Raw genomic sequence first — 288,358 nt, forward strand, 5'->3', positions numbered from 1 at the left:
CAACTTGGCCATTCTTCTTCCTCATCTCCCACATGGGATCTACGGCCATTTACCAGAGTGATTGTGTATTGTGGGAAGGAAAATACCCAGAATTTTCAAGGATTACTGGATGGGCTGAAGTAGTTCACTTCATAAGCCCCAGAATGGAACCTGTGAATAGATGACTTCGCAGATGTCCTTAAAGATCTTAAGATGGGAAATTATCCTGAATTATCCAGATGGGGCCAATGGCATCTTAAGGGTCCTTATAAGACAGAGTCAGGAGGGTCAGAGAGAGAGGAGATGTGATGAGAAAAGTGGAGGTCAGAGTGTGCTGAGCCATGATCCAAGCAAAGTCGGAGGCCTCTAGGGGCTAAGAAAGGCAGAGAAACTGATTCTTCCTTAGAGCCCACAGAAGGAATGCAGCCCTGCTGACCCACCTTAAATTTTGACCCTTAAAACTGTAATACTTTTCATTTTACTAGTCAAATGGGTGACTTACGGAGTCATATGGTACATGGAGTTTTCGTCCAAGTCTGTCTCACAGTAGGTCTAGTGGTCAGTGAACTCATTCTGTATATTTTTCTCTATACACACTAATTGGTAAAACCCCACAGTGGCTCTCCGACTCATAGAATGAAGGCTGCTATCATGGTAGGAAGGGCCAAGTGGAAGCCCAGGAATTAACCCACACATCACAAAAGAAATATAACATTCCCTGGGAAATTTCAGAGATCAACATCACCAGTAAAGAAAACAAAGACGTAGGGATTCCCCATTTATCCTGCCTATTAGTTTTGTGCAAAAGACTGATTTCAGAGAACAAAGGATTATCATAAATTTAATCTCAGTTGCATCTGATTTCATGTCTCTTTAGAGCAAGTCGACCTTCCTGGTAACTGGTTTGCAGCAATCAGATCAACTGGTAATTGATCTGGACATTTTTTTTTCTCTAAATACCAATTAAAAAAAAACCTACCAGAATTTGTTTTCCCCTGGCAACAATAGCAGTAGTATACCTTCATCATCTTTCCTCAAAGATGTTGAATCTTTGGCTCTATGTCATAATCCGGTCTACAGGAAACAGTCTTTCATCAGGTCATCATCCTGGTCTATTACACTGACGCTGTTTGGATCTGATAATGAAGATGTTTCAAATACCCTAGATTTCTTTTTAATACACGTGCATGACTGAGAATGGGAGATAAACCTCATAAAAATCCAAACGTTTGTCGCTTAGTTGATGCTCCTAGAGGTTCTTTGGTCTGGGGTATTTTGAGATGCCCCCTCCCGAATGAAATGAGTTACTGCAGCTTGTGCCCCTACCACTAATAAAGAGGCATAGCGTTTGGTGGGTCACTTTGGATTCTGGAGGCAACGTATACATTTGACACACTTACTGAGTAATTCGTAATGTTTCAGTTTTGAGTGAAAGCCTGAGCAAGAGAAGGTGCTGCAGTAGATTCAATGGTTCCAAAGCATCTCTAATATTTTGATGGCTATGATGGGACTTCTGGAAAACCCCAATAGAGAATCTCAGCTCAGACTTCTAGGATTTTGGAGCAAAGTAATGCCATTTTCTGAAGACAGATATTCCCTTTTTGAGAAACAGCTCCTGATTTACTCCTCAGTGCTAGCAGACACCAAAGGGAAACTAAGTTATTATTTGACCTCTGTTGGTTATCATGATCTAGGTGTTTGTCATTGGATCTATGAAGCTATAAAGTTGGTCGTGCATACCAGTAATTCTACATCAAGCAGAAACAGTACGTATAAGATTGTGCATGAACTTGTCCTGAAAACACAAGTGATTTGTGTGAGCAAATGGCTTAGATCCCATGGTAGTCCTTCCTGCTGCACTGACTCTGTTCTCTCACACCATGGCCTCGTGGGGAGTTCCCTATCCACTGAGAAAGACGAGTTTTTCCCTCAGGCTTGGTTTATAGATGGTTCTGCATGATATGCTAGTACTGACCTTATTTGTTTATATTAACCTTATAATTTAGACTTCAGATTACAATGTATCAAAACTGGACTGTAATTGATCTAGAAAAGGAATGAACATCTGCTAGAGAGAGACTTTTAGGTCTCAGGGTCTCACCTTCTTGGGGAGAGCACAAGAGCATCTTTGATGATGTGAGGGCCAGTATCAGGATGCTAGGCAGAACCGGGATGATGGAATTATTGTCATTTGTTGGCATTTTACATATGAGTAGGAGATTATGTATGCATGCCAAGTTTTTTGTTTTGAAAAATGTAGACTCAGAAATTTGTGAAAATAGTATAAAGAGTTCACATGTTCCTCACCCAACTTCCCCTAGTATTAACAACTTGTAGGATCATATAAGTGTATGATTATCAAAATCAGGAAAAGAATAATGGTGCAATACTATTAACTAAACCACAAACTGTCTTGAAATTTCACCAGTTTTTCTCTAATGTCCTTTTTTTTAAAAAAAAGTTTTTTATTGAAGTAAAGTTGATTTACCATATTGTATAAGTTTTAGGCATAGAGCACAGCGATTCAGTTATATATGTATGTATATATATATATATATTCTTTTTCAGTTTCTTTTCCCTCATAGGTTATTACATAATATTAAGTATAGTTCCGTGTGCTATAGAGTACATCCTTGTTGGTTATCTATTTTATTCTAATGTCCTTTTAATGTTCTAGGAACCAATCCAGAATCATACACTACATGTAGTTTTTGTACATCCTTGTCTCCTCCAACTTGTGTTTCCTTATTCTACTCCAGTTCATTTCCTTGCCTTTCATGACCTGGACATTTTTGATGAGTATCGGTGAGGTATTTTGTGGAATATCTCTTAGTGTGAGTTTGATATTTTCTCATGATTAGACTGAAGCTATGCATGGGATGCTGTGTACTTTGTGCATCATATCAGAAGGTGAATCTTGATCACTTGGCTAAGATGTTATTTGCTGGGTTTCTCCAATGTAAAATTACTAATTTTTCCCCTTTGTAATTTATAAATATCTTACATTTACTCTGAGATTATGCTAATATCCTATTTTGCCCACTGATTTTAGCATCCCTTGGTGAATCTTGCCTCCAACAGTTGTTGCTATGGTGTTTGCCTGGTGGTTATTTTACATTTCTCGTATTCCTTCTGTAAGATGTTATGGAAACATGAACAAACGTTTTTGGCCAACCCAAATACTTATTTATTTAATTTATTTAATTTAGTTGCACCGGGTCTTAGTTGTGGCTCGTGGGCTCCTTAGTTGCAACTTGCGGGCTCCTTAGTTGTGGCATGTGAACTCTTAGTTGCGGCATGCATGTGGGATCTAGTTCCCTGACCAGGGATCAAACCAGGGACCCCTGCATTGGGAGTGCAGATTCTTAATCACTGTGCCACCAGGAAGTCCCCCAAATACTTTTGTAGCTAGTTTTCTTCCATAAGGAAGGGTTGTCCCTTCTCTCCAATTAATTAATTAATTTATATCAGCAAGGAATCATGGATATTTATTTTATTCTATGAATTATTGTCCATTACTATTATTATTTAGCTTATTTCCCAAATTACTTGAGCTTTGGCCATTGAGAACTTCTGGTTGGCTCTGTGTCCTTTCAACATTCCCCCATATTTATTAAAGCACTTCCTTATTTTATGGCATCCAAGATATTCCAGACTCATATTTTCCTTTGCACAAGATTTTCTAAAAATATTTATTATTTATTTATTTGGCTGCGTCGGGTCTTAGTTGTGGCACCCGGGATTTTCTCTGGGGCTTGTGGGATCTTCGCTGTGGTGCACAGGTTTCTCTAATTGTGGCGCATGGGCTTTTTTCTAGTTGTGGCACAGGGGCTCTAGAGCATGTGGGCTCAGTAGTTGCGGTGCCTAGTTGCCCCACGTCATGTGGGATCTTAGTTCCCCCACCAGGAATCGAACTCGTGTCCCCTGCATTGGAAGGTGGATTCTTAACCACTGGACTTAACCACTAGTCCCCTTGCTCAAGATTTTGAAGGCAGAAGAGAATCTATGGTGGCAATTTCAGATGCAGGGTAGAAGTTAATTTCTTTGCCATGTGCTGTAGACAGCTGAGACAGCAACAGCCTCCAGTCATTCCTTGAGCCTTCCAATAGTTATTGCATAAGCTATCTATTACTACAAAACAAATTACCACAAACTCACAGCTTAAAACATATCACATGTATTATTTAGTTTCTTTGAGCCAGGAGTCTGCTCATGGCCTAGCTGGGTCCTCTGCTTCAGAGTTTCTCACAAGGCTGAAATCAAGGTGTTGGTCAGGGCAGGAGCTTCATCTGAAAGCTTGAGTGGGAAAAGATCCATTTCCAGGTTCAAGTGATTGTTGGCAGAATTCAGCTCCTTGTGGTCTGTTGTTGTGAAGGTTCCCAGCTGGATGCTGCCTGAAGGCCACCCTCAGTTCTGTGCCATGTGAACCTTTCCAACAAGGCTGATTGTGTCATCAACGCAAATAGAAAAGGCAGCAGAAAGAGTCCACTAGCGAGATGATGTCACAATCTCTTGTACCCTACTCACCAAGGTGACTTCCTTTGATGCCCTTAGAGTACAATGTCTTTGTTGCATTCTGCTGGTTAGGAGCAAGTTGCTAGGTCATCCACACTTATGGGAATGGGATTACATGAGTGTGTGCACAGCCAGCAGGAGAGAGGAATCACTGTGGCCATCTTAGTGTCTTCCCAGCACAGTTGGGTAAACCTCTAATTTTTTCTGGACTGTCTAGAGTGGCTTCTGTTTTTGTGATGAAATCATGATCGACCCAGCCATCCTCTCGGGATTGCACCTGCATCCCTTCTGTGACTTAGGTGACTGCTCTCTGGTCGAATCAAAACCACGGAGGCTGTAAAATCCTGTGGCTCCCATCTTTATGCACCCAAATAATCTTCGCCAACAGACCAGGCTGTTTGGACATGCTCTCCACTCTGATATTATTCAACTCTAAGTGGTGCTAGAAGATTAGACTCAGGCGTTTGCTGAAGCCAGTTTCAATACGAGACACTACGAGCAGAGTGCAGATTAAAGGAACTCTTCGGCTATATCTTCATGTATAAGAATTTGTGAGAGATTGGTTAAATAGTGAAAAATGCTTAATTGCTTGAAAATGGTTAGCATGGTAAATTTTATGTTATGTGTATTTTACCACAATAAAAAAATTGGAAAGGAAAAGTAGTGACTGCAAAGGAAGGGACAAAGTTTTTTTTTTTTTTTTGCGGTACGCGGGCCTCTCACTGTCGTGGCCTCTCCTGTTGCGGAGCACAGGCTCCGGACGCGCAGGCTCAGCGGCCATGGCTCACCCGCCCAGCCGCTCCACAGCAGGTGGGATCTTCCTGGACCCGGGCACAAATCCGTGTCCCCTGCATCGGCAGGCGGACTCTCAACCACTGAACCACCAGGGAAGCCCACAAAGATTTTTAAAAATTAATTTATTGAAGTATATTTGTTGTGTTAATTTCTGCCATATAGCAAAGGGATTCAGTTATACATATATATACATTCTTTTTCATATTCTTTTCCATTATGATTTATCACAGTATATTGAATATAGCTCCCTGTGCTCTACAGTAGGACTTTGCTGTTTATCCATTCTCTATATACTAGTTTGCATCTGCTAATCCCAAACTCCTAATCCATCCCTCCCCCACCCCTTACACCTTGGCAGCCACAAGTCTGTTGCCTATGTCTGTGAGTCTGTTTCTGTTTTGTAGATAAGTTCATTTGTGTCATATTTTAGATTCCACATATAAATGACATCATACGGTATTTGTCTTTGTCTTTCTGACCTACTTCACTTAGTATGATAATCTCTTGTTGCATCCATGTTGCTGCAAATGGCATTATTTCATTCTTTTTTATGGCTGAGTAATATGTAAATATTTATTATTTTAGACTTTTTAATGATGGCCATTCTGACTGGTGTGAGGTGGTAGCTCATTGTGGTTTTGATTTGCATTTCTCTAATAATTAGAGATGCTGAGCATCTTTTTATGTGCCATTTGGCTGTCTGTAACGAAGGGACAAAGATATTTTTATTCCTGGTGAAGCCTACAAGTGTTTTGCATGGGAGATTGGGGTCGCAGAGCTATGAGATGCCAGCACACATCTGGTTAACAATTTACACAGCTGCCTGTGGGTGCCCCAGGACCTGTGGGACATGCACACGAGTGCGGGCCAGCTGCTGAGGTCTGGCTGGTACCTTTATGGGGGCACTCCCACAGTTTCAGCTTTTGCTCTGGAAGAAGTGCAGTAGAGAGATGGGCTGCTCAGAGACAGAGTCTGACAACTACATACAATGACCGCTGAATTAAAAATTAAGAGTCTACAGCCCATGCAGCTCTATGTAAAAAACAAAAAAAACCCAAAACAAAACAACAAAAAAACCACAAACAGCCCAATCAAAAAATGGGCATAAGATGTAAACAGACACTTCCCAAAAGAATACAGATGGCCAAAAAAACACATAAAAAGATGCTCAACATCACTGATTATCAGAGAAATGCTATTCAAAACTACAATGAGGTATCACCTCACACCTGTCAGAATGGTCATCATCAAAAAGCCTGCAAACAATAGACGCTAGAGAGGATGTGGAGAAAATAGACTCCTCCTACACTGTTGGTGGGAATGTAAATTGGTGAAGCCACTATAGAAAACAGTATGGAGGTTCCTTAAAAAACTAAAAATAGAGCTACCATGTGATCCAGCAATCCCACTCCTGAGGATATATCCAGAGAAAACCGTACTTCGAAAAGATACATGCACCTCAATATTCACTGCAGCATTATCTACGATAGCAAGGACATGGAAGCAACCTAAATGTCCATCGACAGCAGAATGGATAAAGAAGATGTGGTACATATATATACTATGGAATATTACTCACCATAAAAAGAACAAAATAATGCCATTGGCAGCAACATGGATGGACCTAGAGATTATCATACTAAGTGAAGTAAATCAGACAGAGAAAGACAAATACCACATGATATCACTCATATGTGGAATCTAATTTTAAACAATGATACAAATGAACTTATTTACAGAACAGAAACAAACTCACAGATTTTGAAAACAAACTTATTACCAAAGGGGAAACATGGGGGGAGGGATAAATTAGGAGTTTGGGATTAACCTACACACTTTACTGTATATAATGTAGATAACCAACAAGTACCTACTGTATAGCACAGGGAACTCTACTCAATACACTGTAATAGCCTACATGGTTAAAATCTAAAAAAGAATGAATATATGTATTTATATATCTGAATCATTTTGCTGTACACCTGGAACTAACACAACATTGTAAATCAATGATACTCCAGTAAAATTTTAAAAATACTTACCACCCTCCTATATTCTATTTATTTACATCTTTACTGATTTATTATCAGTTTTTACACTCCAGGAGGGTAAATACATTACCTGTTTCATTCACTGCTGTGTCCCAAGTATCTAGCCCAGGGCCTTCAAATAGTAGGTGCTCAATAAATGCCTTTGGAATTCAAAAAATAAAAAGTTAATAGAGTCTAATGTTAATGAAATTTATTCATATTAAAAATACCGTGTATTTGCCTTCTATTGGGCAAATCTTGGGAAACCCTCACCAGGCCTGATAATTCTTTTCTTTTTTTAATGTTCAAATAAAATTTTTATAGGTAAGGATTCTTATTTACATTGAAGTACAATAAAATATACTGTGACCACAAAACATTCAAGGAGAGGGAAATAAAAGTCAGGGAAATTCATTTGAACTAAACAATCATCACTTTGAAAGGCAAAAAGACAAAGATTCAGTTGGCAAGTTACTCTCATAAGAAAAGAACAGAGGGGAAAAAAAAGACTAAGTAAATGAAGACATTACATTTTTCAAATCGGAAAGAAAAATGAGGACTCTCAACATGAATACCAGAGGAATGATAAGAAGAACCATATCATGCCTTTAAATGAAGAAATCTTTCTAGTAAAGTATATTTAAGCTGGATGTTCATTCAATAAAAATTTTATATCTGCTTCAGGCCAAACAGTTTTCTGGGCACAGGGAATATAGCTATAAAAAAAAACAACAAAATCCTTGTGCTCAGGGAATTTAAATTCTTAGAGAGAGCAGGTGGAGACAAATATATGCTGTCTAGAGGAAACCCAATTACTTTATTTATAGCATTACATTTCCAGGACTTATTTTATTTATTTATTTATTTAAATTAATTTTTATTGGAGTACAGTTACTTTACAATGTCATGTTGGTTTCTACTGTATAGCAAAATGAATCCCCTCTTTTTAAAAAATTTATTTATTTAGGCTGCACCGGGTCTTAGTTGTGGCATGTGGGATCTTTTAGTTGTGGCATGCAAAGTCTTAGTTGTGGCATGCATGTGGGATCTAGTTCCCCGACCAGGGATCGAACAAGGCCCCCTGCATTGGGGGCATGGAGTCCTACCCGCTGGACCACCAGGGAAGTGTCAGCCCCTCTTTTTTGTATTTCCTTCCCATTTAGGTCACCACAGTGCATTAAGTAGAGTTCCCTGTGCTATGCAGTATGTTCTCATTAGTTGTCTATTTTATACATAGTATCAATAGTGTTTATGTGTCAGTCCCGGTCTCCCAATTCCTCCCACTCCACCCCTCCTTTTCCCCTCGGTATACATGTATTTGTTCTCTAGGACTTATTTATTTTATAACTGGAAGTTTGTACCTTTTGACCACCTTCCCCCATTTTGCCCATCCCTTACCCCTGCCTCTGGCATCCACCAATCTGTTCTCTTGTACCTATCAGTTAGTTTTTTGTTTTTTGTTTTTTTAATTTATATCCATATATAAGTGAGATCACATGGTAATTTTTTGCTTTGTCTACCTTATTTCACTTAGCATAATGCCCTCAAGGTCCATCCATGTTGTTGCATGTGTCAGGATTTCGCTCTTTCCTTTTTTTTTTTTGGCAGAATACTAGTCCTTGAAATATATCTCTACCTCTATCTCCATCACATTTTCTTTATCCATTCATCCATTGATGGACACTTAGGTTGTTCCCATGTCTTGGCTATTGTAAATAATGCTGCAATGAACATGAGGGTGCAGATATCTACCTGAGTTAGTGTTTTCATTTCCTTCAGATGAATACCTGGAAGTGGATTGCTAGATCATAGGGTAGTTCTATTAGTTTTTTGAGGAATGTCCATATCATTTTCTATAGAAGCTGCACCAATTTACATTCCCACCAACCATTCCCTTTATTCTACATCTTTCTTTTACATCTTTTACCATGTCCTGTCTTTTTCATAATAGCCATTCTAATAGGTGTGAGGTCATATGTCATTGTGGGTTGATTTGCATTTCCCTGATAGTGATACTGAGTACTTTTTCACGTACCTGTTGGCCATCTATATATCATCTTTGGAAAAATGTCTATTCAGATCCTCTGCCTGTTATTTTTTTTAAATTGAAGTATAGTTGATTTACAATGTTGTGTTAGTTTCTGGTGTACAGCAAAGTGATTCATATACATATATATACATATGCATACATATACATATATGTACACACATATGTGTATTCTTTTTCATGTTCTATTCCATTATAGATTATTACAAGATATTGAATAGTCCCCTGTGCTATAGAGTAGGACCTTGTTGTTTATCTATTTTACCTATAGTAGTTTGTATCTGCTAATCGCAAACTCCTAATTTAACCCTCCTCCACCCCTTCCCCTTTGGTAAGCATATATTTGTTTTCTATGTCTGTGAGTCTGCTTCTGTTTTGTAAATAAGTTCATTTGTATCATATTTTAGATTACACATGTAAGTGTAAATATCATATAATATCATATGATATTTCTCTTTCTCTGTCTGACTTACTTCACTTATGATAATCTCTAGGTCCATCCATGTTGCTGCAAATGTCATTATTTCATTGTTTTTTAGTTTTTTGAGGAACCTCCATGCTGTTTTCCATAGTGGCTGCATCAATTCACATTCCCACCAAAGTGTAGGAGGTTTCCCTTTTCTCCACACCCTCTCCATCATTTATTGTGCGTAGATTTTTTAATGATTGCCATTCTGACCGCCTTGAGGTGGTACCTCACTGTAGTTTTGATCTGCATTTCTCTAAAAATTAGCGATGATGAGCATCTTTTCATATGCCTATTGACCATCTGTATGTCTTCTTTGGAGAAATATCTGTTTAGATCTTCTGCCCATTTTTTGATTGGGTTGTTCATTTTTTTGATATTGAATTATATGAACTGTTTGTATATTTTGGAAATTAAGCCCTTGTTGGTTGCATCACTTGCAAATATCTTCTCCCATTCTATAGGTTGTCTTTTCGTTTTTGTTTTTTTTTAATGCTTTCTTTTACTGTGCAAAAGCTTATACGTTTGATTAGGTCCCATTTGTTTATTTTTGCTTTTATTTCTATTGCCTTGGGAGTCTGACCTAAGAAAACATTGCCACGATTTATGCCAGAGAATGCTTTGCCTATGTTCTCTTCTAGGAGTTTTACGGTGTGTTATATTTAAGTCTTTATGCCATTTTGAATTTATTTATGTCTATGGTGTGAGGAATGTTCTAACTTCATTGATTTACATGTGGCTGTCCAGATTTCCCAGCACCACTTGCTGAAGAGACTGCCTTTTCTCCATTGTATATTCTTGCCTCTTTTGTCAAAAGTTAGTTGACCATAGGTGTGTGGGTTTACTTCTGGGTTCTCTATTCTGCTGCATTGATCCATATGTCTGGTTTTGTGCCAGTACCACATTATTTTGTTTATTGTAGCTTTGCAGTTTTGTCTGGAAGGGTTATGCCTCCAGCTTTGTTTTTTTTCCTCAGGATTGTTTTGGCAATGCTGGGTCTTTTATGGTTCCACATAAATTTTAGCATTATTTGTTCTAGTTCTGTGAAAAATGTCACGGGTAATTAGATAGGGATCACATTAAATCTGTAGATTTCTTTGGGTAGTATGGCTATTTTTTAAAATTTAATTTAATTAATTTTTTTATACAGCAGGTTCTTATTGGTTATCCATTTAATACATATTAGTGTATATATGTCAATCCCAATCTCCCAATTCATCACACACACCCCCGTCCCTTTCCCCCCTTGGTGTCCATACATTTGATATCTACATCTGTGTCTCTATTTCTGCCCTGCAAACTGGTGCATCTGTTCCATTTTTCTAGGTTCCACATATATGCATTAATATACGATATTTGTTTTTCTCTTTCTAACTTATTTCACTCTGTATGACAGTCTCTAGATCCATCCACATCACTACAAATGACCCAATTTGTTCCTTTTTATGGCTGAGTAATATTCCATTGTATATATGTACCACATCTTCTTTATCCATTTGTCTGTTGATGGGCATTTAGGCTGCTTCCATGACCTGGCTATTGTAAGTAGTGCTGCAATGAACATTGGGGTGCATGTGTCTTTTTGAATTATGGTTTTCTCTGGGTATATGGCTAGTACTGGGATTGCTGGGTCATATGGTAATTCTATTTTCAGTTTTTTAAGGAACCTCCATACTGTTCTCCATAGTGGCTGTATCAATTTACATTCACACCAACAGTGCAAGAGGGTTCCCTTCTCTCCACACCCTCTCCAGCATTTGTTGTTTGTAGATTTTCTGATGATGCCCATTCTAACTGGTGTGAGGTGATACCTCACTGTAGTTTTGATTTGCATTTCTCTAATAATTAGTGACGTTGAGCAGCTTTTCATGTGCCTCGTGGCCATCCGTATGTCTTCTTTGAAGAAATGTCTATTTAGGTCTTCTGCCCATTTTTGGATTGGGTTGTTTGTTTTTTTAATATTGAGCTGCCTGAGCTGTTTATATATTTTGGAGATTAATCCTTTGTCTGTTGATTTGTTTGCAAATATTTTCTCCCATCCTGAGGGTTGTCTTTTTGTCTTGTTTATGGTTCCTTTGCTTTACAAAAGCTTTTAAGTTTCATTAGGTCCCATTTGTTTATTTTTGTTTTTATTTCCATTATTCTAGGAGGTGGATCAAAAAAGATCTTGCTGTGATTTATGTCAAAGAGTGTTCTTCCTATGTTTTCCTCTAAATGTTTTATAGTGTCCAGTCTTACATTTAGGTCTGTAATCCATTTTGAGTTTATTTTTGTGTATGGTGTTAAGGAATGTTCTAATATCATTCTTTTACATGTAGCTGTCCAGTTTTCCCAGCACCACTTATTGAAGAGGCTGTCTTTTCTCCATTGTATATCCTTGCCTCCTTTGTCATAGATTAGTTGACCACAGGCGTGTGGGTTTATCTCTGGGCTTTCTCTCCTGTTCCATTGATCTATATATATTTTTTGTGCCAGTACCATATTGTCTTGATTACTGTAGCTTTGAAGTATAGTCTGAAGTCAGGGAGTCTGATTCCTCCAGCTCCGTTTTTTTCCCTCAAGACTGCTTTGGCTATTTGCGGTCTTTTGTGTCTCCAGTATGGCCATTTTAACAAATACTAATTATTCCAATCCAAGAGTGTGGTATATCTCTCCATTTCTTTAAATCATCTTTGTAAATAAGATTTTTTTTGCTATTATATTGTATGAGTTGTTTATATATTTTAGATATTAACCCCTTATCAGATTTATGGTTTGCAAATATTTTCTCCCATTCCATAGATTGCCTTTTTTGAAATCTTTCTTTCTTTCTTTTTCCTTTTTTGTTGAGGTATAATTGATTTACAATATTACGTAAATTTCAGGTATACAACATAATGATTCACAGTTTTTAAAGATTATACTTCATTTATAGTTATTATAAAATATTCACTATATTTTGTGTGCTGTACACTATATCCTTGTAGCTTATTTATTTTATACATAGTAATTTGTACCTCTTTATCCCTTACTCCTATCTTGCCCCTCCCTACTTGTAACCACTAGTTTGTTTTCTGTATCTGTGAGTCTGTCTCTGTTTTGTTATATTCATTAGGTTGTTTTATTTTTTAGATTCCACATATAAGTGATAACATAGAGTATTTGTATTTCTCTGTCTGACTTATTTCAGTAAGGGTAATAGCCTCCAGGTCCATCCACATTGTTTCAAATGGCAAAATTTCATTCTTTTTATGGCTGAGTAATGTTCCATTGTATGTACACATCATATCTTCTTTATCCATTCAGCTATCGATAGTCACTTAGGTTGCTTCCATATCTTGGCAACTGTAAATAATGCTGCCATGAACATTGGGGTGCATGCATCTTTTCAAATTAGTGTTTTTGTGTTTTTTTCAGATGTATACCCAGGAGTTAAATTGCTGGATCATACTGTAGTTCTATTTTTAGTTTTTTGAGGAACCTCCATACTGGTTTTCCACAGTGTGGCTGCACCCATTTAGGTTCCCACCAACAGTATTCAAAGGTTCCCTTTTCTCCACACCCCCACCAACATTTGTTATCTGTGGTCTTTTTGATGATAGTTAGTTATTCTGACAGATGTGAGGTGATATCTCATTGTGGTTTTGATTTGCATTTCTCTGATGATTAGCAATGTTAAGCACATTTTTTCATGTGCTTGTTGGCCATTTATATGTTTTCTTTGGAAAAATGTCTATTCAGGTCTTCTGCCCATTTTTTAACCAGGTTGTTTGTTTCTTTGATATTGAATTGTATGAGCTGTTTATATATTTTGGATATTAACCTGATATCAGTCATTTCATTTGCAAATATTTTCTCTCATTTGGTAGGTTGTCTGTTCGTTTTGTCCATGGTTTCCTTTGCTGTGCAAAATCTTTTAAGTTTAATTAGGTCTCATTTATTTATTTTTGCTTTTGTTTCCTTTGCCTTAGGAGACAGAGCCAAAAAAATACTGCTACGTTTATCTCAAAGAGTGTTACACTTATGTTCTCTTCTAGGAATTTTATGGTTTTTGGTCTTGTATTTAGGTCTCTAAACTATTCTGAGTTTATTTTTTTTGTATATGGTGTTAGAAAATGTTCTAATTTCATTTTTTTACATGTAGCTGTCCAGCTTTCCCAGAGCCACTTGCTGAAGAGACTGTCTTTTTTCTATTGTATATTCTTGCCTCCTTTGTCATAGATTAATTGACCATAAATATGTGAATTTATTTCTGGGCTTTCTATCCTGTTCCATTGATTTATATGTCTGTTTTTGTGCCAATACCATACTGTTTTGATTTTTGTAGATTTGTGGTATAGTTTGAAAGCAGGAAGTGTGATACCTCCTGCTTTGAACTTCTTTCTGAAGACCATTTTGGCTATTTGGGGTCTTTTGTGGTTCCATACAAATTTTAGGATTGCTTGTTCTATTTCTGTAAAAAATGCCATTGGAATTTTGATAGACATTCAAATGAATCTGCAGATTGTTTTGGATAGTATGGACGTTTTAACAATATTAATTTTAATCCATGAGCACAGAATATCTTTCCATTTATTTGTGTCTTCAATTTCTTTCATGAATGTAGTATAGTTTTCAGATATGTCTTTCACCTCTTTGGCTAAATTTATTCCTAGTTATTTTATTCTTTTTGATGCAATTGTAAACGGTATTCTTTTCTTAATTTCTCTTTTTAGTAGTTTATTGTTAGTGTACAGAAATGCAACTGGTTTTTGTATATTGATCTCATACCCTGCAACTTTACTGATTTCATTTATTCTAACAGTTTTTTGGTGGAGTCTTCACAGTTTCCTATATATAATATTATGTCATCTGTAAATACTTTTTATTTCTTCCTTTCTGATTTGAATGATGTTTATTTCTTTATCTTGCCTAATTGCTCATGCTACAACTTCAGATATTACCTTGAATAAAAGTGACAAGAGTGGTCATTCTCATCTTTTTCCTGATCTTAGGAGAAAAGAGAAACTTTCAGATGTTCATTGTGAGTATGATGTAGGTTGTGGGTTTGTCACATATAGCCTTTATGTTTAGGTACATTCCCTCTATGCCCACTTTCTGGAGAGCTTTTTTTTTTTATGATAAATGGATGTTGAATTTTGTCAAATGCTTTTTCTGTATTTATTGGGATTATTATATATTTTTTATCCTTCATTTTGTTAATGTGGTGTATCACATTGATTTGCAGATGTTGACATCTGCAAATCCTTACATTTGAGGGATAAATCCCATTTGGTCATGGTCTATGTTCCTTTTAATGTATTGTCAAATTCGATTTGCTAATATTTTGTTGAGGATTTTTTTCATCTATGTTCACCAGGGATATTGACCTGTAGTTTTCTTTTCTTGTAGTGTTTTTGTCTGCTTTTGGTATCAGAGTAATGCTGGCCTTGTAAGATGAATTTGGAAGTGTTCCTCCCTCTTCTATTTTTTGGAAGAGCTGTAGGAGGATTGGTATTTACTCTTCTTTAAATGTTTGGTGGAATTTACCAATGAAGCCATCTGGTCCTGGACTTTTGTTTATTCAAGGTATGGTTACTCTTTCAATCTTCTTATTAGAAATTTGTCTGTTCAGATTTTCTATTTCTTCATGATTCATTCTTGGTAGGTTTTATATTTCTAGGAATTTATCCTTTTCTTCTAGGTTGTCCAGTTTGTTGATGTATATTTGTTCATAACAGTTTCTTATGATCCTTTGTAAGTGGTTTTTTTCCCCCCCAGCTTGCAGGATCTTAGTTCCCCAACCAGGGACTGAACCCAGGACCCCAGCAGTGAAAGCGCCAAGTCCTAACCACTGGACCACCAGGGAATTCCCCTCTTTTATTTCTAATTTTATTTATTTCAGTCCTCTCCTTTTCCTCTTGGTGAGTCTAACTAAAGTTTTGTCTATTTTGCTTACATTTTTAAGAACCAGGTCTTGGTTTCATTGATCTTTTCTATTGTCTTTTTAGCCTCTATCATATTTATTTCCACCCTGATCTTTGTTATTTCCTTCCTTCAACTAGTTTTGTGCTTTGCTTGTTCTTTTCTTCTAGTTCTTTGAGGTATAAAGTTAGGTTGCTTATTTGAGATCTTTCTTGTTTCTTAATGTAGGCATTTATTGCTATGAACCTTCCTCTTAGAAGGGCTTTTGCTGCATCCTATAAGTTTTGGTATGTTGTATTTTCATTTTTATTTGTCTCAAGTTTAAAAAAAATTATGTTTTGGTTTCTTCTTTGACTTATTGGTTGCTCAGTAGCATGTTGCTTAATCTCCACATATTTATGAATCTCCATTTTTCTTCTTGTAATTTGTTTCTAGTTTTATACCACTGTGGTTAGAAAAATGGTTGATATTATTTCAAACTTCTTAAATTTCTTAAGACTTATTTTTTGGCCACTTTAAAGAGGGAAACCCACCTTAAAGATAAAGGCAAAGTAGATAGGTTAAAAGTAAAAGATATAAGTGCAAATATTAAGAACTAAAAATACCCAGCTGTATTGGGCATATTACAGTCAAAAAATATACTCCAGGGCAAAGAATATTAACAAAGATAGAGCCATTCCATTATGATAAAGTGGTCAATTCACCAAGAAGACATAACAATGGTAAATATATATTGCCATAAAGGGCTTTAAAAGACATGTATTAAATAGTGAAAAAACTAAAAACAGGGAATAGGCAAAAACACAATTATAATTGGAAACTTCAACACTTCTGTTTCAGTCATTGCTAGAAAAAGTAGACAGAAAATCAGTAAGAATATAGAAGACTTGAATGACACCACAAACCAAGCTGAGCTAATTGACATGTATAGAATACTCCATCCAACAAGAGCCGAACACACATTCTTTTCAATTGCACATCGAACATTCACCACACTAGATCAAATTCTGCACCATAATGCAAAATTTAGCAAATTTGAAATAACTGAAATTATATAAATCATGTTTGCAAACCACAATTAGAGAGAAACAGAAAGAGTTTTGGAAAATCCCTAAAATTTTAGGGATTAAACAACACATTTATAAATAATCCATGAGTCAAAGAGGAAGCAGGGAATATAGAAAACATTTTGAATCTAGTGAAAATAAAAATACAAAATAAAAATTTGTGGAGCACAGCTAAGTAGTTAGAGGGAAATTTACAGCTTTAAGAAGAAAGTCTCACATCAATGATCTAGGTTTTCTCCTTAATAAACTAGAAAAAGAGAAGGAAATTAAACCCAAGTCATGCAGAAAGAAGGAAATAAAAAGCAAATTTCATTGAAAATGAAAAGAGAAAATAAATGAAAAAAGGCCAAAGAAAGCAACACTGGTTCTTTGAGAAGAGCAATTAAAATAAATAAATCTCTAATTAGACTGATTAAGAAAAAGACTACACAAATTACCAATGCCAGAAATAAGAAAGGAAATATCTTTACAGATTCTACAGTTATTAAAAGGAGAAACAAATGGGGAGGTCCCTGGTGGTCCAGTGGTTAGGACTTGGTGTTTTCACTGCCATGGCCCGGGTTCAATCCCTGGTCCAAGAATTAAGATCCCACAAGCCATATGGCATGACCAAAAAAAAAAAAAAAAAGGAGAAGCAAGGATATTATGAATTTTATGCCCCTAAATTTGATAACTTAGGCCAGGAGCAGATTATGGCTCTTGGGTCCAATGAGCTCATGAGCCTAGAATGGTTTTTATACTTTTAAAAGCTTGCAAAAGAAAAAAAAAAAGGAGGAGGAGAAGGAGAAAGAGAAAAGATGTGACAAAGAATATATGTGACCTACAAAGCCTATGAATACTTACTATCTGGTCACTTATAGAAAAAGTTTCCTAATTCCTTAGATGAAATAGACAAATTCTTTGAAAGACACAAGTTACCAATGTTCACACAAGAAGAAACAGATAACCTGAATAGTCCTATATGTATTAGAGGCAGGGCTGGGGCTAGGTGAGGCAAGTGAGGCAAAGTGAGGGTGCCAAACATAAAGAGGTACTTACTTTCAGGATCTTCCTAATTATAGAAAGTGAATGCTTTTAAATCTTGTGTCACTCTGGAAAACAGCTTGTCAATTTTTTATAGAGTTAATTTTACATTTGCATTATTATCCAGCAAGTGTTACTCTGCCTTACACAAAAGAAATGAAAAAAGTGCTCACATTAAATGCATATATGAATGCTTATAGTAGCTCTATTCATAATTACCAAGCAACACAAATGTTCAAAGACTGGTGAATGGCTAAAAAATTGTGGTACAGCCATTCAATGGAATACTACCTAGTAACAAAAAAGAATGAACTACTGTTTCTTTCTTTCTTTCTTTTTTAAAAAATTTATTTATTTAGGCTGTGCCATGTCTTAGTTGCAGCATGTGGGATCTTTTTTTTTTTTCCAGTTGCGACATGCAGACTTCTTAGTTGCAGCGTGCATGCGGGATCTATTTCCCCGACCAGGGATCGAACGCGGGCCCCCTGCATTGGGAGTGCAGAGTCTTGCCCACTGGACCACCAGGGAAGTCCCTGAACTATTGTTTCATTCAACATATATGAATCTTACACAGATTATGCTAAGTGAAAGAAGCCAGATTGGAAAGGCTACACAGTGATTTCATTTCTATGATATTCTGGAAATGGCAAAATTACAGGGATAGAGACAGACAAGTAGTTGCCAGGGCCTGGGATCGTGGGAGAAGTTTGATTACAAAGGGGCATGGGAGAATTTTGGGAGGTGATGGAATTTTTGTACATCATGATTGTAGTCGTCATTACACAACTGAATGTATTTGTTAAAACACAAACAACTGTTCATTAAACTGTTCATATTTAAATTATAACAATATAAAGAAAAAAATTGGGGCTTCCCTGGTGGCACAGTGGTTGAGAGTCCGCCTGCCGATGCAGGGGACACGGGTTCGCGCCCCGGTCCGGGAAGATCCCACGTGCTGCGGAGCGGCTGGGCCCGTGAGCCATGGCCGCTGAGCCTGCGTGTCCCGAGCCTGTGCTCTGCAATGGGAGAGGCCACAACAGTGAGAGGCCCGCGTACCGCCAAAAAAAAAAAGAAAAAAATTTGAGAGGATGTTTTCCATGAACATGTAGATAATTTCCAGGGTATAAGTTGAAAAAGGTAAAGTGCAAAAGAATATCTAAAATATGTTACCTTTTGGATAACAAAGAAAGGAAAATAAGCCAGAAGATAAGTGAGATTAAAGAAGACTTGAATAACACTATCAACCAAATTGACTTAATTGATACTTTAGAGCATTTCATCCAACATGAGCAAATTATTCTTTTCAAGTACACACAGAACATTCACTGTGATGGACCATATTCTTATCTGTCACACATTATAATTAATTTTAATAATTTGAAATTATAGAAAGCGTGTTTTCTGACCATAACAGAATTAAATTACCAAGTAATAACAGAAAAATATGTGGAAAATCCCCAAATATTTGAAAATTAAATTACACCAGGAATTTGTGTGAAATAGTAATGTCAAGTGGATTTTCAAATCTATGTGATAGTGATCAGCTAAATTTTCTTTCTTTCCTTGTTTTTTTTTTTTTTTGGCCGCGTTGTGCAGCATGCGGGGTCTTAGTTCCCCAGCCAGGGATTGAACCCGCATCCTCTGCAGTGGAAGTGCGGAGTCTTAATCACTGGACCCCCAGGGATGTCCCTAAATTTTCAAAGTTTAGAAAATGCTGCTTGCATGTGAAAGTTTATATATTAAAATAAAATCTCCCAAATCTCTCTCTCTCTCTCTATTTCTACGAATAGAAAAAATAGTAGAAGGAAATAGATGGAAATTTTAAAATGAAGACATGTTTGGAAGATAGAGGTATAGGTTAATTTTTCTACATGTGGGTTTCCCAAATTTTCTTTGTCCAATGGGTTATATTTTTTTAATAATGAAAAGCATTATCATATAAAAGAGAGAAGTAATCAAACTTGTTAACAGCTTACAGGCAGCCTTCCCTGATTCTCTTTGCTGGCTTAGTGCCCTTCCTCTGCACACAACCATAGCCTAAAATGGCCTTTGTCTTTGCCTTTCCCCTGTTTTAGAATCATCTGTGTCTTTGTCTCTCTCCCCATAGCCTGGGCTCCTTGAGGGCCAAGGATTGTTTCTGGTACAGAGTGAGTATTAATTAACTGAATGAATGAAAGAACGTTTGCTAGATATACCATCCCTCTTACGTCAAGGAAACGTGCGGGGCATTCTGTGACACGAGGGCTTTGGAATAGGGACCAGAGGTATGGCTGCTGGAAGTCAGTGGTGGTCACAGAGACCAGAGACTATGTGAATGCCCAACTTAATCTACCTCACAACAACTGGCCAATGACAAGTTTGATCTCAAGATTCTGGAGTCTTGAGCCATGGACACTAGAAAGTATATAGTAGGTACCACCACAGCTGACACAAGATGGTTTGCAGCCTAAAGGAAGATTCTTTGGATACTGGGTAAAGAACCAACTGTCCCATTCAGGATACTTTAAGGGAAACCTGAAAAATTCAGGTTTTCCTTTTCACATCTAACAAATTACAAGTAAAGACTGGCTGAGATTTGCCTCTTTTTTATCTTTAGTATTCCTCTGAGTTTACACCTAAACGTGACTTCTGTGTGCTATTGTGTGTACCCAGATTTATGTATAAATGTTAAAACACCATCTGGAAAAGCAAATGGCACTTTGAAGTCTACAGAGAAAGCACCAGATGGAAGCTTACAAAGCTCCCCAAAACACTGCGTCTTCAACATACTCGAGTATGATAAAGAAATAATTTCATTTGACAATCCTAAGCTTTGTTATCAATAAAATGTACGTATGTAAGCATGCACCTATGTGTTAGCATGGTTGGCAGAATAAGAGTCCCAAGGTTTTCTATGTTCTAATCCCTGGAATCTATAAATGGTACCTGACATGGCAAAAGCAACTTCACTGATGTGACTAAGGATATGGAGGTTGAGATGGGGAGATTACCTAAGTGGGCACAATCTAATCACACGAGTCTTTAGAAGCGGAGAACCTTTCTGACTTGCAGTGGGAGAGATGCAAGAACAGAAGAGAAGTGTTCAGCGTCCTGTTACTGGCTCTGAGCTGCAGGGAGCTATGTTCATGGACCAGAGAGAGGCCTCTAGGAGCTAAAGGTAGCCCCAGATGACAGTCAGCAAGGAACTGGGGACCTCAGTCAAACAACCCCAGGGAACTGAATTCTGTGAGAGCCTGAATGAGCAAGGAAGTGGGTCCTTCCCTAGAGACTCCAGAGGGCAATGCAGCCCGGCGAGATCCATGTCATATTCCTGACCTATAGAACTGTAAGAAAATACAAGTGTGTAGCTATAAGTCATTAATTTTGTTATAGTTTGTAAGAGCAGCAATAGAAAGCTAATACAGGCAGGGAACCATATACTGTATCTATTTAAAAGGTTAAAGCTTCTAAGCCAGTGTTTTCAAGTCTGTGGACCAGCTACCCAAAAATCTGTGGGCTATGACAAGTAAAAAAAAAAAAAAAAAAAAGAACAGAAAATGTCACACTGCATTTCACAGTTTCTTACTCTGAAACTACACCCATTGTGACAGATGCTAATGCCAGTTTTGACAAGTTTGTGAGTGAGATGGTACAAGGGATGTGCATTTGCTACTATTGGTGTCTCAAGCTTTTGTCTATAGTTGACATTTGATTCACTGGTAAATGATCAGTTTGACCATTACCAAGAGGCAGGGGGTGGATTTATAGCATTTAATTAAAACTTTAAAAAAATTTATTTTTGGCTGCATTGGGTCTTCGTTGCTGTGCGTGGGCTTTCTCTAGTTGCAGCAAGTGGGGACTACTCTTCGTTGCGGTGTGCGGGCTTCCCACTGTGGTGTCTTCTCTTGTCGCAGAGCACGGGCTCAAGGTACGTGGGATTCAGTAGTTGTGGCACTTGGGCCCTAGAACGTGCAGGCTTCAGTAGTTGTGGTGCCTGCGCTCAGTAGTTGTGGCTCACGGGCTCTAGAACGCAGGCTCAGAAGTCGGGGTGCACAGGCTTAGTTGCTCCGCAGCATGTGGGATCTTCCCAGAGCAGGGCTTGAACCCATGTCCCCTGCATTGGCAGGCGGATTCTTAACCATTGCACCACCAGGGAAGCCCCTAATTTTTAAATATGTTATTTTATTTAATTTATTAAAGTATAGTTGATTTACAATGTTGTGTTAGTTTCTGGTGTACAGCAAAGTGATTCAGTTATACTGATGCATATATATATTCTATTTCATATTCTTTTCTATTATGGTTTATTACAAGATATTGAATATAGTTCCCTGAGCTATACAGTAGGACCTTGTTGTTTATCTATTTTATATAAACTAGTTTGTATCTGCTAATCCCAAACTTTCCTTATCCCTCCCCCGCCTTCCTCTTTGGTAACCATGTTTGTTTTCTACGTCCCTGAGTCTGTTTCTGTTTTGTGAATAAGTTCATTTATATCTATTTTTAAATTCCACATGTAAGTGATATCATATGATACTTGCCTTTCTCTGTCTGACTTACTTTACTTAGTATGATAAAATCTAGGTCCATCCATGTTGCCGCAAATGGCAGTATTTCCTTCTTTTTTATGGCTTGAGTAATATTCCATTGTATATATGTATATACCACATCTTCTTTATCCATTCATCTGTCACTGGACATTTAGGTTGCTTCCATGTCTTGGCTATTGTAAATAGTGCTACTATGAATGTAGGGGTGCATGTATCTTTTTGAATTACAGATTTGTCTGGATATATGACCCAGAGTGGGATTGCTGGATCATATGGCAGTTCTATTTTTAGTTTTTTGAGGAACCTCCATACTGTTTTCCATAGTGGCTGCACCAGTTTACATTCCCACCAACAGTGTAGGAAGGTCCCCTTTTCTCCACACTCTCTCCAGCATTTATTATTTGTAGACTTTTTAAATGATGGCCATTCTGACTGGATTGTGGTGATACATCATTGTAGTTTTGATTTGCATTTCTCTAATAATTAGCAATGTTGTGCATCTTTTCATGTGCCTATTGTCTGTATGTCTTCTTTGGAGAAATACCTATTTAGGTCTTCTGCTCATTTTTTGATTGGGTCGTTTGTTTTTTTGTTGCTGAGTTGTATGTGTAGTTTGTTTAATTTGGAAAATAGGCCTTGTTTGTCACATCATTTGCAAATATTTCCTCCCAGTCTTAGGTTGTCTTTTTGTTTTGTTTATGGTTTCCTTTGCTGTGCAAAAGCTTATAAGTTTGATTACATCCCATTTGTTTATTTTTGCTTTTCTTTCTATTGCCTTGGGAAACCTAAGAAAACATTGCTATGATTTATGTCAGAGAATGTTCTGCTTATGTTCTCTTTTAGAAGTTTTATGGTGTCATGTCTTATATTTAAGTATTTATGCCATTTTGAGTTTATTTTTGCATATGGTATGAGGGTGTATTCTAACTTCATCAATTTACATGTGCATGTCCAGCTTTCCCAACACCACTTTCTGAGGAAACTGCCTTTTCTCCATTGTATATTCTTGCCTCCTTTGTTGAAAGTTAATTGACCAAAAGTATATGGGTTTATTTCTGGGCTCTCTGTTCTGTTCCATTGATCCATATGTCTGTTTTTGTGCCAATAACATACTGTTTTGATCACTGTAGCTTTGTAGTATTGTATGCAGTCTAGGAGGGTTATGCCTCCAGCTTTGTTTTTTTTCCTCAGGATTGATTTGGTACTTCTGCTTGTTTATGGTTTCATATACATTTTAGCATTATATGTTCTAATTCTGTGAAAAATCTCATGGGCAATTTGATAGGGATCACATTAAATTTGTAGATTGTTTTGGGTCGTATGGTCATTTTAACAATATTAATTCTTCCAATCCAAGAGCATGGGATATCTCTCCATTGCTTTGAATCATCTTCAATTTCCTTTATCAATGTTTTACAGTTCTCAGCATATAAGTCTTTCATCTCCTTGGTGAGCTTTATTCCTAAGTACATTTTTTGGATGTGATTTTATAAGGGATTTTTAAAAAAACTTTACCTTTCTGATATTTTTTTGCCAGTGTGAAGGAATGCAACAGATTTCTGTATGTTAACCTTGTATTCTGCTACCTTACTGAATTCATTTATAAGTTCTAGTAGCTTTTGTGTGGAGTCTTCAGGGATTTCTATACATAGTATCATGTCATCTGCCTATAATGACAATTTTACCTCTTTCCTTCCAATCTGGATACTTTTTATTTCTTTTTCTTGTCTGATTGCTGTGGCTAGGATTTCCAATACTATGTTGAATAGGTGTGGTGAGGATGGGCATCCCTCCAGATTTTAGCAGGAAGGCTTTCAGCTTTTTACCATTGAGTATTATGTTGTCTGTGGGCTTTTCATAAATAGATTTTATTATATAGAGACATGTTCTCTCTATGCCCATTTTGGAAAGAGTTTTTAATCATGAATGAATTTTATCAATGTTTTTTCTGCATCTATCAAGGTGATCATGTGGTTTTTGTCTTTTCTTTTGTTGATGTGGTATATCACATTAATTGACTTGCATGTGTTAAACCATCCTTGTGACCCTGGGATGAATCCAACTTGATCGTGGTGTATGATCTTTTTTTTTCTTTTTTTGCCATGCCATGTGTCTTGTGAGATCTTAGTTCCCTGACTGGGGTTGAACCTGGGCCCTCCAGAGTGAAAGCGTGGAGTCCTAACCACTGGACCACCAGGGAATTCCCTGTATGATCATTTTTATGTGCTGTTGGATTTGGTTTGCTAATATTTTTTTCAGAATTTTTGCATGTGTATTCATCAATGATATTAGCCTGTAATTTGCTTTTTTGGTAGTGTCTTTGTCTGGTTTTGCTATTAGGGTGATGGTAGCTTCATAGAATGTCTTTGGTTAATTTATTCTTTAAAAAAATTTATTTATTTGTTTGGCTGCACCAGGTCTTAGTTGCAGCAAGCGGGATCTTTTAGTTGTGGCATGTGGGCTCTCAGTTGCAGCATGCAGGATCTAGTTCTTTGACCAGGGATTGAACCTGGGTCCCCTGCATTGGGAGTACTAAGTCTTAACCACTGGTCCACCAGGGAAGTCCCATAGAATGTCTTTGGAACTGTTCTCTTCCCTTCAGTCTTTTGGAAGAGTTTGAGAAGGGTCAGGATAAGTTCTTTGTATGTTTGGTAGAATTCCCAAGTGAAGGTATCTGGTCCTGAACTTTTGTTTGCAGGGAGTTTTTTTGTTTTCTGGTTGTTTTTTTTTTTTTTTTTGCAGTACGCGGGCCTCTCACTGTTGTGGCTTCTCCCGTTGCAGAGCACAGGCTCCAGACGCACAGGCTTAGCGGCCATGGCTCATGGGCCCAGCCGCTCCGCGGCGTGTGGGATCCTCCTGGACCATGGCATGAGCCCATGTCCCCTGCATCAGCAGGCGGACTCCCAACCACTGTGCCACCAGGGAAGCCCTTCTGTTTTTTGTTTTTTTTTTTTATAAATTTATTTATTTATTTATCCATGGCTGCATTGGGTCTTCGTTGCTGTGTGTGGGCTTTCTCCAGTTGTGGCCTTATGGGCTTAGTTGCTCCACGGCATGCGGGATCCTCCCCGACCAGGGCTCGAACCCGTGTCCCCTGCACTGGCAGGCAGACTCCCAACCACTGTGCCACCAGGGAAGCCCCCTTCTGTTGTTTTTTAATTAAAGATTCTATTTCACTTCTAGTGATTGGTTTGTTCAAATTATCTATTTCTTCTTGACTTATCTATTTCTTCTTGGCGGGCTGTATGTTTCTAGAAAGTTGTGCATTTCCTTTAGATTGTCCAATTTGTTGGCATATAATTGTTCATAGTATTCTCTTATGGATTTTTGTATTTCTGCAGTATCCATTGTTATCTCTCTTCTATCATATCTTACTTTGTTTACTTGGGTCCACTCCCTTTTCTTCCTGGTGAGCCTGGCCAGAAATCTGTTGACTTTGTTTATTGTTTCAAAAAACCCAGCTCTTGATTTTATTGATTTTTTCTATCGTTTTTATCTCTATTTTACTTATTTCCTCTCTGACATTTATTATTTCCTTCCTTCTGCTGACTTTAGGTTTTGTTTGTTCTTCTTTTCTAATTTTTAAAGTGGTAGGTTAGGTTGTTTGAGATTTTTCTTGTTTTTTTGAGGAAGGCCTGTATTGCTATGAACTTCCCTCTAAGGACTGCTTTTGTTGCATCCCATAGATTTTGTATGGTTGTGTTTTCATTGTCACTTGTCTCAACGTAGTTTTAATTATTCTCTTTGATTCAATCATTAATCCATTGGTTTTTTAGTACCATGTTGTTTAATCTCCATGTAATCATTTTTTTCTCATTTCTCTTTCTGTGGCTGATTTCTAGTTTCATGCTGTTGTGGTCAGAAGAGATGCTTGAAATAATTTCTATCCTCTTAAATTTGTTGAGGCTTCTCTTGTGTCCTAGAGTGTGGTCTATCCTAGAGAATGTTCCATGTGCACTTGAAAAGAATGTGTATTCTGTTTCTTGGGGTTTTTTTTTGTTTTTTGGATGTAATGTCCTGAAAATATCAATGAAGTCTAACTCTTCTATTGTGTCATCTAGGATCTCTCTTGCCTTATTGAATTTCTATCTGGAAGATCTATCTATTGATGTCAGTGGGGTGTTACAATCTCCTACTATTATTGTATTCCCATCAAGTTCTCCCTTTATATCTGTTAGTATTTGTTTTATGTATTAAGGTGTTCCTATACTGGGTACATATATTTTAATGAGTGTAGTATCCACTTCTTGTATTGATCCTTTTATCATTATATAGTATCCTTCTTTATCTTTCTTTATGGGCTTTGTTTTAAAGTCTCTTTTGTCTGATGTGAGTATTACCACCCTGCTTTCTTGTTACCTGTTTGCGCAAAATATCTTTTTTCATTCCCTCACTTTCAATATACGTGTGTCCTTTGCCCTGAAGTGGGTCTCTTATCAGCAGCATATTGTAGGCTCTTTTATTATCCAGTTTGCCACTCTATTTCTCTTGATCAGAGCATTTAGTCTATTGACATTTAAGGTAATTATTGATAGATATGTATTCATTGCCATTTTTAAAAATAAATTTATTTATTTATTTATTTTTGGCTGCATTGGTTCTTCGTTGCTGCATGTGGGCTTTCTCTAGTTGCTGTGAGTGGGGCCTACTCTTTGTTGTGGTACATAGGCTTCTCATTGTGGTGGCTTCTCTTGTTGTGGAACAGGGGCTCTAGGCACACGGGCTTCAGTAGTTGCAGGACACGGGCTCAGTAGTTGTGGCTCGTGGGCTTAGTTGCTCCACGGCATGTAGGATCTTCCCAGACCAGGGATTGAACCCATGTCCCCTGCATTGGCAAGCAGATTCTTAACCACTGCACCACCAGGGAAGTCCTTTCATTGCCATTTTAAATCATGTTTTCCAGTTGACTTTGTATTTCTTTCCTTTCTTTTTTTTCTTTTTCACTTTGATTGTTTTCTTTTGTATTATGTCGCATTTAATTTTAACATAACATAATTCACATCTGTGAAATGTAGGAGAATTTTATCTATAGTTAGCAAGTATGAGACTTACCACTGAGTTTTTATTATGAACGTTCACATAAGTCTCAACCAGATATGTGCATAATAGCTTTGTCCTTGAGTGTTCTGGGTTGAAATACACTCAAGAACAGTCATTGAACAAAGTCCTTCCCATTTTTTTGTTTTTGTATTATTTTTTCCTGCGTTATATATACATATGAATAGAGTAATATTTGATATCAGCTTTGTAATGTTTTTACATGATCAAATGTATAAAGTATAGTCTCATAAAATATTTTTCAGTTTTATAGATATGTTTATGAGCATTACGTCACAATATGAAATATGTTACTGTTTGTTGCAGTCTAAACACTGTTCTAGATTTATCATTAACATGCAGCTGCTATGGATAAACCTCATCTCAAATTCAAACAATCTGGGGTGTTGGACTTTTTTTTTCCTTCAAGACTGTTTACAAAGACACAATATTGAGAAAAAAATGATTCCCAGTGAATACAGGGTTTCTTTTCGAGGCATCATTGAGCTACATGCCTCAGGATACGACGTGGAGCAGGGATTCCTCAGAAACTGCATGAAACAAGCATGGACTACTCCCTAGCAAAACTCTATATCTGGTCAGAGTAATGAGGATACAATTTACAGCTGCTGCCTTTGCTCCCAGCATGGGTACCCCTTGCCCATCCAACTTCAGTTCTGCCTGGGCTGATGTGCCCCCAGGCCATTCTGTGTGCACTGGCACAGGGCCACACTGCTTTGTGGCTTTGAGATATGTAACAAATTATACCAAAACATAGTGGCATTAACAAACAAGAACCATTATCTCACATAGTTCCTGTGAGTTGGGGCCAGCGATTGGCTTAACTGAGTGGTTCTGCCTTGGTGCCTTTCACTAGGTGCAATTAAGATTATGGGCAGAGGTTGCAGCCACAGTGGGAACATCCAACTCCAAGACAACTCACATACACGGCCAGAAAGTTGATGCCGGCAGTTAGCTGGGGGCTTATCTCCTGCTCACGTAGACCTCTCCCTGTGGCTGCCTGAGTCTCAACACCAACACGGCAGTTGGCTTATTCCAGAGCGAGTGATGCGAGAGAGAGCAAGAGGGAAGTACCAATGTCTTTTATGACTTAATCTCGTAAGACATACTCCATAATTTCCACAATAATCTGTTGGTTACCTAGGTCATCCATGTTCACTGTGGGAGGGGACGTAAAATTGTCCAGATCCCAATTCCAGTTCGTGGTGGGGAGTGATTTGCTACACAACAGCAAGCAATTCTCGGATAGTAGCTGGGTGTCCTAGAATTCAACTCAGTTCTACATGGAGATAGTGTCAGATCCTACAGGTTAAAGGTTCAGTCCTACAAGACTGACTCCCCACCCCCTCTTCAAACACTAATCACACAACCAGGTTGTTACCAGTGGTACTGACAGATGGACTACAGATTGGAGGTTCCCATAACCCCTACCCTGGACTTCAGATGCCAGTTGCAAGACTATTGGCTATATATCAAAAGTTCCCCCGACCTCCTATTTGGGTTCAATTAATTTGCTAGAACAGCTCATAGAATTCAGAGAAACATTTTATTTACTAGATTACCTTTTTATTATAAAAGGATATAACTCATGAAGGGCCAGATGGAAGAGATGCATAGGGCAAGGTATTTGGGAAGGGACACAGAGCTTCCATGCCCTCTCAGAGAGCGCCATTTCCCCCAAATCTCCATGTATTCACCAACATGGAAACTCTCCAAACCCCCCCCCTTTTGGGTTTTTTGTAGGCTTCATTATATAGGCATAATTGATTAAATCATTAGCCACTGGTAATTGATTCAACCTCCAGCCTCTCTCACCTCCTTGGAGGTGTGTGTGGGGGGACTGAAAGTTCCAACCTTCTAATCATACGGTTGGTTCTGGCAACTAGCCCTCACCTTTAGGTGGTTTTCAAAAGTCATCTCATTAATGTAACCTAAGAGACATCTTTAAGCTCTCATCACTCAGGAAATCCGAAGCATTTTGGAGCTGTGAGCCAGGAACTGTAGATGATGACCAAATATATATGAGAGATATATCTTGGTCATCTGAATGACCAAATACATATATTTCTTTTCTTTCTTTTTTTAAAAAAATATTTATCTATTTATTTAGGCTGCACCAGTTCTTAGTTGCAGCATGCAATGTGGGATCTAGTTCCCTGACCAGGGATTGAACCCAGGCCCCCTGCACTGAGAGCACGGAGTCTTACCCATTGGGCCACCAGGGAAGTCCCTATATATTTATCATAAATTACAATATTGCAGGACCATGCAAGGTTGTGAATACCAGGAGGCAAGAGTCTTTGGAGGCCATCTTCAAACATCCCCACAATCTCCTGAAGCAATCTTAAAAAAATAGCCTAAAAAAGGTATGTTTTACTTTATTTTAGCAGAATTACTATCTAAATTATAGTCACCAAGAGGTGATTATTCAAGTTTCTTTAAGAATATAATTGAAAGCAGCCCAGGAATGAGAGGATGCACCCATATTAAACAGGATCTACATTAAAAGAACAGTAAGAAAGTACTGTGATGCGAACACCTTACTAAACAAAGAATCCTGGGGTATAGAAGTGCTTAGAGAAAATCAGGACTTGGAAACCACCCCTCCATTCCAAACGAGAAAGTCTTAGGGGGTGACAGTTGGGAATTATGTCTCCAGTTGCCACCTGATACAACATCAAGTGACGACCTCTGAGTCTAACTCTTGTACGTGTGTCCACATGAAAGAGGTGGTTTGGCCAAGATGGACCAAGGGCAGGCAGTCTCCTGGGGAATCAGTAGTGTCTCCTCAGTTTGGGTAGCATTCAACTGAGATAGGAAGGAAGAGGGCAGGGCACAACCTATAGAAGAATGACACAGCCGTTGAGGATAGAACAAAAACTGGTTAGAACCAAGTAGGTCCAAGATGGCAGAAGATTCGACTTCCAGTAGAACTTGAGCCTCATTATACACTCATTGTAATACATTAGCTAACCTCCATGTAGAGACGCCTGAGAAATGGTAGAGCTGGCCCATCCCCGAGCCATGAGTAGCCTAAAGGTCAGGCTTATAAGGCCTAAGGGGTCCATGGCTAGTTGGTCTGTGGAATTAGGGCTTCTTGTTCAGGGGAGAAAGTATTACTTGTGGAATACGTGAAACTCATTGCTCTCACATCACTGACTCGCAAACCAGTCAAGCCAGTGCTCCTGTCCACAGCGGGGGAGAGGTTTTAGGTGTTGCCTGCTCTTTCCCTTGGAACCTCCATCTGTGTATTCTTTCCACCTCTTCCCCTTTCCCTCTATTTTATTTGGCTGCATGTTTCTTTTTTTTTTTTTTTTTTTTGGCGGTACGCGGGCCTCTCACCGTTGTGGCCTCTCCCGTTGCGGAGCACAGGCTCCGGACGCGCAGGCTCAGCGGCCATGGCTCACGGGCCCAGCCGCTCCGCGGCATGTGGGATCCTCCCAGACCAGGGCACGAACCCGTGTCCCCCGCATTGGCAGGCGGACTCTCAACAACTGCGCCACCAGGGAAGCCCCTTTGTACTTTTTAAATGTGGTTACTAGAAAATTTTAAACCACATATGTGGTTCACATTTTATTTCTATCAGACAGCACTGATCTAGAGACCTGGGTTCTGTCACCAACTCCTTGCAAGTGGTCTGTCTGGGACTTCTGGTTTCTGCTCTATGAGTAGTGTTTGGGAGTCATCTTTCCTGTCCTCCCAACAAGAAAAAACTGAATGAGCTGAAAATCAAGAGAGAATTAAGTCAGAGACAAACTGCCACCCCCCAAACTGGAGAGATGGACAAACACAGAGAATACAGAGCAGCTTACCTGCAGTAGGAGCGGCTGCAACTAGTAACTGGTAGGAACACTGAACAGGCAATTTGGGTGAATTTCTAGAGGCTGCGTCTAGACTAATTTGAGAGTTAAATATTCCTGAGGACCCAGAATAAGGTGAGAGGGCTCCCACACTTTTGTGGGGTTTGCCTCAGGAGACTTACCAGGTTCTCACAGTGGGTACCCTAGAAAAATCCCTTCATGCTTGGTCTGGGGGAGGGGAAAAGTAATCATTTTGAAACAAGCCCAGAGAATTCTCCAGAAAAACGTCCTACCCAGCAAGGAAAAAGCCATTACCATAGCTTTTTCTGACTTGGAGGGGAAGAAATTACCCAACTCCAGCCCCCTCTGGCTACCCTATCTCATACAAACGGGAATAGCACTTATGAAGGTCACAGCCCAGGGGCACAGGCCTCCTAAACGCTGAGAGCTAATCACAGGGTTGCAGAGCTTTCCCTCTCATCAACCTCACCATCATATCAACAGGGCTCCTGTATAATAAGGTGGATTACAGCTGAAAGGACTACAATGTCCAGACTCTACTTAAGAAGCAGCTTCTAGGGAAACCCAATACAAAAGAGGAGAGAAAAACAAGGACAGTGGAAGAAATTTAGGTCTCTGACATATACAGCTACAGCAAACTGTAAACACAGCCTAACTCCTAGCCAAAAAACCATAAAACTTCATACTATGGTCTATTTACCTCAGTTCCTTTTACCCAGTACATCATGTCTGGGTTTCAAGCAAAAATTAGAGCCATCCTGAAATTCAAGAAAAAATATAATCTGAAGAGATAAAGCATCAGATCAGACTCAAATATGGCTGAGATTTTGGAAATATCAGACTAGAATTTTAAAGTAACTTTGTGTAATATGCTAAAGACTTTAATGGACAAAGTGGACCACAGGCAAGAACTTCCGTTTGTGTCCTCAGATGGGAGAAAGGCAAGGGAGCTCTCTGGGGTCTTTTCTATAAGGGCACTAACCCCATTCATGAGGGCTCCACCGTCATGATCTAGCACCTTCCAAAGGCTCCACCTCCAAATATTATCACATTGGGGGATTCAACATATGAATTTAGGGATGTGACAGAAACATTCAGTCTATAGCAGATGGTGATAAGATCAGTGGTTGCCAGGATTTCAGGGGAGAGGTGAATAGGTGAAGCACAGGGGATTATTAGAGGGGTGAAACTATCCTGCATGAAGCTGTAATGATAATTATGTATGCATTTGTGAAAACCCATAAAACTGTACAATGCTAAGAGTGAACTGTGATGTAAAATATAGACCTTAGTTAATAATAATGTATCAGTATTATTTCCACAATATTGAGTTTTGAGAGTCCTCTGTATATTTTAGATTCAAGTCCTTTTTCAGATATGTGGCTTGGAAATTATTCCGTTTGAAAATTATTCCATATATTCCATTACATATACGTAACCCTAATGTACCACACTAGTGCAAGATGTTAATATTAGGGGAAACTGGTATTGGGTGTTTGTTAGGTGTTGGGGTGGGATGGTTATATGGAACTGTATGTACCATCTGCTCAATTATTCTGTAAAATTAAAACTGTGCTAAAGGAGCTTGGGATGAACATACACCCACTACTATATATAAGATAGATAACCAACAGGGACCTACTGTATAACACAGGGAACTCTGATCAATATTCTGTGATAACCTATATGAGAAAAGAATCTAAAAAGGAATAAATATACGTATACGTATAACTGAATCACTGTGTTGTACACCTGAAACTAACACAACATTGTAAATCAACTATACTCCTATAAAATTAATATATATATATAAAACTACTAAAAATATAAAGTCTATCAATTATTTTTGAAAGTTTGAGTCTTACTTTTACTTATTTTTTCAATGAGAAAAGAGGATTAGTTTATTTCTTATATTCCTTCCACCTTTAACATTTATGATTTTCACTTTTAAAAAGACTTCATTTTTTGGACTTTGGAGCAGTTTTAGAGCCATAGCAAAATGAGCAGAAAGTGCAGAGAGTTCTCATATACCCCCAACGCCACACATGCCCAGCCGCTTCTGCTATTAACATCCACAGTGGTACATTTGCTACAATTGATGAACCTACATTGGCACGTCCTTACCACTCAAAGTCCATAGTTTACATTAGGGTTCCTGGTGTACATTCTGTGGGTTTGACAAGTGTATAACTACATGTATCCATTACTAGAATATCATAAAGAATAGTTTCACAGCCCTAAAAATTCTCTGTGCTCCACCTAATTGTCCTTCCTTCCCCCTAACCCACTGGAAATATTTGTGGTGCTGGAATAGTTCTTGATTTTGGTGGTGGTTCCACAGATCTACACAAGTGATAAAATGACAAAACTATACAAACACATTGTACCAATGTCAATTTTCTGGTTTTGAGACTGTAATATACTTATTTGAGATGTAACTATTGGGAGAACCAGGTACATGGGACCTCACTGTACTATGTTTGCAACTTCCTGTGATTGTGTAATTATTTCAAAATAAAAAATTAAAACAATAAAAAAAATCTGCGTTTAAGTCAAACAAAATAGCACTGAATTTTCTGAGAAAATTTTAGAAAAAGAGAAACCCAACTTTCCTAGAAGTTCTGCACTGTCACTTGATTGTATGCTATAACTAAGCAAATATTGGTGTTATTCATGCATCAATAGTAGAAGACCAAGTTAAAACAGAGAGCAAAAAACTAACTCTGTAATTCAGTGAATTAAACAATTCCTTTTTTATGGAAGCATCACCTGAAGTGATTTTAAAAACACACAACAGAAATCTACTAACACAAAATCTCCCTCAAGAAATAAATTTTAAAACAGTCATTTCCATTCCTTAAAATTATTTGAAATCCTTTTAGTCCAGCAAGGAACAGAAAGCCCAGTAGTCAGCTACAGAAGTTCTTAAGCACAGTAGAGACATATAGCTATCAGATTAAGGCAAGTGTTTTTAGTCCTTGCTCTGCCATTCTCAAGCGAAGGGCTGTTTGTGTCATATAATCAAAAGTCAGTTAAAATTTTACACTTTCTATGTAAAAGAAGCTTCTGGGTCTCAGCTGTCCCCCTTTACGAGACCCCACGACCTCGAAGATCGACGCCTCCCTACCCACACTGAACTGCAGAGAGCAAGGAGACAGGCGGGGCCTCATCGGATGTAAGATGGCGGCCGAGTGACGCTCTGGGCGGCTCCGGCCGCGACTCGGTAGCCGGAAGTCCTCCGTCTCTAGCCAGTAGGAAGCGGAAGTAAAGGGCGGTCGGCGGCAGGGCTCTGTCTTTCCAAGGCCGGCTTGCGAGCGGAGCCACGGGAGAGGCGCGTGTAGGCCGCTCACTGGCGCAGCTGCTGCCGCCCCGCCGCTGCGCCGCCCCGCCCCGGCGTTGTCGCAGGGGCAGTCGTGGACGAAGCGCGGCCCCGGCATGGACTGGAAAGGGTCTGCGGGCGGCGCGTGTGCTGCCGCTGCGCGGCCGGTGACAGGTACCCCTGGGGGGGTGGCGTGGGGAGTTCTCGCGGGGGGAGAGAGGGTCTGGGGAGCGAGGCCACCTTGTGTCCCGGTCACCTTGAGCTTCCGTTTCTTCCCTGACTCAGTTTCCCCTCCTGTATCCCAGCCCTCCCCTTCTTTGCGAGTCCCCCGAGTTGTCCCTCGGTGTCCTCTGGGCACATACCGTCTCTGCGAGGGTGGTCGCGGGCTCTGTTTAGTCGTTTTGAACCTTCATTGAAGAGGTTCGAGACCCGTGTGCCCAAGTGCAGACGGAGGTGGGGGAAGTGCCCTAACGTGAATTTCGTCCAAGCCTGACCCCAAGTAGGCTGAGAACCAGCAGTTTGCAGGACTCCGGTTGGAGAACGAATGGATCTTTTTATAGATTTCTTTTTTCCCTAAAATGAATTCGGGTGATGAATATTGGTTCCGTTTTCATTTAATACGAGGATCTGGTGGCTGAAAATTGGATGATCCGGTTTCACTTTTAGTGTGGGACCTGCCAGAAGAGAAGGATCTGCGTACATCGCCAATAAGTTATGGGTGGGAGCTCTTCGTGTTCCTTGGCCAGAATCTCTGGATCGTTTTGCATTTCTTGCCCGATTTGAGAACTAGCATATTTTGTTCATTCAAAGTCCTGGGGTCTTATGCCTTACTGTGTTACACTGTATTGGAAACATTCATTCATCGTGTACTTGGCCAGCCAACTTTACTGTGTGATGTTTGAAGACATTTTAAATAGCTATATGACAACACAAAATTTGGGTTGATTGTAGCCTTTCCATTTGACTTGATTTTGTTAAACTTAGCTGAAACTCATTTTTATTGAAGGAAATAAACGTTGCTTTGTACAGTAGTAGGGCATCTTCACAGTGCATATTTAACTTGAGAATAAATTGAACTATGGAGAAAATACCATTAGACTTTTTCTCCAGTTACTTGCGATCATTTTCATATTACATGTATAGTATCTAATTTTAACCTGAAATTGCATGTATGTGGTTCACAGCAAATGGGTTTTGCTAACAGGTATAAGTGTATATTAAGTTTAAATTTTTCAGAAGTAAATTTATTTCTCAAGAAGAGTACTTCCTGTTATTTTTCCTTGCTGTTATCATATATGTTGAAACTCGGATGGCTACTTATTAACTTGCACCCTGCAAGGTTTTTTTGAGTTTGTAAGCTATTTTCTTCAGTTTAAAAACGGAAAAAGAAAAAGTTGATGATGATTTATAATTTTATGCCTCTTCTGTTTTCCAAAAGTGAAAAACATTTGCCATAATATAATTTTGATTAATATTTTTGATAAGTGAGCAAGAGATAGTGTCTTTAAACTAAAGAAACCGGGCCACACACTAGATCTTACTAGATGAATCTTTTGGGCGTAGAACCTATTAAAGACTGTTTTTAATTTATCCATCATGCTGGAAGCGTGATGCCTATAATCATGCAGTGCCACGCTGCAGATTCTGACAGCTGTTATTTCACAGCTTTTAAGGGTTCCTTTTAAGGTCAGAGGGTCAGAGTGATAAGGGATCTCGTAGAATGAAGCCATCCTCAAACAAAAGGCCACTCAGTGACGTTCTTATTTCTACTTCTCTGGACAACCTTTTCCTCTGGTGTCACCTGTGGTATCAAGGATGTGGGGTCTGGGGGTGGGAAAGCTCTTCTTTAATGTGTAGCTTTCCTCTCTTTCCCATCTCTACTGATGCTGTACTGTGCCCCAGAAACTCTCTGTCTCTTTAAAACAGGGCAGGGGGATCTCTGGGTGAGTCATGGTACATAGACTTTTCATTTTCACCCTTCTTAAGTCTTAGGCTTTTTGTAGCGCCTTTACTCTTGTTGCCACATCCCTTTCTTCCAGGGGCTCTCATTCATCCCTTAATGAACAAAGTCTGTGTTTATTTTATTTTGAGTGCCTCCTGTGTTCCAGGCATTATGCTAGGCATGTGACTGTGACCGACAAAGCTCCCTGTGCTTGAGGAGCTCACATTCAGTCCCCAGAGCCAGCCCAAGTATGGATCTGTTCAGGCTGGTTGCTTGGTTTGGTTTGCTCCCAGCTTCAGGCTCACACCCTTGGTTTCAAGTTGAAGCTCTACCTCTCTCAGCCACCTGGGTCCCAAGGACTCTGCCCCTAGAGAATCTCTGGACTTGCCTTGGGTCTTGTAATAAAGTCCTTTGCTCGTTCTGGGTCTACACAGTATGAATTCTTATCGCTTCTTAAAGCCAGAGGACCAGGGCAGAGAGCATGGTATTGTGGAACTTTTGAAAACAGGCAGATGTGGGTTCCAAACATTGCTATTTGTTAGTCCGGCAAGTTACTTAGCCTCTCCAAGCTGCCATTTTCTTATTTTTCAAGTAGGGATGATAGTGTTTCACGCATCATGCAGCGTATTTATGGACTACCTGCTGTTTGCCAGGCCCTGCGCTGTTGGCTGTGGTGGACAAAGTGGACGAGGCTGCCCCCCCTCGGGAGCTGCAGTCTCCTGGGGCCTTGTGTGGAAGGGCTGGGTAACGAGTTTGCAGAGCGCTTGGCAGTGGCGCTGTCCAGGGTGATTCGCCCGGAGTAATTGCTCTGTAAGTGCGGGTGTTTCCTAGGGCCTTCGGTCCCTCCCTGTCCCCTCCCCACTCTGTGCATGCCCTCGGCCTGGGAGTACTGTGCAGAGGCATCTAATTTCTCATCTGGAATCACCACTGTTGGGGGATTACACGTCTAGGTCCCTTCAGGAAAAATGGTGAACATAGCTGTAGCATTAATACTGCTTGAACATAGTTCATATGCGCTGTCTCCGCTTTAGAAACTTAGTGACTTTGGGGGAGGATTTTGTTGATTTTTTTCCCTAGCCACAGAGGATATATTTCCAAAGCATATTTTTGAGGCCTTGTAATAACGATGAGTTATTATTCTGTAATTTAGAAGACAGTTTCTAGTTTCTCTTCCTTACATATTTTAACTGGAGCAGTTAGTTCTGGTGTAGTACTTGACGCTTTACAAAGTGACTTTCACGTTGCCTTCTCAATTCGCTCGTGGCGCATGTTGCGGCAGATACTGTCATTCCTGTTTGAGAGAGTGGGAGACTAAGGGCGAGGGAGTTATCAGGTAAGGTGCCTGTGGTTAAACTGCCAGTGAGTAGCAAACTCCGGGATTGATCACAGGTGCCTGACTCCAAAGGCTTTCTCTTCTTGCTAACCCGTGTTTGTTCTATCATGAGGAGCAGGTTTCTGAGGCTAGAGTGCCGGAGAGAGTTGAGTGGGCTGAAATTGTATGTAAAAGTTTGGGTCCTTCCTCTGCGGGAAACGTCAGTAACTTTTGCTACATTCTGAGAGGGGCCTGCATCGACTTCGACCTCTCCTCCCCCGCCCCCCCCCCGCCCCCACATTGTTCTTTAGAGATATTGTGTGTTATATGAAGCAAGATGTTGGCACAAATGATAAAGCTTTTTGTAAAAGGAAGATACTGACTGGTTGCTCCAGTATGTGGGCTGTCTTTCCCCAACAGTGTATATTATAACTGGCGTCGAGGAATTGGGGTGAGCTTTACCAGACCTTAACATTCAGAAGCACAAGTTTGGTTTAGTGTTTCCCACATATTCATGTCCCCTTTGGGTTCCCATTCAAATGGGTGGAACTTGGATGCTGACTTTTTATATCACAGTGGAAGTCTGATTAGGTTGTGTTAGGCAGACTTCCAGGGATGAAAACACAGATCAAAGAAGCCTGAAGCCGGAGACCTTTTGTGAAATGATGTGGACACCAAGGATCTCGGCATGCTTGCTGAGGCTGCTGCTGGGGATTTAGGAGGCCTGCATTCCGTGGCCCTGCTGATTCACCAGTGACCCCAACTTTCTTATTTTATAGATGGGGATCTATTGAGTTCTTACATTTCCTCATTCCAGAACCTGTATTTGATTTTACATTCGCGACCCGCCCTATTAGCTTCCTAAGGCTGCCATAACAAAGTACCACAAACTGGGTGGCTTAGAACAGCACTTTATTGTCTCACGAATTTTGGGAGGCTAGAAGTTCTAAATTAAGGTGTCACAGGACCATGTTCCTTCTGAAATCTGTAGAGGAGGATCTTTCTTTGCCTCTTCCAGAGTCTGGTAGCCCTGGGTGTTCGTGGCTTGCAGTGTAATTCCAGTGTCTGCCCCCGTTTTTACCAGGCATTCTCCCTGTGTCTCTTCATGTAGTCTTCCCTCTGCATGCCTGTCTCTCTGCCCACATTCCCCCCCCCCCGCCCCTTTCTTTTAATAACACCAGTCATTGGACCAGGGCCTACCCTGATGACCTCACTTTAACATGATTACCTCTGTAAAGACCATATTTCCAAACAAGTTCACATTCTGAGGTACTGGGGTGGGGTAGGACTTCACTCTATCTTTTTGGGGGAATACAGTTCAATCTGTAACACCTTTCATTTGTGTTTTCACCTGTCTAAGCTTTATTTACTCTCCTGCTTCATAAAGTATGATTGTGTGCAACCTGCTGGGCCACCAGCTGACTTTTATATCTCCGTATGGTATAGACAAACAGGAGATGAAGTGCAGCCTTTGTAGAAGAGAGTGTAATGAACGACACACCTTTAGTTGTGTGTCAGTCATCAGCAAACATCTGCTGAATTATCTAGATAGTAGGTGCGGTTATATTTTGGAAGCATTTTTATTTCTGTGATAGTCATGTTCTTTTTTATCTCTAATTATTAAGATTCAGGTTTAAACATTGCCTTGTAGCGAAACTTTTTTTTTTTCCCTTTTTAGGGGTTTGCCATAAAATGGGCCTTCTGACTGTACTCACTGGACTATGGCTGTTTTCCTCAGTAAAGGCAGATTCAAAAGCCATTACAACCTCTCTTACAACAAAATGGTTTTCCACTCCGTTGTTGTTAGAAACCAGGTAAGAAGACATTTTTTTTCTTTCACGTGTTTGAGTGAAAATGTAGGCTCTGCTAGTGAATATTCAGGAGCTTTTTAGGGAGTGAGATTCTCATCATATATGCATTTAGTAAGACCTTCTTTCAGTGTGCACTGTGCTTGTGTGCTGTTCACAGGCTGTTAGGACACAGACTCTATCTGTCAGCAGGCTAGGACTGAAATGATTATAGAGATCTTTAGGGATTTCTTTAGACAAATATATTGAATTGGTTAAATTATTATGTTATCTTCCAGGAAAAGTGTAAATGTGGTAATAATGGAAGAGAGAGTTGTACTTAAAAGAAATTTTCTATTTATTTGAAGAAGGTGTTAAGAGGTGTTTAATAAAGGGAAGAGAAGAGAGCTTGGCAAGGTGGGGGAAGAGGACGTGCCCCTCCCAAGAACTTGGAAGGAGACCCCAACATAAGAGAGTGCAGGGCCAAGCTAAGAAAGTGGCCACATTTTATCCGATTGTAGCATCTCCAAAATCAGGATGCATTTAATCAAATCAATATGTTATCTTCAAATTGGTGGCATCTTTCACTCAATGTTTCATAAAACAATGATATGTCTTAAAATTGACAGTGTCTTTGGGCAGCATTTCATCCTGCTATTCCTGAAACATACTGGACCCCAGTCTCCTACCCCATCTCTACCTTAGTGCTCCTCTGCTGAGACTGTACCATCTGGGGCTACAGGAAACTCTAGAAGATGATTCGTGCCTGTCTGCCTGATCCCCTACATAGCCATTTCTATCCTGCTTTGTTCCTAGGGTCTTGGTGCAGAAAATGAGTTTCAAAGGCCTAGGCCTTGAAGGGACTTAGAGCATAGCAAATATGCAGTAAATCACATCAAGCTTCCCACTGTTATCTCTCAAGCTAGAAGAGATTCCCTGGTCTGGGGAGTACAGAAGAAAATAAAAGTGGAAGGAAACTTAGTAACAGCTCAAGTGAACCCTAAGAAGGAGTTAGTAGATGGATCGTAGAAACCACACATATGTTTTTAGGAAAAAAGAAAACATACATCTCAGCTTCTCAATAAAGAAGATCTCCCAGGGACTTCCCTGGCAATCCAGTGGTTAAGACTCTGTGCCTTCGACGCAGGGGGTGCTGGTTTGATCTCTGGTCAGGGAACTAAGATCCCGCATGCCATGTAGTGCGGCCAAAAAAAAAAAGATCTCCCAAACTTGGAAAAAAGAATTGACAGTGTCTTAAAATTGATAAAATGCAATATAGTCAATGATTTCTTGGGAGATTTTAACCCAAGTGTACGTTTTATTTAGTGTTTGTAATATAAATATAGCCAGATACCTCTCTTTTAGTCAGTTTTTTGTTTATAGAGGGAAACTTATTTTTATTGTATCTCAAATAACATATAGCTAGGACCTGTAGAGAATCTTTCCAAAGCATACATTTAGGTAGGTGAGCCATGAGCATTTGGTAACTTTCAGAATTTGATATAGCTGGAAATTTGAACTGTTGTGTTATATCAGTTAACTTTGTGGTCTAATTTTATCTTCTGACATCTTCCCCTTGATCCCTAGGAAGATGTGAATGAAGAGTCTGTTGTGTTGGTAGTGTATACGGATAGTTGTGCCTTCTAAGGCAAAGCCTCCTTTGGTACAGGATTGAGGAGAGGCCAGTGGGAACATGGGACGTGTAGGAGCCCGTCTTGACTCGCTGAGGAGCCTCCCCGACTTTCTGCTGAACAGACTTTCTCCCATCCCTCCTCTGTGCCTCCCTTTCCTCAGCAAAAAAATGGCAACCCCCCTCCCCCCACAAAACTCCAACAACCCCGTCTCACCCCCAGAAACCCCCAGACTCCACTGCATGTATTTCATAGTGATGTCACAATAACTAATTTGATAAATAGGTCGAGCCCCTCAAATGTCCGCGCTTTGTTAGATCTTGGTGGTTGTAACAGTGAAGTGTCTGAAGGTCGTGTGAGGTCCTGGACTGCCTGAGCCAGGACTCTTGTAGCTGAACATTTTTTCTCCCTTTCTGCTAATCTTATTTGGGATGATTTATCTGGTGTCAACCTAAGTCATTGAGATTTACTATCACTTCCTAAATAATTTTGTGCAACTAACCGTAGCGGATGTTTTACGATATTCTGCTTAACATTCTTCACTGGATTACATCCCACTACTCTCACTTACACTAACAAATTTCTTGGTGTTTGTATATTGTCTTAGAAGAGTCTTATGGCATATACTTATGGACTTTTGAGAAAGTATGCTAAAATTGTCAGCCTTAGTTGATCAGTTTTTTTTCAGTTTCTTTGATCTCTGTTGAAGTGAGTATTGTAAACTGTTTCCTTCACTGCAACTTACCCATAACAAACATAGCGCCTTTTCATGATATCCTGGCCATTTGCCATTTTGGTTCATTATTTTTACTTCTCTTCTGTGGCTATTTGCGAACAGTTTGCCAAGGAAATGGGACGTGTAGGCAACTCAAAAACACTGCTGTGCTTTTTTGAAACTACTCTATATTCACCTCCAGAGCTAGCTGAGGCCACTCTCCTTCCCTCCTGGGTCCATGGCAGACATTGATGGTGGGTCACAGCGCTGTCCATTGGGGGGAGGGTGAAGGGACAGAATCTTTTTCCACACATCGAGGCATGTAGCTAATACAGACATTTTGTCTTCCTTGCTTCTGGCCCTTAGGGACTAAAACTATTCTTGTGTGTATTTTTATTTTTAAAAATTTTAATAAATTTATTTATTTTATTTATTTGACTTTTGGCTGTGTTGGGTCTTTGTTGCTGCACGTGGGCTTTCTCTAGTTGTGGCGAGCGGGGGCTACTCTTCATTGCGGTGCGCGGGCTTCTCATTGTGGTGGCTTCTCTTGTTGCGGAGCACGGGCTCTAGGCGCACGGGCTTCAGTAGTTGTGGCTCGTGGGCTCAGTAGTTGTGGCTCGTGGGCTCAGTAGTTGTGGCTTGTGGGCTCTAGAGCACAGGCTCATTAGTTGTGGCACATGGGCTTAGTTGCTCCGCGGCATGTGGGATCTTCCTGGACTAGGGATCGAACCCTTGTCCCCTGCATCGGCAGGTAGATTCTTAACCACTGCGCCACCAGGGAAGTCCCTTGTGTGTATTTTTAGGTTGGACCTGATGCTAATGAAGGGTTTGTAGCTTTCTGGTTGTCCATAAAGTGATATATATTTAATTGAAGTAGAGCTCTGAGTATGTTTTGAGCAGCTGTACTTACTAACAGAAATATTGTGTAAATAAAGTTCTGTTATTAAAGTTGAAACAATCATCTATTGAGTGCTTATACAATCATTTTTTGAGATATTATAATGGCCTGAGAATGCAGTATGATAGATTTGAGTGATTGAGATTGGAATGTAAATTCCAGATTTTTGATTTACTAACTCTGTGCCCTTAAGAAAGTTAACAAGTTTGTAAGTGGAGAGAATGGTATATATATATAATGTGCTCTCCCTCTACCTGTCACCCGGTTTTAGTGATTGTCAATTCAAGTCCAATAACCGTCACCACCGCCACCCTCCTACCTTCTCCCGCTAAAATATTTTAAAGCAAATCCCAGACATCGTATAATGTCATCTGTAAAACTATCAATATTTTACTCAGTGGAAGTTTTATCGATATTTTACTCAGGTATCAGAAGCTAAAAAACAACTTAAAACAAAAAGCAAACAGACTTAAGCATACTATAAACAAATGGCAGCGTTCCTTTTAATAATACCTTGTATTGTTCCTGTCTTCCATGGATTACTGCAGTGGATCTGGTAATTAATTTTCTTAAGGCTGTTTGACACTTAGACGTTTTAAGACTTATTTATGCAGTGGGGTGAAAAAGAATGTACGTTTAAGAAGTTTTCTTGTAATTATATGAAAAGTATATATTTATGTGCATATGGCCTCTGTAGGAATCTAAGCTAAGATTCACTTTGTATTCTTACAAAGAATACAAAGCATTTACTTGCATATCATAATCTATCTGTTTTACTACCTGTTTTCTTAGACTATAAGCTGTTATAAGGTTGGTATGATGTCTATGTCAGTTACTTGAAAGCCTAGAAAATGCCACACTCAAGGAGGCACTAAATAATTTAATACATTATGATGATGGGTATTTTCAGAAACCTATTTTTAGAGAAGCTGTGCATTACCAGGAAATGTTTCTTACGTTGCCATATTTCCGTGTCTAGCTGTGGAGTAGAGTGAGAGTTGTAGAGCCCAGTGTTGACAAGTAATGGGAAAGTCTTCCTTTGGCTAGGTAAGCTGAGATCCAGATCTGTAGTTTGCTTTCAGACAGGGAAAGACCACCACTACATTGGTATGCCTTGGAGGAGAAGATTACCGGTTTACATGAATCATTCAATTAGTACATGCATTTTCTTTTAAGGGATTTTAGGCTCTTGAATGCAGGGAAATGTAGAATAGCCATTTTATTTTAGGTCAGTACAGTAGTGTAAAGTCAAGGAAAAAGTTAAGATGGCATTAAGTTCTAAGACCTGATTTTATTAAATCAGTGCTAACTTTAAACTAATATTTGGTGATTTTGAAAATTTGGATTTGTGGATGTAAAAAGATTACGACGTGCTGCCTTTAGTCTCCTAGAAATTTTTCTAGGGTTCATGTTTTCCTTGGGAGAAACTTAGGCGAAAACATATTTTTTTGTTCTTTGCAAGGTATTTCAGAAAATGAGTGAGCAGAACTAGTACTAGAATTATCAATTTCCTAATTCTGCTTCTACTACTGACAGCATTTTCACAAATGAGATTTCATAACCTTTCTTTATATTGGGACTTGCCTGTTGTTACAACATTTCTATTATTCTAGGTTTCTTTAGGGATACTTATTAAGCTATTAAGTGAATAAACTACTAAGCTAATTATTAATAGCTAATAAGCTAGTAAGACTTGCTTATCATTAGAAAATATATGTTATACATGTTGGTGTATAATATATATTATCAAATAAAAGCCAAGCTTTGGACATTTGGTAACTTAAAAATCTATTTTTACTCTCCGTAGTAATATAGCTTATATTAGAAGATTTCATTAAGTTGTTTTATTTCTGATATTTCCCCCTTTTCTCTCAGTGAGTTTTTAGCAGAAGACAGTCAAGAGAAATTTTGGAATTTTGTAGAAGCCAGTCAAAATATTGGATCATCAGATCATCACGGTAAAATTGAAGCAAATGCTTCTTTGACTTCGGTGTCTGGGAATATATTAGAAAAATTGATCTCTTTCAGAGTATGTGTGGCATGGCAGTTAATGGAATACATTTTTATCTTTAATGACTAGAGTTGTGATGGTAGCCAGCAGAGTCAACACAAACTAGTAATTATTTTTGAAAAAGTTTATAACTTTGGTCATAAGAGCTACCTTTGATTTTTTTTTTTGTTTGTTTCTCCCCTTGTTTTTGTTCTTTTGTGTTCTTTTATTGAAAGTGCTACATGAATATTTTGTGGGAGTCAAATTCTTTTAAAATCATTTAGCATTTACTTAATAACCATCAGATTTGATTCACTTTCTTTTGTTATGAACTAATTATACAACTGATCTATTATCTGTTAAGTTTGTTATCATTAAGTTAGTGCCATCCAGAATGTTTTCCATTATGCATGCCAGCCACACACAACTGGAGTGTCAAGGTGTCAAATTAATGACAAGGTAAACTGTATCACTTGTTTACAGTTTCTGATGAGCTTTCACAAACATTTTCCAATTCAATATAAGCTACATAGAGTATGAACATTAATAGTCAAAGATGCTGATACATGAGTAGTTAAAACCTTGAGTATTACATTGACAGGCGTAAGTCCTTGTTGAAGAGAAAATGTGTAAAAATTATGTGACTGCTGTTAATATTTGACTAATTGATTTTTAACTTTATGATATTTAAAAATTAATACATCTTTAAAAAGTCAAGTCTGAATCTTTTTTCGTGATTCAAGTGCATAAAAGTTTTGAACAAGCTTTGGTTACATAATTTGTAAGCTTTAGTTACATAATTTGTAAGCTTTAGTTACATAATTTGTAAGCTTTAATTACATAATTTGGAGTCAGCTAGAGTTGTTTGAGTTATCAAAAAAATCATTTTAGTTTATGACTTCATAAAACAAATTTATCAAAGTGAGTTTTGTAATGAATTTTGAATTCTGACGTTTAAAATGAAATTTCTTCAATATAAATGCTGATGTGTTCCTGGTTAAAATTAGGGGAGTATGAATTCTTGGAAGTGACCATAAAAGTACATTAAACATTTTATTTGAAATACTAGTCATAGTCCCGCCACCCAAAGATAGTCACCATTAACATTCTGGCAACATTTTAAGATATTTCTTTCTGATCTCTTTTTCTACTTAGAAGGTGCCATATAGAACCTTTTACATTTTGCTTTTTTTTTTTGCTGTACGCGGGCCTCTCACCGCTGTGGCCTCTCCCGTTGTGGAGCACAGGCTCCGGACACGCAGGCTCAGCGGCCATGGCTCACAGGCCCAGCCGCTCCGCGGCATGTGGGATCCTCCTGGACCGGGGCACGAACCCATGTCCCCTGCATCGGCAGGTGAACTCCCAACCACTGCGCCACCAGGGAAGCCCCATTTTGCTTTTTAAAATGTGAAATATTTTTCTTAAATTTCTTTTTGGAATAGATAATAGTGGTTTAAAAGTCAAAGCTATACAAAAGGCTATACACAGAAAAATCTTGTTCCTCCTGTTTCTCTTGGCTTTTTATAACCATTTAAATTAATTTGTTTAGTCTTCAGTGTTTTTTCTTTTTTACAATAAATACATAAGTATGTATTCCTATTTCTTATTCTTTCTAAGAGTAAGAAAAAATTGCATACTATATACATTGTTTTGTACCTTGTGCTTTTCGTTTAATATATCCTGGGGATTTTTTCATACTGGTACATGCGTTTTTTTTCCCCTCAGATAATGTGTTCCAATTGTTTTAATGCTTCTCCCCAAACTACAGTTTCATTAGTATTCTTTAATACCTTGTACTTCCTCATCACACTGCTCCGTCTTGTTGCGTTATTTGAATAGATAACATATGCAGACACTGTGGTTACAAAGACAAGTCATAGTTTCGGGCTTTGGGGCCCCAAAGGCTCTTTGGGAGGGGCAGTTAGTAAGTAGGTAAATGAGTAAATGATGTGGTAAGTGAAAGAGGTAAGCGAAGAAATATTATGGGAGCAAAGAAGAGATGAACTTGGTCCACTGAGGCATGGGGTAGGGATAGGCGGTGCCTCCCTGGAATAGGTGCTCTCACAGCTGAATTCTTCCTGAGGAAGAAAGTAGGAGTTAGTCATCCAGGTAAGTGGGAGAATTGCAGTCTAGGGAGAGGGAGTAGTCTGAACAAAGGGAAGAAAAGTCCAATTGCATGGTGTACTTCAAGGAATTCTAAGCATTTGACAGCAGTTCAGGACAGTATAGTGGTAACATTTTGCAATCAGTCTGCTTTTGTAACACATAGCTTTATACTTTATGAACTATCTTATTTGGATACCTCTAGTCATATAGAATTATTTTGGTTAATGTTCTTCCTGACAGGTACTGATTATTCCTACTATCATGCAATACTGGAAGTTGCATTTCAGTTTCTGTCACGACTACAGCAGAATCTGTTGAAATTTTGTCTGTCTCTTCACTCCTACTCAGCGACAATTCAAGCCTTCCAGCAGGTGAGTTCAGTGCTTACACGTGACAGTATTCTTTAGTGGTTACATATCTTGATCGGCTGTATTGCAGTTGTCCTGGCATTGTATTACAGAACTATACCTTTTCTACCTGAAATTGTCTAGGATTTACAATTTGTTTATAAATAATAAGCAAAATTGATGATGTTAAATCTTCAAATAACATATTATAAAAAATATAATTTGCACTTATTTTCATTTAAGGAAAAATAAAATATCTACACAAAAAACTGCCTACCAGACTTTATTTATACAGCACAGGTGAAGAGAGAGGCGATATAGTTTTTGCTAAACCAGTTAACCCTGAGTGTGATCATAGCCTGTAGATCTAAAAGTGGTTCACGGGAAATACAGCAGATAGGAAATGTGAAACAATATCACAGGAATACAGTCAGGAAAAGCTAGGATGAGGAAAGCTTTTTAGTAAAATAATCTGATTTTGTCAACAAGTAAGTTAAAAGGAAAAGAAAAGAGGGAAGGAGGAGCTTCAAGAGAGACTTTAAAAAGGTGTCAACTGGGGCTTCCCTGGTGGCCCAGAGGTTGAGAATCTGCCTGCCAATGCAGGGGACACGGGGTTGAGCTCTGGTCTGGGAAGATCCCACACGCTCCAGAGCAACTGGGCCCGTGAGCCACAACTGCTGAGCCTGCGCGTCTGGAGCCTGTGCTCCGCAACAAGAGAGGCCGCGACAGTGAGAGGCCCACACACTGCGATGAAGAGTGGCCCCCGCTTGCCGCAACTAGAGAAAGCCCTCGCACAGAAACGAAGACCCAACACAGCCAGAAATAAATAAATAAATAAATTTAAAAAGGTGTCAACTTAATTCGACGTGTGGATCTTGTTGGATTTTTTTAAAAAATTTATTTTTATTTTTGGCTGTGTTGGGTCTTTGTTGCTGCGCGCGGGTTCTTCCCCAGTTGTGGTGAGCAGGGGCTACTCTTCGTTGCGGTGCGCGGGCCTCTCGTTGGGTGGCTTCTCTTGTTGCAGAGCACGGGCTCTAGGTGCGTGGGCCTCAGCAGCTGTGGCACTTGGGCTCAGCAGTTGTGGTTTGCAGGCTCTAGAGCATAGGCTCAGCAGTTGCGGTGCGCAGGCCCAGTTGCTCCGCGGCATGTGGGATCCTCCTGGACCAGGGCTCGAACCCGTGTCCCCTGCATTGGCAGGCGGATCCTTAACCACTGCGCCACCAGGGAAGCCCCTTATTGGATTTTGAGTTGAACAAACTCGTAAAAAATAGCAAGAGAATCAAAGGTGTGTATGCTGATTGTATGTTTGGTATAAAAGAATTGTTAATTTTAAAACCTTTTTTTTTGTTCTGAAATAAAACCAGCATAGAAAATGACTCACAAGAAATATATAGTATAAAGAATTATAACAAAGTGAACACTCTTGTAATTTTCACCCCGTCAGGAAATTGAATTTAGCCAGGCACCATGGAAGCCCTTGATGTGCTGTGTCCCCATCACAGCGGACTTTTGCCCTTCAAAAGGAATCACTTTCTTGTGTTGGAATCATTTGCTGTTTTGTTTTTTTTTAAAAAACATTTCATTGCCCAAGAGTTCATCACCAAACAATAGAGTTTAATCTTGCCCAGTTTTAAAAAAATTATTAATTTTTTTGGGGGGTGAGTGGTCTCTTAATTTATAGGTTCTCCCTCTATCCCTTTCTTTTCTGTTGAATAACTTATACTGTTTGCCCTATACATTTTTTTTTTTTCCTTTGGCCCCAGCAAGGCCCTTGCTGGATCTTAGTTCCCCAACCAGGGATTGAACCCAGGGCCCCGGCAGTGAAAGCGCTGAGTCCTAACCACTGGACCACCAGGGAATTCCCAATAGATTGCTATCATTGCAGAAATTTCTCTTGTACAGTACTCGTCTATAAGAATAAGGGTGTTACTCTGTTTTTCCCCTCTCCCCTTTTCTTACAATAGCTTTGTATGGGATTTGACACTGAGACTTTTTCTGCTCAATTTGATGTGAAATTAGTTTTCCTTAACTTTTGGAGGTCGGCATGGTTCCCTATTCTGTTGATTTTATGTTGTGTTAAAATAGGGTGGCTTTAAAAAAAAGGTAGCTTTTGCTTTTTGAAATTTCCTGACTCTGTTCCCCTCTTTCACTTCTATTTTTGGACTTTTTCTTTTATTGGCTTTTATCTCTGTCCTGCTTGAGTTTTATTCTGCCCTCAACAGTTTCTCCTTAGAGGTGGGGCTCTTTCCTAGAAGGGAGTCCTAGCCTGTGAGTTATGAGTTCACAGTGGTCAGACTGCCTTGTGCTTACCTGTACTAGGTGAAGCAAAACCCGTCGGCCCACCATACTTTCCAGTGAAAACCTTTTGGCTGTTTTGGGGTTTTCTTGTTTTCAGGATCATCAGAATCTCTGCAGTTTCCCTCTACTTCTATGGCCTCTGATATCCGCAGGTCATTTTTGTGTTTTGTATCATGGGGATTTCCTTCCACCTAGTTTTGTCATAAATGTGGTCCACTGGTTTTTGTTTTCATTTTTGCTTTGTTTTTATGGGAGAACTTGGGAAGATTGAAAAACTATGCTGCCGGTGGCCATCAATACAGAATTGTATTACTTTTTTTTTTTTGCGGTACGTGGGCCTCTCACTGCTGTGGCCTCTCCCGTTGCGGAGCACAGGCTCAGCGGCCATGTCTCACAGGTCCAGCCGCTCCTTGGCATGTAGGATCTTCCTGAACCGGGGCATGAACCCGTGTCCCCTGCATCGGCAGGCGGACTCTCAACCACTGCGCCACCAGGGAAGCCCTGTATTACTTTTTTTAAAAGTGTGATGATGGTAGTATGTTTTTTAAAAAAAATCTCTGTGTTTTGGGAGTTCCCAGGTGGCCTAGTGGTTAGGATTCTGGACTTTCACTGCCATGGCCTGGATTCAAACCCTGGTCGGGGAACTGAGATCCTGCAAGCCGTGCGGCCGGCCAGAAAAAAAAAAAAACCAACAAAACACTTCTGTGTTTTATTGAGACATAGTGAAACATTATAAATGAAATGCTATTTGGAGCTTGTGTCCAAATGATCCAGTGGAGTGTGGTAGGAAGGTGGAAGAAATGAGATTGGCCATGAATTGATAATTACTGAAGCTGGGTCATGGGTACATAGGGGTTTATTGTACTGTTCTTTCTTCTTACAAACACAAGTTTGTAAGTTTTGTAATAATTTACAAAAAAGAAGAAAAATGTAATGGAAAGTTTTAATATTAATTTTTCATAGCAAGCTTTCCATTTCTCCCCATCTGTTCTTAATTATTTGTATTCCAGCAGTAGAAAAGGACATTCAGTAGGAATGTGTTACATAAATGACATTAGTGTGTACCCAGACCTTGTCAGTATGTCCTTTCCTTTCCCCATCTCTATACACTCATGCTTTTCAGTGTGCCTCTCGTTTAAGTTGCAGGTGGACTTATCTCATTGTGCCTGGGCGTGCATTTCACTCTAAACATACCCCACGTCTCATTCAGCCTTTCCTTTGAATATGTTAGTGTGCTCCTTGGATAATTTTACCTTTCCATCTTTACTTTTTTTAGGCCCCGTTGGTTTTTTAGATTCAGTGTCATTCTTCCTGTTTCAGGGAGGGGCTTCACATTAATCTGCGTATTATACTTAATTAGGACTGCATTGTTATACTTTGACACTTACAATTGACATTTGTAGGCTTAGTTTTCTACAAGGTACATACTGTGTTCCCTGGATATCTTTTTTTTTTTGTAACATTTAAAAAGAAATAATTATTTATTTTTGGCTGCATTGGGTCTTCGTTGCTGCGTGCGCACAGGTTTTTCTCTAGTTGCAGCGAGCGGGGGCTACCCTTCGTTGTGGTGCACGGGCTTCTCATTGCGGTGGCTTCTCTTGTGGCGGAGCACGGGCTCTAGGTGCACGGGCTCAGTAGTTGTGGCGCAGGGGCTTAGTTGCTCCGCGGCATGTGGGATCTTCCTGGACCAGGGCTCAGACCCGTGTCCCCTGCATTGGCAGGCGGATGCTTAACCACTGCGCCACCAGGGAAGTCCCCCCCCCCGGATATCTTTTGATATCTTCTGAGATAGAATTTTAAAGTTCTGTTTTGGGGATAATAATAACACCTACCTCATGGAATGATATTGGGAGGAACTAGATGAAATAATACAAAGAAAGCAGTGAAACGTAAAGCTCTTTCTGTCACATAATGGGTGTTCGGTAGATGTTAATTTCTGCTTTTACTGATGTTGTTTTATTATTATTTTATTACCTATTTAGAATATTCATGTTTTTATCTTGTTTTTGGTTAGAGATTATTTTTAAAAATGTCTGTGTCTTAAATGACAGATAGCAGCCGATGAACCTCCACCAGAAGGATGTAGTTCATTTTTTTCAGTGCATGGAAAGAGGACTTGTGATTTTGATACCCTTGAGACTCTTCTACTAACAGCTTCTGAAAGGTAGATTGTGTGTTTCTTTATTTAAATGTCATGCATTCATTGTGCTTTCTTCTGTATCAGGTCCACCGTCTGATTTTTCTTACGGGTTTTTTAGTCCGTAGGTATAGTGGTTTAGAATGTGAATTCTGGAACCAGAACCAGCTAGATTTAAATCCCAGCTCCATCACTTAAAATAGTTTTGTGAATTTAGGCAAATTACATAACCTTTCTTTCCTCATCTTGTTTCGAAATAGAGATAATAAGAGTACTTACTGTTATTGTTACTTAGTAACTAATGACTGTATCGGAGAGATTACCTAGGCTTTGTCATCAGCTTAGTAAAGAATATTCTGTGTGTTAAAGCCAGCGCCTGGAGTAATGATACTAATGATAATGATCTCTCAGGATAGTATTAGTTTCAGACAAAGGAGACTATTTAAGATAATTGCAAGCTTAATTTGAATATTAAATTGGTAATCAGTGGGCTGATTTTTTTGCTTAAAGGTAGGTTTCCTGTGGTGGACAAATAACAATAGGTACCTCCTGCTGTCTGCCTAGGGCAGTAAGCCCTCTGTACATCCTCCAATGCTGTTAGAAATTGTATAACAGTGATCTCTCTCTGATATTGCCCTGCTCTACGGGAAGTGCCGGGCGGTGTTTTAGGTGGGGAAACTCTTTAGTGAGATTATCTGCTCAGCGCCTGTCCTCTGCCCACCAGATGGTATGAGTGCTTTTTCCTCGGGGTGATAACCAGAAACTCAGTGCGCACTCAGCTGTCTGGGGTGAGGTATGGACATTCGAAATTGGCTGCATAGTGAAGTGCTGTTTCCTTGGGGAACACAAAATTGGCTGACTTGAAAAAGTCTTTCTTTAATTTGTTACAATAATGCAGACCTTTATAAAGAAAAGAGTGATAATGTCTCCTCTTCTGAGAGGTGGTAACTATTTTTAATGGATTGGCATATATTCTTTTATGCTTTTTTCTGTGGTTATAAATTTATACAGGTAGGTAGGTTTATTTTTATAAGGGGCATTTTCCACTTAGTACGCGTAGGTATACCTCCTTAAGAAGGATTGGTAGGTCATAAAGTCTGTGCATTAAGATCTGCTGATATCTTGATGTCATTCTTAGAGAAGTTTTCTTGAGGGGGGAGTTTTAAAATTTATGAGGATAACCTAAATTTTAGATGCAGTAGTAGGATGATCATAATAGTAAAAATGATAGAGGAGGGAGATGCTGTAATTGGGAAGTTGTACGCTTAGATTTATCCTCTGCTTTTTTGCATTATTTGCACTTAGGTCTTCAAATAAAAAGGTAATTACATTCTATTTATATGGTAGAATAATTTACTAAAGTTTTAGTACTATGAGGGCTGGATGTGTATCCTTTTTCTGGCTTTTTTACCCCCTGCTCTAGAAATTGGTAACAATTATTAGTCAAAGTCTACATTTTAAGGTTAGTATTTATATAATGTACATTCGTTAATTTTAATTATGAACAAATAAGACTCATACCTGTTTTGTTTTCAGTATTCTTACTAACTGAAAACTAAGATGCTTATAATGTTTGCTTAAATTATCATTGCTGTAGCTTTATTTTGTACTGTTTTTAATGTTTAAAAGCTTTTTTAAGTTAACAATTTTAAGCTTTTAATATTTGTTTTCAGACCAAAACCTTTATTGTTCAAAGGAGATCACAGATATCCCTCATCTAATCCTGAAAGCTCAGTGGTTATTTTCTACTCTGAGATTGGCTCTGAGGAGTTTTATAAGTTTCACCGACAACTTGTATCAAAAAGCAGTGCAGGCGAAATCAATTACGTATTCAGACATTATATATCTGTAAGTATTGACTTATTTTATAACTGTTTTAAATATTAGTTTGCTCACCACAACCTTAGCACTTCAGCTAATAATTTCCCCCTTTATAAAATGATTTGAACTACTTTTTTGGGAAGTGTAGTACTTTCATCAAATCTGTTATTTGCACATAGGAGGTACTTTGCTTGCCTTTCTGAAGAAATGTAAAGCAATGTGCCTAAAAAATGGCTGTATAAAATTGACATTCTGTTTCAGCTTTGATTTTTTTTTTTTTTTCCTGGCCATGCCATGCGGCTCCTGGGATCCTAGTTCCCCGACCAGGGATTGAACCCGGGGCCCTGGGCAGTGAAAGCACAGAGTCCTAACTACTGGACCGCCAGGGAATTCCCTACGTTCTATTTCAAAATGAACCATGTAAATTATATTTAATTTGGTCCAGATTTAATATGGTCATCATACTATGGAACTGATTCTTGAATTCACTTCCTTTCCAAACCCTTTTTTTTTCTTTTTGGCATCTTTTTATTTGATAGAAAAAGGATTTCGAAAGAGGTAAACTCAGGCAGAATTGATTTAAAATTAAGCTTTCGAAACCTTGTGTGGCATTTAGCATTTAAAATATTTATATGTAAAGATCGTTGGCCTTTAAAGTTTCTGTGTCATATTAAGCTCAGTAAATATCGGATGTTAAGTCCATGGGAAAGTAAAATAAAAATTTTAAATGAAAATTTATGTGAGCAGAAACAGATGTATCAATATCGAGTTTTGGACACCCCCCCCCACCTTGCTTGTATTGCTGGTTTTTTTAAAAATATTTATTTATTTATTTGGCTGTGTCAGGTTTTAGTTGCGGCACGCAGGATCTTTTGTTGCAGCACGCGGGCTCTTCGTTGGGGCATGTGGGCTTCTCTCTAGTTGTGGCGTGTGGGCTCTAGAGTGCGCGGGCTCAGTTGCCTCGGCCGCACAGTTGCCCAACCACAGATCAAACCTGCGTCCCCTGCATTGGAAGGTGGATTCTTAACCACTGGACCACCAGGGAAGTCCCTATTGCTGGTATTTAAAGGGCCATCCTTATTCAGGATGATGGTAAGCCTGTGACATTAGGTCAGCCCAAACCCTGCCTGAAGACATTTAAAGTCAGTAAAAAAATGTACACACACACACACACATTTACACACACAGTCTCAACAAAGCACTTCTAGGTTTGAAACCTCACCAGTTTTCAACCCTGCGTAGGTTCCGGAACTGCTTTTTTGTTTTCTCCATTTCTTCACATGGTTTGGTGACCTTTGCCCTTTCCGCTATCCCTTCATCTGTTTTTTGTTTTTTTAAAAAATTTTTTTTTAAATTTACTTTTGGCTGCCTTGGGTCTTTGTTGCTGCGGGCGGGCTTTCTCTAGTTGTGACGAGTGGGGGCTACTCTTCGTTGCGGTGTGCGGGCTTCTCATTTTGATGGCTTGTCTTGTTGTGGAGCGCCGGCCCTAGGGCACGTGGGCTTCAGTAGTTGTGGCTTGCAGGCTCTAGAGCGCAGGCTCAGTAGTTGTGGCGCACGGGCTTAGCTGCTCTGCGGCATGTGGTATCTTCCCAGACCAGAGATCGAACCCGTGTCCCCTGCATTGACAGGCGGATTCTTAACCACTGCGCCACCAGGGAAGCCCCCTTCATCTGGTTTTGTTTCTACCTTGGAATTCCTGTTCTCACACTTGTGGCAGGATCCACGATCTAAGGATTCCCATGGAAGTTCAAGCATGTTTTGAGTGTGTAATCCTAGGTGATGGCTATGTGACATTAACATGGTCAGGCTCTGTATGCTGTGATGCATAAAGAGCTAGGTGGGAATGCGTGGAGAGCTGAGTGGTGATGGTGGAATACTTGCTCTGCTTGCAGAATCCCAGGAAGGAGCCTGTTTACCTCTCTGGCTATGGTGTGGAGTTGGCCATTAAGAGCACTGAGTACAAGGCCAAGGATGATACTCAGGTGAAAGGTGAATTTGTAAATTAAGACCAATGTGTTTTCTTTTCTTTAAATATGAGTTAAAGGGGAATTTGTTTCTTTAATGAAAAAGAATAGATTTAGGAGTATTATGAACCTGTGTTTGAATCTTGGTTCTGCTATATCTGAGTTGGGTGACAAATTCTTTAGGTCCTAATTTTTTCCTCTGTAGAGTTCAGATAATGATATATGCCTCTTGAAGTATTTTTGAGGAGAAAATAAGATGTAGAGGTAAAGAATTTAACGAAGTTTTTTTCACAAAAGAGTTCAGTAAGTAGTAGCTATTGTTATTGATGATAGGTAGTTCACAAATAGTAATTAATTTGTGACCCAATGTGAAATCTTCAGCTATCATATAATTAACAAACAGTTTGTTTTTATATTATTTTCTGCACTTGGAACAGTTTATTGTGGATACTTCCTGTTGTAATATTCTAGGGTTTTGAATTCATTATTTCAACAAGTTTTATGCGTAATCTTTTTATGTCTTTTGAGCTTGTTACCTTTAGGTAAAAATGATTGGTTTTGGTACATGGAAGATAGCCTAGTACTTAATCATCCTGTCCTCAATCATTATATTTAGGATTAAGTTGCCTAGTTGCAAATTCCTCAGAATTTTGATATTGAAAAATCCGTTATTCATAATTTTAAAGGTATTAATTTTGAAATATTTAACATGTAAAAATTTCCACAGTTTAAGGAAAAACACATTCTTTCTTTATCCAGGAACACAGGATATATCAAAAACTCATTTATTGTGTGTGTTTGTTAACCACTATGTTAGTTGAGGTATTCAACATTTTAAATCTATTGTAGTTTCAGGTGTTTCAAAATTTTTTCAAATTCTGTGAAGTTAATATTTTTCTTTCTAATCTGAGTGATTAGACATGTATTTGCTGTGCTTTTGTAGGAACTGAAGTTAACACCACAGTGATTGGTGAAAATGATCCTATTGATGAAGTTCAAGGATTTCTCTTTGGAAGATTAAGGTATGTTTATTCTTTTGGGAAAGGGTCTTATTCTGTTTAAACCTCCAGCCTTCTTCACATTGTAAGCATCATCTTTCTCTTTACTGCCTGAGTTACGGATCTCTCAACAATACTTTATGTATGTAATCTGATATGAGGAGATGACCAGTTAGTTTGTAGTACAGTTTATGATTTCTGGTAATTCTGAAGCACATTATTCTTACATGATACTATGGCTGCCTGCTTACGGCTTAAATTGATTTATTTTCTGGACCTTGCAGTTGATAGCATAAAGTCACATGCCATTTTTTGATTCACATAATAGGAGAAATGTAATTGTTTTATGCATTCTTTTCCTGAGGGAAATCAAATGTATTTTACATTAGAGAGGGCATAGCTATTATTTATTTATTTTTTTGCTTGTTTGTTTCTTATCTCTTTTTAAAAAAAATTTATTTTATTGAATTATAGTTGATTTACAATGTTGTATTTATAGCTATTTACTTATACTAAACATAGTTTGAAAAATTGCAAAAGAGTTGTAGTAGGAGGTGTGGTAGATTTTATATATGTTCAGTTAAAATACATTTTATTACAATTTGCTTTATATGAAAGAGGATAGGAAGTGGCTTTCTGAAGAAAATTCCATAACTATTTTATGAAAGCATAATAGAATTTTATAGCTGAAAAATGTTCTTAGCTGTTATTTTAAATGTTGCAGTTATTTCTGTTATGATTTGATCATTGTTCAGAGCCCTGAATCCTGCTTTATCTGGAAATCTTAACTAGGACATCTATGGTGTGCTTTTTTTTTTTTTTTTTAATAGAAATAGTATGTGTAGGTGCAGTTTCATATATTTTAGCTTTAACATTTGACCCAGTGAAATGACAGCTAGACTAACAGTTTAGTAGAGATGACTTTGTCGATGTGGAGTGACTGTGCATATGTTGAGTTCATCCTGTGCACATGCACATTTCTTTGTATTGAACATCAGTTATGGCCTTATTACTATGCAGTCAGGTTCCGTTTTTACTGCATCCAGGTTTCCAGAATCCCTTTTCATATTCATGTTTTATATGTTTGTTTTTTGGATAGCATTATGATTTCATGTGTTTATAGCACAAAGGTAATATGTAGAATATTGGAGACAATTTCCTTTTTGGACACTCAGAATAGTTATTTAACTACCTGAAGTAAGTGACCCATTTTAAGGTATTTTTATCATGAAGAAAAGTGTAGTAACTGGAATGGATTGGTGGGATGGTGAAGGATCTGAGTAAATATTTTACTTTCGGCAGGTTGCATTTAAGAAATTTTGAGTTTTTAGTGTTAAAAAGAGGATTACTCTGTTCCACCTGTCTGTCTGTCTGATCTAAATGATCTATCTCTGCCTCTGAAAACTTCTGTTTTACTAACTTTAAATAGAATGCACTGTATTTCAAGATAAAACTAAGCAAAACGCAATAATCTTGGTTAGCTTGAATTATATTCATGTGACTAAAGGATTTATGAGCATGTAGCTGAAAGAAACTCACTTTGGGATTGGAAGCAAGGTATTTCCAATTTTATTTTGAGAAATTAAAAAGGTTCTGGAAAGGATGGAGAATAATATAACATACCCCTGTACTCACCACCCAGAACTGACTGTTTCTATCGTACTTGCTTTTCTGTACCAAAGAATTGTTTATCAAGGTTTTTTTTTCCTGCAACATAACACCTTCTTTTACTTGAAGAAAGAAAGAACCAAGGTGGAAGGATTGGTTCCACCACACAGCAGGTAGAGTTGAGGTCCCCTCTGTTCCCTACTCTCAGTCCCACTCCTCTCCCTCCCCCAACATAGAGAGTTGCTGTTGTAGTGATTCATTTTTTAATCTGTAAATTTTATGGTTTTTAAATTAACTTATACTTTTCTATATTAACTTGTTTCTTAAGAAAAATTTAATATTTTTCCTATATTGTAGGAATTTTCCTGTTACTAAGTGGGGAGAGTTGTGAAGATAAATTTGGGGTCAACTTCTAAATGTGCTTTGGGAAAGAAAAGACACCTGAAAAGGATTGATTTTATGTTTCTTTCAGAGACCTGCACCCTGACCTGAAGGGACAGTTGAAAGAACTCAGAAAGCATCTCGTTGAGAGCACCAATGAAATGGCACCTTTAAAAGTTTGGCAATTGCAAGGTAATAAAAACGTAGAGGAATCATTCTAAATTTCACGGTATTTAAAAGAAACAGAATTTGAATTTGATTGTATTTATTCACAAATTTTAAGGATCATGTGATTAATCCTGATATATTAGAAAAGAAAGGAAGAAAGTCCTTTTGTAGACAAATAACACTCTGCAGAGTAATATATATTTGTAGATGAGCTACCAGATCTTTCTTTGTGTGACCAGGTGCATAAGCTTGTAACAGGTTTGTTTTAATCTTCGTGTTTCTGTGTGTATACATTTATTACACAGTTGGATGTTAAAGGCATGTCAGTATGGCAGGATGTATGTGTGCTTTTCTGGTCCAGAGAAGTATGTGTCAAGGTTTTCTTTCCCAGCATAGTTTACTAAAGCCTTTTGCTGTACTTGGTGTTATGTTGTAAATCCAGAAGAAGGAGAAGAATTTGGGGTGGATTAATCCTGTGCTAATAAATGTGTTGGTGTATGCCTTAGTGTTTATGCAGGCAGATCAAGGAACGGCTACAGTAAGCACCCTAGGGGCCTATGAAGTGAGTAAAACCTTCAATTCAACCATGGGCATGCTTTGAAATGGCATTCTAGGGCATTCTTAGTTACCAAGAAAATAGTGGGAAATAAATGTGCTTTTTTCCTGTTTCTTTCTCATTGCTGTAGATGAATACACTTTAACTTGCGTTTGATGTTGTTGCAGATCTAAGTTTTCAGACTGCTGCCCGAATCTTGGCTGCTCCTACTGAGTTAGCTCTGGTGATTATGAAGGATCTTAGTCAAAATTTTCCTACCAAAGCCAGGTAACATAGAGTAATAAGGCTTTGAGACATTCTTCTTTTTAACATATGCCTAATTATCTTCATGTTTATGCATAAAATGAAGCCATTAAAATATGAAAATGCTTAGGAAATTAAAGTTGTCTTACTACCAGCACTGTACTGTTAATGGCCCATCTTCCCGAGAAGGCGACAAGCCCCTGTGTTGTGTGGTTGAAGAGAGCAGTCTAGGTTGTGTTCCTGGCGCTGCCTCTTGCTAGTTGTGTGAACTTTGTAAATAATCACGTTCCTCAGCAGGAAAACAGAAATAACAACACCTGCCTTTCAGGATTAGATGAGTTAACAAAATTTAATGTATGTAGATGTAACTAACTTAGGGTCTGGCATGGACTCTGGGGTTTTTCTTCCTGAAGAGTTTCTTATATATCATCTTCCTCATTCTTTTTTTTTGTTTTAAATTAATTAATTAATTAATTTATGGCTGTGTTGGGTCTTCGTTTCTGCGCCAGGGCTTTCTCTAGTTGTGGCAAGCGGGGGCCACCCTTCATCGCGGTGCGCGGGCTTCTCACTATCGCGGCCTCCCTTGTTGCGGAGCACAGGCCCCAGACACGCAGGCTCAGCAATTGTGGCTCACGGGCCCAGCTGCTCCGCGGCATGTGGGATCTTCCCAGACCAGGGCTCAAACCCGTGTCCCCTGCGTTGGCAGGCAGACTCTCAACCACTGCGCCACCAGGGAAGCAATCATCTTACTCATTCTTGACGAAGGAAAGGAATCATAGAGACTGACTTGTTCATAGTGACAGATTAAGATTTTGAATGCTGCTTTTCTGCTATTGCTTTCAATTGTATAATGGTCCTCCACATCTCATAAATACAAGGCAAACCTGTTTTAAAAGCCACATTTTCAGAAACTTAAATAATTGTCAGTCTTTTTCTTGAGTCACTGAATGAGGTGTTTTGACTTCTGATATGAGATGTTTTGTAAATTTGTTTATTTGATTAGTCTTGGGAGAATACTTCTTAGACAGGACTTAAGAATCATATAGTACATTATCATTTAATCAAGCATGCTATTGAAGATATACATGTGCTTAAATAGCTTGAACAGTCTGCTGCCTTAACTTATTGAACAATATCCTTAGCCTGTGAGCTGTAGAGATCATATACAGGAATAGAGTTACATATATTTAACTAAGGTCTTGGAAATAATTGCACTCGCATCAAAGTGCAATTATTACTGTTACTTTTCCTTGGTTTTATATCTTGTGATAATAAGCAGATACATAATAAACAAATACAGACATCTGAGAGGAGGAATATATTTATCAATTGTAAAGGTTTAAGGTTTTTTCCATTTAGTTTTTTGTAATTTATGGAGCAATGTGTTATTTCGTATAGGGAAAGTGAAGCCTTTTATATCAAATACTAAACTAAGCACTGATAATGTTTTTATTTCCTTAGAGCAATAACAAAAACAGCCGTGAGTTCAGAACTTAGAACCGAAGTGGAAGAGAATCAGAAGGTATTAACCAATGGAAAATAGTGGCCTTTCTGTTTTGTATTATATCTTTAAAGATGCGGAAATGTGAGTTAAATCAGTGACATTTAATAGTTTTACTCTTCTTTTATTAAAGACGATGGTATTTTGATTCATTTCTGTAATCTTTTTTATACTTTCAGTAGTTAATCAAAGTTGAATATGAATATATAATTCAAAGCATCAAATGGTGCTACCTGTTTCTTTAGAAAAAAGCACCCCCGCCAACATGTCTCACTCCCTGTGTGACCCCCTTCCCAGAAGCATCTGCTTTTAACTCCTAGTTGATTCTTTGGATATTTATCTCCAGATTCCAGCAAACTTAAATTGGTACTTTCTCAGTTTCCAATCTTGTGTATTGGCCTTCTGTTACAAGGATGAGGTCTGACTTTCTTTCACTGCTCTCCCCACTTCTCCCACTGTCTACCAGTACTCCATATTGGCACTTTCCCCATCTTTCTACCATCCCTGTGTTTTTGTCATGGTTTTATCAATTTTTGATCTGCTTCACTGTGGACTGGTTTTTCTTTATGTCTAGTACATACCAGTTATCCTGAGACCTTCCTTTAACCTCTTTTTTTTGGATCTCCTATTTCTTGGATTCCATGTCTTCTTTGTTTTTGGTTTACTCCCTTATTTTGGTGCAGCAAATCATTCTTCATGGGAAAGGTTGCATGTGAGGTAAATTTCAGACTCTTGAGAAATCAGTTTTCCATTTTGTTTTTTTGTTTGTTTTTGGCTGCGCTGAGCGGCAAGAAGGATCTTAATTCCCCAACTGGGGATCGAACCCACGCCCCCTGCAATGGAAGCGTGGAGTCTTAACCACTGGACTGCCAGGGAAGTCCCTTCCATTTCTGTTTTTATTGATAGCTTGGCTGGGTATAGAATTCTAGGTTGGAAGTCATTTAGAAGTTTGAAGTTATCGCTCCTTGGAAGTTTGGTTTCCATTATGGCTTTTGAGAAGTCTGAAGCCTTTGTATGAGATCTGGCTTTTCTTTCTGGAATCATGTAGGGTCTTTTCTTTGACCCTAGTAATCTGAAATTCCGTAGTGATAATGCCTTTTTAAAAAGTCTTTGTACTCTTGGGTGGTTGGTACTTTGTACTCTTGGGCCCTTTAAATCTGGAAAATCCTTTCCTTTAGTATTGGGAAATTTTCTGGACATATTTCCTTGCATTTCTTCTTCTTTTTGGTTTCTCTTTTCTGTTTTCCTAGAATTCCTGTTTATTCTTAAGATGTTATATCTCCCTGACTAGTTTGGCCTAATTAAAAATCTCTTATTTCCTGTTTTCCAGTTCTTCTGTCTTTTATTTTTAAACTTTCTGGGAAGGATTTTCAGACCACTTGTTGAGATTTCTTTCTTTAGTTGTCAAATTTTTAATTTACAAGGGTTATTTTTGAATTCTTCTTTTTATGGTGTTGTCTTATCCTTCTGAAGATATCGATGGTTCATGTATGTGTTTTCTTTTCTCTGCATGGTCTGTTGTTCCCTCTTAAGTTGCCTTTCTTTTTGTCTTGTTCTCTTGTCTTTAATGTTAGAGGCTTTCCTTAGATGTCTGGTGATCTCTCACTAACGGCTCATATTAGACAGTGAGGCAATAAAAAACTGATTGAAAGCCTGAAGGATGCGTCTTTGTGACTGTAGGCTGTGGTGGTATGGTCGTTTCCCAGGGAACTCCAGTGACAGAATCTTTAAACCTTTCCTCTTGAGCTGTTTAGTCTCCCGAAAAGGATCTTCTGATCTTCTGCCGGGAGGGTGAGGTCTGGCTGCTGGAGTTGTAGAAGCCCAGTAGGACAGAGCATTTGGTAACTTCCGTGCAGTCCCCTGTTTTCAGAATGGGATCCCCATCCTCTGTTGTGTTTCATTTCACATAGTTCCCAGTCAGTCTTTCCCACAGTCACAGGGTGCTGTATTCGCAGCCTGGGAATGAGTGGACGTGGAGTTTTTCTTTCCCTTGTAAGAAATCCTGATTCTTGTTGATGCAAATTTCTGTTATCCCCTAATCTTCCTTGCCATTTTATCCTGGCAGGGCAGAGAAGCAAAAGCCGTGGCTTCTGCGTTGTTTTGTGTTTTTCCCATGCAGTCCTAGATCTTAGAGTTCATTTCTCTCTGTCCACTGAGTGAGGGGGAGTGAAGGGAGCTCAGCGATCCCTGCCCCTCTCCCCCAGCCCTGGGAGAGCTAAGGGATCCATGTTCTGTCCCTAGTATCTGATACGTTTCTTCCCTTCTCTACTGTGTGGTGTTGAATATGTGATCAACCGTTGCAGTTTCCTTGCAGAGAAAGAGGAATTGATTGGAAAGGATATAAGCCAACAGAAGCTGTGTATGATATGGCATCAAAGCACTGTTTCCAGTGGGTCAGGCGGGTCTGAGGGCTGCAGGGGCTGCATGGTCACATGCATTCCACCGCGTCAGAGAGCAGCAGTTGAAGGGCCCCGTGGAGGTGGTCTTGGAGAGCTCGGGTGTATGTACGTGCTGTCCTTAGCTCAGCAACTCAAAGTTTCTTGGTGTGCCTTAGTTTGAAAGTTTAAGGGAGGTGTGGGGTTTTGAAACCCTTTTAGATCGGATGCCTGGACTTCATCCAGGAGGCCCAGCTGTCAGTGACTGCTAGCACAACCTTGGCTGGCATCACAGACAGGGAAGGGCAGCCAAAAAGTAACTCTCCGTGCTTGGCTTATTTAACACCCTCCCTATCCCCAGTATTGTAGGAAACAGTTGTATTAATCATTGTCAACATTTGTACGTATAATAAAACCAGAAACATGGAAATTTTTATTAAGTATTCTCTTCCTGCTCCTTAATAAGTTTTTAATATTTCAGTATTTCAAGGGAACTTTAGGGTTACAGCCTGGAGATTCAGCACTGTTCATCAATGGGCTTCATATTGACTTAGAGACGCAGGATATATTCAGGTATGGATAATATTTTTCACCCTGAAAAGTTTTTATAACGTGTGGCTCCTTATGACATGTCCAGACTGTTGTTGCTCCTTGATGTGACAGGTTGCAAAGCCTGATGACTTAGCAGGCCCAGTGTGTGCATTTAGGTAGGCCCATGTTCTGGCTGGGATGGGCAGGATGATACTTGGCCATTTTTTATCCTAATGTACGTCTGATGCCTTGGACATTTAAGGCCCAGGTGTCTTTTGAGGGTGCCTTTTCAGAGCCTTAGTTTTCCTGTTAACCATAGAAACAGAAGAGAGCAGGTTCTTTTGTTTCTGAGAACAGTATGAAGTAGGTTTATGCAAAATGCGGCCTCTGGTGTCTCAGAAGGTGATCTGTCTTACATATATTATTTGATACCTTTTTGTTTTGTTAAAATGTGGTTTAGGACTAAGTTGCTCTAAATTTTCCTTATGAATTTTGGGGGTTGGGTGCAGAAGACAGGTAGAATTCTGATTTTATCTTTGATATTAAAATTGACACAGTTGATACTGCGGCTTCATAATAGTGAAAACAAAAGCTGTGGTTGGTTAATGCTTTAAAAGAAGCAGTTTCCACAGTAAGATAGTTTTCACATTATGTTAATTGAGCTTTTATGTCCATATACTGCTTTCAGAGCTAGTAAAAAATTAGTAAAGGACACATTAAAAGATTGCCCATGTTTTTATTTTTTATTAGAAAAATCTCTTTAATTTTCCAGAGTATTGCAAACTGTGTACTTGCTTATTGTAAACAGTTTTAAATAATGCAGAGATAAAGGAACAGTCTTCTTATTTCTTCTTCCTTACCCAGCAAACCTCTTAAGTTGGGTGTGAATTCCTCCAGACCATTTTCTGTGATCATCTCTGTGTGTGCCTGTGGGAATTGATGCTGATATTGAAACATATATTAAACATACATTATTTAGTATATTTTTTGGTGTTTTTTTAGTAAGCTTTTCACATAATTTTAGATTCATGTGCAGTTGTAAGAAATATCACAGGGAGATTACTTCAGTGTTTTTAAAAACATGCAATGTAAAATCCACGTTTAGGATTATTTCATCCTCAAATTGTGTGTTTATACTTAGAGATAATTTCTATACACAGTGTATACGTAGACAAGTATAAATAAACATCAGCCAAGAAGCAACTCCTGCCTACTTGGTTCCAAATATTTGGACAAAAGGAAGCAAGGGAAGAGCTCCCTCTTTTGATTTCTCAACTTGTTTGGTAGGGCATTGAGTTTGAACTGATATATTTTTCTCATGGTGAGAATTTTTTTTTTTAAGCCCTTTCTCCTAAATACCTATTTGTTTTTTTTCAGTCTGTTTGATATATTGAGGAATGAAGCTCGGGTGATGGAGGGTCTGCACAGATTGGGAATAGAAGGCGTTTCTCTGCATAATGTTTTGAAACTGAACATCCAGCCCTCTGAGGCCGACTATGCTGTAGACATCAGGAGCCCTGCTATTTCGGTAGGTATTCTGTGAGCGTGTCCAGGGAGTGGTCTGGCCAAGTATTTTATTATGGTTTTCGCATTTGTCTTTTAGGAGAGGTAAGTTATTCCTCTTATCTCTCTTGTCGGCATCAAAGTTTTACAACAACTGCATATATGCGGCTATGTGTATATAGTAAAGTAGGCTCTTAAATGCTCCAGAAAGTTGAGCTATTAGGCTTACTGTGGCTAAGACCGTGATTTTTCCACTTTTGTATCTCTTTAGGAATTTGGCTGAGCATCTCTTGGGAAAGTGTTTAGTTTGTATATTCTCAGTTGCACGCAAGTCTTGTGTGATTTTGTTTAAAAATACCAGTTTTTAGCTACCAACCTCCTTTAACAGGCCTTTGATATTTTATGTTGAAGGATTTATGTAGATTAATATCGCTCTGTGATGTCTCTGGGCCTTTGTCTCCTTGTCTGTAAAGAGACCAGAGGGAGCAGAGCTGTCTCGGGCAGTCGTGGTGGAAGTGAGGTCGGTGATGGAGACATGCCTGGCACCCTCAGCTCTCCAGTCCCCTTTTCTTGGTGTCTGTCCTGCACTGATTTTAGGGAAAGTGTTTGGAAAGGGGAATAATATAGAATGTAGATGTTCACTACTTGACTTCTCACTTGGTGGTGTAACTGTTATTTTGATGAATACTGTGATGTCATTTTTTTCCTGTTAAAAATTTTTTCATTACGAAGAGTAAAGAGACTAACATAATTAGCAACTGTAGGACCCATCGCCATACTTACTAAATGCTACCATTTAATCATTTCATGTTTTCTTGGAAGGAAAAAATGTTTCAGTCAAAGCCCTCTTTATATCTCTTCCCAGTTCCACCCCTCTCCTCCTTGCAGGTAATTCCTCTTCTGAAGTGGGCGTGTATCCCTCCTGTACCTTACTTGATCATTTTCTTCCCTATTGTATGTTGTAAAATTTTGAAAAATGCCGTATCAGTATCCTTCAACAATTTTTATTACTCAGTAATTTTTTGAAGGCTTATGTGGTTTGATACATATAGATCTAGTTTATCACATGTTTTATATTTTACTTATTTTTAAAAATATCTTTTATAAATTCACAGTTTAGAATTTAAGACATACAAAAGAGTGTGTATTGAAAAAACTCTTCACCCAGCTGTCCAGTTTTTCTCCCTGGAAGCAACAGGCATTGTCAATTCGTTGTATATCCTTCCAGAAATACTCTGTTTACATAAGCAAGGTAATATACACATACTTTCCCACCCTGCTCTTTTTTTTTTTTTTTTTTGTGGTACGCGGGCGTCTCGCTGTTGCGGCCTGTCCCATTGCGGAGCACAGGCTCCGGACGCGCAGGCTCAGCCGCTGTGGCTCACGGGCCCAGCCGCTCCGCAGCATGTGGGATCTTCCCGGACTGGGGCATGAAACCGTGTCCCCTGCATCAGCAGGCGGACTCTCAGCCACTGTGCCACCAGGGAAGCCCCACCCTGCTCTTTTTGTACAAATATTGTATACTATTTATCCGTTCCTTTTTTATGGCTATTTAGTTGTTTCTAATGTTTTGCTGTTAATAAGCAGTACTGTTAACGGCTCTTTTTGTACCTCTCTCTTCGTGCATACATGTGAGAATATATTTGGGGTAGACACCTAGAGCTGTAGTACTTAGTGGTAGGGTAGTAATAAAGGCTTAGTGGTAGGGTAGTAATAAAGGCTTCAACTTCATTAGGTCATCTTCTCTAAAGTGACTTCCAGATGCCAGAATTGGGTGAGAATTCCCATTGTTCTATATTTTTGCCTATTCATGGATATTGACAAACTTAAAATTTTTTTTTTTCAGTTTAATCAGTGTGAAATTTCATTGTGCTTTTAGTTTATATTTCTTGGATTGCTAGTAAAGGTGTACATTTTTCCTTGTGTTAATTGCCCATTTAAATTTCCTCTGTAAATTTCTTATTTATATTCTTGACTCATTTCCATTTCTCATGTTGCTTGCCTTTTTTTAATTGATATATTAGATTTCTATAGACATTCTTGACACTAGTCCTTTATTGATTTAGTAGGTCGCAAATACCTTCTCCTATTCTGTGGCTTGTGTTTTAGTCATTCGTTTTTCTACTTGGTCTTTATATTTTCAAAAATGGTCTTTCCCATGTGATTCTTCTTGAAATAATTTAAAGTCTAACTGTTATTTCTGCAAATTTCACTAATGGTGACTAAAGTGTATGCACAATGTTGTGTTCTTTTTTTTTTTTGTAGTGGATCAACAACCTGGAGGTTGATAGCAGATATAATTCATGGCCTTCTAGTCTACAGGAGTTGCTTCGCCCCACTTTTCCTGGTGTTATCCGACAGATCAGGAAGAACTTGCACAACATGGTAAGTAAAACTCCTTATTGCTGGGCTGTGATCTCTATTTCTTCCTTGCCTTCTCCCCTGCTTTCTGTCATATCTGGAACGTTCACTTCTCTCCTTTACTAGCTGCTTCTCCCCACCACCACCCCTAGATATGCTCTTTTTCTAGCTCCATATTCAAAGTGGAAGGGTTGGGAAGTGTACTGATTGTTTGTAGGGCTGTGCAGTGTCAGTGTATGAGGAAACGCTCCTCATCCTTATCTCACGGTTCAGACTGTGTTAAGTTTTAAGACAGTTGTTCTTTTTTACTCAGAAGATGAATATGTTACTACCATTTTTCTTGAATATCTTAATCCCTAAAATTCAGTAGTTCAATTTATTCCCTTAAATAAATCTTCGTCAGCTCCTGCTTTTTAATCCTTATTCCACTGCTTTAGAGAGATAGAGGAAAAGGGGTTTTAGTTGACGCTCTTTTCCCCTCTCATGTCTTTCTTTTACCTCATGCAGTTCCTAAAGAGACGGGGCAGGTTATGGCCAAGGTTGGCTTCCTCAGAAGTTTCAGGGGAAATGATCCTCTATACTTGCCTCACCCTTGAAACCACTTTTTTCCTTCCCAGTCAAAACTTCAATCTCTTTTACTCTTACCAGATGAGATAATTTATTAAACTTTATTAAATGAGAACTTTATTTGATTAAATGAGATTAAATGGGGTAATTACTATTTTTTAAAGTACATCATGAGAACTTAATACATGATAGCTACTGTTGTCTAAAAATTGGGTTCTAAGTGAATTCTTAATTCAGAGATCCTTCGAAATGAATACACAGGAAGCTAATCTCCATTTTCTAAGGTGGCAGAGTTAATAAAATTTGGGTTTTGTTAGGTGTAGTTTGTATAACTTCTTTTATGTGGTTCGAAAGTAGCTGGAAAAAGGTGGCCTTCAAGTGTAAAGACTAAGGCATTTTTATTGGCCCAGCGACATTTGAATAAATGTCGTTTCATGTTTTCCTTTCCCTTCCCTACAGGTTTTCATAGTTGATCCTGCTCATGAGAGCACTGCAGAGTTGATTAACACAGCTGAGATGTTCCTCAGTAATCATATACCACTAAGGTAACACCGTTATCAATTTGATGGTATATCTCGTTTAGCTGAGGTTTTGTTTGTCATTCTTAACAAGTCTGGTGTTACTGAATTGTAGGATAATTAATCGTGGGGGTCGTTAAGGGCAGTTTTATCTTTTGCTCAGTATGAAGCCGGTATCTTTTGGGGGAGAGAATTTGATTCTCAATGAATAGAATCTTACCGTCATTGAGTTATTAATAAATAGCCTGTGTAAAAATAGCATGTGATCTCAGCTTGCTCAGGAATTTTCCAAATCACAAAGCCTACCTTCAGCAGAGGTAAGGAGCTTTGCCAAGAACTTTTGTCAGACTGTCAAGGACTAAATGTATACACAGCTTTTTATAGATGCAAACAGGCACATTTATTTCACTTGTGTTACTAAATCTGCCCACGGGGTACTTAAATGGCTGGGGTTTCCACTGTACCTCCTCAGAACAATGTTCGAAGGTTTTACATATAAGGATTAAGATATTCCCGCATTCTGAATAGAATGTGGTAATTTTACATGTTGATAAAATTTGAATTCTTAGAAAACATGAAAATAAAGAAGAAAAGAGCTCTTTAGCTAATTAACACTATTGTGTGTTCCATACTCAGCACTGAGCTAAATGCTGTGAGTGGAACATAAGCCACATTTCTACCCTCTTGGAAAAAATACTGTGCCTACTTCCAGTAAGATACTCAGTCAAGTGCTAGGTTATGTCCTTGCTAGTTCTAAGTGCCTTAGAATTGCAGGGAAAAAAAAGATTATAGACAGATATTTGGGAAGGACAAAGGTTTCATGGCAAAGTTGGATTTAAGATAGACTTTGAAGAAAATAGCGAGTTTTCATTGATGGAAAAGCAGAGATTTTGAGTTTAATGAAATATTTAATGTAAACCTGAATACCACATGGTTAGGTGGAGGATTACAGCCAGAGCTATGTTTTGATGAAAAGGGAATATAAGAACACAAAAGAACTTGGCTCATGGTACACAGTGGGCATTAATTAAAGATTTACTGAATGGCATTGAGGGACAGGAAGAGGGCATGGGCTCTTCAGATGGCAAAGGTAGGTGAGAAGAAGACACTTAACTCACAGGCATGTTGTGAACAGTTGGTGGAAAGACCAAGGCAGACCAGCGGTTGTTTTCCTTTGTATGAGTTGCTGTGGTACACGGAGTTGTTGGCAGGGACTGAGGAGAGGAGGGGACAAATCTGAGAGCCTCCCTACTGGTACTTGATGAGGGACTGGTCCTGGGAGAAACAGTAGTCTGGATTTGGGGACTTAGCTAACAGAACAACTCTGATGCCCTTTTTAAAAGTTGAATACTTGGGAAAGGGAAGTACTTTGTGAGGAGATAACTAGGTTCTAGCCCTTATTTTTATTTTCATAAGAATAATATTAAGGTCATTTCTGCCTGGCGCTTACTCATTTGATTTCTGTCATAAGAGGGGTTTTGAAAAGACAAAAACAATTTATAATCTAAAAACAAGCCCTCTCAACTACCTCATCCATGCAACTACCTCATCCATGCATACGCAAATTCTACACATACCTCCTGAGAGCATGATGTTTGATATATGTTTATCATATATTTTTAGGCTGTACTTTTAAAAAAAAATTAATAGACTTTGTATTTTTTTAGAGCGATGTTGGTTAATTAACTGGTATTGCTACATTATTATTAACTAAGTCCATAGTTTACATTAGGGTTCATTGTTTGTGCTGTACATTTTGTGGATTTTGACAGATGTATAATGACATGTTTCCACCATTATAGTATCATATAGCTTAGTTTCACTGCCCTAAAAATGCCCTGTGCTCTACCTGTTTGTCCCTCCCTCCCTCCCTCTCTCCCAGCTCCTGGCAACAACTGATCTTGTTACTGTCTCCATAGTTTTTGTCTTTTCCGCAATCATGGTGTATGTAACATTTTCAGATTGGCTTCTTTCACTTAGCAGTACAGTATGCTTTTAAGCTCTTTGTCCATGTCTTTTTGTGGCTTAATACCTCATTTCTTTTTTTATCACTGAATAATATTCCATTATATGGATGTCCTATAGTTTTTTTAATTCATTCACCTGTTAACAACATCTTGGTTGCTTCCAGATTAGGGCAGTTATGAGTAAAGCTGCTACAAACATTTGTATGCAGGTTTTTGTATGGATATAAGTTTTCAGCACATTTGAGTAAATACTGCTAAGTGTGATTACTTTATCTTATGGTAAAAGTGTGTTTAGTTTTTTGAGAAGGTGCCACACTGTGTTCCAAGTGGTTGTACTGTTTTACATTCTCACCAGCAACGAATGAGGGTGCCTATGGCTCCCCATCCTCTCCAGAGTTTGATGTTATCAGTACTTTTTGGATTTTAGCCATTCTCATAGGTGTATGGTGGTATCTCATTATGGTTTTAATTTGAATTTCCCTAATGACATACGATTTTGAGCATCTTTTAATGTGCTTATTTGCCAGCTGTATGCCTTGTTCAGTGAGGTGCCTGTTTAGATCTTTGGCCCATTTTTAACTGTTTTTTTTTTTTTTTTGCGGTACGTGGGCCTCTCACTGTTGTGGCCTCTCCTGTTGCGGAGCACAGGCTCCGGACGTGCAGGCTCAGCGGCCATGGCTCACGGGCCCAGCCGCTCCGCGGCATGTGGGATCTTCCCGGACCGGGGCACGAACCTGTGTCCCCTGCATCGGCAGGCGGACTCTCAACCACGGCGCCACCAGGGAAGCCCTGTTTTTTTTTTAATTGTTAGTTTTAAGAGTTCTTAGCGTATTTTGCATATCAGTCCTTTATCAGATATGTGTTTTGCACAGATTTTTTTGCTCATCTTGGCTTGTCTTCCTTCTGTTAACAGTTTCTTTTGCAGAATAGAAGTTCTTAATTTAAATAAAGTCCAGCTTATCAGTTCTTTTTGTTGTGGGTTGTGCTTTTGGTGTTAGGTCTAAGAAGTTATTGCCAAACCCAGGATCACCTAATTTTATCCTGTGTTATTTTCTAGGAATTTTACAATTTTGTGTTTTACATTTATGTCTGTGATCCATTTGAGTTAAAGACTCTCCTTTTTTCATTGCTTTTGCTCTAAGATAGAGGCTAGTGGCCTCTATAATGGCCAGTGCAAGTTTTTTTGGCCAGTCTGTAGATGTGTAATGGTAGCTCTTTGTGGTTTATTCCTTTAAGTTTTAAAATGTAATAAACTTTAACTTTGGGTGTAGCTTTGTTTGTTTTTTTGTTTTTATATTGCAGGTTATTATTAGTCATCAATTTTATACACATCAGTGTATACATGTCAGTCCCAGTCGCCCAATTCAGCATGGGTGTAGCTTTTTGCCTAAGGACAGTAGTAAATATTTTTATGCTTTCCATTTACCTATGATGCCCATATTGCTGGTATGAAATCTCAAAATCTACCCCCCCCTTCTATATGTTTTCACATTCTGAGAATTTTCACTTCCCCTAATGTTTATTTAAAAACAGAACAAAATCTCCATCTAAAACTATGGCAATACCTTAAACGTCAGTAATGGCCTCATTTCATGATATTGAAACAGCTTGCTTTAATAGTTAAAAAGTCTAAGCCACCTTTGGGAACCTGCTTTTTTATTCTGCAAGTGATGAATGCCTTTGCCAACCATGTTAGAGTATGATGTGAACTGTGTTTTTCAAGAGAGGATGCCTTTCCTTATTTAACTGGTTGCATTCTTCGAGATGTTTCTTTTTCTTCTTTTTGCCCTTCCCTTTCTCCCCCAGACTTGGTTTAATCTTTGTGGTTAATGACGCTGAAGATGTTGATGGGATGCAGGATGCTGGAGTGGCTATTCTGAGAGCGTATAATTATGTTGCCCAAGAAGTGGATGATTATCATGCCTTCCAAACTCTGACACACGTATGTTTTCGTTCAAAATGACGAATAATTTTTAAAAATCTAACTTACTGTAAGAAACAGTATGTGGTAAGGAGATTCTATATTTCTGGAAAGAGAAAAAGGTAAATTATTCACACAAACTTCATGCATTTTGTATTTCCAGAGTTGCCTTTATTGATACACTAATGTTAAAAATAGATTGTTGTGATTTCAGCTAAGGTTCCTTAGATACTAACACATTAATGTATCTTAGTTTTCTGCCTTTTGGCGATTTGAAATCACTGCTTAATGCCTTTCGGTGAATGTGATGTTCTCTACCTGTTTAAAAAAAAAAAACTTCCCTTTTAAGACAATCATGATATTTTCTTCCCTTTTAAGACAATCATGATATTTTCTCTAGGAATCAGCTTAGTATTCAAGTCATAAAATTCTTATTAATTGTTTTCTCCATTTTAATTGGAAACTGTGAAATATCCTGATTTATATATATATATTTTAAGATACTTGCTCAAGTTCAGAGAACTCTCCTTGTTTTTTTCCTATTTTTGAGTATAAAAAGTTTACTAGTAATAGTTCTTCTGCTTACAGATTAGTGTTAATTATTGAAAAACTTATCTTTAAAGCAGTTATTTTCATGACTTTTATTTTACCCATAAACATGATTTCAGCCTGCTGTTTATTATGTTTGTTATGTTTACTGTTTAGAGATTCAGTCGGGGCATTTTTTATTAATTGAAATATTCATTTATTTATTTGGCCAACTTTTATTAAAGATGCACCCTTTGCCAGGCCCGTACCAGCTGCTAGGGATACAAAGAAGAGTAAGATTTTCCCCCGTCCTCAAACACCTTACAATCTAGTGGGGGACGCCTCCACACAGATGATTTGGTACAGTGTGGGAAACACTGCTGGCTACAGCAGCACTAGGACCTCACTCCACTAGGGATGGCCACGGACATTTTTGTGGAATGGGAAGTTGTCCCAGCTGAGTGTAGGAGGGAAAACAGGAGTCAGTTGAACAGTGGCTGCAAATCAGAAGTGGTGACTCCAGGTTGTTAGTATGACTTGAGCAGAATATTGTGAGAGCAGAGTGGAGAGGGGAACCTCATTGGTCATTGAGGCCATTAGGCTTGGGTAATAGGTGTCCAGATCACAGAGTTAAACTCCAATTAAAACCTCATTCTGATGCATGTATGGAGATGGATCTGGTGAAGGGTAAAGAAAGTGGCAGGGATACTAGTTGGTGAGCTGTTGCTGTGATCTCTGTGAGAAATGGTGGTGGACCTTAGTTAGCAGTAGGCTCTGAAGAATGAAATAAGTTCCAATGAAGTTGCTGAGGATAATAAGGGTTTTAAAGTCTGTTTTTTAAAGTTTTTTCCCCTCACAGCTGTGTGTATAAAGGAAAGGATAAAGAGTTTTCATTTCTTTTTCTTTATTTTTAGTTGCAAAAGTAAAAAAAAATTATGTTCATTATTAAAACTTAAAAAAAATAACATTAAAGTGTTTTGATTAAAAAATCTGTCTCTGCCCTCCTTAATCCTGCTTCTTAAAGGCAGCCACTGTTAAAAGCTTGCATCCATCCTTCTAGACGCTTAACTGTACATGTACAGACACAGTTTTGTTGTTGTCTTACGTCTGCCTTTTAAATATAAGGACTATGCCATACGTATTTTGAAACTTTTTTTCCCCTTAAACTTCATGGACATGAGTTCTTATTTCAAGGATTACTTATAAGTATTCAGAGTTTTACAAAATTAACACATTTTTGCGTTTGGGACTTTATGTGAATATGAACTGATTGAGTCATTTTAAGAATATGTAGTTTCTGACATAAGAAGGCATAAGGAAGTATGTGGAAAAGGGAGAATTGCTAATGTGGCCCATTTGCTCTTTTTAAGAGAACTAGCTATTGTTTTCATTTTTCCTCTACATTCTGAAATCTTTTGTAATAAATACTCTGAAATTTACATGTGAAAGTGTAGTTGGTTACCTGGTTTTTCTTTCTTCAGATATATAACAAAGTAAGGACTGGAGAAAAAGTTAAAGTTGAACATGTGGTCAGTGTCCTGGAGAAGAAATATCCATATGTGGAAGTGAATAGCATTTTGGGGATTGACTCTGCTTATGATCAGAATCGGAAGGTAAACATTCTCTGGCATTTCTCATTTGACTGCAACACTATACTTTCCTTACGTATCCTTATTATCGGGGGTTACTGTTAATAAAGGTGGTGATGGTGAAATATTTAGGTACTTAGCATTTAAAAATTTAGAAACCTGGTCACTTTTCTGTCTCTGCAAATGTAGGTTATATTTCAATTTTGTGAAGCTATCGTTGATTTTTAGCTGGCCTATCAACTATACAATTGAAAAATAATTTCTCTTTATAATGCACTGGTAGTACCTGAGTGATATATGTTCTGGATAAAAGCTGTTGGAAGTATATGATGTATGCTGGTCAGGTATGATGTGTGTGCCTAATGTGTGTCATGTATTTAATTGTTTAGGCTAAAGATGGAAATACAGTAGGAAATGTAATAAATAGAATGGCAAAGTCTCATAATAAGGATATAGGGAAATATTTTAAAATCTTTATTTAAAGATAATAGTGAGACATTAAATATAGTGAAGGACCTTTATTGTAAGCAGGAACAAGGTGGTCAGTTTTTTGAAAACAAATGTTAAGGCAAGGAATCAAAATACATTTCTGAAACAATTTAAAACAATAAAAAAGTGTATTTATTTACCAGCTTTTTTTCATGTTTTTGAATGAAGGACAAGGCCTTTGGTTCATCTGTTTGAGATCTGTTTGAGAAACCATACTGATAATGCATTGTTTATACATTCTCTTTTATCTGAGTACAGAATCCTAGATTTTATAATCTCCCTCTCAAGTCTTACCCACACCCAATTCAACACCAGCTGTTTTTTAGCGTTTCACTTTTTTTTTCTAGTCATTCAGTTTGTTTTTGTTTCCTTCCTTCCTTGCACTTATTTTAACTTAATATAATTTTATTATGGTAACATTGATTTGTAACATTATATAAGTTTCACGTGTACAACATTATATTTCTACTTCTGTATCCCCTACAGCTTGCCCACCACCAAAAATTTAGTTTCCATTCATCACTGTACAGTTGATCCTGTTTACTCATTTCCCCGCCCCCAGTATCCACTACTTTGTTACATGTTTGTTTTTGTTTGGTTTGGTTTGTTCGTTTATTTTGTTTGTTTATTACTTTTTTATATTCCACGTGTAAGTGAAATCGTATGGTATTTGTCCTTCTCCGTCTGACTTATTTCACTAGCATAATACCCTCAAGGTCCATCCGTGTTGTCACAGGTGGCAAGATTTCGTCTTCTTCTTATGGCTGAGAAGTGTTGTATTGTGTGTATGTGTGTTTGTGTGTGTGTATGTATATCTCACATCTTCTTTATCCATTCATCTGTTGATGGACACTTGGGTTGTTTCTGTATCTTGCCTATTGTAAACAATGCCATGATGAACATAGGAGTGCATATAATTTTTTGGATTAGTGTTTTCACGTTCTTTGGATAAATAATCAGAAGTGGAATTACTGGATCATATTCTATTCTTAATTTTTTTTGAGGAATCTCCATACTGTTTTCCATAGTGGCTGTACCAATTTACATTCCAACAGTGCAAGGGGATTCTCTTTTCTCCACATACTTACCAACATTTGTTGTTGCCTGTGTTTTTGATAATAGTCATTTTGGCAAGTGTGAGGTGATATCTCACGTGGTTTGATTTGCATTTCCAAGATGAGTAGTGATGTTGAACCCCTTTCATGTGCCTGTTGGCCAGCTGTATGTCTTCTTTGGAAAAATGTCTATTCAGGTCCTCTGCCCATTTTTTAATCAGGTTGTTTTTTTTGTTGTTGTTCTTGAGCTGTATGAGATCTTTATATATTTTGCACATTAACCTCTTATTGGATATGTTATTTGCAGATATATTCTCTCATTGGGTAGGTTGTCTTTTCATTTTACTGATGGTTTTCTTTGCTGTGCAGAAGCTTTTTTCATTTGATATAATTACATTTGTTTATTTATGCTTTTGTTTTCCTTGCCTGAGGAGACATATCTAGAAAGATATTGCTAAGATGGATGTCACAGAGGATACTGCCTTTTTTTCCCTTAGACTTCTGTGGTTTCAGGTCTTACATTAAAGTTTTTAATTCATTTTCAGTTAATTTTTGTGTATGGTGTGAGCTAGTGGTCTAGTTTCATTTTTTTTTTTTGCATGTGGCTGTCCGGTTTTCCCAACTCCATTTATTGAAGAGATATCATTTCTCCATTGTATGTTCTTTGCTCCTTTGTCATAAATTGTCCATATATGTTTGGTTTTATTTCTAGGCTCTCATTCTGTTCCATTGATCTATGTATCTGTTTTCCTGCCAATACCATGCTGTTTGTATTAGTATGGCTTTGTAATATAGTTTGAAGTCAGGAAATGTGATGCCTCCAGCTTTGTTCTTTTTCTCAGGATTGTTTTGGTTATTCAGGATCTTTTCTGTTTCTGTATAAATTTCAGAATTTTTGTTCTATTTCTGTGAAAAATGTCCTTGGGATTTTGATAGGGCTTACATTGAATCTGTAATATAAATTGTCTTAGGTAATATGGACATTTTATTTATTTATTTTTGGCTGCGCCATGCAGGATGTGGGATCCCTGACCAGGGATTGAATCCGCACCCCTTGCAGTGGGAGTGTGGAGTCTTAGCCACTGGACCGCCAGGGAAATACCTTTTTTGTTGTTGTGTGTGTGTGTGGTTTTTTTTTTAATTGGCTTTATTTATTTTTTTCTTGGCCGTGAGGCATGGCTTGCAGGATCTTTGTTCCCCAACCAGTGATTGAACCAGGGCCCACAGCAATGAAAGTGCAGAGTGCTAACCAGTGGACTGCCAGGGAAGTCCCTTAATATGGACATTTTAACAATGTTAAATTTCCCAATCCATGAGCATGAAATATCTTTCCATTTATTTGTGTCTTCTTTGGTTTCTTTCAACTGTCTTACGGGTTTCAGGGTACATCTTTCACCTCCCTGGTTAAATTTATTGTGATTATAAATGGGATTGTTTTCTTAATTTCTCTTTCTGCCTAGCGTATAGAAATGCAACAGATTTTTGTATGTTGATTTTATATCTTGCAACTTTATTTGTTTATTACTTCCAATAATTTTTTGGTGGAGTCTTAGGGTTTTCTGCACATAAAATCATGTCATCTGCAAATAGTAACAGTTTTACTTCTTCTTTCCAATTTGGGCATGTTTTATTTCTTTTTCTTACCTCATTGCTCTGGCTAGGACTTTCAATATTGTGTTGAAAATGAGTGGCGAGAGTGGGCATCCTTGTCTTGTTCCTGATCTTAGAGTGATAGCTTTCAGTTTTTCACCACTGAGTATGATGTTAGCTGTGGATTTGTTGTATGTGGACTTCATTACGCTGAGGTATGTCCCTTCTATACCCACTTCACTGAGAGTTTATATCATAAATGGGTGTTGAATCTTCTCAGATGGTTTTTCTGCATCTATTGAGATGATCATGTGGTTTATATCATTCATTTTGTTAATGTGGTGTATCACATTGATTGATGTGGGGATGTTGAATCATCCTTTCATCCCTAGAATACATTTCACAAAATTTTATTTATTTTTGGCTGTGTTGGGTCGTCGTTGCTGTGTGCGGGCTTTCTCTAGTTGTGGCGAGCAGGGGCTACTCTTCATTGCGGTGCGTGGGCTTCTCATTGCGGTGGCTTCTCTTGTTGTGGAGCATGGGCTCCAGGCGCGCAGGCTTCAGTAGTTGTGGCATGCAGGCTTAGTAGTTGTGGTTCATGGGCTCTAGAGCGTGGGCTCAATAGTTGTGGTGAACAGGCTTAGTTGCTCCGCAGCATGTGGGATCTTCCCGGACCAGGGCTCCAACTCGTGTCCCCTACAATGGCAGGCGAATTCTTTCTTTTTTTTTTTTTTTTTTTTGATGTGGACCATTTTTAAAGTCTTTATTGAATTTGTTACAGTATTGCTTCTGTTTTGGTTTTTTGGCTGCGGGGCATGTGGAATCTTAGCTCCCCGACCAGGGATCGAACCCACACCCCCTGTATTGGAAGGCGAAGTCTTAACCACTGGACTGCCAGGGCAGTCCTGGCAGGCGGATTCTTAACCACTGTGCCACCAGGGAAGTCCCTGTATGATCCTTTTGATGTATTGTTGAATTCAGTTTGCTAATATTTGGTTGCGGATTTTTGCATCTGTGTTCATCAGAGATATTGGCCTGTAATTTTCTTCTTTGTGTGTTGTCTTTGTTTGATTTTGTTATTAGGGTAACTCTGGCCGCATAAAATATGTTTTGTTTGCTTCAGTTTTTTGGAAGAGTTTGAGAAGGACTGGTGTTACTTCCTCTTTAAATGTTTTGTAGCACTCACTAAGGAAACCATGTGGTCCTAGGCTTTTCTTTGTTGGGAGGATATTCATTACTGATTCAGACTCCTTACTTATTATTGGTCTGTCCAGATTTTCTATTTCTTCATGATTCAGTCTTGGTAGGTTTTATGTTTCTAGGAATTTATCCATTTCTTCTAGGTTATCCTGGAAGATATGTATTATGTATATATAATATACATCTTTAAAAAAATTTATTAGAGTTTTTTTTAAAAATAAATTCATTTATTTATTTATTTTTGGCTGCATTGGGTCTTTGTTGCTGCCCACGGGCTTCCTCTAGTTGCGGTGAGCAGGGGCTATTCTTCTTCGCAGTGTGCGGGCTTCTCATTGTGGTGGCTTCTCTTGTTGCAGAGCAAAGGCTCTACGCATGCGGACTTCAGTAGTTGTGGCACACGGGTTCAGTAGTTGTGGCTCGCGGGCTCTAGAGCGCAGGCTCAGTAGTCGTGCACACGGGCTTAGTTGCTCCGCCGCATGTGGGATCCTCCTCGACCAGGGCTTGAGCCCATGTCCCCTGCATCGGCAGGCGGATTCTTAACCACTGCGCCACCAGGCAAGTCCCCGTAATATACATCTTAATCCTCTATCTGTATCTTGTCCCTCCCCCCTTCACTCTCCCCACTGGTAACCACTAATTTGTTCTCTATATCTGTGAGTCTGTTTTTTGTTGTTGTTGTTATATTCACTAGTTTGCTGTATTTTATAGATTCCACATGTAAGTGAGATCATAAAGGATTTGTCTTTCTCTGTCTGACTTATTTCACTTGGCATAATGCCCTCCAAGTCCATCCATGTTGTTGCAAATGGCAAAATTTCATTCTTTTTTATGGCTGAGTAGGAGTCCGTTGTGCATGTAAACTGCATATTCTTTATCCATTCGTCTCTTGATGGACACTTACGTTGCTTCCATATCTTTGTTTTTTATTTTTTTTAACATCTTTATTGGAGTATAATTGCTTTGCAGTGTTGTGTTAATTTCTGCTATACATATACATATATCCCCATATACCCTCCCTCTTGCGCCTCCCTCCCACCATCCCTGTCCCACCCCTCTAGGTGGTCACAAAGCACCGAGCTGATCTCCCGGTGCTATGCAGCTGCTTCCCACTAGCTATCTGTTTTACATTTGGTAGTGTATATATGTCAGTGTTACTCTTTCACTTCGTCCCAGCTTACCCTTCCCCCTCCCCATGTCCTCAAGTCCATTCTCTACCTCTGTGTCTTTATTCCTGTCCTAGATTCCATATATATGTGTTAGCATACGGTATTTGTTTTTCTCTTTCTGATGTACTTCACTCTGTATGACAGACTCTGGGTCCATCCACCTCACTACAAATAACTCAATTTCATTTCTTTTTATGACTGACTGATATTCCATTGTATATATGTGCCACATCTTCTTTATCCATTCATCTGTTGATGGACACTTAGGTTGCTTCCATGTCCTGGCTGTTGTAAATAGTGCTGCAGTGAACATTGTGGTACATGTCTCTTTTTGAATTATGGTTTTCTGCTTCCATATCTTTAATTCCCCTGTTAACATTGTATAGTTGTCTTTTTCTCCCTAGAGATCTGTTAGTATTCGTTTCATATATTTAGGTGTTCTGATGTTGGGTGCATATATATTTAGAACTGTTAAATCTTCTCAATGAATTGACCCCATTGTCATTATATAATGACCTTTTTATCTCTTGTTACAGTTTTTGGCTTAAACTCTGTTTTGTCTGATAGAAATATAGCTACCCCTGCTCTCTTCTGGTTTCCACTTACGTAAGTGTATCTTTTTCTATCCCTTCACTTTGAGTCTGTGTCCTTAAAGCTGCAAGGAATTGTAGGCTCATATAGTTGGGTCTTATTTTTTAATCCATCCAGCCGTTCTATGCCTTTTGGTTGGAGAATTTAATACAGGAACATTTAGAGTAGTTATTGATAGATAAGGGACATAGTAATGCCATTTTATTAGTTATCTGAGGCTGATTTATATTTCCCTTGTTCCTTTTTTCCTCTCTTGCTGCCTCCCTTTGTGAACTGATGATTTTCCATAATGGTATGCTTTGGTTCCCTTCTCTTCATCTTTTGTGAATCTACTGTAGATTTTTGTTTTGTGGTTACTATGAGTCTTACGTAAAATATTTTATAGATAAAACAATCTCTTTTATGTTGATGACTTAACTTTGATCAAATATAAAGACTACCCTTTTATTCCCACCCCTTTTTTGTTTTGGACATCACAGCTTAACTCTTTATATTGTGTATTCAATAACAAATTATATCTGTAGTTACTTTTAGTACTCTTGTCTTTTTTTTTTTGCTTTTCATCAGCATGTTCTTTATATTGAAAAACAGCAAGATGGAGTTTTCTGCATGAACAGCACCATCATTAGAGGGGAACTCAGGCAACTGTCATCCATCCCGCATTCCCTTTGCGCATGGAGGGCATTGCTACAAAATTCATAGTTGAGGGCCCTCTCTTGCTTCATTGAATACTCTTGTCTTTTAACCTTTATAGAGTCAAGTGGTTAATACACCATCATATTTACAGTGTTAGGGTATATTCTGAATTTGACTATATACTTACCTTTGCTAGTGTGTTGTATGTTTTCATGTTACTAATTAACGTCCTTTCATTTCGGCTTGAAGGACTCCTTTCAGCATTTCTTGTAAGGCAGGTTTGGTGATGATGAACTCTCTTAGCTTTTGTTTGTCTGGGAATGTCTTTATTTCTCCTCCATTTCTAAACGATAACTTTGCCAGGTAGAGTAGCTGGCAGTTTCTGCTTTTAGCAGTTAGAATGTATCATCCCACTCACTCCTTGCCTGCAACTTTTTTACTGAGACGTCCACTGTTAGCCTTCCCTGGTGAGTTACAAGCTTCTTCTTCTCTTGCTGCTCTTAAGAGTGTCTGTTTTTGACTTTTGATAGTTTTATTATAATGTGTCTTGGAGAGGTTCTCTTTAAATTTATTTTCTTTGGTGACCTATGATCTTCAGGAACTTGGATATCCAAATCTCTCTCCAGATTTGGGAAGTTCTTATCCATTATTTCTTTAAATAAGCTTTCTGCCCCCTTCTCTATCTCATCTTCTGTGGAACTCCAGTAATTTGAAAATTATCCATATACCATTTCTTTAATTCTTCGGCTGCTGTTGTTGTTATTGTTGTCCCCTGACTGGATAATTGCAAAGTTCCTGTCTTCTAACTTGTAGATTATTTTCTTTTGCTTGATTTCACTCTGATGTTAATGCTATACCATTTTTAAAATTTCATTCATTATATTCTTCAGCTCCAGAATTTCTGTTTGGTTCTTTTTTATGCCCTCTCTCTTTGTTAAAATTCTGATTTCTTGTTAAAAAAAAGAAAAATTCTGATTTTGTTTGTGTATTGTTTTCTTGATTTTGTTGAATTGTCCTTCTGTGTCTTCTTGTAGCTCACCGAGTCTCCCAAAAACAGCTATTTTGAATTCTTCATTGGGTAAATTGCAGATCTCCATGTCTTCGGGATTGGTTACCGGAAGATTATTGCGATCCTTAGGTGATGTTATGCTTTCTTGATTTTTCATGTTCCTTGCAATTTTAAGTTGCTACCAGAAGTGACTGGTAGCAGTCACTTCCACCAGTCTTTACTCTCTGCTTTGGGAGAGAAATACCTTCCATTTCAGGAAGGTTGGAATTTTGAGGCTTTCTCAGAATGTCTGTGGGTACACCTGCTCCATGCTGTTGTTCCCTCTTGTGCAGAATTCTGAACTTGTTTATTTAACTCCTCTTGATTCTACATTGCCTCCAGGCTGGGTGCTGACAGGCCACCTCCTTTTTGTTTTCCCCAAAGTGGCACTAAAGCTCAAGTCTTTTGTCTCTTTCTGGCTTGCTGATGTGGATTGGCTTTCTGTACGTCCTCACTATCCATCTGGCAAAGCTCACTCTTGCTGCCCTTGTCAGGATTGTGCACTGGGAGCCAGCCACAGGGTGTGGGTATATGGTGGTAAGGTGTGTGCAGAGCACTGCGGGGTGCCCATGAGCCATCTGGGGGCATCTGTGGATGAGGTGTCCTGGGTGTCTCATAGGTGGGCTTGTTGATGCCGTAAGCAGGACCTGCCTTCCTTAAATGCCTTATGAGTGCACTGTCTGATGCTCTCCCAGCCTCTTCCCCCATGGTGATGCCACTCACAAATCAGTATTCTGGATGGAGCGGGAGAGAAATGAGCCTCTTTGGCAGCATCCCACATAGCTGGGGAGGTTGAGTGCTCAGCCATTGCTCTTATGTCCCTTGTAGGAGAAATCGTAGGCTCAGAAGATCTCTTGTGGCCCTAAGCTGTACTGCCTTGGGAGAGGGGTGATGTGAGTAAAGTCAGACTGTTCTCTTACCCTCTCCAGTGTGTCCAAATTCATATTTTTTTGCTCCAGTGGTGTCCTGGAACTTCTTGCTGGAAACCTGGACTTCACAGAGGCTGTCTTGTCTGTGGGTGATTGATTAAGATAGTTTTTCCCAGGGGTTCCCTGGAGCCAGCTCATGCGTCAGTGCAGAGCCCACAGCCAGGGTCAAAGTTCGTCTGCATGTTACCTGCTGCAACACTTCTCCCGGGCCACTTGGCATATGGTGCTGAATTCCAAAGCTCCCACAAAGACCGTTTTGTCTGTGGATAGATGCCAAGTTGTTGTTTCTCTGTGGGGGAGACACTAATGAGGGAAGTCTTATTCAGCCATGATACTGACATCACTCCTGCCTCAGTGTTAAATCTCCTTGTTTTAAGGTTTGGAGTTGAAGCTGGTCATGAGAGCTACTCAGTTTAGACTGAACATGTTTCCATTATTGTATTACAACCTTCTGTTCAGTCACTTACCTTTTTTAGTTGTTAAAATAATATTGATATGGGCACGTAGTGATTTTTCACATTTCCACAAACAGCCTGAGTAGTACTCTGTAGAAAAAGAAAAGGTGAAATAAAAGGAAAGAAGGGCCACTTCGGGAATCTTTGAGAAAATTAATGGAATTTTCTTATATTTCACTTTTGGAAGATGTTTAACTCAGGTTTTCTATCATCCTATTGAAGAAGAAGTACATGTTGCCTTTTTTATTGTGGATGATTGCTATATCAAAAGGATTTGCTTGAAAAACATTGACTGTAGTGGACGAATTGGGGAAAAGCGTATTTTTACACGTTGTCTTTTATGCATTGAAATCTTGATTTTGCTGAAGAATCAAGTGGGAGTATCACAGACCTAACTCCTCAATAGTTTCCCAGATTTGGCCATTTTCCTCATCTCTACTGGTTAGAGGCCCTTCCCATATAAACAGATCGTAATTACCTAGCTATTTAAGTAGGCATATACTCTCAAGAGAAGGATGTTGTGAGATTCTCAGAGGTCCTAAGAATCTAATGATCAATAAGATTTTTTAAGTTGCAGGAGCTGTACCCCTCATATGAAAAAGCCCAAGAAAAATAGATTTTTTTGAAAAGGAGGAATGACTGCATTTTTTAAAAAAATTTATTTTTGGCTGCGTTTGGTCTTCGTTGCCGCGCACAGGCTTTTTCTAGTTGCAGTGAGCGGGGGCTACTCTTCGTTGCCGTGCGCGGGCTTCTCATTGCGGTGGCTTCTCTTGTTCTGGAGCACGGGCTCTAGGCACATGGACTTCAGTAGTTGTGGCACACGGGCTCAGTAGTTGTGGCTCGCGGGTTCTAGAGTGCAGGCTCAGTAGTTGTGGCGCATGGGCTTAGTTGCTCCGCGACATGTGGGATCTTCCCGGACCAGGGATCGAACCCGTGTCCCCTGCATTGGCAGGCAGATTCTTATCCACTGCGCCACCAGGGAAGCCCGAGTGCAGTTTTTTTTTTTAAAGGAGGAATGAGTGCAGTTAGCAAATGTTATTACACTTAGGAATATCTGTACCTTTTGTGTAGATCTGAAGCTGTGTTATCTTGTATGCCTCGTATTTGAAAGAAGTAATCATTTCTAAAACTACGTAGTACAATTAAAGTAGATCTTTTGCACTGAAGAGAACCTAGTCTGATAGGTGCATATTTATATGTTTCAAAGCCAAAGTAAGAAAAGTTCTAACTTATTCATGCAAGCATTTTACATTTGGCATATTAACTCTGAGTCTTTATTAATCTCAGTTATCAGTTGTGAATGGCTCATTCGTGACTTTGTAGTCAGTGTTTCAAAATTATGTGTAATTAACATTTTTAGTGATCAGTTGGTAGAAATTCTCACGTGTAATTTTTAAGCGTGACTCTGATAATTGGCCTGCATTCTGTTAATTTTTAGTCTGATAATCTATTTGCAAGTTGCAAAAATGGAAAGTTTATCATCAAAACATCTCCCTCCCACTCTTGCCTTTTACTCAGTTGCCACGTTCAGAGAAAACCAGTGTTACTTCTTATAGTCACTGAGAGTTATAATGTGGATTTTGTTTTGTTTTCCTGGGAGATTGATCTTCAGAGCTCAAAATATATTTAAATTGAGTTTTCATAAACTTCTTTGAGATAGGTGAGATGTCAAAGAACAGAATTAATGTAACAGTTTTGGGAGTGTACATTTTAAAAGTTTTAACCATGATATACAGAGATGGCAGAAATCAACCTGAAGGCCTTTCTCATTGTGCCATGTTAGTCCATCAGATAAGTCTGTACTATCAGTTATCACTGTGGCTAGATCTGAAACTAAGCTGATGACTGGTATTAGTTACCGAATTGAGGTACTTTTCTATTTGTGCTATCTAAAATGGTTATATATTTTAAAATTCTGCTATTTTCAGAAGATAGCAGTTACGAGATGTTTAACAAGAATGCTTTAAGGAGCTTTTTTTATATCTTGGGTAATAATATAGTTTTTACTCTAAAATCTTAGTCTTGGGTCTGTGGTTGATATCTGGGAGAATGTACCTATGTCGATTGTTGGAAAAGTCTCAGATGTGTTTGTTCGCCTGGTACTTCCCTGCCAAATTTGTCCTGGAGAAGCCAAAAGATTGAGCTTAGTACATTATAGAACAATTTTTGAGCACTGTTTTCCCACCACCCTTGTTTTGTTTTCTGTAGGTGTAACTTCTTGTTTAGTGATATGGACCCTTTTAAATTTAGAATTGGGTGTAAATATTTCATCTCAAGTTATCTGCCCAGGAGCACTAATAATTTATGACAGTCTATAGTTGTGCTGCCCATTATAGTAGCCTCTGGCCACATGAGCTTTTAAAGTGGACGTTAATTAATTTCATGTGCTCAATAGCTACACGAGGTTAGTGGTTACTGCATTGGACAGTGAAGATAGAATATCTCCATCATTGCACAAAAGTCTGTTGTGTAGTTTGGGCTGTAGTATATGTAATTCAGGTCTGGTACCCTGGGCTGCTTAAAATTACCCTCATCCCCATCTTCAACCACTTCCTGATTTATAAGGTTTTGTGGTTTTATTAAAACTCAGTAATTTTTTTTCTTTTTTTTTTTTTTGCGGTACGCGGGCCTCTCACTGCTGTGGCCTCTCCTGTTGCGGAGCACAGGCTCTGGACGCACAGGCTCAGCGGCCATGGCTCACGGGCCCAGCCGCTCCGCGGCATGTGGGATCTTCCCGGACCGGGGCACGAACCCGTGTCCCCTGCATCGGCAGGCGGACTCTCAACCACTGCGCCACCAGGGAAGCCCCAGTTCTTTATATATTTTTAAAAGAATTTTTCTTTAGTTGTTTCTTGGTTTCCATATTTCTGTTGTTGTTTCTTGTTAGAACATGTATGTGTGAAAAATATGCTTTGTTCCATTTGTCTCAGGAAGGAGAAAAATACGCTGTTTGTGGTCCCATGTGTTTCAGGAAGCAAGAGGCTACTATGAGCAGACTGGAGTTGGTCCACTGCCTGTTGTCCTGTTCAATGGAATGCCCTTTGAAAAGGAGCAGCTGGACCCTGATGAGTTGGAAACCATCACAATGCACAAAATCCTGGAGACTACAACCTTCTTTCAAAGAGCAGTGTACTTGGTAAGTACTGTTTCAAGGCTGATTTAGAAAGAGAATGGTTTGCTTACATTTTTGTAGTCCTGTAGTAGGCAATAAAGTTTTCTATACACCACTCATAATTGATTTGCAGACTCCCAGCAGGTTCTGCCATAGTGAAAATATCCCTGAGACTTTCTGTACGTTTTTTTTTTTTTTTTTGCGGTACATGGGCCTCTCACTGTTGTGGCCTCTCCCGTTGCGGAGCACGGGCTCCGGACGCGCAGGCTCAGCGGCCATGGTTCACGGGCCCAGCCGCTCCGCGGCACGTGGGATCTTCCCGGACCAGGGCACAAACCCGTGTCCCCTGCATCGGCAGGTGGACTCTCAACCGCAGCGACACCAGGGAAGCCCCCTGTACATTGTTTTTGAAATAACTAATTTTATTGGCTTCAAGCTTAAATTTTATTTTAAAAATTCTTAAGAATTTAGCCATTCTAAGAGATATTTGTTCTACTTGTAAGGAATTTTGACTCAGAAAAATTCAGATATTTTATATATATATAGTTATCATTGAGATATAACTTAAATGCCGTAAAACTCAGCCTTTTAAGGTGGACTATGCAGTGGGTTTTAGTATTTACACAGAATTATGCAACTGTCACCATTGTCTAATTTCAGAGCATTATCCTCACCCCTAAAATAAACCTGACACCCAGCAGCAATCACTCCCCATTTTCCCCTACCCCACCCCCTGGCACCCATGAATCTGTTTTCAGTCTCTATGGATTTGCCTGTTTGGGACATTTTATAAAAAGGGATTCATATAATATATGGTCTTTTGTGACTGATTTCTCTGACTTAGCATAATGTTTTCAAGGTTTATCCTTGTTGGAGCATGTGTCAGTACTTCATTCCTTTTTTATGGCCAAATAATAGTTCCTCCAGTGGATATACCACAGTTTGTTTATCCATTCATATTTAGGTTATTGCCACTTTTTTGGCTACTATGAATAATGCTGCTGCTATAAGCAATCATGTAAAAGTTTTAATGTAGACATATGTTCTCAGTTGTCTTGGGTATACACTTAGGAGTGGAATTGCCTTCTAATGTAGTTATTCTGTTTTTAATAGTAACTCAATTTTTAACAGAACTGCCAGACTGTTTTCCAAAGCACCTGCACCTTTATACATTTCTCTTAGCAATGTATGCAGGTTCCATTTTCTCTAAATTCTAGCCAGTTGTTGGTATTGTCTGTCTCTTCGATTATAGCCTAGTGGGTGTGAAGTGGTATCTCATTGTGGTTTTGATTTGCATTACTCAACCATGAATGATGTTGAGCATTGTTTCCTATGCTTATTGACCGTTTATTTCTCTTTGGAGAAGTGTCTGTTCAAATTATTTGCCTGTGTTTAATTGGGTTATTTGTTTTATTACTGTTGAGTTATAAGAGTTCTTTGTATATTCTGGACATGAATTCCATATTATTTATGATTTTCAAATATTTTCTCTCATTTTCTGGTTTCTCTTTTTACTTTCTTGGTAGTGTCTTTTAAAGCACAAATGTTTTCAATTTTGATTAAGTTCAATTTACTTGTTGTTGTTGCTTGTATTATTTGTACCATATGTAAGAAACTCTTGCTTAATCATGAAGATTTCTGTGTTTTCTTCTGAGTATTTTATAGTTTTTTCTCTTAACGTTTAGTTCTTTGATCCATCTTCAGTTCTTTGATCCATCTTCAGTTCTTTGATCCATCTTCAGTTAATTTTTGTATATGGAGTGAGGTAGGATTCCAGCTCTTTTTCCCTGTTCAATTTGAGACGTGCACCTTGGGTATCTTTTTGAATACTCAGTTGCCCCAGCACCATTTATTGAAAAGAGTAGTCTTTCCCCATTAAATTGTCATGGTACCGTTGTCAAAAATAAATTGCCCACTAATGTATAGGTTTATTTTTGGACTGTCTCTTGTTTTCCATTAACCTGTATACCTTTTTCTACGTAAGTACCTCACAGTCTTGATTATTGTCATAATCAAGTGTGAGTTTTCCAACTTTGAGCTTTTCTTTTTTAAGAATGTTTGGCTCTTCTGTGAATATTAAATACATAAACATATATGAATATGAAATATATAAATGTACAGTGAAGCAGTCATTATGATAGCAAAGAATTAGAAATAATTTAAATATCCAACAGTATGATGGGGCACAATGTAGCTATTAAAAATATGTTAACTAAGAATATCTAAAGATATGTTTATATAACATGTCACCAAGTTCTGGCAAGTGGATTATAAAGTAGTGTGGCCAGGCTGATCCTGTTACTGTGTATATATGAATGTGTCTGGGTAGGTGTGTTCATATGTAAGTATGTCTGTATGTGTATATGTGTATGTCTTTGTGTGTGTTAGGCTGGAAATAAATACCTCAAATGAGAAGCTTTTTCATGAACAGCATGGCGAGATTATGGATGATTGTTTTTCTTTGGGCTCTTCTGTATTATATTTTTATCAGTGAATATGTATTATATTGCTAATATGAAATAAAAAATTTTTTAAAAAGCACTAGCCTGTTTACCACCTCACAGATGGGAAACTGCGCAAGCACGGAGAAAAACAAGTGATTTAAAGTTTGAAGATTAAAATGAATATTTTTAAAAAGTCAGATTTGAGTTCAAAGAGTGAGCTACAGACAAGATAATTACATGCCCTTGCGGTTTCAAAACTCATTGTGTAGTTTTAAATAAACATCACAAATTTTAGCTCACTATTTGCTAAGATGAATGTTTTTAGAAAGGAACTCTTCTGATTCCAAATCACGTTGATTTAAATGAACACCTCCGCTTTTTAGTCTGCTCTTTATACCGGGCTCTTCTCTGTGGTCAGACAGCCCCATCTGCCATTTTGCATCAGCTCAGCTTACAGACAGTTGTCTATAAAATTTGTGAAATCCCTAGTGAAATTTGACTAACTGAAACCTTAATTAATCAGACATGTGGGGCTTTGTTCTTTAGGAGAAAGATCAAGGAAAAAGAAAATAAAATATTAGGGGCTTAAAACCAACAAAAAGCCCCTAAAGCTCAGCTTTGCATGTGTGCTATGTGCTTGTTCCACTTTCAGACAAATCGTAAAAATACAAGCAAAAAGAAACCCAAAAAAGCAAATAAAATTAACATAGCCCACAATCTCTTAGATTTAGCCACCATTTGTGATTCTGTACATGTTACCAGTCTTCAATGCATACACAAAACGCATGCACATGCACACAAGCATGTACGTACATACTCATACATCTGGTAATAAGGTGATGGCTGGGGATGCTTCCTTCCTCGTGGAAGTTTGTAACTGGAATATTAATATTTGCAATGTGTTGACAACCTTTAGTTTGTGGAGGTGGAGACATCATTTCTCCTTTGGAGCAGACTTCTAATGTTTTTAGAAAAAGTCCTAGTCTGGGCTCTTTAGTTACAAAAATATAAAGGACTTAGCTAGGATACTGAGAGAAAATGTCAAGCTCACCATAAATATGACCGTGGCTGTGTAGTGTGACATGGCTACTAATGAAAACAAGGCTATTCTTTAGCCTGACTATGCCCTTAATGTAATGGAGAAATGATTTTTATCTAAATGAAAGTTTGGGTTGGACTGTTGGTGTTCCTTTAAAAAAAAAAAAGGTTTGGCTCTTCTGTGTCCCTTTCAATTCCATAAGAATCTTAAGATCAGCTTGTCAGTTTCTGCAAAAAAGGGGCCATTGGGATTTTGATAGGAATTGTGTTGAATCTGTTGATCAATTTGGGGAATATTGACATCTTAATAATATTGAACCTTCTAACCCATGAACACAGGATGTTTTTCCATTTATTTAGGTCTTGTTACTTTCTTTTAATGATGTTTTATCGTTTTCAGTGAAGAAGTCTTACACTTCTTTTGTTAAATTTATTCCTTAGTATTTTACATTTTACTCTTTTTGATGCTGTTGTAAATGTAGTTGTTTCCTTAATTTAGTTTTTGGATAGTTCATTGATAGTGAATAGAAATGCAGTTGATTTTTATATATTGATCTTATATGCTGTAACCATGTTGACATTGTTTATTAGCTCTAAGAGTTTTTTTGTGGATTCTTTAACATTTTCTGTATAGAAAATACTGTCATCTTTCAGATGACAAGGGCATGTCTAGGTGTGGAACTCGTGAGTTTTTCTTACTTATAGTACTTTACATTTCTTTCTTATTTGTTTTTTACAAGAAACTACAGTATTTCCACTCCCTTAGTTTTCCACTTTTCAAGACATCAAAACATGACTCACTATACAGATGTTTCAGGAGCCCAAACCAATGTATAGGCAAAGAAAATCTCAGGACACTTGAGGATTCTCAGTAGCTTGAGAGGGAGATCAAGGTCTGGCACCCTTATAAGTGATGATTATTAAGACAGAGCTAAATGGAAAGACTGAAATGATTTGTCAGTTTTGATCAGTGTATTTAATTATTAAAAAATTCCCATGATTATTAAATCATCATAAAAAATATTAAAAATCTCCCTCTGTATATAGCCATTCATCTACCCACCTTCCAATAATAGGTAATTGCTGTTTTAAGTTTCCTCTGAATTCTTCCAAAGCATTTTTGTATCTGTATGCTAACAATGAATATTTACTCCTTCCCAACCTTTATTTAAAAGTGGTAGCAAATTACATAACTGTTCTATACCTTGGCTTTTTTCACTTAACAAAATGCATGTATGAGTCTTTCTAATTCAGTGCATAGAGTATTCTCAGTTTTTGAAGACAGCTGTGTAGTATTCCATCACACAAGTGGGTCTCAATAAGAAGGAACAATTTTACCCCGCTTGGCGGCACATTTGTCAACGTCTGGAGACATTTTTGGTTGTCAGAATTGGGGGAAGGGAGGGGTGCTACTGGCATCTAGTGGGCAGGAAAAAGAGGCTAAACCTCTTTTTTTTTTTTTTTGCTGCTAAACCTCTTAAATGCTCAGGTCAGTCCCTCCCCCTTCCAAAGAAGCAGGACAGCACCTCCCTTTCCAAAGAGTTATCTAGTCCAAAATGTCAATAGTGCTGAGATTGAAAAACATACATTATATGGATATACCCTCATTACATTTCTTAGATATGTAAATTAACATTTTCCATCAAATCTGGGAATACCTTTTATTTCTTCTGACAGTCTTTTGGCCTATAATGACTTCTGATACCACACTACTCAGAGTTAGGCCACAGCCCTAACAGATTAAGGACATAGTTCTCCTCAAGGCTGTCTTCACTTCAGACACCAGCCCCAAGTTCAGAGATCCTCAGGCCACTGTTACTTACGATCGACTGGCTACAAATGCAGGCATTCCCTCAGTTTTGATAATTTGCTAGAATGGCTTGCAGAGCTCAGGACAGTGCTATCTTTACAATTAGCATTGTTATAGTCATAGAATATGTATCAGAACCAGCCAAAGAGTAAGGTGCACACAGCAAAGCTTGGGAAGGTTCCAGATGTAAGAATTCTGTGTCTTTTCCCTATGAAGTCAGGATATATTATCCTCCCAGCTCACTGATGTGTGATAACATGTGGCGTGTCGCCAACCAGGGAACTTCAGCCAAGCTTTGGTGTCCAGAGTTTTTATTGGGGCTTCATTTCATAGGCACTATATATATGTACATATATATATATGTATATTTTTAAAGTTTTTGGCTGCGTTGGGTGTTCGTTGCTGTGCGCGTGCTTTCTCTAGTTGCAGTGAGCAGGGGCTACTCTTTGTTGCGTTGCGCGGGCTTCTCATTGCGGTGGCTTCTCTCGTTGCGGAGCATAGGCTCTAGGTGCGCAGGCTTCAGTAGTTGCAGCATGTGGGCTCAGTAGTTGTGGCTTGCAGGCTCTAGAGCGCAGGCTCAGTAGTTGTGGCGCACGGGCTTAGTTGTTCCGCAGCACTTGGGATCTTCCTGGGCCAGGGCTCAAACCCATGTCCCCTGAATTGGCAGGTGGATTCTTTTTTTTTTTCTTGGCTGTGTTGGGTCTTTGTTGCTGCACACAGGCTTTCTCTAGTTGTGGCGAGCGGGGGCTACTCTTTGTTGCGGTGCATGGTCTTCTCATTTCAGTGGCTTCTCTTGTTGCGGAACACGGGCTCTAGGCGAGTGGGCTTCAGTAGTTGTGGCACACGAGCTCAGTAGTTGTGGTTCACAGGCTCTAGAGCCCAGGCTCAGTAGTTGTGGCGCACGGGCTTAGTTGCTCCCCGGCATGTGGGATCTTCCCGGACCAGGGATCTAACCCATGTCCCCTGCATTGGCAGGTGGATTCTTAACCACTGTACCACCAGGGAAGTCCCTGGCAGGCAGATTCTTAACCACTGAGCCACCAGGGACATCCCTGCATAGCCACGATTGATTGAATCATTGGCCATGTGACTAAACTCAGTCTCTAGCCCCCCCTCCTGTTTCTGGAGGTCTTGCTGCTCAAAACACCAATCCTCTAAACACATGATTTGTCTTTCTGGCCTAGGCAGCCTGCATTCTGAGTCATCTTGTTAGCATAAACTACCTGAGGGCCCACCACCACAAATCACCTCTTTAGTATGAACTGTCAGGTGTGGTCTGAGGGGCCCTGCATAAATAACAAAGACACCACGCCTATCATTCAGGAAATTTCAGGATTAAGAGGTTACCTCCCTGGAACCAGGGAGCTAGCCAAATTCTTTATTACACACTGTCCTTTCTTTCCCTCTCCTCCTTCTTTTTTTTTTTTTTTTTTTTTTTTTTTGCGGTACGCAGGCCTCTCACTGCTGTGGCCTCTCCCCTTGTGGAGCACAGGCTCCGGACGCGCAGGCTCAGCGGCCATGGCTCACGGGCCCAGCCGCTCCGCGGCATGTGGGGATGTTCCCGGACCGGGGCACGAACCCGTGTGCCCTGCATTGGCAGGCGGACTCTCAACCACTGCACCACCAGGGAAGCCCCCTCTCCTCCTTCTTGATGTATACATATATTGATACTGTTTACTGTCCCACAGGTTTCTTTTTTTCTGTTCCTTACACTGTATAATCTCATTTGTTGTATCTTAAAGTTCACTGATTCTTTTTACTGTCAGCTGAAATATTCTGCCGAGTCCTTCTAGTGAATATTTCATTTCAGTTATTATATTTTTTAACTCCAGCTTTTCTATTTGGTTCTTTTCCATAACTTTTCTTTTTATTGATATTGTCTATTTGGTGAGACACGAGTCTCAAACTTACCTTTAGTTTGCTAGATAGAATTTCCTTTAGTTCTTTGAATATATTTAAATAGCTGATTTTAAAACTTTCTGTATTAATGCTTGGACTCTCTCGGTAACAGTATGTACTAACTGCTGCTTTTCCTGATTATGGGTCACACTTTTGTTTCTTTGCATGTCTTTAAAATTTGTTGATAACTGGACGTTTTAATTAATGTAATGTGACACCTTCATAAATCAGTCTTTGCCCTACCAAGGTTTGTTGTTGCAACTGCTGTTTGTTTAGTGAGTTTACTGTATTGATTCTTTAAAGTCTGTATTCTTTATCGCATGTAGCCTCTTAAGTCTCTGTTTGTTAGCTTATTGGTCGACTAATGAATAAACAGAGATTTTCTCAAATGCCTGAATCCAAGAAAGTCTCCCAGTTTTTCCCAAGTGTGCCTGTGTACATGCTGGAGTGTGACTTCGGTTCTCAGCCAGGCGGTTTACAACTCTGCCTTAGCCTCTTCAACTCTTGCTCGCTCGAGTGTCAAGGTTAGTTAGGGCCAAGAGTTTAGGGCCTTCAAAGATTTTTCCTGGGCGTGTACACACCCCTGGCCACCATGCACGTGGCCTTTTAGATTCCAAGGAATGTGAGGACTTTTCAAAATCCCTCATAGACATCTCATTCCCTAGCTTTTTCTTCTGTTCCTTTTAGCCAGCTTTATGTTAACCCAACTGCTGTCACCACTCAAACAACAGAGACATTAAACAGTTACTCCTGATTGTTATTGACAAACACCTCCAGGAAAAAGGCACTTGGCACCAAGTAAGGTCTGATTCCGCTCAAATAAAGAGAATGCTAGACTTTCCTAGTCTGCTGGTTTTCACCTTTATTGCAGGGCTGTTGGTTTTCAAGGCTCCTGCATAGCTGGGGACAAGTAGATAGTAATAGGGCAAGTTAAATGTCATAAAGGTAACTTTTCCTACTGCGATTCCAATATTCTACTTTCTGTGTCTATGCGTTTGCCTATTCCAGGTATTTCATGTAAGTGGCATCATGCAGTGTTTGTCACTTTTGTGTTTTGCTTATTTTAAGGTTCATACATGTTGCAGCATGTATCACAATTTCCTTCCTGTTAAGATTAAATGATGTATATACCACATTTGGTTTATTCATTCAAATGCTGATGGACATTTGGGTTGTTTCCCCCTTTTGGCTATTGTGAACAATGCTGCTGTGAACATTTAGTTCAATTATACAATTGTACAATTATCTGCAAGTCCTTGCTTTCAATTCTTTTTGATATATACCTGGAAGTGGAATTGCTGGATCATACAGTAATTTTGTGTTTAACATTTTGAGGAACCACCAAACTGTTTTCCATAGCACGTCCTCACCAACACCTCTTAGTTTCTGTCATTTTGATTATAGCCATTCTGGTTGGTGTGAAGTGGTATCCCATTATGGTTTTGATTTGCATTTCCCTAAGGACTAACGAGACTGAACATCTTTTCAGGTGCTTATTAGCGATTTGTATATCTTCTTTGGAGAAATGTCTGTTTGGGACTTTGCCCATTTTCAAAATGGGTTTTTTTTTTAAATTGATGTTGAAGTGTAGGAGTTCTTTATATATTTTGGATATTTATCCCTTATCAGACATATGATTTGCAAACATTTTCTTCCATTCTGTCAGTTCTCTTTTCACTTTCTTGATGGTGTCCTTTGATTCACGAAAGTTTCTACAAGTAACGTCCAACATTAGAGGATGAAATAAATGTTACTGTTCATTTGTAAAAAGGAATATTATGCAGCATTCTAAAAGTATTGAATAGAGTTGTTATGTTCAGAAATGCAGAGCCAAGGTATATTCAACTGGAAAGGTAGGCTGAAAAATGCACATATACCTATGTATAAATCAATATGGGACTTCCCTGGCGGTCCAGTGGATAAGACTCTGAGCTTCCACTGCAGGGGGCGTGGGTTCGATCCTTGGTCAGGGAACTAAGATCCCGCATGCTGCATGGCGTGGCCAAACAATTAAAAAAAAAAAAAATCAATATACATGGAGACCACAGAAATATTTTTCTAGAGATTGGAATGAGGGGAAGAATTTTCATTTTTACTTTATACAATTTATATATACAAAGTTTAGTATTTTCTAAATATGTGTAGAAGCACAAATAACTTTTGTCATAATATTTTAAATATTAATTTTAAAGTATTAAAATTAGTTTTTGATGAAGTCCTATTTACCTCTTTTTTCTTTGTGTTGCCTGTGATTTTGGTGTCATATCATAAAAATCATAGTCAAATTCAGTGTCAAATTCAGTGTCATGAAGATTTTCCCTAATGTTTTCTTCTAAAAGTTTCATGGTTTAGCTCTTATGTTGATGTCTTTGATATATTTTGAGTTAGTTTTTGTGTGTGCTGTGAGGTAATGGTCTCACTTTATTCTTTTGCATGTGGATGTCCAGTTTTCCCAGCATCATTTGTTTAAAAAAAAAAAAAAACAAGCAGTATTTTTGAAAGAAGCTATTTCTTGGGCTGACTGTTAATGCATTTAGACACACACACAAAAATATTGGCCGAATTCGGTTGCATGTCTCCTCATGAATAAGAATAGGTCCCAGTAGTTTCGTTAAGGAATTTGTTCTTCATGGAGCTCCAGGAATGAAACATGAAATGAATGGGTTTGGCTGGATAAGAATTTAAATATTATGACAAAAGTTATATGTGCTTCCACACATATTTAGAAAATACTAAATTTGGGAAATACTCAATTATATAACGTAAAAATGAAAGTTCTTACCCTCATCCCTAGAGAAATATTTCTGTGTGTCTCTGTATATTGATTTATATATATGTATAAGTGCATTTTTCAGCTTTTTAGCTTACTTTTCTAATTGAATGTATCTTAGCACTGCATTTCTGAACATAACTCTGTCTTAAAACTTTTAGATTGCTGCTATTCCTTTTTAAGAATGAATAATCATTTATTTTATCCCTTAATGTTGGACATTGCTTGTAGATGTACACTTTTGTAAATAATGGTCAGTGAATCTTCTAATATGTATATCTTTGTACTTTGTAATTTTTTGAGAAATACCAATTATTGGAACTGTGTCAAAGGGTAATAATGTACATTTAAAATTTTGCACTAAATTCACTGTATATAAAAGCATATGATATGCAGATGGTGTGAGATTCAAAATGTGTATAGAGGTATAAATGAAGAGAAACTGTCACTTATTCGTTCCTGTTCCCCTGCCATTCATCTTTTCTTTCTGGAAGCAACCACTGTGTGTGTGTGTGTAGGTGAGCTGCATTAGAAGGTATGTACATGTAAAATTTTGATAGATTTGCCAGATTGCCTCCTTGAGTTAGGCTTTTTATTGGAATCAGTTCAGGTTTGTAATAGAGACCAAAGTTTTATGCATGAGCTTACATCTGTAGCAAGTCATCGATTACCTTTGTAAGTCTTTTGAATTACGCGGTTGGCACATATGCTCATTATTGGCTTATAGTTTGAGAATGTGTGAGTTATTGCTCTTGAGATAAGTAGCCACAGAAGATGCCTGAGTGGAATTTTTAAGACTTGATTGTGTATATCTGATTCACATCTATTCCCCCTGAAAATCATGTTGAAATATGGTTTTGTATGAAATATATTAAGTGTGAAAAACTTGCAAGTTTCCACAGCCGTTTACATTAGATCACCCTCATGCAGTACAAGTATTTCTATAATATGAGAAGTATAAAGGGAAGAATTAATGATTCTTTAATTAATTCTTTAGTTAATGATTTCTTCTCCCCCAGTGTAATTGTGACTCTGGAAATGTAGGATTACTTGAGATTGAAATGCCTGAGATTGAAAAAGGCTTGCGGTGATTTTTTTTTTTTTTTAAGTATATTAACGCCTGAGAGAATTAATTTGGCTTTCTTCTTTAGAGAGAAGCTAACTGAGTAGATCTCAGGATGGATTTTTGCTTGTATTAACTCTTCAACTAATTTCTAGAGCTTGCTTGTTTCTGTGGTGAGATCAAATAAACATGGGTTTGCATTTCATATTCACTTCTCATTAGCTCTGTGACTTTGAGTAAGTTATTTAACCTTTCTTTTTTTTTTTTTTATAACAAAGTGAATCAGTTATACATATACATATGTTCCCGTATCTCTTCCCTCTTGCGTCTCCCTCCCTCCCACCCTCCTTATCCCACCCCTCTAGGTGGTCACAAAGCACCGAGCTGATCTCCCTGTGCTATGTGGCTGCTTCCCACTAGCTATCTATTTTACGTTTGGTAGTGTATATATGTCCATGCCTCTCTCGCTTTGTCACAGCTTACCCTTCCCCCTCCCCATATCCTCAAGTCCATTCTCTAGTAGGTCTGTGTCTTTATACCTGTCTTACCCCTAGGTTCTTCATAACCTTTCTTAAATAGGTACCACATCTTCCCCACATTGTTGAATGGATTAGAGATACCGTACATACAGTACCTTGCTTGGCACTGACAGGACCCTATAACGTGGTAACTTCTATTTTTAGCTATTATCAGTACGTAAGAAGATACTATAAAGTTAATGATTTTTTAGGTCCTAATAAATTATTATTGAGCATATTTGTTTAATGTGCATCTCACCCACACCCTGTTTTCTTTTTTTTTTTCCTCTAGGGTGAACTGTCCCATGATCAAGATGTGGTAGAATATATCATGAATCAGCCAAATGTTGTTCCCCGAATCAACTCTAGGATTTTGACAGCTGAGCGAGAATACCTGGATTTAACAGCAACAAGTAAGGAGTATTTCAGGAACAATTTGGGGCCTTTTTGATTTGTCTTTCAGAATCTTTGCATTTATTGGATTGTAATGTTCAGAATTTCTGATAACCCAAGATTGTGACACAGTTTCCTTCACCTTGAGTTCATTATATGAGCTTCTAAATTCACAGGAGTTTCCTCCAAAAGGAGAGAAATTCTTCCTGGATAAATCTTTGTAAACTTTGAAAGATATTCAGTGCCTTTTAAATGCCAACTAAATGTAGGCATTAGATGGTAAGAGTGGACCTAGATTGTTGACTTTCTTACAGCCCTGAAGCTCTTAAGCAGCTATCTTCTTTCTCATTATGCAGTCAGTCAGTGATAATGTCGACAAATATCTCAGGTAGCTATACTCTGAGAACTTAAGAATGCCTTTTTAACAAATAAAGCTTCATTGAGAAATAGTGTACATCAGCGGTCCTCAACCTTTTTGGCACCAGGGACCAGTTTCGTGGAAGACAGTTTTTCCATGGACCGAGGGTGTGTGGGGGGTGGTTTCGGGGTGATTCAGGTGCATTATATTTATTATGCACTTTATTTCTATTATTATTACATTGTAATATATAATGAAATAATTATACAACTCACCATAATGCAGAATCAGTGGAAGCCCTGAGCTTGGGGCTCAGGTGTGGGTTGGGCTACGCATGGACTAAAATAAGTGTCGGATTCTGACTTAAAGCCTGCCACCAGATGCAGCTTAATTGTCACTTGCCACTCACTGATAGGGTTTCGATATGAGTCTGCAAGCAGTTGATTTATGGTCTCCATGCAAGTCAAACCCCTCTGCTAATGATAATCTGTATTTGCAGCCGCTCCCCAGCGCTAGCATCACCGCCTCAGTTCCACCTCAGATCATCAGGCATTAGTTTCTCATGAGGAGAGCGCTACCTAGATCCCTCGCATGCGCAGTTCACAGTAGGGTTTGTGCTCCTATGAGAATCTAATGCCACCACTGATCTGACAGGAGGCGGAACTCAGGCGGTAATGCGAGCGATGGGGAGTGGCTGTAAATACAGATGAAGCTTCGCTGGCTCACCCGCCACTCACCTCCTGCTGTGCAGCCCATCTCCTAACAGGCCATGGACCGGTATTGGTCCATGGCCTGGGGATTGGTGACCCCTGGTGTCCATGCCATAAAACTCAACCTTTCAAAGTGTACAGTTGTAAAGTGCACAGTTTTTAGTATACTCTCAAAGTTGTGTGAGCATCACACTAACTTTAGAACATTATCATCCTCCCCAAAAGAAATGATGTAGCCACTCTCCATTTCCCCCTTTTCCTGTCCTTCAGCAACCACTAATTAAGTTTCTGTTTCTATGGATTTTTCTATTCTGGATATTTCATATAATTGGACGTTTTTTGTGACTGGCTTCTTTCATTTAGCATAAAGTTTTTAAGGTTCATCCGTGTCGTAGCCTGTCTCAGAACTTCATTCCTTTTTCTTCTTTTCAGATAATAAATATCATAAATCACAAACATAAATATAACTTCATTGTCTGACAGTCCTGGAGGACTTCATTCCTTTTTATGACTGATTCATATTCCATCGTATAGATAGGCCACACTTTGCTTATCTGTGCCTCAGTTGATGAGTGTTTTAGGTTGTTTCCACAAGAATACCTTTTTTTTTTTTTTTTTTTTTTGCGGTACGCGGGCCTCTCACTGTTGTGGCCTCTCCCGTTGCGGAGCACAGGCTCCGGACGCGCAGGCTCAGCGGCCATGGCTCACGGGCCCAGCCGCTCCGCAGCACGTGGGATCTTCCCGGACCGGGGCGCGAACCCGTGTCCCCTGCATTGGCAGGCGGACTCTCAACCACTGCGCCACCAGGGAAGCCCAAGAATACCTTTTTAAGAGGTTAAGCCCAGGTACAATTTGTTCCTTTTGCCTTCCTGGAGACTCTTAAGGCCACTTTAACAAACTGCTGGAAATACAGTAGAGTTACCACTTGCTCAGGAAATCTCACTGGGGAGGAAAGGATATGTGTAATGGTGAAGTCAAAACCAAGTGTATTTGTTGTTGTAGTTGAATATAGTGAATATATAGATCTGTTTATGGTTGTTACTTTATTGCAACTACCCCTATTCTACTTGAAACTAAATTCCTTTCCTTTCAGGCAGAAGAAAATGTTTAAATATAGGCAAAGGAAAAATGCACATGTATGCTTATATTTGAAAAAGAAAGTAAGAAAGTGCTTTTTACCAGAAGTATTAGTAGAGCAAGGCAAGCAGTATTATGAATTTTTGTCCTGAGTTTTTGTCGTTTCCATCATTTTAAATTAAATTATAAAGAGTTACCTTTGCAGTACTCATGAATAAGGACCATAAAAGTAGTTCTGTGTTTGGGTATCGTTCTCCACTGAGTGTTACAGTCCTCAGCTGTGAAATGATGCTATTCCACAGTGGCAAGGATGCAGTTTGCTTGGTGAGCATTTTGGAGCTCCCAGTGAAAGAGCAGCTGGCATCCTCCTAACCCAGTTGTCATAGCTCCATCATCTACGCTGCTCTTGGCCTTTGCTGTCTGGCAACTCAGTTTTAAGGCCATGGTGCTTCCTCCCTTCTGCTACATGAAGTCATGGGCAGTGTCTGTCTTATTTACCATTGCTTACCTTTGCTAGACTACTGACTGAACAGTTAGTAGGCCCTTGGTGTGCTTTGTTGAATGAAAGGATAGACGGCTTAGTGGGTGGACAGACAAATACGTGGGAGAGTGGGCAAGCAAGATGTGCTTGGAGGACATTGCAAGAAACGGGGCATTTGTATTGGGGAGTAAATAATGCAAAGGCCTGGGAAGATTGCTGGAGATAAAGAAGGGGTTTATGATACCAGGCTGGAGACCAGTTTGTAGGTAGGAAGAAATTACAAAGTATTGAGAGCAAGGGAATGACTTGATGAAACTGGAATTTTAGCAAGAGTTATCTGAGGGGGAAATGATTAATAAGAGCATTGCCCATAGGCACTAATCAGAAAAGAAACATATCTGAAAGTGACCTTTTGTTTCTCTTAAGGTTAAAAATGTTACTTTGGTAGATGTGAAATAACGAAAACAAGAGTTTTTAAAAATATTTTCTCTCCCATTCATCCCCTCTTACCCCCAAATAGGATAGGGAAGAGTTTACTATGGGGATGGACTATGGAAAGGAGAGATGAAGTTAAGAGTGTCTCTTTAAAAGATCGTCCTGTAGGTGTAAAGTGAAAAGAGTGGGAGTAGAATAAATTTAAACCATCAAACTGACAAACACATATCTGAGAGTTATGTGTGAGATGTGTACATTTTCTATTTGTGTCTTAAAATGTGATTAATGGGGTGGGTCATGTTGTGAACTTGTTCAATAAACTTGAAACAGTATATTTCGCTCATGCATTTTATTAAAATGTATATTATGGTCAAATGAGATTATCAATTGAATATTAACATTAGATTGAATTTAGGCATATTAATTATAAACCTACTTTAATTTTTCTTTCAGATAACTTTTTTGTGGATGATTATGCTAGATTTACCGTCTTGGATTCCCAAGGCAAGACTGCTGCTATAGCCAATAGTATGAATTATCTGACCAAGAAAGGTAATACATTTTAGGCTTACCTTGGATTCAACTTGTTTCTCCTTTTTTTTTTTTAATATTTACAAAAACCTTAATTTTTAGTGTCTGTTGGGAAAGAGATTCCATAATTTCTTTTATTACTTTGTATAATTATTTGAGTCTAGAAGATATCTGTTTAAAATTTAATTTTTTATAGATATTTGAAAATTCAGATGTTGTCTTTATAAATTTTATATTAGACATTAAAGGTAAAAAGAAAAATTTTTTCATGGTTCAAAATGGAAAAAGAATTATGATGTAAAAATGGGTTAATGGATTGAAAATTGGTTTGACTTGTCTCTTCAATGACAATATTGGGTTAATTGTTTTTAGGATTTGTAAGATCAGCTTGGTACAAGAAATCCTTGTGCACGTTTTTAAACTGATTTTGATGCAGAGTTATTTATTCAGATTAAAATTGTGTAAAATGATATCCTCTTAACGGCAGACGGGTGCTTTTCCCCTCTGGTCACACTTATTACCCTTTCAGAGCACTGACTGTCATGTAAGGCAGCTATTTTTTTTTTTTTGGCTGCGCCAAATGGGTTAATGGATTGAAAATTGGTTTGACTTGTCTCTTCAATGACAATATTGGGTTAATTGTTTTTAGGATTTGTAAGATCAGCTTGGTACAAGAAATCCTTGTGCACGTTTTTAAACTGATTTTGATGCAGAGTTATTTATTCAGATTAAAATTGTGTAAAATGATATCCTCTTAACGGCAGACGGGTGCTTTTCCCCTCTGGTCACACTTATTACCCTTTCAGAGCACTGACTGTCATGTAAGGCAGCTATTTTTTTTTTTTGGCTGCGCCATGTGGCATGTGGGGTCTTAGTTCCCTGACCAGGGATCAAACCCGTGCCCCCTGCATTGGGAGCACAGAGTCTTAACCACTGGACTGCCAGGGAAGTCCCTAAGGCAGCTATTTTTATCTACTGTGGTCTTCTCCCAGAGAGAATTTCTGGTTTCCCAGATATATGTTTAAGTACAGGCAATTGCTCCATTTGTTTCCTCAAAGAAATTGGTTCTGAGGGGTCCTGGAACAGTGCTGTAACCCCTAATGGGACTAAGGAGCGAAAAGAAGCATAGGTGATGTTGGGCATTATTTAAAATTTGACTCTTACAGTTGGCATTAATTAGAGAAATGACATTTTCTTTTCTTCTACTCTTTTTCCTTTACTTTTGTCCAGGAATGTCCTCCAAGGAAATCTATGGTAACTTTAAATTTCAGAATGTTCTATTCCTTTTGTTAATTAATTATCTTATGTGGTTTCAGGCACCACTGTAATTCAGAATTTATTGACACTTTATTGGGATGTTTCTGTAACCTGTGGGTAACATAATTTATCAATGCAGATAAATTCTGTGTATAAATGTTTGCCAAGAATTATATTTTAGAAAGTTAATAAATGAATATGATTAAAGACTATAATATGTTATCCACACATTCAAAGACTCTTTGATTTTACATGCTAACAGATTCCCAAATCAAAATAGAATTAATAAGTGCACGTTCTTAGTTTTTAACTAAGCCGCATGGAAGGTTACCCTGCTTTCATTCTAGTATCAGAGTTTCAAAACTTTTGCTTTGTATCTTTATTAAACTTGTCATTTTCTTATTTTTTGCATGGCTTTCAGAAATTACTTGGCTTAATAGCAATATTGAAACATAGGATGTGCTTTTTCCCCTCCCACTCAATATGTTGTTTTTGTTTTTCTACAGATGATTCTTTTATTAGGCCAGTAACTTTTTGGATTGTTGGGGATTTTGATAGCCCTCCTGGAAGGCAATTATTGTATGATGCTATTAAACATCAGGCAAGTATCTACGGCTTCATTCCGTATCTTTGTTTGAGGCTGCAGTTATCTTCATGGGCATATGTGTGCTGATAATGTTCTGGTGGGGAGGCTGGATCCTGCTTTTTTGGTGCTTGAGGGAAAGAAGCATTGTTTTTTCAGAGGTCTGGCAGCTAGTGAGAAAACAGAGAAGGCTGCAATATTCTGGCTTTATGTAAGGGAATAGATTTTTTTTTTTTTGGCTGTGCCGTGCAGTTTGCAGGATCTTAGTTACCTGACCAGGGATTGAACCCGGGCTCCCTGCAGTGGAAGCACAGAATCCTAACCACTGGACCGCCAGGGAAGTCCCAGGAATAGATTCTTTTAGAGGAAAAAATAGTAAGATCGTCATCATAGACAAGTTTTTATTGTATGACTGTTCACGTTCTTGCTGCAGATGCTGCAAAGTTTGTGTCGTATATTGTATGGGAGAGACAGGGTCCTTATATTGAGAGAGGTCCAGATATGGGAGAAATACCACAGAGGCACATTAGCACGTGTATAATAGAAGTAGGTGTAGGCATGCAGAGGGATGCACATATGGGTGGTCTGAAAGTTGTGCAGCATATAAACTGTAGAAGTGGAGTGAATGGGCAGTGGTGAACGGTTGAAAAAGAATCAACCCTTCTAGAGATTGTCATTGTCAGAGAGAGAGATGTTACATTTCCTTTTCCTGAGCGGTTTCAGATTGGATCTTCGTCCAAGTTTCACACCCCTCCTGTGTCCCCTTGCCACTCTGTGTCCCAGGGAGGCTTACTGAAATATCCAGGTGATTTCAGCTTCACTGATGTGCTGAGTGCCTTTATTGTCTAAGGGAACAGACTGGATGGTGCGGTCAGTTGTATCAGGAGTAGTCCAGGCGAAGGACGATACACGTATAACGCACTCTAACTCAAATAGACAAATGCTCAAGTGGTGAAAAGTGGGAGAACAGGGAGGGAGTAATTGAAGTAAAATATAGGTTCAAAAGACATGCACAAATCAATAGGATGTAGTGTCACAGAGTCAACACACCCATGTGACCACCACGCAGGTACAGAAACAATTACCGAAGTCCTAAAAGCACGCCCCTGCTTGTGGCCGCATCACTAGCCCCCCGCCCGTCCCTCTTCTCACATCCTAGGTTTGCCTGCTTTTTACTTTAGTTAAATGGACTCTTACAATACGTACTTGTTTGTGTTTGGTTTCTTTACTCAACATTTTGGAGATTTACCCCTGTTATTACAGGTAGTGGTAGTTAGTTCTTTTTCATTGTGCAGTATTGTATCATATGGCTGTACCACAAAGTTTTGTTTGTTTAGTCTGTTTGATGGACAGTTGGTTTGTTTTTAGATTGGAGCTAGAAGAATGCTGCAGTGAATACTCTTGTACATGTTTTTAGATACACATAAGTATGAATTTATGTTGCTCATGGCCCTGTTTTGGTTTTGTGGGCCCCAGATATCTTCTCCCACATGGATTCTTGACTTTTGACCCAAGAAGAGATTAATTTTTAGTAGAACTGGAAAGGCCATGTGAATGAAGGGTCTGAGCAGAGCCCTTCAAGAGGGTTGGGACTTAAGGAAATGAAGATGGGTGTAGCTGGGGTTCACATACCAATGTGAGGCATAACATGCATTAGAAGAATGCAAAATGTGTTGGGGAAATACAGGACTCTGATGGTCTGTAATGTATGCTGTATTTACAGGGAGGGTAAGAAATGAAGTTGAAAAGGTAGGCTGGGGGCCAGTTCATGCAGGGGTTTGAATGTCTGATTATAGCATTTTAATTTTACTCTGTATGCAGAGGAGAACTACCAAAGACTTAAGTGTTACTTGCTACTTATGGGATATGACTGATGTTAATGCTGCTTTTTAAATTTAAGGCATCTACCATATAACTCTTATTTCCCTTTTTGTAAATAGAAATCCAGTAACAATGTTAGAGTAAGCATGATCAATAATCCTAGTGAAGATATAAGTTATGAGAAAACTCAGGTCTCCAGAGCAATCTGGGCAGCTCTCCAAACACAGACCTCCAACTCTGCTAAGAACTTCATCACAAAAATGGCCAAGGAGGAGACTGCAGAGGCGCTGGCTGCAGGAGCTGACATTGGGGAGTTCTCTGTTGGGGTAAGTCTGTGTGTGGCACGAGGCTGCCTTGTATTGTTATTTCAGAAGTCCATTCCCATGGGCTGATGTGTCCTGTTCCTGTTGATGATCAGGATTTGTGATTTTAGTTCTGAGCTCAGATGATTTTTTTTTTTTTTTTTAATTGGAAGGGTCTTACCAAGAAATAACAATTCTGCCATATTCCCCTTATTACTTTTAAACTTGCTAGGCTTCAAGATGTGCATGATATAAGCTTATATATGTTTTAAGCACAAAGCCATTGGTTTTGTAAGTTTTAAAAGACAGATAATATTTGATTTGTTTGTAGAACAAAGAAAAATATTTGTTTATAGAGATTGAAGCTACTTAATGAGTTAGAGGCTTATGTGCTCTTGATGTATTTCCAACATAAGCCCATTTTATTAATTTATGTTACATACTTTTGACTATTTTGTAGTTTTAAGATTTCTTATAAAATGATGAATATACTTGATATTTTAGTTAAAAAAAAGACTTGAAATTAGCAAGATTTTAAAATGCAGAATAAAGGTATCATGAATTATAGTTTGCCGATTGAACAATTACATAAAGGAACAGGAAAAGGAAATAAGCATTACTTGATAAGTGGGAGGTTGGGAAAAAATGGGAGAGAGAGTGGGGAATGGAGACATCGTAGTGTTAATTATTAAAATTAGTCACTACATTCCACTAAAAGAGCATTTTATGACTTATTCATATGATTATTCATTTTTATGGTTTTCTTAATAACAATTACTTTTCCTTAATAACAATTACTTTCCTAGGGCATGGATTTCAGTCTTTTTAAAGAGGTCTTTGAGTCTTCCAAAATGGATTTCATTTTGTCTCATGCCATGTACTGCAGGGATGTTCTGAAGCTGAAGAAGGGACAGAGGGCAGTGATCAGCAATGGAAGGGTGAGAACTTTGTCCTGAGACAAGGTTGACTTCAAATTAGATCAGTGAACAGTCTTGGCAGCATTCTCCTCTGAAGCTAGTAAACTCTTCAGACAGAGCCACTTTCTCCAAAGGTGATTAGGGCTTGTGCAGCGCTGATGGTCATTTCTGCTCCCTTGTTTCAAAGGAAGTTTGCTCATTTTGACATAAACGTCCTTATGTGAAACCTTCCTCCTGTTTTATTTTGTCCTGCCATTGTGTAAGGTGGTGAGAGTGTGGTGGTTCTCAGAACCCAAATCCATGAGACCTGTGATTCATAAAGTATTCGTCCCGTGTGGGGACCATGTTTATGGTTTGTGCAGTCTGTATGAACTTAATTGGTTTATGCTTGGACTATTTCATAGATATCTGCAGCCACGGAAATGAGACTGTGGCGGACATACCAAACTTTAAACTCGTAGCCCTTAGGGTGAAATCTCTGATATCTACTACTACGTTTCTATTTTGGCTTTCTTATTTATATTCAGTGAGAATTAATGAAAATGATACTGCTATTTTATTTCAGAGTTTGCTTACTGTAAAAATATTGTAAAGTATTCAAGTCTACATACACTCTGTGTAGTTGAGGAATTGATAAGTGAATAACTGTATGAGTTGATTCGGGTTTTATTTTCACTTTTTTCATTGATTTGACTTTAGATGTAAACGTGTTTCGGGTCTGTAAAGTGATCTGGTTTGTAAGGTAGCCTGAGGACAACCAAGGACTTCTCTGCAGCCCGCTGATTCCAGCACTGACCACCCTGCTCTTCTTCACAGATCATTGGGCCACTGGAGGACAGTGAACTCTTTAATCAAGACGATTTCCACCTCCTAGAAAATATCATCTTAAAAACTTCAGGACAGAAAATCAAATCTCATATTCAACAGCTTCGGGTAGAAGAAGATGTGTAAGTTTTGCCATAGAAGAAATGAATCAGTTCATGTCACAGGGGCTATATTAATTGGACTTTCCTCATGCTACCTATTCCAAGATGTTTTTATCTCCAGCTTTAAAATATAATAATGTTCTTCAATTCAGGTGTTTATTTATACTTCTGTTGAAATGAGTTAATTTATTTTGTAGCCAGCTGTTTAAAGAACTGGATTAGTTCTCTCCATTTTGATTTTTTTTTTTTAACTTTTGATTGTGGAAAATTTCAAACATATGCAGAAGTAGAGAGGTGATTTTATTTATTTCCTCGGAATACTTATGTAAAGAAATACTTTCCCTCATTATCTCTTTAATTACCTTTCAGTTTTATTTTGTTCAGGAAAAAAAAAGACAAGTTAAATGTTTCTTTTTCTTTATTTACTAGTATGGAATAATGAGTTTTTTTTCTTGCATATTCCAAAAGTGATGATGAGTTGGTTATTGTTGGTTCTTTATTGTTATTTTAATTCTTTCAATGTTATTATTAGTCTATATATTTTAATGAGTTATACCTCAATGGAAAAAAATCAATATTTGACTGGTCTGTGTACCTGCTGTGTAACTGAAGCTCATAGTCATATTCACATGGTTTCTGCATTAAATATCAAATGAATGTGTAGCTGGAGGATGTATGGTTATGTTTAGTTTTTGAGGAATCATTATACCTTTTTCCACAGAGGCTGCACCGTTTTACTTTCCCATCAGAAATGCGTAAGGGTTCTAATTTCTCCACTTCCTCACCAACACTATTTTCTGTTCTTTTGCTAACACCCATTCCAATGGGTGTGAAGTGGTACCTCCTTGTGGTTTGATTTGTACTTCCCTAATGATTAGTGATGTTGAGCATCTTTTTGTGTGCTTATTGACTATTTGTATATCTGTGGGAAAACATCTATGCAAGTCCTTTGCTCATTTTTAATTATTTGTTTTGTTGTTGTTGAGTTGTAGGAGTTCATTTGTATTCTGGATATCAATCCTTATAGCTATATGATATGCAGGTATTTTTTTCCCACTCCATGGGTTGACTTTTCACTCTCTTGATAGTGTTCTTTGATGCATCGTTTGAGGATATAGAGTTTTAAATTTCTTCTGTTTTATTTCTTCATCTATTTCATATACCATGATGCTGCAGAGTTCAAGAAGCACGTCTTAGTGAAGCGTTGACTTTGATAGCTGTGAAAGTAATCTCTTTGCCAAGTTTTGTGTGATACGGAAAGGAATCTTTTTTCATCTCACCCAAACTGGGGCTACAGATAAAGAGGTTTCCTTCCACCTCATTGGTTGTTGAGTGATGCCCCTTGTTTTAGCCTAGGAAACACTTCCCTGAATGCAGGCCAGGAGGTACCCCCTGATTTGAAGCCACTGTGTCATAGGCATAGGTTTGGTGTGGTGTCCCTTGGACCACTCCCTGTCTCTGTGGAGGCTTCGGGGGAGGCCCTGGGAGTCCTTGTGGACTATATAGTTGCCAGACTATGCATAGAAGACTTGGCCTTTTACCAACCAGAGATGGCTCTGGGTCTGTCCTGGTTGAATTTATTGCAATAAGGTAGTTGTGGGGCTGCCAGAAGATTGATGCTAAAACTATTAGGGTTCTCAGAGTAACCTTGCTTGCCTAAGATTTTCATTAGTGCCAGGGCTGCTCCACCTTGGTCGTGCATGACAGCCACAGCTCTCATGCATGACCCAGACCTGCAGCCAAGAGGCCATCGTCAGCCCTGCGGAGCTCACCTGTGGGCTCCTTGATCATGGCGATCATCCCAGTTCACAGAACCAAGGATCCCTGGACATATTTTGTGACAATGTTGACACATCACAGGAAACTAATGGCCTGTTTTATATGTATTCAGAGTTAGTATTGAGACGTATCAAAAGATATAATTTGATATAGTTGTTTGGTTCAATGAGAGAATGTATAGGCTTGATTCCAGTTCAGATATATTCACGAATATATTCAAATATATTTTAGCATTCTTGGAATTTAGTCCTCAATTCAACAGATTAGAGCATTTTTTCAGTCTCATGATTTAGTTCAAGATCTTCCTTGCTTAGAAATCAAGTTAGGAGGGGCGGGGAAAGCGGAAATGCTTTTCTAAGTTGTTTACCGTGATGTTGATTGTAATAGTGAAATAGATTATGATGTATCCATAATATTATGCAGTCATTGAAAATATTGATGTACCCCTATACTTTTTTTTTTTTTTTTTTTTGCTGTACGCGAGCCTCTCACTGTTGTGGCCTCTCCCATTGTGGAGCACAGGCTCCGGACACGCAGGCTCAGCGGCCATGGCCACGGGCCCAGCCGCTCCGCGGCATGTGGGATCTTCCTGGACCGGGTCACGAACCCGTGTCCCCTGCATCGGCAGGTGGATTCTCAACCACTGCGCCACCAGGGAAGCCCCTCCCCTATACTTATTATCCAACAAAATGTTTATGATATATTATTAAATGAAAAATCAGGTTACCAAATAATATAGTACCACTTTTGTGTATGTAGATATATATATTTTAAAATATGGAAGAATGATGAACTAAAATGTTATCAATACTTATTTCTTGAATATGCTATTATTGTGTGTATCTCCATTTTCTCCTTATATTTTTTTCCTGAATGCTTTTTCGGTAAATTATTACTCTGATGATCATAAAAAGTAATAAAGTTATTTAGAAGAGGGTGAGGGAGAGTTATGGGCCAGGCCCTGAGCTAGGTGCTTTATTTTTCTATGTTTCGCCAGTGCAGTATTTACAAGAGCCATGCAAAGCAGGCATTATCTCCATTTCACATATGGAAAAATCAGCAACTACCCCAGGGCTGTAAAACTTATCAGTGACAAAATCTGTACTTTTTTCTCATACCAGTCGATACAAAGCTTATATTTTCTTCAGACCAGCTTGTTGGCATTCAGTACTTAGGTTGATTATATTATGTTCAGCAACAATTGGAAAACCTTCACTAAAAGAGATGCTAAATTTTCACCAACCACATCTTTCAGGGCGAGTGACTTGGTAATGAAGGTGGATGCTCTCCTGTCAGCTCAACCAAAAGGAGATGCAAGAATCGAGTACCAGTTTTTCGAAGACAGACACAGGTATAGAATCAATGCTGAATTTGTGCATATTTACCTTTACCTCAGCTCCTTTATTTTTCCGTATAAAGTGTGTATATAAACTCTTACAGGAATGGAAAATTTGGCATGTGGTTTATATATATATTCATATATAAAACTCATGTAACAGATATCAGTTGCATAAAAGTTGACATTTATTTCTAAATAAATCTGAAATAGTTCTGAATATACCCTTTAAGAAAACAGAAAGCATTTAATGAAACCGATCAGTTGTCATTTTCTGATATTAAAGAATAAACAGGTTGTTAGAGCATTTGTCTCATCTTTTATTGAAAACTGTCTTGTTTTCAGTAAAATAAAAATAAGTATAGCATTATAAGGAAGTCCTTGTCCTTTGTTTTCCAGTTTTTTATTTTGAAAAGTTTCAAACCTAGAGAATAGTTGAAAGTCTGTTATAGTGAATACCCAAATATCTTTAATCTAGCTTCACCAATTGTAGACATTGTGCCACAGTTATCCGTGTGTGTGTATAGTATATGCTTGCATACAAACATACATGCACTCACGTTTTGGGGGAACCATTTGAAAGTACGTTGCAGATATCATTATTTATCCTGCCTAAATTCTTCGGCCTATGTCTCCTGAGTACTAGGAGTATCTCCATAGTACTGTTAAGCATACCTCAGCAGTTTAACCTTGATAAAGTAATATTATGTAATACCGGTCCATTTTCAAATTTCTCCAATGCCCAGTAATGACTTTTTACAGCTGTTTGCTTGTTTGGTCCAGATCACACATTGCAGTCAGTTGTTGTGTCCCTAGTCTCTTCTAAGCTAGAACAGTTTGGGGGTGTTTTTTTTTCGTTTTTTGGGTTTTTTTGGTCTTTTATGACATTGACTTTTTTGAGAGTCCAGGCCAGTTGTCTTGTGGAATGTCCCACAGTCTGGGTTGTTTTCTCATGATTAGACTTAAGGTTAACTTGTCTTGAGGAAGAATGTCTACAGTTGATGTATCCAGGAAGGTGTATGTCCTGATTGCACCTTAGGATCACCAGGGAGGCTCTAGATGCAGAAGCCTGCATCCTGCTCCGCTATGACTCTGATTTAATTAGTCTGGAGTAAGTCGGACTTTGGTTTAATTGACCTGTGCTTTCTCACAGCCAGTCCTTGTGGGGATAAAATTTGAACTAATGATTCCTGGCTAGAATGGAGATCCTCTCCTTTCTCACTGGCTGTGGCTCCTTGCTAGTAATCACCCTGGTTGGATTTTACCCACTAGCACCATCCTCTCTTTACTCTATATGGTTTCAGGAAGTGACATGGTCTGGTTGCTACCACAGGAAACATTCCTAATTGACCTGCCTTCTTGTTTGCCTGTCATAGCCAAGACCTGAGCTAGACCTCTTCCCTATTTAGCACATCGTTTTCTCCATGAGTCATATATAATTTAAATGTCCTAGCTACAAATTCTATTATGATGCAAATTTCAATTAGAGAAGTTATTTTTATTGGGGTCGTGTTAGTTAAATGCGTGTTTGTTATACTCAAGTCAGAAGTTTCTTACTTAGGCAAGAAACAAGAAGTCTGAATTACTGGTTATGTAATTTCCTTGAAAGTGTGGTCCGTGGAACAGGGCACTGTCTGTGAGCTTGTTGGAAAGGCAGAGTCTTCTGGCCGCAGTCCAGACCTCCCGAATCAGAATCTTCATTGTAACAGGATCCCCCAGGTGACTCCTGCATACCTTAAGATTGGCGAAGTGCTGCGTTCCTTGACGTTTGCTCTACTCACCTCTCAAAAATGTGGGTGATTCCCCTAATGTTGCTTCTGTGTCTGTCACTTTCAGCCTTACAGCAAGTGTATTTAAACATCGTGTTGTCAGTTTATATTGTTCTCTATTTCCACACCAATATTCCTCTTTTCTTCGTGTTTGAATTGCCCTCTTTTTTGCTGCAGAGATGCGGGGGTGGTTAAAAGACCTTACAGGGTCCGTTTCTGAGGATGTCTGTTGTGGGTCACCTAGAGCACTGGCTCAGGACATGGGTATGCCGTACAGAGCTCTACTCCAAACCAGCCAGGCTTAGGGGCCTGACCCACACGCTGTGCTCTAGAGGACTGTTTGGGACCCCTCTTCTCGTTGCCTTTGGGAGAGTTTGTATAATGCTGTTCTCTAATGCTCTCTTCCTTCTAGATTATAGAGTACCACAGGAGGTCCAAGTTATCTGACGGCAGAGGCTCTTATAGTTTGGCTTTTACTTAGAGAGTTTGTTGAAATGCAGATTGCTGGACCTACCCCCAGAGTTGCTGGTTCAGTAAGTCTGGGTTGGGGCCTGACAATTTGTTTTTTTTTTTTTTACAAATTCCTGGGTAAAGCTGATGCTGCTAGTCTGGAGCCACACTTTGAGAACAGCTGTATTAGAGGAAAAAAAATGTATTGGAATAATTATTGGTAGCTGGAATTATCAATATCAAATTGAAAGCATGTGTTGCAGTACAGTCACAAAGCTATTCTGACGGTTATTTCCAAAACAGTTAAGATTTGAAATAACCTTCATTACCATTTAAACTGTGTTTACCCAGTTTTATTAGTTATTATGTTCTGTTTTGAACTTTGTTTTTATCCCACTGGGTAAATGTTTTTGCATAAAAGTGGTGATTAATTTCAAAACCACATTAAAATAGTGTTCAGAGTAAACAAAGATAAGCATTGATTAAGCAATTAATGTTTTGGGAAAATTGGATGTATTTTTAAATCCTTTCAAGTTTATTCCTTTTTAGAATGTATCAGGGGCTCCTGCTTCTCTTAAGCCACCTAAGTCAAAGTGGCTTTAGAAGGAGGCCATGTAACTAGAAATTACATTTGGGAAATGCATGTTCTCCCCAGAAATCCTAGGAGTTGTCCTTTTTCACTTAACTAAGAACAGACAAAAAAATTGCATAACTTAATGCTGACAAGATGTAGTGAAGTTCATTTCTTGGCCTTGTAAAATTGTTTAGTTCCTCAGGAAATGTGGTTGATGAGACATATTAGCCACAAAAATATTTGTGTCATTATGACTCAGTAATCTCATGTCTAGGACTATGTTAACTCTCAAGAAATTTCCAAGTGTGAAAAAAACTGGATGTGAGAAGTTCTTTACAGGTTGAAAGGCACCTAAATGTCCAGCAATATGGACATATATACACTACCAAATGTAAAACAGATAGCTAGTGGGAAGCAGCCGCATAGCCCAGGGAGATCAGCTCGGTGCTTTGTGTCCACCTAGAGGGGTGGGATAGGGAGGGTGGGAGGGAGACGCAAGAGAGAGGGGATATGGGGATATAGGTATATGTATAGCTGATTCACTTTGTTATACAGCAGAAACTAACACACTATTGTAAAGCAATTATACTCCAATAAAGATGTTAAAAAATAAATAAGTAAGTAAGTAAGTAAATGTCCAGCAATAAGGAATAGCTTGAGTAAACTACAGCAGGTTCACTTGGTAAATCGAAGATTATTTCTTATTCAGGATATTGATGTATAACAACATGGAAAAATCTTTATAAGAAACTTTTGGGGGAAGGAATGAAATCATTATAAAATTGCTGATATCCTGTAGGTGCATCTCATCTTTACATAGGCATTTAAGGAAGACTATGTAGAAATATGCCACAAAGTGGTTGAGTTGGGATGGTGAGATTTTATGATTATTTATTTCCTTTTTCACTCTTTCGCAAGTTTTTGTAATATTCTTATGCTCCTTTTACTATTTAAAAAAGTCAGTTTCTTCTCTCCTCATAACCTTTTTGCCAAGAAATAAAAATTGGCATAATGTAACTGTCAAAAACAAACATCAGAAGCTTTTAGAGGGTTTTTAAACTTTGTGGCAGACCTAATCACGTAGTTGACCACCATGTAACCTTATTGTTTTAGATCTAGAGTTTTTTGAAATGTTAAGGGGGCTGATTGGTTGTGTTGGATGTGTCGTCTCCCCACCCCATCCCCCCCAAAGAAATCAACTGTTTCCTCTTTGCCTCCAGATTAATGTTTTATATTTTTGATCTCTGTAGTGCAATTAAACTGAGGCCAAAGGAAGGGGAGACGTACTTTGATGTCGTGGCCGTCGTTGACCCTGTCACCAGAGAAGCGCAGAGACTTGCCCCGTTGCTTTTGGTAGGGACAACTGCAGAGGCAGTTCCCGTCATCTGTGTCACATCGTATTTACCGGAAGTGGTCCCATACCCTGAGATTCTCTGCGAGCATCGTTTTCCCTTAGTTATCTTTAAAGGGCATTGGAAAGTGCCCCAGGGCATCTTGGGCAGAGCAGATGTTTTCATAAAGATTAGTAATGGCTCTGAAAACAATTTAATAACCTCTGAAAGTAGGTACAAGTTTGGTTGATTACTTCATGTAACTAAGAAAAAAAATTTATCTTTATTCAGAGCAAAATGTCTTTGAATTAAATTTCTTTTTGCCATACTTTATATTGGCGAAGAGTAAAAAGGTAAAAGCATTCTGCTTTATCATTTTCCTTTCTTATAGCTAGCATTTTATTTTGTAATGTGTCTTTTTTTTTTGGGCTGCGTCGCATGGCTTGTGGGATCTTAGTTCCCCGACCAGGAATTGCACCCGGGCCCTCGGCAATAATGAAAGCACCAAGTCCTAACCACTGGACCACCAGGGAATTCCCTGCAGAATGTCTTTTAGATATGTTATAAGATATTGCAACTTAAAAAATTTTTAAAGAACTCTGCCAAAAATATAGTTGCCTCAATTTTTTTTGAGTTGTGTTTTTTTTAAGTTTTATTGAAGTATATAATCACTTAACCTTTTTTGTGGGTATTTGTATGTGTTTTTTCCTATGATAGTCTGTAAGCTGCACTGATGAACCTTTAAACTCTTCCTTATGTAGACAGCTATATCCATTGCCTGTCTTGCTTCCCCACATATGTGGGGGGCAGTTATTTGCAATGACCTATTTCCCATGTTTTTGTCCACGTGATATGTATGTGTGATTTAGATTGTGCACTAGGGCTGTGATTTCTAGGGATTTATCCAGTGCAGACTTTATAACATTTATTATCTTTGTATTTTTGCTTGAGATATTAAGAAATGTTCTCTCTCCTAACTTAGTGTCGATACATTTCTGAAGAGACAGTGTAAACATTGTATCTCAAATGTCAGTCACTTTGTAGGGAAAATCTTCATGTTTTGTCATCTGGTTTGCTCTTTTAGGTTTTAACTCAGCTGATCAACATGAATCTAAGAGTATTTATGAACTGCCAATCTAAACTTTCCGACATGCCTTTAAAAAGGTAAAACAAAGTGGTTAAGAAATCAACTCCTGGAAAAAATCACACTCAGTCTGAAAGCTGAAATTGAATGTCAAGGATCAAAATGGGTTTATATATGGACCTCATATTTGAAAAAAATCACTTATTTTGAAGTTCAGTTTTCCTAAATTTCTAAGAACTAATCAAAAGTTCTAAGAACTTAGTGTGAGCGTGGGAGCATTTAAAGGTGGAATTAGGGACTTCCCTGGTGGCGCAGTGGTTAAGAATCTGCCTGCCAATGCAGGGGTCACGGGTTCGAGCCCTGGTCCGGGAATATCCCACATGCCCCGGAGCAGCTAAGCCTGTGCTCTAGAGCCCGTGAGCCACAACTACTGAGCCCACATGCCTAGAGCCCGTGCTCCGCAACAAGAGAAGCCACCGCAATGAGAAGCCTGAGCACCGCAAGGAAGAGCAGCCCCCCGCTCGTCGCAACTAGAGAAAGCCCGCGCGCAGCAACGAAGACCCAACGCAGACAAAAATTTAAAAAAAAAAAAAAGTGGAATTAACCCAGACCACTTGCACCTGTGGTTTGCTTTCTTTCCTTTTTTTTGTTTTGGTCAGAATTACATAATTCTCTAAAAACATTTGAATCAATGTAGCTATTAAATTTACGTTAAAATGTGCTGTGGTGTAGAAAGACACTTGTCTATATACTTCTTCTTCTTAGAAGAGCAGTCATTTCTAAGTTGGAATGTATGTGGTTCATTTGCATGTATCTTGAAAGGAAGGCAGGCTTATCTGCATACTCTCTGAGCTTTGGAATGGTCATTTGTGAAACAGGTCACCTGGAAAGCAGTCAGTAGTAATAGTGTAGCACATCTGGGGACTGTGGTAAATTGCCACCTTGCGAATGCGCTGGCTTCTATAGGTTAGATTCTGAGTGAATTGAAGCCGTGTTTGGGTTCCAGCTTTCACCATTATCCTCGGATAAGAGCAATGTTTAAATGATTGCATACAGTGTTTTCAGGGCGCGCCCGAGAACTCAGCCACCATTTAGGACTTTGTTTTTGAGAGAGAGGAAAGTGAGTTTCTTTCACCAAGGGGAGGCAAGCACTCAGGGGAGGCAAGTGCTCAGGACATGCTTGTGACTCCAGCAGCGGCTGCCTCCATCCCCCCATCCCCCAACAGGGCAGGAAGGAAGGACCTCCCCTCCCAGCCCCACCTCCCCTGCTCTCCTCTCCCGTCTGCAACAACCACAGGATGTACGTTTACGTCAAGAGGTAGTTTTGGAAACACTTTTTTCAGTCTGGAAGGAAGCGCTTCCAAATCCAATTTGTCTTAAGCCAGTTGTTTACCTGTGTGGATATGTATAAACTCAAGGACTGTGGTTGCATTGAAAAAAAATTCACATCTTTCTTTTCCATTTCAGCTTTTACCGTTATGTCTTGGAAGCAGAGATTTCTTTTACTTCGGACAATAGCTTTGCTAAGGGTCCAATAGCAAAATTTTTGGATATGCCACAGTCTCCTCTGTTCACTCTGAACTTGAACACACCTGAGAGTTGGATGGTAGAGTCTGTCAGAACGCCATATGACCTTGATAACATTTACTTAGAAGAGGTAAGAATTATCTTTGCTTCCCAGTGTCTAACCACTACTGTAAAACCTGTTGAAGATGTAGTGGTGGTAGTCTCTGACTGAACAGACTGGATCACAGTCTAGGTGGGCGTCTGAGACAGTGGTGTTCAGGTATAATTGTATTTTTATAAATAACAGCCTAATAGATCTAATTCACATACCATAAAATTCACCCTTGTAAAGTGTACAGTTCAGTAGTTATAGTATATTTACAGAGTTGTGCAGCCATCACCACTGTCTAATTTTAGAATATTTTCATCACCCCTAAAAAAAACTCCATACCCATAAGTAATCACTCCCCATTCCCCTTGCCCCTGGCAACCACTAATCTACTTTCTTTCTCTATGGATTTGCCTGTTCTATTACATTTACGTAAATAGAGTCATATATTTTGTGACTGGCTTCTTTCACGTAAATTATTTTCAAGGTTCATTCGTGTTTTGGCATGTATTAGTACTCCACTCCTTTTTACTGCCAGATAGTATTCCATTGTATGGATACACCACATTTTATTATTTATTTATTTATTTATTTATATGTCACTGATAAACATTTGGGTTGTTTCTACTTTTTTACTAGTATGAATAATGCTGTTATGAGCATATGTGAACAAGTTTTCGTGGGTATGCTTTTATTTCTCTTGGGTATATACTTAGAAGTGGGATTGCTGGATCATATGGTAATTTTATGTTTAACTTTTTGAGGGATTACCAAGCTGTTTTCCAAAGTGACTGCATCATTTTTCATTCCTGTCCTAATGACAAATGATGTTGAATAGTTTTTCATGTGTTTATTGGCCATTTGTATATCTTCTTTGGAGAAATGTCTATTCAAATCCTTTGCCTATTTTTAAAAATTGGCTTGTCTTTTTTTTTTTTTTTTTTGCGGTACGTGGGCCTCTCACCACTGTGGCCTCTCCCGCTGCGGAGCACAGGCTCCGGACGCGCAGGCTTAGCGGTCATGGCCCATGGGCCGGCATGCGGGATCCTCCTGGACCGGGGCACGAACCTGCGTCCCCTGCATCGGCAGGCGGACTCCCAACCACTGCACCACCAGGGAAGCCCTGGCTTGTCTTTTAATTGTTGAATTGTAAGAGTTCCTTATATATTCTGGTTACAAGTCTCTTGTCAGATACATGCTTTACAAATATCTTCTCCCATTTTACAGGTTGTCTTTTCAGTTTTTTGATGGCGTCCTTTGAAGCACAAACGTTTCTAATCTTCATGAAGTCTAATTTACCTATTTTTTGTTGCTTGTGCTTTCAGAGTTACATCTAAGAAACTGTTGCTTAATCCCAGGTCATAAGGATTTACTCCAGTGTTTTCTTCTAGGTCTTTCACAGTTTAAAACTCTTACATTTTACTTCTTAGATTCATTTTGAGTTAGTCTTTGTATATGGTGTGAGGCAGAGTTCCAGCTTTATTCTTTGCATGTAGATATCCAGTTGCCCCAGCACCATTTGTTTTAAAAACCTATTCTTTCCCCCACTGAATGGTCTTTACATCTTTTTCAGAAATCAGTTAACCCTAAATGTGAAGGTTTAATTCTGGGCTCTGAATTTTATTCCATTGGTCTCTGTGTCTGTCCTTAGGCCAGTACCACACTGTCTTATTTACTGTAGCTTTGTAGTAAGTTTTGAAATTAGGAAGTGTGAGTTTTCCAGTTGTGTTCTTCTTTTCAAGATAGTTTTGGCTATTCTGGGTTCTTTGCATTTTGGAATCAGCTTGTTAATATCTGCAGAAGAGGCTGCTGGGATTTCAATAGGGATTGCATTAAATCCCTAGATGAATTTGGAAAGATTGCCATCTTAACAATATTAAGTGTTCTGAACCATGAAAATGGGATGTCTTTCCATTTATATAGGTCTTTAATTTCTTTGAACAATATTTTGTAGTTCTTAGTATACAAGCCTGTATAAGATCATGTCATCTGCAAATAGAGTTTTACTTTTTCTTTACAATCTGGATGCCTTTTATATACTTTTCTTGCCTGATTGGAAAAAAAATTTTTAATTAATTATTTTATTTATTTTTTTTATTATTATTATTTTTTTGTGGTATGCGGGCCTCTCACTGTTGTGGCCTCTCTCGCCGCGGAGCACAGGCTCCGGATGCGCAGGCTCAGCGGCCATGGCTCACGGGCCCAGACGCTCCGCAGCATGTGGGATCTTCCCGGACCGGGGCACGAACCCGTGTCCCCTGCATCAGCAGGTGGACCCTCAACCACTGCGCCACCAGGGAAGCCCTGCAAAATTTTTAAATTACTGATTCAATCTCTTGTTGTAGGTCTGTTTAGATTTTCTATTTTGTCTTGAGTCAGTTTTCAAAGTTTGTGTCTCTTAGGAATTTATCCATTCTATCTAGGTTATCTAATTTTTTGGCATGTAGTTATTCATAGCATTTTCTTATAGTCTTTTTTATTGAATAGTGATGTTTCCTTTATCCTTGCTGATTTCAGTAAGTTGGCTCTTCTCTCTTTTTTTTCCTGATCAGTCTAGCTAAAAGTTTGTCCATTTGTTGATATTTGTGAAGAACCAGCCATTGGTTTCATTGGCTTTTCTTTATTGTTTTTCTGTTCTCTGTTTCATTTATTTCCATATAACTGTATTTGAAGTCTCTAAGGTAAGTGGTCCTTTTTCCCTAATCCATTTTCAAAGATAGTGCAATTTCATTTCACTGATGTCTCTTCCCAGCCCTCACTCTACACCTAGCTTAGAGTATATTAACAAAGGAATTAAAAGACATGGTCTTTACTTCCAGGGAGCTTACGGTGCCTCAGAGCCTCCTTCCTTTTTAACAACATTTGTCTCTGTGTCTGCCTTAAATATCTCTTATTACAATTGAAGCCTGTTTTCTGGTTCTGTCTTCTTGGGAATTGGGAGACTGGAAACTTGAAGATAGTTACCAAAGGAATTAGCAGCCCTCTTATCATGAGGTTGAATAATTCTAGTTTCTTTAAGTAGAAACCCTTAGGTACTAAGTTGGTGGCAGGGAGAGAGAGAGAAAGAGAGTGTGTGTGCACGTGCGTGTGTATGTGTACATACGTACACACCATATTTTTAACAAATAGGGAGCCCTGGAGGAACCAACTCTTGTTGAAGAGACCACACAAAGCACTAAAGAACAGTGCACAGAAGTATAGATCAGATGCAAAGCAGGTTTCTTCCGGGGCCTTCCCTGGTGGTCCAGTGGTTAAGACTCCGTGCTCCCAATGCAGGGGGCCCGGGTTCGATCCTTGGTCAGGGAACTAGATCCTGCATGCCGCAACTAAAAAAAAAAAAAAGATCCCGCCTGCTGCAACTGAAGTTACCACACGCCGCAACGAAGATCTTGCATGCTGCAACTAAGACCAGGTGCAGCCAAATAAATAAATAGATATTTTTAAAAAAAAACCCAAAACAAAAACAAAGTAGGTTTTTTCTGTATCTCCCAGAGTTTTTGCTCCTCTTTCTTAGGCTTCCTCCAGTTTCTCTGCACTCCATTGAAAATGCGGAGCCTGAGACTCGTGAGCATGTGGAGCGTTGCAGTAACATGTTAAGCTCCAAGTAGCTCACTGTTAGGGTTAGGTAGGGTCATAAAACCAAGCCTGAGCTAGCCTGGGGTAGAAACTCTTCAATTAGCTAAAGCCAAGCTGCCCTAAGACTTTGTAGTTGTATCCTATTTTCTGCAAGAAATTAGCAATAATTTAGGCAGTCGGTGCAGGACGTGAATGGTTTTATGCCATTATGGAGCCATTAAATTCATCTTGGACGTTTGCATTTAGAATAGCAATATTTTCAGCTATATTCCAAAGGCCAAGATGAATTTGCATTGCTCTCTGATGTTTTTCTGATCTTTCTCATTGTTTCTCTCTTTTCTCATATGAGCTAATCCTTGTAGGATTGTTTTATCTATCTTCTCCATTATTTGCTTTTAGATCTGTTCATTCATTTGGCAGTTTTACCTTACATGCTTTTTTCCCAGTACTCCTCTTGTAGATTAGCATCTTATCCTCTCTGTACTTTTGGAATAATCTCCTTATTGTTTTTTTCTGTGTCCTTTTTCCTGGCTCTCCTTCCAACCCATCGTAGTTTCTAAAATTGTGTACTCTTGTTAACTACCAGCACAATCAAGATACAGAGCATGTCCATCACTCCAAAAGGTTCTGTCATGCCCCTTTGCAGGTAACCCCTCCTCCTCCCCCTGGCCCCGGGCAACAGCTGATCTGCTTTTTATCCCTATAGTTTTGCCTCTTACTGAATTTTTTATAAATGTGATCATATGGTATGTTGCCCTTTATGTCTGGTTTCATTCACTTTGCATAATGCATTTCAGATTCATCCATGTTGTTGCATGTATCGGTACTTGGTTTCTTTTTATTGCTGAGTGGTCTTCAAGTGATTTAATTTTGATATTGCAGGTGGACAGCGTAGTGGCTGCTGAGTATGAGCTGGAGTACCTGTTACTGGAAGGTCACTGCTATGACATCACCACCGGCCAGCCCCCGCGGGGACTGCAGTTTACCTTAGGAACTTCAGCCCAGCCAGTCATCGTGGACACTATTGTTATGGCTAATCTGGTAAACAATCAGTACCTCCGGTGGTGATACTCAGTCATGTTAATTTGGGCACTGCGATTTATGATAGAGCAATTAGCATTCTGAACATGAGGGAGATTAAAATTCATGATGGACTGAATTTTTCTTTTTAAGACAACTTTCTTTTTCTTTTTAAGACAACTTAAAACAACTTTTTCTTTTAAGACAACTTAAAAGAAAACATGCTAGAATATTCTACTCTAACCAGATTGGCTCCTGAAAACGTATTGCTTATGAGCCGACAGCGTTTTTCCCTTCTTTCTCTTTTTTCCTTTTGAGATTTGAAGCTTATTCACACATCATGTGTTGCTTCTTCACTGAAGTACGGCTAAAGGGCAGGCTTCTTGGCTTGACGGGCCAGTATTTTGCTAGTGTTTCTAATATGTAGATTTTAAGAGTTGCATTCGTTTGTTAACCATCTTATTTAAAATAAAGGGGACTGATATTTCAGAAAAAGAAATAACTGTCCCTCAGAAACAGCATTTTGATGTTTTTAAGAGCACTAAAATTTGTCTTGTCTTCTTGTCCTAGGGCTATTTTCAGTTAAAAGCCAACCCAGGAGCTTGGATTCTCAGACTAAGGAAGGGACGTTCTGAAGACATTTATAGAATCTACAGGTAGGATTAAATGATGCAGGTACATTTTTTTTAGAACATTCTGCAATGAGAATCAGCTTGAATTGAATACTACACTGGCAATTACCCAGGCAATAAGAATTTAATTTGCAGTTGTATGTGTGATGAAACGGTGCTTTTCTAGGAAATTAAATGTGGGAGACTTGTCAGGGTATAATTGGATAACAAGCAGTGTAAATACTAACAATATATATAGTCAAGTTTGACTCTTCGGTCATTCTTTCGTGCTAACAGTATCCCAGGATGAAATCATTCTGTCACTGTGATGAAAACCGTAGGCAGATGAGAAAGTGAGTCATTTCAAGAAAGGAGAAAAGAAATGAAGAACAGTCAGACTTTTCAACTCTGGATAGTATATTTCTCTACCCTGAGTGAGTTGCAGATTGACGAGACATGTAAGCTTTGGCCATGGAACCTTGGTGCGAGCACTTGTCTTTCCAGGTCTGAGGTGGTACAGAAGGTACTCCCAGAGCATCGTCGGTAGCCTGCTTTTTGCTTTAAGATTTGCTACAAGTGACTCTTAGTTTAAAAAAATTATACTGCCTTTTAAAAAGGTGTGATCTAAATTCTGCTTAACACAATTTAAATTAGTATTAAGCTATGTGAGAAGACTTCATGCCAATTCATTTTGGGAATGATTTCCATTAGAGTTTATTTGAAAACATGCTCCTGTTGTGTCTTCATTGTAGCTTCACAGTCTTTACTGACCCACATGAAAGCTTTGTGGATTTCTGCACATTTCTTACCAAGAAAGTAGAAGATTTTTGTATTATAGTAAAATCTTCATTGTACATAGTAGGGTTTTCGCCTATTAATGTTTTCCCCAAAAGCTTATGTGTTGTCTTTCTAAACTCCGTCCCTGCTGTGTGCCCTTTTCCTGGCCAGGCCCCCTACGGTGGCCAGCACCTCACAGTCAGGGGCTCTCTTCCTCCTTTGCTTCCCAGGCTCTGGAATGTTTCATGCTCCCTGTCAGGACCTCACCTTTGCCTGAGAACTTTGCTCTCTGCTGGATGACAGTGAATCCAGTGAATTCTTGTTCTATCGTGGCTTTCTGTAGTTATCACCTTAAAATTTGGTGACTGGTAATTTTAGGCATTACAGTTGATTAATAGGGAAATACTGTTTTCAGTTTTTCCTCCTCTGCCCTGTCTGCTTGCAGACAGAGCTCGTTAGAGTTCTTCCTCCAGAGGATGGGTGCCAGATTGAGTGCAGGGCCTAGGCTTGGCTGTGTGCCTCCAGGAAGGACAGAGTAGAAGCGTTTACAGAACTCTGAAGTAGAGCCATGTCTTGCTACTTCCCCATTACAGAGCAGTAGTGATGCGTTTCCGGTGACGGTGCGGGGGCCCAGGCCCCCAGGCGCTCCTTTATCGAAGGGCGCCGTGCTTGGCTCAGACCTCGTGAACACAGACAGTGGTTCCGTGCTCACGATGTGCTTGCCAGCACCGGGAGCCTCTCACTCTATGGAAGGTCATTCGAAGAGGGACTCAAGAAGGACGTTTGGGCTGTGACCGATTGGCACACTCAACACGTAAGGATAGAGATTTTGACAAGTGCTTCTGCGTAGCTTGAAGGGGTTTCCTGCAGATTGTGAGAAAATAGTTTGTTCAGAAATCACATAAAGACGATGGACAGATATGGGGGGTTGATATCAGACCATTTACTGCATTTTGAGGCCTGTGGTTTGTGACATCCATCTTCCTTCCTTCCTTCCTTTTCTAAGTCACGACGGTACAGATTCTCCACCTGATGCCGCTGAAGTTGTTGTTGTCCTCAGCAACTTCAAAAGCAAAATCATTAAAGTGAAGGTGAGTTTGGTATATTAAGGCAGCCACTCTATTAAAGTTAGTGAAAGTAACAGTAACTTGGTATTTAGTAGCTGTTATGTAAAAATACGTATCTTGAAACCAGCCCCAAACTATGTGAGGTGATGGAATGTGTTAACTCCAGAAATTGTGCTGTTATTATATATTCACAATATATACCTATACCAAGTCATCACGTTGTATACCTTAAATTTACAAGTGTTACTTGTTCATTACATCTCAGTAAAGCTGAAGGAAAAAGAAAGAAACCAGCCCAAGACTTTAATTCACCTTTGGAATTTTACTGTAGCGTTTATAGGAATGCGCTTGAAATGCAAAATGTCTTTTTTAAATATGAGTTTGTGGCTTTCTTCACCTGAGAGATTGCACCTTTTGGGTTATCTCAGTGAGCAGTACAAGTCTCGTTTTACATCAGATGTTTTCATAGATACTGCTTTGCTTGTACAGCCACAGTTCACATTATTATTCATGATTTTATTCTCAGAAGACTGGAAAGAATGCCAATGAGAATTTCAACATCAGTAATAAATGGTAGCATTATTTAATTTCTTTTCACTTCTGCTTTCTGTTCTCAGAATTTTGAAGTTCCTAGTGCCTTAAATTCAAGTAAAAGGTATTATGGGATAAATAATCATTATACACAGTAAAATTGAAAGCAGACGGCACACGGTTGAGCAGAAAAATCCCTGTGCTGTCGAGAAGATTCGACCCCTGTCTGTACTAGTCAGCCCTGGTACAAGGCTGTCACGTGAGATGACTCCTTCCTGACAGTTAGAGCTCGTGTGTGCTGCCCTCTTTCCCTAGAACTAGCGGTTAGCTTGCTGAATTGTGCTTCTGGTTTTACTCAGACCATAAGGTTCTCTGCCCGTTTTTCAAACCGAAAACAGCTACTGTCTAATTAGAAGAGGTTGCTATCTCCTCACTCAAGATTTTCATGGGATACGATGAGCACAGTTTGTTGAATACGTCTGGACTCGGGGCGGGTTGTACCTGCTGGCGGGATCATTCCCTCCCTAGTGCTGACAGTGTTCACAGTGTGTGTCTGGCGAAGATCATCTAATGCCTCTTAGACCCAGTAGGGGGAATCAGATCCATCACGTGTGACTGATTGCAGGTTCAGAAGAAGGCAGACATGGTGAATGAAGACTTGCTGAGCGACGGAACTAATGAGAATGAATCTGGATTTTGGGACTCCTTCAAATGGTAAACTGGCATCATAAAGAAATGATGTTTTTAAGGAAAAACTGATATATAAGCACCATCCCTCCCTTCTCTTGAGTATAATAATCCTGTTTGGGCTTTTCAGATTCTGCTCTGTGCAATCTTGCACTTGTACTTAGAGTGGATGAGTGTGTCCCACTGATTAACTGAAAGAGGTTATCGTCCCCTCATGGTGGGGTTACTTCTGTGCCCTAGTTCTTGACTGCTGTTGGATTTTGTCTGCTATTTGGAGAGCTGAGTGGTAATTGCTCAGTTAACCTTCCATTGTATGTCTTGCATTCTGTGAACTAGCCTGTGTCCAGTCCTCTCCTGAAGCTACACGAGGCCCTGTGGGCAGCCTCCCTCTCGTTGGGCAGCCATCCCCACCTCTCGTCCTGTGGGCTGCTTTTGCGGGCCTTGCGCTCTCGGGAAGGAACAGGGATGGGGGAGCACCGTCTCCTTCCCTCTCCCCTTAAAGGGCAGTGTGTCTGTACCAGTGTTTCAAGTGTTCTTGTTTTTACCTTTCTTGTTATAGGGGCTTTACAGGAGGACAGAAGACTGAGGAAGTGAAACAAGAGAAAGATGACATAATTAATATTTTCTCTGTCGCATCTGGTCATCTCTATGAAAGATTTCTTCGGTTAGTCATGTTGGTTATTTCAGAATGTGTGCATGAATTTGTTACAGGATTCTTATTTAGGGAGTACGTGTTTTATGGGATTCTGCCTGTTATACTTCTGTGTATTTGACACACTCTAAGGATTGTGACTAGATTACCATATATAATTGTATTTGTTTTGATCCAGCCAGCCTCATGAAGGGGAGCTAAACGCATCTGTGTACCTATTACAAGGCTATAAACATATTTCAGTATCACTGTGCACACATCATAAGGAGTGGTGTTTAATTGTCCACCAAGCATCGCTTAAACCGGAAATTAGGAGGTTAACATAGAGAATAGAGGTGGAATAGGGCCATGGACCTGCCTTCTGAAGATTCATAGGATGTTAGAGCCAGGAGGGATCTTAATTCCGTTTTATAGACAGGCTGAGATTCAGAGGGTGGAAGGATTCGCCTGAGGTCACACAGCCAGAGTGGAGGAGAGGCACAGGCTTGGGCTGGTTGACACAGCGGTCGCCAGGGGGAAGGCCCTCAGGGCGTCTTGTTGTCAGTGGTCAGGAAGGCCTTTGCCTGAGAGTAACTTTCCTAATGCCAGGGTTCTTTTTCCTTGTAATTTTCCACTACAAATCTAGTCAAGATGTCATTTTACTCATGTTTAGCCCTCATATTCCCAAGAAATAATATCTGACCTAGAATAGTAATGTCAGATGTCAATAACAACTGAATTTAATTAAATTCCTCGACTCAAAATTTGCTTTTGTTTGTTTCCAAAGTAGGGAATCCTGAAGCTGTAACCACTTGCCGTCCCCTTACCTCGCCCCGCTCTCCTCCCTGGCAGGCCCCGTCCAGGCCGTGGGGGGCAGTGCCATGACGCAGAGCCACCGGGCTTTTCCAGCTTCTTTTTAGGGTGATGTCGTCAGCCTCCAGGATACATTTGTACCCTAACTAACGTGTCAGTTCATGAAGCAGTTTATTTAAAGCTGTAACGTAATTAAAACATGTGCCTCTATCAGTTCGGTATATTACTATAGGTAATAAGTATTCCTTCTTTCCCATCCAGTGATAACACTGTAAAGATGAATAAGGGCAGTTTTCCATTGTCTCTCTTTGCCTAATTGAGCCACCAGTTAGCTCTGCCACAAAGAACACTGAGTGGTCTCTTGATGGACTCTCCTTGGTTTTGTTGAGATTGAAAAGATTTGGACAATTGTTGTTATTATTTGCTTTTGTTTGACAGCATAATGATGCTATCAGTACTGAAGAATACCAAGACTCCTGTGAAATTCTGGTTCTTGAAGAATTACTTGTCCCCCACGTTTAAGGTTTGTTTCTCAGGCTTCGAAAAGGAAAACATTCCTAGTAAGGACATACGTACAGTGTGATATACTTTTTGCTACTTCTACGTTATGTGTATGATTTAAAAATTTTCCTTGTATTTGGTTACCCTGATTCACCCGCATAATTCAGTGTTGATTATTCTTCCAGACTGGTCTGTTTGGGGGGAATAGTTGTTATAAAACTGAACACAAAATTATGACTTATTTGAAGCTTGGATAACATAGGAGGAGAGTCTGTATCTTTTGTTTTCATGGAGTAACATTCCTCCTCTGAGCGTGCATGTCCTTGTTTAATTAGAAAGCACAGTACAGGTTTCCAGTGAGAAGGATGGTTAGTTCTGTCGTGAACAACTACCCAGTGATCTGTGGAAGTAAAGGATCATCTGTGCAAAACAAAAACACGCTTGGAAAGTTTTCCGCTTTATATCAGTTAGTATTTGTCATCTAAATTGATTTATTTGCATCTTTGTTGTTGTTCTTCTTCAAGCAGCTTTTAATGTACTCAGTAATATCTCTCCGAGAGAAGTGATTCACTTCTGGTCCCCTGAAAGTACTTACATGTAGAATGTGAAAGACTTAATGGCAGCAACCTTGTTCAGAGTACTTGGGTTTGCTGTGTCATTCCCCGGGCTAGACCTAGTGGTGAGAAAGGCTTAAAATCAAGCTCAAAAAAATGTTTTACCGAAATCAAGTTTCGACAGATAAAGTCCATTTCCCTTAAACACACAGACACACAGACACAAATTAATTATCTAAAAGCCTTCACTTAAAGATTTCTGTCATCTCATGTGGTGATTAGAAGCCATAAAAAATGGGGATTTGACAAAAGTTTATATGTATTCTTTTATGTAGTCACGAGTGAGTCAGGGTCACATTTCTTCGTTAGACCACTGATATGGTAAATGTGTTTTACTTGTGCCATAATCGTGCTTGGTTGCCTTACTTGTTTTTCTTAATCAAAGTAAATGATTGTTGTTCCCTGTATCTCAAAATAGGAGTTTATACCTTACATGGCAAACAAATACAATTTTCAGTATGAGCTTGTTCAGTACAAATGGCCCCGGTGGCTTCATCAGCAGACTGAGAAACAGCGCATCATCTGGGGTTACAAGATCCTCTTCCTGGATGTGCTCTTCCCGCTGGTTGTTGACAAGTTCCTGTTTGTGGATGCCGATCAGGTAAGCTCTTAGCGACTGCGCTTCAGCAGTTTGTATTAAAGGCATTGGACTTCCTTTCCTTTTTTAAATGATTTTATCTTTCCAATTATGGAAAAATACATGCTTAGTTTACATTATTTAGAGTATATGGAAATGTATCACCCAGATGTGATCACTTTTAAAATTTGTATTCGACATAGCTCCTTTTCATCTCTGTTCCTATTGCCTCTTTTACACAGTGGTCATTGCATTGCGTATGCAGTTTTGTATCTTAAATTTAGTTCATTTAACATACAAACTAACAATTGGAAAATTCATCAGTTTAGCACAGTGCTTGCCATCATCTCCAATTATTTGCTCAAAAGCTAGAAGTTATTGACAAGGGTAAGCGAGAGGAAGTGCAAGTAGGTGGCCTTGATAATGTGGAACTCTTCAGAAGGTCATCCTGCTGTCAAGATTTGACTTAATTAAAAGGAACACACTTAATTTTAGAAAATTAAGATTTCTAATTTTAGAGCATACAAACTCAAAAAGTGTAAATGTACTTCTACCCTACAGCCTTTCTCCTTATCCTGAGCTGGCTGAAACCTGAGTTCCTCATCTGAATGGAAGTGATGTAATGTGTGCAAGTCATTTGGACAAAGCTTCATCCAGCTCTTGGGAATTCTGCCCCCTCTGGCTCACTTATATCGCAACTGGCTCAACCTGAAGCACGCTTTCCTAGTTCTAATATAATCACACTTAATCCTTGCTGAGCACTTACTGTGTGCCAGGCGTCATTCCCCGTTAGTTCATGTAATCCTCCCAACAACCCTGTGAGATCTCCATTTTAGATGAGGAAACTGAGTCACAGAGAGGCTGTGCAATGTATCAGTTATTAATTTTGTTTTATTTCTGCTTTTTTTTTTTTGAATGCTTGGAAATACTCTGTGCCAAGCACCAGGCTAAGCGTCTTGACATGCTAGTGAGGGCGGTCAGCCTAATCAGTGGAGGAAGCGAGGCTCGAGCCGGGTCTCCTGCCTGTGCCGCTGAGCCCTGAGCTCCCCGCCGTATCTCCTGGACCCTGCTGTCTGCATGGTTGTTTAACAGATGACTGTGATCCTCTCTTCTTCAGATTGTGCGAACAGATTTGAAAGAGCTGCGAGATTTCAGTTTGGACGGTGCTCCCTATGGTTACACTCCTTTCTGTGACAGCCGCAGGGAGATGGACGGCTACAGGTTCTGGAAGTCAGGCTACTGGGCCAGTCACTTATCCGGGCGGAAGTATCATATCAGGTGCCGAAGAAGGAGTGCTCCTAATGCTGTTGTTTGATGTTCTTTATAAGTAATTTTGTATGTTTAAAGTTGTGAATAGGTAATACATTAATGTGGTTCAGAAATAAAAATTATAAACAATACACAGTGAAAAGAAACCTTCCCCATTCTGTCTCCCTTCTTCCCAGTTCCCACTCCCACAAGAGATAAAATCCTCTATTAATTTACTGAGTGTCCTTCCAGACTTTCTTAATTCTTAGGTAAACAACTGTGACTTCTTTTTTACACAAAATATATACTATCCTATTTATAGTTTTGTGCCTTGCTTTTTTTACTTGATGTCTCTAGTAGACTTTATATCCACATGTGGAGAGAGACCTTTTTCCTTTTTACATCAGCATATTATTCCAGTATATATATTATTTATGGTCACCCTATGACGTACAATGTTGTAGTGAATAATTAAATACATAATTGTGTATATTTCAAGTATATCTGTAGGACACATTCCTAGAACTCCTAGGTTAAACAGTGAATGTATCTGTTGGGCATTTGTTGCTTTTCTGCATTATCTTCTCTGGGCAGAGTGTGATTTGGAGAGTAGGGGGATGTGTAGGAAGCAGCATGTGTAGAGATAAATGTTGGGGTGTGGTGATTTCAGTATTGTACTTTATGTTCTTGGTCCAAAAGAACTGTAACATTTGGGTGTTTTTTCTTCTCCTGTAACATTTAAGACATCATCAGGATATCTTCAACTAATGGTTATCAGTCTTTATTACCAAATCTGCTGACATTTGCTAGGAATCTTTTGTCAGAGATGATTTCCTTTGGAAGGCAGTTACTTAAAGAACAGTGACAAAGTGAGCTTGTGGTACCAGAATATGGATTTTGTAATAACTTCCTTAGCCATCTCTGAAGTAGCACAGACTGACTCTGAGCTCCACTGTAGACCTCAGCTTACCTTTTCAAAGAGAAGCCAGAATGTTTGCCTAGTGATCTGTTCCATTAATCAGTGTGGTTACTTTTCCTGCGATAATCCATGGTTATAACAAATGGATTTTCTCTGTCCAGTGCATTGTATGTCGTGGATCTGAAGAAGTTTAGGAAAATAGCTGCTGGTGACAGACTCAGGGGACAGTACCAAGGTCTGAGTCAGGATCCTAACAGCCTTTCAAATCTTGATCAAGTAAGTGGCCATTTTTTTGGTTAACCGTTTCAGTGATGGGTATACAATGTTGTGTCGGAAAATGAAGTGTAGTATTTGCTTCTCACTTCTCTGTTGGGACAGTGTTTTATGTCTTCATGGAAAGGAATTTGTGTGTGTGTGTGTGTGTGTGTGTGTGTGTGACATTTTTATCTGTCCTCAAGAGAGGACATAATGGTGAAAAATGTCATGGGCCTGAGGTTGGTTTGGGGAGGGAGATAGAAGGAGGACACTGCCACTCAGAACCATTACCTTATCTTTTCGTTTTGTACCCAGCTAATCTGATCAATTTGTTTCTCTGCCTACTAGGGTCAGTGTATTTCTCTTCTTTAGGAACTAACTAGCTCAGGATTCACAGCATAGAATATAGTATGATAATTTCCCATATCAGCAACCATGGTGTTTTTTAAGAAGTTTGGATGAGTCACTGTTTATTAATGCTAAACATTTTTTAGAGGTGAGATTATAGCTTGCGTTTTAGATACATAGTTTCACATATTTTGTTTTGCTTAAGTCTGCCTTAAACGTTTTTAAGCATTTGTGATATATAGCACCCATAAAGAAAAGTGAGTGTACAAAACAAAAATTTATAAATATATGCATATTCATATGCATCAGTGAATTACCACGAAGCACATGCCCATGTACTACCACCCAGTTTTAGAAATACAACATTACTAGCATCCCAGAAGCCACCCTCTTTAACGGAAGTATCCAGCATCCTGACTTTTGTGGTAATCACTCCATTGCTTTTCTGTATTGAATTACTACTTACACATGTATCCTTAAACACTATAGTTTTACTTGTTTTTTTCTGCCTGTCTCAGTGGGATTATACAAGATGTACTCTTTTGAGTCTAACTTCTTCTGCTTAATGTTATGTTAGTGAGATTCATCCGTATTGTTGTGTGAAGTGGTAGTATGTTTTGTTTATTGTACATTTGGGTTGTTTTCCATTTTTGTCTTCTACAAATAATGCTGCTGTGATCATCGTTTATGCACGTGTCTTGGTTGGTGCACATGTATACGTATTTTAATTGTGTGTACAACTACAAGTTGAATTGCTGGGTCATCAGATTGGTCCATCTTTATCTTTACTAGGTAATTCCAAACAGTTTTCCAAAGTAGTTCTGATTTATGCTCCCATCAGCAGTGTAAGAATTCCTGACGCTCTATGTAATTTTGAGTAATACTTATTGTTAATCTGTTAAATTGTTAGATGTGAGCTGGCAGCCCATGTGGCTTTCAGTTAGAGAGTTTAATCCCTTTACATGTAATGTAATTATTAGTGTGGTAGGATTTACATCGGCCAATTTCCTACTTGTTTTCTATATGTCTTTTGTGTTTCTCAGTTCCTCCATTACTGCCTTCATTAATAGATATTTTAATTCCCCTCTTGTTTCTTTCACTATGTACATGGAGATTTTCCAGGGTTTTTTTTTGTTCTAGCCCAGTTGCTCTAGTCTGAGAAAGTATTGTGTATGATCTCAGCCATTTGAAGTTTGTTGAGCTTTGCTCGTTGAGCTGACCCAGATATGATCAGTTTTGGTAAACATTTCAACTGGTTTCATATTCTGCAGATGTTAGGTGTAATGTTTTTCTATGTATGTCCATTAGGTGAGGTTTAGCGCTATGTTGGTGTGTGTGTTTTGTCTGTGTGTTTTTCTATTAGTTACTGAGAGAATTGTGCTAAAATCTCTTTCCATATTGTGAAATCTTTCTTGTCTTTGGTTTTGTCAAATTTTGCTTGATGTGCTTAGAGACTATCATTCAGTGCCTAAAAACTTAGAAGTCATATATATGTCTGACAAATTAACCTTTTATTATCTCTGTTAATGCTTTTTGGGCAGGGGCTTAAAGTGTGCTTCATCTAGTATTAGTGCAGCTACGCTGCTTTTCCTTTTAGTTAGTGTTACGTGGTATATTTTTTTATCCTTCTGTTCTCAATCATTCTTTTTGTGTGTGTGTGTGTGTGTGTGTGTGTGTGTGGTATGCGGGCCTCTCACTGTTGGGGCCTCTCCCGTTGTGGAGCACAGGCTCCGGACGTGCAGGCTCATCGGCCATGGCCCACGGGCCCAGCCGCTTCGCGGCATGTGGGATCCTCCCGGACTGGTGCACGAACCCGTGTCCCCTGCGTCAGCAGGCGGACTCTCAACCACTGCGCCACCAGGGAAGCCCCTCAATCATTCTTTATCCTTATGTTTTAGTTTGTTTCTTATAAATAGCTTATATTGGTTTGTTTTTTCATGTGGTTGTGACAGTTATTTAATTTGAACATTAGTCCGTTTATAGTTAATGTAATCACCAACAAGTTTGGCTTCTCCATAGTCCTGCTTATTCCATATGTCCTGTATTTCTTTTTTCTCCTGTCAGTTTCTTTCAGATTGATTGAGGATTTTTCATAATTCCATTTTCCCTCTATTAAACTATACACTTAAAGTAATTTTTTACTGATTAGCCTAGAGATTACAGTATGCATTTCTGACTTTGCAAAGGCTAATGTTAATTAGTGTATTTTACTCATCTACCAGACAGTGCAAAAACATCAGAACAGTTCTTCTCAAATTTTAGCATATATAAAAAAATCACCTGAAGAACTTATTAAAGCCTTAAGCCCTGGGCCCCATCCCCCACAGGCTGACTCAGTAGGTATATGGTTGGGCCTTAGAATCTGCATTCCTAGCAAACTCTGTGCTGCCAGTCCACAGACTACATTTTGAGTGTCATTGTCTTAGAACTCATTACTCCATTTATCCTTATCTCAACCTAAGTACTTTGTTGCCATGTATTTTAGATCTGTCTATATTTTAAACCCCAGAAGAAGTTATTCTTCTTGTTTAATACAGTCAGTATCTATTTAAATTTGAACTAACATAGTTACCCTTTGGGTTACTCTGCATTCTTCCCTGCATTTCTGGGCTTCCATATTGGATCATTTTCCTTCTGCCTGAAGATGGTCCTTTACTTAGTGTTCACTAGTAACAAATTCAGTTTTTGTTGTCCGAAAGTATCTGTATTTTACCTTGATTATCTTTTACTGTGGTAAAATTTACCATTTTAACTATTTTGAAATGTTCAGTGGGATTAAGTACATTTACAATGGGCAGCTGTCCATCTCCAGAACTGTTTCATCATCCCAAACAGAAACTCTGTACCCATTAAACAGTTAACTCCCCTTTTCTCCTGCCCCCAGCCCCTGGTAACCTCTATTCTATTTTCTGTCAGTATGCATTTGCTTATTCCAGGTACTTTTGGAATCACACAATCTTTTTCCTTTTGTGTTTGTTTTATTTCACTTAGCATAATGTTTTCAAGATTCCTCCATGCTGTAGCATGTATCTAACTTTCCTTCCTGTTAAGATCAAATAATATTTCATTGTATGTATATACATTTTGTTTGGATGTTCATCTGTTGATGGACATTTGGCTTATTTCCATCTTTTGACTTGTGAATAATGCCTCTGTGCACATCGGTGTACAAGTATCCGTTTGAGTCTCTGCTTTCAGTTCTTTTGTGTATATACCCAGAAGTGAAATTATCGGATCGTATTGGTTGTTTGTGTCTTTGGTCAATGGAACGTTTTATTGTGTCAAACGCACAAGTTTTCCTAAGAGAAAAGCTTCAAAGCATAGAGTACAGCTGGCTAGAAAACATGTGGGCTTCATCTACTTGGGATCAAGCCTCAGTAGACAAGGTGGATTCAGAGCTTCCTTAATTTAAGCAAACCCTTGAAGTACAAGAGCCACACTTGACGCTTAATTGGCTTTTAGAAGGCAGTACTGTTTTTCTTAGAATTGCCCTCATGGAGGGAATCTAGGTGCAGGCTGTTTGTGAGTTTTAAGCTAAAGTTTTTCAGATGCTTATTGTGGGTAGATGTTTTATGGATCCTCTAAACTTTGTGGTTTTTAAAAACACCGGAAATAAATATTTTAGTTTCTCTAAGGTTTTTGGTACGGACTCTTTTCTGTTTTAAAAATTTGTGACTGACATATGATATGTAATGAACAGCTAATTCGCTGTGCATTTATTTAAATTTCCCCTAGGACTTTATTTCTAAACATTTTCTTTTATATTTTATTGAAGTATAGTTGATTTACAATGTGGTGGTAATTTCTGCTGTACAGCAAAGTGATTCAGTTATACATATGTATATTTTTTCTTTTTCATAGTCTTTCCCATTATTGTTTATCACAGGATATTGAATATAGTTCCCTCTGCTCTGCAGTAGGACCTTGTTGTTTATTACCCTAGAACTTTAGATTGTTGTGTTTTATATTCTCTTCCGAACAGGATTTGCCCAATAACATGATCCACCAGGTGCCAATTAAATCACTCCCTCAAGAATGGCTTTGGTGTGAAACATGGTGTGACGATGCCTCTAAGAAAAGGGCAAAAACAATTGATTTGGTAAGTTGTCGGTGGCTCTTTTCTGCATCTTAGTCCTGTCTGATGGATGACTAGATAATTTAGTCTTTCTCTTTAACTGTGTAGTTCAGGGACTGCAGAACTTCTTACAGCAACCTCAGCGGGAAGCCAAATCCTCCAGTGTGTGATGGGGTTGTTTTCACTACTTAGAATTGGTGAAGTTACCACTGATCTTCCAGATCACTCTGTGCCTTGTAATGTTACCAGTGTTTCTTTTCCTGCCTTCCAGTAGCGCTCCACAACTTCTTTGCGGAAGCTTTGTACGGCCCGCTCACTACCACACTGCTTCTGCTAATATGGTTTGCTTCCTCAGTATTGTTCTCTTTGTCCAGTAAGGACCTGTAACCCAAGAACAGAAACACCTTTGAATTCTGTGTAACATACCCTTCCTTCAGCTCAGTTGAAGTGTGTTATTTTGGTTTTCACAGTGTAATAATCCAATGACCAAAGAGCCCAAGCTGGAGGCCGCTGTTCGAATTGTCCCAGAGTGGCAGGACTACGATCAGGAGATCAAACAGCTACAGACACGCTTTCAGGAGGAGAAGGAATCGGGAGCACTTCATAAAGACGCACCGGCACAAGAACCGAGCCGGGAAGGTACGTACAGCCTCTTGGCTTTAGGCAAGTACTTCTTGGCCTGTCTAATTTCTGTTTGTTGCAAAAGCAGAATAATGAATAAAAGGACTAGAAGAAACAGTTATTTAATCCTTCCATCCTGACATCTGCTAGTGTATATTGTTCACTTTCCTTATTCAGTTGGGTTCTAAACAGTGTTTATTAATGCAGTTGCTGCCCGTTTTTTCTTCTTTCTTTCTCTTTCTTTCTTTTTTTGAAGAAAGACTGCTTTCATTGTGATTATTGTTATTTAGGTTCATGAGTTTTGTGATACATAAGCCAAACCTGACATTATTTGGGGGATCTCTTGTCAGATTGCTAGTGAATGAACACATTTAGGATCAAGACAGAGAACGTATTGATTTGAAAAAAAGTATTCTGAGGACTAAATCTTCATATAATGTTTTCCCTACTACATGTACATCTCGGATGGTAGCCAATCTAAAAAAATCATTAGAATACAAAAGTGAACCCTTTTGTAAACCCATTAGTAAGCTGGGCTCTGGATTTTAATGTATTCAGCTCAAAACGAATTCTCAAAAAGCAATTATAGAACATGGATCTTGAGTGATTCTGAAGACTATGGCATGATATTAAAATCACAGCTAAAAGGTTGGATATTCACCATAAAAATAATTAAGTTCATGAGTAAAACCTCAAGGATTTCCATAGATAAATGGGCAAAGAATGTAGGCATACTGTTTAAATAAGAGGAAAACACAAATATAAATGAATTTGAGGAAGCAGTAATCAAATTAAAGGGGTCTATCATTAATACAAGCTACATAGAAAAAAGCGTACATATTGATAATGCCATTTGTTGGGGAGATGGTGATGAACCTGTTGTGGGTGAACCTTGCTGAAGCTTTGTGCACTAGAACAATCCTTGTTAGAAGGCAGTCAGTCGATCGTCAGGAGCCATTATAGTGCTTATATCCTCAGTAATTTCTCTCTCGAGAATTTACCTTGAAAGAAATAATTCAATGCAAGAAGAAAGTTATGTACGTGGAGAAATTTATTTCATTATTACTTATAAACCAAAGGCATTAAAAAACAGTTTTAAACACCCAAAAATAGAAAATAGTAAGTGAGCTACACTGCTACATAGGAAAATGTTTATATGTTCCTAAGTGAAAAAAGAAGACTCCTGACTAAAAATATGTACATTTTTCCTAGAAGTAAATATTGTACTTGTGAAAACAATACTTAGATGGAGTTAGGGGTATGCAGGTAGTTTCCATGTTCTTAAAAATGTCTTTTTTACTTTGTTTTTGCTTTCAAAATATAACATAAACACACTAAACCAAAGCTTCTAAAAATTTAAAAAGAGAGATACAGCAGAGGTAGGGGCACAAATAATAGGTTTCGTACCAGAAAATGCCTAGGCTGTACTTTTTTTTTTTTGGCTGTGTCGGGTCTTCGTTGCAACACTCGGGATCTTTCATTTCAGCCTGTGGGCTCTTAGTTGTGACGCGTAGGCTCCAGGGCGCATGGGCTCTGTAGTTGGCGGCACGCTGGCTCAGGCGCACGGGCTTAGTTGCCCCGTGGCGTGTGGGATCTTAGTTCCCCGACCAGGGAGCGAACCCGCATCCCCTGCGTTGGAAGGCGGATTCTTCACCACTGGACCACCAGGGAAGTCCCTAGTCTGTACTTTTATAACTTGACAATAATTCCTTTTCTTTTCAATCGTTCTCCTTTTCCGTAGGACCTCAGAAACATGAAGAATTATGATCTCCAGAGGAGGATAGGGAATTACACCATTTGAAGAACACTTTTTATATTAAATGCTAGTTTTTTCCAATCTGTCTATACAACTGCTGATGAACTGGCTGGGCAGGTGTGCCGCACCGTTCATTCTGACTCCTGCACGCTGGCGGCTCTGGATCTCTGGAGTCAAGGCTCCACTGGATTCATACCTCAGAGGAAGACAAGGGGCTGATCTCTGGGGGACTCTGTAAAGAGCAGGCTTCTAACCAGAGGGGAAGATGGCAGAGGCAACTGGAAGAAAACGAGCCCTGTGGTGCTCACACCCAGGAGCCCACACGTGCCACAGTGTCTCGGGAAGCCACCAGCCAGAGCCACCGTGTCCTTCCTTACCTCAGCCTACGGGCAGCGGAGCTCAGTCTGCAGCCTGGGCCGCAGGGCAGGTGCTGCCCACATCAGCCATCAGAAGCTTTGCCCAAGGTCTGCGCACCTCGGGGTTTGCGCCAGCGTTCCCCTGTGCCCTTCCCCAGCATCAGGTTCACTGTCAAATTGAAACCCAACCAACAATCATGTGTCTTCAGGCTCGGCTCGGGGCAGGTTAATTTGCGGTTAGGATGGGGGTGGGTTGGGCTGAGGGTAGGGAAAATGTCAGGAGTAGGAGGCTCTGGAACGCTGGGGTGAGGGCGAGGGGGACCGGAGATCGGCCGTCCTCTTTTATAGACCGTCGGCACCGTTGTGACTAATTGGAAATGAAGACGTTGTCCTTATTCTCCACCCAGCGCCAGTGAACGTCTTAAGTAATTGTTTTATAAGCAGTTTTTTAAGTTGTGGAAGTCTTTGCTTTTCTCTTCCCACTTTCTTAAAAAAGAAGTCTGTTATTTCCTTACTGGATACAGCCATAGTAAGCCCCTGTAGTGATCCATCCTGAAGGGCTCAGGGCTCCCTCAGGACGGTCACCGCATCATTTACCCTCTTCTTCTCCACAGGATTTTCGTCTCTCAGACCCAGGGGAAGTTGGCTTTGGCTTTTCTCTATGGAAGACTCCCAGATCCAAGATCGGGAGAGATTCTGCTTGTGTAATTCACTTTTTTCTATACACTGTTCTGTATTCCTTTTAGTTTAGTGCGGTGGGCTGCCTTTGACTTGCAGAAATTGCCAGTGTTGCACCCGTTCTGACTCCACAGAGTTGCATCTTGAAGCAGGTTTGGCCCTTTGGTCATGGCTTTTCGTGTCTTCACTTCAGCAGCCCAGAAGGGCGCTTCCGCGGCAGCCTTTCCTGCTGGGTGGGCAGAGCCGGGAGGCGCCCACGAGGAGTCTTGCGGGTGCTGTCGGCCTGCGCAGCTGTAAGGCTGCAGGTCCTGCCCCCCGGCTGCCCAGGCTGCAGGGCACGGCAGCAGAGCACTCCGTGGACTGTGCCTCCTTCCAAAGTCTTAGGACAAATATCGAGGAATTAATTTTTTCCATATTCACACGCCAAAGTTAGCTCGGGAGTCTCTTAGTCCGAGGGAGCTTTTGAGCATGCTTTTGTAGGTCCATTAAAAAACTGGGGAGGAGGGAGCCCGAAAGATTTTTAGATAAATCGATCCAAGGCTGCAAAGGTCCCTCAGAGGTGTCGCTGTTGACAAAGGCTCTAGCGTGAGTTCCCCCCACGCTGCTCCTCCCCTGGTCAGAGCAGCTAAAGGGATAGAATCAATGAGAGTGGAAAACATTCAGTCAGGTCCATCTGAGGGTTAATTAAGCCTTCAGAGAGGCTGCCGCTGCCGCCGCCACTTCTGTCTACAACCACGGGCGCAGTTGTGCGTTTCCCCACTTCATTTACTGGGAGGTTGAGCGGGAAATAACAAAAGTCACTGGGATATGCTTTCTAAACGCTGGTTCCCTCGGGACATGGAATAGGCCACCTTTCCACCTTTTTCTGCCTGGGCTCTTAACGTGTATCGTTCATGAGGAAGGTGAAATCTGTTCTCTGTGTAGTGTGTGTGTGTCCTCGTTGCCCCTTATTTGTCACCACCCTAAATTTAAGTCTTATTAACAGTTGAATCTAAACATGCGAGACCCCGCTTGCTTCTGAAACGGCCTAGGGCCCTCCTTCTCATGCCAGGAATATCTTGGTTCGCGTGGCATGAGCAACTTGCAAAACGAACCTCTAGCGCCCTGGGAAATGATACCGCCACTAAAATTTGGTCTTGGTCAGCTTTGTCTGTTCTCTCTACCGTATGAAAGCAAATTGTGACGGGAAAGATAGGAGAGATTTTTCACAAGAAACGTGAACTGATTTTACCTAGAAGTGCAAGCTTCTGGAAGCCACTCACAGTACGTTGTTCTCAACCATCTTTTCATACGTAATGGATTTTTTCCCCCTTCATCATGCCACAGTGGAAACTTTTTCTTTCTGAATCAGTGCCAGAGCAATGTGACATAATGTGACACATCAGAACGACACGCAACAGTGTGGGTTTTTATGTCTTGCGAACAGTGGTATTTGATGGAGGTCAGAACGGGTGCACGCGGCCTGCTCTCGGAGCTGCAGGGACGTGCCTGTGTTTCATTTAAAAGCGTCCTGAATACTTGCCACGCTGAGAGCGCTGGTGCGGCAGTTTTCCACACGCCTGAGGGAGTGCTGAAGCTGTCAAAATGGCACTTCAGATTGAAACGTAGAGCTGTTTGCCTGCCTGCCAAGCACACGTGCATCTGGTAGGCCCACGTACTGTGTTGAGCTCAGCTCGGGGGGCGGCGGGGAGCAAAGTTTTCATAAAAGTCAGGTAGTACTTTCCAAGAAGGGAGCTTAATCGACTCTGCTGTCCTCACGCCCTCATATCATGAGCCTTGTGAAAGGTCTGATGGAACGAACAACGTCTGTCTGGTTGCAGGATTACTGAGTGAAGGGGCTGACGGCCAGGGACAGCAGTGCGGTTTCCAGAAGAGACTGGAAGGGAAATGAAAATCCCAGTTTCCTTCGGCTGGGAATTCCACTTTACTGACCTCGTAACTTGGAACGGGTCAGACCCCGTCCTCACAGCAGCGAGCATAAGGTGGTTCCTCCTCCCCGACACCCCCTTGGGAGTAAATTTGGCTACTTGAAAGCAGTTTTCTTTTTTTCCTGAAATTGCCATGGATGATTAAAAGAAATAATTCAACTCAAGAGTTTCAAGAGGACATCTCGTGCATTTTTCTGAGTAAAATGTTCGTGCTGTGGTATCAGTATCATGGAAGTGGAAGTGTTTTGGTGAAGCTTTCTCTTGGTAACAATGAATGCAGGGTGTGTTGTGTGCAAAGTTATTTAAATATATTCCATTGTGTAATTTTAATAATTAGTTTTTTAAGCATTGATTTTTATGGGGACACTTTTGTGGGATGATGAGGGTTAATCAACTTGAATATTGCTGTTTTGTGTCTAGTCTGGTGGGATAACCTTTTTAATTTAAATTCCTATTTTCCCAGTCTTGCTATAGTGAGGAAGGATCTTTATTAGGACTTTTGTAATAACCTGACTGAATTCCACAAATTCGACGTCATTAACTCAGGTCTTTATTGGTACTTCAGAGTATCTGGAGGATACCAATTTCTCTTTCATTATTTGGTCTTTGATCTCTCAATCTAATACAGAAATGAAGCTTCTGGGTGGCGGTGAGTCAGGGCACTGAGTAGAGGATCTCTCCCTCTCAGGGTGTCACTGAGTGCTGACAGCTTATAAAAACAAACCACGAAATCAGCTTCAGGCACCTGCATGCTCCCCAGAAGCAGTCCGAAAGTGAGGCCATCTCCTGAGTCTTTTCCAATTACCTAGCAACACAGAGGCCAAATGTGGCAGATGTAAGTAGGACACAAGTTAGGGTTTGAGGCAAGGCCTTCGTCCCACCTGTAATTTATGCATTGCCTTACGTGTCACCTTTTAGATTTCCAAAGAAAAGGACATAATTCCTCTTCACAATAAAAATGGCAAAATACATTAACCTAAGGTGAGCAATTTGAGAAAAGATTATCAAGTACGGTGGTTTCCAACCAGTTGTTTTTGCTAATAATAAGGTAAACATGGAAAAAACAAAGAAAAATATTAGAATTTTTAAAGAAACTGTACTTAAAAAAAAAACAAAAACCTTTGTAACTCTTCTATTTTACTGTAATCCTGTTCCATTAAATGCAACAAAGGTCCAGGTGCTGCCCCTTGCTCGGGAACAAGCACCGGGACAGTAAATGTCTACAGAGCCCTCTGCGCCTGAAATGGATTGAGAATGAATTTCCTGGTACTGTAATGAAAATAAGGTCTGCTCAACACAATAAACTTTTCCTTCTCTTCTTTAAAACCGTCTGGTCCGTCATTCAGCTTTTATGCTTAGGAAAGGTAAGTCGTTAGAGCTCGAACTTCCATCCCTCCATCTGACAGAAGCAGCAGGCCTGGACAGGAGGAAGAGCTTTACCCGAACGCCTTGTCTGCTGAGGAGCTAGGTCCAGGTGCAGCCAATTCTCTAGATTCTCAGGGGAGCACCCAGGCCTCTTCGAGGTCCCCAAGTTTGGGGGACTGCCCCAGGCAGGATCTGGCAGACAAGCTGCCCCAGAAGCACTAACCATAACAGGAAGGATGGCATGGACTTTGTTCATTTTGCAAATTCTCTGAGCTCCTACGCTGGGGCTGGATTTAAGGTTGAAGATACGGTTCCCGCCATTCAGGTGCTCACTGGACACCGCAAGCTGGTGTAATGGGAGCGCTTGCAGAGGTGGAGGTTGGGCAGAGGGACCTTGTGGCTGTGAGAACATGACAGAGGGCACCTACGGTGGAGGAGGGAACGAGGGGTTCGGCGGTCAGGAAAAGCTTCTACAAGGAGAGGATGCTTAAACTCAAGTTTGGGGAATCAGTAGGCGTTATCTATGTAGAATGAGGGAGGTGGGGATACAGTGAGGTTGGAGAGCTGGTGTATCTCATTTAAGGAGCTGCAAGTGAACCTCTGGGGCTGGAGTCATGGCCAGGAGCGAGGTGCTGGAGTGGGGATCTGAGTTGATCCAGAACCGCCAGAAAGCCCCTGAGGGGTTTTAAACTGGGTACCCACATGAAACCTCTTTTTTCTTGTAAAAAAAATTACTATTGATGTATAGCATTTGAAGGTACAAGTACACAAACATACACCTTGATAGATTTTCAAAGTAAACACACTTGTATAACCATCAACCAGATAAAGAGGTAAAAAGAAGTTGGATTATAGTCTGGCTTCCATCAGTGGCAAGAGCATTGTATCAGACCAACCAGTAAATATATATATACATTGTTGAAATGCACTGGAAAGTGACCAGAGACAGGCAAAAACTGGAGGGGACTCAACCCCTGAAAGAAGAGAAACACACTGGATAAGATCCACATTTAAGCAACTATTCCTCATGTGGCCCACAGGGAATAAAACAAAAAGTGGCTGTTCTACAGGGCTGAGGAACCAAGTCAGAGTTCAGAGGCTGCCCAAGCAGCTGGAAATTGAAGGTGGAAAATCCCAGAAAGGAGGAAGCCACAGAGCTTTGAATTTGCCGTGCATACTCCCCTCAAATCCTTGGCTGACTCCTAAATTATGCTTGAACAAAGCAGGATTCCAAGAGGGCCAAACAAAGCAACAGCTGGAAGGCTGGAAAAGCTCAGAAGATGTCTGGCGCTGGGGAGGGAAAGTTTGGCATTTATGTCCCACCAAGTTAGAGAGGCTCAGTAAATATTTGGGGCTTTCCGCTGAACTCGGGTCTAGGCCCTAGGACTAAGGGCAAAACTAAAATAGAACCACTCTAATAAAGTGTAAAGTCAAGCCTTCGAAGAATCAAGGTGATCCAATAGTAACTTAACTCCCTACTAAAACTCAACAGTTTTCATGGGAAAATTAATGAATCCAGAGTCTCTATATCACTCAGAATGTCCAGTATACAATCACAGATCAGACGTAAGAAACAGGAATGAATATTAGGACACATAAACAAGGGGGAAAAAGTCAAGAGATCTGCAGACAACCAAGATGTTGAAATTGTTGAATAAGAATTTTAGAATAATTATAGGGACTTCCCTGGTGGTGCAGTGGTTAAGAACCCCCCTGCTAATGCAGGGGACATGGGTTCGATGCCCAGTCCGGGAAGATCCCACATGCTGTGGAGCAACTAGGCCCGTGTACCACAACTACTGAGCCTGCGACCCACAACTACTGTGCGCCTGGAGCCTGTGCTCCACAACAAGAGAAGCCACCGCAATGAGAAGCCCACGCGCCGCAATGAAGAGTAGCCCCTGCTCGCTGCAACTGGAGAAAGCCTGCACACAGCAACGAAGACCCAACTGCAGCCAAAAAATAAAATTTATTTAAAAAGGAAATAATTATAAATATGTTAAAGAAACAATAGGAATGGATATATACAAAGGATGAAGATGTGGGGAGTTTTAGGAGAGATGAAATTTTTAAAAACCAATTTCATGGGTAGGCTTAAGATTAAACACTGCAAAAAAAAAAAGGATCAGAGAACTTGAAGACAGGTTAATGGAAATTATCCAAATTGAAAAGCAAAGAGGGAAAAACGATTGAGAAAAATAATAAATGAATATATGTAATAACCTGTGAGGCAGTATCAAGCAGTTTAACAAATATGTTTGGAGAAATACTGGCCAAAAATTGTCAAGGTGTGATGAAAAACAACTCATGGATCCAAGAGCCTTAGTGACTCCAGAAATACAGTTTCTTAAAAATGCTCTCTTGACCCAGTTTTGGCCCTGGCTAAAGGCCAGTCAGTTCTCTTGAACAGCCAATCTAGTCCACACCCTCAACCACTTCACTTATTGGACTCTTCAACTCTGGGCCACTATATACCCACCCTAATCGCCCAAGGCCAGATATAAGACATGCAGGGACATCTCCTATGCTCCAGAGCTTATTGAAATATTCAAATTAGCCAGTCTTGCCCTGCCTCACCCATTCATTCCTGGGGAAACCACAGTTAAAGCTCTTGCCCACAGTTCCTGCCTTGCCTTCTTCCTAGTGACCAACCCTAGTGCTTCCCCCCCGAGGGGTCCTGCATGGTGTGAACTGTGATATAACAAAACTGTAAAACTCTTCTAGCTTTTCTCTTGATCTTTGTCCAGCCTCACTGTGTGTTACCCCCCACCCCCCAAACCAGTGCACGCACATGCACATGCGCATGCGCACACACACACACACGTGCAGGATAAATACAAAGAAGGTCACACCTAGGCATGTCATAGTCAAATGCTGAAAACCAAAGATAATCTTTAAAAAGTAGTCAGGAAAACAAAAAAGACATACCATACACAGATATAAGAATAAGAGTGATAGCTGAGGACTTTCCCAGTGGCGCAGTGGTTAAGAATCCGCCTGCCAATGCAGGGGACATGGGTTCGAGCCCCGGTCCGGGATGATCCCACATGCCACAGAGCAACTAAGCCCCTGCGCCATAAATACTGAGCCTGTGCTCTAGAGCCCGTGAGCTACAACTACTGAGCCCACATGCCACAACTACTGAAGCCTGCGTGCCTAGAACCCGTGCTCCGCAACAAGAGGAGCCACTGCAATGAGAAGCCCGTGCACCGCAATGAAGAGTAGCCCCTGCTCGCCACAACTAGAGAAAGCTTGCGTGCAGCAATGAAGTCTCAACACAGCCAAAAATAAATAAATTTATTTTAAAAAAGAAAAGAGTGATAGCTGACTTTTTATCAGGAAAAAAGAACATGACAGAGGAATAACATTTTTAAAGTGCTGAAAGAAAGAAAATCTGTGTTAACATGTGGGGGAAATATTTTTCAAAAGTGAAAATGAAATAAAACTATTTCAGGATAACTGAATGTCGAGAGAATACATTGCTTGTAGACATGTACTATAAAAAAAATGGTAAAAGTTCTTCAGGCTAAAAGGAAAATGATGCCAGATAGATAGAAATTCATGTCTACAGGAAGGAATGAAGAGCGCTGGAAATAGTATGTGGGTAAATATACTATTTTTCCTTTAAGAGACTATTGATTGCTTAAAGCAAAAATGTTACCTATATTTTGGGTATATAACATGTAGAAGTAAGATACATGACAATTGCACAAAGGATGGGAGTTATAATGTTCTTACATTATTATGAATTGGTATGACAGTAATGCAAGATAAACTGATAAGCTGAGAAAGCATATTGTTTTCCCTAGAGCAACCATTTGAAAAAATATAGTTATACCAAAAATCAAAACAAACAAAAAACAAAACAAGAGGAGACAGGAAAATTTTAATTTTCAATTAAAAATAAAACATGTAAAACTCAATCAACCCAAAAGAGGCAGGAAAGGAGAAGCAAAGGAACAAGTAGAGGAGATAAATAGTAAAACAAATTAAACAGTAGTCTTTAAACTGAAAAAGTCAGTATTTGCATTATATAGTAATGGTCTTAAACGCTCTAAATAGAAGTCTGAGATTTTCAGATTGTATTTTAAAAAGCAATTTATAGAGATGCACATTAAATAGAAACAGGTTGACATTAAGAACTGTCTTGCACAAACACTAAGAATAAGAAACCTGGTGTGGCTATATTCATATTAGACAGAGTGAACTTCAAGACAGTGAGAATTACCAGAGGAAAAAGAAGGATATTCTATGATGATACAAGTCAATTAATCAAGGAGACATTAACAATCCTAAATATGTATGCACCTAATGACGTTACTTAAAAATACAGAGTAGGTGTGACAACAAGCAAAATGACAGGCTACAGAGATCTGGGGTCAGTCACTCTGCTGAGTCAACGACTAAGCTGGAAAGATCAATTGAAATAAACCACTTTGGAACTCTGGAACATGTTTGGACACTTATAACAACCAGCACTTCATGTGCTGGTTGTGAGCACTTCATGAAGGGAGAGGCTTCTGATCTTTTGTAAGTTAGGGGCAGGCACAAGCCAACTACCACTCCTGATTCCTTAGCACCATCTTGGCTGAGTTCCTGGAGCAGCTGGCTGGTGCCAGGGTGGGTAGTGGTGACCTTGTCCTCAAAACATTTGGATTTGGGCTGGTCTAGTGATGCCTGAGGAACTGGCATAGAAACTTGCCTTGGTTTTGGCCCTCAGTAGCAGTGGCTTACCCTGGGGTTATCTATCAGAAGATTTAAAGAGATTTCCCTGGTGGCGCAGTGGCTAAGAATCCGCCTGCCAATGCAGGGGACAATGGGTTCAAGCCCTGGTCTGGCAAGATCCCACATGCCTCGGAGGAACTAAGCCCGTGTGCCACAACTACCGAGCCTGCGCTCTAGAGCCTGTGAGCCACAACTGCTGAGCCCATGTGCCACAACTACTGAAGCCCGGGCGCCTATAGCCCGTGCTCCACCAGAGAAGCCACTGCAATGAGAAGCTCGTACACTGCAACGAAGAGTAGCCCCTGGGGCTTCCCTGGTGGCGCAGTGGTTGAGAGTCCACCTGCCGATGCAGGGGACACGGGTTCGTGCCCTGGTCTGGGAAGATCCCACATGCCGTGGAGCGGCTGGACCCGTGAGCCATGGTCGCTGAGCCTGCGCGTCCGGGCTCCGCAACGGGAGAGGCCACAACAGTAAGAGGCCCGCGTACCGCAAAAAAAAAAAAAAATAAAAGAGTAGCCCCTGCTCGCTGCAACTAGAGAAAGCCCGCATGCAGCAATGAAGACCCAACACAGCCAAAAATAAATAAATAAATTTAATTTTTTTAAAAAGAAGATTTAAAGAGACAGGAGCTTTTTTTTCCTTGCTGGAGACAGACAATTAAATTGTTCTCAAGTCACTGGTTGACTGCAGAGATAATGGAACAGAAACTTCAGGTACCACACACAAGGAATGCATACCTTGCAGAAATTGTTTGGAAAAGTCACAGATGGTGCCACCTTCAACAAGCAAAATTTATCAATCCCAGAGGAGTGGGAGAATCAGATTTCCAAAGCTAACATAATACCCTCTGGGTATTATATGTCCATTTCTCAATAAAAAGTTTAAAAACTTACAAGGGAACAGGAAAGTATGGCCCAGTTTCAGGAAAAAAGGAATTTGATAGAAACTATCCTTGAGAAATCCCAGACCTTGTAACTATTAGACAAAGATATTGAGTTGACTGATTTAATATGCTCAATGAGCTAAAGGAAGTCATGGGCCAAGAACTAATAGGAATCAGGAAAATGACATGAACAAAATGAAAATATTTTTTTAAAAAGAGAAATTATAAAAAGGAACCAAACAAATTCTGGAGCCAAAAAGTACACTAACTGACATGAAACATTCACTAGAATGGTTCAACAGCAGATTTGAGAAGGCAGAAAAAAAGGATGAGAGAATTGAAGATTAAAGACAATTGAAATTATCCAGTCTGAGGAGCAGAAAGAAAAACAGGGTCTGAGGGACCTCTGGGACACCATCAAATGTACCAACATATGCATCATTGGAGTTCCGGAAGGAGAAGAAAGAAGTGCAGAAAACGTATTTGAGGAAATAATGGCCAAAATCTTCCCAAATCTGTTGAAGGACATGAATCTACACTTCCAAGAAGCATAATGAATTAAAAGCAGGATAAATTCAAAGAAATCTACACCAAGATACATAGTCTAATCATTGAAACCCAAAGATAGAATTTTGAAAGCAGCAAGAGAGAAGCAGTTCATCATGTACAAGGGATCCTCATAAGATTAACAGCCAAATTCTCAACAGAAACCATGTAAATCAGAAGGCAGTAAGATGACATATTTATGTCCTTAAAAAAAGAAAAATAAACTTTCAAACAAGAATTCTATATCTGGCAAAACTATCTTTGAAGAATAAAGGAGAAATTAACATACTTCTAGATAAACAAAAGCCAAGGGAGTTTATTACTGGTAGACCTACCCTACAAGAAATGCTAAAGAGAATAAATGTTTCAGGCTGAAATGAAAAGAAACGAGACAGTAACTTAAAGTCATAAGAAGAAACATTGGTAAAAGTACCTACCTAGGTAAATATAAAAACAAGTATCATTTACTTTTACTTCATAACTCTTCTTTTATTCCTATATGATTTAAAAGGCAAATACATAGAGTAAAAATTTTGTTAATGAGCACAACATGTATAAAAATATAATTTGTGACAAAACAATGGGGGAGGAACAGAGATATACGGAGCAGAGTGTACACTATTGAAACTAAGTTGGTATTATTCAAACCAGGTTTTTATATAAGTTTATGATGTTAATTGTAATTCCTAAGGTAACCACTAGGAAAGTAATATAAAAATATATAGAAAAGGAAAGAAGGGAATCAAACTGGTACACTTCAAAAGTTCAAATAAATACCCCCCTGCCAAATCAGTAATTGAGGAATTGAGAAACAAAATGTATGACACACAGAAAACAAAAAGCCAAATGGCAGAAGTAAATATTTTTATCAGTATTAAATGCAAATGTAAATGGGTTAAACTCTCCTGTTAAAAGGCAAAGATTGGGAAAAATTTTTTTTCAAAAACATGATCTATATGTTTTCAACAAGTGACTCATTTCAGATACAAAGGCAAAGAGCTTGAATGTAAAAGGATAGGAAAAGATAATCCATGCAAATAGCAACCAAAAGAGAGCTGGAGTGACTATATTATTGTCTGATAAAATAGACTTTAATTCAAAAAAGTTATAAGAGACAAAGAAGGACATTATATATTGATAAAGTGTTCAATCCAGTAAGAAGGTATAATAATGACAAACTTGTACACACCTAACAATAGAGCCCTAAAATATATGAAGCAAAAATGGACAGAATTGAAGGGAGAAATAGTTCTATAATAATAGTTGGACAATTCAGTACCCACTTTCAAAAAGGATAGATCAGTCCGACAGAAGATTAATAACGGTAGAGGACCTGAACAACACTGTAAACCAATTAGATCTAACAGACATAAACAGAACACTCCACGAAACAGCAGAATATGTATTCTTCTCAATTCCACATGAAACACCCTCCAGGACACATGATATGTTAGGCTACAGAACAATTCTTAATGAATTTTGTAGGGCTGAAATCATACAAAGTAACTTCTGATCACAATGGAATGAAACTAGATATCAATAATAGAAGAGAAACTGGAAATTTCACAATAATGAAATTTACAAAAATTAAACAACACACTCTTAAATAAGCAATGGTCAAAGAAAAAAAATCACAAAGAAAAAATTTAAAACCTTGAGATCGATAAAAATAAAAACACAATATTGAAAAACTGATGGGATGGAGTGCTAAGAGGGAAATTTACAGCAGTACATGCCTACATTAGAAAGGAAGAAAAATTCAAATTAATAATCTAAATGTAAATCTTAAGGAGCTAAAAAAAAGAAGAGCAAACTAAACCCAAACAAGCAGAGGGAAGGAAATAACAAAGATTAGAGCAGAGATAAATGAATTAGAGAGTAGAAAAATAATAGAGAAAAATCAGTGACATCAAAATTTGGTTCTTTGAAAATATTAACAAAATTTACAAACCTTTAGGTTGACGAGGTGGGGAGGAGGGAGAGAGACTCAGTCAAAACTAGAAATGAAAGTGGGGACATTACTACTGCTTTTACAGAAATAAAGTGGATTATGAGAGAATACTATAAACAATTGTTTGCCAACAAGAGGGAAAATTCCTATAAACACACAAATTATCAAAGCTGACTGACTCAAGAAGGAATAGAAAATCAGACTAGACCTATAACAAGGGGATTGAATCTGTAATTTAAAAAACCTCTCAGCAAAGAAAAGTGCAAGACCAGATGGTTTCACTGGTGAACTCTACCGAATATTTAAGATGTATAAAAATCAATCCTTCTCAAACTCTTCCCAAAAAAATGAAGAGGAGGGAACACTTCCTCATTCCATAGGCTAGCTTCTTGACATCAAAGCCAGACATAGACTACAAAAAAACTAGAGGCCAATATCCCTAACGAATACAGATGCCAAAACCCTCAACAAAATACTACCAAATAGAATTCTAGCATATTAAAAGGATTATACACCATGAGCAAGTGGGATTTAGCCCCAGAGCAAGCATTGTTCAACATATGAAAATTATTCATTGTAATATACCACATTAATAGAATGAAGGAAAAATACCACATGATCATCTCAATCAATGCAAAAAAAAGAATTTGATAAAGTCCAACACCCTTTCATGATTTAAAGAAACATTCAATAAACTAGAAGAATGTTCTCTACATGATAAAGGCCATATATGAAAAACCCAACTGAGCTAATAAACTTGGTGGTGGAAGACTGAAAACTTTCCCCCTAAGATCAGGAACAAGATTAGGATGCCTACTTTTGTCAGTATTCAACATAGTACTGCAGTTATAGCCAGAGCAATTAGGCAAGAAAAACAAAATAACAGTTACTCAAATTGGAAAAGAAGGGAAATTATCTCTGTTTTCAGAAGGCACAATATGTATTGGGTTGGCCAAAAAGTTCGTTCGGGTTTTCATGAACTTTTCGGCCATCCCAATATAAAACCCCAGGGAATCTACAAAGAAAGTTGAATTTAGCAATGCTGTAGGATACAAAATCAACACATACAAAATCAACTATATTTCTATACACTAGCAATGAACAATCCTAAAAGGAATTAAGAAAACAATTCCATTTGCACAGCTTCAGGAATAATAATTTTCTTAGGTATAAACTTAACCAAGGAGGAGAAAGACTGTACACTGAAAACTAGAAAACATTGCTGAAAGAAATTAAAGAATACCTAAATAAATGGAAAGACATACTGCATTCATGGATTAGAAGACTTACTATGGTTAAAATGACAGTACTTCTTAAATTTATGTACAAATTCAATGCGATTCTTATCAAAATCCCACTGGCATTTTCTGCAGAAATAGAAAAACTCATCCTAAAGTTCATATGGAATTTCAAGGGACCCCGAATAGCCATAGCAATCCTGATATAGAAGAACAAAGTTGGAGGACTCACATTTCCCAATTTTAAAAACTTACTGCAAAGCTATAGTAATCAAAAGAGTGTGGCACTAGCATAAAGATAGAGATATAGACTGATAGAATAGGGAGCTTAGAAATAAACTCTCACATATATGGTTAATTGATTTTCAACAAGAGTCCCAAGACAATTTGTTGGGGTAACGGTCTTGTTTTGAAAAAATGGTGCTGAGACAACTGTATAGCCACACGCAAAAGAATGAGGTTGAACCCTACCAAGTTAGCAATGGTTTCTTAATTATGACACTAAAAGCACACATAGTAAAAGAAAAAGTAAATTGGAATTCATCAAAAATTTTAAGTTTGTGTATCAAAGGACACTATCAAGACAGTGAAAAGACAAGCCACAGGACAAGAATAATATTTGTAAATCATATCTGATAAGAGAGTAATATCCAGAATATATAGAGACTCCTATGACTCAACAGCAAAAACAAAACAAAAAACAAGCAAACAAAAAAACCCACTCAATTAAAAAACTGGGCAATGACTTGAATAGACATTTCTCCAAAGAAGATATAGAAATGACCAATAAGCACATGAAAATATCCTCAAATATCCTAATTAATCATAAGGAAAATGCAAATCAAAACCTCAATTTAAAATGATACAAATGAACTTATATACAAAACAGAAATAGACCCACAGACATAGAAAACAAACTTATGGTTACCAAAGGGGTAAGGGGAGGGGGAGGGATAAATTAGGAGTTTGGGATTAAATTATACACACTACTATATATAAAATAGATAACCAACAAGGACCTACTGTATAGCACAGGGAACTATACTCAATATTTTGTAATAGCTTATATATATATATATATATATATATATATATATACACACATATATATATTCTTTTTCAGATTATTTTCATATATATATATCTGAATATATGTAATATATATATTCTTTTTCAGATTCTTTTATATATATATCTGAATCACTTTGCTGTACACCTGAAACCAACACATTGTAAATCAACTATACTTCAATTAAAATAAATGATTGTTGCTATTTAAAAAAAAATCGCCAACTCTAATAATGTAGTAACCTATTCCTTCTTTCAGTCTGTCAAATCCATGTTTTTTTTGCACTTTTTTATTGTGGTAAGATATACATAACATAAAATTTACCACTTTAACCATTTTTTTTAAAGTAAAAAATTCAGTGGCATTAAGTACATTTGCAGTGTTGTACAACCATCACCACTATCCATCTGCAGAACTCTTTTATCAGCTCATGCTGAAACTGTACCCATTAAACAACTACCCCCAGCACGTGATAACCACTATTCTACTTTCTGTCTCCATGAATTTCACTCTTTTAGTACATCATATAGGTGGAATCATACAATGGTCATCCTTTTCTGTGTGGCTTATTTCACTTAACATAATGTCCTCAATGTTCATCCATGCTGTGGCATGACATAGTTGTCTCAAGGTGCCATAACTAAATACCAAAGACTGGGTGGCTTAAACAACAGAAATTTACTTTTCACAGTTCTGGAGGCTTAAAGACTGAGATGAGAGTGCTAGAATGGTCAGGTTCTCTTCCTGGCTTGCAGATGGCCACCTTCTTGTTGTGTCCTCATATGGCAGAGAGAGAGCTCTTGTGTCTCTTTTTCTTCTTATAAGGACACTAATCCCATCATGAGGTCCTCACCCTCATGACCTCATCTAAACGTAATTATCTCTCAGAGGCCCTATCTGTAACTACCATCACGCTGGGGGTTAGGGCTTCAACATATACATTTGGGGGGGTGGGGACACAACTTAGTCCACAGCAGAGCATGTATCAGAATTTAATTCCTTTTCAAGGCTGCATAATATTCCATTTCATGTACACACAGCCTTTTGTTTATCCATTCATCTAAATGGACTTTTGGGTTGTTTCTCTCTTTTGGCTATTATGAATAATGCTGCTATGAACACTGGCGTACAAGTATCTGGTTGAGTCCCTGTTCTCAATTTTTTGGGTAAATATGTATGAGTGGAATTGCTGGATCATATGGTCATTCTATATTTAATCTTTAAGGAACTTCCACACTATTTTTCACAACAGTTGCATCATTTTACATTCCCACTAGCAACGTACAAGTTTTCCAATTTTTCCACATCTTCACCAACACTTATTTTCCTTTTTAAAAAAGAGCCATCCTATTAGATGTGAAGTGGTATCTCATTGTGGTTTTGATTTGTACTTCCCTAGTGATAAATAATGTTGAGTCTCTTTTCATGTACTTACTGGCCATTTGAATATCTTCCTTGGAAAAAATGCCTTTGCCCATTTTTTAAATTGTGTTTTTTTAACATTACTGAAAGAGGTATTTATATATTCAAGATACAAGGCTCTCATCAGATATATGATTTGCAAATATTTTCTCCCGTTCTGTGGGTTTTCTTTTCACATTTTTTTTTTTTTTTTTTTTGCAGTACACAGGCCTCTCACTGTTGTGGCCTCTCCCGTTGCGGAGCACAGGCTCCGGATGCACAGGCTCAGCAGCCATGGCTCACGGGCCTAGCCGCTCCGCAGCATGTGGGATCTTCCCGGACCGGGGCACGAACCCGTGTCCTCTGCATCGGCAGGCGGACTCTCAACCACTGCGCCACCAGGGAAGCCCTCTTTTCACTTTTGACAGTGTCTTTTGAAGCAAAAACTTTTAATTTTGATGATGTCAAATTTATCTATTTTTTTCTTTTGTTGCTCACACATTTTGTCATATCCAAGGATTCACTGCCAAATTCAAGAACATGAAGATTTACTTCTATGCTTTCTTCTAGGAGCTTTATAGTTTTTAGCTCTTACATTTAGGTCTTATATCCACTTTGCGTTAATTTTTGTCTATGGTGTCGGGTAATGGATTAAATTCATTATTTTGCATGTTGCTTTCCAGTTGTCCCAGCACCATGTGAGGGTTTATGTCTGGACTCTCCATTCTATCCCATTGGTCTTTATGTCTGTCTTTATGGCACTACCACACTATTTTGATTACTGTAACTTCATAAATTTTGAAAATAAGAATGTTCTACTTTGTTCTTCTTTTTCAAAATTGTTTTGACTATTCTGAGTCCTATGAAATTCTATACAAATTTTAGAATAAGCTTGTTAATTTCTACAAAAAACAAAAAAACCCCAGCTGGGATTCTGATAGGGATTGTGTTGAGTCTTTATATCCATTTGTGGGGTATTGCTATCTTAACAATAGTTCTTTCAATACATGAACAACGGGTGTCTTTCCATTTATTTAGATCTTTAAGTTCTTTTAACTATGTTTTGTAGTTTAAAGAGTATAAGTTTTTCACTTCTTTTGTTAAATTTACTCCTAAGTATTTTATTCTTTTGGATGCTTTTGTAAATGAAATTATTTTCTTTCATTTTTGGATTGTTCATCGCAAATGTCTAGAAATACAATTGATTTTGTACACTGAGCTTGTATCCTGCAACTTTGCTGAACTTATTCAGTAGTTTAATAGTTGTTTAGTAGTTTAATAGTTTTTAGTGGATTTATTTAGGATTTTCTATATACAAGAGCATGTCACCTGTGAATAGGTAGTTTTACTTCTTCCTTTCCAATTGGGATGTCTTTACTCATTTTTCTTGCCTAATTTCACAGACTAGAACATTCAGTACAACTTTGAATAGAATTGGTGGTAGTGGACATCCTTGTCTTGTTCCTGGTCTTGGTAGGGAAAACATTCTTTCAACATTAAGTATGATGTTAGCTGTTGGTTTTTCATAGATACCCTTTATCAAGTTGAGGAAGTTCCCTTATTGTCCCAGTTTGTTGAGTGTTTTTATCATGAAGTTTGTTGAATTTTGTCAGTTTTTTTCTATGTTTATTGAGGTGAGCATGTGCTTTTTGCTTTTTATTCTATTGATATGATGTGTTACATTGATTTTTAAAACAAAGGTTGCATTCCTGAGATAAATCCCACATAGTCATGGAGTATAGTTCTTTTTATATATTGCTGAATTCAGTTTCCTCATATTTTGCTGGGGATTGTTCCATCTATATTCATAAGAGATACTGACCTGTAGTTTTTTTCTCTTGCAGTGTCTTTGCTTGGTTTCGATATAAGGGTAATACTGGCATCATATCGAATGAGAGTTAGCAGTATTTACTATGAGTAAATAAAGCCACATTTACAATGTCCTTACCAAATAATATGATATATATATATATATATTTTTTTTTTTTCTGTGTGTGTGTGTGTGTGTGTGTGTTTGTGTGGTACGTGGGCCTCTCACTGTTGTGGCCTCTCCCGTTGCGGAGCACAGGCTCCAGACGCGCAGGCTCAGCGGCCATGGCTCACGGGCCCAGCCGCTCCGCGGCACGTGGGATCCTCCCGGACCGGGGCACGAACCCGTGTCCCCTGCATCGGCAGGCAGACTCTCAACCACTGTGCCACCAGGGAAGCCCTGAAATATATTTTTAATAAAACTTAAAACAAAAGAAGTTTGACCATCAGCAAATCAAGGGAAGAATGTAGTAAAATTATCCAGTTGCACAATACTTGTTATTGATTAAAACCTGATGGATACAGAAAAAAGAAAAAATTCTATCACCAGAGATTACTACTATTAACATTTTCATATATATTTTACATATATGTATGTATCAAAATATGACCATACTGTATGTAGTACATTTTAAAATACCATTTTACTTTCAGCAATTTTATACATGAATGGAGTTGTATCTCTTAGGATGCTTTAAGGTGCTTATAAGAGGAAGTCCTCCTTGGGCTGGCACACTTGATAAGAAAACATATTAGTTCACATGTCAGAAGTCAGAGTGAGGACAGTCTTCCAGCTGAGTGATTCAGGTGTTCAGAGATGCCACTAAGGTCCTAGGTTCTTCCTGTTTCTCTGCTCTGGCAGCCACAGCATCAGCTTTGGACTAAGATAGCCACCCATGGCATTGGGTGCTGCCTGTTTCTTTGTCCACATGGTGGGAGAAACTGACTTCCCATGGTGGCAACCCCATCTTTCATGTCAGGAAGGACCTTCCCAGAAGACTGGGAAAGCCTTTCCTGTTCCAGAGCCAGCCACTGGGTATCAGTCAAGCCCACCCCTTGAGCTGAGGTCAATTCTCCCAACCTCCCTCAACGGCTTTTTCAGGGGGCTGGGTGAGTTGAGGATTAGCTTTTGGCAAATACATCACAGTGTCTACCACAAAAGTTTAATAAAATCAAATAGTGCTTAAAAATGTACATGGAAAAACCAGCAAGTTGCTGCTCTATCCAGAGGCGAATATTTTTCAACTCTTTAAGCTGTTTCTTCCAGTATTCCCCTCCAGACTTCTCAAGAATATCCTTCTATATTACTATTTCTTTTTTTTTTTTTTTTTTTTGCGGTACGCGGGCCTCTCACTGTTGTGGCCTCTCCTGTTGTGGAGCACAGGCTCTGGACGCGCAGGCTCAGTGGCCATGGCTCACGGGCCCAGCCGCTCCACGGCATGTGGGATCTTCCCGGACTGGGGCACGAACCCGTGTCCCCTGCATTGGCAGGCCACTGCGCCACCAGAGAAGCCCTATATTACTATTTCTTGATACTCATGGTAACTGAGGATTTGGCTCCCCTACAGAAACATCTCCTGCCTGGTCACTTCCCCTCCCACACCATTGAGTATAGTAGCTGTAGTGGACTAAATTGTGTGCCCCCAAAATTCATATGTTGAAACTCTAACCCCTGATGTGACTGTATTTGGAGATGAGGCCTTAAAGAGGTAATTAAGGTTACATGAGGTCATAAGAGTCGGCTCTAATCCAATGAGACTGGTGTCCTTACAAGAAGAGTGAGAGGGCTTCCCTGGTGGCGCAGTGGTTGAGAGTCCGCCTGCCGATGCAGGGGACACGGGTTCGTGCCCCGGTCCGGGAAGATCCCACATGCCGCGGAGCAACTAAGCCCGTGCACCATGGCTGCTGAGCCTGCGCGTCCGGAGCCTGTGCTCCGCAACGGGAGAGGCCGCAACAGTGAGAGGCCCGCGTACCACAAAAAAAAAAAAAAAAAAAAAAAAAAAAGAAGAGTGAGAGACACAAGGGATGTGCACCCACGGAGAAAATGCCAAGTGAGGACACAGCAAGAAGGCAGCTGTCTACAAGCCAGGAATTGGGTCTCACCAGAAACCGACCATGCCAGCACTTTGCTCTTGGACTTCTAGCCTTCAGAACTGTGAGAAAATAAATATGTATTGTTTAAGCCACCCCATATGTGGTATTTTGTTATGATAGCCCTAGCAGATGAACACAGTAGCTTAACTATTTGGCTAAATCAAGAGTTTGCTTCTGAAACAAGCTATGTGTTACCACTTTTCTCCTTGTTGAAATAACCTATTTTAACTAGAGTAACTGTCTCTCTCACTCTCATTTGTTTAGTTTTCTATGCATTAATTGTCCCCCAAGTGGTCCAACAGGTCTATCAAATGCCTTTCTATCATCTTCCACAATACACATCCACCTCATTGTCTGAACGTGTGAGTTTTGCCCTGCATCCCCCCATCCTTGAGTCTGGGCTCCATCCTGGTTGAGGGGGCTCAAGACCAGACTCACCCACCAGTCTCCATCACATGACACCCCTCTTTGCCTCTCTGCTGTTGGAGCCCCATGTGCTGGATTCCAGGGCTTCCTCTCTCTTGGATTCCTACCCTGTTTTGCCAAAGGACATCCTTCCTAAGAAAGAATACATGGGAGGTATTTTTGAGTCCCTATGTGCCTGAGATGTTTTAATTTTGCCCTGACACTTGATGATATTTGGTTTAATATGGAATTTGAGGCTGGGAGTAATTTTTCTGTATTTTGTTGAACATGTTATAATCGTTTCCACTTTTTCATATTGTAAATACTTCACTGAGTGCTAAATTCTTTTTTTAACAGCTAAACTTGTTTCTCTAGGATAAATTCCTAAAATGGTCAAAAGGTATGAACATTTTTAAGGTTTAAAAGCAATATATGCGGGGCTTCCCTGGTGGCTCAGTGGTTAAGAATCTGCCTGCCAATGCAGGGGACACAAGTTCGAGCCCTGGTCTGGGAAGATACCACATGCCGCGGAGCAACTAAGCCCGTGCGCCACAGCTACTGAGCCTGTGCACTAGAGCCTGTGAGCCCGCGAGCTACAACCACTGAGCCCGCAAGCCACAACTACTGAAGCCTGCGCACCCAGAGCCCGTGCTCCACAACAAGAGAAGCCACCGCAATGAGAAGCACACGCACCACAATGAAGAGTAGCCCCCGCTCGCTGCAACTAGAGAAAGCCCACATGCAGCAACGAAGACCCAATGCAGCCAAAAATAAATTTATTTATTTATTTTTAAAAGAAGCAATATATGCCTGCCAGAACCAGCAGTGTATGAGTGAGCGCGTGTGCGTGTGTGTGATTTTTTTTTTTGCATTGTCAGCAGCCGTAGATATCAGCACTTTAAAAAATTGCTTGCTAGTTTGATAAAGGAAATAAGGAAATGATGTTTTAGAGAGGTGGCCCTGGGAGGGTGGGGCTGGAGATGGGAGTTGCATGAAGGTGTATGGCAGGATGCTGGGTCTCCTTTCACCTTCCTTGCCTACAGTGGGGACCACTTGAGAGAGCTGCTTATGAGGACTGGAGTGGCTGGACAAAGATGCAAATTCTCTAGGATGAGGGGATGGACTGATGAACTGACATCTCTGCCGCCCCAGGTTTTGCCTGCCCCCAATCCTTTGTGCAGGTATAAATACCCATGAGAGTATGGGAATAAAACGGAACTCTAAACACAGAGAAATTCCAGTGTATAAATTTGCCCTCTGGCCCTCGCTGGTTGTGATGTCCTGGCTCAGTCAATGTCGTGGCAGCTACCAAAAAGAAAGCTGCTCTGAACATTTACAGATAAGCCTTTGTATGAACATAGGCATCCATTCCCCTGGGTACATACTTAGGACTGGACAGACTGGATCACATGGAAGGTGTATGTTTAACTTTGTAAGATACTGTCAGTCAAGCTGGTTTCCAAAATGATTTTCCCATGTTTTATTTCCATCAGCAGGGTAGAAACTTCCAGTTTCACTGTATCTTTGCAAACACCTGGTATGGTCAGTCTTAAAATTTTAGCCATTCTAGTGGGTGTGTAGTGGTCTCACTGAGGTTTTAATCTTCATTTCCCTAATACTAGTGACGTTGAATATTTTTTCATATGCTTGTCATCTGTATATCTTCTATGGTGAAGTGTCTGTTCAAATATTTTGTCCTTTTTTTTTTAAAAGATTGGGCTGTTTGTATTCTTATTAAGTTTTAAGACTTATTTATGGATTCTGGACACAAATCCTTTGACAAATATATGTTTTGCAAATATTTTATCCCCACTTGTGTCTTACCTTTTCATTTTTGCAACTGTTTTTTAGCTTTTAAAAAACTTAAAAATTTTTCATTTATTTATTTATTTTTGGCTGCGTTGGGTCTTCGTTGCTGTGTGGGCTTTCTCCAGTTGCAGCGAGTGGGAGCTACTCTTTGTTGCAGTGTGTGGGCTTCCCATTGTGGTGGCTTCTCTTGCTGTGGAGCATGGGCTCTAGGTACTCAGCCTTCAGTAGTTGCAGCACGTGGGCTCAGTAGTTGTGGCATGTGGGCTCTCGAGCGTGGGCTTCAGTAGTTGTGGGGCATGGGCTCATAGTTGTGGCTCGTGGGCTCTAGAGCGCAGGCTCAGTAGTTGTGACTCATGGGCTTAGTTGCTCCACAGCATGTGCGATCTTCTTGGACCAGGGCTCGAACCCATGTCCCCTGCACTGGCAGGCGGATTCTTAACAACTGCACCACCAGGGAAGTCCTTTAAAAAACTTTTAATTAAAAAATAACTACAGGGGCTTCCCAGGTGGCGCAGTGGTTGAGAGTCCGCCTGCCGATGCAGGGGACACGGGTTCGTGCCCCGGTCTGGGAAGATCCCACATGCCGCGGAGCGGCTGGGCCCGTGAGCCATGGCCGCTGAGCCTGCGCGTCCGGAGGCTGTGCTCTGCAACGGGAGAGGCCACAACAGTGAGAGGCCTGCGTACCGCCAAAAAAAAAAAAACAAACTACAGACTCAATAGGAAGTTGCAAAAATAGTACTGAGTCCCATTTACCCTTCCCCTACCTTCCCCATGTGTGTGTGTGTGTGTTTGTGTGTGTGTGTGTGTGTGTGTGTATGTAGTTCTCTGCAATTTGATCTATATCATATACAGGTTTATATAACCACAACCACAATCAAGATTATGAAAAAATGCCTTTGTACTATCTTTTAGGTTTGCTCTCACTTCCAGCATCCTGCCCCATCCTTCAGCAACCATTAATCTGTACTTCATTTCTATAGTTTGATTATTTCCAAAACGTTATACAATGTCATATAGAAAGTGGAGTCATACAGTATGTAACCTTTGATTACTGACTCTTTTCCACTAAGCATAATTCCCTTGAGATCCATCTAAGTTTTTGTGTACTTTAGTAGTTTGCTATTTTTTAGTTGCTGAATAGTATTCCATTATATGGATGCACCAGAGATTTTTTTTAACCATTCACCGATTGAAGGAAATTTTGGTTGTTTTCAGGTTTGGGCTATTATGAATAAAGTTGGATGACCATTTATGTATAGGTTTTTGTGTGAACATGTTTTCATTTCTTTGGAATAAATGTCCAAGAGGGTAATTACTAGATTGTTTTGCAAGTAACAGTTTAGGATTATAAAAAAATCAAACTATTTCCCAGACTGGCTGTACCGTTTTACATCCCCATCAGAAATGTGTAACAGATCCAGAGTCTGCTTCCTCACTAGTTTTTGGTGTTGTCACTATTTTTACCTTTAGTCCTTTTAATAGATGTATATTGATATTTCATTGTGGTCTTAATTTGCATTTCCCCAATGGTTAATATGTCAAACATCTTTTTGCATGATTTTCCATTTGTATGTCCCCTGTTCATGTTATCTGTCTATTTTCTTATTTATTTATTTATTTATTTTTTGCGGTACGCAGGCCTCTCACTGTCGTGGCCTCTCCCGTTGCGGAGCACAGGCTCCGGACGCGCAGGCCCAGCGGCCAATGGCTCACGGGCCCAGCCGCTCCGCGGCATGTGGGATCTTCCCGGACGGGGGCACGAACCCGTGTCCCCTGCATCGGCAGGCGGACTCTCAACCACTGTGCCACCAGGGAAGCCCTATTTTCTAATTGGACTGTTGTTTTTGTTTTTTACTGTTGAATTTCGAATTAGTTATATATTCTTTATACAAGTCCTTTGTAGGATAAGTGGTTTGCAAATGTTTTCTCCCAGTCTATAGTTTGTCTTTTCATCCTCTTAACAGCTTCTTTTATGGAGCAAAAGTTTTAATTTTGATGAAGTTCAATTTATCCAGTTTTTCTTTGTCTAGGAACTCTTTGCTTAGCTCTAGGTCCTGAAGATTTTCTCCTATGTTTCTTCATAAATTTTTAAAATAGTTTAACATTTTATATTTAAATCCACATCAATTTAGAATTAAATGTTTATAAGGTGTGCAACTTGGGTTGAGGTTCCTGTTTTTGCCAATGGATGTCCAATATTTCCAGCACCACTTGCTGAAGAAAGTATCCTTCCTCTGTTGAACTGCTTTTGCATTTTTGTCAGAAATCACGTGGAAGAATTTGCGTGTGTCTATTTGAGGGTTCCATATTTCTGGAACAGTCTATGCTGTTCCACTGCTCTCTGTGTCTGTCCCTCTGCCAACACTACTCAGTCTGGATTACTGTCACTGTACAGTTGTAACATCAAGTAGGTGGTTCCTCGCCCTTTCTTTTTCGAAATGCTTTTAGCTATTCTAGTTCTTTTGACTTTCCATGTAAATTTAGAAATAATCTTCTCTATAGCTACCAAAAATCTTTCTGGCATTTAGGTTAATCCTGTTTGGGGAGAATTGACATCTTTACTATGTGGATCCTCTAATTCATGAACATGGAATGTCTCTCCATCTACTTAAAGCTTCTTTGACGTCTGTCATCAGTGTTTTGTAATTTTCAGCATACAAGTCCTGTATGTGTTTTGCTACATTTATAACGTATTTAATTTTGTGAAGGAATTGTCAATGGCTTTTTTAAACTCTGTTTTTCACCTGTGAGTTGCTAGTGTATAAAAATACAACTGATTTATGACTGTTCATGTTGTATCCTGCAACCTTGCTAAACTCATTTATTAGTTCTAGGAATTTTATTTTTAATAAGATTTCTATCTAGATAACCATACTGTCTGCAGATTGGGACACTTTTATTTTTTCCTTTCCAATATGTATGCCTTTTATTTTCTTGCTTACTTTATTGTTCTGGCCAGAACTTCCCATACTATGTGGCATAAGATTTGTGAGAGCAGATGTCCCTGATTTAAGAACTAAGGTCTATTTTATTGTTAAATATGATTTTAGCTGTAGGGTTTTTTTGTAGATTTTTAAAATCAAGTTGAGGATGTTTCCCTTTATTTCTAGTTTCTGAGAGTTTTTTTTTTTTTGTCACGAATGGGTGTTGAATTATGTAAAATTCTTTTTCTGAATCAACTGATATGATCATGTGAGTTTTCTTTTTAGCCTATTGATATGTTGGATTATACTGATTGATTTTCAAACACTGAACAGACTTGCATCCCTGGAATAAATCCCACTTGGTGATGGTGCATAATTATTTTAAAATATTGCTCAACTGAATTTGCTAATATTTTGTTGAGGAATTTTGTATCTAGGTTCATGAAGGTATTAGTCTGTAGTTTTTACTTATTTTTTTCTTTTTTAGTATGGTCTTTGTCTGGTTTTGGTTTCAGGGCCTCATAAAATGAGTTGGGAAGTGTTCCTTCCTCTTCTTTTTTCTGGAAGAGATTGTATAGAATTAAAGTTAGTTCTTTAAATGTTAGATAAACTTTTCCAGGGAAACTATCAAAGCATAAAGATTCTCTTTGGGGAAGCTTTTAAATTATAGATTCCACGTCTTTAACAGATAATAGAATTTATTCAGGTTATCTATTTCATTTTGGGTGTGTTTTGATAGTTTGTGACTCTCTAGGAATTGGTACAGTTCATCTAGGTTGTTAAATTTATGTGTGTAGAGTTTTTATAATATTCCCTTTTTATCCTTTTAATGGCTACAGGATCTATACCGATATCCCCTCCTTCATTCCTGATATTGGTAACTTGTATTTTTTCTCTTTTTATTTTTATCAATTTAATTCAAAATTTATCAATTTTATTAATCTTTTCAAGACTTACTTTTTGCTTCATTTTTTCTCATCTTCAATTTCACTGATTTCTGCTCTTATTATTTCCTTCCTTCCTTCTTGCTTTGGGTTTATTTTGCTCTTCTTTTCCTAGTTTCTTGAGGTGGGAACTAAGATTACTGATATGAATTTTTCCTCTTTTCTAATGTAAGCATTTAGTAGTATAAGTTTCCCTCTCACCACTGCTTTAGCCATATCTCACCAATTTTTACATGTTGTGTTTTCATTTTCATTCAGCTCTATGTTTTTTAATTTCATTTAGGACTTCTTCTTTTTATTTAATTTTATCTCCTGTTTTAATTTCAGGGGAACTACTGTTTGGGAAAGCTGTTAGGTAACTGTTTTATAAATTACTGTCTCCCATTAGGATCATATCCTAATGATCCCAGCAAGCTAATGTACTGTCTTCTAAGATACGCATGGTACATACTAAAAATCCTGTAAGGTCCTGGATAATTTTCATTTAATTGTTCATTAAAGAAGCATTTATTTTCATATTGTAAGTGTGAAGTTTTTTTTGAAAGGAATTAAAGTGTATTTTACCAAAAGCTCCAACAAGCAAATTTGTTTCAACAAAAGGTAGAGATTTGTGCTGACTACAGTACAGACACTATTATAGTATATCTAGTCCTTGGCTATTCTGCACCTAGTAGCAGATCACACGCCCCATGGCTTAGCATGTTTACAAAAAACGGTTCCCAGTGGAAGGACTTCACACATTACCTCTGTGTGGCTCAGTCATTCATATCCCCAACACTGCTTACACAGCCCCAGCTGGCATCAGTGCCAGCTGGACTCCCCTGCCTAGAGAATGGCTCTATAGTGTCACCGCTTCTGAGGGGCAGCTGGCTCCTCCCTCACAGCCGTGCTAGTGATCTCTCCTGCCTCCTGGCGTTGCAGTGGCGGGGGCTAGCGCTGGTGACCAGAATCTGTTAACCATCACTAAAGAGTGGATAGTTCAATTCCGAAGTGTCTGGAGATTTTCCTGTTGTCTTTCCATTATTGATTTCTAGCTTAATTCCATTACTGTCAGGGGATATAGGCTATATAATTTCAGTTCATTTAAGTTTGTTAAGACTTCCTGTATGATCCAGGATATACACTTGAAAAAAATGTGCACTCTGCTGCTCTTGGCTAGAGCGTTCTATAAATTTCAGTTACATCCTGCTTGGTAGGGTTGCTCAGTTCTTCTCTGTCTTTACTGTCTAGTCGTTTTATCAGTTGCTGAGAGTAGGGTGTAAAAGTCCCCAACTATGGCTGTGGATCTGTCTACTTCTTCTTTCAGCTTCATGTATTTCAAGATTCTGATGTTTGGTGCATACATATTTAGAGCCATTATGTCTTCCTGGTGAATTGATTCCTTTATCATATGTAATATTTCTCTTTGTCCCTAGTAATTTTTTCTCTGAAGTCTACTTTATTAATATATATCCACCCATGCTTTTTTAAAAAAAATTTATGTTTGCCTGATGTATCATTTTCCATCCTTTAACTTTCAACCTACCTATGTTGTCATGTTTGAAATGAGTGTCTGGTAGATAGCATATAGTTGGATTGTGTTTTTTTATATCCACTTTGTCGACCTCTGTCTTCTAATTGCTAAGACTTAAACCATTTCCATTTAAAGTAATTATTAATATGTTAGGGTTTAAATTTGCCATGTTATTATTTGTTTTGTGTTTGTTTCTGTGTTTGTCATTCCTTTGTTTCTCTTTTCTTGCCTTCTTTGGGCTGCCTGGGCATTTTTTAGGATTCCATCTTGATTTGTTTAAATAAATATGATTTTAGAGCTTACTTTAATAATCAAAAGGCTTGGCTCAGAGGAGGTGATTATTATGTACATATCCAAGTAAGAGATTTAGGGATCATCAATATTTCTATATTTCTAATATTTTTCTGTTTGTTTCTTCTGTTTCTTATTCCTCTGTTCTCTTTTTCATGTATTCCTCTGGGTTATTTTAACATTTGTGGGGACCTAAATTATGATTTTCTCACAGTTTTATGTCTCTACGTATACTTTTTTTAGTGGTTACTTTAGGTATGACAGTACGCACACACAACTTATCACAGACCACTGGTACTGACGCTTTACTGCTGCAAGAAAAGTGTAGAAACCTTATTTCCATTTGGGTCCTTTTACCTTCTCCACTTTTAAAATATAGTTGCCTTAAGTGTTTCCTTTAAATATATTAAGCCTCACATCAGATCATGTTATAATTTGTACTTCAACCATCAAACATAATTTTAAAAACTTATGAGAATGATAACATTATATTTACCCCTATTTTTTTTTTTTTTACCCATTTCACTCTCTCTCTCTCTCTTTTTTTTTCTTTTTCTTTTTGATGTTCCAAGATTCCTTCTGTTATCATATCCTTTCTGTGTAGAGAATGTCTTTAGCCAGTTTTCAGGAGTAGATCTGCTGGTGACAAAGTCTCTTAGTGTTTCTCTGCCTAAGCAAGACTTCATTTCTCATTTCTAAAGGATATTTTCACTGGATATAGTTTGGCATTGACAGCTCTTTTCTTTCAGCACTTGAAAATGTGCCACTTACTCTGGCCTCCTTGGATTCAGATAGGAAATCTGCTGTCATTTAAATTGTTTTTCTATAGGCAACACATTATTTCTTTCTAGCTGCTTTCAGAACTTTTTCCATTGTCTTTAGTTTTCATAAGTTTGATTATAGTATGTCTTGGGGTGGATTTCTTTAGGTTTGCCCTTTTGGGGTTCGCTCAACATCTTAAATGTATAGGTTTATGCTTTTCACCAAATTTTGTAAGTATTCAGCCATTATTTCTTCAATTCTTTTTTCTGTTCTACACTTTGTCCTCCCCTTCTGGGACTTCAGTGACACAAACGTTAGATCTTTCATTGTTGTCCCACAGGTCTCTGAGGTCGGTTTTTTTTTTTCCCCATCTATTTTCTTTTTGTTGGTAAGATTGGATAAGTTCTATTCATCTGTCTTCACTGTTCTTTCATATCTCTTCTTCAATCTGTTATTGAGCCCATCCAGTGAGTTTTAATCTTGATTAGTGAATTTTTTAATTCTTTAATTCTCACTTGTTTCTTTTTATATCTTCTATTTCTTTACTCAGATTTTCTATTTTTGTGTTTCAAGAGTATTCATAATTGCTCACTGAAGCATTTTTATGATGCCTGCTTCAAAATCTTTGTCAGATAACTCCAATATCTGAGCCATATCAGTGTTGGCATTTGTTGTCTTTTCCCCTTCCAGTTGTGATTTTCCTGGCTCTTGGTGATTTTTTTTTTTTTTACCTGTATCCTGGACATTGTGAATATTACATTATAAGACTCTGGATCCTATTTAAATAGTCTATTCTAGCAGTCATCCTGTTTAGGATACATGCTGGTCCTGGCCTACTTTTGTGGACTGTGGTTCCAATGACAATTTGTTCCTGAGTTCTTGCAATGCTATTCTGGTCTGCTTTGTTTGTGTGCTATTCAAAGGCTGCCGTGAAAGCCTGGGTCTCAAACATTTTGGTGAGTTCATTCTGGCCAGTTTCTCATGTGGGTCAATCAGCTGTCTGCCCAGAATAACCTATACAGGTTAGAAAATCCCTTTCTCCAGTTCTCTTCTCTCCAAATTCCTCCCACCATTCCCTAGTTTGGAGGGCGAGGGGCACTGCCTGCCACTGCTGGGTCGGTGATGCTACCCACATGGAAGGAAAGCTCTGCAGTCTCAGAGGCTGCTGGGTGGTGGTGTAAGTCCAGACTCCAGCCCGGCTAAGACAGCAGGCAGCGGGGAAGAAAGTGCCCCAGGTCCTCTGGTCTTGCTGTGCTGCCATAGGCTTTCTGCTACCACTGGGTGGGGGGCTAGAGTCAGGAATCACCACTTGGTCTCTGCTGGCACCATGGCTAGAGGGAAAGCAATCCAGTCTGGACCACCTGCTGCTCCTGGGTGCAGGGGAACTCTCTCTATTCATTCTCCACTGACCACATGTTGGCCCAAGTGCCATATCTGGGCTGCCCTGAGTTGTCTGCTACCATCAAATAGCCAGTCTGCCTTCCATCTTTAAGTCCTTTTTTGGACTAAATGTTTGTGTCATCCCAAAATTCATATGTTGAAGTCCTAATCCCCAATATGATGGTGTTTGGAGGTGGGGCTTTTAGGAGGTGATTGGGTTTAGATGAGGTCATGAGGGTGGGTCTCCCATAATGGGATTAGTGCCCTTATAAGACCAGGAGGAGGGACTTCCCTGGTGGTCCAGTGGTTGGGACTCCGTGCTCCCAATGCAGGGGGCCTGGGTTTGATCCCTGGTTGGGGAACTAGATCCTGCATGCTGCAACTAAGAGCCCTCATGCCTCAACTAAAAATCCTGCATGGCACAATGAAGATCCTGCGTGCCACAACGAAGACCTGGCACAGCCAAATAAATAAATTAAATAAATAGTTAAAAAAAAAAAAAACAGGAGAAGGTAACAGAGCTTGCTCTTGCTCTCTCATTCTCATTCTCTCTCTTTCTCTCTCTCTCTCTCTCTCTCCACCAGCTCTCACCAGACACTGAATCTGTCAGTACCTTGATCTTGGACTTCCCAGCCTCCAGAACCGTGACAAATAAATGTCTGTTGTTTAAGCCACCCCATGTATGGTATTCTGTTATAAGAGCCCAAGCTAAGACAGTCCTTTTATGATTGTCAATTGTATTATGTTCAGGGTTTTAGTTGTACTTAGTGGAAGGAACAGGGAAAAATGGTGTCTACATCATCTTGTTTGGAACCCTGTTGCAGCTTCTTTAAAAGAGCAGAAGTTTTTGCTTTTTATAACATCTGATTTATGGATTTTTTTTTCTGTTATAGTTCATGTTCTTTGTGTCTTTTTTTTTTTTTTTTTTTTTGCGGTACATGGGCCTCTCACTGTTGTGGCCTCTCCCGTTGCGGAGCACAGGCTCCGGACGCGCAGGCTCAGCGGCCATGGTTCACGGGCCCAGCCGCTCCGTGGCATGTGGGATCTTCCTGGACCGGGGCACAAACCCGTGTCCCCTGCATCGGCAGGTGGACTCTCAACCACTGTGCCACCAGGGAAGCCCCCTCTTTGTGTCATTTTTAAGGCATTTTTGCCAAACTGAAGATCACTGTATTAGTTATCTATTGCTGCATAATAAATTATCCCCAAATTTAGCAGCTTAAAAAACAAACATTTGTTATTTTCACATGAGTCAGGAATTTGGGAGCAGCTTGGCTGGATAGTTCTAGCTCAGTCTCTTATGAGGCTGCAGGCATCTTAAGACTCAAAATGAGTATCTGCTTCAGAGGTCACACATGACTGATGGCAGGCCTTCTGTTCCTCACCATATGGGCCTCTCCTAATAACATAGCAGCTGGCTGCCCCCAAAGTGAATAATGAGAGGGAGGGAGGGAGGGAGAGAGGGAGGATTGGAGGGAGAGTGAGCAAACCAGCCCAAGGTGGAAGCTGCAGTCTTTTAATAGCCTAATCTTGGAAGTGATAGCCCATTACTTCTGCCAAATTCTATTTGCTAGAGCTGAATTAAGTCTGTCCCACATTCAGGGGGAGGGAAATTAAGCTCCACATCTTGAAAGAAGGAATATCAGAGAATTTGTGAACATCTCTTTTAAAACCACCACGGTCACTTAGTTTTCCTCCTATGTTTTCTTCTAGAAGTTTTATACTTTAAGCTCTTACATCTATGTTCCATTCCAAGTTAATTTTTTTATGATGTGAGGTAAAGATCAGGATGTTTTGTTTTGCATATTGCTATTTGTTGAAAAGTTTACCTTGTCTCCATTGAATTGCCTTGGCACCTTTATTGATAATTAATTGACCATGTATATGCGGGTCTATTTCTGTACTCCCTATTTTGTTCCATTCATCGATATGTCCACCCATATCACCCTGTGTTGATTTCTGTGGCTTTCTAATGTCTTGAAACCAGGTAACGTAAGTCTTTTTTTCAGAGTTATTTTGTCTATTTTAGGTTTTTTGCATTTCCATATACATTTTAGAGTCAACTTGTTAATTTCTACAAAAATGCTTGCTGGGATTTTGATTAGGACAGCATTCACCTTTGATCAAGTTGGGGAGAAATGACATCTTAACAATACTGTCTTCCAACCAATGAACACAGTTTCTCTCCATTTATTTAGGTCTTCTTTAATTTAGCTCAGCAATGTTTTGTACCTTACGGTGTGTGGGTCCTGCACATCTTTTCATATCAGTGGGGATTGGAGGCACGAAGAGGCAGGGCTGGAGAGCCAGGCGTGCCTCTTGAGGATGGAGGTTTGGGCTGTAAAAATTCTTTCCCTCTCTGGTCCAGCCCAATGGCGGGTGTTTAACAATGGATATGAATGGACCAACACATAGAAAATGTGCTGTATTACATATCTGTATGGTGTTTTACATTACATTCTTCTTAAATTTTAATTTTGAAATATGTCCTATACAAATAAGAGTGTATAAAAAACACATCTGTTCGGTTTAAAGATTCAAAATAAAATATATCTCACCTAGGTTGAGAAGGAAAACATTACAGGTACTTTAGAAGCAACTCCTCCCCTCCCTCCCATCCCACATGCCTCTCTCTAATCATAGCCCCCTCTCTCCCTACTAGAGGTTATTATATTTCTAAAATTTGTATTAATCATTCCCTTACTCTTCTTAATAGTTTTCCCTCCTGCATATTTAATTTAAAGCAATGTATTAGGTCAGGCCATATAAAATTGAGTATAGGCTATCCACTCCCTCTCCAGTAAGGCCATTTGGGTTATTTCCGGTTTTTTACTATTACAAACATCGCTACCACAAACATTCTTTTACATGGGTCCTGGTGCACATGTGGTTGCATTCCATTTAGGTACATATATGAAGAGTGGAATCCTGGGCGGTGGGGAGGCACCTTTGTTATACGTCCACCTTTATTAGATGCCAAGCTGTATTCCAAAGTGATTGCTCCATTTCACAATTCCACTAGCCGTGCATGAAAGTTCTTTTTTTTCCTAACACTCCATATTGACAGAAATTTTAATTTTTGCTAATCTAATGAGTGTGATATTGAATATCATTGTTTTAATTTATGTTTCTTTGAAAATAAATGAGGCTGGACATCTTCTCACACATTTACTGGCCCTCCTGGTTCCTTTCCTAGGAAGTAGGAAATATTAGGATTTAAGCTGTTGAGTTGTGTCTTTTTCTTCTTGGTTCATAGAGTTAAATACACACACACACACACACACACACACACTAGGTTGAAATCATTTTTCAAGTATATGTATTGCAAATATCTTTTTCTTTTCTCCAGTTTGCCTCTTTCTTTTCATTTTCTTTACAGTGTCTTTTAAAGACCAGAACTTCTTAATTTTAATGTAGACAAGCTTTAAATATCAATCTCTTCCTTTTTGTTTACACTCTTTTTTATCTTGTTTAAGAAATCTTTCCCTGCTCCAAGGTCGTAAAGATTCTCCTGTGTACACCCTTTTAAGTTTCATTGGTATGCTTTCCATATTGATATTTGGAGATTTGCACACCCTTCAAGTGTTTCCACTGCCCCCTCACCCCTCTTACAACACCTCTGCGTGGTCGGACAAACGGCTTTGTTGTACGGGTGAAATGAGGCCAGGGAGCAGCCCCCTGTCCCTCCCCCATGGGCCAGAGATGCTGCAGCAGGCTGGGCCACGGGCGTGGCGTGGGAAAGCGCAACCACATGGACCGGCAGGTGGCGCCCGCGCCCCTGCACCGCCCGCCCCCTCCCACGAGCGCCCTGCAGCTGCTTCTTGCTTTGTCGTCTTGGGCTCTGCCTCCCATTTCCCTGCCCTAGGCTTTTATGAAGATTAAAGATGATCTGGAGCTGGAGGAGCCTTCTTCCTTCAGAGCATCTGGTTCTCTGCAGTCCCCACCACTCCCTACTGCCTTATGCTCAGCTCTGCCCTCATTTACCCAACTCACCAGGCATCTGGATATATCTGAGTTTGCGATCCCCTTTTCAGACTTTAGCGCTCCTAGATGGAGAGGAATGCACGACTTCCTCTGAAAGCAAACCACTGCTTTAAAAAGTTTATTCTGGTGATACCTATGTAGTTTAGAAAGTCTGAAGGGTGCAGAAAAACAAGAAAAGCAGTCTATATTCTCACTTCAAAAGTCAATACTGTTAATATTGCTTGTGTATCTTTTGTCTTCATTCTGTGTAGTCTGTTCTTTTAAAAGCCTTTATAGAGCATCTTCTTAAGACCCATCCGGGTCTCCAGCCCTGGATGGCTCCCGAGACTGCAGAGGCCGCAGACCCGGGGCCGGTCCCGGCTTGTGGGGACGCCGCAGTGGACCACACCTGGCTCGTTGCCAGAGAGTCCGGTCTTGGTTTCTGTGTCACGTGGCCCAGGATGGGCTGCCCGCGGTCCCCGCGGTCCGTCAGGGTCCGCCCCCGGCGGTGTCCGAGGACGGTCGTGTTCCCACCACCCGGACCCCTTCTGGCCCCAGCGCGCGCGGGGACAAGCCGCGCACAGATGGGGTCCCGGGAGCAGGGCCCACGGCGCCTGTGCTCTATGCTAGCGACGTTCCCCGAGCCAGGCTCCTACCTGGGTAGCCGACGTCCCAGCCCAGGACCCGCCTCTGTTTCCTGACCTTACCTGATTCTTGCGGGCACTGGCGGAGCGGGGAGTGGCGGGGGAGTCCGGAGCCGGCGCGAGGCAGGAGCTGCTGGGCTGCGCATGTTCAGTTCCGGGAGCACGCAGCGCCCTCTGGTGGACATGGGGGGAGCTGCTGGCTCGAGGCCTCCACACCAGGTCATGCTGCGGCGCTTTCCCTGTCTTCGCGAAGATAGGTTTTAGTACCCACTCGAAAGATGGGTTTTAGAAGTCACCGTGGGCCAGGCGGCGTACAATCTGATTGCGAGGATTGGAAAGCTGGGCAGCGCCCAGCAAGCCCACGTACCCAGTCAGTAACCAATGGCAGTTATGTAAAAATGAACTAAAAATAGTTTCTTAAAATTCATGTGTACAGCTTTCAGACAGCTACTAAGTTATTAGCATATACATACTTGTTAAGTGTTTGGACCTGACTACTTAATAAATGGACCCCTTAGGGGCTTCCCTGGTGGCGCAGTGGTTGAGAGTCCGCCTGCCAATGCAGGGGACGCAGGTTCGTGCCCCGGTCCGGGAGGATCCCACATGCCGCGGAGCGGCTGGGCCCGTGAACCATGGCCGCTGGGCTTGCGCGTCCGGAGCCTGTGCTCCACAACGGGAGAGGCCGCAACAGTGAGAGGCCCGTGTACCGCAAAAAAAAAAAAAAAAAAGAAAGAAAAAGAAAAAATAGACCCCTTAGGTGTTTCTGAGACGCCAAGGGCTGTCTGATCTGAGAGGGTTTAGGGACACCTGTTTTAGATGGTTCTGCCTCTAACAATTAACACCTGCCCTCAGGTCAGGTGGCTACAGGTGTGTATGGTTTGGCAGCTCCCTCTGGACAAACAGGACATCAGAGGGGCCTGGGTATGGGGGGAGGGGAAGGGCAGGGGTGGAGGCCCAAGCTGCCCTTGTCCCCTGGACCACTGATGGGCAGTGTTTCTTCTCTGAGAGCAAAACCATACAGGGGAATTTGGGAGTGATTTTTATCTACACCTAGTGGTGTTGATCAGCTAATGAAGTGTAGTTGGGCCTGAGGAAAGTTGGAGAAACAATGGGATGTGGTTTTGCAGAAGGCTTTGCACAAAGCTATGTGGAGCATGTTGGGGGCTGGGGCAGGCTGGTCCCCATGCAGCCATGACAGCCCTGCACACTGCGGGCCTGTGTCCACAGCAAGAAAACGCACAGATCTTCCTGGACATTAGACCTCCTGGAAAGCAGTTGAGCAACATCTATTAAAATTTAAAATACATCAGGCCCAGGACTTCCCTGGCAGTCCACCAGTTAAGACTTCCCCTTCTAATGTAGGGGATGCGGTTTCAATCCCTGGTTGAGGAGCTAAGATCCCACATACCTCTTGGCCAAAAACCTAAAACATGAAACAGAAGCAATGTTGTAACAAATTCAATAAAGACTTCAAATGGTCCACATCAAAAAAATCTTTAAAAAGAAAAAAAATGCACCAGGCCACTCTGGGCCACTGTAATAGAAATAAACACAGTGGGTGAGGCTGTGCGTACAGGGAAGGTATGCTCATCCACCTATGGAACATAAGGCAGCCGCAAAGAAGATCCAGCAAATGCTTGAGCAGAAGGTTTCATTGAGTGAGAAATGAGATATCATTGAGTGAGAAAATCAAGATGCAGAAAAGCGTGAAACGGGATCCCTCTTTGTAAAGCCAACTAGCCAACACCCTTTATCCATACAGATACCTAGATGTACGTATGTATTAAAATGCATCTATATGCTTGGTTATTAATACATACGAATATGGAGGGACATATGGAGAATATATGGAACCTAATATGTGGAAATTAGGTTATAATATAGGATATGTGGGAGACAAGATGGGAGATGAGGGCTGTATGGAGCCAAGCAAAGAAGAAAAAAAAAAAGGATTAAAATAAAGGAAACCGGGCTTCCCTGGTGGCGCAGTGGTTGGGAGTCCGCCTGCCGATGCAGGGGACGCGGGTTCGTGCCCCGGTCCGGGAAGATCCCACATGCCGTGGAGCGGCTGGGCCCATGAGCCATGGCCGCTGAGCCTGTGCGTCCGGAGCCTGTGCTCCGCAACGGGAGAGGCCACAGCAGTGAGAGGCCCGCGTACCGCAAAAAAAAGAAAAATAAAATAAAATAAAATAAAGGAAACCCATTCTCACGCATTTCTATAAAGTGTTACGCACACATAAATATATGTACACACATACACATACAGACAGGCATTTTTATGTAATTAAAGGTGTGCTTACCATACGAACACGGCGGAATAGCAGAATGGGCCTATCGGCAGGCCTGATGCAAGTGGTGTGAAACAACTGCATATCGTGCTCATAGAATCTGTGGGTCAGGCGCTTGGGAAAGGCTCAGCTGGGCATTTTCCACTTGGTGTCAGAGGTCGTAGGTCAGCTGGGGCCACAGTCATCTACAGGCTCACTGGGCTGGAGGATCCCCATCCCACGTGGTGTCCTCATATGGCTGGCAGCGCAGGCCTGGATGCTGGCTGGGGTCCTTGGTCTTTCTAAGTGGGCTGCTCCACGGGGCTACTTGGGTGTCTTCATGGCAACATGTAGGGCGGTTCCAGATGAACCCTTGCAGCAGGAAAGCAGCCATAGATAAAAGTGAATGAGTATGAGTGATTGTGTTCCAGTACACTGTATTTAACTAATAGGCTGTGGGCCAGATTTGGCCTGTGGGCTATAGTTTGCTGACCCCTGACATGCGGCCTTGTAGGCCATGCTTAATACTTGGGCTTTTCCCCAGAGGGAGCCACCAGAGGATCTTGAGCGGGGAAGTAAACGGGTATGGTTCAGTTTGCTGCTGTGTGGAGGACACGTGGAGGGTCCAGAGGGAAGCCAGTAGCCCAGGGAGGAGGTTCTTGCTGTGATCAAGGGGACCGGGGTGGTGGTGATGGGGATGAGAAGGGATTAGATGTGCTTTGAGGGTAGACACAACTCGGTTGATTGACTAATCCACTTAGAAAAAAACACAAATCAAGAGCCCTCGTTAGCACTTGGCCCTGTGTGGCCATCCCGAGCTCGGGGCTGCTGGCCAGGAAGCTCGTGGGCCAAGGTTGAGTTGGCCTCTCTGGGGTGTGACAGGGCAGCTGTGGCTGGCGATGCAGTGCGTCCCTCCTTCAGAAGTGGAGCCATCTCTGCCTGAGAGGGAGGCCGAGTGTGCGTGTGGGGAGGGGCCCCAGGACACTTGAGTGCCGAGCACTGGCCTCCCAGGAAGCTGTCTGGCTGCCAGTTGAATGTATGGAAATACATAGAGCCCAGGAAGCTGGGTGGCCACTCCTGCAGGGACTGGCTGTCTGTGGACCCCGGAGCACAGTGGCAGGGCTGCTCACAGCTGGCTGATTCCTAACCCTCGGGCACTGTGCTGTGAAAAGGAATATGTAAACACATAAATAAAAATGAAGTTGTGGGTTTTTTGATTCAAGCTAGTGATTCATGTTCTACAATTGTTGGTCAGTGTTATGTTGGGGTTTTTGTTTTTTTTTTTTTTTTTTTTTGCGGTACGCGGGCCTCTCACTGTTGTGGCCTCTCCCGTTGCAGAGCACAGGCTCCGGACGCGCAGGCTCAGCGGCCATGTCTCACGGGCCCAGCCGCTCCGCGGCATGTGGGATCTTCCCGGACCGGGGCACGAACCCGTGTCCCCTGCATCGGCAGGTGGACTCTCAACCACTGCACCACCAGGGAAGCCCCAGTGTTATGTTTAAACAAAGCTGCGGATCCAACGTTTTTTCCCAGCTTCTTCTCCCAAAAATTTTCTAACATGTATAAAAGTTGAAAAAATAATTAGATGAACACCCATACACCTACTACCTAGATTCAACACTTAGCTTTTGCTCCACTCAGGGCACACCTGACTTGTCATTTTTTCCATAATAAATCTTTCTCACTCCTCCGTCTGCCTTTGAGTCTTTACGAAAACGCACCTGATGGTGACTAATTCCTCTGCTACCTCTGAATAAAGGAACTTCACCTGTTCTCATTTGAATGGTCTCTGTTTACTTCCACGATGGGATTATAATTTCTTTCTGGGTGAAATTTATTAGGTAAATCTACCTTTTAAAACCAGAGAAGAAATGGTTTTAAAAATTGGACCCAGGGGCCTGGAAGACGTACAGATATTGTGGTGGGAGGCTTGATTTGGGGCTGGCGGTGCTGGTGAGGCCCCACTGTGTCAGGCCAGCAGGCAGGAGGGGCAGCCCCACCGGGAGGAGCGTGAACGAGGCTGTGCCCTGGGGACACCTCACTCACCGACAGGCCAGCCACCCCAGCTGTCCAGAGCTCAGGCTGCACAGGCACTGTCTCAGTCTGCTAGGGCTGCTAACAAAAATGCCACAGACTGGGCGTGGCTTAAGCGGCAGAAATTTCTTTCTCATAGTTCTGGAGGCTGAAAGTCCAAGATCAAGGGGTCTGCAGGTTTGGTTTCTCCTGAGGCCTCTCCCCTTGGCTTACAGACGGCCACCTTCTTGCTGTGTCCTCACTTGGCCTTTTCTCTGTGGGTGCACATCCCTGGCATCTCTTCCTCTTCCTATAAGGACACCAGTCCTATTGAATTAGGCCCCTACCTGTATGACCTCATAACCTCCTTAAATGTTGTTTTCCAAATACAGTCAGTTTGGGGGTTAGGGTTTCAACATATAAATTTGGGCAGGGTGGAGGGGGCAACACAATTTGTTCTATAACAGGTACCAAGGGTGGAGAGCTGCCTTCTGTTAGAGGTGAGGGTAGGAGACACTTGCCCTGTTTGGAGTCTTGTCACTCACTGGTTTATTCTCTGCTACATCCTAGTTAGCAGGCTATCCCGCTGCCTGGAGTGGTTGACTCCTCCCTCTGGTCCTGAGTGGAGGTGACATGCTGTACAACACGTATTCTTACTTTAAGTTCCTGGTGAGCTTCCTGGAGACAGCAAATCCCTGAGGTTTATGCACATTTTGTGTGTATGTGTGTCTGTGACTTTTGCGTTTTCCAGGGAGAAGATCAACTGCTTTCACTTGATTCCCTGGGGCGTCTGTGTCCAAAAGCTGATAAAGATTGTGGCTCCAGGCATTAGGGGGCCTGGGCCTTGATCTGGGCTCAGTGTGAAGCTCTGAGGGGCAAGGCTGTGCACGTGGTCTTCAGGACGCTGTGGGCTGCACAGAACCTCCGTGCTATGCTGCAGCAATGCCAGAAACTTGGCAGGATGTGACGGACAAGGTCCTTTGAAGTCCATGGTCTTGTTTGATTCTCACAACAATTTGGGGATCAGGCAGGTGTTGTTTCTAAGAGACACATTTCCGAGGCTCTCAGAGGTTGTAACTGGTCCGGGGTCATTCCTCCAGGAGCCAAGATCCATGTCCCACACTGTATATCACTCTAAAGAACAAATCTGTTTTTCTGGCTGGCAGGTGTAGCCTAGATTTCAAGGCATGAGTTAGAACTCATGAGCGCAATTCTATTGTATCTCATAAGTCTCTTTGCTTTGGTCCATTTCTCACCAGAGTCCAAAGCTCAGCCACCTAGACCATTATGCCCACACTTTCAAGCCAAGAAAGAAGCAACAATTCTCAACCTTGGCAGCCCTGGGGGGATTACATCTTTTTTTTTTCTTTAACATCTTTATTGGAGTATAATTTCTTTACAATGGTGTGTTAGTTTCTGCTTTATAACAAAGTGAACCAGTTATAAATATACATATATCCCCATATCTCCTCCCTCTGGGATTACATCTTATTTGAAGAACAGGGTGCTGGGGCCCAACCTAAACCCTGGGCACCCCTACTTTTATAAGGTCACTAGATGACTCTGAAGGACAATGAGAATTAGACCTGATGATTTAGAGAAATTTTGAAACAGAATGAAAAACACAAGGGTAATTGGTGAGTTTGCTAACTGATCTTTATATATCAGTTTGGATTCAGCCATGAACGACGGAGGCTTATACAAGATGGAAGTTTATTTCTGTCTTATATAGAAGAAGTCTGGAAGTAGACAGTTTTAGGGCCAGTATGGCGCCCTCATGATGTTTCAGGCTTCTTCTCTCTGTGGCTTCCGTTCCCAATATCACTTCATCGTCTGAGATGACTGTTAGGGCGCTGACCATCATGTCTATGTTCTATGCACAACCCTTCTAGACGAAAGAAAGGTGAAAGGCATGCTCTGTCCTTTTTAAGGAGGCTTCCTGGAAGCCTTATATATAACATTTAATTGTCCAAAAGTCTCAAAAAAAAAAGCAGTAACTACAAAACAAACAAAAAATTAATAACTTAGACTTTATTAAAATTGAGAACTTGTCTTCATCAAAAGAGTAAACAGTCAAGCCAAAGGCTGGGAGAAGATATCCAGGATACATACATTTGACGATGGATTCCTGTCAAGAAGACATAAATAACCTCTACAAATTAATAAGAAAAAGACAACCCAATTTTAACAAATGAGCAAAAGAGACATTTTACAAAAGAAGATTTCCAAATGACCCATAAGCATACGAAAAGGTACACCACATCATTACTTATCTGGGTAATAAAAATTAAAAACCACAGGAGATACCACTACTCAACTGCTAAAATGATGAAAATTGAAAAGATTGACATCAACAAAGGTTGGCAAGGAGGTGGAGCCTGTGGGGGAAATTAGTTCAAACACATTGAAAAACTGGAAGTTGGTTATAATGTTAAAATGCACTCTTACATGACTCAAGAGAAATATTCACCCAAGAGAAATAAAAACATCTCCACATAAGTAATTTAATAGCAAGTGTATTTATAAACAGTTAAAACTTAGAAACAACCCAATAACCCACAACAGGAGAATGGATAAAGGAATTACGTACATTCACCTGTCGCTGATCTAAAAGCACAGAAGTGCCTTGCCGTAGGCCAGGCTCTCACCAAGCCCCGCTAGGAGCACAGGCTGCCTCTGTGGGTCTGACCTGGCATCTGGTGGCAGCACCCTGGCCGGCAGAGTTGGGAGTAAAGGGAGCTCAGAACTGGGGAGGACGCAAGCCTGCAGCCGCCAGTGACCCCTCCTCCTGGGAGACTGGACTCAACTGCCAGTGTCTGTGAGGAGTTGCACGTTAACACACATGGTGTATAGTGTGTATAGCACGCAGCACACATAACGTGTCGTACGCAGTGCAAAACATGCATAACAGCACATGCACATGTATGACGTAACACATGACATGCCACTACTATATATAAAATAGATAACTAATAAAGACCTACCATAAAGCAGAGGGAACTCTGCTCAGTACTCTGTAATGGCCTATATGGGAAAAGAATCTAAAGAAGAGTGGATGTACGTATATGTATAACTGAGTCACTTTGCTGTACACCTGAAACTAACGCGACATTGTAAATCAACTCTACTCCAATAAAAATTATAGAAAACATAGCATGCAACACATACTGTAGACATGCATAATGTGCAGTACAGCATGTGCATGTGTATAGTACACACACGACATGTAACATAGGGAGTATAACGTAGAGCATGTAATATAGAGCATGTAACACAGTGAACAATATTACAGCATGAAACATACATAGCAATAATGTGTATATAACATGTAATATATATAACACACAATACAGTACCTGCTGTGCAGCACACACAGTGTATAGCATGCCTAGTGTGTAACAGATGCCATGCAACATACATCACACATAGCATGCACACACGTTTAACATGTGACGCAGAGAGCGCCTAATATGTATAGCCCATGGCACATGCAGCATGTAACATATACAGCATGAAGCACACAGGGCAAGGCACCTCTCCCGGGGGTCTGGCCTTAGTGGGAATCACTTTGCTGGTGGGTAACTAGGCTCGTTTTGCCCCGCCCCTCACCCTCTACCCATTATTTCCTTCTTCTGCCCTGGCCAGAACACGCTGGGATAAAGCAGAGGGCCTTTGTAACGTGGCTACAACCAGAGGACGTTCTTCTGTACTAGTCCCTGGAGCCACGTGAAGCGGTCACTCTCAACAATGCCAGACCTCCAGCTGCCTTGCAGGCCCGACCCCCAGGCTGGCCCCCTTCCCTCCGTCCCCTTGTGGCTCCATGAAGGGAGAAGCAACGTGGAGAGAGGCCTTCTGGTGACAGCCCTGGAAGCAGGGTCTCTGGGCTCGTGTTCCCCAGAAGCAGGCCTGGAGCAAGAGATCAGATGCGAGCAGCGTGGTCAGGAGGTGTTTGCAGGAAGCTCCAGTGTGTGAACGAGAATGTGGAGAGGACAGCAGATGGTGCTTATGGAGCAGGGCCCGATGGGCAAGGTGGGTCCATCCCCGGGACGCCTGGAGAATTATCCTCTCTGTCCTGGAGCCATTTGTTGTCCAGCTGCAAACAGCATCTCACAGGGAGTTCCGGGCAGCCACTACCTACCTGCATCTCAGATCAAATCTGACCCCTTATCTTATGGTGGAAGCACATGCACGATGAGAAGCAGCATTTTGCCCCAAAGCTGGCAAGCAGAGGATCTGGGGGTAGAAATTCCACACTGGTTCCTAGGCTGGTGAGTTCAGGACCAGAGTGATGGTCAAGGGTGGGTATGGAAGGGAGCATGTGAGGACTGGCTGGGGGCTGGGGGAGCACACCCACGGGGGCCCCTTCCCTCCCAACCCACTAGCATGTGGGCTGAGATGGAGCTGAGGGGTGAGCCCGTGGTGTCCACATCCTGTCTCAATACCCCTCCTGTCACTTGACCCCATAGGGCGAGGCCCCAGAGTGGGCCGGGGCCCACGCAGGGAAGCCAGCCGCGTGCAGCTCACACAGCCTGCCCAGGGACGGACGCCCAGCGAGCTGAAAGAAGAACCAAAGAGGTGACTGCAGAGGAAAGGATGGTGCCGGTTCTGCTTCTGGCCTGGGCCCGCAGACGGGTGGAGCTGGCCTTGGGAGGGAGTCAGGTCTCTCTCGTGCTCGGGAAAGTCAGAAATACTCAGTTCAGGAGGGCCTGGGCCAAGCTTGCTGTGGGTGCCGTCCTGAGTTGGGGGCAGCGAGGACGCCGGATGGTCATTGTTCTGTCCTCACGTCCACTTTCTCAGTGACTGTGCCTGAGGTCTTTCTGTGTGGAGCCCCCCTGACACTGACCAGAGGAAACACTGATGCCTGTTCTAAGAATAACCACACCCAAAGGCAGCTTGGTTACAACAGGAGTCTTTTAGACAGGAAGCTTCTGCTCCTGGGAATAGAGAGGAGACATACTTTTTCCTCTTCCTCCTGCTGAGTTAAACCACCTCTCTCTCTATGTATCTATACAGGAGACTTAGCTACATAGTATATATAACATATATTATCTATTTTCTATCTATTATCTGTCATCCGTCTATCTATCATCTATCTATGTATGTATCTATCACCTGTCTATCATCTATAATCTATCTACTCTATCATCTATCTAATCCATCTATCATCTATCATCTATGTATCTATCCTTGTAACCATCTATCTATCATCTATCAATCTACTCTATCATCTATCTATCAACTTTATCTATCTACCTATCATCTATCTATCTAATCTATCATCTATCTATCATCTTTATCTACCTAGGCTCTAGAAGGCAAAGAAGAAACACACCAACTAGGGACTCTGAGACCAAAGCAATGACATGTTAGTAGTTGCTGAGTTTTCTTTTTGCCTCACGTATCCCAGAGATGGCGCAGAAGCGGCCCTGAACCCAGAGGCGCCGGTGGGCATAGGCAGCAGAGCCCCAGGGAAGCCTGCTGTCTTAGCCCAAAGACTAGCAAAGGGGCGGCCTAGCAGAGTGGAAAACGCTTAGGCAGTAACCACCCTGCTGCAGCCAGTCAGCACAGAAAAACCTGTGGCCCTGCTCCCACCCCCAGTGGCAAAGGCCCAGTGGGGCTCCTAGACTATCCGTGGGCCCAGCGTCCCTGCTGGGGTGGAGGTGTCAGGGAAGGCCTTTACCCCGTTGGCTGGTAATAAGGCCCCCACGAGGGTCAGCAGTGAGGAGCCCCACTTCGGGTGATGAGAGAGGCCAGTGGGGAACCTGCTTTCTACCTCCACTTGGGCTCCAGTGAAGGGGACAAACAAACGTGTGGGAAGGCTGGGTCCACACTGGGGACCGTCACGACTGCTCCATGTTCATCCAGCAAAATGACACGAAGCAAAAGCTCCAAGCCCCGCATCCCTCAGTCCCACGTCTCCGCCAGGAGTTCTTCTTGGGCCTGGCTGTCTCCCTGGGTCCCTCCCTGCATCAGGAGCTTGAAGCCAGCCCGAGTTCCCGAGCTTCTGTGCCTGCCTTGCATGCAGGCTTTTCACAATGATGATTTTGTTTTGAGAGACAGAAAACCATACAGAAAGTACAGAAAATAACACGACAACCTCCGCCCACATACCCACCACCCAGAAGTGACAGTTGTTACTCTTTGATGTGCCTTGTTTTCTAACTATAGCACGTAAAGTGTTACAGATAAAGTTGAAATTCCCTTATTCCTTTAGCCAAAGTCCCACCCGCTCCCTGCTCTGCCAACTCTGAGAAAAATCGCTGTTGTGAATTGAACATTTATCTTCCATTTCACTTTTGTTTTTATCTTCAGCCATCTATGTTTTAAAAAGGTAATTCATTCACATGTTTCAAAATTCAAAAGGTACAAAAGGGGGAATTCCCTGGTGGTCTAGTGGTTAAGACTCTGTCAGCCAGAGTTTCACGGTGTAGCCACGTGTCATTGTGAGGGGCTGGGAAGTGTGGTCTAGACCCTGGCTGGTTGTGCGGCCACTGATCCGCGGAGGCTCTCTTGCTAAGGAAGGACTGGGGGACAAGTATCAGGGGACAACCGGCAGGTTCTGCTGCAATGCCAGAGGTTTAAAATCCTTTGATGTGGACAAATCACTTCCTGTGTGGAGTGCCGGCTGGAAATGGGCAGAGAGTCCGGGCCAGGTCCCGTGCAGGACCTCTCAATGCGCTCTGGAAGCACGAGGGCAGACTGTGCGTTAAACATCTTTCCTAGAGAACAATGTGTGAACGGTACAACACGGCCTCTGCTGCACAGGAAGCCCTCTGGCCAGAGTCCCTTAGAGCACCCTGTGCGAGGCACCCCCCTCCTCGACGGCACTGCGGAAACACCAGGCTGACCTGTTCAGCGCACAATATTGTCTGGAGCCCCCGGGGCCTGAATACCGGCCTTGCAGCTTCTGCGGAAGGGTGACACAGGACAAAACAGCCTGTGGAGCCCCAGCTGCAAGGCTCCAGGCCTGCTCTCTTGAGTCTTGGAGAGGCTGTGTCTTGAATGCTTGGCTTTTTGTTTGCGAAAGAAGTGTTTTCCACAGTCCCTAGGCTTCCTTTTACGGAGAAATCCCAGGGTTTCGATGAGCCACAGAGTGGGGTGGGAGGATGGGGTCAGTGAGAACAGGCCCTTCAGAGGGAGAAGCTGCTGGGGGCCGGGGTTAGGGGGCCCCGCAGGCAGAGATGAAGGGAAGGTCTCAGTGCTCCTTGCCAGTGGCCTTGGCCAGGGTCAGACACTGGAAACAGTGTGGCTGGGCTGAGAGGGAAGCAGAAGGAAAAGGGACCGCATGTGGCCTGTTTGGGGCCTTGGAGCTGTTTGCAGGATGGGTCAGCTGCAGCGGAGTGGCAGGCTAACCGAGGCAGAGAGCTGGCCTCCTATGGCTGGTGGGCTGGGGGCACCTGTCTGGGGGGAGGTTAAGAACCTGCCGGTGTGTGTGGGGTTCCCCGTGGTGGTGAGACAGGTTGGGACCTGGGATCTGGGACCCTTTGCTGTAGTGCTTGTACCTAGACAAATGCCTCCGAGCAACAAAATACAAAGAAACTATAAGGGACTAAAAATAACTGCATGCCCGTGCAGTTGGGGCAAATTCTGGACAATAAGATACAAAAAGATCAAAAAACTCCCAGCTGCCACTTCTAAAGAGACAGGAGCAAAAGCAGGGTACTGAGCATGCCCCCTGCACTCAACACCACCAAAGGGGTGGGCAGACCACCTCAGCTACCCCTCCGGCCTGACCCCTGGACCCACCCCTACCCTCACCCCATATAAGGAACTAGCTTGCCCCTCACTTGGGCAGCAAGTGAGCAAGGGAAACTTTTGTGTGTTCTCGGGGTCCCCTGCTGCAGCAGGGGCCCCAGTAAAGCCTTGCCTGAATTTCTTGTCTGGTCTCTTAACAATTTCTATTGATTGAGGCGGCCAAGAACCCTGGTGAGTAACAGCAGGGTTGGAGGGCCAGCCCCCCTGGGAGACCTCTGTGCCTCATCCAAGCCAAGAGGACGATCCCAAGTTCCGACTGTCCTGGACACCCTGCAGTGGAGTCGGTGAGGACAGAGGCTGGGAGTCCTGGCCGGGGGCCCGATGGCCTTCTTGACTAGGTGGCAGGGGGACAAGGTGGGGGGGTGGCGTGTGAGTGCCCTGCCACCCATCACTGGGGAATAGGAATGTCCCGTATGCCCAGATGCCACCCAGAGGGGAGGGGAATCAGAGAAGGACTCCTAACACACTGGTTCTAACTGGGAGAGACTGTTAACTTGAAGGGACATATTTTAAAAATTCAATCACACTTCAGAGGGAATGGAAATTTAAAGTCAGGATATGAGCAATTTCTCTAAAAAGGGCATGTTTGGGGGCAAGTCTGGGCAGTGCTGTGTATTCAGACCCCTCCTCTGGGCCCGCCAGGAACCGGGGTCCCACCTGAAGCCTGGGCCAGGGGAGACGCCCCGGGACCGGGTGGGCTGGGCTGGGGGTGCAGGGAAGTGGGAGGCCCAGCAGGTATGGGGCCAGGAGGGTCTTGTCTTTGGCAGAGAGAGAGAAGGCAGCTGGGTGACCCAGCCGACTCCTAGGGGCGGGAAACCAGATGGCGCTGACCGGGGCCGGGGCGATGGACGAGGCTGGCAGGCGGGGGACCTGGAAATTTGTCACGATCCTTTGAGGGGAAGAAAGGAACAGGACAGTCCTTAGCTGTTTCCGCAGCGGAGGCTGAGGCCCACGTGGCTTGGCTCGTCGGGGGGCAGTGCGGTGGGTGAGGCTGAGCGGGTCGTGGGGAGCGTCCGGCCTCCCCAGCGGCGGCTCGGTGGTCAGGGCTGGAGACGAGATGAGGGCGTGGCTCGCTGTGGCCCCGCCCACACCCGCCGCCTTGTCCTCCGGAAGCAGGTGACCCCTTACAGCAGCCTTCCCGTTTCACAGAGAAGAGCCGACCCGGGACCGTGGGCCAGCTGGATTCCGAACCTGGCCTGACAACAGGCTGTACTCCCAGCGGCTCTGCCCGCTGCTGCACGTGGAGGGGAGCCCAGACCAGACCCCACGCCAAGGGCGAAGCCCTCCGCCCATCCCCACCCACCAGGGCAGGAGTCTGTGGGCAGGGGGCCTGGTCAGCCGGGGGTGCTGGGCCAAGGCTCCCAGGACCTGCACCCCGAATCTTCCCCAGGGCCTCCGGGGAGGAGGTCCCTGGGACCAGGTGCGTGTTCTGGAAGGAGAGTCTTGGGTTGGTGATGGCCCCCAGGGATCTCCCGTGCTCTGGGCTGGGAGCATGCTCCTCTCTGTGTCCCTGCCAAGGGCACCTGCCTGGGTGGGTGGGCAAGTCGGGACTGCCTTCCTTAGGAGGGACGTGGTGTGGAGCACTGAGGGGTCCCCAGCTCGCCTGAAGGTTGGGGCTGAGGATCCAGGGAAAGCACACAGGTGGCAGGCCCGCCGCTTGGGGCACGGCTGGCGTGAAGAGGAAACAGCAAGGGATGCAGGGGTGGGAGGCTGGGCTGCGGGGCAGCTGGTGGGGGGAGAGGAGGTGGGGTGGCAGGGGGAGACCGAGGAGGAGCAAGGTGAGGTGGGAGGGGCAGGGGATCAGAAAGGGTGGCCGGGCTGACAGGCTGGGCCGACGCAGGGGAGGCCTCAGCCAGTGCAGAAGACTCAGAAGTGACCTTCAACTTTAAACAGGAGAAGGCAGGCGAAAACCCCCATTTTGCGGGGAGGTGTTTTCAGGAATCACTCGGCCTTTGTCTTTTCACACACTGGCTCTGCGGGGCTGAATGGAGCCACTGCAGCGGGAGGACACGTTCCCCCTGGGTTTGCCGAGCAGGTAGCAGGCTGAGGCCCCACATGTGATGTCCAGGAGGGGCTGAGGCTGGGTCTGCACGGGGCGTCCGCTCCCCGTTCCTGCACGGCTCCGCTCCGGTAAGAGAGAGGACGCCTCCTCACAGACCCGGAGGGTCAAGTGCACGTTGGGTGGGGAAGCTCTGGTGACTAGGAAGCGGCCCCCTCTGCCCCCTGGCACGGCTGTGACTGCCCTTCCTCCTTTCTGCAGGCAGGGGATGGGGACGGATGGGGAGTTGGGCTGGATGCAGGAGCCTCCAGGTGGAGACCGTGGGAAGAGGAAGAAGAGACCCTCAGACCTTAGGGTCTGAACACAGCCTTTCCAGAGTCCTGTGTGCAACAGTGCCCACTGGAGGAAGTGCAGGGGCCGGTTCCTGAGGCCCCCGGCCCTCCACTCTCCAGCAACGGCCAGCCCGACCCGCGAGCACAACGGATCGGTTTCCATGAAGAAAAAGCGGTGAGACCCGTGATCACGTCAGGACCCAGACATCAACTGGGAGAGAGAACGACAATTCATCGGCGCTGGCGGGCAGAGAACCACTTCACCTGCGCAGCATTTATGCCCCCAGCCTTTAACTGAATCTGACCGTGAGAAAACAGTCGCACGCGGACCGTAAGAGAGGCAACCGGCCTATGCTAAAATGCCAACGCTAAGACAGACGAAGGAAAGCGGCGGGTGGGGCTGTGTCTAGCTAAAGGACACAGTAGAGGCGTGACAGCTGAGCACTGCAAGGGTCACAGAAACGTTCTGAGGACACTGCACGGACCACTGGAAAATCTGGATGCGGACTGTCCATCAGCTAATATTATGTTAAAGTTTAGGAATATGATAACGGTTGTGTGTGTGTGTGTGTGTGTGTGTCAGAATGTCACTCCTAGGAGGTACATGCTGAAGTATTCTGGGGACTGCAACTGATTTCCAGTGTTTCAGAAACATGTGCGTGTGTCCATGTGCATGTGCGTGATGCGTGTGCACAGAGACAGAAAACGAGCGGGAGTGCAGGATGACAAAATGTGACACATGTTAATCCAGGGGAATCTCAGCTAAGGGTTTATGGTGTCCACGACCTACTCTTTCAACCTGTCATTGGCAATGTTTCAAGATTAAAGTTGAGGGGAAGGAGGCTCAGAAAGTAAGCACACGATGCCTGCGTTGCTCTGTCTGTCTTCCCTTAAGCGGGCCTCATCTTTTCAAGTCCTATAATTAATGACTGATAAGTTATTCTTTTTTTGGTCACGCCGCGCGGCTTGTGGGATCTTGGTTCCCTGACCAGGGATGGATTCTGGGCCCTCGGCAGTGAAAGTGCAGAGTCCTAACCACTGGACCGTCAGGGAAGTCCCTAAGTTATTCTTTGCGGTGATGACAGTCACATTTCTTACTTTCACAAAGCAAGGCTTTAGTGACACAGTGTGTTAACTCCTCTCTTACTGGGCTGCCGCCTGCTCCTGAGGGAAGCCCGTCTGCTCCTGTGTGATTCCTGTGAGCTCACAGATGCTCATTTCGAAAACCAAACCGGGATGGTGCCATGCCAGGCGCGTTGCTATGTGACCACAGACCACACACACCAGCGCTCCTTTTCAGGGTTTATTTCATCTGCTAACATTCATCTTGACCTAGACAAAAACAATTAGATGATTATGACTTGCGTTTCCATCATCAACTCATTTTTTTGTATGAGTCACCAAAAGGTTTCTTCTCAACACTTTTTTTTTTTTTTTAATAAGAAGCTATAAATAAATAAAGCTTTAAACGCTCCTGGGTTCAAGTTAAACTCTTCCAGTTCCCAAAACGTTCACAGACTCATTGCTTGGACAGTTCTCTCGTCCCTCACGCCTCCTCCGAGAGAGGACATCGAAGGCCTGGGGTGGTGGGAGCGGGGAGCTGCTCGCTCACTGCATGTTTGCTTCTGTCCCTCAGCCCTGGGAAGAGCCCTGGGGAGGCCATCCCTTCCCTGGAGCCCCAGCCGGTGGTGTTGGAGGAGACGCTGCAGGCACAAGAAGCCTTTACCTCAAAGCAGGCGTCCTGAGCCGGCAGTGCTGGACGGGAGACTCAAGCGGCCGAGGGGCACTGCCAGCTGGTGCTGTCACTAGCACCCCTGCCTGGATGCTGGCCGGAGCCAGGACCTCCTTCCAGATGCAGTGAAGAAACCGAGGAGACCGTGTGACTTGGGACAACGGGCCATGAGTTAAAACACTCCATTATGTACAAAACACATCCTGCACTCGGGCCACACCCTCAGGAACGCACCTTGGGGAGGGCTGCTCGAGCCAGGCCGCTGGCCGGGTGCCCGGGGGGCTCACGTACAACAGCTCTCCTCCCGGTGGGAGGCCACAGCAAGCCCCTAGCGTCGCGGGTGCTTGTGCAAGACCCCAGAGCTCTCGTGAACGTGTCCCGCCCTCCTCCCTGGAGCGCGCCCGCCCCAAATGAGTACTGGAGCAGACCCCCATGCTGACCTTCACACCCCTTTCAAAGAGCTGCCTGAGCACTCACCTCCTTAGCACGATGTGTCAGCTCTCAGGGGCCTGTTGACTGCGCTGTCCTTGGACTGCAAGATGAAGCGGCCAGCGCAGGAAGCTGGCGGGCGGGCGGGGGGGTGAGGGGGGGGGCGGCTCAGGCCAGACAGGCAAAGACTAAAGCTGTTGGCTCCTGGGTAGCCACCTAACCCTTCCGGTGCTTACGGAAGGGTCTCGGCTCCGACCCCCTCATTCCACAGGAGGGCAGCTCGGGTGGCCAAGGGGAACCTGGGGCAGGGAACCCTGGCAGGATCTGCCCATGAGGCTGCCGGGGGCCCGGGGCCCTCACCACCCTCGAGTCTGGCCTGCAGCTGCCGGGCACGTGTGCTTCCTCTCCTGGGGAGACGGGGTGCCCATCCACCTCGGGCGTGGGGCTCACACTCAGCTCCCCAGAACCAGGTCTCGGGCCTCATGTCGGGGGGAGGGGGGTGCACGTCCAGAGGCGACGCTGGCCTGGCCTCCTCGAGCACAGGAGGGATGGGCGTGGGGCAAGTGTCTACAGTGGACTGAACATGGCTTCTCCAATCTGCAGGGCTGCGGGGAACAGGCCTGACCAGCTGGTAGGGGCAAGGGTGCAGGAAAACACGGGGAGAGCCCAGGGTCGGGGGGGCTGTGTATCTGGGTACTAGGGGAGCCACCCAGAGCTGTTTCTTCCAATCCTGGAGGAGAATCTGAAAGCCCGAGTACCCTTTCCTGGCTGTCCTGAACCACCGTGGCCCCAAAGTATGGCTCGTGGGCAGTGGCTGTGGCCTGCAGAGTTCCAGCCAACGGAGGCTTGACTGAACTTTATACACGGGGATGTGGGGGGAATTGGGTCTAAGTCCCACATAAATGTCCAAGTCATGGGCTTGGGGCTGGGGGCAGCCCACTAACAAAGCCCAGAGGGTCAGAAAGGAAAATGCGGGCAGGGAGAGCTCTTGATTTCTGTCCCCCTTCCTGTCTGAGCTGGTCTGGCTGGGAGGTCTGCCTGGACACAGGTGGAAGCATCCTCACCTATGGCCTTCCTACTCCGGGGATGCCCTCCGCCCATGCAAGGGGTCAGTGCAGCATGGGGACCATCTCCCCACAGCGCCCCTTGGTCTGGGGACTGAGGAAAACAGGGTGGGGGACCCCAGGTGATGTGCTTTGATCTCTTGACCCGAAGCATGAAGCCACACTGTGGGTTTTGACCTTGGGCTAGAGAGGGGAGTGGGCTTCCCAGGGGCTGGACTAGAGTCTTCTTGGCTTTAGATGGGGTGGGCCCTGACCCTGAAGATGGGTGAGCTGGGAGCTCCATTCCTGAGGCTACCTCAGAGGGCTGCCGTGTCTCCACGCAGGCCTTGGGGCCAGGGGTTCCCTGGAGGCTGAGCTACCTGCAGGGTGGGGTGGGGTGGGGGGGGGAGCAGGCGTGTGCCTGGTGGGCGTGACCACACACCTGGCCTGGCAGGTCCGCCTTCCGCTGCACTGGATTTTTCTAGTCTTCAAACCTGTGGCCGTTGTGACCAGGAGGACGGGAGAGCGGGGACGTACCTGCTCCCAGCCCTGCAGGCCTGGTCGGGGGTGTCCTCCAAGCACCCTTCCCTCTGACCCAGTGGGTTCCCACGTTGATTTCTCAGAGCCCCGGCCTGGGAGGGTGGGAAGAACCGACCCACCAGGCCCACCCCTTCCCCTCCCTCAACCGTCCGTCCGTCTTCTGGCAAGCGGACGGGGGTCCTCTTCCCACGGAGTTCTGGGGGCCGAGTGTGTTGGTCAGTCTGCCTGGTCCCACCTGCCCCCGCCGGCCGCCACTACCACTTCTCGATGATGTGGCTCATGTAGTCCTCGGTGGGCACGCGGCCGGGCTCCTCGGCGTCCCCCCGCGGCGGCGCCTCCTTGGCCCTGTGCAGCAGGCGCTCCTCGCGGCTCCGGAGGCGCTGCTGCCGGCGCTCCAGCTGCCGCCTGTACTGGTAGCGCTGCTGGAAGAGGTCCCTGGCGTAGTCGTAGAGCTGCACGTCCAGGTCGTTGAGCTCCTCGATGCGCCGGATGGTGTCCTCGCCCACCTCCACGCCGCCCGCCCGCGTGCTGTTGTACTGCATGAAGGGACGGATGAACTTGAGGTTGAACGTCCGCTCGAACAGGTACTGCGTCTTGCGCTGGAACTCGGTCAGGCCGAAGAAGGCCATGCCCCGCAGGTTCTTCTTGGCGCTGTCCAGCAGCAGCTGGGCCCGCTTGCCCTCGGGGATGAAGGACAGGTTGTAGCAGCCCACCAGGCTCAGGTCGGCCAGCATGCGCACCTGGCGGTTGCTGGCCAGGTTGTAGGGGCAGTCCATGAACTCCTGCAGCGTGCAGCCCGACCAGTCCGTGCCCTCGTAGCAGGGCGGCAGCTCCTCGGGCGTGGGCGTGCGCCCGTCGCACATGTGCAGCGATGTCTTCCACGTGGCCCCCCGCTGCACGTGCCGCCACTCGCTCAGGTAGCGGGACACGGGGTCTCGCAGCAGGGTGATGTAGTAGAACTTCCTGCAACGAGACGGGGAGCGGGGGGAAGGTGAGGCCGGGGCGTCAGGCAGGGGTGGGGCATGTAGGGACCACTGGGGGGTGAAGGAGAGGGGAGGCTGCAGCCCTGAGTCGGATGGTGCTGCTCAGCGCCTACGCTATGGGACCCCCGGGGAGTGGATTCACCTCTGAGATCAGCCATCACATCTCAGGTCTCCAAAGGGCCACTGCTGAATGAGAAACCCGGGTGTGAGATGTGATGTAACCTGCAAAGGTCTCAGGCCACCACCACAATAACGAGTGTGACCGCTGCAGTGTCCTGCAGGGCCCAGCCCTGGTGCCCTCCTGAACCCTGGCCCAGGGTCTCCTCTGGGGCCTTCCCCCGAGCCCCAGGCATGCCCTCCTGTCTGCTCGCATCTTGGGAGGGGCAACCTGACTTTGCCCTGCAGGGGGTGGAGGAGAGTGGCCCCAGAGTCCACACTACCTGGTACCAGACGTTTAAAGAGCTGTCACAGTGGCAGGCTTGGTGCAGCCCAAGGGGCCACTGAAAAGTCACTCACAGTCCCAGGCTGCACGGCAGGTCTGAGCCAGGGCCTCCCACTGGGCCCACTCCACCCCAGGCTCCTGCAGAGCTCCAGTGGGGGAGGGGCACCAGGAGACCACCCAGCCCCCGGGGTGAGCCATAACTCATATAATTTTTATCGTCTCCCAGGAACTGTTCCAACCCACAAGGAGTTGGGCACCAATGCCACCTCCCCACGCTGTGGGTAAGGGGCATCCATCCGTACCATGGGAGAGCTGACTCAAGGAGGGCTGTGCCCCCTTCTCCTTGCTCCCTCGGGGTGAGAGGCAGCCGGGATGATTCAGGTCCCTGCAGGGTGTGCTGTGATGATCGGCCCCAGTGCCAGGAACTGTGACGGGCCTGGTGGGTGTGGGTCGCCCCAGGGGGGGTTTGCGGCTCTTCTCGGAGCCCCACCTCCAGGGCTGGCAGAGCAGCTGCCTGTGCAGGTGGGGCAGGTCCCAGGCCAAGGGGAACCAGGGCCTGGGGCGAGCAGCCTAGAGTGTCCTCGGAAGTGGGCAGCAGGGGCCCACTGGGTCCCCACACACCACTCCTGGGGGGGTCCATCCCCCCTTCCCCGGCCCCTGCCTGATGGCAACATGGAAGCTGCACCCACATTGCCCCCTCCTCACTGAGGCCCAACAAGAGCAGCCCTCACACTGCCCTCTGGGAAGCCACGGGGGCACAAGACACGTCGCAGGGTCTGGCAGTGCCCTGATCTGACCGCATCTCCCAGGGGGCAAGGGGGCCCTGGGGTGCGGGCATGATAACTAGCAAGGGCGAAGGTGACGGGGTACCACCGGGGGTCACCCCAGCCTTAGGGGGGCACATTCAGAAAACCGCAGGAATGGCAGACAGTGGGAGAAGGCCTGGGCAGAGGGCACCCAGGGGGCTGGGGGAGGGAGTCCGCAGGGAGGAGACAGCAGGATGGGCATCCTGACTCCTGCGCCCTCCGCGAAGCCTGGGCTCTCCCGTTTGTGCCTCGGGCCCCCGTCAGCTCTCATGCGCCCTGCCCCAGCCCAGGTGCTGACAGCGCGCTCCTGGCCTCTGCAGGCGGTCATGTCCCAGCCCCTGGGGTGGGGTGGGGTTGGCTGGCAGCCCCGATGTGACCCCCTCCCCCAGTTCCTGTGGAATGTGCCCTGGTGGCTCTGGCTGCCCCTGGGAGAAGAACAAAGGCGCACCTGTGCCCTCCCAGCTCCTCTCTGACCACTGGGACCGCTCCCCCCCCGCCCCCGCTTGCTGGCTCCCAAGAAGACACCCCAGGGCCTTTGCACGAACTCTGTCCTCCCTCTATTTCATCAGCTGACTCTGACTCATACCCTAGACCTCAGCCAGAACCACTTCCCAGGGAAGCCTCGTCCTGCAGACACCGCTCCCTCTTGGGCTTCTGTCACAGTGGTAACTTTCCACTGACCTCTCAGCTCACCCTGCGGTAGGGAGGGGGCGGCGGGGAGCTGGTTCCTGTGTGCGCGCCAAGCAGGGCTGTGGTGCCTCTCTGGGGACAAGACTGGGAGGGGCCAGATGGTCCAAGACAGAAGGTGCCTCGGGGCAGGCCCCTCACACAGCACCTTCAGCCCCCGGTGGAGGAAATCAAGCCTTGAGAGGTTAGGCAGCTACCTGGAGGCCCCCAGTGGCTTCAGCACTGGGGTAGGGCCGGAGACCAGGCCCCTCTCTGCAGACCCTGGTTAGGTGGACTGGCACGGGTGACAAAGACCTTCAACACAGCCAGGACGAGGAGGTCAGTTCATCCCAGGGCCAGCCTTCTAGAGACCTAGTGTATGACATTTATAAATCCTGACCACGACAACTGCTTCTAAAGAGGCCACGACAGACAGGCAGACACAGAGATACACCTAGAAACGCACGTGGACAAACACAGTGCTGCGTGCAGGCTGCTGGCACACACCGTGTCCACTGCTGAGCCCGGCTGGTCCCTTGTCTCGTCCTCGGCCCTCCCCACCCCGTGTGCACACGGGCAGGCCAGCGTGGTGGATTCTCCTGGACACAGAAAACCAGAGTATGACGTGTCAGCGGACAAAGATTTGTCTACGTGGCCCCACCGAAGCCACTCGGGGTTCAACCTGGTTGCAAGGTGACCTCTGATGGCAAGAACTCACGGTGCACAGCGGGGCACCAGCGCCCGCCCCAGCGTCCGTGTCCCCACAGGCCTCTGCAGTCGCGTAGGCCTGGAGCCCTGCGTCAGCACTTGTCACCACCCACCACGAGGGCAGGCTTGGAGAAGCCCAGCTGCCCCCGAGACCCTCACGGATCTCAATGCACCCTTGAGAGGGGGACGGGGCCGCTAGCCCTCCTGCGGCGTGCCGGAGCCAGAGCCGACTGAGCCCCCTGGGCCCCTGGGCTCACGCTGACCCCCGCGGCTCCCCTGTGCACCACATGGGTGCTGAGTGGGACGGCCTTGCTCATCGCTGCGTCCCTGGGTGCTGGCCTGGCTGGACAGGAGCAGGGGCTCGCCCGTGGTGACCGGGGCGGTGGTGTTCGGATGGGGCGTGCTGAGCCTTCTCTGTTCAGGACGTTGCCAGGCCCTGGGCCCCCGATTCTGTCCTCCCAACACGGCCTGTGGAGACTAAGGGTCCAGGCAGACCCTAGACCCTGTGTGAGGGGCCAGCGGCCCCCGGTCACTGCCCAGCCCCAGCCCCGCTCCTGCCTGGACGGCACGGGAGCCCCTGTGGGTGCGCACCCCTGACCTTGGGTGGCCTCCTCAGGAGCGCATGCGCCTGACCCCCAGCTCCGCTTGCTGGTCCACCCCGGCCCTTGCCCGCTCCGCTGTCCTGACACAGCAGGCACCCGTGGCCACAGGCCTGTGCCCCGGCCACCCTCTGTTCAGCACGCCTGCTCCCGTCTCACTTGCTCTGCCCCCCCTTGCCCGTTAGGCACATCAGCAAACAGGGCAGCTTTCCTGGCCACTGAAAGGGGAGCGAGGGCACTGATCGAAAGTGAGCAGAGGGCAGGTGTGGCGGGGGCAGAAGACCCCCCAGACGACCGACTGTCCACGTCCAGGCAGCTCCCTGCCCAGGAAGAAACCAGATGTGTGTTCTCTGGAGGCGCTCATGGCTCAGAGACACGAAGAACTGGGCAGGGGGCCAAACGACAGCCGGCACGCTCATGGGGGACCCAGCTTCTGCCCCAGCCTCACCCCAGAGGAAACTGCAGGGTTTCTGCCCCAGAGCGAAGTTCCCCCTGCACTCACATCTGGGGTCCCCCACAAACAGGGGGCCTTCTGCCTCTCACCCTCCAGCAGGATCTGCCCATCCAGGCCGTCCAACTGCTAACCAACAAGGGTTCCAGAAGGACAGAGAGGACATGGCGGAGGAGATAAGGAAAGAAACAATGAGAAGTCAAGCACTTAATTCATTTCGAGTGAAATGGCTCGCCCACTGCCCAGCAAATGAACGTGGAGACCAGACCCAAGATTACAGAGATGACCCACGAAGCACGTGGACAGAAAACCAGAACACGTAACGAGTGGGACTCAACTTCTCTATGGAACACCATATGCTAAGAATCAATGGAGCGATGGCTTCAAAATGCTGACGGGAAATAGACCAACTGTATCTCATACCCAGCCAAGCTTCACACCCGTGAAGGCTTGGGAAATTTATTTTCTGTGAATCCTGCTCTAGGAAGATACTGGAGTATGTATCTCATATAGTAGATGAGGAAAAAAAAAAAAGTGTGGGACACAGAAGCTTGAACCCAGGAGAGATCCCAGATGTCCACTGGGCATCCCACTGGGTCTGTCAGGAGAAGAGGGACGGGGCTTCCACAAAGAGGGGCCCAGACACATGACCTGACAAAACACATCACTGGTGGAAAAAAAAAAGCGAACGGTAGGTACATGGCAGATCTTTGGAATCACCTGGAAAAAAAGGAGTCTATGAAGATGGAAGACAAAGCAAGTAAAAAGTAGGGCTGGGCTTCCCTGGTGGCGCAGTGGTTGAGAGTCCGCCTGCCGATGCAGGGGACGTGGGTTCGTGCCCTGGTCCGGGAAGATCCCACATGCCGCGGAGCGGCTGGGCCCGTGAGCCATGGCCGCTGAGCCTGCGCGTCCGGAGCCTGTGCTCCGCAACGGGAGAGGCCACAGCAGTGAGAGGCCCGCGTGCCGCAAAAAAAAAAAAAAAAAAAAGAAAAAAAAAAGGAGGGCAATCGTTAATTCTAGGAAAAACGAAAAGTTACATTAAAAAAAAATGAAGTATGCTACTAGGTTCAGAAGAAAACAATGGTTTTAGAGACATCATGATATAAACAGTGGTAAGTGATTGAATAAAAACTTGAGCTTTAACTCTCCTTGGAGAATGGGTGGGGTGTGGAGAAGGATAAGGGCAAAAGAACACTTCATCTATCAAAACAAAAAGTACCCAGATAACATTTAAATCAATGAAACAAGAAATATCACTATACATGACTCAGAAACATGGAAGTCAATGCATGAAGGCTACCAAAAAGAGGTGCCAGAGGTCCTTTGGGGCAGCTGGAAAGGAAAAGTCGATCTGTTGGTTTTTATCATAAACCGCTTGGAGCTATTTGTCTTTAAGCGTGTGTGAATTCTTGTAACTAAAAACACTAAAACAATGTGGAAACTGGCTTAAAAAAAAAACATATGGAGAGACGCTCCCCTTCATTAGTCATCGAGGGAACAGCACACTCAGCCACAACGTGATACCCACTGGAGCAGCAAAACAAAGTGGGGCAAGGCCAACTGCTGACAAATGCTTACCGGGACAGCTGTTGTGGAGTGACTTCACGGGAAGGCGGAAGGCGCACACACACTCACCCCGTGACCCTCACACTCACCACCCCCCCACGAGTCCTCTCCTAGGCACACATCATGGGGAGGCCTCGCCCATGCGCCCTGGGAGATGTGGACAAGACAGTCCACAGCACTCTGCTGGTGACAGCCCCCAACATCCGCCGCAGAGGCATGCGTGCACAAACGGGGTACATTCTTCCAACAGAACGCTGCCCAGCGACAGACAGGAACGAACTACAGCTACTCACAGCAACTCGGCTGAATGTGAGGAATAAGATGTTGCAGAAAGAATGCAAGTAAGAATATGTAACAGAGCGCAACGATACGGTTTATCAAGTTTCTAAAAAAAGAACCGAAGAAAATGCTATTTAGTGATACGTACATACGTACTGAAAACAGTGGAAAGAAAAAGGTGATGAGGGGATACACAGGAGCCCTCCAGTCAGAGCTTAGCCTTGGTGTCTCGGGGGGTGGTGGCCGGGGAGGCAGGGAACGCGCTAGCCCGTGGTGGCGTCCATGGCACTGATCACGCCCTCGTGCTTAAGGCAGGAGGGAGGGTGCATCCTTGTGCTTTATTCCCTATGTACGTTCACGCAACTTCTCTTGTATTTCCCAAACACTGTGTGATAAGGAAAGCAGTTTTAAAACCAAGGTTTTCCAGGGCGGCCTGCGAGGCCCCTGCTGGCCTTGCAGGTGGACCAGCATTCTTGCCAAACCTGGAGTCTCAGTTCCTCAAAGCGTCTGGTGTCCCCTCCCACCTCTGTGCCAGCCAATTCCAGGTGTCTGCAGCCCTTTCCTTACCCCTGACCCCTTCCTACATGCTAATGTGAGTAGGGAGTGGCTCCACGGGGGAGGGGAGGACCCCTTGGGGGCATCACCTCTGGGGACTGTGAGGGTGGCCAGTCTTCTGGGTCAGTCAGGGCCGCCCTGTGGCTTGTGAACTAACCACATGATGGTGAGCCAGCTGCTCCTGCCTCCAGGAAGGAACCACAGCTCCTCCGGAGCTGGAGCTCCCAGCTGATGGCCGGCTTCCCATCCAGGAGGGCCTTGGGGTGCAAACAGGGCCAGCAAACAGTGCGCCCCACCCCCTGGGGCTCCCCTTTCCTGCTGCCAATCCAAAGGCGGGAGACCAGGGACCCTGTTTAGTGACTTGTCGGGCAAATTATGCTCTGTCAGGGTGGGAGGCTTCTGGCATCTTCTGCAAGCACAGCCCTAACCCACATCTTGGCCTAAGTGGGAGCCCACTGGACCCCAACTTCCAGGGCAGGTCTCCGTGGAGCAGGGCTGCCTGCTACGTCCCAGGACAGACCGTCCTGCCTGTGAGTCGGGGGCAGGATTCACAGCGCTGTCACCCTAGCGGGGCACACACTGGGACCGGAGGGATGACAGGGAAGCCCTGTTCACACCTCTTCCTCTGAAGCTTCCACCACTGGCTGCTCGCCACCATCTAGCCAGCCAGCCGGCACCCCACACGGTCCACTGCTGGCGGCAGGACGTGGCATGAGGTCGTCCCTCTGCAGCTGTGTGCAAGGTCATTCGGGCCGCCACCATGCGCCATCCCTCTCCCCAGGGTCTTCACCCCACCCTCTCACCCCAATGGGGGCAAGCTCTTGGAAAGCAGGCCTATGTACTGGGCACACCGCAGTGCCCTGCTCAGCGCGGAGACAGCCCACGGCATCCAGGGCCCACTGCCCCGCGGTGGGCTGGGTGGTGGCCACGGGAGTGTGTTCAGTGCCCAGGCTCGGCCGAGGGTGCACGTGCGGCCCGTGCACAGGGAGGGGGCCTCACGCTCAGTACCTCTGCCTTCAGCACCCAAGCTGCCCACGGAACCCATTGGGTTGGGGGCTGTCCCCGGGGAAGTGGGCGGAGCCACAGTGGGAACGGCTGCAGCTGGGTGGGCGGAAATGGGGTGAGGAAGGAGGTGGAAGCCTGTGGCCCTGCCCTGGCACTCCATGGACGCACAGCAAAGGACGTAAACCAGCAATGCCCCCAGGGCCCTGACAATGCCCTGACAATGGCACCAGTGCCCACTGCCAACAGGCTTGTGACGTACCAGGCAGAGCCCGGGACCCAGGCACTGCTCCCCTTTCACAGAGGATAAGCCCAGGCTCAGAGGCGGGCAGGGCTCTTAGAGCGCTCTGGGCTGCGTGGGGCGGAACCAACAAGGGCAGCAGGAGGTGATGAATGGCACCGCTCACCAACGGGGCAGGTCAGGAAGGCTTCTCAGAGACGGTGGGGACACAACCCTTCGTGACCTGAGAAGGGGGCAGTGCAGGCTTGAGGTGCAGGCGGGGCCGGACAGAGAAGGGTCTTGTTCATTTATAGGAAAACAAGCTCGGATGGGAAGTGGAACAGAGTGCAAATTCACGTGGATTCAAAGACAGAACATAGGACTTCAAAGAAACTTCATGCCGTGAAACAATTCTAGCCTGCCCAGTCTACAGCCACTCCCAAGAACCCACACGTGAACCAACCGCGTCATGCTTCCTTGCATTTAATTATGCTCTGTTTAATGCTTTCTGCGACCTTGGCTGTTCTGACGTTTTTGTGTGCCCTGGTTCGGTGCATCCCACAATCATGTACATCCTAGTGAACAAGGAATGTGTTTTGTTCTTGGGTGCAAACACTGCTGTCAGGGAGCGGCCAGCTCTAAAGTTTTAAGAGTCTGAGTTCTCACGGGACCAGCAGCCAGGAAGCCCTGCTTTATTGATGACAAACACTCAAACGGCCTCTGGGAAAATTCTGCAAGGTGCAGCTTTGCACTCCTTCCTTGGAAGGTGACAGCTGTGAGGTGGCTGAGTGGCAGGGGCTGGGGTGCCTGCCCTGCCGCAGGGCTGGGATCAGGGGGAGGGCCCTTCTCACTGGCCTCAGAAGCCCCTCCCCCTCCTGCCCGCTGTTGTGGGCATCGGGCAAGTCGGAGCCCACAGTCCCGACTGGGAGGCCCGCTCTGTATCCTGCATACTTTATCAATGATGAGGAAACCTGGCTCGCAGAGATGGGTGGCTGATGCAAGGCTCAGAAGCAGAAACGGCCCCTCCCCTCCCTCGGGTCACACCCATGGCTGGAGGAGCTTCCCTCTTCTGCCCCAAACCCCACTCCTGGCCCTCCTCCTGGGAGCCGGGAGAGCCGGGGTGGGTGCACAATTCTGTGGCTGGGTGAGGGGCTGGATCAGCAATTACGCTTCCAGAAGGAGTCTGCTCTAAAGAGAAGGGCTGAGATGTGGCAAGTCTGCTGCAGGATGCTGGTGGCACGCCGGCCATTACAGGAGACACGGACGCAGAAGCCAATGGCAGACACACACGGCAGACGGTCCTGCAGCCAAGGGCGCAGATGCTCACAAGGCTGCTGGTGCACAGAAGGGCCTGTGCCTACCTGTGCGGAGACAGAAGGCATTATTAAGTGGCTCTCAGAAGAGCGAAACTATGGATTTTCCCCAACATTTTATTATGAAAAACTCAAACTTAAAGAAAAGTTGAAAGTTCAGTGAACACTCATATGCCCAAATGGGTGACTTTAACATTTTTGGGGATTTCCCGGGTGGTCCAGTGGTTAAGAATCCAACTTCCAATGCAGGGGACGTGGGTTCGATCCCTGGTCAGGGAACTAAGATCCCACATGCCGCGGGGCAACTAAGCCCATGCACCACGACCACTGAGCCCATACGCCACAACTAGGGAGCCTGTGTGCCGCAACTTCTGAGCCTTGCGCCACAACTAGAGAGCCCACGTGCCACAACTACTGAGCCCACGTGCCACAACTAGAGAAGCCTGTGCGCCGCAACAAAGACCCAGTGCGGCCAAAAAAAAAAAACAACAGAAAAACAAAAAACTCCATTTCCTTCTTTATATACTCTATTGCCTGCAGTGAGCGCACGTCATTTACGCAACTGAAATCAAGTAATAAAGGTTACAAAACATCCCTGTTGCTTGGGGTGCGAAGAGGCCATCAGAAAGAGCCAGCTTTGCAAGCTCTGTGCTCACATGTCCTCTGTGATAGGATGCCAGCTGCCCGCTCCGCTCCGGGCTGGGGGCTCCAAGGGCAGGGCTTTTGTGAACAAGGTTCTAACTCAAGGAACAAACTCAGACCCTGAAACGAAGGTGGATTTTTCTACCAGTGCTAGCAGAGCTGCAGCTCCCTAATTGTGGGTGAGGACACTGTTATTTAGCATTAGAATTAGAACCTTTTTTTTTTTTTTTTTAAAGAAATACTGTTGTATTACTTCCAGATATACAGTCCCTGAAAAAAAATTAATGCCATAGGGGGATTGGCTTCACTGCCACTTTCTCCCCCAGGACGAGCTTTGGGGTCCCAGAGCAGCAAGGGAAACTCTGTGAGGGGTACCTGAGGCCCCCTCTACCCCAACTCTGTACTGTGGTCTCCCAGGGACCAGGAGTCCCTTCATGAGGACACACTGTGAAGCCAGTATCCAGACGGTTAATTTTCAAAAAAACCATACTCTGAGGGGTCTCCGGAACTTCAGAGGGAGGACCCTGGGGAGAGCTTGCCATGGGGCCTGCTCAGGTGTGCAGGAGCCTCCCAAAGCTTTGCTCTGATGACCGTCCCACCCCAGGGCCTGGGGAGCATCCCAGGGTGGGGGTGCCGGCTTGCTTACCAAGGTCTGGGTCCCCCTCCCAGCAAGAAGATGACACCCTTCGGGAGGTCATGGCGTGCACCACCTTGGTCATTAGGTCACTGAGCCGGGCCCTCGTCAGCACTGCGTGCTGCTCACCTAGGCCAGGCGCCCCCCAGAGCCCACGGCGGAGCGAGCAGTGCGGGCCCACGCGAGAGGGGCCCCCTGGGAGGAGAGGCGCGCCCTGCTCTGAGCGGCATGGCTGGGGAGCTGGACCATCCCCAGCAGCACAAGAGTGAACCAGCTGATGAAACGGACAGTCTCTACTGGCTCTGGCCAGCACTCACCTCCCTGCACCAAAGCACGGCGCCCCTCCCGGGTACCTGCAGGAAAAACCCAGGTCAGCAAGTGCTGAGCTGGCAGTGCAGGCTGGGGAGCCCCTCTCCAGATGCAGGTAGGAGACGCTGGCCTCAGGCCTTTCTTCCTGGGCAACGTGTCCGCAGAGCGGCTATGAACTCATAGCTGTTATTTTTGTCGATTAACTGACTCTGCTTCCCAAAATACCTGGGTTGGGAGAGCAGCCCCGCGGCATCAGTGGTCAGGTGCTGTGTGCACACAGGCGGGCCAGTCCTCCCAGAGCCCCTGCGCCCCGGACAGGCAGAGCCTAAAGCGGACACAGTCCTTGGCAGGACCAGAATGGAAGCTCTGGGGCTGGCGCAGGCCCCTCGCTGGTCGTCCCAGCTGGACGGGTGGCGAGGAGAATGCCGGCCCAAGGCCACCTGGGCACGGGAGCCCTGTCGTCCTTCCCCAGCAGGCTGGGGCTCAGCTGGCTTCACAACTCTGCTTCCTGCCCTGCCCACCTCCAGCAAGGTGGGAAGGCCCTCCTTGGCTCACCCAGGGAGCTGAACTGTTACAGACAGTGGGGAGAGAGCCCAGCTACTGGGAGTGGCACTCACGCGGGCTCACGCGGGCCCCCAGGTGGCTCCACAGGTTTAGGAAACAGCATGGAAATCCCTGAGGAGAAAGAGGCCCAGGAAGTGTCTTGTAGCCAGGTGTGGCTGTGTGACTAAGCTTGGCCATCAGGATGTCCTTAGAGACACCTCCTCCCCCACACGGTTCTCCTCCTGTTGGCTGCAGCATGCATGTGCCTGCAGAGGGCCAGCAGTCGTCTTGGACCATGAAGCAGAAGCCTTGCTTTCTGGGGATGGTAGGGCCAGAGAAAAAGCCTGGGTTCCTGGTGCTTCTTGCGGCTGCACCACCTGCCTGGCCTGCCTACGCTGGGCTCCTTTTCAAAGAGAGCTACCCTATCTTGGTCTCTGAACCTAATCCATCTACTCCGGACCAATGCACGAGGACCCAGGCATGATCAGTGGTGAGTCCAGCCAGGTCTGGGGCGAGGCATTAATTTAGTGAACCCTCAAGGCTTTACCCTGGTCATCCTGGACACTGCCAGACACCCTATAGGAAGAAAATATTCCCATTTTGCAGATAAGGAAACTGAGGTCCAGAAAGGTTAAACAGCAAACCTGGCCACAGAGGCTGGTGGCAGTGCCGGGATTGGAGCTCAGGCCCCCGGAGCCTGTAACCGCCTGGGGAGAACTGGTCGCCTGCTGAGCCACAGGCCCCAGAAGGCACATGAACACATCACCTGGCAAAGTTGGCCCTGGCCACCTTCTGACCACTTGCCAAACAGCAGTCAGGAGTGCTGGTATTTTTAACTAAACTATGGACTCAATTTACGATCCATTTCCTTTAAAGTACAGTGAGTTAATTAAGAGTCAGAGTGGTCTGCATAAAGAAAAAACACATCCAGACCTGCAGGGAGGACGAACCAGCCCCGAGGAGAACCACTTTACCCAGAAGCTGTGACCGTCTTCCTGATGGCCGCCCCGGGAGGGGAAGAGCCAAAGTCCTGGGCTTTGCCCGGCCCTGGACCTGGGCACCTTGGCTATGGGATGCGGGGCAGGCCTCCCGGACAGGTTCTCCTCTGGTTCCAGCCCCGCTCCAGCCCTGCCTCCTGCTGGCTGATGACAATAATGCAGACGCAGAGCTTGGGGGAGGGCTTGACTCTCACGGGGCCCCGTGTCCCTGCCAAGGCAGGAGCGGCAGGGCTGAGAGCCGGGCTGCCGTGAGCCCGCACTGAGCCCAATGCCTCTGCGGCCCTGCCCCTATGACCTTGCCCCCCATCCCAGGGGGAAGCTCGTGCCCCCAGGAGCTCCCACCTGAAGGAGGAGGGCCCGGCTGGAGGCCTAAGCCTGCTGGGGGCGTACGGGCCACGTGGGCCCCCAGCTCCAGATGCAGGCCTTTCTGACCACCTGCTTCCAGGGCCTCCGGGATTCTGCGCCTGAGGGATGCACACGGCTCACAGGGGAGTGCTGGCCTGGCCCTCGCATGCAGTGCGCCCACTGCCCCCAGGGCCGGTCTGTACAAGCCGCTGGGAGGGGGCCGTCAGAGTTGCGTGGAGGTGCCAGCAGGACCCAAAAAGGGAGTGGGTGAGAGTGAGGGGGGCTGTCTGACCCCGGGCTGCGGGACCTGGGGATGGGACCTTCACGGCAAGGCCTCCACAGCAGAAGGCCCCTCCCCAGGCATCCTCCACGCGCACATCTCCTGCCAGGCTAAATCCTGCCTGGAGGCTCACACGCTGCCTCCCTACCCACGTGGGTGCCCTGGCTGCCAATTACTGCCTAGTACTAGGCTCAGAGGGGCACTGCTGGGAGCTGAGAGCCCGCATCCCTTCCCTGGGCCAGCAGGGACACACGGGCGCTCTGTCCCAAAACAGCTGTCCCAGTAAGGAGACAGTAGGGCGAGGGCTGTCCCTGTGATATGAGGCATCCTCGCAGAGGGGGCGGGTCAAGCGTCAGACTCTGCCACCCCCCCCCCCCCCGCCCCGTCCCCACCTCCATGCCGGCCCCTCGGAGCCCGTTACTGCCTCCTGTGCCTCCCAGGCTCCTGCAAGGATCTGGTGAAAGGGAATGTGTCAAGCAGCCTTGCAGCCTAGGCGATCCACAAAGGTGAGGAACTCGCAGCCCGGGGAGGTACAGAGGCGGGGAGCTGGGGGACCACATCCCTCTGCGTCCGGGATCGGCACCCTGCCTGGGACCCCATGGTCCCCTCCCGTTGGGCTTATCCTTTCCTCCGTCACAGGAGCGCGTGCTGTGTGTGGGACCGGTGCAGCCCTGCCCTCCTGCAGCATCTGAAGGACTGGACCTGTGACCGTGAGACACCCAGATGAACAAGTGCCAAGAGATCGGGTGCCTGATGCAGGGTCAGGGTCAGGCAGGGCCTCTAAGGTGTGACATCTAACCTCAGCTCCGAAGGAGGAGGCCCGGCAGAGGGCAGGGGTGGGGGTGGGGCAGCATTCCTGCAGAGGAGAGGCCCAGGCCAGGCCGGGGGCAGGCACACCAGGGCACAGACCAGCTCATCTAAGTGCACAGGTTGGTGAGAAGCAGAAAGGAGGTCTTGGTTTCAACGAGGAAAGGACGTTATCAAACCGTGGGAAAAAGGAAATTCCCGTCCTTGTTTCAAAATTCCAAGTGGCTGAAAAAATCCCTATGAAGGAAACCGAGCGTTCTTAGTTCAGGCTTCGGAAGCACCTCTGCAGTCGGCTTCCCCCTCCCCTGACAGCACCTAGAGTTCCGTGGGCGGATGAAAAGCTTCCCTTGATTTCTACACAACGTTAGCAAAATTTCAGGGAAGCAGAGCAGGCTACCTCAGCCCCTGGCTCCGCGACCCAGAGAATCCGAGGCACTGCCGATTGGGTGGGGGACGGCAAGGGGGTCCCCAAGGCAGGAGGGCCCCCCGAGTGCATTCCAGGGGCCTGCAGCCCCTGCCTCCCCCTCAAGGCAAGGACCCCACGTCTGCAGGAAGCTTGAGCTTTTCCTCCCCGGCCCCCTGACCTCTGTGATCCCACTGGACCCTCACAAGGCCCCCCAGGACAGCCATGGTGTGACTTAACCACCAGGCCAACACACACTGAGGGGAGCTGTGCGCACCGAAGGGAGGAAAGGCCCAAAGCCAGAGCTGGGTACCACGAGGGGCAGAGCTGGTGGCCGCAGGTGTGGCCGCAGGCTGGTCCCGCCTGGGCCTCCAGCCAGGCCCCCAGCACGTCTGCCCTCCTGGCTCCAGCCTGTGTGCCGGTCACTCTCCATTCCTGACCAGGGGTGATCGCCCTGCAAGAACCTCTCAGTGGACACGTCCAGCACTGGGGGCTCGGGTGCCCCGCCCACGAAGGTGCAGGTGAGGTCTCCTTCCCAGATGCACACAGGGACAGACCGTGCTGTGCCTGGCAATGGCGCACAGACCCACAACAGACCTCCCACAGCACTGATGCCGAGGGACCCAGGATGGATGCCGGGCCCCTGACCACCCCTCCTGGCAGGTGACCAGAAAGGCTGTGGCTGCGGGGGGTTCTGGGAGCCCTGCCCAGGGTCGGGGCCACAGGAGGATATACTGGCAATGTCCTCCCAGCTGAGGTAAGGCTTACGCCCCACCTACCCAAGCATGGGCCTTTCCAGAGACGTCCCCTCCAATGAGCAAAGGATGGCTTTCTGGGAGCTTGTCTGCTGTTCCCAAACTCTGAGGTGTGGCCTCAGCCTCAGACTGTCGACCGAGTGTCACAAGCGGTGCTCCTCCGGGCTGTCCGAAGGCCGTAGGGAGCCTCCCTCCGCCCCCCAACTCCACCAGGCTCCCGTCTGGGCTCCCGGGCGGTGCTCCAGCTAAGGGGGCGCTGCTCGGGAGGTGACCCAGCCCGGCACCTGCGGGGCCCCGCGGGGCTGCCGTTCACATTTCGTGCCTGCCCGCCTGGTGCTTTCTGGCTTTCGACACCGGCGGGGAGGCTTCCCTTCCATCTGAACACGCACGCCCCCTCCCCGGGGTGGAGGGAAGGTGACCGAGCCCTGCTCCGTCCCCGGGTGGGGACGTGCGCTCGCCGACTGGGCCCGAGACCTGCCTCCAGAGCCTTCATCTCACTCGTTCTGCCCGCAGGCCTATGCTGGCGCTTGTCCCCCTCGTCCTCCCAGCCTGTAACCGCAAGTGTGGCCCCGGGCATACAGCACGCACACCCGGCTCTCCCTGCCCCTGCCGTAGCCTCTGGGTTTCTGTGCCAGGGACGCATCCTACGGCAGTCAAGGCCCAGCACAGAAGGCCCACGCAGCGGGGCACAGCTCAGTGGACACGGCCCCCGCCAGGTGACAAACAGTTCAGGGCCTAAAACGAGCTCAGGGAACTCGAAACCTACGCCCGGTGACCCCATGGCGACAGGGACAGCCCTTCTGGGGACTCTGCATGACACAGGAACACACGTACGTACGCGTGATGAGCAAACGCACCACGTCAAAGCTCACGTTACAGCTTGATGCCAGCTCTGGAAAACAGAAACTGGGCCCAGGGGAAAGACGGGGCAGAAACACAACACACGCCAAATGTGGAGGGGGCTCGTCCCCGGGCCTGGAGCTCTGGGCAACTTTTTCTTCCGCTTTCAGTTTTTTGTATTTTTCCAATTTCATACAATCAAGCCTGTAATTACAAAACAAACAGATTAAAGGCCTTCTGTGTAGCTGATCTAACCTGATTTTCTCACTAGAGGTTCGTAGTCAGAGGCCTGGGAGGCCCTGGGCCTCCCCCGTGGCTGTGCAGACGTCTCCAAAGCCACGAGACCACCAGTCATCCGCCTGTTTGGGGGTCAGGAGGGCCAGAGCTGGTCTGGGGACCACTGGGGGCATCCGTGGCACCCCCTCCAGGCTCAGCCTGCTGACCCCACGGCTGGGGGCTGGCTTCACGCCCCACAACACGCCTGCTCCCACAAGCGAACCCCTGCGAATCCTTCCCTCTCTTGCGGCCGCATGGAGCCTGTGAACGGAGACGAGGGGGCTGGCATGTGCCCCCCCGCTCCGCGCACACACATCCTCCCACACAAGCAGAGTCGGCCAGGGGATGATGGCCTCACAAGCTCTTTGAACAGGAACTATTTTTCCCCAGACACAGAAATCCAGGGCCGAAACGGCACGCCCCAGACAGGAGCCACGTCATGCCCAGGTGGACTGCTTTCTCCTGGCCTGTGGGCCCTGCGCTCCCGGAGGGGCAACCATCCCGTGAGCTGGGAGGGCAGTCACCTCGGCAGTGACCCTTGGTCCTGGGGGCCAGAGAAATGGACCTTTCCAGAACCAGGAACCGCCAGGCCACCTCAGGGGCCCCTCCACCAAGTGCTTCTGTGGTTGGCAGTGGGGCGTAGCTGGCACACACTTGCTTTACTCCTGCGACCTCTGCGGCGGGCACCGCTGTCAGATGCCCTCTGCAGACGGGCAAACTTCCGCCGCTGAAGTTCCCCAGTTATCAGGGGCGTCCACCCCCGGTGCGTGTGTCTGCCGCTGACTGACCCCAGACACAGGGCCTCCAGGAGCTGGGGCAAGACGCACCGGGAACGGGGCTCCCTACCTGCCACGAGCTCGGCCACTTAGCTGCTGTGTGGCCCTGACGGGTAAACCAAGGAATGTCTCTGCATCTGTTTCCTCACCACATGATACAGACACCATGCCCCCCACATGAGGGAGGCCATCCGGGGACCTCCAGCCCAGCCAGAGGGAAGGAGAGGAGGGCCACGAGGGAAGGAAACAGCCAGAACGAACTCATCTGCTCTCGCCAAGCGTGGGCAGGGGCACTGGGAGAATGTGCGAGAGAGAGAGAGAGAGAGAGAGAGAGAGAGAGAGACGGAAGCCGTCAGTCAAATATAAAAACCACAAGTAGCCCCATAAGCTTAAAAACAAAACAAAACAAAAAAACAAAGCAGTCGTTAAAAATCTTCCTACATGTTAGAACAAGAGACAGCACACACCTACCGGCACGTATGCCAAGATGACAGATGTTAACAAGCAGTGTGTCTAAGTAAAGCGCTAAAGTTTTACTACTATTTCAACTGCTTGGCAGGTTTGACATTTTTTCAAAATAAAAAGTGGGGGGGACAATTCCTACAAAAAAAAATGTCTACCCAATTTTAAAAGAACAGATTATCAAACTCTCCTAGATAACAGCAAAGCAATGCACATGCTCACCCCCAGCTCATTCTATGAGGCCAACTAAATCACATACACAAGAAAGGAAAATTACAGCTCTTTTCATTCTCAATATAGACGTAAAAAACTGCAAACAGAAATCTTATCGAATCAAATGCAGTAGAGCATATAAAAGATAAGACACCATGACCAAGTCAGGTAATCCCAGGTATGCAAGGATGGTTTAATACGAGAAAATCCATGTATCTGATTCATCACATCCACGGATTACAGACGTCCACAGATGTGTAAGAAGTGCTTGCTAAAATTAAATAATTATTCATGACTGCAAGAGGATTCCCTTAACCTGATAAAGTATCCAAAAGAACCCAGAACCAACATGGTCCTCGTGGGGAGGAGTCAGATGCATTTCCTTTAAGACAAGGAACGGGGCAAAGATGCCCACTCCCTGGGCCGCGACTCTCCACTCCTCCGACAAAATGACAACAAGGACCCTGTCTGCCCACCTCGTCTCTGCTGAGCACCTGTGTGCAGGCACTGGGCTGGGGCTTCACCCTCAGAACCTGGACGCGGGAGGGGGCTGCTTCGCATGCCCTGTGCTCTCTGCTGGGTCCTGGAGTGCCTGGTGTTAAGGGTCTGGGTGGCTCTTGGAGGGCTGAGGGTTCTGGGGGTTTGGGGCAGCCATGCAACCGGAGCAGCGGTAGCCTTACTGGCCTGCATCCTCCCTGTGCTGAGCCTCCTGGGGCCTGGGCCTTGGGCAGGGAGCTCAGCAGGTGCGTCAGCCAGAGTGCCCGCTTCTGAGTGAGCTCAGTGGGCTAGCTTCTGGTCCCCCGAGGGAGAGGCCCTGGCTGCATGACCTGGGGTCTCCAGAGGCCGGTGCCCCGTCTGGAGCAAGTGGATTGGCAGTGCTCACATGGTGGCAGGATGGGGGCCTCGCCTCTCCAAGCCTGCTTCCTGCTTCCTGGCAGCGGGCTTCGCTGCCTTAATCAGCTGGCCCCTTCTCCGTCTGTGGGAGATGCGGGTGTGCTCAGGGAACAGAGCAGGCCCCTGCACAGACCCGGAGGGGAACAGCCCCTGCAAGGATGAGTTCTAACAGCTCTGCCCTGAGCGCAAAAGGCCCTGGCCTGCTCCTGGGCCCAGAGCCTGCTCACACTTCATCGGCCTCCTTGACCCCAAGGTGGCCGCGGGGAGAGGGTCTGGCCCAGGAGAAGGCCTCTGCGTGCCCGGCAGAGGAGCCCGGGCCTGTCTGGGGGTGGAGGGAGCCAGCTGGGGGAGGCTGAGCTGGGCAGTGGTGAGCAGAAAGGCCTGGACATCAAGAGCTGGGGCAGGAGGCCGGTGGCCGGGGCTGAGTAAGCACCAGGCCCTCCCACTGTCACGGGGACCAACTTGGGTGAAAGGGGTGTGACCTGAGAGAGGCCATGCCCAGCTACCCACGACCGTCCTTTCCCGGAGCCCAAGTCTGGCAGGACAGTGGCTTGGACGGGATCCCGGCCCATCTTGCACTACACACTCAGGCCTGGCATTCGAGGTAGGGACACCCACGCCACATGCAGACGAGGAAGCAGCGGGCCCAGGCCTATACCAGCCTGGACACAGAAACACTCAGGGCTTGAGGGGAAAGTGTGTTCGGTGCCCAGGAGCTCCGGGACCTGCTTGCCAGGAGAAGCTGGCTGAGAGTGCCCATCAGCACGGCTCTCCAGGCCTGGCTGATGGGAGACGACAGGGAAGGATGCCAGCGTCCAGGCTAGCACCCTATCCCTGGGGGAACGCTGACAGTCTAACTGGGAAGCCCGGGCATGACGCCAACGTGAACGGGCAGCGCCCAGCACATGAGGCCAGAGCTCTCCTGGCTGTAGGCGCTGAGCAGAAGCCCGGGCTGTCCTGCAAGGGGTGTCCCAGCGCTCAGGTGGGGACAGCGGTGCCCTGAAGCAGGGGAGCGGCGATGAGGAAGTGAGTAGGGCCCTACGCTCGGGGCGCTCTGCGGGCTGCAGGCCAGGGCACGAGGTGTGACTCACTGGGAGCACGGGGGCGGAGTGGGGGGGCCCGGCAGGGTACAGTCAGCTGGCAGGCTCCATCTTGAAAAGACGGCCTGATTCACACGGGAGGATGCCCGAGACGCAGGAGATCCTGAGAAAGGCCGTGCAAGGAGCTGCGGCTGGGCCTCTGCTTGGTCACACCTACGCCTCTGGTCACTAGGCTCCTCTCCTGGGGTAGCAGACAGGCCCCAGCCCCGACAGGCTGCTAAGCCTCCCACTGCGGCAGCAGGCAGAACCCGCGGGGCCCCCCTCCCGGCTCAGAGGCAGGGCGTGGCCAGTGTGCAGGAACCTGGGGGAGGGAGGGGCAGTAGCCCAGGCTTTGTACCTTGGGACCCTGACTGTGGGGCGTCACCCCCCTCAGGGCATCTCTAGGCAAGTCCAAGGGGCTGTAGCACAGGGTTATCCCCCCACTGGAGGGCAGGCCCCCCTGTATCTCTGTCCCCCAGACACACAGGGTCATGCCAACGTTCCCACCTGGACACATCTGTCTCCCCAAGGTTCAGGGAGGGCAAAACCCATGGTCAAGGCCTGTCTGTGGGGTTCCTGGTGGGCCTGGCCCGCTGGGAGCTCAGGGTGGGTCTATGGAGAGCCACCCCACTGCTGTGGACCCCTGCCCCTGGCACAGCTGAACCTGGGCCCACCCCAGCCCGGGTCCTCCCAGCACGTCCGAGGGACTCTGGAGGCCCTTTGAGTTATCTTGAGACACAGGCCCTTTTCAGGACCGAGGTCCCCGTGCCATTGGAGCCCACTTAGCCCCTCACCACCACCTTGGGAGCAAGGGCTGACAGGTCAAGGGAGGACTGCATGCCTGCCACGACCAGGTGTGGCCCATGGCTGCCCACTGCGTGCCAGGTCCCCGGGGGAGGGGGCTCCCTTAGGGGTCTGAGTCCAGGCTGGCCTCCCTCCTGTCTGGCCCCACGTGCTTCACCCACTGTGACAGCGCCTGCCCCTCCCTCCCACTCCTGCTCTGACCCGCTCCTGCTGCAAAGGGGTCCTGGAGGCCACCCTGGGGGTACCCAGGCCCACGTCTGGGGTCCTGTGTGTGGCTACAGGCCCCTCAGCTGGGCAGGACCTGAAAGCTTCTGTCTCAGGGACGCCGGTGGAGCTGCTCCCCTGCTCAGCAACCCTCCAGGCTGTGCTCTCCTGTCCCAACAGCCAAGCCCTCGGTGTGGGCAGGGGCCCCCAGGCGGACCAGGCACTCCCGTGCCCAACTGCGCGCCCGCCCCCTTGCCGAGGAGCGCTGCTCCCCAGTCCTGTTCCGGGGAACCTCCTCCTCTCCTTTTTCCCCTTGGACCCTCTCCACCCTGGCCCACCTCTCAACCATGGCGTGGCACACAACATGGGGCTCTTCTCCTCTCCTGGCCTGTCTCCCACTAGCCTGGCCCGTCTGCCCAGGTGCCCAGGGCCGGCACAGGGCCTGAGTGAGGACTCAGAGAACAACTCGGGCTCTGAGGCTGGGAACGAAACTGACCAGGGAGCGTGACGCTCACCCCCTGAGACGTTCAGCAAAAGCAGTCCGTGGTGGTAACCTCGGCCACCATCGCCCATCCACCGGGCAACTTTCCGGCACAGAGGGGGGAGGTCAGGAGAGCAGCTTCTGGACTTCCCAGAAACCGCGGCTCCGCGACCCCTAGACAGGAAGGGGCCCTCCAGGTTGAAGGAGCAGCTGCAGTCGCAAACCATGGGCCCCAAGAGACCTGGGGATGGACTCCCTGCTGGCTGAGGCCACCCCTCAGGGTGTGTGCAGCCTGCATGGAGAAGCAGGGTGGGCCGGGGCGTGGATGGCACCCCCAGGACCCAGAAGAGGAAGGCGCTGCAAGATGGGGTTTGAGTGCGTCCTGGAGGCCAGGACCAAGCCCCACACCTTCTGTACCCCAGGGCCGATCCTGCCCGGGGCTCTGGGCTGAGGCGTGAGGGTACACGAGGAGGGGGCCTCACTGCCAGGCCCCAGGAGGACTCAGAAGTCGGGACACACGCATCTAAAACTTCTCACAAGGAAGAAGAAAAACATGGCCCAAACTGTGTCTGGAGAGTTAGCTGAAGGGCCGTGGCCTCCAGCCCTCCAGGGCGCTGCCACGGCCCTTCCTGCCGGATGAGAAGGCTTCCCACTGTGCGTCCAGGGCCTTGGCTGCTGAGTGATGGCTTCAGAGGCAAAGGCCCCTGCACTGTCCCTGACGTGACACCAATCTTGGTGGGAATCAGGAAACAGGAACGTGAAGCCGACAAGCCTGCAAGTGGCGCCAGCTGGGCCGTAAATCTCCTGCCTGTCGCCCAGAGCCCTGCGCCCAGGAGAGGAGCGGTAAGTCTACAACAGCCTGAGACCCGGGAGCCTCCAGACGACCCTGTGCAGGGATCCTTCATAAACTCCGGGTGCCCGAGGCCACGAGAGCTCGGCACATGCTCCCAGCACCCCCCAGCCCGGCCAGCACGGGGCCCCGGGGACGGACAGGCAGAGAGGACACGGGGGCGGCCTGGCACATAGAGCCCACGCGTGCGCGGCGGCCTCAGGCAGCACAGACGTGGCTGCCTCCTGGCTGCCCACGGGGGGCTGAGGAATTAAAAACCAACCTGGGAAGTGCGAAGGGATTTGCGTGCCACACAGGGCAGGAGTCTGTGGCCACGACGAGACCCAGTCAGTCTCCCAGCTGGCCTCGGACCATGAAAGGGCCACACTGAACGAGGCAGAAGCTGAACTGACCATGCTGGGATTCCCAGGCTGTGGGCCTGGCCCCGGTCGTGGGTCCACACTGAGACCACCGCAGGGCCAAGCACACCATGGACCTGCAGCTCTTCAGCTCAGCTCTGGAGCCAGTGCGGGGAGGGGGGAACGGCCCTCTCCTCTCTGCACCTATCCAGACCCTCTGCTGGACTCCTGCCCCAAACTCCACATAGCGCTGTCCCACACCCCAGCCTGCCCCAACTGCCGGGCCCACGGAGTCTGAACTTGGCCTTGCCAGACTCCTCCCGAGACCCCAAGCAACTCCCACCCCAGCGCTTCTGCACAACATTCTGGACCGCCCTCCCCTAGGCCGTGACAAGTCACCAACCAGAAAAGACGACATGCTGGTACGGACGCGGAGAAACTGGAACCCTTATGTGCATTCTTGATGGGAAAGTAAAGTAGGATGACGGTTTCCTGAAGAAATTAGAACTTATAATTACCACGTGATTCAGCAATTCCACTTCTAGATAGATATCCAAAGAATGGAAAGCAGGGACAGGAACAGCTCTTCGCATGCCCATTCACAGCAATGTTATTCAAAGGAACAAGAGGTGGAAGTAACCCGAGTGTCCACTGAAGGATAAATGGAAAAGCAAAATGAGGTATATGCGTACAATGGCATGCCGTTCAGCCTGAAACAGGAAAGGAATTCTCTCACATGCTACAGCATGGATGAACCTTGAGGACATAATGCTCAGTGAAACAAGCCAGTCACAAAAGGACAAATTCTGCATGAGTCCACTTATACGAGGTCCCTAGAGGAGCCAAATTCATAGCAGCATAGAGTAAAAGGGTGGTTGTAATGCGCTGGGTGGGAAGGTGTTTAATGGGTAGAGTTTCAGCTGTGGGAGACGGAAAAGTTCTGGAGACGGATGGTGGTGATGGTTGCACAACGATGTGAACGCACCTAATGCTACTGAGCTGTACGCTTAAAAACGGTTAAAACGGTAAATTTTATGTTACGTACACGTTAGCACAATCAAAAAAAAAAAAGTCTCTCCTACAATGGAGTGTCTGCAGCCAGCCCCGGGCAGAGCAAGTCTTGGGCAAAACCACAGCAGGCTTCTCAGGAAAGAAGGAGGCCCTCCTCTGGGTATAGCTGCTCCAGGGGACCCGCAGTGATGGGGTGACAAACGGAGCCTGCCCAGTCTAAACCGGCCCCCACCCCTCCCTCAGCTCTCTCGGGGGGTAGGGGTGGGGCGGTGACAGGACCAAAGAGGAGACCAGGGCACCAGCCTCAGGCGTGACCCGGCCGAGAACCCTGCTTCTGTTCTTTGGCCAGACAGAGCAGGGGCGCAGCCAGCATCTGCCTCGCCTGGTGGGGACAGGGGCGCACAGCCACCCCCTACACTCCACGCCGATGCTGGGGACCCTAGCCCCAACCGCCCGTGAGGTGGGGCTCCAGAGGCTCACAGCACCCAGGCCTCTGCCCCGCCGGGCCCCCCAGCGCTCTCAACAAACACACAAAGTCAAGGCGACAAAGACCGTGAGCCCAGGGCGACAGGGAAACCACTGGTGGTCTTTTTTAGGATTCCGATCTCAAACCTGGGACACGAGGGTGGACAGAAGGGACAGCGGGCAGTGCCCTCTCCTCCGGGGCCCTCTCTGGGCGCCAGGCACCCCAGCAGGCCGCACTTCCCACCCCCAGGGGAATCGGAGAAAGCAGCATGGGCCCATTTTACAGATGGGGAAACCGAGGCATAGACTGGTCACATTTGCCCGGCCACAACACAGGGGGCCTGAGCTAGGCTTTCTCTGAAGGTCACGACCTACTCTGTGCCAGATCCTCTCAGCAAAGAGTCACGGTGGCCCAAGCCTGTCTTCAGGGACCCCGGTTGTCGGTGGGACGGAGTCCAACAGGGCGGGGGGGGGCTATGGTGGACAGAAGCTCATGGCCTCTCACCCGCCCCTGGCCCTGCAAACACTGTCCATCTGCCAGGCAGAGGCTGGGGCGCGGGGTGGGGGCGGTGGTCTCGGCCAGGGGTTCTGCTGGCCTCTTCCTATCCATACCCGACACCCAGGTTCCCCTTTCAGGGCCCAGGCTGGGGCAGCACAAGACGTCAGACCCCAGCCAGGTGAGCTCTGCCCGGCTCTGCCTGGCAAACGGACTCCAGGACCCCCTCCTTTTACACCTTCCACAAAATCGGGGGCCTTCTCCAGGGACCCCCTCGAGGAAGATTTTGACCCAGAGTTCCCACGGCTAATTCCAAGGCCTGCCCCTACCTCGTGCCCCGCGCCGTCACGCTTGTCCGAGAAGCCAGGGCTGCTGTCACTGTCATCGGCCAGGGTCCCCCTCCTGGGGGCCAGGAGGGAGAAGCCGGGGAGCCAAGGTCCAGCTGCCCAGGGAGTCTGGTCTTCCAGCCCATGACAGCCTCCTGCAAAGCCCAGGGCCCGGCCCTCCCGGCTCTCTGCGGGCAGGGGGCTGAGCGCTCAGCTCCAGGCTGCCCCCTGCCCGCACTTCTGCAACAACAGCTAATTTCCCATGAACACACGTCTCCTTGATGTCCTGGCCTGTTCGGAGGTGGCGGGAATGAAGGGGTGGCCCAGCCACAGGGTGGAAAAACCACTCGGCTCTTAAAGGGGGCTAGCGGGAAGGAATCTCAAAGGGGGGGAAATGTCTCAAAGTGCCAACCACTTGTAAGGAAGAAAGGATTCTTGTTCCAGGACGTTTCTGGGTCGTCGCTGCCCCACAGCGCAAGCTGTTGCCGGGAGTGTGCACGGGCGTGTGCCTGGGAACAGGTGGGGTGGCTGCGTGGCAGTGTGGGTGCCTCGTGCGGCCTGGGGTCAGCCCGGCGAGGCCCCCGGCCCCTCACCCCGCCCTCTCCCTGGGGAGGGGATCCCCGTGTCTCTGAGGAAGTCCAGTCCCAGCCCGAGGCTGCCGCTCTGGGCGGTGGAGGATGGCCTGTGGCTGGCCTGACGTGGAGCAGACATCTCAGAAAAGGCCTCCAAACTAGAGCTGGGGCCAAGGCACGCTCCCCATGGCGGCGGCCTGTCAGCTTTACCCTGGTGGTGTGCACGGCAGGCGTCGGGGCAGGAGGCGCTGGGAGCCGGCTGGAGACTCAGCAGGCGTCGGACCAGGAGCTGCCAGTCGTGGGCACCGTCTGTGCGCAGGACCGAGGTGGAGGTGCTCGTTCCCACCTCGGGGACACGTGCGCAGGTTCAAGGCCGTGGCCCTGCCCGCCAGAGCCTGGCCCCCATGGCATCCTCCGACACCAGTGGAAACCATGGCTGAGTGTGTCCTCGGGGCTCAGCTGGCCCCGGCCTCCCCAGCCAGAACCACTCAGAGGTCCCAGCTGGGCCTGAGGGCGGGGTGGGGCAGGGGACAGAGTGCCAGCCCCTCCACGTGCCCACCATCCTCTCCCTGGATGAAGTCGAGCCCCAGTCGATCGGAAAACACTCCCGCCTGACCCACGAAGGCAATCCTGTCTCTCAGGAACGCTCACCAAGCACCCGGGAACCCGGAGGGCTGCCAGACCGCAGGGCCCCTCGCCACGCACAGTGGGGCCGCAGCACGGAGGCTTCCAGCCGGGCCCGCACTCAAATCTGGCGCTGCTGCTTCCGAGCGAGGCCTCCCCAGAGAGGCGCAAGAGGAGGACGCCCCGTCTGGGCCCCATGACTCCCGGGCCAGCTCCCGAGCTACGGTATGTGCTTCTGTTGTAGGAAGAAAGAACGGAAGGCAAATATTTAAAAAATAGTTTTCAGCTCTGGCACTAAATTTTCCACAACTCTGAGCTTCCTTTTTGCTGCACGTGGGACCGACCGGGCTGCCTCTGGGCGCCCTCCGACTCTGCCAGGATGCTGGCTGCATTCCTGGGATGCCCCTCCCTCAGTAAGTCGCTGCTCCCTGGGGCAGGACTGGCGCCCCACCAGAGCACCGCCCCCTCTCTGAGGACTGGCTCCAGAATGATAACTGCCAAGCAGCTGTAGCCAGGGGTGTGGGTGGTACAGACGGGGCTCCAGGACCCTCGGGTCTGCTGCCTGAGCCACGGGACCTCTGGCAAGTCGCCTGACCTCTCCGTACCTCTGCTTCCCCACCAGCAACAGGAGAGGAGTGGAGCCACCTCTTGGCGCACCTGGGACAGTACCTGTGCCCACTTGTCCCTGCAAACCAGGGCCAAGTACCCAGAGGCCGGCAGAGTGACTGGGGGTCCAGGGTGTACCGAGACTGGGGCAGAGCAGGGCGTGTGTGAGGGGACCCCGACCTGACGTCGCTTGGAGAAAACCAGTGAGGCCTGGCCGATGGATGGCAGAGCCACCCGAGGGGCCAAGGCCCTTACCCTGCCCCGGGAACTCGAGGGGGGCCGCAAGTACAACCCAAGGGAGATGCCGGATGCCGCGACCCCCGGGCCTTCCCACAGCTGGCTGCCCGTCAGATGCAGCTGGGCACCCGTCGCAGACACGGCTGGGCGGCCCTGGAAGGGCGGGCTGGGGGCCAGGGTCCCACACCAGTGTCCTTCTGAAGACTACACAAAGTGAGGGCTCCATCAAAACCCACTAAAGGAATTTAAAAAGACTCGGGGGGGTCCACGCACAGAGCCCCGGGCGGTCAAGGCTGGGGTTTTCTGTGCTAGCCCAGCAGGCAAGAGCTGCGGGCCCCCCAGGCTCAGGCTCGTGTGCCAGCTCTGTGGCCAGGGCCAGCGGGGACCTCTGAGTGGCTCTGGCTGCGGAGGCCGGGGCCAGCTGAGCCCCGAGGACACACTCTGCCACGGCCTTGAACCGGGGGAGGCCAGCGACCAAGCGCCACACACGGCGTAGGCCACCGCCCCCAGGCTCTGCGCTGACACACCGACCCTCCGAAGGGCACTTCCTCTGGCAGAGACCCGAAACAGCTCGCTTGATGCGCCGGCCGCACGGCTCTGCCGGAGGCCGCCACCCCCGCCCGCCAGCCCGTCTCCGGCCCACACTGGGGCCAGTCAGCGCCCCCAGCAGCTCCGGGACGGCCCCTCCACGGCCGGCACCACCTCAGGCCGCCGCTGGCCTGATCAGCAGAGGGGCAGGTGACCAAAGACAGCAGGGCTCAGGCTGGGGCTCCCTCAGCCTTGCCGGGCGAGCATGGCCCCCGCCCCGCTGCCTGGGGGGTCCCTCGGCCCGTGGGGAGCTGTGTCAACTCCTCTCAACTGCTCTGCGCCCAGAGAGGGTCTCGTGGGAAGCGCTGGCCCTGAGGACGGCTACTGTGGGGTGAGGGGCCCAAAGCGCCGGCTGTCGGCCTCGGCTGCTCGAGTGTCCTGTGGCTCAGGCGGGTCAAGGGGGCGAGGGGCCTTGTCCGCGCTCGCGTCCTGGGCCTCTGCGGGCCCGGCGGGCATTCTGTGCCCCGTGGCGAGTCCCGCCTGACGCCCGCGGGGCCCCCTTTCGAGCCGATGCTTGAGGACAGGGGTCTGCTCCTGCCCAGGGTGGGTCGCCACCAATCCCGCTGCCTGCCTTTGACCCACTTGGCTGAAACGTGACTGCCTCCGATTTGATAGAAACGATGTTTCCCTCTGGGCACTCTGACAGCCAAGCTTCCCGCAAAGCAAAGGAACAGAGCTCTCCTCCCAGGCCTGGGCTTTCTGACTGCGGGATGCTGGTTTGAAAGCAGGGCTCGGTAGCCCTCAACTTCTGCAGGGTCCACGCCGTAGGCCACCAAGCAGCCTCCCGTCTGGACCTGCCTGAGCAAAACCCGGTGCCCGGACCTGCTCGCCTGCCGACCCGCTCGCTGAGGGAACGGAGGGTGCTGGCATGTGCCCGAGCTGCGGCCTCTCCTGCGGGACACAGGCGCAATGGCTAGGGAAGAGCACTGTGGCAAGGTCGTGAGGCTGGGCAGGCGAGGCCGTGGTGCCCCGGGCAGGCGGGAAGTGTGCTCCCACCTGCTTCCCAGCTCCGTGCCTGCCCAGCGGGGCCCCTCCTCACAGGTGACATCAGAAACCTCCAAACCCCTGGGAGACCAACTGCTCCGCCTGCCCTAGTTCCACCTGCCTCGACCCCCTTCCCCCCGGGGAGTGACACGTCAGACCTAATGGCTCGGCTGTTTCCGGCGGGCGGCCACTCATGCGGCGGGGCCCCAAGGAGGAGGGGGTCGGTGGTCACTCGGGGCCTCCGCCGGGACCCTGTACCATCTCGGGCTGCTGAGAAAGTCCACCTTCCAAGCAGCCACGACACCCTCCCGCGCAGGCAGGCAGCGTGGCGAGCTTGAACCCTACACCTGGGTAACACCTGGCTCTCCCCTCCTGGGGGACCCTGCACGCTTCCTGTCATGGGGAGGGCTTAACAGGAAACCCTGGGACCACAGGCCAAGTATGAATCCCAGCTCTGCCACGTGTGACCGCGCTGACAAGTTACTTAGGCTCTCGGAGCCTCGGTTTCCTCATCTGCCAAGCGGGGCCCTGACAGTGAGGTCAGAGTGAGGAAGGCCTGGCACCCAGTGTGGCTGTCGGTCACGGCCACTTATTGTTCCCAGACTGTGTCCTCCGGGCAAGGACACCTGCTCACCCTGCCCCCAGCACGGCGCACAGCACCCTGTAAGTGGGGTGCACAGAGATCGGAGCCTTCCCCAGCCCCTCCCTCCCCCGCTGTGGTCAGGTTCCCTAACAGGGAACGTGACCCAGGACTCACAGAAAACCCTCGCTGCTCTGGGACGACACCCGACCCCACTTCCTGTCGCACTGATGCAAACACAGAACCTCTGTGTTTGCAGGTCCTCGTTTTCCAAGGACACCAGCACTCCAGGGAAGTAAATATTTACAAGTGAGCCTTTAAAGCTCGTTAAGGCAGAGGGGCGATGCTCACCCACTGCTCAAGGGCCACAAATGCGTGCTGTGTTTGTTCCTGGGGCCCTGGGAACCCTGGCAGGAGCTAACTCTCAGACGGACGGTGATTTACGGGTCACCCCTCCCAGGCCGGGTCGGGGAGGTGGTCTAGGGGCAAACGCTGCAAATATGGGGCCAAGTGGGGCCTGGCGGCGGGGGGGGGGGTTGCTGCGTTCCAAGGGTGCCCTGCCCCCACGTGCCTTTCCAGGAGGATGCAGGAAGCTCTGTTCCAGAGGAGGGCTGTGCAGGGGTAAGCCCTGGGGGCGCTCCTGCTGCAGGGAGGATGGCCGGTCAGCTGGCCACCTGTCCACTCACCCAACCTTCCGGGCCTCTGGCTGATCCCCCAGCACAAGGGCGTCCCAGAGGGGTTCAGAGGTCGGCAGGCACGCTCCCGTTCCCCCCTGCACGTGCACTTGGCTGAAGGGCAAGGGCATGCCTGGCCCACCCAGCCCGTCCCAGTACAGGCGCCGGTAAACCAAATGCCCAGACCCACAGGCAGGGGAAGGACAGTCAAGAGGAGATGCCTGCCAAGCACACCGCGCACAGAACTTCATAGCAGGGTACACGAAGAGGACAAGCCACCTCTCGGGGATAAACTGCCCAAAGACGTGAGCAGGTAAGTAAGCAGCTGGAGGAAACTTCAGCAGCCAGTAACCACACATACAGGATGCCTGTCTCACCCAGTCAGGGGAAAAGAAACATGTGCTAAGACCACAGCGGACCAGCTCATGGCTGCTGGCTCGGCAGAAATGGCAGCACCCGACAGGCCAAATGGTGGTGACCTCAGGCATGGCTGGGCCGGGGATGTGTGTGTGTGTGTGTGTGTGTGTGTGTGTGTGTGTCTGTCTGTGTGTGTCTGTGCCAGTGGAGCCTGTCTGGAGAGCGCTGGCAGAGCTGAGGATGGGCAAGCCCGGTCACTATCACCTGGTCTGTGAAACATGCCTCCCCGTCTGCTCTCAGAACAAAGCCCAGGAAGAAAGATGTGTCTAGACAAACCCAGCAGTCAATGAATTAAACATGCGTGTCATGGGCCAACACAGATAAATCTCAACAGCAAGGCCTAGTGAAGGAAGCAAGGAGCAGAAGGTCAAGTACAGTGTGTAACACCCAACGGTGCTGGGTGCTGTTCAAGGGATACATGTGTTGGCAGTGACTGAAAGCATAAAAGAGGACGCAAGGAACACAGCGGTGGGGAGGGGGAGGGGCGAGGTGCCGGGGGCTCAGCTCACAGCGAGCACCACGTGAGCACACGAGCCTGCCTGCCGCTCCCCTCCCGTCGATGCCCGTGGGTGGGTGACCGCAGCCCACGGCCAGGGCAGATGGGGGCCCAGGGAGGGGAGAGGAGTAAGGCCGTGGGACCCACCTGGCCTTGCTGCCCTTCCCTTCCTCACCACTGACTTCTTCTTGGTTGGGTCTCCAGGTCCTCAGAGGGGGAGGCGGACAAGCTGCCCGCACAGCAGGACCAACCTGCACTGTCCCCACAGGCCCTGATGACAGGAAGGCAGGGGCCTTCTGGAGATCCAGGGAGCGAACGAGCCCTTTTGTCAAATGGGCACAGGTGGGAAGGAACGGGGGTCCCCAGTGCCACAGCCTGGGGTGAGCAGAAGACCCCCATGGCCGCAACACAGCACACCCCAGGCCATCATGTTGGAAGGCCAGTGACGCTTGTGGATGTCACTAGCCTCCCAGCTAAGTGCCTAGGCTTCAGCTGCTGCCAGGGAAGTGCCCTGCTGACCCCTGAGCTGACCAACTCAGAGTGGGGACAGAAGCCGAGCTCCCAGCTGGCTCTGAAGGGCTCTGCCCTGTCCCCGGAGAGAGGGGAGGCACTGTAGCCTCTTGTAAGAAAAAAAAAAAGAGTGCTCAGCAACAAGGCATAATTGCAAGCTCCCACCTATGAGACAGGCACTGTCCCTACGGCCATTTGACAACTGGGAAAACCGAGGCACACAAGTCACAGAGCTCGCAGGTGGCAGAACCGGGACTCAACCCGGCTGGTGCAGCTCCAAATCTGGGCCCCTTCCCCTGCTCTGCCACCACCCCTGGTACAGAGACAGCAGGGCCTGGCCGCCCACCGCTTCTGCTCCCTCACTGCTGGCTGGCCCAGAGATGACCTCTGTCCTCCCTTGTCATCGAGGGTGGAGAGAACCTTACCGAGCTGACCACCTGCCGGGGTCTGGCACGTCCCCCGAGTCCTCCCACGGCTCTACAAGGCAGGTCGAGAAACTGTGGCTCAGAGTATCACGCGTATACAGGTGGGGTGCAGGGAACCCAGACGGGTCTGGCTCAGGAGCTCAGGTGTCCACCCTGGTGCATCAGGCGAGCACAACTTCTGTGGAGGGACCTGGCCTGCAGAGAGGCTGGGGTCCCGGCTCCTGCCTGTGACCAAGGTGGGGGGGTCCCCCGCACCACTGACTTCCTTCAACTCTACAGCTTTGTAAACAATTAACTCCAGAGTTTTCATTTCTCTAGTTCCTACTGTTCCAGATGATTACTGATTTGCTCTGATGCCCCACCCCCTACCCCGACCCCGGGGCCTTTTACCCACGTAACAGAGGCTCCTGGGGCCCGGGAGGCCAGACTCTCTCACAGTGCTCCAGGCCGCCCACTCGCCCCTCACTCTGCACTGAGGGAAGCTGCCGGCAGCCGCCCCCATACAGGTGAGGACCTGGGCCCCACCCCTGGGCAGTGAGGCCGGCGCTCACCCCTGGATTGCAGAATTCTACGGGGTTACGACAAGTGGCCACGGCTCCGACAGGACACGGACACAAACTGGGGCTGGAGGGCCCAGGAAGTCACAGGAGGTCATGGGTAACAGGACACTGGGCTCCTCCACAGAACCAAATGACAAGCTCCATACCCCCATTTTAGAGATGGGGAAACTGAGGCTCAGAGGGCTGTTTCTCTGTGCCCACGAGACCCACTGGCTCCAGACACAAGGTGAGAGAGGCTGCTGGGGCTCCTCTCTCCTCCTCTGGTTCCCAGTCGGGCCTGCTGGGGCCCAGAGCTGCTGCCTGGGCTTCTCGGAAGGAACCCAAGAGGCCAAGTCCCCACGCGCCTCCGCCCTGCCCCGGAGCCTGAGCCCCGGGCACCCAGAGAGGGCCCAGGAGCTCCTGTGGAGGCCTTGCAGAACTCGGGGTGTGTCAGTCCCTGCAGGCAGCCCCTGGTAAGCCGAGGGCCCAGACCCTGGGTGCTTGGCTGAGCGAGTGAACAGACCAACAGCTAGGGCGGGGAGGGGCCTCCAAACAGTCCAGCTGTCCTGGAGGAGCCTCGAGAGACACGGATGCAGACAGCGCTGCAGGGAAAGGCCGCTGGCCAGCCGCGGGGCTGCGTGTCCTCAGCAAAGCTGCCAGCACCCACAGAGCCGGCTGGGAGCCTGGCCGGGGGCCTCGCTGGCAGTGGGATAGCAGGGCTGCCCTGGCTGGTTTCTGCTCCCCCGTCAAGGAAGAGAGACCCCAGGTCTAAACCAAGGCTGGGGTAGGATGTGTGCGGTCTCCAGTGGCTGGACGCCTCCTCCATGCCCCCCCCCCCCCCCGCTGACCCTGATGCCCTCCAACAGTGCCCACCCGGGTCAGGCAGCCTGGGAGCAGCTTGTTAGCTCTCTGGTGTGTGGATGTGGCCACGCAATGCTTTTCCAAAATAACAGGGCCTGGAAGCTGGGGACTTGGGACAACACCACACCAGGAAGGGGACATTTTACCAGGAAGGAGAGGAACAGAGAGATAAGGCCACAAGTCCCACAGCCAGAAAGTGACAGGCCTGCCTTCGGGGACAGACTGGACATCCTGGCCTCTGGGAGGGCCCTTGTCCATGCACACTGTCCCCCTGTCCCCACTGCCCTCTTGTTACCATTTGTCCCTGTGACTGGCTGCAGGTCTCAGATGACGCGAGTCACCGTGGTTCCAGAGTGCTGCTTCCCGTCTCTACTCCTACGGATCCTGCAAAACCCCACGCGGAGGTGCCTCGTCCAAATCCCTCTGATGCCACAGGTCACACCTCCTGCTGTCACCACTCGCGTGCCTGCCTGTTTTTGTGCTTAGGACCTTTTTTCTGCATAACATCCCCCCCGCCCCAAAAAAAACAACCCCAAACCAAACTGACAGCAAAAATGTAACAGGAAGAGAAACAGCCGCTGACTTCTGGAAAAGGCAGGAGTAAGAGTGTTGAGAGATGGAGACCCTGCAAACGCTCCTGCCTACCTGCGAGTGCCGGCCACCGAGGCCAAAGGACGGGCCCGAGAAGACGAGAGCGGGTCGGCCACGAGACGCATCCACACGGCTGTAAGTGCCCACCAGGGAGACACCCTGTCAGACGTGCCACCTTCCCTTCCCGTCCTCCCCGCAGACCAGCTGAATCACGTCCTGGCCTAAATTCCACAGCCCTTCCGGCAGGGCTGGCAGCTGCAGGACCAGGACCACCTGAGAAGGACCCGGTCACCCAGGAGAGGCGGCAGGAGGCGCCGGCCCCGCTGTGCCGGCAGCCCCCGAGCCTCGCCTGCTCTCGGCTGTCAGCAGCGCCGACGCCCCCCGCAGCCCCTCCTGTGCTGCCCTGCCAGAGTCAGGAGGGTGTGGCCTGAGTCCCGTCTTGCTACCGCAGGGGCGAAGACTGCCAGATGTTCTCCAATACACCGACTACCCAGATCTGCACGTGGAACCGCCGGTGTCCGCCCAGGGTCACGGGAGCCCTTCTGCCCCAGGCGGCACAGACGCGACGGCCGGTGGCTGGTGGCGGTTCTCACCGAGGTTGGTCTTCCCGGCTGGGGGCACCAAGGGGGAGGGCGCACGGGCCATAGGAGAGACAGACGTCGGGATATCAGCTTCCTGACTTTTCTGGGCCTTGACCTCCTTGCGGGAAAAATGGGGACAACTGTCACGCGTGCTTTGTGGAAGTAGGGAGTGGGAAATGAGATAGCCCGTTCCAAGTACCCGCGGAGCGCTCAGGGGACAAGAGCCAACCTCCCGTCTGCACCCTTCCCTTTGTGACCCTGGCTCTCCCAACTCAGGCCCCCACGGCCACTCACCCCTCCCCTTTGGCCCCAGATGGTAGAGAACTGCACCTCCGCTCTGGGCAGGGGTGAAATGCGCACATCTGTGACCAGACGGGCCGGTATTCAGGGTGGCTGGGTACAGCCCTGTCCACCCCCTCCAAAGTGACGGGCCACCCTCAAGGGTGCACTTGTCAGGCGGGACTTTTCAATAAAAACCAGATACAGACAGTTTGCTCACTGAAGAAAGTAAACTCTTTAAACCCAGAACAATATTGAATACCAACGAGGTGAGTACTCAAATACCATACCTGGTTACAAAATAAGGTGTAAAGTAATTTAATATTTACATTGAGAGCATTTAAACATTCAGACCATTCCACTCAGAAATTCCACACCTAGGAATTTCCAAAGGAAGACAGGGGTGTGCAAAAATACTTTATGTACAAGGAGGTCCACTGTACCGTTACTTACAGGAACCAGGAATGGGAAATCTGCACATTCAACACCAGAGGAGAACCAACTACGGTGCACCCAGAGGTGAGTCACCTGTAGCCACTAAATTATTGTTTTTAATGCCGCAGAATAACATCTGTAGACAATTTACGTTATAGCTCCAATTATAATAAAAAGAAAAGGTACGCACAGAGAATACAGTAACTTTCCTTTTTTATACTTTACTGCCGATTATCTACTACAGTCATTACTTCATAAAAACGGAAAGAAGATGAAACGAAAAGACTCAGGGTCCCTTAAGGATGACAAAGCCAGGTCCCCGCTGATGGCCTGCCACTCTCCCAGGGCAACAGCCAAACCTCTCAGTCCTGCCACTGAGAAAGAGACCCTGACTGATTCCACGAAGACCAGGGGCTTCACCAGCCCCCGGGCCCCAGGGCTGGGAGCTGCACCCACCGGGAAGGCTCTCTGACCCGGGGGGCACACAAGCCCCTGCACCGTGTCCAGCCCACTCTGCAGTGCCCCGGGCTTTACAAGGGAAGCACCTAGGAGGACAGGAAGCCCTGGTCTTGTAAGTTCTGTGGTGCTTTGAGGAGAACGTGCGCCGTAGAGCCTGAAGATTTCACAAACCAGGGCATCATTTAAAATGATCGCCGGTAAGTCATTTGAAAGTTTGTCTTCTCACGCGTTTGCTTAAAAAGAAGAGGTTTTTTGGTTGTTTGTTCATGCTTAAAGAAAATCTAACTCTGAGTTTCTTGACCTTAGATTCCTTCCGTCTCAACCCAAGACCTCTCCGGGTGATTCCTTCAGGTGGCCGGGCCCTGTTCACTGGTCCCTGTCATGTGCTCTGGGTAACATCTGCCCCACTGCAGGCAAATGCAGGTTTTGTCCCTTAGTTGCACGTAAGGATGTGACTGTGAAGCCAAGTTGTCCGGTGCCATAGGGATGCTCCAAGCTAACCTGGGCCCACTGGCTGGGCCCACTGAGAAGCCCCTGAGGTTCTCTGGGACCAGCACTGCACTCAAGACTGTGTCCCTGAACCTGACTCACCACAGGACACATGGGGGAAGGGCGCGCTGACTGCAGCTCCCGGAGAGGCTGCAGGACCAAGAGGTGAACGTTCTTGTTGGTGCCACATGTAGGCAGCACCCGTTCGGGCTCCGGCCAGTGCCAACATGCCATGGACATGCCAGGATGGCAGATGGAGAGTGGCCAAGGGCACCTAAGGCAACAGGGAGCTATCTGGGAAGGCTTCCTGAAGGAAGGGGCAGCAAAACTGGGGCTGAAGGGACAGGAGCAGCTGGCTGCACCAGCAGATTTCTGAAACCAGACGGGACTCAGGATGGTGTAGGGAGGGTGTGCGACCAGAGTGAGGCTGCAGGACTGACACTAAGACTCCTTCCTCCTACAAGGAAGCACAGCCTCTGCCGGCTAAGATCAAGGATGCTGGGAGCCCACCTGCAGAGAGGACCCCATGAAGGTGGCCTGGAAGCCATACTCAGGTCCCAAATGCCCTCTGCGGCTTCAGATGAAGCCTACACGATTTTAGGGACGTTTCCAGGGCAACCGAGGCAAGATCCTAACCGTGTCTCCTCTCCCATCTCTTTCAGGCCGACGGGAAGAGGAAGGAGGGACGTTTTGGACCTTAGGAGCACCATCCCGACCCTACGAGGTGAATGGCAGCGTGGGGCACTGGCACACTCTAACCAAAGTGGCCCTTGGCAACGGTCGGCCACCTGCCTGAGGCCAGGCCTCCCTGGGGGCCTTACAAGCATTCCTGGCAGATGCCAGCAGGTGTGGCAGCTCCCTTGCTGGACACAGGACGAAACAGGGACCTGCCAGTGCTTTGCTCACACACCTGCTCCTCTGTTCCACGCCAGGAAGCACCACAGATGCTGCAAGTTCCAAACCATATTCCAGCAAAACGCTGGAAACCTGTCCATCTCCACTCGTCTCCTCGATGCGTGCCCATCTCAGAACTACCCCGGCTGATGTGGTTGGGCGGGTAAGCACGGGAGCCGTGAAAACCCTCACTTCCCCGCACCGCAGGCCCCAAAGCCCTGTGGACGCCGGCACCAAGAGCTGGGAGAGGCTCGGTGGAGAGATTCTAGAAGCATACCTCACAGCGGGAAGACATTCGCCCCCCACCCCGACCCCCCAAGGTGGCTGGCCCTGGGGACCGGAGAGGAGGAAAAAAAGGCTCTCGCCCAGGCCCAGCCCCCAAAGTGCCATGTCACTCCTCAGTTTACCAGCCAGGTGGCCGCTCCGACACCACAGGGCCATGGGGAGGGCGGGAAGGAGGGCAAGGGCGACACCCGATTCTCCTGAGACCAGGCACCACCCGACAGCAGGCATCCCATGGGGGCTGGGCGCTGCCACCGTCCCTCTGGGTGCTGGGTCCCTGGGCAGATGGGGGAGCTGCCTCCTGAACCCCCAGCGCTCTGGCCCAGCCCGACTAGGGGAGCACACAGGCTTGTAAACACACAAAGCCAAGACCACCCTGGCCCCTCCAGGAAGCTCATTAAAAACGCCATCAACCTAGCGCCTGGACCAGAAGTGAAGGGAGAGGCGGGGAGAGTGACACGGAAGGCCGGCAAGGCTCTGTCACCTGCCTGGTGGCACAGCCCACTCCTCGAGCGGACGGCAGAGGGCGGGCCTCCCGAGAACCCTGGAAACCCCTCCTCCACGGCCGGCAGCTGCTGGGCTCAGCAACTTCCCCACCGCAGCAGGAGGGAGCCACGGCTGACCACGCATGAGGACCACGCACGGAGTCCTCCACCCCTGCCACACGCACCCACCCTCGTGCAGCACCCGGAGGCCCTGGCTGCTTCCCCATTTCCTCTGTGCCTGTCTGTAGGGGCAGCGGGGCCTTCTGCTCTGGTGGACAGACTCTGGAGAAGGGACGCCAGGGGCCCTTCACCCTGGTGACCCAAAGAGAAAATCAGCCTCAGGAGGTGGGGCTGTAGGACGAGTGTCCTGGTGGCAAACGAGGGTCAAGGCCACGTCTGCTGGCAAGCCTGACTCAGGCCCCTCGGCAGCGCCTAGAGCGAGGTCTGCACCCTCTGCCCTCCGGGCTCTCGCTACCTGATTGCCTTTGGCAGACAGGACCGTTTCGCTCTCCACACCCCGACTTCTGCAGGCAGAGAGGTGCCCACCTGGGCTCATGTGGGTTGCTTAGTGCCCAGTTCCGGGGGCTTGCAGCCCTGGTGGGCAGAGGATAGATGGGCAAGTGGCTGCAAGCCCCCAGGCCCAGCCCAGTCTAGCACAGAGTGGCAGGACCCCGGGGAGTGAGGGGGTGAGGGGATGGTACAAGGCCAGCAAAGTGCATCTATGCAGATCAGGCCAAGTGCTGGGCAGGAAGCAATGCTTCAAGGGCCCCTGGACAGGCCGACTGGTGGCCATGTAGCCTTAAGGCACCCAGCACATCACGTCTCAGGCTGGGAGCTGCTGTTGGTGGGGGGACAGCCAAGGGAAAGTGGGAAGACACTCCCCTCCCGCCCCCGCAGCTCTATGGCCCCAATTTCCTAACCACCTGGGAAAGACAACAGTAGAAGGACTGAAAGGCCGAGCAGGGAGAGCTCCGAGCTGGCCAGATACCAAAGCTTCATCACCCAAACACACCGAGACCTTGCATTTCGACCCAGGAGTGCTGATGGACTCAGCTACACGGGTCACGCAGCTCCCCAACGCCCATCTTGCCCCTGAACGCACTCTTGAGGCAAACGAGGAAGATAAACAAAAGGCTGGCAAGAAGACCTCCTTTCTGGACCTTCCCAGCCCAGGCATCTCAGGGAGAAGGCCCCGCAGGGCACCCACGTGAACAGGAGAAAAAGATTCCCAAGTTTAACCCTTGGAAACCCAGCACCGTGGGGAGAGAGAGAGTGTTTCTGGCTACAAAGCGCTTCCCTGGAGAGCTGTCCCCCAACACAGGTCAGCCCTGTGCTCCCAACCTCCACAGCAATGGGGGCCCCCAGGGAAGGCACCTGGCTGCACAGGTGCCCCCAGCCAGCTCAGCTCCCCCCAACCTGCCCTAGGCCTCCGTCTGCTCTTCTTTCAGAGCGAGCCTGCGCCTGGTTCTGGCCCAACTCGCAGGGGCAGGCAGCACTGCCTTCTCCCTGCCCCCAGCCCCAGGGGACACTCGGGCCTTTGTTCTACCTGCACACTTGGGCACAGTAGAGCCAGCCCCCTTCCCTGGCAGCTCCTCCCCAGCCCTCTCGAGGCAGGCTGGTGGGCCGGGGGCCCCGCAGGTGCAGGGGGAGAGGCACCTCACTTCTCTCACTTCCGATTTGGGCGTGAGAGCGGCGCAGGAAAGTGAGCACTCCAGGTGGGTTACACTCGCACAGGAACCCGTCTTCCCGCCCGACGACACAGGCCAGCCTGGACCCAGAGCTGGGTCACGACAGGTGACGGGCCGCGGGCAGGGGACGGTGACCCCGGGAAGCCCAGGCTCCGCGCAGCCCGCCGGGTGGTGGGGAAAAGTAAAGAGGCACAGAGGAGGAGGTGAGAGCGGGATTCGAGCGGCGGACGGCGGCGGACCAACTGGGGGCTCGGACGCCCTGAGATCAGGATGGGGTCCAGAAGGGCCGCGGTGAGTGGGGTCCCCAAGAGGGCAGGAAAAGAGGGCAGGGAGCGAGGGTGGGCGCAGGTCCGGCCGGCGAGGGCCGGGCCCGGGGGAGCGGCCGCGAGCAGGCACCCCGCCGTCCCGGGCCGACGGCGCGGCCGGCTGCGGGCGCTCACCTGGGCGTGCGCAGCGCGGCGGGGTCGCGGCGGTCCAGCACGCCGGGCACGCAGTTGGTGAGCTCGGTCCAGTCGGCGTGCAGCCCGCAGCTCCAGCCCGTGGAGAAGCGGGAGAAGAGCCAGGTCTCGCGGCGGTTGGGCCGGTAGCAGGTGCACTTTTTCTGGCCGGGCCGGCAGTCGCAGGGCACCTCGAGGCGCACGTTCTGCACGAGGTGGCGGCCGAAGGTGGTGCCGCCCGTTTTCTGGATGTGCAGGAAGACGATCACGTCGTCGCCCTTCATGTCGAAGTGCAGCGAGCGCTCCAGCTCGCGCACCGGGAAGTAGTACTTCTTCTCGTAGTGCGGGTCGGGCGTGGGGAAGAGGTCCAGGTCGTCGGGCGGCGCGCGGCCGCCGGGCGCGCCCAGGCTCAGTCCCGGGCCCGCGTACTGGTAGAGGATGAGCATAAAGCACGCCGAGCCCGCCACCACCAGCACGAACTTGCTGGCGCGCTCAACCATGGTCCTGCCGCCGGCGCGCCGCCGCCGCATGTGTCACCATCGCCGGCGGCCCGGGCGCGGGGCGCGGGGCCTGGAGAGCGGGGGGCACGGGCGCAGCTGCCTCCGCCGCCGCCGCCGCCGCCCGCGCTCCGGCCCGGCTACTCGGCACCCAGGCCGCCCGCAGCGGCGCGGGCCCCGGCCCTGCGCGGCGCCATGGCTGCTCCTCGCCCGGGTCCCGCTCCGCGGCCCGATCCCGGCTCAGCTCCGGATCGGCTCCGGCCCGGTCCGCTCCCCCTGCGGCCCCTCGCCCGCCGGTCAGCTCCGCTCCGCGCCGCGCCGAGAACGCTCTGCGCCGCCCCGCGCGCCGCCGCGTCTCCGCAGTCTGCCGCCGCCCCGCCCCGGCCCGCCCCCGGCCCGCCCCCGCCGCGCCTCTTGCCGTCGCCGCCCGCGTCGATCCGCGGCCCCGCCCCCAGAGCCCCGGGGCTGCAGGCCGGTACCTGGTCCCCGGACGCAGGTCTCCGGCCTTGAGGAGGCCGCTCCGAGGCGGGCAGCGAGGACTGGGAACTGACCTCTGTCCTCAGAGGCGTGGGGAGAGACTGGAGAAACGTGTAGTGAGGCGCGGACGGCCCTTCTGTGCTGGAGGGGCTCGCGGCGGCGGGTGCCTTGGGGCCTGGGTTCCCTTCACTGCTTCACTGGAGGGAAGCCTTGGCTTTGCACGCTGGACACTCTGAAGATCCGAACGCGAGGGGGCCCGGGCTGGATGGACTTGGTGGGATCTGGGGGCGGTGGGGCGGGGCGCGGGTCGGGAAGGAACGAGGGAGGGTTGGGGGTGGGGAGCCTGGGACCCACGGCAGTGGTGGAACCTTCCTCCCCCTCCCCCTCGTCCCCCTCCTCTTCCCCCCTCCACTCCTCCCCCCTTCCCTCCTCGTGGAGAGATGCAGAAGTGTCCGCAGGGGCCGGCTTTATGCAGTCCTTCGTTATTTAAAAGGAATTTCAGTCAATGGGCGCTTTTACCTCCAAGTTTATTATGATCCCAATGAAAAAGTTATAAAAAGTTGAACCAATATTTAAAATTTTGATGGTCCACAAAAACATTAACTTCTGGCTTTGGTAGATGGGTCAGAGGGTGTAGCGGCCCTGGGCCTCTCCTATCCGCGGTGGTGCCCCTGGGCCCTGCGGGCCCCCCTCCCCGTTAGCCCAGCCTGCCCCCCCCCCCCCCCGCCTGCCAGCTTGGGCCCTGAGCCAGACTCCCCGCACTAGCCCTGGAACCACACCGCCTGACCCTGACTGGGCTCAGGAGCTGTGGCACCTCCGTGCAACGGGGTGGGCCAGGGTGAGAAATGACCTGCTGAGAGAATCTCAGTGTCCCGCATCGCTGGGCTGGGTCCAAGTTTTTGGACTCAGGCAGCTGCCAGGCCTGGGTTCAAATGCCCATGTCATCCCATGTCAGGAACTCCCCTGGTTTCTGTTCTGTCGCGGGTCCTGAAAGCATGGGGGCGGGGGGAGGGTTTGTGAGGAATTATACTTCAACTAAACTGTTGAAAATATATAAAATCATGCCGGAAATCCCTTCTGGTAAGCAAACCCGGAGAACTGGAAAACCCAACTAAGAGGGGAGCATGCAGTTTTCAGAAGGGGCTGAAGACACATCCACTCTGATGCAGCACGCTGAGCACTGTACAGGGTGACCTAAGGCCCGCTGGGGGTGGTGTAGGGTGACCAGTCCCCAGTGTGACCCAGGGCCCCAAAGCCCCCGCCCATCCTCTAGCTGCCTGAAAACTGGACCTGGCCCAGGAGGCCTGCGGGTACCTTGCTCAGACTTATCCAGCAATGATTCATTCTTGCCAGGAGTGGAGGCTGGCACAGTGGGGAGCCTGGAGCCACCTGCCTGTCTGCAGTCACTTGACCCCGTTTTGGGCTGAGGCTTGGGGAGGCTTCCTTTATGGCCCTGGAGGCAGCAGCTCAGACCTGGAGGGCAGAGCTGTCCAGGGTCAACCCAATGGGTGTCCTTCCCCAGATGACAATCCTCTGTCAAGTGGTGAATTGTAATGAAGGCTGCTCTTTACCCAGAACTACCGGGTACCAATCACTGTAGATGTCTCATATCTGAGCCCATCAGCAAATCTGCGGAGGAGACTATAATACCCATCTTACAGAAGAGAAAACTGAGAGCAGGGTGAACAAAGCCTGAGCAGAAGCCTCCCCTGCGGGCACCCCATCCCCTCAGCTCTGGGTGTCTGGGCCCAGCGTGGAGACCCCAGGTGGCCCCCAGGCCTGGCAGAGCTCCTCTTACTCTTGTGAAGTCAGCAGAGCTGGGATTCTGATCCTGGCCCATCTGGCCCTTACTCACCCCTGCACTCCACTCGGTTCCCCCAGGCCAGGGGCCAAGGCTGGAGCAGGGCACAGCGAGAGGGTCCAGAGGGACCATTCCTCAGGTCCTCTCTGCTGCCAGGTGGGAATGTGGTCCAGAATGTCCAGGAGAAACCTGCAGTGTTACCGAAAGGCCACCAAAATCATCTGTGCTTGGCCTGCGGCCCCATCTTGTGAAAATCTGACTGTCCCAATGGGGAAACTAAGGCCCAGAGAGGATAGAGGGTCTAGTACAGGGTCTGCAGTGGGTGGCTGCCCCTCCCAGGAGCCGTAATGGGAGCCAGAGCTTCCTGACCCTCGGATTAGCAGCTCTGCCAGGGAAGCTGTTTAATCCAGCTTTGTACCTGCCAGAATGGCTCATAGGGAACCTCCTATTTAGCTCGGAAGTCTTTTCTTCCTAGAGTTCCTTTAGGGGGAAGAAGATCTTTCTAGATGGCTGTAGGATTTTACTCAGTTATCCCCTTTGATTTAAGTGCTGCACACACACTGTGAGACCCCAAGGCCATAGGTGAGTTTATCGCCAAGTCAAGTCAGAGGAGCCACGGATGGACTCAAGTTGCTTCAGTGAATCAGTGGACCTTTGGGAGCTGGATGGAATACAGACTCTGCCCTTCCCCGACTGGCAGCCTCATCAATCTACTCCCTGCTGAGCCTCCACTGTCCTCCTGACAACCCGCAGAAACACACATCAAACGGCGGTGTGGATCTCAAGTGAGGTCACAGCGTCGCCAAGCGCCTGGCACTCAGTTGGGTCCTCCTCACGCGCTGTTTCCTTCCTCTCCCTACCTGATCGGCCTGGTAGCCAAGGTTCCCCACGGTCCTAAGACCGTGTATGAATGCATATACGGAGGGCTAATAGTTTGCTGGATGCAGCGCCCAGCTTTGAGTGTTTTCAAAGTTCAGGAAAAAGCAATCGCCGCTCTTCTGCTCCGTGACTATCTTTGTCCTCTGACTATTCACTTCATAAAGTCTTTAATGTATGATCTCTGGCTTAAATATCGAAGAAAGAGAAAAAAACACGGCTAGTTGTAGGATGTGATCATCAGATAAAAACAAGTCGTTGTACTTCTGCTTCGGGAAAGTGCAAGCAGTGAGAAGATTTTGGCTTTAGGAATGAAATGCAATTTCCTTTGAGCCTAAAATAGCCATAAGAACCCAAACGCAAGCTTTCCCTCCCTACCTGCCCTGCGTCCTCAGAATCTGAGAACCAGGAGATCAACCCGTAGCACCCCTCCCTCCCGGGCTGCAGTCCCTTGGAAGGGCGCGTGGAGGCAGCACCGCGGCCGCCCGCCAGCCGCGCGCCCAGCATTGACATTGCAGGGTTGGGGGATTTTCCACGCTTGATTCCCTCGTTCTCTTTCGGTCGGTCGCCTATTGTTGTTTGCGAGGGGTTGGAGGAGGGCACCCCTTTCTGTCTTCAGAGCCTCCTCCGGGGATGGTCCTGCTTCCCACGGCGCGGCACAGAGAGAGAGGGGTTTCTTTGGGGACAAACTTTTAAGGGGGACTCAGGATCGTGGCGGAATCGGCGTCGCTGCGATCGGACCCGCCTGGGGGGCCGCGAGCGGCCTGCCGTGACCCCAGGGGCTGGCCCAGTGGGACCTGGGAGGGTGGGGTCGCCAGGGCCCCGAGCCGGGAGACTCAGGGTCACTCTGGTTTAACCAGCGCGTCCTCCCCTCTATGGAGGCCTCTCTCTCCAGGGGTCCCCACGCTTCCCTCTTGTGCCTACTGCCTTTGCCCCCGTCTCCTGGGGAGTCCTACTCGCCTATTTAAGGCCTCCTCCTCCAGGGAGCCTTCTCACCCGCCCCTCCCGCCGCAGAGCTGTCCCTGTGTCCAGGGCTGGCTTGCACCGCAGGCTATGCGCGGTACCCAGTTCCTTCCGCCTCGGCCCAGCACAGAGGCCTGCGCAGAGTCTTCCCAGGGCGCGGTCTTGTGGGTCGAAGGGCTGTCCCCACCTCCACCTGAGCTTTGGAAGGGCCCGGGCCGTCCTGGCCTGGAGGAGGGGCGCCCCAGAGCAGCGGTCTCTAACTCTCAGTGCCTGCCCTGCCCGCCGAGTGGCCAGTGGCTGGTTTTTGTGTTCTCTCCTGCTGGATTTTAAGGCATCCTTAAATCCTTTCGGGGCGGGGGGCGGGTGGGGGGTGGAGGTGGGAGTATAAACGGCTTAATGAGAATCTGAGCAATTCAGACGGAAATAACATAGTCCACATCTAATACGCGCCCCCAAAAGCTGAGGTTTGTGACCCACTTGTGGCCCAGAGGGGAAACCCGTGTGAGTGGCTCTTCGGCAGCCCTTGCCCGGCTAGACCCGGATGACTGCGCACCTTGGCCAGCCGATCACACCTGGGAGCTTGGCCCTGTCCCCCTCTACCCGGTGCCTGCTGTGTAGAGGGCACTGCGAGGTGGGTGACGCAGGGGCCCACCTGACCTGTTGCCTGGTGGAGATTCCCCGCCCAGCACTGGAGGCCCTGTTCTGGGTCTCCCTCCCCTCCTGGACCACAGAGAGGGCAGTGAGGCCCGCCTTCCTCCCAGGTGCTTCCCTGCTGACCGGGTTGTTGACAGGGCAGTGCCTGAACTAGGCAGGGCCAGGTTCTGCCAGCTCGGTGAGGCCTGGACGGGCATAATGCTATCCCGAGGGCATTGTCCACATTCTTATACGTGGAAACTTCTCATAAAGGGACACGCCTTTGGAAATTCCAGGGCTAACGAAGGGTGAGGTGAGAGGCGACAGGTGTCTCGTTGGTGTGTCCAGCTCCCAGCAGGACCTCATCCCACATTTATATCATTGTTTTTTCTGTCAAGAAGGGGTCCCAACCTAGCTGGGGTTGGGGGAGCCAGTGGGGGCACAGTGGAAAGATACACTGGTAGGACTATTCCCTGGGGGGTTAGCACCCTTTAGAGGGCTGAATGGAATAGATGGAGATGAGCCACCAGGACAGTGGTGCCTGCTGCCACTGCCCCCACCAGGGCCAGGGCACGGGGTGGCGGGGGAGGGTCTTCCGGGGACCCGACGCCTTGCAGAGCTGGCGAGGGGAGAGGGTGTGTGAGGTCAGTGCCCTCCACTCCATGTGAGGCTTGTGACCATCTCATGTCTCTCTATCTCTGGGCTTAGCTGGTCGCCTCTCACTGAGTGTCTGGCCCCTCCACCGACTTCTCTGTGGATCTCACTAGGGTGCATTTCCCCCTTTTGTGACAGCTGCCCTTCCTGCAAGATAATGGCCTGCCCCTCCCTTCTCTTCCTGGCTCTTTTTAACGAATTCCTGTCATTTTAGGATGTTGTTTAAGATGCACCCTCCTGATAGATTCGAGTTGGTGTGACACCTGGTTGATTTTTCTGAAGGAAGCTTCTTTCCCAGGTGGGGTCATAGGGCCTTTAGTGGGCTCCAGTTGGGGGCACAAAGGTGGGGATACGGGCGGCTTATGGAGAGGGCTGGGTGTCAAAGAGGGTCCCCGGGCTGCTGTCTGTGTGGCCTGCCTGCCCCAGCAGCCCTGTGGGGAAGGGGCTGATCTGTCCTGGAGACCAGGCCCCAGGAGGCACTGCCCCTGTGTCCCCCAGCTGTGACCTGACTGGCCATGTCACTTTCTCCCAGCTCTGCAGTGACCACCTGTCTCTCCAAATGGGAATGTTTTTGCCGTTCATTTTTGTCCCTTCCCCTTTTTAACCCCCCTCCTTCACAGAGGAGCCTTTTGTGACACAGTCGGCCCAGGGGTTCTGAGCAGCTAATGGGAGGAGGGCGGCACCCCCGTCTGGGTACCACAAGAGGGGTAGGGAGGGCTAGCCCCCTGCTGTAGCATCTACTTCAGTTCTGCAGCTGCAGGGGGCAGGGTTCACACCGTGGGCACGGTGAGCCAGGACACCTGCCTGGCTGAGGTCTGGGCTGGGCCCAATTCCCTGCGGTGGCTGCACGTGGCTGGTGGTCAGGAAGGGGTCTGCTTCTGGCTCAGGTGGGCAGCAGGGCCGGTGAACACAGCTCAGACCCACTTGCCCGGGGCAGTCAGGCCGCCTCTGTGCCGGTAACCAGCCTTACCAGCCTCTCAGGCATCATCTCATTTAGTCTGCACACACAGCACCTTTTCAGGCAAGTCAGGTTGTCGCCCCTTCTTTACAGATGAGGAAGCTGAGGCTCAGGGAGGCCAGGCCAAGGCCACAGGGCCAGCAGAGGAGGAAGCAGGCAGGGAATGGAGGCCTCTGCTTCATGGCTGAGGCCTGCAAGGCAGGGAGAGGCTGCACCACAGATGAGGCCCAGGGACGGGGGCCTGCAGTGCAACGCCTGCCTGCACATCCCGGCCACCCTGGGGCTGGAAGAGAGCCTCCTTGTGGGACTTTGGCTTTTGGGTGACGGAGGCTTGGGACACTCCTTCCCTCCTCAGGCTGGTCCCTTGAGGCCATGTGGGGCAGAGGCCCAAGGAGGAGGGTCTCGGCCTCAGCCATATAAGAACAAAGTCGAGTGGGGCTGTTAGGAATCAGGGTGCTGTGTTCACTTCCCAGCTCTGTCTAACCAGCTGTGTAACCCAGAGCAGGTTACTTGAGCTCCCTGGGCCTCCGTTTTCTCATCTGTGAAATGAGGATAGACTACTTCGTAGGGCCATTGTAAGGAATAAGTGAACCGACGTACATCACACACTGAAGATCCGTAGGAAGCACTCTACTGAATACAGACGACCAGCTCCTCCCATGTGCCAGCCCTTGGACTGGCCTCCTCTGGGCATTATTTTTTTCAGTTCTCTCAGCTGCCCTACGGGCGTCATGCGCCTGTTTCACAGATGGGGACGTTAAGGCTGAACAAGTGGAAGTGTCTTGGCCAAGGTGACACTACCCCATGCCTGCTGAGAGCCAGGGCTGAGGGTCCCCTCACCTTCACACTTCTGGGCAGCTGAGCCCTGGGGAAATCCAAGAGCCAGGTTCTGGGTGGGGTCCAGCCTTCACCTCCCCCTGCGCTGGCCCAGCTCTTCTTGGCTTGGCATTTCCCACCCTGGGACCCTACTGAGTGTGCCTCGGGGCCCTTGTTTCCCTCACACAGCCTTTGTCACTTTTTCATGGGAATAATATGTTTTGCATATGTTAATACACCCATCTCATTTGCATCCCCTGGTCCTGAAGTCTCCCTCTTTCGCTGGAGGCATCCTCTTGCCTCGGGCAGTTTGGGCATGTAGGAGCAATCTTCAGCTTCAGAACTCCAAAATGAGACCTTCTGAGTTTGCACCTGGCCAGTAGGCTTGAAAGGCAGACTTCGTTGCGAGATAAACATTTTCGAAAACTTTCGTCTCTTAACAGTTCAAGATGAAAGTAGGTGTCCGTGAATACAGAGCTGTCTGTGGGGGGCCCAGTCCCTTCAGAGCTGCTCGGTGGTGTCGTCCGCTCTGCAGGGCAGCCCTTGCCAACAGGGGGAAGCCCCGACGGGCTACGCGTGGCGGGCAGGCTGGATTTGTTCTCCCAAGCAGCCTTCGGTTTCTTTGTGGCTGAGGTGGGGCCTGGAGGCTTCTGATGCCCCAGCTAGGGATTCAGAACTTGACTGCGTCCCAGGGCAGGGTGGCTTCCCGTGGGCCACTGGGCCAGGTCTGGGGTTGTAGTAAAGCCCGTGCCCATGCATGCAGGTGGCTCCACCAGCCTCCCCTCATGGGACAGTGGCTACATCAGTCCCAGCAGCGAGCCCGCTTCCCATGAATCTCACCTGCCGTCTTGCTCTGGGCACGCTTGGACTCCTAAAAATTCAGAGTTCTGAAAGAATTTACTTGAGCTGTGCAAGTAGAGACCAGGCTGTCCAAAGGGAGGATTTGAGGATCACAATCTGATGAGAGGCACAATCTGAAGCACTTACGGAATTTGCTTTTTTTTTTTTTTTTTTGAGGTACGCGGGCCTGTCACTGTTGCGGCCTCTCCCGTTGCGGAGCACAGGCTCCGGATGCGCAGGCTCAGCGGCCATGGCTCACGGGCCTAGCCGCTCCACGGCATGTGGGATCTTCCCGGACTGGGGCATGAACCCGTGTCCCCTGCATCGGCAGGCGGACTCTCAACCACTGCGCCACCAGGGAAGCCCCGGAATTTTCTTTAAAATGCTCCCGTGGGGAGGGGTGCCTATGAAATGTGATGGGCGTCGGTGGGTTCATTATGCTGTGCTCTCTACTTCTGTGTGGATTCCAACTTTTCATAAACAAAAGCTAAGAAAGAAAATTAAGAAAGAAAGAAGATAAAGCCTTAACAATGATTGGATCTGTCTAGAATGACTGGATGGGGCTAAATCAGGTGTTCTCTGTTGTAACCCTGGGACGGGGCTGTCAAGCAGATCGAGCAGATGGAGAAATAAAAAGCAATGTTTTGGGAATTCCCTGGTGGTCCAGTGGTTAAGAATCTGCCTTCCAATGCAAGGGATGCGGGTTCTATCCCTGGTCTGGGAAATGAGATCCCACATGCCGCGGAGCAGCTAAGACCACACACCGCAACTACTGAGCCTGTGGGCTCTGGAGCCCGTGCACCACAACGAAGAGCCTGTGTGCCTCAACAAAGACCCGACGCAGCCAAATAAATAAATAAATATTAAAAAAAACCCAAACCCAGGGCTTTCTGCCAACAGTGTATGAGAAAACTAGTTTCCAGGAATTCAAGGTCTCTGACTCCCTCATTCATGCTTCCCTTCATTTCCAGACAGGATGGCTTTCCTACTGTTATCCTGAGTGTTCCTAGCATGTCCTGCCCTCAGGGGCTGATCCCTGACTTGACCTGCTGATCCCTCTGCCTGAAATATTTTTTCTCGGACATCCAAACAGCCCTCACTTTCTTCAGGTCTCTGCTCAGATACTATTTGATTAGAATTGCCTTCCCCATTCATCTTATGTAAAAGAGCCATCCCCTTTCCCCATTATTTCGTAGCCCCCTTTCTTTCCCTTATCTTTCTCCCTTACGCTTATCACCTTGTCTTGCCCACACTAGGCCCTAAGTGCAGAGACTGTCAGTTCACTTCTGGATTCCAGCTCCCAGGGATACATACAGATGGTGCATGTAGAAGATGCTGAACTGATATTTACTGAATGAAGGACTCTTACTATTTTCAAACTGTTGTAGGTTGACAGGTGAAAGATGGTATCTCACTGTTTTAATTTGCATTTATTCAATTCAATAACACTGAACTGTTTTCATTCTTTTCGGCCATTTATTTCCTTCTTTTGCAAATTACCCACTCATTTTCTTAGTTTGTTTTTCTATTGGGGTGTTTATTTTTAATTTTTATTAGTTTCTAAAATATTAATAGTGTTAATCCCATGTCTATTACAGATTTTAGAAATAATTTCTCAAAGACTTTCATTTATCTTTTAATTCATATTTTTTTGTCATATAGAAGTTTTAATTTTCTGTTTAGTTAAATACACCAGGGCTTCCCTGGTACTGCAGTGGTTAAGAATCCACCTGCCAATGCAGGGGATATGGATTCGAGCCCTGGTCCAGGAAGATCCCACTAAGCCCGTGTGCCACAACTACTGAGCCTGCACACTAGAGCCCATGAGCCACTGAAGACTGCGTGCACAGAGCCCATGCTCCGCAACAAGAGAAGCCACCGCAATGAGGAACGAAGGGTAGCCCCCGCTTACTGCAACTAGAGAAAGCCCGCGTGCAGCAATGAAGACCCAATGCAGCCAAAAATAAGTAAATAAAATAAATAAATTTTAAAAAGCCTTTAAAAGAACAAACTGGAAATTCTATAAATGAAAAATACTTTATCAAAAACACAAAATTTATTTGCTAATGAACAACAGAAGAAAACAGTGAACTGGAAGATAGGCCAAGAGAAAATCTCCAAACTGAAATACAAAATAAAAGAATATTAAAAAAAGAAGGGATTATCCGAGATCTGTGGGACAATACCACATGGTCCAATAAATGTGTAAGTGGAGCATCAGAAGGGGAGGCTAGAGAGATTGGGGCAAAAGAAATATTTAACAGAGATGATACAGAATTTAACAAGATTGATGAAAGGCAATAACCCCACTGATGCACAAAGCTCAGTGACCCTCAAGCAGAGTAAAAACAAATAAAACCACACCTTGGCACGTCATAGTCAAATTACTGAAGCCCAAAGATAAAGATAAAACCTTAAAAGCAGCCATAGAAAAAAAAGGCATTATATACAAAGGAACAGTAGAAATAATTACGCTGACTTTTCATCAGAGTGAATGGAGGGCAGGGGACTTCCCTCATAGTCCAGTGGTTGGGAATCTGCCTTCCAATGCAGGGGGTGTGGGTACAATCCTTGGTCAGGGAACTAAGATCCCACATGTCATGGGGCAACTAAGCCCATGTACTCTAGAGCCCACACAGCACAGCTAGAGAGAAGCCCACATGCTGCAACGAAGAACCCATGTGCCACAACAAAAGATCCCGTGTGCTGCAAGGAGGATCTCAGTTGCTGCAACTAAGACCCGATGCAGCCAAAATAAATAAATATTTTTAAAAAAGAGAATAAATCGTGGGCAGATGACAGTGGAACCACATTAAATGCTGGGGGAGAAAAAAAGAAAGACAACCAAAAACAAAAATAAAAACCTTTCCACCCCAGATCAGACAGATGTTAAAGTGGTAATGAGAGACTATTGTGAACAATGCTATGCCAGGAAATTCAACAACTTAGATGAAGCTGACAAATTCCTTGAAAAGTGCAAATTAATAAAAGTCACACAAGAATAGAAAGTCTCAATAGCCTTATGTCTATCACAGATATTAAACTTATAATTAAGAACTTTCCTACCATGAAAACTCCAGGTCCAATGGCTCCTTCAGGAAATTCCAGCAAATATTTATGGACAAACTAATGCCAATCTGACATAATCCTTTGGAGAAAATAAAGGAGGAGGGAATACTTCTCAACTCATTTTATGAGGCCAGCATAGCTCTGATACCAAAACTTGGCAAGAAAATTATAATTAGATTAATATCCCTCATAAACATATATGAAAAAATTCTTAACAAAATGCTAACAAATCAAATTCAGCAAACATAGAAAGAAAGAAAAATATATAATGATCAAGTGGGATTTATGCCAAGGATAAAAAAGTTTATCTAATATTCAAAAATAAATCAATGTAATTAACCACCATAAAGTGGTGACTAAAGGAAACTAAATGACTAAAGGAGAAAAAAATGTATCATTATTTTTTAAAATGCAGAAAAAGAATTCGATAAAATTCAACACATATTCATTATAAAAAATCTCAGCTAACTAAAAATAGAAGAGAATATCTTCAATCTTATGAAGGAGGCATACAAAAACCTACAAAAGTGAAATTAAAAATACTTAAAAATAGGGCTTCCCTGGTGGCGCAGTGGTTGAGAGTCTGCCTGCCAATGCAGGGGACATGGATTTGTGTCCCGGTCCAGGGAGATCCCACATGCCGCAGAGCGGCTGGGCCCGTGAGCCATGGCCGCTGAGCCTGCGCGTCTGGAGCCTGTGCTGTGCAACGGGAGGGGCCACAACAGTGAGAGGCCCGCGTATCACAAAAAAAAACAAAAACAAAAAACTTAAAAATAGCATTGAAATACCTATGAACCAATCTGACGAAAGATGAGCAAGACTTTCATACTGAAAATTGCACAAACATTTTTGAGAGAAATTAAATAAGGGCCAACTTAATGGAGAGATATACCATGTTCATGGATTGGAGTCCACAATATTAAGAAGATGCCCATTTTCTCCAAATTGGCTTATGGACTCAACACAGTGCCAAACAAACTTCCACACAGCCTTTTTGAAGAAAGCTGATTCTAAAATTTATATGAAAAAGTAAAGGATATAAAAGAGCCAAAATACTTTGTAAAAGAATAAAATGAATGAGGTGCATTACCTGATTTTAAGACTTACAACCAAGCTACATTAATCAAGGTGGTAAAGGATGCCATAAGGATAGACATTGGATATGTGGAACAGAAATATGTGTACATAATATGGTCAATTGATTTTTTTTTTTAAAACATCTACTCCTTTCCCCCATGCCCCAGACCTTGGTAATCACTATTCCATTCTCTGTTACTATGAGTTTGGCTTTTTAAAAGAATATGCCACATATAAGTGAGATCATACAGTATTTGTATTTATGTGTCTGGTTTATTTCACTTAGCATAATGTCCTCCAGTTTCATACATGTTGTCACAAATGAAAGGATTTCCTTCTTTTTAAAGGTTGAATAATATTCCATTTTAAATGTGTACCACATTTTCCTTATCCTTTCATCTGTGAACAGATATTTAGGTTGCTTCCATATCTTAGTTGTTGTGAATGATACTGCAGTGAACTTAGGAGGGCAGATGCCTCTTCCTTTCAACTGATTTTTGATCAAGGAATCAAGTTAATTCAAAGGGGAAAGGAAAACTTGTTAAACAAATGATGCTGAAACAAACTGGGTATCTGCATAAAAAATAAACAATACCACACAGGAAATAATTCAAAAATTCATCTAAATGTGGACCTAGAACCATCGATCTTTTTGACAAGAACATAGGAGAATATTTACAATTTTGAGGAAGACAAAGACACTGAACAAATTTGCACAAAAACCATGAACCATAAATCAAAAAATGATAACTGGACGTCATCAAGAGCATCAAATGATGCTATTAAGAGAAAACATGCAGGCAAGCCACAGATGAGGAAAACATTCATAATATGGATAAAGGATTCATATTTATAATACGTACTGAAGAATTCCTAAAAATCATTAATATTCAGACAGCCCAACTTAAAACGGGCAAAGACTTGTCATCAATTCACAAAAGAAGATGTATACATGGCTAATAAGTGCATGAAAAGATGATCAACATTAGTAGTCATCAAGTAAAAGCAAACTAAAACTGCAAGGAGTTACCACTATATACCTACTAGATTAGCAAAAATTAAGACAACTGACAATATCAAACATGGATCAACTGAAACTCTCATACATTGTTGATGGGCATGTAAAATAGGACGGCAGTTCCTTATGAAGCTAAACTTACACATATCTTATGACCCAGCAATTCCACTCCTAGGAACCTACACAAGAGTCCAAAAAAATGCTTGCACATGAATGTGCATTAAAGCTCTATTCAAATTACCAAACGCTGGAAACATCCCAAATCCATCCATAGGGGAATGAATTAAACAATTTTGGCATACAATTTTGGAATACTACTCACCAATAAAATGAACTATCGATGCACACAGCTATGGGGTTGAATCTCAAAAATATTATGCTGTGTGAAAGAAACCAGACACAAAAAAGTTCATATGGTATGTTTCATTTACATGAATTTCTAGAACAAGCAAAACTAGCCTCTGGTGGTAGAAATCATAATGGTGATTGATTCTGAAAGTGTGTGTCGGGTATTGGCAGAAAAAGAGCATGAGGAAGTTTCTGGGGTGATGGAAATATTCTGGATCTTTTTTAAAAAATTAATTAATTTATTTCATTAAAAAAATTTTTGGCTGTGTTGGTTCTTCATTGCTGTTCACAGGCTTACTCTAGTTGCGGTGAGCAGGGGCTACTCTTTGTTGTGGTGCGCGGGCTTCTCATTGTGGTGGCTTGTCTTGTTGCGGAGCACGGACTCTAGGCGTGTGGGCTTCAGCAGTTGTGGCACGTGGGCTCAGTAGTCGTGGCACACAGGCTTTGTTGCTCCGCGGCACTTGGGTTCTTCCCGGACCAGAGCTCGAATCTGTGTCCCCTGCATTGGCAGGCAGATTCTTAACCACTGCACCATCAGGGAAGCCCCAATATTCTGGATATTGATTTGGTTGTTTGCAACTGTCAAAATTCTTGAACTGAAAGGTGAAGATCTTTGCATTTTGTTGTACGTAAAAGATACATCAATTGAAAAGAACAGTACGGTGGAGAGAAATTTATATCCAGATACTTATTTTGTATTGCTGTTATAAATATAATACTTTTTTCTATTGTAATTTCTCATTGGTGCAAGCAATTTTATAGTCAAAGTCTACCAAACTTTAGGTAAGTAATTCCCATAGGATTTCCTTGATGTCAAAACTTGATAAAGTCAGCACCCACGTGTGCACACACACACACGGACGCATGCGAGCTCACAACTCTAGACCAAGTTCACTTTTGTATATAAGTGTAAAAACACTAAATAGGGGAAAATTAAATCCAGTAACCCTACACCATGACAAAATAGGATTTATTCTAGGAATACAGTGAGAAAAAGCACATGATTCTCTTAAAGCACAACCTTGTGCAGAGGACATGACATTGGATGGTTAGGAGCTGTGCTTAACATTTTAAAATTTTTTAATTTTTTTTTTTTTTTTTTGCGGTACGCGGGCCTCTCACTGTCGTGGCCTCTCCCGTTGCAGAGCACAGGCTCCGGACGCGCAGGCTCAGCGGCCATGGCTCACAGGCCCAGCCGCTCCGCGGCATGTGGGATCTTTCTGGACCGGGGCACGAACCCGTGTCCCCTGCATCGGCAGGCACACTCTCAACCACTGCGCCACCAGGGAAGCCCTAAATTTTTTTAAAGAACTTTTTTTCGTATTTAAAAAAATTTTATTTATTTATTTATTTTTATGTTTGGCTGCGTTGGGTCTTTGTTGCTGCACACTGGCTTTCTCTAGTTGTGGTGAGCGGGGGCTAATCTTCGTTGCGGTGCGCAGGCTTCTCATTTCGGTGGTTTCTCTTGTTGGGGAGCACGGGCTCTAGGCACGCAGGCTTCAGTAGTTGTGGCTCGTGGGCTTAGTTGCTCCACAGTATGTGGGATCTTCCCGGACTAGGGCTCTAACCCGTGTCCTCTGCATTGGCAGGTGGATTCTTAACCACTGCGCCACCAGAGAAGTCCCTGTGCTTAACATTTTGAGGTGGGTGAGTCATACTGCCCTGGGACATCGGCCCTGAGGGCATGGCCTCTCTGCTCGCAGGGCAGGCTCTGCAGGGCAGGACCTGGTGTGTAGTAGCCACTCCATCAGCACTGATCGGACAAAGAGATGAAGCCAGCAATCATCTCACTGTGACCACCAGTCATGCTGGAACTCTGCAGCCTTTGTCCTCCCACTGGGTCATCTCTGTAGCCACATCCTCCCTCTTCTCATTCCTTTCTTTTTAAGAAAACCCTTAATCTTAGCCAACATCGTCTGAGGTATGTAAAGCAAGGGTTTTCCATGGTTCAGCTCACTAAATCCAGGTACGTGCCGTCCCGTTTCGCCTCTTCTGGCTGCTGGAGGTTGGGGGCAATGCCTAGATGGTCAGGGATGTTGTGGTCACTCACCCTGGCCACGTCTTCTTCGCCGGTTGGAGGTGTTTTGTGGAAACCCCGCCCACTGAATGGTGGGGAAACCTGTCCAGAGGAGAACCGGGGAAATGCACCTAACATTTTAGGTGATGAGCCAGGCCATGGAGCCCTCGCCCGGGTGGGCTCTGCACTTGGCAGCTAGAGGAGCACCTGCTTCCACCATCCTCACAACAGTGGCGCTTCTGTTGTCCAGTTTAGAGAGGAGAACACTGAGGCCCTGGATGACTGGTCCACTCGTGCAGCTGTGACCACAGTGCGGTCACAAGGTGTTGGTTGTGTGTGAGGATGTGGGCTTGGGAGGATGAGGACGTTGGGGTGAGGGGAGCCAGGGGTCTGGAGGAGTGGCATCTTCTGGGCCAGCGCCTGGGGTCAGGATGTCAGGACGTGTGGCGCCACAGCCACTGAGCCTGCCTGCTCACCCCGCCCGTGTGCCCTCCGTGCACCCTGCCAAGGATGAGCCTGGGGTGGCAGGGAAGCGGGGCTCCCCGGGCCCACGAGGGAGCTCTGCCTATGCTTCTGCCACAGGGCAAGCGGCACATGGGCAGGGTTTACAACTGGTCCACCCCTCGCCAGCTGGGTGGCGTTGGAGACATCACTTCACCTCCTCTGTAAATGGGGAAAAGAGTAACAATCTAGCTAACACATTTGGTGCTCACATGTGCCAGGTGATGTTCTAAGTCTGCTAAGTGGTCACGAATGCTTCTGGCCTACTTTACAGATAAGGAAACTGAGGCTCAAGACGCCGTGGTCCCTGGCCAAGGTCACCCAGCTAAGCCGTGCCAGGACTCTCTGGGTCCCTGTCTCTGTCTCCATGCCTGTCCCTCAGCTCCTCCTGCAGATTGGGAGGGGGTAGGTGGGGGGATAGGACAGGCTGCCTGGGGAAAGGGGGCTGGGACACAGAGGAGGGCGTTCTCCATCCTGCCCACCACGCTTACCACCTGAGCATGCTGTCCATCCCTCCAGGCGTCTGATGACTACCTGAGTACCTGGGGTCACACCTAAGACCAGTTCTAACCCCAGGGAGGCAAGTGTCTGCATTTCTGCCTACACCTGGTCCTTCTCTCCTTGCTGCCTCTGCTTCCCTCTACCAGCCCCTCTCTGGAGTCATGACCCCTCTCTCACCATCAGCACAGAGCTGCCTCTGCATCCCTTGTTCCTCCCCCAGTGGGTGGGGCCCTTCCGTGCCCACCAGCCCTGGCACTACCTGCTCTGGAAGAAAAGCCTCCAGCCCTTGCAGTTCTCAAGGCATCCAGACTTGTAGCCACAGCCCCGAATAACTGTGGTAATTGCTCTCAGTTGTTGAAAGTAAATTCAACTCATCACCACCTGGAATAGCATGAAATTTATGTTAAAAAGTGGAAATAGTAAGGAATTGGAATGTTAGTGGATATAAGCATGAGAATATATTTAAGTTCTTTAACACAGACTTTTAGCATCTTCAGCAAGTGAATTTTTCTCCTTGAACTTCATTTGCTCTGTCCTGCCTTTGATAGAGTTTGTTCTGTCCCTTGGAAAAAGAAAATCAAACTGCTCTTTAATGACCCAATGGCTTCATCACTTAATTCTGTGCAAATTCCTTGCTCTCACACGTCTCAAAATAGCCTTGGGCTTTATAGTCAAATTTTACCAGGGGCTGTGGCCTGGACACAAGGGCAGTGTGGACAATTGTTCCTACCACCAGCGATGCTTATGGATCAGCTTCTGGAACTTTCTCACGGTGGTTTTTAATATCAGACCCAGAATCAGCAAAACCTTGTGACTTTGAGCCAATTCTGGCAGAATTTTTGACAAGCCTGAAGTATTAACTTTCTATCAAATTTTATTACTTTCAAATAAGGACAACTTCCTTATGTCAGCTAATGGCCAACAGTAGACTTCTTCCCAGAAATTTTATATTAAGTTCACCTTTCTATTAATTGTATAAGTATTACATATGGTTTATGGTTTCATGGTGATTGTGAACATGATTGAAGAGTGTGCTTTCTTGAGCTGGTTAAAACCTCTTGCCGATAACACTTTTTATTTCTTTAGCAGGTCCCTATACTCACCCTTAGTCGAGAAACTTCCTGGCCCAACCTCTGTTGCCACACAAGAGTCTTCTGGAAGGAAGTGTCCCTGAGAGGAGAAGGGTACCTGTAAGAGTCAGAAGGAGTGAACCGTGTGAGGATTGCAGGGGACCTGTGGACAGCCAGGAAAACTGGACCTTACTTAACCTCCGGGGCCGGTCGTCACAGGGTACGGCTTTATTTTTTATTTTTATTTTTTTAAAACTTTTTATTTTATATTGGAGTACAGTTGATTCACAATGTTGTGTTAGTTTCAGGTGTACAGCAAAGTGATTCAGTTACACACATGCATGTATCCATTCTTTTTCAAATTCTTTTCCTGTTTAGGTTATTACATAACACTGAGCAGAGTTCTCTGTGCTGTATGGAAAGTCCTTGCTGGTTATCCATTTTAAATATAGTGGTACATACATGTCAATCCCAAACTCTCTAACTATCCCTTCCCCCCCACCCTTCCCCTTGAAACTTTAAACTTCATGCCAGCCCTGGCACATCTGAGGGGCGCCTCACGTTCAGTGTATCAGTGATTCAATGTATAGGCCATAGGGCTTGGAGACCACACCTCAGGGGACATTGTGGAAGCTTGGGTGTTGAAGGGGTGAGGACACTAGTTTGAAAAATTCGCCCTAAAAGTTTGATATAGTCCCCATGCCTCTTCCCTCCACCTAGATCACTGGAAGAAGCAATGATGTGCGTGGCTGGGGGTCAGAACTGAGGGCTGTGGGATCACATCGGTTGCTGACTCAGCAGCATTCCTCCCTTTCATCTTTCCCTGCTATAAGAACCTCTGTGTAGTTGGGGTCCGTGATATGCCAGCACCCTGGTGCCTCTCCACCTGCCCCATGCCAGGCCCTGCCCTGGTCCCTGGGCCACAAGCCCTGGCCTTGACTGGCCTGTGGGGAAAGCCATGTACTTTTAGGACCAGAAATGTCCACCGGTGGGATCCAGAGTCAAAGCCGGAAAGAAAAGGCCCGAACCCTCAGTACCAGGCTGTGGCTGCCAATTTGCTGCCTCTTTCTTGACAACTTGTTTTTGTTTCTCCCCAGGAATATCTTGACATGAACCTGCCGTGTATTTGGATCACCTCTGGCCTCCGTGTCAAGGCCTACTTCCTCTGTCAGGGTGGGCCTCCCAGGAGCTCACGTCTCTGGCGTGGGGTGTGAGGCGGGGTCTGGGGGGTGTGAAGCAGAGGCCGGGGCTGGAGGCTGCATTTGCTCAGTGTCTGTGTCCCTAAAGTGTGTGGGGCCCTTCACACAAACTACATCTTGAGTCCTCACCACTACCTCTTGTTATAGATAAAGCACCTAAAGTTAAGCACTAACAGAATTTTCCAGAGATCCGGCAAGCAAGTGGTGAAGCAGCTGCTGGCCTCCGCAGGTGGATCATATCACACCTGCCTCAAGCCCCCAGGGAGGACCCCCAGACGTGTGCCCCGCCGCAGGGCAGGGCTTCTCTGATATGCCCCGGGCCTGGTCGGCACGCACGCGTGTACCCAGATGTGCACACACGTGCACGCGCACTCACCCAGACCTCTTGCAAGTGCCCGTACACGTACGCCCACGACTCCCCATCCCGGCCCGCCTCCCCTGGGTCTCTGAACGTCTGTGCCCGCTCCCAGCCACCACCCCGCCTCAGGTGTTGGCCCGGCAGCCCCGGTGCCCTTCCCCGGAGCCCACTCCTCACCCTGCCCCTTGGTGCCCGGCTTGGCTGCGGCAGGGAGTGGGGATTTGGAGTACAGAGGTAAAGAGAGATTTTTTGCAATTCGAACCACGTCCAAGCCATTGTCTGCAGATGCAGCCCTGTGGCCACCACATTTTTCACAGAGTGCCTTGCCAGCAGCCGTGAGGGAAGAGGAATACCAGGGAGGTTGGGCAGCCTGGCAGACCTGGCTTCGGCAGCCTCCGTCGAGGGCTCCTGCCAGAGCAGCGTTTGCAAGGGCGGAGCTGGCAGATGTGGCAGCCTGGGCTGGTGGGGCTGGCGGGAGACGGTCCCCTCCCAGAGCGGCCAAACCTACTCCTCAGGCCCCCAGGTCCTGGCCCGGCTCGGGGAGCTGCACCCCTTCAGGACTTCAACGCCTCACTCCTTCTTTTCTTTCTTTCTTACAATAATTGTTTTGATTTTATGAACAGGCAGAGTATTCACCCGCTCAAATGCCAAGAGCTGTGAAGGGCTCCTGGTGACGGGTCACCTTCCTCCCTATAGCAGCTGATATCACACATTTCTGCGTGTCCTTCGAGAGAGATTCTCTGCCTAGTCAAGCAAATATTGCATAAATTCCCCCTCTTCCCAATTTTTGCAGAAAAGGCAGCGCACTCCACACACTGCTTTCCGCATTGCTTTTGTCCTTCAGCAACGCTATAGGGGAGCCCGCTCTGTGTCAGAGCACAATGTGGAGATTCCTTATTAGTTTTGCGCTTCCATCCTCGTTCACAGTGTGGAGGAATCGTGATGAACTTAACCAGGGTTGTACCTGTTTTTCCAAACTCCTGTGTGCAGCTCCCACCAGCCCTGAGGAATGTGGCTTTAATGCAGGTGCAGGTAGTGTCCAGTGCTGCGGCCGGTCCAGAAGGAGGAGGACACCCACAGGCCATTTGTGAAAATTTTTGGTGAAGAAGCGTGGGGCTCGCTGCTGTGTGTCGGCCCTAAGGACGCTGTGTGGGAAAGACCCCACATTCACGTGGACACAGGAAAGATGAGAAGCAACGCTGGGTTAGGTTGGGGGGTGGTTTTTACCCACTTTCTTAAGAGCAATGTGGTCATGATGGCAAAGGAGTGTTTCCAAAGGATGTTTATAATTTAAACAGATTACATTTACAAATATGAGGCCTATGCATAAGACCCACCTTCTTGACCCCTCTGTCCCTGTGGGATGGGGACTGTCCCTGCCCAGACCCCATGCCCAGATCTGTGTGCTGTGTTTCTCTGCTAGGTCTCTCCATGCTCAGACTTTCACTCCATTACCTGCCCTTCTCCCATCAGCATCATCGGGGCTTTCAGGGACCATTTCAGCACCCTTGTGCCCCTCAGGAAAACCAGCCATCGTGTAGGTCAGTTCTAGGGCTCTGTTTTCCAAAGCAGGGGAAAGGGAGGAAACCACGATTTAATGAGCATCTAACTGTGCACCAGCGTGAAGGGAAAATAAGGACTGAATTATAGGGTGAAGCCAGTGGTAAATTGGTATCAGAAATCATGTCATAAAGTCTGACACATTATTGAAAGTGGGCAGCAAATTTGAAACTGAATTTTTTCTGGCCAAAGCAGATTAGCTTAGAAAACACAGACCTGTGAATATATGCAATCTTGATTTGTAAAAGAGCTGGCAAAGCAGTAGTAAAGTTTTTTTTTTTTTAAATGAACAGTGCTGGTTATTGAGTATCTAATTGTGAAACAAACAAACCAATAAAACCTTGACCCCCGTCTTGTACCAGACACACAAAAATCAACTCTATGTGGATTTAGATTTAAAAGGGAAAGGCAAAGTAATCTAGGCGTGTCAGTCAGGGTTCAACCAGAGAAGCAGATCCAGCAAGGGATCATATATGTGTGTGTATATAGATTTATTACACAGCTTATACAATCGTGGGGACATATAGCTGACAGGGTCTCATATCCAGCATATATAAAGAACTCTTACAAGTCAGCAAGAAAACACAAAGACCACAATAGGAAATTGGGAAAGACACTTGAATAGGTACTTTGAAAAAAAGTAAATCCAAATGGCCAGTTAGAACATGAAAAGGTATTCAACCTCATATGTCAGATAAATGCAGATTAAAACCACAATGAGATACCTCTGGTAGCTTTAAAATCTGCCCACAAATTCTTGAATAGTCAGCTTTTCAATAGGTAGAACTTAATCCCCCTGCCCTTGAGTGTGGGCTGGACTTAAGTGACTCACTTTTTAAAAAAATTTATTTTTAAAATTTACTTATTTATTTTAATTTTATTGAAGTATAGTTGATTTACGATGTGTTAATTTCTGCTGTACAGCAAAGTGATTCAGTTATACATATATACATTCTTTTTCATATTCTTTTCCATTATGGTGACTCACTTTAAATGAAAGGATATGGCAAAGGTAATGGTGTGTCACCTCCAATACCAGGTTGTAAAAGACACTATGGCCTCTCCCCACCTGCCCCCCCCCCCTCGGTTCACTTGCTGGGGAAACCTGATGTCTTCTTGTGAGGACAGTCAGGCAGTGCTATGGAGAGGCACAGGTGGTGAGTAACCGAGGCCTCCTGCCCTGACGTGAGTGGGCATCTTAGAAGCAGTTCCTCCAGCCCCAGTCAGGCCTTTGATGACCACAGCCCTGGCTGACGTCTCGACTGCAATCTCCTGAAACACTCTGAACCAGAGCTACACAGATAAGCCACGCCTGACATCCTGACCCACAGGAACCTTGAAGTCATAAATGTTCGCTGTTTTCGGGTACTTTGTTATGTGGCAGTAGCTAACTAACGTAGCACCTTCACTCACCAGAATGGTTAACATTACAAAGACTGACAATACCAAGTGTTGTTGAGAATGTGGAGCAACAGGAACTCACAAACTGCTGGTGGGAGTGTAAATGGGTACAATCATTTTGGAAAACATTTTGGCATTATTTCTATTTCTATTATTTTCACATAACTGAAGGCCTCCATTTTCAATAACCCAGCAATTCCACTTATAGGAATATACCCAACAGAAAAGTATATATATGTGGACTTCAGGATGCAGGTCCAGAACATCATTGAGAGCATTATTTGTAATAGCCCCAAATGGGAAATGGACCCAAAAGTCAATTCACAGTTCATTCTTACAGTGGAATACTTAAGCAATGAAAATTCATGAATTACGGCTACATGCAGTAACATGAATAGGTCTCACAAGCATAGCTTTGGGTGAAAGTAGCCTGACACAAAAGTACAAATTGTAGGTTCCACTTAAATGAAGTTATTTTTGGTGAGGTGGGGCCCCAGGGGCTTCCAGGGGGTTGGCAATGTCTTCTTTCTCTGGGTGCTGGTTACATGGTTGTTTACTTCACTGTCCGCATGTTTTTTGTTCTGTGCCTTTTTCTGTGTGGATGCATACTTTAAAAAAGATTCTAAAAAACCCCAACAAATCAACAGCATAACAACAACAGAACCCTGGTTTCCTGGGCCTGTCTTAACAGCCCTCAGCAGACAATCCTGATGGGCCAAACCACACAGCCAGACCTGTGGCTCTCGGGTGGGTGTGATCTCCAAGAGTCCAAGGAATGTGTGTTCTCCGGGCCTTCCTCCACGAACAATGCTCCTTTGACTGAAGCTGGAGAGCAGAGAGTTTGAGGTCTGTCCTGACGTGCTGCCCCTCAGCGTGGCTGACCAGTGGTATGGCGATGGAATGGACATCACCTCAAGGAGGCAGGGAGCCTCACCTGCTTCTCATCTGAATCTACGTGACTTCCCGCCCATGATGGGAGCTGCCCAGTGTGTCCCTGGTGATGGGCCACATTCCCAGGTTGTGCACTCCCACACTGTGGGCAGGGGACCTGAAAGCTGGCCACGATGAGGCATGGCTGTGGGAGAGTTAGGCTGTGCATTTCCAAAGCTGAATTTACACACACACACACACACACACACACACACATGCATGCACCTCGATTGAAGAATGGGCTGAGGTGACTTATGTTGTGTGTTAGTCATTGCTCCTGTCACCTCCCCTGTCCCTCTGCTCAAGGAAGCAGTGAAGGCTGCTCTGGCCCGGGGGAGGCCACTGTGGTACCATACGGGCGTCTGACCCGGTGGGCTGGCCAGCAACCTGCAGAAGGGGGGTTGGTTGTTCATGAGCCAATCTGATGGGGTCGCTCTTTGGTCCCTGCTCCTCCAGAGCCCTGAGGCAGCAACACCCATGAAATGTGCACCAGAGGGTCAGACTTTGTTCCTTCTCAAAAGTTGGGGGACACCTCCAGTCCTACACCCAGCTCTTCCAGGCCATCCCTGGTCCCAGTGGCCCAGGCAATCACAGCCAGGCCTCATCGCCATCCACATTCAAGAGAAAGCAGACTGCCTTCCTGGCAGAGGAATAAAGCAGAAAGCAGAGTAGGGCAGCCCCACTGAGTATCAGAGAAGAGTCTTTTGTGTTTGTTTGCAAGAAACAGAAAATCTACCTCAAATTGGCTTATACAATAAGTGTCACTTTTAAAAAATAAAGATATAATTCACATACCATTAAATTCGCCATCTTAAAGGGGACACTTTGGTGGCTTTTAGTATATTCACAGAATTGTGCATCCTTAACACTAAGTGCAGACATTTTCATCACCCCTCCCCCCCAAAAGAAATGCTGTACCCATTAGCAGTCACTCTCCCCCACCCCACCAATTCCTGTCTTCCTCCAGACCATGGCAAGTATGAATCTACTTTCTGTTTCTTTGGATTTCATGTAAAATGGAAGTCTTCTGTATCTGGCTTCATTCACTCAGTATTAGATCTTCAAGGTTCATACATGTCGTAGAGTGTATCAGTACTTCGTTCATTTTTATTGCCAAATAATATTCCATTGCATGGATATGCCACATTTTGTTCATTCATTCATCAGTTGATGGACATTTGGGTTGTTTCCACTTTTCATCTATCATGAATAATGCTGCCATGAATATTTTTGTACAAATGTTTGTGTAGACAAATTTTCATTTTTCCATTCATATATACAAGCTATGAGTGGAATTTCTGGATCAAATGGTGACCCTGTAACTTTTTGGTAACTTTCTGAGGAACTGTCAGACTGTTTTCCAAAGTGGCTGCACCATTTTGCAATTCCATCAGCAGTTCACGAAGGTGACAATTTCTTCACATCCTCACCAACACTTGTTATTGTCTGTCTGATTAGAGTCATCCTCGTGGGTGTGAAGTGATATTTCATTGTGATTTTGGTTTGCATTTCCCTTATGACTAGTGATGTTGAGCATCTCTGTGTGTACTTATTGGCCATTTGTATATCTTCTTTGGAGAAATGTCTATTTAAATCTTTTGCCCATTTTAAAATTAGTAATTTTTTTTATATTCTGGATATAAACTTTTTTTTTTTTTGCGGTATGCGGGCCTCTCACTGTTGTGGCCTCTCCTGTTGCGGAGCACAGCCTCCGGACACGCAGGCTCATCGGCTACGGCTCACGGGCCTAGCTGCTCTGTGGCATGTGGGATCTTCCCGGACCGGGTCACGAACCCACGTCCCCTGTATCGGCAGACGGACTCTCAACCACTGCGCCACCAGGGAAGCCCTATTCTGGGTATAAACTTTTATCTGTAATATGAGTTATAAATATTTTCCCCATTCTGTGGTTTGTCTTTTCACTCTCTTGACAGTGCCCTTTGATGCACAAAAGCTTTCATTTTGAGGAAGTCCAATTTACCTATTTTTAACTTTGGTCACTTGGGCTTTAGGTGTCATATCTAAGAAACTGGTGTCTAAGATCATGAAGATGTACACCTGTTTACTTCTAAGACTTTTATAATTTTAGCTCTACCATTTAGGACTTTGATCCACTTTGAGTTAATTTTTGTATATGGTGTGAGGTAGGGCACCAAATTAATTCTTTTTCCATGTGGATATTCAGTTGTTCAAGCACCATTTGTTGAATTGACTTGGCACCCTTATTGAAACTCCATTAATCATATCTGTTATGAGCTTATTTCTGAAATCTCAATTCTGTTATATCTATCTATCTATCTATCAAACCTTATGCCATACCATACAGTCTTGATTGCTGTAATGTTGTAGTAAGTTTTGAGATTGGGAATTATGAGTCATCCAGATTTGTCCTTTTTTTCATGATTGTTTTGGCTATTCTAAGTCTCTTGCATTTCCATGTGAATTTTAGGATCAAATTGTCCATTTCTGTGACAAAGGTAGTTGGAATTTTGATAGGGGTTGCATTGAATTTGTGGAGCAATTTAGGGAGTATTCACATTTTAATGATATTACGTCTTCCAATCCATGAATGCCAGGTGTCTCTACATTTACTTAGGTCTTCTTTAATTTCTTTCAACAATGTTTTGTAGTTTTCAATGCACAAGTCTTACACTTTTGTTAAATTTATTCCTAAGTATTTTATTTTGTTTTTGCTGCTGTTGTCAATAGAACTGTTTTCTTTCATTTTTGGATTGTTCATCACTAGTATATAGAAATAAACTGACTTTTGTATGTTGATCTTGCATCCTGTAACTTTGCTGAATTAGCTTGAATAGGTTTTTTTTTTTTTGGTGTGTATTTCTCAGGGTGTGTACAAGATCATGTCATTTGCAAGTAGATAGTTTTACTTCTTCCTTTCCAATCTGGAAACCTAGAACCTTCAGTAAACTGTTGACTGAAGGGCTCCCTTTTGAAAGAATCCTTTCTGGAAGACCTGCCTGAGAACTTCTACCTGTGTACCATTGGCCAGAATTAGTCACATGTCTCCTCTGTTACAAGGGAGGCTGGGAAATGTAATTTTTCTCTTGGGCACATTGCTGTGCAAAATCAAATTTCTGTTTCTAAGAATAATAGAGGAAATAATGGATATTTTTGCAGGTACCCAGTGGTCCCTGCCCCATAGTCTCCTATAAGTAAAATTCAAAAACTCTGCCTTCATTTCTCTGTGATTCTCCTTCTGTACTCAATTATATGGCCAGTCTCCTCTCGGGCTGATTTCTGTCATGGTGGGAAATGCCTGTTGCAATTCCAGGCCTCACTCCTGCACAGTTACATGATCTAGGACTAGAGAAGGCCCCGTGTCTTCGAATTCCTGCCAAAGTGCGATTCCCTCTTATCAGATGAGCTTGGGTTACGTGCTCACACCTGAAGTGATCACTGGGGCCCAGTGGGTGGGATGTGCTGTTTGGATCAGCCTAGGTCACATGCTTCACTTCCTGGAGCTGGGGGCAAGCAGAGATGTAGGTCCCCCTATGTTCACTCCACACCTGCGGGTCTACATTGGGATTGAGAACCTGGGAGCTGACCGTGCATAAGAGCATTGCTGCATTCTCCTTCCTGGCTGTTAAACCTGGTGGGCTTAGACCCATTGCCCAGCGGACCCTCACCTCCACTTCCACCAGACAGGGGTCTGGCAGCCCCTCTGACTGCCCCAGCCATCCTTCAGCTCTGGGACGATTGTGAAGGTTTCCAAAGTTCAGTGTGAGTGAGACAATCTTCGATGGCAATGCCTTATTTTACTCAAGGAGTAAAATATGCGTGTAAATCGAGCATTTGAAACCCACACTCTATTTTTCCCTCTTTCAGCTTTTTCAGAGGTGCATTAGTGTTGTTTCTGACTGTGTATCTGAGGCTTGCAGGTTCACACTTGAACTCCAGGTCTTGGTGGCTGAGAGCTGTGGGGTCAGGCAGGCCTGGGGCAAATCCTGGCCCCGCTGTACCAGCTGGCAACTTTGGGCATGTTACTTGGCGTTTCTAAGCCTTTGTTTTCTCACTTCTTTTATATATATATGGGGGTGGGTTCTGCTTATCTTGCGGGGGTTTGGAAGGGCAAATGGGATGGTTTGTGTAAAAGGCATTTGACACATTTTAAAGTCAGTACAGGGGGGAGTGATGACAAAGATGAAGTGATGCTACAGCAGACATGTACTGTTTGCTCATTCATGCTCAGCCCTGAGAGCTGCCAATTCCTCCTGTTCAGTGGTCTGATTCTTCATTTCCCCATTGCTGACTATGTTCCTGCAAATGAAAATCTGACTTTTAATTACTGATCACTAAAACCGAACCACCTTCACACTGCTTGGGCCAAAAGGGCATTTATTGGCATTCGCCTGGGACACCTGGTGAGGGGGAGGGGAGGCTGGCAGGGGAGAGGGATCTGGAGCAGGGGGTGGGGTACGCCCATCCCAGTGGCACTAGACATGGGGGATGGGGGGACTTTCTGGGCAGAGCATGTGAAAAAAACAGGGACCAGGTCATCTGGCCCCTCTGGGACACAGGAAACCTCGCAGCTTTTGGAGTTTTTACCTGGGTGATCAAAAGGAACTTACCCTCTGTAGCCAATTTTTCCTGCACAGGGTGCCCCTCAGGACAAGCCCGGGACCGTGGTTTCACCCTTAGTGTCTTCTGTGCTCTGGGGGCCCCCAAGGCCCTCTCTCCCAGTCCCAGGGCTGGTTCACACCTTTGCACTGACTTTCCAACCCCGGGACACTTGTCCATCCTCACAGGCACCAGGCATTCCTGCTGCTCTTTCACAACCTGGCACGCGGTCCTTCCCAGAGGCCCCTCCTCCCCCCACCCACCAGTGCACGGATGATGCCTCCCCTGGGCCAGGCTGCTGTCTGTACCCTGAGGTCCCTCCGACCTCAGGGTTTCCCTGCCCATCCCCCACTAGGGAAGTCAGAGCAGCCTTAATCTTCTTGGGGCTCCCGACTCTGAGACCAGAGCTGGGCTGTGGAGGCACTGGGTAGAAACATGGTGAGCTGGCTGGGTCAGGGTGGTCACGAACCAACTGGACTTTGGCCTGGCAGCTCCACTCCTGCTACAGGTTGGTCGCAGTGTCGGTGCATAACCTCACGTCTAGCCTATCTGGCTTAGTTGGTGGCCTTCCAGAGAGATCTTCCCCTGTAAATCATTCTTCAAACAGCCAGCCTCCCTCTGCTCCACTGTGGGGCTCCGGGGTCCTCTGGGAGGAATGTGGCTCAGAGCAGACCAGGGTGGCCGGGTCAACGGGCTGATCACAGCCGCTTCCGTCAGACACCAGGTCTCCTGACAGCAGAGCCCAAGCTTTCCGGCTTCCAGCCCCTTGCAGAGGGCCTGCTCCTTCCGCCTCTCCAGACCTGTGGTCACTGCCCCTTCAGCCCTCCTGCTGCACATTCTGTCTGACCGTCCAGTAGACGCTCCCCTTGCTTGAGTCTCCACCAGGGACTCCCCCGTCGGGCTGGCACTCTGGAAACCAGGTCCTCGGCTTCCTGTGCTCTGACTGTACCCAGGGCTGTCCTTTGCACATTGTTTGGTCAGGGGTGATGTAGAGCAGTGGTCCTCAAACTTTCTGATCTCAGGACCCCTTTACATTCTTAAAAATTATCGAGGACCCCAAAGAGCTCCTCTTAATGTGTGTTCTATCCAAGGCTGCACTGTACCGGAGCTGTCTCTCACCAGTTGGCTGGAGGTGATTGTGTGCTCTTTTTAGGACTCTGTTCAGGGACGTTACCTTGGTAGCTTAAAATCAGCCATGGTAAGAATATTTACAATATGGTAACTGGCAAAGGCTACATATCAGGACTTTACTGTTTGGATACCTGGTTGTTTAACACTTACCAGCAACATGGTTACATCTATCTGCATTCACTATCTCACAATTTAAAATTGGGAAATTTGTAAAACATAGGAATACACAGTATACATTTCACTAGCTATCAGAGCGAGGATGTATTACATGTCATCAGCCTCTGAAAAATGCCTGGGCTTATTCGTGAGAGAATGACAGTGAAAAAGGCAAATAATGTCTCAGTATTATTATGAAAATAATTTTGATATTTCAACCGCCCTGGAAAGGTCAGCCCAGGCCTCCCCAGACAGCATCATAAATTTTACAGTATCATGGATATCTATCTCTTTTATGAATTGAATGTTTGTGTTCCCCCAAATTCATATGTTGAAATACTAACCTTCAATGTGATGTTATTAGGAGGTGGAGCCTTTGGGAGATGATTAGGGCATAAGGGTGGAGCCCTCATGAACAGAATTAGTGCCCTTATAAGAGGATGCAGGAGAGAGAGAGATGACAACTCCCCCACCACCTCCTGCCCTGCCTGCTCCCACCCAGCCATGTGAGGATACAGTGAGGAGATAGTCATCAATAAACAGGAACAGGAGCTGCCCATGAGGAGTGCCCTGGGAGGGGAAGAGGGTACTTCCTTGAACTTAGAGGGCCCTTTACGTGGGACATGGTCCTTGCAGGGCTTGGCCAAGCAGGCCAAGCTTAGTGCTCTGGCCCAAGCTTCGCTAAGCAGGGAGAGGACTTAAGAGGGGCCAGCCCCTGGATGCTGCCCATCCTGTGAGTCACTGTGCCCCACATGTGTGGTGGTTTTGAGCCCTGCTGTGGACTCCCATCAGGAGGGCTGGGCTCTGGGTAGGAGACTGCAAGAGCAAATGGGGCACACACGGTCAGGGGCCCCTAGGACCACTTCCCTGACGAGCGCCCACATACACCAGCAAGGGGCCTTGCCTGGGTACCTCCTTAGAAGGGGAGGACACACCTTGCCAGGGGGGCCCTTTCCCTCAGCCCTAATCCTCCAGCCAGCCCAGGTGAGGAGAGCATGGATAGTAGAATGAGTTTTAATGAGACTGGATACATGGACACTTTTCTTTTGGGCTGGATTTTCTTGGTACTTGAATGTGTGCCCAAAGGGAGATTTGACACACATGCCTGAAAGTAGTGATTGGAGGAGAAATAAACGCAATTTGTACTCAAACCACTGACACCGGACTCATCGGTCAGCTCAACGCAAGAACTTCCCTTCCTACCTCACCAGACACCGATGAAGAATTCAAGGAGGGTCTCTCGTAGAGGCAGATGTGCCAGAAAGAAAGCAGTTGTCCAGTCGGCTGTCTCCTATCTGCCACCCCGTCTGCTGTGTCCTGGCTGCTGTGTGCTCCCTGCTGTACCTGCTTTCCCTCCCTTGTCTACTGTGGAGAGCACACACCTACTTGCGGGAGGTAGTCCAGCCCAGTCTCAGGGACATAATCTATGCTTAATGCCAAACCAGTTTCTGGGGGTTCATCAGGGACATGGATCTTTTGGTGGGTGTGCCCTCTCTTTCCACCAGCCCCCGACTCCTCAGGGCCAATGACAGGGAGGGCCTTCTGGATGAGCTGAATTCAGAAGAGCTCTTAAGGGAAAAACAGGAGTTTGTCAGGTGTCAGGAGGAGGGCGTCTGACTAGGGTTTCTGCCACGCCCCCTTGTTTCCACTTTTTGGATCAGGAGGCTGGCCTGGGTGGGGGTCCCTCCTGGAGATCATGCCCCGGGGTGGGGTGGGGTCACTGAAAACTGCATTATTGGGGCGACAGGGCCAGCGTTCACCCTTGGAGCTGGCCCACTGGGCACACAGGCAGCTTTGGGGTGTGCACAGGAAATCCCAAGGCTGGACTCCGTGGGGATGGGGTGGGTGGTGGTGGGGTGAGCATGAGTTTCCACCCTGTCTCTGGGAGGGGAGAGGGTTGGGTTTGCTTTCCAGGCCCCACTCCCCACTCTCTCACAGTCCCAGGAGGCTGGGGAAGGCAGGCAGAGGCCTGAGACGGGTGCATTTTTGGAATTCCAAGCATGTCTGTTTCCTATCCAGGCCCCACTCTGCCTGGAAGTCAAGAGCTGTGCAAGCCTTGGCTCCAGGCTCCTGGTTAGTCCCACCCCAAGGGTCGGGGCAGGGGGCGGGCGTGGGGAGGTTATTCCAAAATTGCCGGATGGAACAGTGCCCAGCCAGACCTTCCCAGACCACCCACCAGCCCCTGCTCGGGTGCAGGGCTGTGCTCTTCCCTGGCCTCCCCAGCGCTGGGGATGGTGGCAGGGGACTCCGCCCCTGGGCATGCGGTCCAAGAAAAAGGCCACAGAAAATGATATCACATAATTTAGGCACCAAAATATCATTGTTTTTAAAAGAGGTTTCCATGGGACATCACATTGAGATGTTTAATGTAAGCATTTTTTAAAAAGCTCGATTTTATCTTTACTCTTAAATTTTGGTTATGATTATTCTTAGGCAAGGATGATGAAGTTGATGACGGTGACGTGTGTGTGTGAGGACACTGACAAAGCTGGATAACTGGCTCTGTGATGTGATCCCAGAAAGGGTCACTTTTGAAAGAAAAGTCTGCCCGCTCGTCAATTTCCCTGGGCACCCACGCTGTGAGGCTGGGTGCTGGGTGTTGGCCTGGGGCCCCTCCTTCTTGCTGTGGGGGAGGGGGTTCTTCTTCTTCAGCTGATCACCTGCCCACCCTGCTGATCCCTCTTTACGAGGGATTGGGGTGTGAGAACAGCAGCTCTTTCCTTGGCTTTACCACATCCTGCCTTTTTCTTGCAAGATTTGCCGCTACCATCTGCGAAGTCTCTGTAGGATGTGCACGTGGCTGAGGCGGGCAGAGAGAGGCTGGGGTTTGGACGCCGTGGACACCTGCACATGGTCAGAAGGAGTCCTCTTGTGTGAGAGTTTTCCTGAAATGTGACCTTGGCTTTCCCACCCACCTATGGGGAAGCGGGGGCCAGAGACTTGGATGAAGAGGGCCTGGGACCTGCAGTTCCCCTAAGACTCCATGATCTCTGTCCTCTGTTACTGGCGAGGCTGGCGCCCGGCAGGAATTCAGCTCCAAGGCCCTCTTCTTCGTCCCTCCAGGTCAGCCAGGGAGTGGAGTCTTGCTGGCCCAGTCCCAGCTTAACGGGGCTGCACTCCAGGTCAGCTGTCCCTGACAGCACCCTCGTGTGGGAACTCTGATGTCCCCCTCCCTGCAGGCAGATCTGGGAATGGCTGTCTGCAGCTGAAATTGACCTCGCGTTCCTGGCCAGTGCACGTTCTCTCGGAAGCCATTCCGAGTTCCCTGCAGAGGGGCAGGTCTGCCATCTAGCCTGCCACCGGGCTTCAGACTCTGCCGGTGTGAGCCTGCCTTGCTGCAGCCCCACCTGTCCCGGGTTCCCAGACTCTGGGTGATGGCTCACCCCTACGCTTTTGTGGGAGCTCAGCCTGGTACCCGTGGGACACCGCATGGCCACTCTTTCCTGGCTGGGTCCATGAGTTCTTCCTACTAGCCTCAGCCTGGGGGTGGTGGACAGGGGCCCCTCAGGTTCATCCCTCCACTGGGAAGGGACCTTTGGGAATTGTATTGTTTATCTACCACCAATCTTGGGGTAACAAGCCACCCCAAGATTGAGTAGTTTAAAAATAACAATGATCTGTCTTCCTCATAAATATTCAAATTGAGCTGCTCACGGCACCAGCTGAGGGGGCCCGTCCAAGATGGCGCATGTGCATGGCACGTTGGTGCTGGCCATCAGCTGGGAGCTCGGCTTGGGCTGTGGGCCTGGGGTCTTGATGCCTCTCCACAGGCTGCTTGGGCGAGCAGGACAGCTGGGTTCCAAGAGTGGATGCCTCTAGAAAACAAGGTAGAAGCCTCAAAAGTCACCTCCCATCACTTCTGCCACTTGCTATGGATTGGAAGTCTCAAAGTCTGACTCAGGTGCACAGACTGAGGACATTGGCTCAACCTCTTTGTGGTGAATGGCAAGGTTCTAGAGGAGCGTGTGGGATGGGAGGTACTGTTGCAGGAAACTAAGATCTGCCACAGGGATGAAAATGCGGTAGGCAGCCTCTGAGATGGTCCCAAGAATCCCCTCCTCCTGGGATCTGTACCCTTGTGTAATGCCCTCTTGAATGTGGGTGGGATTTCATGGCTCACTTCTAATGAAGGACGTGGCCAAGGGGATGGGGTGTCACTTCTGAGATTCGATTGCAAAAGGCTGTAGCTTGTGTCTTGGGTGCCTCCTCTTGCTCTCCGTTGGGTCACTTATCCTGGGGATATGGGATGTCATGTCAAGGAGGAGCCCCGTGGAGAAGCCCACGTTGCAAGGGACCACGTGTGTCAAAAACCACGTGAGAGAGCTTGAGAGCAGAGCCCCCAGTCAAACCCCTGGATGAGACTGCAGCCCCAGCTGAGAGCTTGACGGTGTCTTCATGAAAGACCCTTCACCAGAGGCTAGGCTGATTCCAGGCTCTGACCCATGGAAACTGTGGGATAATAAATGTAAAATACATTTTAAGCTCTTAATTTTCGTGTAATTTGTTACACAGCAGTAGATAACAAAAATTTTGCCTGTCCCGTGGCTCCAGATAAACCATGGGTCGTAGTGACAACTATGCTGTCATAAAAAAAAATTGTTTGAATGAAGAGTGAGGGAAGGAAAGAAGAACACAGTATTTTGGAGATAAGGTTTCTGTGTCTGGAAGGAGGTGTTTTTGCCAAGCTCCTGGCTCTCCACCAATTCCCTAGTTCATTCATCTGATCTGCCCAGCATCTGCTGGGCACCATCCCTCGGCCGTGCAGTGCTGGGGACAGACCCACGTTTCTCCAGTGCTGGTGGTGGGACAGGTGGATGAACATCCTGTGTGGGGCAGGCAAGGCTGTGGGAGAGAGGGTGTTTTAAGTCCTGCCTGGGGAAAGTCCCCGGAAGGGGGACGTCTGGGGGGGCCTGCAAGGAGGCACTGCTGTGTGCAGAGTTTGGGGGAGGAGGGTCAGGCTTGGGAGTAGGGGTTGGGAGAAAGACCCGCCACTCGCTGCTTGGCTGGGACAGGTGGCTGAGACTTTCCCCCGGAGCTACTTTCCCTTTGCAGAGGAGAAGCTGGTGGGAGCTGGAAGCACACCTTCTGGTCTGCTGTAGAGGTGACGATTTTGGAGAGTTTTGGCAGCTGGACCTGGGCGCTGTGTCAGAGGTTGTCGTGGATGAGCAAGGATGCAGCAGATGCCAGGGCTGCAGCACTTCTTCATGGGCCGGAGGATGCTTTCCATGTTTTGGGGTGAGGGGACGGTGAGGGGAGGGCCAGTCCTGGAATCCCTCCCTGTAAGGGGAAGCCCTGACTCGCCACCGCGTGCCAGACCCTCCCCAGCCTCCAACACTGGTTTACCCACCAGTCACCCTGAAATGCCTGCAGTTCTTGGGGTGGCCAGGCTGTTGCAGTGCTCTTTGCAGATGCTTCCCCGTTCCCTGGGATGCTCCTTCCCCAATTGTCATTGTGATCTGTTCAGGTGTCTCCTCCCTTCTGAGGTAGAGGGGATCCCACCCCACTCCTCCCTGCCTGGCAGCGTCTCTACTTCCCCCACATTGCTAGGTCCTCCTTCCAGACCCAGGGCTGCTCAGCTGGTGCCTAGTGGGCCTGGGTCTCCTTAGCCAATTTCCCTGTATCCGGATGTCCTACCTCTGCTGTGCAGACACCCCAACCTGAGAGCCTACCACTGACTCATTTTGAGGCCCTTCTGTGCATGAACCCAGAGTGTTCTGGAAATGGAAGCTGGCCAGAACCGAGACAGGTTTCTGGTCTCCTGACCCCCACCCCACTCTCCCTGGAAGACACGCTCCCCTCTACCTTTGACATGTTTTCTTTGCTCCTCCCCTTTCGTGGTTTTGGACCTTGAACCAATGTCCTCACACTTCTGTATCTGAGTCACACCTATTCTGCTGATGGAGACTCCAAATTTTGTCAGTCACTGAAATTCACAGGCCTGGGGCCTCCCGAAGGGAAGTTAATTCACATTTGGAAAGATTCCAGGGGCCCCTTGTGGAAAGGTGCTACGTGTAGGAGATACTCTTTGAAAAACTGATTATAGACCTCCCCTCCTGAGACCTTATAATTAGACAACTGCTGCTGAACTTGAGTAGCTGCAACTTTAATATCCAACTAGACTGTAATTAAGTCGGGCCTCCTGGAACCGGAGGCCCAGTGCTTTTGCAGTTGAGGAGAGGAGAATTCTACTCATTACAGGAACGTACTTGGATTCCAGGAGCTTTGCCAATTATTTTTTTCTGTAATTTAAATGTGGTTTTAATCTCCCTCCTTGCAGTTTCTTCTTAGGTGAATTGAAATGTCTTCCTGTCTCTTTACACTTCTCTGGTTTTTAATTGATCAAACATCCTGTAGCTAAATCCACATGTAGATGCTCAGTTTGAACAGTCTTGGTTCAGCCCCTGTCCCAGAAGCAGACTCTGAGAGGACGTGTGTGAGGACCCCCACTGGGAGGATGGGTGGTAGCATGAGCGGAGCCAGGCCCGGGCATCTAACCTGGGGCTGCCAGGAGCTGGCCTGATGCCCCAGCCCCAGTTCCTCTTCCTGGGCACACCTGGACTACGTTTCCCAGCCTCCCTGGCTGTAAAGCTGGGGTGATGTCACTGTGCTTTGGTCAATGGGATGTGGGCTGAGGCCAGGGGCATGCCCACCTTCAGGCCTGGCTGAATCACATCCTGTGTGGTTCTCCACACTTCCAGAGATTGACCAGCAGAATGCAGGGGGTCCAAGGGAGGACCCTAAAGACCCCCAATGACAGTGACCTCCCAGAATGGCAGGAGCTGGCCAGGAGAGTCACAGACTAGAGCATCTGCACTGGGTTTGAATAAATAAGGAATGAGCATTTTTTTTTTTTTTTTGTATTAAGCAAGACGTTTCAGTTGTTACAGCATCCAGCAGTAATAACCCTGACTCATACATGGAGACTCCATTTTCTCACCTGCAAAATGGATAGAATGGCACTTTCTCCAAACCACCTTACAGGGCTGTTGAAAGGCAGACAGTGGATGAGAAAACCCGCAAAGAAGGAACTGCGTTGAACTCTTAAAGTTCGTATTTACATGCTATGCTTTATGTTCAAAATGGTGCTTCATGTATGGTTCACAACTGGCCAGACAGATATCTGGGGCCTGAGGTAGTGGGTGGGTGTGGGCAGAAGTCTGAGCCTCTGAAGCCCTAGGATGTGTAGAGATGGAAGTGATGGTCACATGTCCCTTGGGGGCGGGAGGCCTGGGCCCTTCCTCTCCCCTGCTGTCTTCCCTCTCTCAGTCCTGGCCATCCTGAGGCAGGAGGTAGATGGGCCCCAGGCTGAGCAGCTGGACTCTGTCCCCTGTGGACCAGATGCTCCAAGATAAAGATAATGGCGGAGGCAGAGAGGAGCTGAGTCCTGCCCAGATAAGAGATAAATAGACCACATATTTCTCATTCTTGAGGTCAAGGAGACCTTCCCAGCTACACATGTGCAGAAAGGCTCCTCGGGGCTCAAAAAGGGAGGGAGCGCCACCCCATAGTAGGTGATGTCAACCTTCCCACAGGCCTCTGCACTGGAATCCATCTTGGCTTAGAGATGTGCGCAGTCACAGGGGAGGACCCTGAGATAAACCAAATATGGACTCAGAGCCAGGCAAAGCAAGATGATTGGCTAGAGGAAACCCGGAAGAAATGCCCCGTAAAAGTGATTCAAACTACCACAAAGGCGCGACTCTCTCTGAGCTCACCCTTGTGAGTCCATTCACACGTACTCTTTTTCCTCCTAATAGACACTTTGATTCACTACTTTCCATCTCTTTGTGGAAATTCATTTCTTCAAAGCCAGCAGGCTAGGGGCCTTTTCACTGGCTACCGGCCCTCGTGGTCTGAGGCTAGGATTCAGTGCTCTCGCTGCTGTGGCCTGACTTCAGTCTCTGGCCAGGAAACTGAAATCCTGCTTCAAGCCACTGCAGGCTGAGGCCACCTTCAGCTGCTTGGAGAATTCTGGCTCCCTCATCTCCGGAAGGGCCTGGAAGACTGGTGGTCAGCACTCCTGGCAGTGGGCAGCACCTCTGAGCCCCTGGGTCAGGGGAGAGCTCAGCCCTGCTGCCCACAGTCGTGGTCCTGATTGGCAGGCTGTGTGGTATCTTTGTCGAGGAGAATGTGAGAAGAGTCTGGTACCTGAGAGCCAGGGAAACGTATGCTCATCTCTCTCCCCTCTCTGTGCTCCTGCCCAGGGGCTCCAAGTGAGTGACGAGGGCTGGTTCTTGGCCCAGCACCCTCCTCAGCCAGGCACCCAGATTCTCTGTAAGGGACACTTCCCTGGCTCCTAATCGTCACTGCATCCCTCCTTTGCTCCTGTGTGGCCCTGGCCACATTCCCTTCCCTGGGGCCCTGGGGAGCACACACTGACTGTCAGGGTGCAGTGAGGTTGGATCCCGCAGCTGCTGTCCACTGGGCTCTGGAAATGGGGGTTCATTCCTGGTTCTCAGACGGCCTGCATGGCCTCAGCTTCCTGGAGTCCCAGTTTCCTCACTTCCTGGGTTAATGATACCACCTTGCAGGGTTTGAAACCGAGCAGGACCCTGTGAGGTCCCCCTGTGTACAAATCCTTCCTGTGTCCTCTGTTTCTTGTCTGTAGGAAAAAGGCTTCAGCCTCCTAGACCTTCCCTGAGTACCAAAGGGTGGGTTCAAACAGTTGCTAATTAGGGAAGCAAGGGAATGCAGAAACAGGGGAGGAGCAGTCAAGAAACAGTAGAGCAGGGTTAAAGCAGGATCCTGGCTCCTCCTCAAGGAATACACGTAACAATATCTTTGAGTTCTTCTGCAGGCAGAAGGTGGCCTTAGCCCCCACCCAGGTGGAGGATGGTAATTACATGCCGAGACCACAGACTGGTTGAAATCATAAGGCTGGATTGAGATTCCTGGAAACACCACCCTGTCACCTCACTACCAACCAATCAGAAGAAAGTTACACACCCTGCAGCCCTCACCCCAAATGTTGCCTATGAAAACTTCTCCCCGAAAACCATTGGGGATTTTGGGTTTTTTTGAGCACGAGCTACCCATTCTCCTTCCTTGGCCCTGCAATAAACTTTTCTTTGCTCCAAACTCCGACATTTCAGTTTGTTTGGCCTCACTGTGTGTCGGGCACATGAATTTGCATTTGGTGACAGGATAGGAGCGTTCAGTGAGGCCATATGTGAAAAGTGCCTGGTACAAGAGCAACATGACAAGCACAATAACAGCTAACACCACGGAGTGCCCGCCTGCACTCGCACTGTCCTGTGTGTGTGCTTTATATCCTCTGTGACCCGTGAATAGGACCTACCATCTCTGGCCCCATTCCAGACAGGGAATGAGCCCTGAGAGGTGCACCAGGCAGGGACCCGCAGGCACAGAGTGGCAGTCACCAAGCTGTCATGAGTCATCCTGACCCAGTGATTGCTGCTGGATGAAGGGGTGAGGGTTGGTCACAGTCAGAACTTTATACACTGTGGCTGGCCCACCAGGGAGACGCACAGGACTGGGGCCTTCCCTGGTGCCACCGATCTTCTCACCAACCAAGGAGGCTGAGATCCCTGTCTCTCTGTGGTGGGAAAGAGATGGGTGCTTTCAGGATTGATGGTTCTTCTGAGAACTGGACATGGGCAGTGGGAGATGGGCCTGGGTTTGGAGCCCAAGGGGCTGCTCTGAGGATGCAGAGGTGATCTGGGGCTACTCTGAAGCCTCTGAGCATCTCTTACTTCTTTGTAGATTCTCGAGGATGAAGGCGATGATCGTGCTGAGGAAGGTCATAGACAGGAGGAGGAGGCATGGGGCAGGGCTGGGACTTCCCTTGGCTTCCCAGAAAGGAAGTGACTGCTCATGTTTGTGGGGAGGTTAGAATCAGCAGTAGGAACAGAGCTGCAGACGTGGAGAATCCATTCCACGGTTCTGATTGCTTAGCAATAGTGTAGAGATGGTGTGTTCTTCTACCCTACTCAGGCTGTCATAACCAAACACCCTAGACTGGGTGTCTTAGACAATAGTCATTTACTTTCTCACAGTTCTGGAGTAGCAAAGTCTAAGATCAGGATGCCAGCATGGTAGAGCTCTGTGAGGTGTGTCTTCCCTGCTTGCAGATGGCTGCTTTCTTACTGTGTCCTCAGGTAGCAGGAGAGAATGGAAGAGAGGGAGAGAGGGAGAATTCCCTGGTGTTCCAGTGGTTAGGACTCAGCACGTTCATTGCCAGGGCCTGGGTTTGATCCCTGGTCAGGGAACTAAGATCTCGCAAGCCCCGTGGCACGGCAAAAAAAAAAGAAAAGGAAAGAAAAGAGAGAGGGAGAGGGAGGGATGGAGAGATAGAGAGAGACAGAGAGCCCTTTGGTGTCTCTTCTTATAAGGGCACTAATCCTGTCAGACTAGGGCCTCACCCTAATAACCTCATTTAACCCTAATTACCTTCTTATAGGCTCTATGCACAAATATAGTCACATTGGGGGTTAGGGCTTCAACATACAAATTTTGGGAAGATACAACTTAGTCCATAGTAAATGGTGACATTCTCATTAAAATGGGAAATGCAAACTTTACACATAATTTCTAGGCACTTTTGTGGTGCCATGCCTGTGATCACTACACTGAGGTCAAGACATCTGGGTTCTAATTCTGACCCCATCATAAATCACTGCCCGTGTCTGACTCACTACTCCAGGCCCCTCCTGTGCCCATGGCAGGCATCACTAATCCACTACAGAGCGCTTTTAGTCTGAACTGACAGGTAACGTCCAAGTGCTGTTGCAGGGAGCTCTGACTAACCAGCTGCAGGTGGCCAGTGACTTAAAAACAACTGATTTTTCTTGTGTTAAAGTATGAGGTTGCTCAGCGCAGGGCAGGGTCTAGCACTCTTCCTGGCGTGGCGCAGGCCCTGTAGAGTCTCTGGTGAATGACAAGCTGGGGCAGAGTGGATGGGTACAGTCAGGTTTCTTACCTTTCACGTGGTGAGGGTAATTCTTGTCTTGCCGCACCAAATTGTGGGTAGAATCTAAGGTGGCAGTGAAGGAGCAAGTGTTCATTGTGGGAGCTGCTTCGAGCAAAGACTCAGATGGGACTCAATACCTGTTTGCTGCAGGGTAAAATGTGAATATTAAGAGCAGTGACAGTGAACGCATGGGCGCTTACCACGAGACAGATGCTGACTAAGCACTTTCCTCCTCCACTCCTTTCTACGAGAGGGGTGCTCTCGGTACCCTATTTAGAGATTGGGATACCGAGGCATGGCGAGGCCAGGAACTTGCCAAGGTCATGCAGGCGGGTAAGAGGGCCGGCAGATAGGTGGGGTTGTGTGGGGAGTGCCATCCTCCCAGGCCATCAAGGCCTCTCCCAAGTACCCAGACTTTTCTGACCAAAATGGTGCAGACGTTGGCCCGTCCACCTAGACCAGAGCCCAGGGGCCAGGTCCGGATTGTCTGGAGCGTGGCGGGGCAGGGGAGATCGGGAAAGGTTGCAGCCCTGGGGATTGGGGGATTGGCAGCGGGAGGCCGGGTGAATGGGGGCAGCCAGCCGGGCAGCATTCGGGGCTGTGATTGGAATACCGCTTGGGTTTCTCTAGGGGAGGTTTGTGCCTGTTCTCAGCACCGCATTTGTTCCTGGAATGAGAAGGGCTTTTGATGTGGGTTCCCTGGGAAATCAGACACATTTAGGCTCCCTGCCGTGGGTCCATGTTCCCTGCAGGCTGGCGGGAGATGCCTGTTGGGTCTTAGCACTTGAGAACAGCTCTCTTACAAACAAACAAAACAAAACAACCTATTGTTTTCTTTCCTCCCTTGATTTAAACAGTAATGCGCACTTTTTGCAGACTTTGGACACATTCAGAAGAGAAGAAAAAACAAGTGAAGCCACTGGTAAGCCCACGAGACTGAGGTGCCTGTGCTGGCCTTTCTGACCCTTCCATCAGGACAGCAGCACCGACCGTGGGAAAAGGCTGCCGGCTGGGGGCCCGGACGGGGGAGCATTGTCCTGTGTCCTTCCCACCCAGTAAATCCTCCTCTGCGGAGCCTGAACCGTCTTGTGGGAAGATTGATGGGGACTCCATGACTGTCAGCCATCCGTGCCCTGGGACTCTTGTGATTTAAGTCCCCCCACTCTTGTGATTTAAGACCGGCAGAGCCTCTGAAACTGTCCCTTGCAAACCCAATGACATTCCTGACCTGGAGAGGGAGGAATGTGGAGGATTTGGGGTCACCGCCAAGGCGACCTGTGAGGTCAGGGGTGGTCAGAACCCAGAGCCAGCCCTGGATCTGCCTTGGCAGGAGGCATCTCTGAATAATGAAACATTTATCTTCTCACAGCTGCGAGAAGGTCAAGGGGCACAGAGGGACACCCCCCCAGAAATGTCCAAGGGGGGTGAATTCCTCTTTCTCAGCCTGGCCGCATCGCATCCTGGCCTCCTGGCCTCCTGTATGTGCTGCTGCAGTTTTGGAAAAATTTCCCAGAATTTCAAGGAATGAAAATTTGGAGATTAATAATGACCCCACTTCTTATCTCTGCAGGGGGAGATTTGAGGAATAGACTTATGCAGTGTCTTGGGAGCCTGGAGACCTGCTTTGTGGGCCTGTCACTTTCTAGCTCTGTGGGTTTCTCTGGTGCCTTCTCTCTCTGAGCCTCAGTGTCTCACCTGTAAAATGGGAATAACTGTCATGCTGCATGCATGCAGGAGGCCATCAGAGAAAGCCTTTAGTAACCAGGAGTTGCAGTATTATCTGTGTCTCATGTGCGAACACAGGATCTGACTTCCTGCCACCAGTGTTTCTGCTAGACAGGAATTCTCAGTCGTACCAGACGCATGGGGAAAACCGGTCTTGGGGAGGTTCAGCAGCTTGCCTGAGGTTCCGTGGTCAGGTTTGAACAGGGCTGTGGTCACTCAAGGCTCCTCCGGCCTCCTCACAATGTAATCTTACTTCTTTGACTTCAGGTCTAGAACACGGCCTGCCTGTGCTTGGAGCAGCAGCTGCATCTGGCCAGGCTGGCCTCCAAGACCTCCAGGGATGCCCCCTCCAGTCTGATCCTGAAGAACTCTCCCTGCTCAGCTACTCCCAGCTGCCTGGACTCCCATGACAGCCCAGCGGCCATGCCACTGGGTGGATGCTCTAGATCAAGCCTACTGGTCCTGATCTCTTCTCCCTCCTCCCGCCCCTTTGGCTCCTAAACTGTCTGTGTTCTCGACTGTCCTCAGAGCAGCTCCCATGATGGGTGGGCTGCCTGCTTCCTCAACATCGGTAACTCTGGTGACCTCCATTGGGTGCTCTTTTCTTCCCTCTCTGAGATGGCTTCTCATCCTAACAGTGAGAAGACTGCAGGAGTTGTGTTGTCTGGAAATAATAGAGTCTTAGCAGATCACAGCTCCTCGGGGCAGGGAACCCTGTTGGAGGTGGTGCCCCAGTGGGAGATGCCCAGGCACTGCTGAACCTGCTTCCCTGGCCCCATGGTGTCTTTGCTGGCAATGGTTGGGGCCACTTCTCGCCGGTTCCACGCCTATCTGAGTGCTGGCGCTGGAAAGCATCCCCGAAGCCTGGTGGCCAGGGGCCGTGGACAAGCTCACAGCCTGCCCTGGTGAGATTCCTCCTCAGGCCTTTGGCTGAATGTGGTTGCCTGTCCGTGTGAAGAGTGCACAGAGAGGAACCCTCTGCTTTCTACTGGCTCTGAGACCTTTTCTTTATTATCTTTTAAAGTAAAATATTTGGCATGTGTGATGGAATATACAAGGCGTGACCGTGACACGAACACTTTGCCAAGAGCCGTTGACTGATTGGCGCCCGGCGTAGGGACAAGCATCTGGTGGAGAATGTGGGTGTTAGACCATCAAGTATGGATTTGAAACTCATCTTGACCACTTACCACCCGTGTGACCTTGGAAAGGTCACGGCCGCCGAGACCTCAGGGTGTTCAGCTGAAAATGGGGAGGTAAACGGCCAGGGTCCTGGAGGACCGTGTTCTGAGATGCTTGCAGACCTTTGCTTTTATGTTCCCCAACTTCCTGCACCAAGGCTGACTGTGGATTCCCTTTGGGGGCCGTCTCGCACAAAGACGAGCTCTTGACCTGCATACTCTGTGAGTGAGCCCCGCGGTGCAGCGGGTGGGGGAGCTGGGTCACCCAGGTATCCACAGCTGCCCTGGGCCATCAGCCCAGCTTTGGTGACGTCCCTGCCTCGGGGCCCCTTAGGTTTCTGCTGCAGCAAGAAGGGCCATGCTGAATCCCAGGGGCTCCTGTGGGCTGGGCGCCGTCACTCACTCCATGGCCCCTGGGGCTGCACGGTGTCCTGAGACCGTGCAGGTGCGTGTGTGTGTGTGTGCGTGTGTGTGTGTGATGCTCACAGACATCCTGGCACAAGAACTGAACGAAGTGCCGCCTCTGCGCATCTTTCCCACCTCTGCCCCTGGGCCCACGTCCCTGTGGCCAGTCCCTCCCCACCGTCCTTCAGAGCCCGTGGCTGCACGGCCGCCTCCTCACCAGGTGACACCTCCCCGCAGCAACCTCTCAGCTCCCCGCGGGTCTGACGCATCTCGCCTTGGCCATAAATTACAGACATCTGGTAATTTGGGGAACATTTATGAACTCTTTTGGCTGTGAACACGCAACTTCTTTCATCCTCCTTTGGAGCTGCCGGTCTGATAGGCTGCGGGGGTCTGCGTGAATTCCCGGGATGACGTCAGCAGAACTTGTCGAGATAATCGAAGACCCAAACAGGCAGATGAAACCTGGGGGAGGTGTTGCCAAGATGTGTTTGGGGGCACTTCTCTGGGAAGCAGCGTGTGGGGCGGTGGAGGTGAAGCGGGCCTTGGAGACGCCTGCTGCACACGCAGCGGGGGAATCCGTAGGCGGAGAGGGTGGGCGGGGGCAGGGGCGAGTGGGCGGAGCGGGGTGCAGACGGGTGGAGCTGGCGGGACACCGCAGTCCCCAGCTGTGTGCCCTCCCACAGGTGCCTCGCCCCACTGGGTGTCTTCCCTCACACGCAAGGCTGTCATGAGAATGATGTGGGGTGACGATGACCCTGGAGGGATGCTGTGTCCTCTGGTGGCAGGGTTGGGCGAGCCGCTTGGCGATGACGCCAGGACCAGGGCCCCCAGGACTTCGCCCTCCCTGCCCACCTGAATCTCTCACACCCACCGTGGCCTCCGGGCACCACGGTCCTCTTTGGCTGCATCCCTGGAGTTGTCACCTGCGTCATGTAATTCTCCCATTCCTGTGCAAGGGGAGCTCTGGCCAGACGGGCAGGACGTCAGTTCTCTCCCCACGTGCCTGCACGGGGCAGCTGCCCAATGAGCAGTTATGACAAGGGATGGGATATCAGACCTTACTTGAACCTAGGTCCTCACCGACAGCTGCGGCCAAGGGCTCCCTGACTCTGCTGGGGCCCCTCCTGGGACAGAGAGCTCCCTCCCTCCTGCCAGTCTGGGGGGTGCTGGCTGGCTAACTCTACCTGCTTGAGGCCCTGCTCGTGGAGCCACACAGACAAAAGGCGCATGACAGGCCTTTGTTTGGAGAGCGCCTTTGAGGCCCTTCCTGAGTCTGCTCTCTCCCACTCGCTTTAGCCTCTCCTCCTAGGCGGGGTCCCTCCAGCTCTCCACGGCTGCCCCAGGAATGTGTCTCAGTTTCAAGTGGGAGCATGTCCCTCCCCCAGGCTAAAACCAGCCTTGGCTCGCCATTGCCCGCAGGCTAACGTCTGGGCTTTCTTCTCAGTCGTAGGTCTTGGCTTTCCACGTTGACCCCTTCTCACACCTTCTGTCCAGTCGAGCGAGCTGTGTGAGGCTCCCTGGCCCCTCCCCTGACCCTTCCCTCTCCTCCTGGATCCCAAGTAACCTGCAGGCTCCTCTCCTTCTCTTGGGAGCGTCTCCTGTCCTCTGAGGAGGCTGGCCAGAGCACAGACTCCGCTGCAGCACCCGGCAAACAGAGGCACCTCTCCTCCCTTGCTGGCCTGTCTCCCCGTGGGGCTCCGGGCACCCTGAAGCATCTGGTATCCCTGGAGCAAGTCGTGGGATCGACATGCCTGCTGGCTGGACAAACGAGTGGCCTGGGCTTCCGTCCCCTCCAGACTCTTCTCAGGGCTGAGCTCCTGGGTGGCGCCCCCTCCCCTTTCCAGCTGGGTCTTCAGTGGAGGATGCTAACGGGTAGCCACGCTGCTGGAGCCTGGTGGGGCGCCGAGGGGAGCAGGTAGCAAGAAGACGGAGTGGGCTGGAGCTGCACGGCCGGACACGTGCATGGGGAGCTTTGCGGCGGCCTTGGCTCGGCGTGGTGGCATGGGAAGTATTGTAAGTATGTGTGCCTTGTAAACACCAGGTACATTCAAGCACACTGGCAGGTGTGCGAGTGCCCAGCGGGGCTGCCTGGCCTCCCTCTCGGGTCCCCCACCTGGGGGACGTCCAACCTGTACCCCAGGCTCAGAGAGCAGTGGCTCAGGCGACAGCCTTCCTTCTGAGATGCTGGGCATCTGGGGCAATGTTGCCACGGCCTTCCGGGCCCCCGTTATGGGCCGGACAAACATATCTTGAACCCCACAGGGAACCCCATCTCTCACTCTAGTGAAAGGGGAGGTGCCACGCTCCACAGCTCTCGAATCGAGGGCCCAAGATTTGAAGCCGGCTCCGTCCTTTGTCCTGCCTGAGGACTTGCTTTCAGGCCGTGCTGCGCCCGCCTCATGGGGAGGTGCCCTCAGAGCTGGGGTTCCAGCCTCACCCCCAACGCTAAAGCAGACCCTTGGGAGGAAGTTGTAGTCAGGGATCTGAGCTGTTGGCTCGGTCAGACTCTGCCTCTGTGAGGACCCCAGGGCCAGCTGTGCACAGCGCTTCCCTCCCCTCCAAGCCTAGCTGGGCAGGAGGAGGGGTCTCCAGGCCAGGGGCAGGGCTGGGAGGGCTGGGCCGGGGATGGGGAGAAGCGGTCAGTACTCCAAGGACATCAGAGGGCTGCTGGCTTGGGGCCGGGGGCAGGGAACAGCGAGCTTTGAGATTTCAGCCAGGCTCACCCCGTTTCTCTCCGCTGTGTAGATTTTCTCGTTTTCACTCCAGACCATTTCCTCCTTTCCCTCTCACCCTGTGACCAGCTCCAGAGTGTCCTATCCAGCAGCCCTGGCTCAGGGACTGGGAGAGGGCTGAGAGCAGACGCCACGGGCCCAGGCAGGCTCATAAATAAATGATGGCAGCACACCCTCCATCTTGAGGAATTCGGAGGAAAAACAGATGGTTGTAGCTAGGCGACATTTACTTTACTGTCTGTCAATATTTGAGGGGTTTTATTACTTTGCAGTGCCAGGTTTTAGAATAAATTAAATGGCTAATGGAAATATTAAAATAGAATTAATTTAACTAAGCACATAGAACTGGGTGGGTTGGTGTGCTTTGTTTAGAAGTTACTAAATATATTTTCAAAATGAAGCCTCAGGGAAGGGAGTAATTCCTTATGTATCTGGTAGGAGCCCAGCCACTAGACTCCACCAGCACTTTCTGGGTACCAGGACCTGGGCTGGTGTTGCCACAGAAGCCAGGCTGGCCTGGGCACGCCGGCCCCCGAAAGCTCCCAGCCCGCAGACCCCGGTGCAGGACATAGACGTGGGCCGTGGCAACCGCACGCCGTGATTCCATTGTGTCCTCGGGGCTGGGAGGGAGGCCCGGAGGTGCTGGACCCCACCTGCTATTTCTGTCCTTCCTCCAGTCCCAGGGCACCTGTTCAGTGCTTGGTTGGAGGTTAAAGTGCAGAGAGTAATCGGTCATACAGCTGCTCTGAGCAAGCTCCCAATTAGGAAGGGGCACAGGAAAGGTAACAGGAAACACCGGTCTCTCCGCTGCTCCCAGGGAGCCTGGTTCTACAGCAGCATCTCCTGCTGTCAGGCCTGTGTAGACAGCCAGCACTGAGATCCTCAGGGCTGCTGGGGCCATTCACCATCCTGGTAAGATACTTTTAAATAACATGGTGCTAGAGATATGCGCAGGGTGTCAGGAGAGTGTAAGGCAAAAGTGTTTCCCCCCCCCAGATGTTGATTTAGTGCTCATTGAAAGAAATATGGAAGCAATTCTTTGCCCAACAGCACCTGACTGCCTCATGGCTCTGCCTTTTTGCCTGAAATTCACCATTAGAAAGTCTTTCCTTGGACTACGTCATTGCCTTCCCTGTATGTTTTGACAATGCGGAGGTGACTTATCGATGTCCACACCCTAACAGCTTTCCTCAGAAACAGAGAAGTGGTCCTTGGAGGCTTTGGTTCTTGAGAAGGAGAAGGAAGCAGAGAGGAAAGGGGCAGTCCAGGAAGTGGAAGAGAATTGGCCTTTATCAAGGACAGTTCTTGGCAGCAGGGAGGGCTTGGAGAGAAAAGACAGGGGTGTGGAGAACACCCTGGGGCCCCCAGCACTTGGAGGTGGAGGCCAATAGGCCAGTGCAGGGATGCTGTGGACCCAGTGTGAGCCGAGCTGGGCTGGGACTCTGCTGATGGCTGGTCCCTACACACCCCACTCTGACAGTGGGACACATTCCTCGAATCAACGTCTAACGATCCCAGTGGGCCTGGCATTCCCATCTCCCCTGCACATGGTTACCCAAGTGAATGGCTGTAGGACCCTGGGGAAGGACAGAGGAAAACAGCTGACCATCCTTGCTGTGGGCTTGGGGATCTTCCTTCTGGAGGCGCAATCTCTCCTCCAGTCAGTGGTTCTGGCTTAGGACCTGACACTGGGCATGGGATTGGAGCTTTCTAGTGGAGCTTTTGTCCTCAGCCTTTGATCTTCCAACCGTGATTTATTCTGATTGTATAAACTGAGCAGTCCCCACCTGGGCCCGTCTCTCTGGCCCCTGCGAACTCCGTGTCCTTTAACTGTCTCCGTAGCTCTCTGCCGTTCCGGTGCTGTGGGCCACCACTTGGATCTTGTGGCGCCAGCATGCACACCTGGCATCTGATGCTGGGTGCTGCCTCCTGCCTCTGTCAAGTGGACTCTTGTCTCTCCACGGCTCCCAGGGAGCCTGGTGCTGCAGCAACACCTCCTGCTGTCAGGCCGTGAGGACAGCCAGCCCCGAGCTCGCATATCCTGGTCTTCCTCAGTCACGGGCGGGGTGCCCACGCCCTCCCGGTGACATGGGCACCTGGCAGATTCCTTCTGGCAGGGGAGCACAGGGAGAGCTGGTTGGAGGGAGGCGCAGGCTGGAACGTGGCTGCAGCAGAGGCCTCGGCCCACCCTGTGGGTGCTCCAGGGCGGGTGGCCCTCGTTCCCACGTGGAGGCTAGGGGCTGAGCCTCTGTGCATCCGCACCAGGCAGTCCCTGGCCCGCAGGCAGCCCTGGCGGGAGTTTAGGCTGGGTGAGGTCAGTCCCTGGGGCTGGGGGCAGTGGCTGGTGGGGATGCAGCTCCGAGCCCATCTTCCCAGCAGCTGGCTGGGCCCGCTGGTTCTGAAGAGGAGATCTGCTCTCCAGGCATTGGGAGAGCTGTGTGCTTCCAGAAGGAGGAAAGGGTCTGTGTTGTTTAATGCTGTTGAGGGTCAAGTAGGATGCGGGCAGGGAACTGTCCCTTGTCGCAGAGGAGGGTGGGACCAGGCTCCTGAGTGAGAGGAGGGAAGACTTGCCTTTTGAGTGGAAACCCCACCGGAGTTTCGGGGTAGCCATCCCAGGCCCTGGGAAGAGTGGCCTGGACCAGAGGCCGGCGGGAAGGCTGGCTGCGGGGCGTGTCCACTGTGCCTTTTGAGGGGCCTTTCCTGGAGCTTGGGTTCCAGGGGACAGGACTGCTGCTCCCTTTCATTTCTGTGTTCCTTTCTCTACCCCATTGTGCTCCAAGAAGGTGGGGGAGGAGAAAAGGAAGCGCAAAACCACGGTGCCGAGGGACAGCTTGGTGTAAGCTTCCTCACAGCCTGCCGGGAGGTGCCATCTGGGGACGGGAGACTGAGGGTCCGTGGCCTGGTCTGTGGGTGCAGGCAGCTTGCTCTCCCTTCGTGGAGCTGGGTCCCAGCCTGTCTATCAAGGATGACACTGCTCCAGCTTTTATTAAATCAAGAGAGGAAAACATTTTTGCAAGAGGCTATGTAGAACTTAATGGGCCACGTGGTTGAAATGAACAGAGGACACTTCCCACCAGCCTTTGAAGGCTTTGGTGGTGGACGAGGCCTGGCTCTCTCCACTGAGGGCCTCAGCTTGGTTCAAAGCCTCGACACTGAGGTCTGTGGATGGTCCCTGACTGAACTGGAGCCCACAAGCCCATCCTGGGTAAACGCACGACTTCAGTGGCTGCACCGAGGTCTCTGTGGAACCCTGGAGAGACTTCTCCTTCTTAATCCCTCCTGGCACCCAGTGGAGGTCTGTCCTGAGGTTCACGTTCCAGGGGTCCAGGGCAAGGCGGGGGCTGGCTGGAGGGACTCACCGGGGGCTCAGCCAGCTTCTCTGGTTCTCAGGTCTTGTCCCCAGATAACCAGTAGTCATGTCTCATAGAGTTTATGGCGTGGAGAAGGTGCACACTTAGTGGAGAACATCGGGCTGGCATGAAAATTCATTAAGTAATATTTTAAAGCTGCACGGTACTTCCCCTAGGGATGGACTATAACACACTGATCAACCTCTATTGTTGGGCGTTCTTGTTGTTTCAGTACCTGAGCATCCTGTCAACTCTCAGGCGAAGTCCCTGCTGGGGGTGGGCGCGAGGGTCGTCCCCTGTGCGGCCTCACGCCCTGCACTTTGCTCTCTCCACCGTGGCTGCGGGGACCCGCCCCCAGCCTTCCCTTCTGCAGCACGCCCCCCACCCCACCTCCCTGGGACCTCTTTTGCACGCGTGCAGGTTCCATTCCTCTCCCTCCCACACAAGTGCTGCTGGCACAGGCTGTGCGGTGAACTGCGGACCCCGTAGCATGGGTGCCACCAGCCAATTCCCCCAGCCGACTCTGTCACAGAGGAGAGCCACACCGTGCCTCTGGGGTGCAGCTGTCCTGGGGAGGGAGCTCTGTGAGCCCCAGAGTCATGATAGCTGGCGTCTTAACGGTGAAGGTGCCAAGACAGCACAGCCAGACATGGGAGCCCCTGCCAGGACAGAGCTTCTCACTCTGGCTTTAAGAGCTCAGCAATTTAGTTCCTCATCCATAAAATGGGACTGAGGCTGACAGGGGAATTAAACGACAAGGGACGGTGTGCCTTCCCCTCACTCCTCCCTGTGGCGACTGCTCTCGGCCCTTGGAAGGCCCCACGTTCCCTTCGTCCCTGCCTGGTACCCGGGGCTCTCGTGCAGCTGCTGCCCTGTCCTGCGGAGCCTGTGCTTCCTGATGGCTGTGCCCAAGGGTCCCTGATGGCTCTGAGCATGTGGGCTTCTCTGGGTGGGGGGGGGGGTGAAAGCCTCTTAGACACAGATGACAATTCCTGTTTGAAAACGGTAAGGACCACTCTAGATAACCCTGCATTCATTAAACACCTGCTCTGTGCAGCACACCGGCTGACTAATTTAATGCATGGCCTTGTCTGACTCAGTTCCCACAGTGATTTGACCAGGTACCTATTATTCTTCCCATTTTGTGGATGAGGAAACCAAAGTCCAGAGAGGTTGAGGGACTTGTCCAAGGCTGCACAGCTACTCACAGGTGGAGACAAGGTTTAAACAGAGCTCATTGTTGTTGACCAGGACGCTCCATGGTGAGGTTCTGGAGCTCCTGGGAGCACGTGTCCCTCGTATTTCTCTTACTAACGCAACTTCGAACTTCATTTGTCATCACGATGCTGACCAGTGACCGGCTACCTTCAGAGTGTGGGTCTTGGGCTGGGCCAGGGCTTGGAGCTGGGTTGGCCTTGCACTAGCTGTGTACTCTTGGGCACATTACTTAGCCTTTCTGTGCCTCAACTTCCTCCATCAGGGATTATGTGAATTAATACACGTGAAGTGTTTATAAGAGGACCTGGAACCTGGGAAGCCATTGTTAATATTAGTCCTTCTAATGTTTATCCTTTAGGCCAACAATCTCATGATGTTTTTGCTATAAACAAAAGGGCTCCTGGCTGTACTAACGGAGCCCCCATTTGTGTTGAGCAAACAGGTGGGCAAAGCTGGGTAACAGGTGTGCTTGGTGGGTGGCTGGCCACGTGTGGGGCAGTTTAGGTGCAGGGTCCCCGTGGGCTGGTTGGAGGTACTTCCAGATGTGGGCCAGGAGGGCCAGATGTGGGGAAGCCTTCTCTTCAGTTGTGCCCTTTATTTTATTTTTAAAATGCTTGACTTGCTTTACTGAACAATGTGTCATGCAGGTTCCTCATAGGGTACATTTTTTTTTACTGTTGAAAAAAATCCTGTTGTTAATATTTTTATACATTCCATATGTTTATATTAAAAGCTCTTTTTGCTTAAAAATATTGTTTTAAAAATTTACTTGTTTTCACTAAATTCAATCTCCTGTGATAAACCATAATGGAAAAGAATATGAAAACGAATGTACACATATGCATAACCAACTGAGTTTGCTGTACAGTAGAAAGTAACACAACATTGTAAGTCAACTCTACTTCAAAAAAATTAAATTAAAAAACATTTACTTGTTTTATTTTGAACAGCGAATACTTAGGCATGGTGAAAACCATTGCATGGCAGTCGGAAGATGGATGAGAAGTCTCCCTCTCACCCCGACCCGCAATTCACTCCCATCTGAGGTGTCACTGTTGCCGACTTCTGCGTTCTACCAGAAGTGTTCTATTCCTGTACAAGCTAATGTGTTCTTCTTGCCCATATTCCATACGCAAGGGGCTGCACCTTGCTTTTTTCACTCCTCAGTACATCTTGGGGACAGACACAGATCAGCCGTCAAGGAGTGACTCCTACTGTAGAGGCTGCCAGCATCCCCGTGTCGAGATGACCGTATAATTCAACTCACCTGCCCCTTATGATGGTGTTTGGATTGATGACTACTTAAGGAAACGCTCGCAACGATAGAGGTGTTAATACATCCCGAATCGCAGTGGCCTAATCCAGGGACAATCATTTCTCGGTCACAGAGGGTCCCAGATGGCATTTTGATAGGCTGTCGTCTCCTCTCCAAGGGGGGTGCTTGGGGCCTTCCACCAATGCTCTGCTGTCGTGTCCACGCGGCAGCTTCCATGACAGCCACGGGAGGATGGAGTGTGCAGGGGTGTTTCAGGGCTGCCCACGCGGCCCCCTCAGGGTTTGCTGCCTACTCGAATCTGGCCGCGTGCCCAGAGCAAAGGGAGAGGTGTTTGGGAATCCAAACACTGTCTCTCCCACCGGTGGTCCTTATTCTTTGCTCGAAAACCAAGGCCACAGTGTAAGATGGGAACACCCCAGCTTCACAAAAATATGTTGCCACCATGTTCCTTACACTGAGGCCACGGCGTGGGCCTGAGCTGGCGAACGCCTGCACCCCTCTGCTGGGGTCCTGGGAGGAAAGCAGTGCAGACCCCTCTGTGAACATCCTTTGCTGACAGGGCTCGCTGGCCGCATCGAGGAAGGGCGCCACGCTCAGGCCCATTCGTGCTGGGGTCCGAGGGTAGGTGCACAGACTTCCGAGGGCCTGGGAAGCCCAGTGTTAAGCAGTGCCCGACCCACAAGAAATCAAGGTGTGCCCCCAACATAGGGGAGTTGGGAAGGTCTCTTTCTGCTCTGCTCTGACCTGACCTCATCTCAACTACTATTTTTATATGCAGTGTAAAAGCTTTCGCCTAGGCGTGGAGGCCCTGAGGGTGAATAAAATATGTAACTGCGCTCCACAGGTGCATACTTTAGGGCCACTTTGGGGGCACATTAAAATCACTTGGGTGTTTTGGACACGCTGACTCCCTTGATCTGGGTGGGCCTGGGTCCTGGCATTTTTTAAAATCCCCCAGTGATTCTAACACGGTCCCAGGCTGAGAGCCACTCTAGGGAGAGAGGCGGACACCAGAAGCTCCGTGTCAAAGCAGGTGACAGCGACTGTCATAATGGCAAGTCCTCTGAAAAGCCCACAGGTCCCTGCAAGATGTGGAGGGGACCCTGATACCTGCCAGATGTCCTCTCCGTGCCAGGAGGTTTATACATCATCTCATTTGATGGGCATCCCAAGAGGCTCATCCCAGTGTACAGACGAGCAGAGTGAGGCCCCAAGAAGCCTAAGGACACACAGATCACGTGGCGAAGTCGGTTCTGAGCTTAAACTGGCCTGACTTCAGGCTTGGGCTGTCACCGCACCTTCCTGTCCCAGGTGAACTCCTTGGTCTGACTGTTTGGCTCATTGCAGGCGGCCCTAGTGTGGTGGGGTTTTGACACAGCTGAGCCCACCTGGCTTTGGGTGGAGGGTAGACTGCAGATTGCAGAGGAGTCAGTGTGTGCGCGCGCGCTGGAATCCTGTGAAAATACAGACTCCCGGGCCCTCCCGTGGTTCTGATTCTGAGGTCTGGGCGGGAAAATCTGTATTCGGAAGCAGATGGTCTGCTGACCTGCGTGGAGATCCCTGAGATCTTTCTGTCTCTGAAAGACAAGGGTTTATTATTCACCAGACCAGGGCAAAACAGTCTGCAACTTGTCCTAGGACAAAATCTGTCTTCAGGCAAGCCTGATGGAACACAGGGGCGGCAGGGCATGGGAGTCCTGGGGTGCAGGGGTGCAAGTGGAGACACATGTTTGCTGAGCACTTGCCAGGAGCCAGGTGCTGGGCTCGGCACTTACCACACCTTACCTCACGGACCCTCATAGCAACCCTATGCGGAGGGTATTATTATTTCTTCCTAATTTCCTGATAAGGACTATTATCCTAGTTGTAGCTTGCTACTTAACAAACCACTTCAAACCTTAGTGGCTGAAACAGAACAGTTGTGTATTTTACTCAGGAATCTGCCGCTTGGGCAGGGCTCAGCTGGGGCCGCTCATCTCCGCTCCACGGGGCTCCAGCTGGAGGGGTTCGGCTTGGGGCTACTTGCAGGTGGCTCAGCTGTATGACTGGTGAGGTCGGTGCTGGTGCTTGACTGGGGTGAGGGTCAGTGGCCCTGCTTCTTCTCCATGTGGGCCTCTCCCTACAGCATGGCGGCTGGGTTCCCAGAGGGAAGAGGACCTGAGAGAACAGGCATTTCTAGTGCCTGACATTTTCACGACACAGCCTTGGAAATTACACAGCGTCAGGTCCACAGTCCAACATTGCGTGAGGTGGTCCCATAGATCCGCCTGGGGTTTATTGGAGGGAGATGGAGACCCACCATGATCTGATGGGAGGAATGTCAGGCTCACAAGCCAAGACGAGCGTGTGCGACCAGAGACAGTGTTGCAGCATCTCGGAAAATACAACCTACCACAGATGAGAAAATCTGGAGGAGTTCCTGATCGTCTAAAGCCACTGGCTTAGAGAAGGAAGGTCCAACGAGATGGGAAGATTTCCCTGCTGGGCTCCTTGGTAGAGGAGGCCCCAGATGCGTCAGAATTCGTGTTTTATAATCCATTTCTATCCCACAACATGCCTGCACTTCTAAAGTTAACATTCTCATTGGAAAATGGGTTGATAATGCCTGTTCTTCTCAAATGTTTAACTTTCCTAGAAAAGCAAAGGCATGGGGGAGGCGCAGCATGATGGGGGGCTACGTGTTTTATAATTTGCAGCGTTTGGTGATTTCTGAATTCAACCATGACTGATTTCAAGGCTTGCAAAATTCCTGAATATTTAACATCACCAATAAACCGCTGGCTTTTGTCACTGTAAAATGAGGATAAGACAGCAACCGGATACGGGTGGGAGCTGCCCCTGAGCAGGCCGTGTCTTCCGGACTTTGCCCTTCCTGTTCTCTCCGCCTGGAAGGCCTCCCCCGCTTGTCCCAGCTCCTGGGCCACGCTCCCCACAGCCACGTGCCCTTCCCTTGGAGAACCGAGGGTGCCCTCCTTAGTGCCTGCAGCACTCTGGACGGAGCGTCTTCTTGTGCGTCCGGCTGCACTTGTTGAGTGTTTACTGTATGCAGGGCTGTGCTGGGTTCTGGGAGACAGTGTACTCCTTGGGTGGGTATTTATTGAGCACATGTTGGATGCCAGGCATCATCTATTGCCGGGTGGGCCGTGGCAGTGTTACCTGTAAAAGACAGGTCCTCACTGATACTGCGGGGGCCTCTGCAAGTCCTGAGGGTCAGCCAGCAGAACAGGGAAGCTCCTTGTGGGGGATGAAGCTGGGAAGCCGGAGGAGCTGGAGCCCCAAGGGCACAAGGAGGGCATGGCTGAGGGCCAGGAGAGGACACGGGGGGCTTGGATCAGCTTGGGCTACAGTGGGAGGTCTCTGCATCTCTGAGCAGGGGAGTCTTGGCTCCGATGCTTGTGGTGAGAGATCCCCTTGCTCAGGCTCGGGATGCGGATGGATGGGGTAGGGGAGCAGGCGTGGGCATCCAATGTGGAGGCAGATGCAGCTGTTAGGGGAGAGGCAGGCCTGGGGGAAGGGACTGTAGGCAGGTGGCCTGACATGTGTCCCCACACTGTGGCTCCCCAGTGTCACCAGGCCCTGGCGTCTCCCTGGGATTTTATCACTCATACTTTTCCTGACCTATTTAAAAATAAGAATAACAAACATTTGTTCGGATGTTGTGTCCCCACCGAGCAGTGCTGCTGACCAGTCTCCTTTTTCCCCTGGTGGAGGCCGCCCATCAGGAAGGTCTGGATCTCCAGGGCCTCCTGGCGGGGCTGCCTCATTCCCGGCTCCAGCTACTGTCCTCTACTTTTGATCGATTCCCACTTTGTCTCTATCTGACCCCATATTATTTTGTCTTTTTGTGAACTGACTTAAACCCTTTAGGGTATAAGACGATGAAATAAAATCAGTTAAATGTCAGCTGTTTGTTTGTACTGACTTGTACTGGGAAGTACTAATGTGTGTGTGTGTGTGCACGTGTCCACTCACGCACGTACGTGTGCTGGGGTCTCTCTCCTGGCTCCAGGGTGTCAAAAGGCAGAGGAAACAAGGCTCTGTCCTCAGCTGCCCCTGGATTGAGCAGTAGTAAGAATCTAGGTCACAGAAGGTCCGGGCTCAGGGCAGTGGCCATGCCTGGGGGCTATCAGACGTGGCACCACTCCCCCAGGCATGCAGAAAGCAGGGGTAGGGTTGGCCCAGGGCAGTCCTCCACCCCCTGCCTGAGAACAATCCACAAACCTAGAGCCTTAAGTTCCACATCACTTCCTCCATCCCACATGCTGCAATGGACAAGAGAAATACTTTGCATTTAATATGATAAGACACATATGACAGTACTTGGGATCAACTAGGGATAACACCTTTGCATTTTACAAAGTGCTTGCATATGTCTTATCTCTAAATTTAGTCTGTTTTGGGCTAAGTCTCCCTGGGGAAAGAATTTCCAACTTGTGTTTCAAAATGGTGGACTGAGAATAAGCATCATCCTCAAGAAATTATAAAAAAAAGATATTTTAAAAGGAGATTAACTAAATGTGCAGTTATGTTCAAAAGAAAGAAAGAAAGAAAGAAGAAAGAAAGAAAGAAGAAAGAAAGAAAGAGAAAGAAAGAAAGAAGAAAGAAAGAAGAAAGAAAGAAAGAAGAAAGAAAGAAAGAAGAAAGAAAGAAAGAAAGAAGAAAGAAGGAAAGAAGAAAGAAAGAAAGAAAGAAAGAAAGAAAGAAAGAAAGAAAGAAAGAAAGAAAGAAAAGAATGAGAACTCTCAGGGGACCAGAAATTGTGAGGAATCCCTGCAAAGAGGAACCAGACAGGACTGGATTGAG

The 288,358-nt window shown here is 45.6% G+C and overlaps 2 protein-coding genes across 7 annotated transcripts; one reads left to right on the forward strand and one right to left on the reverse strand.

The window, feature by feature from the left end:
- Window positions 1-34,464: 34,464 nt before the first annotated feature.
- On the forward strand, window positions 34,465-143,252 carry UGGT1 (UDP-glucose glycoprotein glucosyltransferase 1). 2 transcript variants are annotated; one of them, XM_022590528.3, is made up of 41 exons: window positions 34,465-34,706; window positions 39,465-39,600; window positions 44,693-44,775; window positions 47,154-47,284; window positions 51,610-51,722; window positions 53,369-53,543; window positions 55,409-55,505; window positions 56,424-56,502; window positions 58,559-58,659; window positions 59,359-59,458; window positions 60,896-60,956; window positions 63,792-63,883; window positions 65,219-65,369; window positions 67,610-67,729; window positions 68,732-68,817; window positions 72,564-72,699; window positions 74,688-74,819; window positions 86,926-87,090; window positions 98,901-99,021; window positions 102,516-102,614; window positions 103,824-103,847; window positions 104,357-104,451; window positions 106,374-106,580; window positions 107,363-107,494; window positions 108,290-108,420; window positions 111,434-111,529; window positions 115,558-115,660; window positions 116,723-116,802; window positions 118,190-118,379; window positions 122,796-122,954; window positions 123,504-123,589; window positions 125,328-125,412; window positions 126,545-126,633; window positions 127,166-127,270; window positions 128,489-128,573; window positions 129,584-129,766; window positions 130,860-131,020; window positions 132,071-132,185; window positions 136,495-136,611; window positions 137,058-137,226; window positions 138,950-143,252. In XM_022590528.3, exons 1-41 carry the CDS (start codon window positions 34,649-34,651, stop codon window positions 138,973-138,975), a joined length of 4,674 nt encoding a protein of 1,557 aa, XP_022446236.1. In that variant the 5' UTR covers window positions 34,465-34,648; the 3' UTR covers window positions 138,976-143,252. The 2 variants fall into 2 exon arrangements, with proteins under 2 accessions (XP_022446236.1, XP_022446237.1); XM_022590529.3 differs by lacking the exon at window positions 103,824-103,847.
- A 46,046-nt stretch (window positions 143,253-189,298) lies between these two features.
- HS6ST1 (heparan sulfate 6-O-sulfotransferase 1) lies at window positions 189,299-232,131 on the reverse strand. Of its 5 annotated transcripts, none has more exons than XR_004023686.2 (3): window positions 231,310-232,131; window positions 191,655-192,715; window positions 189,299-190,301 (listed from the first exon to the last, which is right to left on the reverse strand). XR_004023686.2 is itself a non-coding variant. In XM_022590527.2 (2 exons), exons 1-2 carry the CDS (start codon window positions 231,834-231,836, stop codon window positions 192,007-192,009), a joined length of 1,236 nt encoding a protein of 411 aa, XP_022446235.1. In that variant the 5' UTR covers window positions 231,837-232,131; the 3' UTR covers window positions 189,299-192,006. The 5 variants fall into 5 exon arrangements, 2 of the variants coding, with proteins under 2 accessions (XP_022446235.1, XP_089773064.1); XR_016394197.1 differs by having other exon boundaries at window positions 189,299-189,340; window positions 190,218-192,715; XR_016394196.1 differs by having other exon boundaries at window positions 189,299-189,891; window positions 190,218-192,715.
- Window positions 232,132-288,358: the final 56,227 nt, after the last annotated feature.

This window comes from Delphinapterus leucas, chromosome 8, assembly GCF_059928025.1.
Source record: "Delphinapterus leucas isolate spDelLeu-1000000601 "Yukka" chromosome 8, BTC_Dleu_Yukka2, whole genome shotgun sequence".
NCBI classification, from domain to species: Eukaryota; Metazoa; Chordata; class Mammalia; order Artiodactyla; family Monodontidae; genus Delphinapterus; species Delphinapterus leucas.

Bases quoted from the DNA above. Each gene is read 5' to 3' on its own strand.
- HS6ST1 (XM_022590527.2), bottom strand. From the start codon at position 231,836: ATGCGGCGGCGGCGCGCCGGCGGCAGGACCATGGTTGAGCGCGCCAGC. The intron at 192,716-231,309 runs GTGAGCGCCCGC...GTCTCGTTGCAG, and splicing joins GCCGCGCTGCGCACGCCCAG to GAAGTTCTACTACATCACCC.
- UGGT1 (XM_022590528.3), top strand. From the start codon at position 34,649: ATGGACTGGAAAGGGTCTGCGGGCGGCGCGTGTGCTGCCGCTGCGCGG. The intron at 118,380-122,795 runs GTAAGAATTATC...TTGATATTGCAG, and splicing joins ATAACATTTACTTAGAAGAG to GTGGACAGCGTAGTGGCTGC. The intron at 137,227-138,949 runs GTACGTACAGCC...CCTTTTCCGTAG, and splicing joins ACAAGAACCGAGCCGGGAAG to GACCTCAGAAACATGAAGAA.